The 288,358-nt window shown below is 44.4% G+C and overlaps 5 protein-coding genes and 1 non-coding gene across 21 annotated transcripts; 4 read left to right on the top strand and 2 right to left on the bottom strand.

Moving 5' to 3' along the window:
• Positions 1 to 1,198: 1,198 nt before the first annotated feature.
• LOC139421174 (V-type proton ATPase 116 kDa subunit a 1-like) lies at positions 1,199 to 23,811 on the bottom strand. Of its 4 annotated transcripts, none has more exons than XM_071171791.1 (22): positions 23,721 to 23,807; positions 22,031 to 22,204; positions 20,339 to 20,417; positions 20,124 to 20,221; positions 19,892 to 20,020; positions 19,101 to 19,183; positions 17,918 to 18,044; positions 17,573 to 17,655; positions 17,349 to 17,442; positions 14,594 to 14,806; positions 13,345 to 13,495; positions 12,836 to 12,975; positions 12,161 to 12,330; positions 11,952 to 12,042; positions 11,678 to 11,796; positions 11,224 to 11,440; positions 10,977 to 11,084; positions 10,756 to 10,866; positions 9,026 to 9,043; positions 8,346 to 8,463; positions 7,607 to 7,778; positions 1,199 to 2,360 (listed from the first exon to the last, which is right to left on the bottom strand). In XM_071171791.1, exons 2-22 carry the CDS (start codon positions 22,145 to 22,147, stop codon positions 2,267 to 2,269), a joined length of 2,532 nt encoding a protein of 843 aa, XP_071027892.1. In that variant the 5' UTR covers positions 22,148 to 22,204; positions 23,721 to 23,807; the 3' UTR covers positions 1,199 to 2,266. The 4 variants fall into 4 exon arrangements, with proteins under 4 accessions (XP_071027892.1, XP_071027893.1, XP_071027894.1 ...); XM_071171792.1 differs by having other exon boundaries at positions 22,031 to 22,200; positions 23,721 to 23,803; XM_071171793.1 differs by lacking the exon at positions 9,026 to 9,043 and having other exon boundaries at positions 23,721 to 23,811.
• A 10,110-nt stretch (positions 23,812 to 33,921) lies between these two features.
• LOC139421173 (caveolae-associated protein 1-like) lies at positions 33,922 to 55,887 on the top strand. Its single transcript, XM_071171789.1, has 2 exons — positions 33,922 to 34,861; positions 51,741 to 55,887. Exons 1-2 carry the CDS (start codon positions 34,352 to 34,354, stop codon positions 52,590 to 52,592), a joined length of 1,362 nt encoding a protein of 453 aa, XP_071027890.1. The 5' UTR covers positions 33,922 to 34,351; the 3' UTR covers positions 52,593 to 55,887.
• A 1,358-nt stretch (positions 55,888 to 57,245) lies between these two features.
• Positions 57,246 to 79,709, top strand: LOC139421184 (signal transducer and activator of transcription 3-like). Of its 8 annotated transcripts, none has more exons than XM_071171809.1 (23): positions 57,246 to 57,471; positions 66,628 to 66,777; positions 69,142 to 69,478; positions 69,579 to 69,660; positions 69,888 to 69,988; positions 70,856 to 71,007; positions 71,253 to 71,411; positions 71,645 to 71,737; positions 71,868 to 71,927; positions 72,044 to 72,073; positions 72,195 to 72,288; positions 72,380 to 72,427; positions 72,581 to 72,664; positions 73,738 to 73,836; positions 74,018 to 74,153; positions 74,339 to 74,391; positions 74,494 to 74,588; positions 74,858 to 74,997; positions 75,166 to 75,384; positions 75,566 to 75,608; positions 76,384 to 76,446; positions 77,721 to 77,818; positions 77,950 to 79,709. In XM_071171809.1, exons 2-23 carry the CDS (start codon positions 66,650 to 66,652, stop codon positions 78,000 to 78,002), a joined length of 2,367 nt encoding a protein of 788 aa, XP_071027910.1. In that variant the 5' UTR covers positions 57,246 to 57,471; positions 66,628 to 66,649; the 3' UTR covers positions 78,003 to 79,709. The 8 variants fall into 8 exon arrangements, with proteins under 8 accessions (XP_071027910.1, XP_071027909.1, XP_071027915.1 ...); XM_071171808.1 differs by having other exon boundaries at positions 57,250 to 57,471; positions 77,926 to 79,709; XM_071171807.1 differs by having other exon boundaries at positions 57,256 to 57,471; positions 69,855 to 69,988.
• Positions 79,710 to 97,215: 17,506 nt separating this feature from the next.
• LOC139421185 (signal transducer and activator of transcription 5B-like) lies at positions 97,216 to 184,206 on the top strand. 5 transcript variants are annotated; one of them, XR_011635598.1, is made up of 21 exons: positions 97,216 to 97,573; positions 151,356 to 151,417; positions 154,351 to 154,488; positions 154,771 to 154,927; positions 155,999 to 156,088; positions 157,142 to 157,316; positions 157,565 to 157,695; positions 165,017 to 165,168; positions 172,323 to 172,478; positions 174,565 to 174,744; positions 175,157 to 175,244; positions 175,853 to 175,975; positions 176,690 to 176,782; positions 176,947 to 177,153; positions 178,882 to 178,976; positions 179,880 to 180,022; positions 180,163 to 180,318; positions 180,525 to 180,576; positions 181,026 to 181,130; positions 182,782 to 183,523; positions 183,966 to 184,201. XR_011635598.1 is itself a non-coding variant. In XM_071171815.1 (20 exons), exons 3-20 carry the CDS (start codon positions 154,361 to 154,363, stop codon positions 182,903 to 182,905), a joined length of 2,355 nt encoding a protein of 784 aa, XP_071027916.1. In that variant the 5' UTR covers positions 97,216 to 97,573; positions 151,356 to 151,417; positions 154,351 to 154,360; the 3' UTR covers positions 182,906 to 184,206. The 5 variants fall into 5 exon arrangements, 3 of the variants coding, with proteins under 3 accessions (XP_071027916.1, XP_071027917.1, XP_071027918.1); XR_011635599.1 differs by having other exon boundaries at positions 97,229 to 97,320; XM_071171815.1 differs by having other exon boundaries at positions 182,782 to 184,206.
• Positions 184,207 to 194,578: 10,372 nt separating this feature from the next.
• LOC139421183 (inactive phospholipase C-like protein 2) lies at positions 194,579 to 282,148 on the top strand. Of its 2 annotated transcripts, none has more exons than XM_071171805.1 (6): positions 194,579 to 195,467; positions 245,425 to 247,914; positions 258,763 to 258,966; positions 261,436 to 261,511; positions 273,765 to 273,874; positions 279,858 to 282,148. In XM_071171805.1, exons 1-6 carry the CDS (start codon positions 195,144 to 195,146, stop codon positions 280,275 to 280,277), a joined length of 3,624 nt encoding a protein of 1,207 aa, XP_071027906.1. In that variant the 5' UTR covers positions 194,579 to 195,143; the 3' UTR covers positions 280,278 to 282,148. The 2 variants fall into 2 exon arrangements, 1 of the variants encoding a protein (XP_071027906.1); XR_011635597.1 differs by having other exon boundaries at positions 194,940 to 195,467; positions 273,765 to 273,963; positions 279,858 to 280,442.
• On the bottom strand, positions 276,110 to 276,162 carry LOC139423277 (U7 small nuclear RNA). The gene has a single exon (XR_011635828.1). It is a non-coding gene; the product is annotated as a U7 small nuclear RNA (small nuclear RNA).
• Positions 282,149 to 288,358: the final 6,210 nt, after the last annotated feature.

The following is a 288,358-nucleotide window of genomic DNA, read 5'->3' as shown; positions in this document are numbered from 1 at the left end:
ATTGTCAGGAGAAGAACATGGTGTTCCCTCTTGTCTGAGGACTACTGTTTAAAAGGGCCCTTTACAGTAACACATGGATCAGAACCACACTAGCCTCAGGGCCACACCATGTAGACAGAGACCCCATAGATATAGTTCAACTGAGGAGCCCCTCGACATGTCTTCCCTTGTCCTTGTTATTCCTTGAGATAAACCAGGTCAGGTTTAATTATGGGATTGGGGGGGGGGGCTTCTATTTTCAAGCTGTCTTCCACAGGATAAAGAGGGTCAATGTGACTCTGAGCTAGCTGTGCAACAGGAGAAATATCTAGTGTGCACTTAAGATTTTTGGAGAAATAATATAACACAATCCCCTGCCATTATAAATCTTAATCAGGTCAATCCATTATGCAATGAAAAGTGGTTTACTATAACAAAATACCTATTATGTGAGAGCGGATGAGTACCTTGATGTGCTACAGTAAGTGCCCAGCCGTTTCTGGACTTATTTCCTTTGGTTAGCACGGAGCTTTAAGATATCACATTCCAGTACACACGTAGAGCAGGTCATTCAAATAATTGATGTGTCACGGAGACGTTTTAGCTGATGTTAAGACCTTTTTACACATATCGGATTCTGGTAGGACAGCCAAGGAAAAGTTCCCTTACGGTGCAAATGAAGTTTCCTTCCGTCGACAGCTAGTTTTGAAGAACAGAGCACTGTCTACTAAATAACATTTACCTTACTTGAATGATTCAAGGGAATAAGCTTTTACAGTGAGAATGTTTGGCTGCTTGATCAATGATAACTCCAGTGCAACAGCTCCCTCGTGGGGACTGCTGAGAAACTAGACACGGATGCTGAAAACCATACCTGCACTACACTCAGTAACCACCAGAAAGTGCCCTCGGCTTGGTTGTTGTCATCCCTGTATTCATATAGCCTGTGCTAAAACTGAAACTTTGGCTAAGACCTTGACGTTTGTGACTGTATATTGAAAGCATGCATAATGCATTAACCATTTGCCATACTAACCCCCAAAAAAAGTGTTGGAATTGAATGTAAGTGTGGTGCTAGCATTCAATTAATTATCCACTAAACAGCATCTTACACCCTTAAAAACACTCAAAACCCAACACTAATTGACTTGATCTGTTAACTGCTCACTTGAAACATATGGCCCTCCACCAATCCCAGCCAGAAGAATTGTAAAATGTGTTTGTTTAACCAGCTCTTTCCTGTTTAATGACAAACACATATAGACAGATTCTCAATGCAACCACCATCATATACAGATTTAGTTGTCAATACACAGATCCCCTTTACATATTCCTCTCATATTCCCTCTCCCCTCATACGGGCCTACACTCACGGTGTAAACACTTAATTAGACAGGTGTGGAACAAAAACGAATCAACACACAATGACCAATAATCTCATAGTCACGGATTATCACAGAAAATCCAGCTACTTTCTACACTTCTGAAATACTCCACACTAATGACACGTGACAGACAGGTTACCCATAGTTCACTGCACATCACAGATATGTAGTCCAAAACAGCGCAGTCAGTATAGAACACATCAGGTCAAAACTGCAGAAAATTATAGGACGCGTCAAGATCTACCTCTGATACTTAAGAGATTCAATTCACTGCGTCGCATAAAGAAACTGCTAGCATGAGTCATTGTATGGTAAAACGCAATCCCTTTAGACTTTTTTACAGTAGAGGTCTGTCTGATTTTATGTGCTGCAGAGAATGTGTGGGTGAACATTGTGTATTAATATGAGCAGCGACGTGAGAAGGAGATGTTGGTAAGGACAAGGGACATAAAAACACTTAAAGACCTCCAGCCTTTACTGGATTAGAGCCTGGTGCCATTTTCTCTAATTTTCCATGGACATCTACTGTATCAATGACAATCTGTAGAATAACTCAATTTTAGACTACCGGAAAGCTAGTCCTCGTTTACAATGATCAGAAGTGCAATTTTCATAGGGAGATTCAAACACATCATTGGACAGGTTTCACAACAAAAAAAACACATAAAATAATTTATCGAACAAACAAAACAATCACGGCACCAGGATATGAAATACAGATGTGATTAACTTCAGATTTTCAGAAAGAGCTATTTTACCCAAGATCCTGACCAGCGAGCTCAGAGTTAATCACACGGGTTCCTGTGGCAACGCCCAGGGTGGGTGGAGTCTACCTTACACCAACATCACATTGGCTGTCAAGAGGAACAGGGAGGTTTTTGGAGCAGTGGTCAGGACAGTGTTCAGTCCTCAAACCTTCCCTCCAGAATGCTTTCAAAGGTGAACGGGAGGAACTTGAAGCCCTGGCCTACGTAGAACTTATTCTGGAATTCCACCCTAGAGAGAACAAGAGAGGTGACAGTTAACATCAGGCATATTACAATAAGAGCCATCAATCAATGCAAAGATCAATGCTGCACAGACATACTAGTCTAGCACCATCAACGGTTATACAAAGATCTTTTGAAAGCAAGTCTGAGGAGTCCCTTTAAACTAGAGTTTCTTTGAGGTGAAATATAGGTAGCCCTTAATGATTGTATCAAGCCAAAGCCAGATGGAGATGATGGCGAGATGACCCCTGCTCTCCATTCCACAACCTCCCTGTGTAACCCACTTTGTATCACACCCACGTTAAGGCCTAGACCTGGTCCTCAGAAGCGAAACACAACCCTCTTTCCATCTCCCTATTTATAAAATCTCCCTGCAAACTAACGGCTGGATAACCTTTCAGTGGAGGAAGCAGACATGCTCGTCATTCCTCCCTACGTCTGGAGGTAGATGTTCATCTGGGTAGGCTGGGGCTCTAGAATATGCTTACAGGAGAAAGTAAAACTTTAGCGGCATTATGTTTGACGTAGTCAACTAGCACTACTTTCCTTCAGAACATTTAAGGCAAAGAAACAAAGAAAAAAAGTGATAGGCTTTGTGTTTCTATGAATCTGAGATCGGAATTTCTCCCTAGACTGAAAACCGATTTACAGTGAGCTCCAATAGTATTGGGATAGTGACACATTTTTTTAATGTTTTGGCTCTGAACTAGAGGTCGACCGATTATGATTTTTCAACGCCGATACAGATTATTGGAGGACCAAAAAAGCCGATACCGATTAACACTTATTTTAACTTAATATAATACATCAATAAAATCTATTTAGCCTCAAATAAATAATGAAACATGTTCAATTTGGTTTAAATAATGCAAAAACAAAGTGTTGGGAAAGAAAGTAAAAGTGCAATACGTGCTATGTAAAAAAGCTAACGTTTCAGTTCTTTGCTCAGAACATATGAAAGCTGGTGGTTCCTTTTAACATGGGTCTTCAATATTCCCAGGTAAGAAGTTTTAGGTTGTAGTTATTATAGGACTATTTCTCACTATAGCATTTGTATTTCATTAACCTTTGACTATTGGATGTTCTTATATGCACTTTAGTATTGCCAGTGTAACAGTATAGCTTCCGTCCCTCTCCTCACTCCTACCTGGGCTCGAACCAGTAACACAACGACAACAGCCACCCTCGAAGCAGCGTTACCCATGCAGAGCAAGGGGAACAACTACTCCCAAGTCTCAGAGCGAGTGACGTTTGAAACGCTATTAGCGAGCACCCCGCTAACTAGCTAGCCATTTCACTTTGGTTACACCAGCCTCATCTCGGGAGTTGATAGGCTTGAAGTCATAAACAGCACAATGCTTGACGCACAAAGAAGAGCTGCTGGCAAAACGCATGAAAGTGCTGTTTGAATGAATGTTTACGAGCCTGCTGCTGTCTACCACTGCTCAGTCAGATACTGTATGCTCAGTCAGATTATATGCAACGCAGGACACACTAGATAAACTAGTAATATCATCAACCATGTGTAGTTAACTAGTGATTATGATTGATTGTTTTTTGTTTTTTTTATAAGTTTAATGCTAGCTAGCAACTTACCTTGGCTTACTGCATTCGTGTAACAGGTAGTCTCCTCGTGGAGTGCAACAAGAGGCAGGTGGTTATAGCGTTGGACTAGTTAACTGTAAGGTTGCAAGATTGGATCCCCCGAGCTGACAAGGTGAAAATCTGTCGTTCTGCCCCTGAACAAGGCAGTTAACCCACCGTTCCTAGGCCGTCATTGAAAATAAGAATGTGTTCTTAACTGACTTGCCTAGTTAAAGATTAAATAAAGGTGATTTCCGATTGTTATGAAAACTTGAAATCGGCCCTAATTAATCGGCCATTCTGATTAATCGATCGACCTCTACTCTGCACTCCAGCATTTGAGTTGAAATGATACACACAAATGTCATACCCTCCACAAAACGCTAACTTCCCCTGTTATTGTGTGAGGCTAGCATGTCTTGGGGGTATGATATTTGTGCGTCTAACTTTCTCCATCATCATTATTCACAATTATCCGTAACTATGGTAGCATCCACATTAATGTAGAAGTGTTTAGAAACATTATATTCTTATTTACAATAAAAGTGATTACAAAACCATTCATTTCTATTGAGCACAAAATAATCTGAAACAACCAAAACAAACAGCAAATGCATCCAACAAGCTTGATGTAGTCATTGTGTACTAGGAATAGGTCCAAACGTTTGACTACTTTAATACACAAGTGAATTTGTCCCAATACTTTTAGCCCCCCCCCCCCCCCCCCCCCCTCCCCATTTTAGGGGACCATAAACAAAAAGTGCTGTAATTTCAAAAAAATGTCACCTGATATGGATGAAAATACCCTAAAATTAAAGCTGACAGTTTGCACTTTAACTACAGTCATTGTATCCTTTCAAATCCAAAGAGCTGGAGTACAGAATCAGTATTTGATTGAAGCTAAAATGTCAGAATCTAAAATATACCAAGAAGTGTTTAAGGGATGACTCCTCTCTCAGCTACTGGAGGAATCTCTGGCTGGATCAAATGGTTTTGAAATAGGAGCAAGTGGGTATGCATGTTGGCCACAGCTAGATAAACATTTACTACTGCTATACATTCGACAGACGCCTGACAATACCGTGGCAGTTCGAAATCAAAGTTACAACTGTGTTAGTGGCCACTAAGAAAAATAAGTTTAAATAAATAAATAAAAAACACACAAAAAGTTATTTAGAAGGCCTCATGTCCTATTTGCCCTTCAGTGAGAGTGGAGCATTAGATTCCAATGTGCTGGGTAAATACAGTGATGAGGGTCTGTGTCAGTGCTGTGAGAGGGTGCCAGTGCATGATCCCTTCCAGTTCAACAGGGCTGTTCTGAGACACCAGAAGTTTCTCCATGATGGAAAGCATCTCACACACACAATCCTCCACTGCTTTATGGGATGCAGAGAGATTCCAGGTTCCTGGCCAGGAAAGAGCTGGAGGTGAGAGCTGGATAACCACAGCTCCCAGTAGCACCGGTCTGCTTAATACCAGTGGGACGGAGAGACAGGCCCGGTTTCCATTGAGACGCACACGGTTGAGGGCTCAGACGATGCCCTGAGAAACTAGAGCTAAAACGTTTGTTACCATAGTTTCACCAGCAGGGGGCGCTACAGTGCTGAGCCACACCTCCATGCCCTCTGATAGAGGAGGAAACAACTGAAGACATGCTCCTTCCTTCACAGGGTCTACAGACAATCATGGATTACAAAAAGAAAACCAGCCCCGTCGTGGACGTCTTGCTTCCCAAAAAATTAAACAACTTCTTTGCGTGCTTTGAGGACAATACAGTGCCACCGACGTGGCCCGCAACCAAGGATTGTGGGCTCTCCTTCTCCGTGGCCAACATGAGTAAAACATTTTTTTTTTAAGTGTTAACCCTCACAAGGCTGCCGGCCTAGACGACATCCCTAGTTACGTTCTCAGAGCATGCACAGACTAGCTGGCTGGAGTGTTTACAGACAAATTCAATCTCTCCCTATCCCAGTCTGCTATCCCCCAGTTCAAGATGGCCACCATTGTTCCTGTTCCCAAGAAAGCAAAGTTGACTTAACTAAATGACTATCACACCATAGCAATTCACTTCTGTCATCATGAAGTGCTTTGAGATACAAGTCAAGGATCATATCTCTTCCACCCTACCTGTCACCCTAGAACCACTTCAATTTGCTTACCGCCCCATTAGGTCCACAGACGATGCAATCGCATCCAACTGCCCTATCCCATCTTGACAAGAGGAATACCTATGTAAGAATGCTGTTCATTGACTACAGCTCAGCATTTAACACCATAGTACCCTCCAAACTCGTCAACCCTGTGCAACTGGGTCCTGGACTTCCTGACGGGCCACCCCTAGGTGGTGAAGGTAGAAAACAACATCTCCACGTCACTGACCCTCAACACTGGGGCCCCACAAGCGTGCGTTCTCAGCCCTCTCATGTACTTTCTGTTCACCCACGACTGCATGGCCAGGCACACCTCCAAGTCAATCATCAAGTTTGCAGACGACACAACAGTGGTAAGTTTGATAACCAAAAACGACAAGAGCCTACAGGGAGGAGGTGAAGGCCTTCGGAGTGTGGTGTCAGGAAAATAACCTCTCACTCAATGTCAGCAAAACAAAAGAGATGATCGTGGACTTCAGGAAACAGCAGAGGGAGCACCCCCATATCCACATCAACGGGACAGCAGTGGAGAAGGTGGAAGGTTTTAAGCTCCTCGGTGTACACATCACAGACAAACTGAAATGGTCCTCTTATACAGGTGAAGAAGGAGCAACAGCGCCTCTTCAACCTCAGGAGGCTGGGGGAAAAAAAGTGATTTGTCACCGAAAAGCCTCAAACTTTTTTTTCTTCTTTTTTCGAGAGCATCCTGTCGGGCTGTATCACTGCCTGGTACGGCAACTGCACCGCCCACAACCGCAGGGCTCTCCAGAGGGTGGTGCAGTCTGCACAATGCGTCACCGGGGCCAACCTACCTGCCCACCAGGACACCAACAGCACCCGATGTCACATGAAGGCAATAAAGATCATCAAGGACAACAACTGTTCACACCGCTACCATCCAGAAGGAGAGATCAGTACAGGTGCATTAAAGCTGGGCCCGAGAGACTGAAAAACAGCTTCTATCTCAAGGGCATCAGATTGTTAAACAGCCACCACTAGCAGAGAGGCAGCTGCCTACCTACAGACTTGATATCATTGGCCACTTTAATAACTGGAGCCCTAGTCAATGTAATAATGCACTAAGAACGTTTACATATCTCGCATTACATCTCATATGTATATACTGTATACTACACTATTTTATCTACTGCATCTTAGCCGCTCTGTCACTGATCATCCATATATTTTATATATTCTCATCCCATTCCTTTACTAGATTGTGTGTATTAGGTTTTGTTGTGGAATCGTTAGATATTACCTGTTAGATACTGCTGGACTGTCAGATCTAGAAGCAGAATAATTTCACTACACTCACAATAACATCTGCTAACCATGTATATGTGATCAATAAAATGTGATTTGACCCAAGTCAATGAGGACTCCAGACTAGCAGAAGATGGAGCCCTCCACAGCTTACAGTAGCTGTTAAGTGCAGGGAAGGTTCTAGAGACCTTAGTTTGAGACTCCTCAGACTGAACAAACATGTTGTCTATGTGCAAGAGATCAGTGCGTCTCTCACCAATGCAGACGCAGCGCGTGCAGGAAGGCAGACAGGCCCTCCATGATGAGCAGGATGCAGACAGTGAGGACGGCGAAGGCCCCGAAGATGATGGACAGGACAACGAAACCCCCAAAGCTCCTGGAGGACAGGCCAAGGTGCATCACCATGGTCCACAGAACCTCTGACAGCTCTGTTGGATCACAGAGGAAGAGAAGGAAATCAACTGTTTTTCTGTACCCTTTCAAAGAGAAACCAAAAAGGGTAGAGTGAGACGCAGCGAGAGAGAACGAGAGAGAGAGAACGAGAGAGAGAGAACGAGAGAGAGAGAACGAGAGAGAGAGAACGAGAGAGAGAGAACGAGAGAGAGAGAACGAGAGAGAGAGAACGAGAGAGAGAACGAGAGAGAGAACGAGAGAGAACGAGAGAGAGAACGAGAGAGAACGAGAGAGAACGAGAGAGAACGAGAGAACGAGAGAACGAGAGAGAGAACGAGAGAGAGAACGAGAGAGAGAACGAGAGAGAGAACGAGAGAACGAGAGAGAGAACGCGAGAGCGAGAGCGAGAGCGAGAGAGAACGCGAGAGAGAACGCGAGAGAGAACGCGAGAGAGAACGCGAGAGAGAACGCGAGAGAGAACGCGAGAGAGAACGCGAGAGAGAACGCGAGAGAGAACGCGAGAGAGAACGCGAGAGAGAACGCGAGAGAGAACGCGAGAGAGAACGCGAGAGAGAACGCGAGAGAGAGATTTATGTACTCACGTGCGTGGGCCAGGCTGAGGGCCCATAGGCGTAGGTAGGAAGCTGTGTTGGAGATGCAGCCCAGACAGTATTCTATGGTGTGGATGGCCTGGTGCACAGCCACATCCCCAAAGTTAAACTGGAGGAGGGAGAGAGAACACACACCCAGTATGAACCTCTAGGTGACAAGGACACAACAGTACAGGGACCGGGAGACCGGTCCAAATGAGGTCCGGGGCAATCTCTAACGACAGTAAAGTTCATGGCTAAACGGTACCACATTGAGGAAGACATTCACCAGATTAAAACAGCTCCAGAAACAGCAGCCTGACCCACTAGTCAGACCTCTGTAGCAGAGGTCTCCCAAGAAGCTCCTTCCTTACGACCCATGAACCAGACAAATGAGGAGCTGTGCAGGATATGCCATGCTGGTAATGGTAGTACCACCTCATGATCGGGGCAGACAGGAAGCACTACTAGTCTAAGGGTGTGGTCAAGTGTGCGGCTGCGCGTTAGAAGAATCCCTTGAACACCCAGAGACAGCAAAAACTCAGACCAAACACACAGTCAACAGCCTCAGGGGACAGAACACACATGTAGGACAGAGATACACACTATCACACACAAGCAGAGGCATAGAGAGACTAGCAAGACATGCGCTTTGGATAAGGGGATTGGGGGGGGGTGAGTGCTTGGCTTACCACTTCCTCCTCGGGGGCCTTGAAAGCGATTGACAACGAGTTAGGTTTGTTAGTGACAGGACAACAGAGCACAGTGATGAGAGAAACAAGAGAAAACAATGACATTAAACATAGGAAGATGTATAATATACACAATGTGATTAGGTGTTGCAGTCGTCACAGGCACTGGATCAAAACTACTGACAAAATTTCTTAAGGGGCTGCATAAAAACATTATGGCACTGGTATCTAGGTGGTGCATAGCAATTCCTCCAAAAGCATGCATTTGAGCATGCTAAGTATTTTGTGACAACATTTTACTGTGACATTTCCAGATATATCTATAGGCCTTGGGTCTTTGGCATATTGTTGTTGTGTGTGTTTCTGTGGTTGCTAGGGGAGACAGTGATGGGGAATGTAATGACCAATGGGGTTGGTGACCCACTTCTGACAGTGACAGCAGGTGGGACTGGGCTGTTTGGGTTACACCCTGCTCAGCCATTCAGGAAGGCTGGTTAGAAAAAAAGCTAACTAAAGCTTTAGCCTTCAGCCATTTACCATATCGCAGACCAAAGACGGTATTTCCCAATTTAACACAAATTAATGAATTAAGCTCTGTCGTTTAGGATTAACACGGTTAGCGTAATTTGGATACTTGACCAGATGACCCGGGCAGTTTATAGGCAGGAATTCAGTAAAGGTGGCCTGTTAAAATGAGTTCCTCCATGTTAAAACAGAAATGCTATATTTACTGTGTTAGTTACTTAGCACCCTGCCTGCCTGAACACCTGCTGGCCAGAGGGAGGAGCTGCACAACTCTAAACACAAACGCTGTCTGGTCAGTGAACTGGAAATACACTATGCAATTAATAAATGGCTTGAAAGGGATTGCATGGTGATACATGCAACCACTGCAATTCATTCAGCCTTTTGTTAATGAGCAAGAGCTCACATTATCAACATGCGATGTAACATGGCTCTAAAACATATTGGAAATGAATACAACATATTAGAATTAAAAGATTTGTTCCAGCACAGCCCCGTCCACTGAATCACATAGAGATCGCTTCTAGTCCAAGACCTTAGAGTTTATAGTGGCATGGACTGTAGACTAACATTGCTAAATAAAGTAACCTCCAATCAAATAAAGGAATCTGCGTGAGGCGCTTTGAAAGCTGCTCTATAAATCCTGGGTCCTGGAACCATAAAAGAGCAAACTGTCTGTAAACAGCCATAAATGCTTCCTGAAAGCTACAGAAACAAACTGACAGCTTGTCTGGTTTGAGGTTCACAGGAGCCTGTTGTATCGTTTCATATGTTTATCAGAAACTCTGAAATGGTGAGGGAGAGAACACAGAACAATCCCACAGACTTGATTCAGTGTGACTGTTTACTGTCTAAAAATTAAACTACATTTTTGTAGGTATTAGAATAACGCACATGTTGAGTAATAAGAGGTGCTGGATTAGCTTTGTGGTCCGTTTCATTTGCTCCTGCCAGATGCTGCTGTTGGTGAAGCAGGGAATATGAGAGCTCTGGTAAAGTAAAGTAAATGGGTTGGGTTTCTATGTGTGGCTGATGACTTCATTACTCATGGTTATTTCATCTGGGCTCGGTCTGGATCATATTGCCTACAGCAGTATCTAATGGAGTCCGCTATTTGGCCAACATTATAATAGACTACTCTGGTCACATACTTCATATATGCTAGGCCAACAGAGTGGAGGCTAGGGGGCATCCTGGTTTCTCACCTCATGCTCGTCGTTCTCCGAGTGCTGGGAGAGCTGGTCATGCTGGATGATCTCAGCCTGGTCCTCCGTGGGGCCGTTTCCCACCCGGATCCCTCCAAAGTTCTGGGTGCCCTGGAGGAACAGACAAGAGGACGACAGGGGTTATTGCTGGGGTCACAAACTCTACACTCCAGATCCCAATGGAACAAGTGTGTGTGGGAGGGAAGAGGTTACTACAGTACCAAGTTCTTCTTCCAGAGGTACTTTCGCCGCAGAACCAGGGTTTTCACTATCAACATACAGGGAACACACGCCAGGGCTATCAACACCAGCAGCGTCTGAATAACCATCTGTAGAGGGGAAGGACGAGAGAACGAGGGATGTTAGATGCGTATGGGGCGTCACACATTCTCCCACCATAAAATGGCTTGCTCAATTTTTTTTTAAAAAGGACAGATTGACAGATGAAAGGATGGATGGAATGATCACCTGTCCTCTGTAGAGGGGTTGGTTGGTGGGGTCGTTATAGTTGAACAGGAACATGTTGATGAAGGCGATGAGAAGACTGGGAGCATTTCTGGAGGTGTGAGCGTCGTAGGCCAACCACTTATAGAAGACCAGGATGACCAGGTAGCCAAACAGACTGGCCATGAACACAATCTCTGGGATGAAGCCCAGGTAGATGTTCAGGGGTTTCTTGAAATACCTTCAGAAAACAACAAGACATGTTCACCATCAGATAAAATAGTCATGTAGACAGGAAACAAACTGTCATGGTTCCTTAAAGTTAGTTTGGGATAAAAAATAAAAGTCAAAAATAAAAAAGCGCCCCACCACTTGTTTTGGTAGACAGCAGAGGGATAAGGATGGGGAAATATAAACCCTTTCAAATTCATAGACAGTGCTCTATATACAAGGACTGTAGCTTCTAAGCATGACTCACAGGTGGTTGAAGAGACTGAGAGACACTCCAAACAGCATGTGGATGACCCCCAGAATCACTGACATCTTCATCTTGAAGGAGTTGAGGAAGGTCAGCTTGTTGGTGGCGATGTTCCAGATCTGAAGAACACAGTCAAACAGTTATAAGACAATTAAATCAGGATGATAGAAATGTAACATATTACATTTGTCAAAATAACACTTTTTTTTTAGCTCACTATCCATCTTTATTGTAAGGGGATTTCAGCTTGTTGTCACAGAGACGGAGTACTCACTGGGTCAATGCCAATGGGGTAAGGTCCATTGAAGACTCCTCTTACTGCAGGGTCCAACTGTAAAACCTTGTTTTCATCAAGTGTCTGAAACCTGAGAACATCAAACATGGCATGAATCATCACTTCACAGAGGGCACTGCCAACAAGGTACAGGAGGTAAACTAATCTAATCCACAGACAGTACGAGACCGATAGAGGGGGATACTTACGACCAGGTGAGGTTGTTAGCGCGGGTGTCGAACATGGGCCTGACGCTCCAGCCAGAGCCAAACAGGTTGAGGGACTTGGAGAAGCAGTCGTTGTAGATGATGCCGGTGTAGATCGAGAAGATGCCCATCAGTAGGATGATGTAACGCCCAGCAAACACCATGCTGAACATCTACACAGACAGGAAGTGACACGTTACACTGTTAGAATCAAACTATGGCCACGTTCTGTTGCAAAACACTGTAGAACGTTGCAGACAGAAAAAACATAAATAGAGCCGAAGTGATTCCTTATTCTACATGTCAGAGGCATGTTTGTTCTACATAGAATATTTTTATCAGAATGTTCCAAAATATTGCGTCCTGCTGAATGCGCACCACGCCGAACATCCGCAGAGACCAAAAGTGATACTTTACACACTGTTAGAATCTGGTCTCAGTTACATTTTGTTTTAGCCATAGAGGATTTGGTTATTTATTCACACTCAAAAAGCATCAACTTGAAAGTTAAACTGGCCATCATGATGCCACTACAGTGTTAGGGCCATAGAATCTGTCTAAAGCAGAGAGGCAACCAAGCCCTGTTTAGTTCCCAGTAATGGAGCTAGAGGCTGGATAAGGGGTGAGGGGTGAGGGATGGAGCTGATGGGCTGATGGCAGGGGTAGTGATGTCCCTACCTCGTTGTCGTTCTTCTGGGCGACCAGGCGGCTCTCTCTCAGGACCAGGTAGAGGGCAGCGCAGGTCATGAGCACCCCGTGGCCCAGGTCCCCAAACATGACAGCGAATAGGAAGGGGAAGGTGATGATGGTGTATGGGGCTGGGGACAGGGAGGGAGGGAATCATGAGCGTACACATTGTGGAATGGGAGAGTGAGCCAACCCAAGCTCACACCGACACACGTACCAGTGATACACAATACAGCATGATCGACAGTGATGGGGTGATAATGGGGGAAATAGACTTGGCACCGGGGGTGAACATTTATCACCTGCTTTGGCTCAGTGATCTAGCCAGCTGGATACATAGACATTATGTGAGTTATGAGATCCCTACAAAGTCTGCTGCCTAGTGAGGTACATGAAACAACAATGTCTATCATTTGAACAATAGGTAGTTGAATGATAAAAGGGGAATAAAGGATAGCGAGAGAGAGAGAGAGGAGGTTGATCGTGTCAGATGTGGTTACCTGGGTTCATCTCGCGGTAGTTGCCGATACCGTAGGCGTCTACGATGTTCTGGAAGCCCGAGGTGAACTTGTTGGTCTTGTTGAAGGTGGGCGGGGTCTGCTTAGTCTGCATCCTGTTGAGGATGGAGGGGACGGTGGAACCACTCTTCTCCTGGAGACCAAGACAGAAAGACGGTCAGAGAAACGCACTCAGAGAATGGTCAGGAGGACACAACAATAGAGCCCTGTTAACCTCTACAGGGAGTTGAGGTATTCAGCCCTACAAGGCATTGAGAACAGCAGGAGTTGCCCTGCTAGCTCAATCTCCCATGAATGTGTCTAACAAAGGGATGTTTCATTGTTCCAGCCAGAGTTTGACTGTCAGTTGGCCTGGGATCTCCTCAGCGCTCAGGAATGAGAGGAATCCTCCTGCTTTCCCCATTAGTCTGTAGACTTGGCACTGGGACCTTCCATACCACCATCACTAAAAGTTCTGCAACAACGTCTTCAATAAATCAGATTAATATGACAGATTCATTTCCACAGCTGGTTTGAAGATGAATCTATCATACTACATGTATCATCTGATCTCCCACGCCTGCTGTGTGTGAAAGACAACAGCTTGTCTAAGGGATGGTTCGATGGCTGAGGTAGAAGCAGAATCGTTGTGTGTATATTGAGGGCAGTATGTCCCTGTGTTTCTCAACGAGGCACATGGGGTAAAAAAAGCCTGGTGGGATAAATGCAGCATGGAGACTGAATGCTGTCCGTGACAGGGTTAAGCCCTTACTGGCATGAACAGGGCAACAGAACAGGACTACAGAAGAGGACAGGACTACAGAAGAGGACAGCATGACGTCCTGATACCGCTGGAATCTAGCCTCATGATGGGTGTAAAATCCTCACATACCCAGCACTCACGCAGTGCCTCTCCACGTCCTGTTAGCACTGTCTCTCAGTCTGGATCTGTTACGACTTAATGGCCTAGCAGAGTCCAGGAATAATGGCCTCAAAGCTGGGTTAACTGGTGACTATGAGGCTCGCTGGTTCGTAATGTCTTAATGCTACGGTGTCCTCCATCAATGAACTTGACCTAAACAGTATAATAGAAATGTCCTATTAAATAGATATGGAATGAACCCATTCCCACTATTTTCCACCAGAGCCCTATGGACTCTAAAAAGGTAATAGGGTGCTATTTGGGACGCAACTTAAAACTTCCTGTAACTCCCCCATGCCTCTAGTCGAGACGGGTGTCCTCTCGACTCACCGTGCCTCTCCGCAGGGCGAACTGGATTGAGTCCATGTCTGACACGGGGCACCACACCTCGGCGATCAGACACTTCTGGGTGACATCGATGTTGCACAGGTTCAGGGTGTGGTAGACGGCCTTCATCTTCCTCACCTTGATGAACCACACCCTGACAGTCTTGGCTGCAGCCTGCAGGACCCGCTGTCTGTGGTCCTCTGTCTGGTTCAGCACCTGTAGTGGGGAGGGAGATCAGGGTTTGAGATATGAAGACAAGATGCGACTAGGATGCTACTGTAGTTGAAACCTTGCGTGGCTGGGTACAGAACATATCCAGCTGTGTAACTAGCTCAGGTGCTCTGTCCTAGACAGTCTACCGACTGTTCAAGTTTGCATTCAGTTCTCAACACATTCACACTCAGCATTTAAACAAAAAAAGGTATGCGCCTAACTAAACCGACCTCAACTGGAAAACAGATGCAGGCCTAGATGTAGGCCAGGGTCGGAGACTGTGGAATCAGGACAATCCTCTAGTAGTTTCCACTCAAAGCTAGAATTGTGTGGGGAGTGGTATTGGTCTGCATAGTGTGCCTTCCCTACATGCCCAGAACAGCAAGTGCTGTTGCAATGAATCATGTTCCACTTCTTATTTGTGGAGGTGGTTCACATTAATAGAAGGCTTTGCTGGACAGTGTGCACTATGTGATCAAGTTTGATAAGGGGTTATATCAGACCCAGCGTAGCAGGGTTTCCCGTAAGAGCCGGCGGAGGCGTTCTCAGGTATGCAGCACTGACTCATATCAAGTTAATGTCTTATGATCAGAGGATTGCTAACATGCCGCTACCCTACACCCACTCTCGCCCACGTTGTCGAGACCCTCTCACGCCCACAAACACACACTGTTCACTCCCAAACTAGCGGGCCGGGCATTTCCCCTCCAACCTCGCCCTTCTCTCTTGACGACGACTATCCCGCCCCCGTAGCGACGGGCATAACAGTGGCCCCTCAAACAGCGAGGCAAGCATTCCCAGGCACTTACTGGCAATGAGAGGATGTTAACATTTCTGGAAGACAGGGGGCCTGCCAAACGTAATGCAGAGTCTCTCACGCTCTGTCCACACTGGGGTCTGTAACTGATCCTGAACCACAGAGATTCTCAACACACACCACTGAAACACACACACACACCACTGAAACACACACACCACTGAAACACACACACCACTGAAACACACACACACCACTGGGTGTCTGTCTATCAGAGAGAAGTACATTGTGAGTGATTTATTTTTATTTTTTTACTTCAAGCTAAGCCCATTCCTGAGAATGTGAGTAGTAAATGTGGTCACTATGTGAGTGTGGGTGGAGTGGGTGGCTAATTGGCTGAACTCAGTGTAAACCACCCTGATGATCAGCTGGTTTCCTATATGCAAGGCGAGTGAGGGTTCCTCCTAGCCAAACAAGGAAAGGATGCCTCCATCCAAGTGCAAACCGTCTGCGCCAACAGACTACGTAGGGCTTTGGAGCAGAACTGGGTATTCCCAGAGGGAGTATTGAGTTTCTCTTCGTATAGGGATGGTGTTGCACCATACACTGCTGCTGTTCCATGGAAGGCTAACTGAAGTTCTGTCTGTGTGGGCTGGACTTCTAAAGACCACAGCTCACATGTTGCTCAACAGCTGCAAAAACCAGAAAACACTGAGACAGGCATTGTTCCTGGGTCACCAGACACAGTTGGCACAAGGAGACAGGGTGTTAGACACTGGATTATAATACCAAAGAGGTGGTGTGTGTGTTTGTGTTGGGATTGGCCTTCACTCCCAGTCCCGTGCCTGTTTTTGCCCCGTTTTAGAGCGGTGAGTCACTGTGCCAGGTTTCGAGGTGCTCTCCCAAAGGCAGGCCAGAGGCAGATCCAGTTCAGCCACCTCATGGGCCTGGCACGGCACGAGTGACAACCGTTTCTGACCTCTCCCTCCCTGTAGCTTTTTCACACCCAGCTCCACCCAGCCCATTGATGCCGACGCCCACTACCGCCGAAGAGGTTGAGTGAGTCAGACACTGAAGCCAGAACGTTTGAGATATGAACACTGCAAACAGACAGAAGTTAACTCAATTTGAAGGTCTCCCTAATGTGATCAACAAACATATCCTCTGTGGTTTTGTGTGATAGATAAAATATCTATTACTGCAACACTGCTGGGGGAACTAATCTGGTGTCATCAGTCTTTCCCTCCACTTCATCATGATTTGGCTGAGGGCTTGATGGCTCAATACAGAGGAAATGGCAGAAAAAGGAACTGAAACTTCCGCAGACATTGAAGCAGCAAGACGCAGAGCAAGAATCCTGACTACGCAAAAGTCTAACATTAGCAGAAAGTTAAATAAAGGTCTATCCAAAAAGCACATCAAAAGATGACTCATGTCATGTTGAAAAATAGAAAGAAGGTTTCTTTCCTCAAACTAATGACTAAAAACACCTTTGAGTTAGCCACATACCTCATGTGGTTACCTACCACTCCCCTCCACCACAGCCTCTGGCAGCTGAGTATACAGTTACAGGCAAAACAGAACACTGATCAGAAGCCATGATTGAGCCCAGATCAAGTTCACAATGAAAACAGATGAAATATTGAGGAACTAATTCACTTGAAAATGTAAGGATCTGTTAGATTTAATTTATGTAACAAGACATGATGTAAATATCTGTTCGTTTTGGCTGGCTAGCTGACTGTGTGGACTCCCTGTCTGTGTTACAATAGGTCAGGCAGGTCGTACCATCTGCAGGTCATCGATACGGGTGGCCACCCCTGCAGCCATCTCCTTCCTCTCCTGGGGGGTCTCTGGACAGGGGTACAGTGACGCTCGGAACCTGAGAGGTGAAGGAGAGAGGGGTTGATCAACCCAGAGTGCCTGGAGCGGAACAGAAAACCAATTACAACATTCCTCTGTCTAGATTAGTTAGCGTTTCTTGAATTTCTCAACCAATCATAGCCCCTTACCCTTCACATATCTTCTTAACCCGAGTCTTCAGCTGATCTCCTTGGAAGAATATGATGAAGACAGACTTATAGACCTGGTCACCCTGTAGGGAAAACATATCAACAGGAGTTAAGTGAAGAGGAGACTAAACATTGCCTTATAGAGCAGAAATATCACTATCATAAAGAGTATGGGTGAGGTAGCATGAATAAGGAAATCAATGGCACTCATATGACAATCACAATGTCACCAAGCGGTCATGGTACAACAGTATACCACTGAATAGGTCACACAAAATCCTGCACAGTTTTTGTTCCCCTAAGCCCTCCAGATTATTATACTAGTATCAGTGAACAGTTACTGACCGTGGCAGGGTCCTCCAGTGAGTCTTCAATGTCTGCCTGCCTCAGGAACACGTTACCACGGCAAACCCTCCACAGCATCCTCTCAAACGTAGGGATGCGCTCCCTGCTGATCACCCCAGCAACAAATCTGCAGGAGGAATGATAAGGCATGGATCAGCATTTACAGTAGAATAGCTACAAAATGCATCTCATCTCAAAATAAGGTGTTTGATATTTGCAATGAGTCAGGTCCCTAAATGGCAGCTCAAGTTGGAGCTGATCCAAGATCAGTCCGTAATGCAATGGCATTGTAGAATGAAACCTGGGCACATAAGGACAGAGGTCATTGATTTTGTTTGTTCACACTGGTGATGGGCGCACTACTGATGAAAACATCCTCTCTGGATAGTGGTGGATATAGGAATGGGAGCTGAGGGCATGGGAGCCATGGAGGAGCATCAAACAGACATCAGATGGGAAGCCCTAGGGCCTTGGGGCACTGCATCTGTACCAAGCAATCCATTAAAAAACTAGCGCTAAACTTTGCCACAACCACAGTATTGAGCCATTTTAGTTACGGTTTTCTGAGAATGATTTTTTCACCCCATTTTCTGTTGAAATTGTCCCCGATTTGCTTACACTTTATGACATTTAATCAAATCTATTTTCTTTGCCTCTGTCTGCAAATAGATGACAAACTTTGATGTCCCCCTCTTCTAGAATGCATGTGTCCACATATCAATTTTGTGTTGCTGGTGTTTGCATGCTATGTAAACTGCTTATCATCAGTCTGATGTCTATCTGCTCACTCTGTCCACTACTGAAGACAGAACCCTGATAAACAGAGCTACATCTTACTGCCAGGCAACATGCTAGAGTGGTAGCACCTGTAGTAGTACTGGCCTCTTATCAACCATTAAAAGTCATTAGGAAACAATTGTCCACCGATACTGACAGGGCATGTGGGCTGTCAGCTTAGGGACGGAGTACGCAGAGAGACACAGAGCACCGCCGCACACACTCCGTCAAGTGACCTTAGTGGCCCAACTAATCTGACAGCCTGAGCTTGTGTGGGCCAAACCATTTAGGTGTTACACTGACTGACTCCACCTCCAGGAAGTAATGTAATGACAGTCTTTTCATTGACCTTTAAGTCTTGAGGAGATGGCTAATGCATCCTTAATAGAGTGGACCAAGGACTCACCCCAGTCTGAGAGGAGGACGGGTCCCTACTTCAGCGGGATCCATCAGGGTCGACGACTCCTCCAGCAGATTGGGGTCCTCCATCTGCAGCGGGGTGGAGAGAATGACAACCAATACATTTAGACCAAGATATTTTCAGCCAATTAGACATATGATAAAAGAGCATTAGAAATGCATCCCTGTTTTCAGGAACAACTGGCTTGCTTTGTTGGGGAACTATTTACACCCTGGGAAGGTTTGACAGTTCAGTGGGCAGGAGCATGATATTGAACACAGGCCAGGCTCTTCATAAAACATAGTAAACAGCTAGCTAGGGTTTATATGAACAGTAAATTATTGGCAAAAAAGGCTACACATTCAGCTGAATGATTTACCCCCACGCAACCTCATAAGCGCTTGTAAAATAGGTGATAACATTCTAAGTTCAAGTAGCTTAGCTTGCAAACTCAGTGGAGTGGAGTTGATGCAGGTCAAAAGTACAGACAGTAGGTAGTCTCGTCTCTGTCATATGTGAATGACTATCTGTGTATGGCGTATTACTCTGCTATGTAACCTAGGTGCATCTTTAAACTTGAATAACTGGTCTGGGGTTGGGGATGTAATTACCAAACCGTTATAAATACACAAGCCTTATGCTACCATATACTGTACAAAGGATGCAGACATCTAACCCATACTAAGTTAACATAATCCTATGATTCACTATGGAGTCCGCAAGGGGCCTAGTCAGTAAGGCAGGCACAGAAACGCTGTGAATATATAGTGAATTGGTTTGTGTACAGTGGTATTGACCTCGTCGAAGAATTGCTGGGTGCGGCGCAGGATATGCTTGAGCTCCGTCAATTCTAGGAAGTTCTTCTTCAGGGCCTCCTGGTTGGTGTTGATCTCCTTCAGCTCATTCTCCAGCTTCTCAAAAGTGGCCTATAGAGACAGAGGGTGATGGGGGAGTTAGTGAGCTGGGGACATGGTGAGTTGAGCACTTTGTAACCAGAGTGGATTCTTAGCGAGAACAGAGTGAAGTTACCTCCAGGTCAATCATGTCCCTAGGGAGGGGGACCTCTGGGTTCTCTCCTGTATCCACCATTGGAATGTTGGCTTTCTTGATCTCCTTCTCCACAAACCCTGTGAGAGAGCGAGATGACTGGGTCTGAGTGGGGATAACTAATAGCAGTGATACTGTTGTAAATATGGGGGAGTATAATGAGTGAAGCAATGGGTTAAACACTTGAGCTCACTCACGAAGCTTGCGGTCCATCTCCTCACATCGACGCACTTCATTGACAAACTTGCGCTGAAACACGTTCACGTCTGGGTTCAACTGTAATGCAAACATGCAAACTATTCAAAACCTTTTGCCATCGCAGGGATGAAAATGCCTTCAATCCATTTGCCATTATCTGTCATATATAACTAGAGACAAACATTGTGTTGTAACACTAAGATGCATTCAAAGAAATTGTAGCTTTGGCTACTTCTATAAAAAATGCAGTAACTTATCCAGGAAACCTCAGAGCGAAAACAGCATTGCTAATATCTTCTGAAAACAGCTAACTGGTGTCCGCACTATCATTTGATCTTATGAATGAGGAGAGGTAATACAACCAAATAAAGGGTATAATAACATACTGGGTACAACAGCTAGTCCCTTTCAGAGTTTCCCCTAGGATTTTTTTCAGAACGTGTGGCAACGTTGGTGTGGGGGATGGGGAGAATGTCCTTATGCTGGGGCAGTCTGGGGGCATGCACACCCGTGAGTTTTTTTGGGAGAGAACGACTGAGAAATTCACTTCTGGTGACTTTTTTAAAAGGACATTTTACAGCAAAATGCATTAAAGTTCAATTATGTTGACACCATCTAAAATATAATTTTCCCTTTAAAAGCACTATAGCCTATCTGACGCAGCATAGCAGTTTCAAATACATTGGCTGAAACATGGCATTGCCCATCTGTATTTATCTAATTGAAAAACACCTAGGACTCAATGAGTCAAATGCTACAAATATACACTGAGTGTACAAAACATTAGGATCACCTGCTCTTTCCATGACACCAACCAGGTGAATGCTATGATCCCTTATTGATGCCACCTGTTAAATACACATCAATCAGTGTAGAGATGAAGTGGAGGAGACAGGCTAAAGTAGGGACAATTGACTATGTATGTGTGCAATTCAAAGGTTGAATTGGCAAGACAAAAGATTTAAGTGCCTTTGAATGGGGTATGGTAGTAAGCGCCAGCTGCACCTGTTTTAGTGTCAAGAACTGCAACGCTGCGGAGTGTTTCACGCTCAACAATTTCCTGTGTGTATCAAGACTGGTCCACCACCCAAAGGACATCCAGCCAACTTCACACAACTGTGGGACGCATTGGATTCAACATTGCCCAGCATCCCTGTGGAACGCCTGACACCTTGTAGAGTCCATGCCCCAACGAATTGAGGCTGTTCAGAGGGGAAAATGGGCTGCAACTCAATATTAGGAAGGTGTTCCTAATGTTTTGTACACTAACTCCAGGGTTTTTTCTGGAACAAAATGGCGGCCCGCTGCTGCTAAATGAATACGGGAAACACTGCCTTAGTTTTCCCCCACACCATATGATCCCAGGAGGGATGTCATGCGTGAGCTTTCCCATGCTCAGCCTAAAGGGTCAGCTACTGGCACATGATGAAAATGCTGCAGACGCCAAGGTATGTGCTTTCACGACCATCTGACTGATTCGATATTACTACAACAGACTACCATATTCATCTACCTCCTTCCTGAGTTTGTCCTTTGTTAACAGCCATACATTACACTGCTCTAGACCTATATAGCCTGAAGATGGATTGACAGACAGAATAGCACTCAATAAGAAAGGAGAGACAATAAGCATAGTCTAGCGCTAGAGCATCACAATGAGGAATGGAAAAAGAGAAGCCTGGACGACTCACATCACGGAATTGCACCATTCCAATCTCTCCCAATTCGCTGACACAGCAGTAGGCAGACTCTGATTGGAGGTAGAGCTGGGCCAGAGTCATCTCCTCACTTCTGAAGAGTTCCCCCATGATGGCGTAGTGTGGTGCACCTGCTCAGTGATCAATGGGATCCTCCTGGATATCTAGCTAGGGTCAAAAAGATTGAAAACATCACCTGCACAGTAAACAGGAGAAGCTGAGTTCCACCAGAAGGAATGAGCCTCCAATGTTTTCAAAAAGACAGCCAACTCTGAGAATACATAGGCCTACATTGCCAAAGGAGTTCCCTTGTGTTGTTTCTTTTCACACTACAATAGCCTTAACTTTTTTGATTTGAAGTGTAATTTCAGAGAAAAAGATATTGGCATAGACCTGCACCCTCTTCGAATGTGTGTTGTAAGGATGACCCTAATTGTACAGCAGTAATAAACATTCTGTATTAGTGATGTGATGGTTTACACTTAAGCGAGGAGCAGGCATGTTTCAGAAAAAAATCTAACATCTAGCACCCATAACCTTTGCAGGAATTCAGTTTGGCTCATTAGTCATTATGTTGTCATGAAACTGGGGAGCCACTCTTCAAGAACCATAATACATGTAAAAGTACCATCATATGTGATAGTACGATCCTCATTTAGTTTAATCTCACAATAGGCCCCCTATCTCATTTTGTACAATCAATGACAGATTTTCGAGCCAAGCCTTTGAGTTTCTCAGTCTAGGGTGCAAAATGACTCAGGACAGACAACAGGTTCACACTATACTCATTAGAAGTAAATTAAACACACATTCATATTTTCTTGAAGTGCAAATGCCTCGAGTGCCATAACAGGTTTAGCTAGCTAGCTATGGATTAAACCGTATCATGTGATCTGATTTGCCAGTCAAGCAGGATTACATCGTCAATATCAACACTAACTACAACGGTTGAACAACTAGTGGGGATACATTTAGCAAACTATATAATTGAAGTCCATGAAAGAGGATCTCTTTAGTAGGGTCACTGCTTGCTTAGGATATCTGCATGACCAGTTTGTCTGCATCCTTGACAGCTCGAGTCAGGCAGTGAGTCTGATCTAACGTTAGTGTTTGTTTTGACAGTTGTTACTCGTTAACTAACGTTAGTTAACGTTACATAAGAACAAAGCAATTCGCTATAAAATTCCGTAGCCAGCGGTACAGTTAATTGTCACCGTATATCGACGATATGAACTGACAATTAATTGTACCGCTGGCTAACTAGCTAATTTAGCTAACTAACAAACATTAATAGCAAGCTAGCTAGTTAGCCAGGACGCAGGCGAAGCACTTGTTGGACCTCAAACTTTCTGGTAACGTACGCTGGCTAACGTTGTTCACCAAAAACAATGTTATATTAAAGTACAAAATTACTAGCTAACGTTCTTACTCGACTGACACTCAGGTTATTTGGCTATTTGACCTCTCTTGGCAGAAATCAAACTAATCTTAAATCATAGCTAGCATAGCAAGTTAAACCTAGCTACGGTAACCGGATAACGTTATAGCGAGCTACTGTGCGGTGAATGTTACTAAATCATCCGTAACGTTTGCTTTACTAGCTACAGGGGGAAAATATATATATATATATATTGGAAACAATGCTGGTATTGAACAAGTAATACTGTCACCAAACATTTCTTACTATTGTTGTAGCTAGCTACTAGTCTTCCGTTCCCGGCTCCCAGTTTTCAACGCTGTTCCACACACAGCGCTCAACGAAATATCAGCTGATCAGAGGCTTGGCTACTGCGCTTCACGTCACCCATGCATAATATTGAAGATCATGATGATGCACCCCTCAACTCATATAAAGATAACATCTAATTATTGGCATTTACGTTAAAATGTGTTATTTATCAGACGCTCTTATCCAGAGCGACATAAAGGAGCAATTAGGTTTAAATGTCTTTCTTAGGGGCACAATGACAGATTTTTCACCAAGTTGGCTCGAGGATTCAAACTAGCGACTTTCGGTTACTGGCCCAACTCTGTTAACCGCTATGCTACCTACCAATTAAACTTGGCCAAGCAACAGATCTGGGTGCAGACCCGCCAACTCCAAATTCGAAGGATAAAACATAGTGACTTCAGAAAGTATTCCTACCCCTTGAGTTATTTTCTCACCCATCTACACCCCTAACCCATAATGACAAGGTGAAAACATGTTTTAGACATTTAAAAAAATATATTTATTGAAAATGGAATACAGAAATATCTAATTTACATAAATATTCACACCCCTGAGTCAATGCACATTTGGAAGCGATTACAGCATGTTTCTTAAAAAAAATATTCAAGCTCTGTCAAATTAGTTGTTGATCATTGCTAGACAACCATTTTTAGGTCTTGCCATAGATTTTCAAGTAGATTTAAGTCAAAACTGTAACTCAACCACTAACATTCACTGACTCTTGGTAAGCAACTCATGTGTGGATTTGTGTTTTAGGTTATTGTCCTGCTGAAAGGTGAATTCATCTCCTAGTGTTTGGTGGAAAGCAGACTGAAACAGGTTTTTCTCTAGGATTTTGCCTGTGCTTAATTCCATTACATTTATTTTTTTATCCTGAAAAACTCCCCAGTCCTTAATGATTACAAGCATACACATAACATGATGCAGCCACCACTATGCTTGAAAAATTGGAAAGTGGTACTCAGTAAGGTGTTGTATTGGATTTGCCCCAAATATAACACTTTGTATTCAGGACAAAAAGTGTATTGTTTTAGAGATTTGTTTTGCAGTTTTACTTTAGTGCCTTGTTGCAAACCGGATGCATGTTTTGGAATATTAGGTTCGTATTGTGGAGTAACTACAATGTTGTTGATCCAGCCTCAATTTTCTCCTATCACAGCCATTCAACACTGTAACTGTTTGAAAGTCACTATTGGCCTCATGGTGAAATCCCTGAGTTAGGAAGGACGCCTTTATTTTTGTAGTGACTGGCTGTATTGATACACCATCCAAAGTGGAATTAATAATAACTTCACCATGCTCAAAGGAATATTCCATGTCTGCTTCTTTTTTTTTTTTACCCATCTACCAATATGTGCCTTCTTTGCAAAGATTTGGAAAACTTCCCTGGTCTTTGTGGTTGAATCTATGTTTGAAATTCACTGCTCGGCTAAGGGACCTTACAGAAACAGTTGAAGTCGGAAGTTTACATACACTTAGGTTGGAGTCATTAAAACTCGTTTTTCAACCACTCCACAAATTTCTTGTTAACAAACTATAGTTTTGGCAAGTCGGTTAGGACATCTACTTTGTGCATGACACAAGTCATTTTTCCAACAATTGTTAACAGACAGATTATTTCATTTATAATTCACTGTATCACAATTTCAGTGGGTTAGAAGTTTACATACACTAAGTTGACTGTGCCTTTAAACAGCTTGGAAAATTCCAGTAAAGGATGTCATGGCTTTAGAAGCTTCTGATAGGCTAATTGACATAATTTGAGTCAATTGGAGGTGTACCTGTGGATGTATTTCAAGGCCTACCTTCAAAATCAGTTCCTCTTTGCTTGACATCATGGGAAAATCAAAATAAATCAGTCAATTCCTCAGAAAAGAAATTGTAGACCTCCACAAGTCTGGTTCAGCCTTGGTAGCAATTTCCAAATGCCTGAAGGTACCACGTCCATCTGTACAAACAATAGTATGCAAGTATTAACACCATGGGACCACGCAGCCGTCATACTGCTCAGGAAGAAGATGTGTTCTGTCTCCTAGAGATGAACATACTTTGGTGCGAAAAGTGGAAATCAATCCCAGAACAACAGCAAATCAAATCAAATCAAATCAAATCAAATTTTATTTGTCACATACACATGGTTAGCAGATGTTAATGCGAGTGTAGCGAAATGCTTGTGCTTCTAGTTCCGACAATGCAGTAATAACCAACAAGTAATCTAACTAACAATTCCAAAACTACTGTCTTGTACACAGTGTGAGGGGATAAAGAATATGTACATAAGGATATATGAATGAGTGATGGTACAGAGCAGCATAGGCAGATACAGTAGATGGTATCGAGTACCGTATATACATATGAGATGAGTATGTAAACAAAGTGGCATAGTTAAAGTGGCTAGTGATACATGTATTACATAAGGATACAGTCGATGATATAGAGTACAGTATATACGTATGCATATGAGATGAATAATGTAGGGTAAGTAACATTATATAAGGTAGCATTGTTTAAAGTGGCTAGTGATATATTTACATCATTTCCCATCAATTCCCATTATTAAAGTGGCTGGAGTTGAGTCAGTGTCAGTGTGTTGGCAGCAGCCACTCAATGTTAGTGGTGGCTGTTTAACAGTCTGATAGCCTTGAGATAGAAGCTGTTTTTCAGTCTCTCGGTACCAGCTTTGATGCACCTGTACTGACCTCGCCTTCTGGATGATAGCGGGGTGAACAGGCAGTGGCTCGGGTGGTTGATGTCCTTGATGATCTTTATGGCCTTCCTGTGACATCGGGTGGTGTAGGTGTCCTGGAGGGCAGGTAGTTTGCCCCCGGTGATGCGTTGTGCAGACCTCACTACCCTCTGGAGAGCCTTACGGTTGAGGGCGGAGCAGTTGCCGTACCAGGCGGTGATACAGCCCGCCAGGATGCTCTCGATTGTGCATCTGTAGAAGTTTGTGAGTGCTTTTGGTGACAAGCCGAATTTCTTCAGCCTCCTGAGGTTGAAGAGGCGCTGCTGCGCCTTCTTCACAATGCTGTCTGTGTGAGTGGACCAATTCAGTTTGTCTGTGATGTGTATGCCGAGGAACTTAAAACTTGCTACCCTCTCCACTACTGTTCCATCGATGTGGATAGGGGGGTGTTCCCTCTGCTGTTTCCTGAAGTCCACAATCATCTCCTTAGTTTTGTTGACGTTGAGTGTGAGGTTATTTTCCTGACACCACACTCCGAGGGCCCTCACCTCCTCCCTGTAGGCCGTCTCGTCGTTGTTGGTAATCAAGCCTACCACTGTTGTGTCGTCCGCAAACTTGATGATTGAGTTGGGGGCGTGCGTGGCCACGCAGTCGTGGGTGAACAGGGAGTACAGGAGAGGGCTCAGAACGCACCCTTGTGGGGCCCCGGTGTTGAGGATCAGCGGGGAGGAGATGTTGTTGCCTACCCTCACCACCTGGGGGCGGCCCGTCAGGAAGTCCAGTACCCAGTTGCACAGAGCGGGGTCGAGACCCAGGGTCTCGAGCTTGATGACGAGCTTGGAGGGTACTATGGTGTTGAATGCCGAGCTGTAGTCAATGAACAGCATTCTCACATAGGTATTCCTCTTGTCCAGATGGGTTAGGGCAGTGTGCAGTGTGGTTGAGATTGCATCGTCTGTGGACCTATTTGGGCGGTAAGCAAATTGGAGTGGGTCTAGGGTGTCAGGTAGGGTGGAGGTGATATGGTCCTTGACTAGTCTCTCAAAGCACTTCATGATGACGGAAGTGAGTGCTACGGGGCGGTAGTCGTTTAGCTCAGTTACCTTAGCTTTCTTGGGAACAGGAACAATGGTGGCCCTCTTGAAGCATGTGGGAACAGCAGACTGGTATAGTGATTGATTGAATATGTCCGTAAACACACCGGCCAGCTGGTCTGCGCATGCTCTGAGGGCGCGGCTGGGGATGCCGTCTGGGCCTGCAGCCTTGCGAGGGTTAACACGTTTAAATGTCTTACTCACCTCGGCTGCAGTGAAGGAGAGACCGCAAGTTTTCGTTGCAGGCCGTGTCAGTGGCACTGTATTGTCCTCAAAGCGGGCAAAAAAGTTATTTAGTCTGCCTGGGAGCAGGACATCCTGGTCCGTGACTGGGCTGGATTTCTTCCTGTAGTCCGTGATTGACTGTAGACCCTGCCACATGCCTCTTGTGTCTGAGCCGTTGAATTGAGATTCTACTTTGTCTCTGTACTGACGCTTAGCTTGTTTGATAGCCTTGCGGAGGGAATAGCTGCTCTGTTTGTATTCGGTCATGTTACCAGACACCTTGCCCTGATTAAAAGCAGTGGTTCGCGCTTTCAGTTTCACACGAATGCTGCCATCAATCCACGGTTTCTGGTTAGGGAATGTTTTAATCGTTGCTATGGGAACGACATCTTCAACGCACGTTCTAATGAACTCGCACACCGAATCAGCGTATTCGTCAATGTTGTTGTCTGACGCAATGCGAAACATGTCCCAGTCCACGTGATGGAAGCAGTCTTGGAGTGTGGAGTCAGCTTGGTCGGACCAGCGTTGGACAGACCTCAGCGTGGGAGCCTCTTGTTTTAGTTTCTGTCTGTAGGCAGGGATCAACAAAATGGAGTCGTGGTCAGCTTTTCCGAAAGGGGGGCGGGGCAGGGCCTTATATGCGTCGCGGAAGTTAGAGTAACAATGATCCAAGGTCTTTCCACCCCTGGTTGCGCAATAGATATGCTGATAAAATTTGGGGAGTCTTGTTTTCAGATTAGCCTTGTTAAAATCCCCAGCTACAATGAATGCAGCCTCCGGATAAATGGTTTCCAGTTTGCAAAGAGTCAAATAAAGTTCATTCAGAGCCGACGATGTGTCTGCTTGGGGGGGGATATATACGGCTGTGATTATAATCGAAGAGAATTCTCTTGGTAGGTAATGCGGTCTACATTTGATTGTGAGGAATTCTAAATCAGGTGAACAGAAGGATTTGAGTTCCTGTATGTTTCTTTCATCACACCATGTCACGTTAGTCATAAGGCATACGCCCCCGCCCCTCTTTTTACCAGAAAGATGTTTTTTCCTGTCTGCGCGATGCGTGGAGAAACCTGTTGGCTGCACCGCTTCGGAAAGCGTCTCTCCAGTAAGCCACGTTTCCGTGAAGCAAAGAACGTTACAGTCTCTGATGTCCCTCTGGAATGCTACCCTTGCTCGGATTTCATCAACCTTGTTGTCAAGAGACTGGACATTGGCAAGAAGAATGCTAGGGAATGGTGCACGGTGTGCCCTTCTCCGGAGTCTGACCAGAAGACCGCCTCGTTTCCCTCTTTTTCGGAGTCGTTTTTTTGGGTCGCTGCATGGGATCCACTCCGTTGTCCTGTTTGTAAGGCAGAGCACAGGATCCGCGTCGCGAAAAGCGTATTCTTGGTCGTACTGATGGTGAGTTGACGCTGATCTTATATTCAGTAGTTCTTCTCGACTGTATGTAATGAAACCTAAGATGACCTGGGGTACTAATGTAAGAAATAACACGTAAAAAAACAAAAAACTGCATAGTTTCCTAGGAACGCGAAGCGAGGCGGCCATCTCTGTCGGCGCCGGAAGTAGAGGACCTTGTGAAGATGCTGGAGTAAACCGGTACAAAAGTATCTATATCCACAGTAAAACGAGTCCTATATCGACATAACCTGAAAGGCCACTCAGCAAGGAAGAAGCCACTGCTCCAAAACTGCCATAAAAAAGCTAGACTACGGTTTGCAACTGCACATGGGGACAAAGATTGTACTTTTTGGAGAAATGTCCTCTGGTCTGATGAAACAGAAATAGAACTGCTTGGCCATAATTACCATTGTTTTGTTTGATGGAAAAAGGGGCAGACTTGCAAGCCGAAGAACACCATCCCAACCGTGAAGCACGGGGGTGGCAGCATCATGTTGTGGGGGTGCTTTGCTGCAGTAGGGACTGGTGCACTTCACAAAATAGATGGCATCATGAGGGGGGTGCAACTATGTGGATATATTGAAGCAACATCTCCAGAAATAAGTGAACTGTACTTGTATGTGTGGGGTTCAGAGGTGATGAGGTCGTCATTCAAAAATCATGTAAACCCTATCATTGCACACAGAGTGAGTCCATGCAACTTATGTCACTTGTTAAGCACATTTGTTTCTCCTGAACTTATTTAGGCTTGCCATAACAAAGGGGTTGAATACTTATTGACTCAAGACATCTTTCATTCATTTCTAAAAATGTCTAAAAACATAATCCTACATTATACGGTATTGTGTGTAGGCCAGGGACAACAAAAAAATCTAAATGTATTACATTTTAAATTCAGGCTGTAACACAACAAAATGTGGAAAAAGACAATTGGTGTGAATACTTTCTGAATGCACTGTATCTGACCATGAAGCAGAGGTTTGGGGCAAACGGCGCCATGTATTTATTTTAAATATATAGCTCTGGGGGAAACTATACCAACACCTAGTAGTGTCTGTGATTGTGATGTGGCCCTCAATTGAATAAGTGCACTTAGAAGACTAGATACTGACATATTTCCTTTTCTCTTTGAACAGCTTGTTGCTAGTGTGTGTAGATGGGCCTGTCCTGTGTGAGTAAGTTGGTCTCCGGTGTGCCCATACATGTGAGATTGCTGGCCTGCCTAATTGTGACTGGTCCAAAAATTTACCACGGACCCTGTAATGAAGAAAATGTATATTTGGAAACAGGAATGGCCATAAATGTAAAGTTGAGTGACTGACTAGCATTGACCTGACAAGAATGTGTTAGCTTACTGTCATCGGAATTGATTGCTGAAAAATGACAGTGTGCAACTTCACAACGTGGAGGGCCCATGAAGACAATATGCCCTCTGCTGGAGATCTAAACAACAGTGTAAATCACCATACTTTTCATCCTCTTTATGCAAGACATGTAGGATCCCAAGAAAGAGAGTCCACATTGCTTACAAATAGATTTCTATATGGAGACGATATTAAGGTGGGGTCTGTTTGGTCTGTCTACCACCGCCTACCTCAGAAACATAAATACCACTTGGACAAATATAGCGTATAAAAGTCTGTGTGTGTGTGCGTGTACTGCTATATTAAATAAAAATAAATATATATATTTTTTTACCTTACTCCGAGTTTCTCTCCCTATTCTCTGTCTCATTTACATTTTGTCATTTACAGGTTGGAGTCAAACAAGGAAATGGTTCCAATTGTTTTTCCATCATTCATTTTTCCCATAGGGGATTTTTGAAATAATTCAAATTAGGTTTGTGTCTCGTGTAGGCTTACCTTGGCGTGACATTTTGATAACTGTGTAAATCTCGCTAGGACAAGGTGGCTTTTATCAATATATACCCCCTCAAAAATGAAATACTAATTAGCTGCTAATGTTGCTCTCATAAAGACCTACAAATGCCATGATGACCTGGACGAGACTGCCGAATCAAGGCAAAGGTTAAAAAAAATTACTATCTAAGTTTAACAATGAATAAATTGGCAAAATGTATTTAAATTGACAATTCTGTGAACTGTCTTGTCCAAGTTTTAAATGGACACAATACCTGTTAGCAAAGGTGTCAGCTAGAGATGACATGCAGGAGCTTGCACGAATACAAACAGTGTAGCTATTCCCTCCGCAAGGCAATCAAACAAGCTAAGCGTCAGTATAGAGACAAAGTAGAGTCGTAATTCAACGGCTCAGACACAAGAGGTATGTGGCAGGGTCTACAGTCAATCACGGATTACAAAAAGAAAACCAGCCCAGTCACGGACCAGGATGTCTTGCTCCCAGGCAGACTAAATCACTTTTTTGCCCGCTTTGAGGATAATACAGTGCCACTGACACTGCCCCCAACCAAAACATGCGGACTCTCCTTCACTGCAGCCGACATTTAAACGTGTTAACCCTCGCAAGGCTGCAGGCCCAGACGGCATCCCCAGCCGCGTCCTCAGAGCATGCGCAGACCAGCTGGCTGGTGTGTTTACGGACATATTCAATCAATCCTTATCCCAGTCTGCTGTTCCCACATGCTTCAAGAGGGCCACCATTGTTCCTGTTCTCAAGAAAGCTAAGGTAACTGAGCTAAACGACTACCGCCCCGTAGCACTCACTTCCGTCATCATGAAGTGCTTTGAGAGACTAGGCAAGGACCATATCACCTCCACCCTACCTGACACCCTAGACCCACTCCAATTTGACCCTGGGTCTTGACCCCGCCCTGCGCAACTGGGTACTGGACTTCCTGACGGGCCGCCCCCAGGTGGTGAGCGTAGGTAACAGCATCTCCACCCCGCTGATCCTCAACACTGGGGCCCCACAAGGGTGCGTTCTGAGCCCTCTCCTGTACTCCCTGTTCACCCACGACTGCGTGGCCATTCACCGCCTCCAACTCAATCATCAAGTTTGCGGACAACACTACAGTGGTAGGCTTGATTACCAACAACGACGAGACGGCCTACAGGGAGGAGGTGAGGGCCCTCGGAGTGTGGTGTCAGGAAAATAACCTCACACTCAACGTCAACAAAACTAAGGAGATGATTGTGGACTTCAGGAAACAGCAGAGGGAGCACCCCCCTATCCACATCGATGGGACAGTAGTGGAGAAGGTGGAAAGTTTTAAGTTCCTCGGCATACACATCACGGACAAACTGAATTGGTCCACCCACACAGACAGCATTGTGAAGAAGGCGCAGCAGCCCCTCTTCAACCTCAGGAGGCTGAAGAAATTCGGCTTGTCACCAAATGCACTCACAAACTTCTACAGATGCACAATCGAGAGCATCCTGTCGGGCTGTATCACCGCCTGGTACGGCAACTGCTCCGCCCACAACCGTAAGGCTCTCCAGAGGGTAGTGAGGTCTCCACAACGCATCACCGGGGGCGAACTACCTGCCCTCCAGGACACCTACACCACCCAATGTTACAGGAAGGCCATAAAGATCATCAAAGACAACAACCACCTGAGCCACTGCCTGTTCACCCCGCTATCATCCAGAAGGCGAGGTCAGTACAGGTGCATCAAAGCAGGGACCGAGAGACTGAAAAACAGCTTCTATCTCAAGGCCATCAGACTGTTAAACAACCACCACTAACATTGAGTGGCTGCTGCCAACACACTGACTCAACTCCAGCCACTTTAATAATGGGAATTGATGGCAATTGATGTAAAATATATCACTAGCCACTTTAAACAATGCTACTTAATATAATGTTTACATACCTTACATTACTCATCTCATATGTATATGTATATACTGTACTCTATATCATCTACTGCATCTTTATGTAATACATGTATCACTAGCCACTTTAAACTATGCCACTTTGTTTACATACCCTACATTACTCATCTCATATGTATATACTGTACTCGATACCATCTACTGCATCTTGCCTATGCCGTTCTGTACCATCACTCATTCATATATCTTTATGTACATATTCTTTATCCCTTTACACTTGTGTGTATAAGGTAGTAGTTTTGGAATTGTTAGCTAGATTACTCGTTGTTTATTACTGCATTGTCGGAACTAGAAGCACAAGCATTTCGCTACACTCGCATTAACATCTGCTAACCATGTGTATGTGACAAATACATTTGATTTGATTTGTAGTCTTGCATGATGTCTACTTTGATACTAATTAGCATTTTCAAATCTGAGAGTAAAAATAATATATTGATAAATTCACCTCGTCCGAGAGATTTATATGGCTATCAAAACATCACGCTGGGTAAGCCTACCCAAAGCACATCTCTTATTTTAAATGTTTCTAAAATTCCCTATGGGAAAAAATGTATGGTGGGAAAATGACTGGAACCATTTCCCTGTTTGACCGCTAGGTTTTATGGGTATTATGACACCTCCACTGTTGGGCTCTATTCCCAGTTATAGAACATGTTTAGCCAAAACTCTATTCTGACTCAACCATGTGGTATGATATTTGAAATTACAGATTTTATTTAATTAATTATGTAAGTGACTGGAGCTTAAAACCTTGCACTTAATCTGTGCCAGTTTGTGCCATTGTGTGCATGTTTGGCTCCTTCCCCTGCCTCCCCTCTGGCAGTGCCTACCCCCTCGGGGTGGGGTCTGCCAGGCTCTGACCAACCACTGGGGGTGGAGACAAGGGCTTGGGGTTTTTATACCCTCAGGCTGGGCAGGGATGGGGTGGAGCCCCAGGAGCAGGGGGGCGGGTGGGGTGGACTAGGGGCCGGCTGTAGGAAAGGAAAAGTTTGACTGGGTGGTATCATAGGGAGTCCTGTCATTTGAGTCAGGACACACATGCCGCAGCAGTGAGAGGCTCCACTCCCGTTGGTTGGCCAGCATCCCAGGGCAGACGCAAAGACAGATATAGAGAAAGACTGAGACGACTGAGAATAAGAGAAAAAGAAGGAAAAGAAATACAGCAAGAAGACAAGTAGACTTGAAATTGGGAAGAGGAAAAACGTCAAGGAAGTGGAAGTGTCCCTTCATAGAAAGGAAAAGTATTTGGATTAGAATTTTGGTCAGGGTGGCCCCTCAAAGTTTGTTCTCCCGGTAGTGTATTTTTATCCTGAGTGAGCGTGAGAGCTGAGCGGTGTGTGTTTGGACTTGACAGCCATGGCGGATCCAGCAGGCTTGCAGAAGGGGCGAGTGGCTTTGACCGAGGTGTCTGACGACGACGAGGAGGTGTCCCTGGTGGCTGCAGCGGTCCAGCCCGCCACCGACAGCGATGAAGACGACCTTTCAGAAGATGTGGACCTGGTGCTGGCCACGGGCTCGGGCACCAAGAGTGAGGCGCAGGTAAACGGGGTCATGGTGCTGACTCTGCTAGACAAGATCATTGGGGTGGTTGACCAGATCCAGCAGACCCAGAACGGGCTGGAGACCAGACAGCAGGACATGGAGAAGTCTGTTTCTTGCATCCAGGGAGAGCTGGCCAAGCTGTCCAAGAGCCACACTGGCACGGCCAACACCGTCAACAAGATGCTGGACAAGGTGCGCAAGGTCAGCGTCAACGTGAAGACGGTCCGCACCAACCTGGAGAAGCAGGCGGGCCAGATCAAGAAGCTGGAGAGCAACGAGAACGAGCTGCTCAAGAGACGACACTTCAAGGTTCTCATCTACCAGGTGAGAGTGGGAAACAGAGGGGTGTGTATTCATACCAACAGGCTCTGAGGCCAGCCTGAATACAGGTGTGCTATCTTTTTTGACCAGTTTGCTACAGTAGGAAAATAATGCTGCTGGAACAGGAAATGTTAATTAATATGTGGATTATAATTAATGGACATGTTTGTAGGGGTTGATACATTTTTAGTTAGGATAAATCAAGTCTGACATTTTTTAAGTGGAAATTACAAACTTTTAAAAATCTTGAACAGAATACAATTTAAATTTTCTGCTGTGCAGGAAAATTCTCTGCGGTAACAGAGTGGAAAAATGAAGGTAGCATATATGTAGTTTAGTAATGCTTATCCATGAAAGTTATTAGAAAGTGTTAGCAGTGTATCAGTGTTTGAGTGGATCAAAAGATGGATACACAGCCTCTTGTGTATGGTAGATTGTAGCAGTGGGTTTTAGTAGGCTGCTTCAGATGTGAGGTGGAGAAACCTTGTACAAGACCACAAGATTCCACAACAGGGTTGGGTGAATTCTCCATGATGCATGGGAAAATCATGAGCCGGTGCGAAATACACTCTGAACTTTATTATAACGTTACAGCAACTGTTTTAACATTCTCTCACCAGAGTGAGTGACTCTTCACTCAAGGATGAGTTAACCCTAAACTGGTACTGCTCTAGCTGGTATACTTGGCCAAAGCTATTCGGCCTCAGGCTTTCCATGACCGGTGAGGTATTTAGACCAGTGAGGTATTTAGACCAGTGAGGTATTTAGAACAGTGTTTCTTAGCTCCGAACCTCAAGGAAACCCAGCCGTACACATTTTTGCTGTAGGTCCGGACAAAAACACCTGATTCAACTCATTAGAGGGCTTGATGATTAGTTGACAAGTTGATTCAGGTGTGCTTGTCCGGGGCAACAATACAAATGTGTTAGGAGGTACTCGAGGACTGGAGTAGAGAAACACTGATACAGGAGAGGAAGCTCTTGCTTGAGAGCCGAATGCTGATGCGATGGTGTAATTTATAATTTGAGATGTGTGTGTGTGTAACTTATACTTTCTACTAAAACATAATGTCAAAGATTTACGTGCATGTATCCCAACTTAGGATTCAGCCCTTTCTGAAAAACTCCAAACACTGTCTACCAACAGGAAATTATATTGCACAGATTGGCTATTCATGTCAAGTGTGTTAGTTAGTAGTGATACTCATCTTAGTCCCACTGGACACATACTGGTTGAACCAACATTGTTTCCACATAATTTCAATGAAATGACGTTGAACCAACGTGGAATACATGTTGAATTGACGTCTGCCCAGTGCGGTAGTTTGTATGAATAATGACACATGGAGTGAGTTCATTGGCCTTTCCCAGACCACAGTGTCTCATGGTTGACCAATGCGGCTAATGCTATATAAAGCCAGACCTGTGGGACCAAATCATAAGATGACACCATAAACACAGTAGTACCGGTGGTCCACATGTGATTAAACCAACGCCCGACCTATGACGACTGATTGTGACAGATAGTTGAAAGCCTCAACACAGTGTAAGATGAAGACATTTTAGTCTTGAAGCGGTGCCATGCTGCCTATTCATCATGGCCTATCTGGCTGGAAAACCCACAATAACTCTGTGTGAATATAGAACTGTGGAAAGAGTCAGCTCTACTCTACTATAAGTAGCTGTAGCCTACAACTATATGCTCCTCGCAGGGCTAACCAAGCTGCTTTCAAAGCGTTTCTTTTAATTAATTTGTATTTTTGTACTCACTTTCTGCATTACCATTGATTTCCAGAGTTATAATTTATTTGTTTACAGTATGCGCTTGGGGGTATTTAGCTTCACTTTACCTGAGCGTATACAGTGAGTGAAAATACAGTACATGTATTGTTTCATGCTCAATATAAACTTGAGTATGCCCTGGTATGTATTCCTACGTTCCCCCCTCCCCTGTCTCTTTGTATTGCCCTCTCCATAGCAACCAGCGGGGGTACATTTCCCCTGTGTCTCAATACAGAGTAGCCTAATTACAGATTGCCAGGCTGTATACCTCCCAGTCACACCACTCCAGTGTACATACATAAAGTCCTAGTCAAGCAGAGGGATTCCGTTATGATGAGTGAGGGAAAGGGAAGGGAGAGAGTGTGAATGAGTGGCAGAGAGTTGAGTCTGAACAGCCCCTCTCTCTGTGGCAGCCTGCTACTCCATGGGCTGGTGTTTTTTTAGCCTTGCGTGCTGCAATGTCTGTCTAATGGCTTGCAGCTGGCAGCCTCATGGCAGGGTGAGACTTTTGGTAGCTTGCAACCTGGCAGGGGGCAAGTTCAGTGATGTCTTGTCTCCTATTCAGACCTGGCTACAAATACATGTGCCTTTGAGTATTTGGTATTTAAAATACTTTTTCTGTGTATTTGAGGATTTTCTGATAAACAGCCCAAAACAAGTACTTTTATTTGAGTATTTTAATGGTTATTTGTAAAAACCAAACAGTCTGCCAAATTGTATTTGACATAGTTTTCAAATACTTATTTCAAATACTATTTTCAAATACCTGTGTTAAATGCATGGGAGTGTTTTTGAGTAAGTGTTTTTCAGTATTTCAAATACTTTCAAAGTATATTTCCAAATGCATTAAAATATTAAACTACTTGTCTTTTCAAAGAAAATATATCTGAATACTTGCTTTGAATGCATGTGAAAGTAATTGAGATATTTTAAATTGTATTTGAACTCAGTTCTGCTCTTATTAGCTGGCATGATTGCAGTACAGTATATCAACCAGAGGAGAAGAAAGCAGAGGAAGGACCTATTTGGAAAATACATTTTGTCTAATGCCTAAATTATATATTTTGTATTTTAATCTTTAGAAATGCCTATAGAGGAGGTCAGTATAATGCCTTATAAAACATTGACATATTTGGGAAGAGTGATTACCAAAGACCGCATTGGCTTGCGGTCTTATTTTCAGATCCCTGTCCTGGAATGTCCACTGTGGCACTAGGTTACATTATTGGCATTTAGCAGGAACCCAATCGGAGACGGCCGGTCTTAATAAATTACCTCAGTAAAGGAGGGCCCCCCTGCTGTTTGACACGCTGCTCCTATCGCCCAGTCCTGGATTCTGTCTGAGGCATTCTGACTTCTTTTACAGTCTGTGTGCGTGCGAGCAACCCAATGTGAAGTGAAAAGTATTACAACACTTTTTGGTTTCTCTGTTTACTGATGCCTTGTCATTTCCTTAAATTCATGCTTCATCAAGTTCCAAAAAAGCCATGGATGGAGCTGAAAATTCCTGTCACATTTAGTTCCTCATCCTCTACATCCCCTGTGCTTTGCCATTCAAAACAACTAACTAATACTTACTGTTGAACTGTTACTGTGTTAACCTTGACTCCCATATTACCCAATGAAATTTGACCCCTATGTTACTGAATGTACTTTCAGAATGGTGAATGCCACTGCTGTTACTGTCTGAACTGTCAACTGTGACTCCACTCCACACCACTGTAACTGTCTGAACTGTGACTCTACCAGTAGTCAGTTGTGTGAACTGTGGCCTTCATGTTGCCGTAGTCCTACACGGTTCAGTCCCAGCTCTATTTATTGCCAGCAACTGCATGGTGTCGGGTTAAAGGATATTGGAGGAGCTCGGCCAGAGAGTGACAGCATGGTGAATCAACACTGGCTCTGAGTCAGGTTTCACTCCTTCCCACTGTCTCTGTGGCAAATGCTCTCAGCTCGTTGGTGTGTGTGTGTGTGTGTGTGTGTTTGAGTGACATAGGTCAAGCAGGAAAGATTCCCATCCTCTATTCAAGGACCCTGAGTCCTGTGAGCACTGCGGAGTGCTTACGAGAAAAGGTCTGAAACGTGCTTGTATCTCAATAGCCCCTCTTTGTCTTCGAGCCAACAGCGATAGCTGAGGCTCAGCTCTCCGCAACTAAGCCCAGTTGGGGCGAGGTCATGGTGGATAGCCTTGACTCCCTCCCCTCACTGTCTGACGACGTAGTGCTGGGGGAGGGTGAGTTAGGGGATGATGAGGATGACGATGGGATTAATCTCACGGAGATCATCGAGATTACGATCACGTTCTCCCGCCCTCTCAGGTCAGCTGACCTGACGGCCCGAGAGCAGTGGAGCTGCCCTTCCTCCAATAGAGTTTGGGCTCCTTCATACAGTATCTGCAAGCGGGCTCAGGGCCCGTCAAGGGACCTATACGACAGAAAGAGACTCCAGTCCCATACAGCCCCATTAAAGGAATTGCTCCCTGCGGTACCAGCTTGCCTCAGGGAAGCTAAGGGCTTGTGGGAAAAACCCATCACTAGCAGAATTCTTGCTAAGGGTACCCCAAGCCTGGACATACACAATATAGTTTTGGCAACTCTCCCATGGTGCAGCCATCACTGGCTCACCAACTCATCCCCATGTGCTGTGTTACTAACGACACCAGCGCCTCACTGCCTCTGTTTTTCAGAAAACTAACATGGTCTTGGCCCAAGCATTTAGAGCTCTCAACGGGACCTCTTTATTGTTGAGTAATATCCGGCTGAGTTACTGGTGGAGGTGAGGAAGAAACTGAACTTGGAGGCCCTAGACCCAGATGCTTGGGAGGAGATCTGTATGATTACAGACCATAGCATCCATGCCTCCTGTAGTGTCATCCAAGGATGTGGTCGTACCATGAGCCTAGTGGTGGTGGGAGAAATGACACTTTGGCTGAGAATATCCAGCTTAACAGACAAAGGAAAAGTGGACCCCCTGGATGCCCGGGCGATACCAATCCTTTCCCTCTTCATCTTCGAGCCCATTGATGACCAGTGATTTCCCTGTCGGCAGTTAAAATCCTGCTTATGACTAGTCCTGGCAGCTATCGTCATGCAGGGCTTATTTTTAATATTTTTATTTAACCTGGTAGATTGACTGAAAACACATTCTCATTTACAGCAATGACATGGGGAATAGTTACAGGGGATGAATGAGTCAATTGGAAGCTGGGGATGATTAGGTGGACATAATGGTATGAAGGCCAGATGGGAATTTAGCCAGGACACCAGGGTTAATTAACACCCCTACAATGGGATCTTTAGTGACCACAGAGAGTCAGGACACCTGTTTAACGTCCCATTCAAAAGACGGCACCCTACACAGGGCAATCAATCACTGCCCTGGGATAAAATAATTCAACCCAGGGAAAGGGGGCCTCCTACTGGACCTCCAACACCACTTCCAGCAGCATCTCCCATCCAGGACCAACCCTGCTTAGCTTCAGAAGCAAGCCAGTAGTGGGATGTAGGGTGGTATGCTGCTGGCTTAGCATATCAGCAATTATCCATCCTCACTTGGAGAGAGTGGCATAGCCAGTGAGAGAGAAGAAAAAACAGGCCTGCCAGATACTTATGCACACTCTCTGTTTTTGCAGTTTTTGTCGTGGAGTAGTGACTATATCATTCCCCTGCTCGCAAGAGTGTGAGGAAGATAATTATGCTTGAGAATAACCAGACAGCGGGAGACTGGCTCCTTTTATGGTCTCTCACCACATTTTCCACTCTACCTGTCTGTCCCCAACAGACACATTTTATAGGTACTTTCGAGAGAGTAGGCGGTCCTAGCAAACCCCACATGTAACACATCTCATGTCCATCATCAGAGAACTGGGGTTACGCAAATAACCTTACGTTTTTAACTGCTGATAGTGTCAAGTGTCAAGTCAAGTGTTCCATGTTCTGTTCTTGCATGTTCCGTGATTTGCCTGTGTGAGTTTGCTGGCGTCAACCACAGCTGTTCTTCTCTCGTGTGAGTACACTCTGAGAATAGTCACATCCTTTCATATTACTAGCATCAGGGAAACATACTGACAGGTATGCTTTATAATTAAACCTGGATCGACAGAAGAACACACAATCCACACACACACAATCTCTCCTTTCTTTCTTTCTTTCTCTCTCTCTCTCTCTCTCTCTCTGAGGGTCCCAGCAGCAGCTGACAGTGTTGTGGCAGCCTAGGACAAAGCTACATCTCATGGCCCTCTCTCAACTTCAAATGTCCCTTGACTCATCTTCTATCACCCCACCTCCCTCTCTCTCTACTCCTCCCCTCCTCCAGGGATGCTTCAGAGGTGTCTGTGGACCAAGGCCTTCCGCCCATCTGATCATTGCATTGAGGGTGTAGCATGGACTGTCAGTCCACTCATTCATCTGTTATTGAAGACTCAAGATCACCATACTTTGTGAGGATATGTGTGTCTATGATGGATGAGCCTCTTCAGCATCCCTGTACTGCTCTGGCACGGAGTCAGGGGACGGAGTCAGGGGACAGTGACAGTCCTGTATCACAGGAGACGTCCAACTCAGTTACAGCTTGTCTCCCCCAGTCTCTGTCTCCAACCCCAAGCAAACATGGCAGCACTTCAGAACCAATTACCTCAAGCTTGTGACCCCTCTATGGTCTAGTCGGGGACTAACCTGTCCTCCAAAGACTCACTGTGATCACTGTGGGGGAACCGGGGAGGGGTGTGATGATAACGTACAGTAGGGTGGAGAGAGAGAGGAATGGAGAGGTAGACAGCAGACCAAGTTGGCACTGATTCATCCCCTTGGAATCTCCCACCTTCCCTCACTGTCTCTCACTCCCCTCCGGGTCAACCTTTCCTGTCATCCATACTCCTACCACCCCCCCCCCCCCCACCCACCCCACCCTCCGGTTCCTGCAGCTCGTGGAGAGATGTCTGGCAGGCTCTACATTTCACTGTTGCGTGTCAGCTCTTCTGTAGAACACTGGCCGAGAGATCCATTACTAGGGTCATTGTGCGTTTGCGTGTGTGAAACGTTAGTTGACTGCCCCTCTCCCGCACTGTTCACATTTCTGAATGACACACTGGCGTTATGTTCTATGTTGAGTGCAAATTCAGGAGTATTATATCAGTTTTGGTAAGCCGTTCATGTACAGTTTATTTGAAGTGTATCCCTTCATGCCCTTTCACCTTAATTCCACTCACTTTATTGTTATTTTTGTTCTAAGATGTCTGCCTGAGTATTCAGGGGATCGTAAATGTTGTATGGACAGAAACAGAAGGAAGACCACAGCCATAATGTGCCAGGAAAAAGGGGGAGCCCTCGTTTTGACAAGGAGATCCTACATTCTTGTATGTTTGCGTCAAAGAAAATGTTCCTCTTCTTTCCTCCGGTGTGGGTTTTCCTTGATCATCCTGAGTCCACTCCAAACCACAGGCTCTCTCTGTTGGCTCTCCCTCCCATCATCACCATCTTTATCATGGCCCAGGATCAGAATGGAACAGCCTGGAGCCAGCTAACTACATGGACTGTATCTATTGGCAGAGAGTCCCCAACTAGATTCTGAGTGGATGATCTGGGGGACGGAACATAATTATAATCATTTGTAGACTACAAATTGACAGAATGAAGCCCAAACAGATGGGCCACCTGTTGGACCCCTGCTCCACCCTATCACACCCAGCCACCCCCAACAAATACTATTTGGTAAAAGCTATGCTCCTTCTAATAATTTCTTTACAAAGATCAATGGGTTCATGAAGGTTGACAGATCTGTCTCATAGCTAGTATCTGGGCAATATGGCTGTGTGAAGGCTTGATAAGGGATTGGCTGATAGACAGTGTTACTCTTGCGTACAGGGTTTTATATCACTGCCAGTGGGATATGTGCAGCAGAAAGAGGACCCCAGCTATTCATGAGGCTGAAGGCCAGTGGCCCTCAGACACTGCCAAACTGAACACAGTATATTACCCTGAAACCACTGTAGTGTGTGTCTCTTTGTCCATGCCTATTTATATATTAGCAGTAGACTTTACAGCTGGAGCACATGCAGAATGGTTAACAATGTGCATGGTTCACGCTGGGCTCATTTTGATGCTGTTGGGGGCGAGAGGTGGGGTCCTGTTGGGAAACAGCATCACTTGTTGTCGTCTGACTCGCAGACCCACAAGACTGTTGTTTCCTGCTACCCATTAGCTAATTCAGCTCTCATCCTGTCAATGAGTGCATGTGTGTGTACTTTTGAGCGAGTGTATGGGTCAAAGCCTTTACTCTTGCACTTGAGGACCAAATTAAGGGGACCAGATGAAGTCACTGTGACCTGTACTTATTAAGATATTCAAACATGAACTACTCGTATGACCCAGACGTCTACACTGGGCTCAAACACCCACTGCCCTCTTGGCTTACAGGCCTCGCTCCCACAACAGAAGACATGATTTGCCAGGCAAGCTAAAGGTCAGGGCACCTGTCCATCTGCCACTCAACGTTCCTGGGTTGGTCAACAGATATTTGGTTCCAATTCCAGTCAACAGAATTGTGGGAGCTGAGGCAACCACTGAAAACATGTTACTTACTGTAAGTTGTAGCCTACGCTCTAGCCGTTACTTCAAAGGCCACTGCCAAGATCGTAATAACTCAGCCAAATTTTTCAGAAACCAGTGTAAAAGAAAATCTGCTCTAGTGCTTTGATTATAAATACTCTTGCAACGATGTGGAATGGAATGGCGGAGGGTCCTGTTTCATAGAGTGAGACTTGATTTAGCCACCGGCAGCAGCCCAGAACGATGGTGTCGGTGTATGTGTGTGTGTGTGTGTGGATGTGCCGCCGTGTTTCTGTATCTCTGTGTGTGCACACCTGTGTCTTTGTGATTGTGTGCGGCTATTCAGATGTCAACATCAAAACACAGTGCATAACATATGTGTATTCAGAGCGTGTGTCCTGCAGTTCCAGGTGCAGCTGTGTTAGCTGGTGACAAGTGCTGCTCGGACTGTGTGTTCCTGGCACTGGCCTGTGAGTTATATCCTGTCACTGAGATCTAGGCAGGGCACTGGGTGGGTTATGGCCACTCATAACTCTGATTATTAAACTAGCAGACTGCACACAGAGGGCATTAGACTGATCAAGCTTTTAAAATGGTTTCTTATTAAGGAGCTTTCGTGGGTGGATGGAGGTTTTGACACTGGCTTTAGTTGTTATTACTCTTCCTATACTTCACCCTTATTAAGACACACCACTGCCTAGAACTACTTAACACCTCTCTCTCTGAGAGGGAAGACATTTAAGTGCAGGTAATAGAACTAATGCCTCCCACCCAGGTATGTTGATGTCAACTATGAGATATGAACTTCAGCAGTAGAGATTCTGACAACTCTGGCATATCTCATAATAGGACATTCATCAGTCGTCTCGGGTGGCGTAACCTTCCACCAGAGGTGGATGAGGGGAAGGAGAACACGTTGGATTGTGTTGGTCCCAATAAACTCCAGGGATAGTCTGATAGTGTAAACCAAAACAGAGGCTGCCGCACACCCGACGAGCAGACAAAGGCTGAGAACAAAAGCTCTTCCTCAAATGTCAAACTTTTCCCATTAAAACATCCCCCTCCCTTCCCCAAGGATGTGCCCTTTAGAAAAAGCAGAATCAGTTACGCAGTGGAGACAGTCAGAACAAAAGGCAGACTGACATGACGCAGGATTAATGGCTTGATGTGTGTCTGATGGAACGATGGCTCCATTAATCATTACTACAGCCCGATGCGATCTGATACAGACTTTATATCTAAACTGTCAACCTGGCGTTAATGTTAGGCGTTGGGAGCAGATCTCAGTACAGACATTACAGAATCACTACGTTAGAGAGTCAGACGTGTCAGTCCTACAGAGAAACGTGTGGAAAGGCAAAGTTCCATGATGACTGGTGATGCCATGTTGACAGTGGTTGTAGTTGTAGGGATTCCAGTCGCTGTAGTCATGGAGAGAGGTTGAGGGGATTGGCTGAGCCTTGGAAAGGGATATATCCCCGCCAGACTCCTGTGTGGTGAGGTCACACATAGCTCTGAAAGAAACCCCAAGGAACTCCCTTCCGGTGTCAAACAAGATGTACCATTACACCACAATTGTGCCCAAATAGAATACAGGGAACTTTTTCAACCTGGCTGTCTGGAATTCAGTTTGGAAAGGGAGAGGTCCTGGTGGCAAAGGTGTAGAGTGTATTTCCACTGCTTCATTTCATGTGAAGCCATCACAGTTGGGCTATGTTACATTGTTTGCCATAGTGGGATGGTGAGATCAGAGAGGAGCAAAACGTGTCATGGGTCATTGCACAGAATTCCCTTTGTACTCCTCAACTGCATCATGATGGTGGTCATGAGGATTCCCCAGGATGCTCGAGGTAGACGGAACGAGAACCTGATCTCTGTGCCTTGGCTGCGTCTAATTGAACTAAAATAGTGAGCTGGGATGCATAGACTACCCCACTCCCTTCTGTAACAGCTTCTTGTAAATAACGATTCTCATTATAGTCGTGTGTTAAATGTGTTGAGCCCCAAAATACTATACCTATAGGAGGCTTAAGCAACGGAAATGTACAGTAGCCTGTAGTACATCAGCTGCTAGCACCATGTTTATATCTGCCAGGGGCTCTCCACCCTCTGCTCCTGCCGTAGAAGGGGCCCAGATGGGTCATTGTGAAAGCTGAAGGCACAGCTGCATACTGCAGACTGGGGCTAGACAGGATCAGACAGCTGCCAGGGTGACTCACGAGGCATGCCTCTCATCTCTGCCCCAGGAGGAATGGGGGAGGGAGGTCACGGGCATCTGATTAAGATGGTAGTAGAGGTAATTTATTACAGATGTAAGATCTTAATTTGATTGCGCTTTTTTTACTGAGAATTTTCCTGCACAGCATGAAATTCAAACTTGTAGTATATTCAGGGCTTAAAAAGGATTGTAATTTCCATTTTAAAATGTCAGACTTGATATCCCTTATCGGAAAATGTATCAACCCCTACAAATAAAATGTAAATTCATTATAATCCATATAATAATTCACATTTACTGTTGCTGAAGGATTATTTTCCTGCTGTAGTGAAGTGGCTCATATTAAGATCCTACATCTGTAGGTAGATGTCCATTGCCTAGTAAAACCCAAGTAGCACTTCTTACCTCACTAGGCTTCATCTCTTGTTCTTGTGAAATATCTGATGCATGTGGGAGAGTACCAGAGTAAAGGGTTGGCATCAATCCTAATGTCATCCAAACATGTCCTCATCTACATTCCCCAAACTTTTGTTGTGAATACCTTCAGTTCCATCCAAAAGGGCATGGACGGTAATTTACAAAACAATTTAGTCTGTGACATTCCTTATCTACAACAATTATCAAATCCACATGACATTTTTGATAGGTCATGAAAGACAGACAGACATTAATATTAGGTTTATTTAATTGACGTTATAAAATGCTGATGTCATAGGACTGTGACTGATATCTAAGGAGAGAGAGTCTGAGAGTGTGGCTTTGTGTTGCAGAAAAGGGGCCCTGGGCTGGCTAGGAGACGAAAGAGTGCCCTTATAGCTGCTGTAGTTTTTAGCTGTGGTTTGGACAACTGTTTGCTCTGTTGTCGTCCATGGCAACTAGTGTGTGCTTAATAATGATCCGCAGTGCCTATGAGTCAGAGGCAGAACACTCAAACTCAGAGAAAAATAACCAAACTAGAAAGCCTTTTAAAGCCAAAACAGGATAGGCTTCATGTAGCATCGATGGGGACTGCAAGACTTTAAATGTTAAGAGGCCTGTTTACCACTGTACATTCAACTTCCCTTCTTCTTCTCTCTCTCTCTCTCTAATAAGTACACACACACTCTCTCCTATTCACTCTCTCTCTCACACACACACTCTCTCTCTGTTATTTCATTCTCAGTCAGTAGAATGCATGACTTGTTTACTGTGTTCTCTGGGCCTCAGGCTGGTTTGTGTGTTTTCAGAATACCTCCTAGGGAGTGTTTCCCTCAGAGAGACGACTCATGAGCAATAGACTTGCCTGGACTCAGCAGCCTGCATAGGATACACTGTCATAGCCAACACACACTGTACACAAACACACACGGTATTGCACATAGAGATTTACAGACACTCTTGTTCCACATACACACAAACATGCGTGTGACGCACGCACACACACGCGCGCGCACACACACACACACACACACAGTGTAACCAGTGCTAAATCTCCTCCATCTGCCAGCTTTTCCATGAGCTGTAATTCAGCCCCCCCCCCCCAGGCCACTCTCCCTTTCGAGCCGAGCAAAGAAAGAGACATTAACAAACAGAGCTCCCTCTTTCTTTCTGTGAAGACTCACACACACTCAACAAACCACATTCTCCACAGGCACTCCTTCAAGCAAAGTAGCGTACACACTCACATGTAGACCAGACTTTTCCACGGCTAGAGTGGGAGGAGAGAGGAGGGTAACACAAGGTTCCCTCTCTCTCTCATTAATCACACACAGGGAGAGCTACTGATGGCTGCGAAGACGTGCATTTCCTTTCCTACATGATTTTAATCAGGCTGCGTCGGGGCACCACCTCGACACAGGAGATGGCGATGCCCTCAATGATGTAGCGTCCTACGTTTGGATGACTTCCCCAGAATGCCCGGCTGAGCAGTTTTTCCATTGCCTGCAGCCTCTTCCTGTTCCAGACTTCACAGCTCCTGATTGTTATTCTGCAGTGAGGCTCTGAGTGAAGGTTCTGAAAGTCAACAGGGTCTGACTCTGGAAGAACCAAGGGCTGGTTGGAGGAAAGAGTTTTTTTAATGGGTCCTAGTCTAGACATAGTGGCTGGCTGGCATCAGAGAGAACTGCGCTCTCAATTTGTTCTCTCAGTTTCTATGTGGCATTGTACCAAGGTGGGCGAGGCACCCATCATCTTATTACATCACCCCAATGGAATCAGTGTTAGGCCAGGCCAACATACTGCTTAGGGGTAATGTACTGTTTAGCTATAGCAAGACTGTTGATATTAGTATGATGATGACAGTTATGTTCTGAATCTAATCTGTCCCATAGAACACCGTACCGTAGCGTTTTAGTACAGTAGTTCCTCCGATGGTGTCGCTGGGATGTCATCATCCTCCATAGTCGTTTATCAGGCTAATCTTCACACCCCACCTGGGGCGATATTCCACAATGGTGGTTGCCGTGGTGACATGCTCCTGTGTTTATCTGTTGCCCTGTTGAGGACTGGGAGGAGAGGCTAGGAGGGGAGGGGGCAGAATGTTACAGTGGCTAGTAGCCAGGGAATGGTGGATGGAATCCGGAGAGAGGGAAAGGCGAGCCCGAAATAAACACACACACTGCAAGCAGAGTAGGACACAGCACCAGATAAGGAAGCGATGGTCATTTTATGATAGGTTCCACTAGTACCATTGTGAACCTCAGACCAGCACAAGGATTAATAAGGGGAAGGGTGTGGTATTGGTTAATGCTGATGCAAAAATACAGTATATGAAACCTATGAACATACTATCTGCCTGGCAGTGATGAGGTATGATGTTCAGTATGTCAGAATAAGCCAAAGTACGGAATTCAAAATCACAATTTGTCTCAGAACATATGTTGCAGGCTTGAACATCACATTATCCTGTTTAACAGTGCACGCTGCTCCAGTCAACTACTTTTTAAATGTATTTCATCATTGCAAAAAAACACTTACATCTCCCCCGGTACAAGAGTAATGAAAGCTATCACAAAAAGCCTTGGCTTTGCATGAGCTGTGATCCCGAGCTGCTTGTTTGAACTATGTTGAAACAAATAGAAAGTGTCAAGGGATTGTTGCCTTGACGATAACAAGGGGAGAAAGGAAAGTGGTACTAATTGAGGTGGAGGAGGGCTAGATGCTCTGGGAGTACACCTACACAGGAAGGAACAAATGATAAAGACCGATTTAATATGAGGTAACAGCAGGGTGGAGAGGTAGGAGAGGACAATGGGTACGCCTTTCATGAGATGTTAAAGAAACATTACAAACCTGCTTTCATGTGTCACAGTGATGCAAATCTCCACCTTTAACCTTATTACTGTGACGGGTTGCCATGGCATTGTTTTTACATTGGCAGTTCCTGAACGAATTAGTTGACTAAAGCGATACAGATCTGTTCCATCGCAGTGCCTCAAATTATGCCCAACTCTGTCAACAGGCCAAACCCAGCTAACGGACGGATTATCTCCCCCAGCCATCGCCTCGGGAATCAATAAGCAGTGTGATTACGCGACACATTGCAAAGTAGACAGGGAAAGGGGAATGACAGTGGAGATTAGCGTTTTATTTTTAGGCAGAGGAAGAGAAATGGAGAACACACAAAGCAAACATGGGGCCTCACAAGTGGCATCTTAGTGCTAGCTGTGCCACTAGAGATTTTGGGTTCGAATCCTGGCTCTGTCGCAGCTGGCCGCGACCGGGAGACCCATGGGGCGGTGCACAATTGGCCCAGCGTCGTCCAGGTTAGAGGAGGGTTTGGCCGGCAGGGATGTCCTTGTCCTATCGCGCCCTAGTGACTCCTGTGGCTGGCCGGGCGCAGTGCACACTGACACGGTTGCCATGGTTGCCAGGTGTACTGTGTTTCCTCCGACACATTGGTGCAGCTTCCGGGTAAAGTGGGCATTGTGTCAAGAAGCAGTGCGGCTTGGCTGGGATGTGTTTCGGAGGACGCACGGCTCTCGACCTTCGCCTCTCCGTACGGTAGTTGCAGCAATGAGACAAGACTGTAATTACCAATTGGATACCACGAAATTGGGGTAAAAAAAAACTTAGAAGTAAAAAAACAAAGTTGAGATGAGCTCACCAACCCTATCACTCCTTGATTACAAGCCGACCTATCCCCATTCCCCACAATGCTCTCAATGTGAGATCACACACACATGGCAGGGGAGAGAGGAAGGTGACTCAGTTCAGACAATCAGGACTGGGCCAGTTTCCCAACATTATATCTGGACAGTGTGTACAGAGAGAGTGTCGAGAGAGACAGGGTTAAAGAGTTTAGAGAGAGAGAGAGAGAGAGAGCGATAGAGAAGCAAGAGACACTTGAAGAGAAGTGATACTATAGAACTTTACAGAATGAGTGATAGTCAAATGTAAACACAATCTTATAAGTCACATGGTAACACGAGGCACAGTAATACGAGGAATAAAATAAAATACACAAGAATGGAGCTATATAGAGGGAGGATAGATCAGGATCAGGATAGATAATAATAAGAGTAAATTAAAGAACAGAGTAGCAGCAGCATATGTTGAGTGTAAAAGGGTGTGTGTGTAGTGTAGTGTAGTGTGTGAGTGTACATATAGTCTTATGAGTGTGCATAGAGTCAGTGGAAAGTGTTAAGTGTGATGTGTGACGTGAGCAGTGCTATGAAGGGACAGGGCGGGGCAGTGACAACAAAGACATTGCTATCTCTATGGGATGCAGGGTCAGAGGGGTATGCTAGGATTAGCATAGGGCATTAGGAGGGATAACATCCTCTGCATATTCCTGGTCTCCCTCAGTGGATATTCAGTAATACAACATTTCTCTAACGTTGTGAGAGAAAAAAATCACTGAGACGCTGAGTGAGTGGCAGCTGTCAGAGAAGCATAGGTGTCAAGGGATGTTTTGGACAGATGGGTTGTGTGTGAGTATTTGTGAATGTCAGTGTGAAGTACTGGTTTTAGGAACAGACAATGCCTTATCTGATGTGGCGTCCCTTTACAGGCTGCTAGAACTTTCTTGTCCCCTAGATGGAGTGCAAGACTGTATGATCCAGTTCATTGGAAATACTGAGAACATTTGCAGTTATTTTGGTTATACTAGAAACTAGTGTCAGGGTCTTCTCAGCCAAACTAATTGGTAAATGTTCAGTACACAAAATAAGTGTAATCACCAACAGCTTGTGAAAGAGCATGTCATACAGGTTTGTATGGTGCCAAATATTGAAACTAGCATACTGAACCAACTAGACACAAAAGCATTTCCTGCTATTGGTAAACTACCTCACTGCACACTCCTACGTCGCTGAATCATGCAATAACTGTGGTAAATGTTCTCCTGGTGTATCTCATGCATACATACTCTCTCTCTCTCTCTCTTTCTCTCTAATAGGCTTTTCAGTCTTAGTGAGTGTAAGGATGGATACCTACAACCTTTCAAATGTCACTGGTAGTCCTACCTCTTTACAGCTCATCTCAGTAAGCATATTACATAACCTAACCCTTTGGTGTGGTTATCACACAACCGGCAGGGAAACACATAACTAGACATTTGACTTTCAATCTGACTAAAGTCTCTCACTCTTAAATGTTACATCAGTCACAGTCTGCAGGTTCACATACAAACAGAGGTTTCAGGCAAGACTTTATTTAAAGTATTCTAGTCATTCATTCTAGGGTACATATGGGTACAGTATTTCATTGTCTGTGCTGACTTTGGAGTCTTGGTCAGTTTGTATTGTATGACCACTAGATGGGGCTGGCCACCAGTAGCAGTCATGTTTCATATGTTTTTTTTTATGCGACTGATAAATATAAAGTTACATATCTGAGGCAAGCCATGAAGATGAATCATTTATCACACACATAAATGTCCAATTTCATTTCCATCTCAGAGCCCACATTCATATGAATTGATATGAATTAATTTTCTCTGCCTCAGGCTTTAACGTGACACTTCAACATAATCTCTATAATCATGCAGTCAATTTGAAAATGTGTGTGTGTATATATATATATATTGGACAAATCCCATTCTGTGAACACTTTGTTCCCTATGAATGAACACATTAGGATGGGAACAGCTTATCTCCCTCAGAGCACTGATATATAATGAGGTAGATTTAATATTGTCTTTGCAAACTGATGCTTGAAAACAAATATAATATAAAACGGTAAAACAGAGAAAATAAATATGTAATACTGTCCTAGTCTATCAGCTGGCTGCGAAACAGGATCTGCTGCGGGTTTTTTTACCCTAACTGGAGCCTTAAACATAAACGTTCATACTTATCTTGTATGTTGACTCTTCCTGTTGTCTAACCTCATCCACTCTCTCCTTTGTGTCTTCACAGGATGAGAATAAGGCTGCTAAAGCCTCTCTAAAGTCGCCCAAGGTGGCAGAGAATGTAGCTGAGGGCTGCTCTGTGGAAGGGGGGCTGGAGCAGATCCCTGAGGAGGGGGGCGAGGCGGCGCTCACTGGCCTCAACTCAGACGAGGAGGTCGAGATCGAGGAGATCATCGAAGAGTCCCGGGCGGAGAAGATAAAACGCTCCAGCAAGGCGCGCGTGGACAACATCAAGAAGGCCTTCTCCAAAGAGCAGAGGGAGAAGAGAGCGCAGAAGACCAAGGACAACCTGGAAAAGACCAAGCAGAAGACCAGGGATAACCTGGAGAAGACCAGGCAGAAGACCCACGACAAGCTAGAGAAGACCAAGCATAGCCTGGAGAAGAAGATGGGCAAGCTGGGCAACAAGATGACCCCCAACATGGAGCGGAAGGAGAAGCTAAAGGGCTCCAAGGAGATGTTGAAGAAGTCTCTGACCCCCGACCACACCGTCTACGCCCGCTCCAAGACGACCGTGTACCGCGTGCCGCCCTTCACCTTCCACGTGAAGAAGTTCCGTGATGGAGACGTGGAAGTGGTACACACAGAGGGCACAGAGATGGTGGAGGTGGCTGAGAATGAGGCCCTGCAGGCGGGAGAGGGAGATGTGGAGGTGGAGGAGCTGGTAAGAGTAGTAGACACCCCAGAGATGGCTGCTGTCCTGGAGTTGGATGAAGAGGAGGAGGAGCTGGTGAGAGTAGACACCCCAGAGATGGCAGCTTTCCTGGAGGTGGCTGAGGACCAGGTGGCAGAGCATCTGATCAGGCTGGAGAGTAAGCTCCCTGTGGTGAAGACAAGCATGAAGACAACCAGCAAATAACTCTGTCTACAGGGCCCTGCAGGATTGGAAGAATGATATGATAGAGGGATGAGGAGAGTAAAGAAGAGAAACATACTACATTTGGATGACAGTGACACAGCATGCATGATAAGGACTGTCGGGACAGTGTTCACAATCTATTCATCTTATAATAAAAATTATAATAACATAATATGCCATTTAGCAGGCGCTTTTATCCAAAGTGACTTACAGTCAGTCATACGTGCCTAAATACATCTTGTTTGAGAAAAAAAAGTAATACTCACCAGGAATTACATTCAATGTAGTATTTGCTGTTCTAGACAAGAACAACAAAAAACTTTAACCAAGGCTCGCAGTTTTGTTTCTTACTTACATATTTTCTTGTCTTTGTGAATGACTCTGGTTGGTCTAGTCTGGGATATTGCTTGTTGATATAATTGTGTTTATTTTTTTTGTTTTTGAAATAGAATAACCACAATGCTAATGGAATAAATAGTAGTTGCTATTGTGATTTGATGTCTAATAATTGCTAACGTAGGATATACAGTACATAACAGTGTATATGGAAATATCTCCCCTGGGCACAGGCGTCAATTCAACATCTATTTCACGTTGGTTCAACGTCATTTCCTTGAAATGATGTGGAAACAAAGTTGATTCGACCAGTGTGTGCCCAGTGTTGGGGTGTCTTGAGATTTTTTGATTTGATGGTCGGTGGTCATGTGATGTGCAGGTCAGAGAAATTAAGTTTTGACAAATGAAGAGTAAGAGCACAAACTGGAAACATCTAAAGATGGTTTCAACGTGCATGGGGAGTGACACAGGGGACCCTCTTTTCCTTGGCTGAAGAGTTTACAGATCAGTTAAACAAATGTTCACAGCCATTTTGAGCAGCCAGATTTCTACTGTATGAGTGGGCATACAAGCTCTGTCAACATGTCAAGGTTTTGAAAGGACGAGATAGATAAGGATAAAGATTAAGCTAGTTTTCATTTTTCTTAGAGGAGCACTATGAAGTTTTCATTTCTGATCAACAGTGTGGCCCTAATGGTTGATTGTTTTCATTTTGGAGGACCGAGATGGAGGATCACGGCAAATACAATATTAAAAAGATGAGGAAAAGACTCACTGATTGGCATAAATGGAACTATTTTTGTGCGTGTGTAACGTTTCAGCCACAAATCTTGAGCCAATCAGGGAAAAACTAGTGTACCTTTAAATGATGTTATGGGGTGGATGGGTGCCAGGTGTGTAAAGTAATCCTTCTCTTTAATTATTTCAAAAGTTTTTCACGTAAAAAACAGGATCGCAACAGATCCTATTTTTTTTGTTTTGAAACAGAGAACGAGAAGGATGAAGGATTAGTGACGACTTGAAAGAGATCTGAATTTAGTTGCATAGTTTTGCCTTCCTTTTTTTAAAGAATGTTTCATCAAGTTTCTAAGTTGTACTATATTGTGATATCTGGAAAATCGTTATCTTACTCTCAGTTTTAAGTTACCAGTGTAACCACCAAACTACCTGGTTGTTACTAGGGCTGGTCACTGATGACAGGAGAATTACATTTTGAGCCGTCTTTTAATCAAAGGTTCCTAGTGCCGTCGTTCTGTAGAAGTTAACTTGTTTCCCTGTTTTTTTCTCTCACTGTGCTTACATGATAATGTTCACAAAAATACAAATAAAAAAACATTTTTAATTGTACTGACACACATTGTACAAATGTATGCATGTATGCTCACAGTGCTACAAGACTCATGCATGTACTGTACATATATATGCTATAATAAGCACAGACATAACTGTGTTAACCTGCCACGTTACTGTTACTCCAGAGGCTTCTCTCCTGGAAGAGGAGTCTGTCTGAGATTGACAGAGCCTTGCTTATTGAATCTATCACCATGGCCACAGCTAACGACAGGATATATCCAGCACTTCACCTGGACTGCATTGGGTGCTGTAATTGTGGGGAGACAAAGGAGAGAATCTTGTAGGAACCCCTCCAGCACAGGTCAATGTGCCAGTTGACAGTTAAATGAAAGTCTATAGTGACATACAGAAATGTAAGTGCTATCCAATTTTGTTTGTGCCGGCAGCAAATTACAAGGGATTGTGAATGACATGGCAATGTTACAAAGGTGAACAAATAAAATACATGTCTGTTCCTGGACCTCAGTCTCTGTCTATTTGAATTACTTGTCAGCTTGTTTGTGCCTGTGTGGTCTGGCAAGGGTCTGATATAGGGAGACTATGGTGATTAGAATAGATGATTTAAGTTTGACGTGAAGTAAGACCAGTAAATGCAATACAAGCTAAAAGCTGTTGTCTCGTGTTCTTTCTCTACCTACAAGACATGCCTCTGGAAAACAAAGTAGTGAGACAATGTACAGAAGGACTGAAAGCACACGTAGAAAAGCTCCAGAAGGCTTTTCTACGTGTCTCCATAGCTCTCTGTGTCTGACCGACCTTGATGAAGGGGCCGGGGTAGAGAGGGGAGGTCTCTGTGGAACACCATTAGGATAATCAATGAGGCAGGAATCTGATTAAGGAGAGTGCTTCCTCTGAGGAGAGTGAGACGGAACACAGAGAGAGGACGTACGTGTGTGTGTGTGTGTGTGTGTGTGTGTGTGTGTGTGTGTGTGTGTGTGTGTGTGTGTGTGTGTGTGTGTGTGTGATAGAGAGAGACAGAGACAGAGTGAGGGGGGGGGGGGGGCAGGGTGATCATGTGGAGGGAGAGGTCAGTGCAGAGAGAAGGAGAGATGATGCAGTCAAAAAGCAACCTAAGTTATTCCTCAAAAAATCTGTAGGTCTTTGTGCAGTTCATATTTTGTGTTTATGGAGATACAAGCAGTGACCGCTCATCTTTCAACTGTTTATTTATTTATTTGCCATGTAGTGTAGTCTCGCAGCATTGTCAGTCAATATGCAGTTTTTTGTAAAATAATCAGACAAACTACTGCAGGTTACCAGGGTTGGGGCCAATTCCATTTAAATTCCAGTAAATTCAGAAAGTAAACCAAATTACAATTCCAAATGTTCCTAATTGAAAAGCATTTAAGATCATTTGAATTTCAGTGTACTTCCTGAATTGTCTGGAATTGAAAGACAACTGACCTCAACCCTGCAGGATACTGTACATATCCTGATTACAAGTATAGAGAACGTAGCACTGACATTTTCAACTGAACTGAGATGATGGTATCTCCCTATTGTTATGACATATCAAAAAATGAAGCTTGCTTTTTCTGTTGAATTAAATGACTATTTTTTTGTCTAACCACTTATATATCAATAAAGATATATGATTTACACCAGACTTTACCACTGTGATGATTGAATGGGTCAAAGTTCAACCCAATGCTATGTGAAGTGCAGCCAGTACAGCTCTATTATAGACCATTACTACACTCAGATTAGTCACATGGGGTAAACAGAGGCCATTCATTTTCTTTGAATGAATTTGCATCATAAAGAAGAAACCAACATGTTCACTTTTCCTTGAAAACCATTAAAACCGACACATTGTAAATAATGACATTGCTCCATAGGCCGATGTTACTCCATAATAAACACGGACTAATGATGCGAAACACCGTAAATTAAAGAGAAGAGTGCTTGAGCTATTGGTCATTAGGGATATAGATATTTGAGTCATGCTGCTTCGATGTGTGAGTGAGTTTGTAATGAAAGTTAACACTGTCAACCGTGTTTCCTTGCCTCCGTAGATTACAACAAACAAGGGAAAATTTGGGAGTGGTAGAGGATCCAGAGTTGTAGCTACAGTGAGATTAACTCCATTGGGCATGCGTTTTAGTGTAGGTTTAGTCCTAATCTCAGGAAACCGATCATATGAATTTGGTTTTCACAGCATGTGACCTGACCTTCTACGATTATGATAACCTCAGTAATGTTTCTACTCTTGTTATTTCCCTGCTGAAAAGGGACACTCAAATGATGCTATTAGTCTCACAATGTACTATAATGACCTAGGCCTATAAGGTTAGCTACCTGAGAGATGACCACTCTCAAATTGATGGGCAATGCCGCACAAGAAAAATGTGAATGTTTAGGAGCATAGAACCCTGTAATTCTTAGGTCCCATGAAACCAAGTAAACATGTTGATCAAATATTTAATTATTGCTGAACTGTTTTGCTATAGCCTACATTGATGATGATGATGAAGAAGAAGACTAGACCACATTGTTATATGCTATAGCATATAATGTATATGCTATAATTTTGTTAAAGTATAATTTGAATATGCAAATACTAGAATAAAACTGTTTTCAAAGCCTTGGTTAGAGTATTTGTCGATGGCGAATATATATTGATTTGTGTAAAACAGAAATATCAACGTTGTTCACATTTCTTCTTATTACACTTCTGATGACGTAGTGACTGCCAGTAACTCAGATGACTTCCAGTTCAGCTGTTCTGTTGGGGTATTTCTTCTCCCGCTGCAATGTCAGGCTCGTACATGCAATTTTCCCTACAAACGGAGGGAGTGTGTTTTACACGGAACAGCCTCCGTGTCGAGCGCAATAAACACGACACGCACAACCTCCCTTTAGCTTTAATCCCGCCTTCTTTGCAATATCCTACACAAAGATTGGACGAAATTGTGTTCTCGTCTTCTGTTGCATCCTAGGTATGTCAATCAACGCCTTCTCGATGTTTGTCTGCACTCCTGGTGGAATTGGACAACTAGCTGTCAGTGTGTATAGTATCGCGACATTGAAGTAGGCTACGTTACTGTAGTTCCGATTGTTAGAAATACAGTTTGGTTAAAAGTTCTCGATTGTCCTGTACAATAAGACATTTCGTTCTGGTGGTTTAAGGCTGGTGTCTGGCTACGATTTGACGGGATCATTTTTCTGACACTTTCCCGTGGACAGTAGGGTAAGTAGGCGTTCGCAGACCCCTTTGCTTTGTATTCTTTATACATCATATTGTGGTTGGGCCCTGAGAGTAAAGTTCTAAAAATGTGTTACACAACACATTGTAGTTGTGTGTGGTGGGCGAGCAGCATCAATGTATTATCAGATTGAGGATACACTTCCAATCGGTGAATCTCACTCGACACAAAGTAACTGGAGCTACGTCCTCCAATCGGTGAAACTCACTCGACACTAAGTAACTGGAGCTACGTCCTCCATGCTTTTATATAAGTCGCCAAAAGTTTAATCACACTGTTTCGCAAATAGATTAGGCCTGCCAATCGTTGCAGCGGTTGTATGTTCTACGTTTGCTTTCAAAGGCCGACCGTTTATGCCTAATTATTGTGATGATGTGCTGGCCATTTCTTCAAAGATGATATTGCACATTTTATGAAGTTGCAAGTGCAACCATGATGGGATGCTGACTTCGGTCAAAGCCACATCCAGAGTGGTGCAGGTTTTGATGACCACTTTCATGTGGGCATGTCACGGCCATTTGAACCATCAAACGGTGCTTGGGAAAGTCATCACATCAACCATGCATGCCTCCAGGTTTGCAACAACCAGTCTACAGTTTGAGGGATTACAAACACACACAACCAGGGGCGTGTATTAATGGATGCCAAGGGAAGCCCAAAAATGAAAAATAATACATCATTTATTTCGTCTGTTTCATAATTGTCCTACGCTCAGCCTCTTGCGAATTGAATCTAACAGGATGAAAGCATCAGAGCGATCAAAACAGTCTGGCCTCGATGGGACAAAAAAAGTATAAGCAATTAGTCAATCAGCAAAGTGTAATGGGAATGTAATGTTGGATTTGGAATCACTCCTATCAAATCCCATTGAGAGGATAAGTAATTGACTGAAAAACTTGAATTGTTCCATCTCGTTGGGTTGTTGTCCTCCTGTGGTTAGCCAGCAAGCTAAAATTGACCCTTGCCTAAATTAGCCATGGATGGAGATAGGGATTTGGACTTGTGGTTTTACTTCATTCTCAGTACTGGCCAATGATTATTATGCTGATTCGGATCGAACTATTAATTCATACATTGTTGTGCCCCTGGCCTTAGAGGATGGAAACTCAATATGTAGCTAAATGTAGAAGGTTAATGTTAACTAGCTAACGTTGCCCATGAATGGGAAGTTAGGCTAGGGAGCAAGCATTTAGGTAGCCTAAAATAAGAGTGTTTTGTATGACAGTGATAGACTGTTTCATCAACATGAAAGAGAGGAGGGTGGCATTGGTGTTTCAATCTACTTGCACGAAGATGTGCACACACATACACACACACACACACACACACACACACACACACACACACACACACACAGAGAAATCAGAACCATGGACAGCCTCATCATATTTAGCTTACGTTGATTGGACTAAATTGTTTTTGGTATATTTTAGTTGAAGTTGAAATGGTGCTGGAATAGTGGAAGCAGCTACTGTTTTCTTTGTGACTTGCATTAACTCTGTGGTTTTAAATCAATAGTTGTTTAGTGGTCTGAAATTGTGGGAAACATTAACTTGCTTGACCATGCTATCGGTCATGTAGCTGTTTGTTACATGCAATATGCTTTGTGGACTCCACTGGACAGAGGTAGCTATCCGGTTTTGTGATGAAACAAAGGTGTGGTTGAATTTGTTCTGCCACTGTGTCTTCTATTGTCTCAGCCTTTGGGCCTATAGTACCAGTCAAAAGTTTGGACACACCTCCTCATTCCAGGGTTTTTCTTTGTTATTACTATTTTCTACAATAGTAGTGAAGACATCAAAACTATGAAATAACACACATCGAATCATGTAGTAACCAAAAAAGTGTTTAAACAAATCAAAATATATTTTATATTTGAGGTTCTTCAAAGTAGCCACCCTTTGCCTTGATGACAGCTTTGCGCACGCTGGCCCCTGCGGGCCCCTTTTGCTTGATGATGGGCAGCAGCACATGTCACATGTAAGATAACCCATGTGCCAAATAGCATACAATCACCTATTTGTCATCATTAGTTGTTTACATAGCATTGGCGAGTGACTATAAAGCTGCAAGGTTGTCGCTGATGTTGTTCCTTACTTGACCCATGTTCTATTGACACTGCACCAGGAAACACTTACCGGAATAAAGTAATGCATTTTCCTGGAATCTCTTCCTCAAATAATCTTTCCATTGTCCAATGTTCTTGCTTCAGCTTTTGCGGTGCTTTTATGATAACTAAAAGTTGTTTTTCTCTTGGTGTTTCCTGAATATTTTATGTCTAAATATCATTGTTTAAATTGCTGTTTTTTTAATTTTTTTTATTTTTTTTACCTGGGCCCAGATTATCTAAACATTTAATCCAGAACAAAATGATCATGTGTTGTGTTCCCTGTTTAAAAAGACAAAGACCATAACATTTGGTTGAAATATTGTATCATATAACATGATCTGTGTTGTAGCATCTGATGTGGTTAGAGATTTGTTTCCATTTTCTCTTAAAACTACATCCAAAAATGAGGACGGACCACATCGGAAGGTGGAGCAAAACACAGGATCATTTTGATCTGGAAAAACTGCGCTCTGGTGACTTAAAATAAATGTGTTATACTTACTCCCTGCCTGAGTTAGAGAAATATGGGGTTTAACAGTTCACTGTGCAACAATAGTACAATGGCAATGCTGGTATCAGAAAGCTACAGTAACATTATTTCAGTTACATAGAAAGTTCTAGGCCCATGCCTAGTTATGGACTGGGCAAGAGGATGTGGCTGCTTTCATGGCCCTCATGACTGACGCTTTCTAGTAAAATTATCTTTAGCTGAACAACAGACTAGATTCCTTGAAAGGCTGATCCCACCTCCCATGCTGTACAGTACACCACACTCTTTCAGACCAGCGGTTGTCACATGTCTAAACAATGTTTTTAATGATGTAGCCTACCCATAGTGGCTGCAAAGAGATACTGGTGATTTTAAAATGAGTGCTGCCTTGCTGCAGTATGGAATGTTTCCTGTTCTTGAGACCTACAGTTCTCTCAACACAGGCTCAGTGAAAGTAAGTTCATGTTGACTTGCTTCTGTAGGCCAAGGCTGTAGAGATCTCCAGGCCTGTCTGGTGTTGTGCCACTGTTCACACAGCTGTGTTGTTAACCCTGGTGGAGCTCTGTGTTTCTGTGGCTCTCTGTCGTCTGCCTGTGCATTCCACCCCACTCTCTAATGGGAATTATGGGACAAGTGCTGCTCTGACAAAAGCTCTGCTCTTTTCAGTTGTGTATGGAGAACTATAGCGAAGCCAGCAATCTTTATAGGTACTGGTAATGCCCATTTTGGATATGATCTGAATCGTGTGGTGTCCTTTTCATGTTCTAAGTGTGACTGAGTCAAAAAAGAGAGAGGATTTCGACACCCACCACCTCGGATCGTTCTGAAAGCATTTCTGTAGTTAGTGAAAGATACGATTTAGCATTTCTAAAAAACAATTTTGTTAAAGTATAATTTGATCTCTGAGAATTTAAGCACATTTTTCTGCACCCAAATTGGCAAAACATTTTTTTATAAGATTCAGATAATAGTCAAATATAGTACCCAACACCAAACTTCTTCCTACTAATGAGTAAGACATGAGAAACCCCCCCAAAATTGCAAAAAGCTACTCATGGATGCAGGGTCCGGTTGAACAAAGGAAGTTTCTGCTTTTTAGTAGTTCATCTATCTTGTCATCTATATTTTATGGGTTTTGATTGAGTTGTCACCTGTTGCCAAAGAGTTGTCTGTTGAGGTACTGTAAATTACAAGCTTAGCTGTTCATTAATTAACATGGGATCCATTTAAGCCCATGCACTTTGTATGACTTGAGAAACTCCAGTAAGAGGAAGTTGAAAGAAAACAACAAGTAATTGAATTAGAAGGTGACAGTTTGAGTTTTGACACATGATGATGAGTCAGCTCAGCTGCTTTGTGTTGTGGTTTGAGTCTGATTTTTGCACGTAGCACGATCTCACACCAGGGGTGCATTCTAGAGGTCGAACTATTTATTTTTTAATACCCATACCGATTATTGGAGGACCAAAAAAATGCCGATACCGATTAATCGGCTGATTAAAAAAAAAAAATATATATATATATATATATATTTTAAATTAATTATATATATATATATATATATATATTTGTAATAATGACAATTACAACAATACTGAATTAACACTTATTTTAACTTAATATAATACATCAATAAAATAAATTTAGTCTCAAATAATGAAACATGTTCCATTTGGTTTAAATAATGCAAAAACAAAGTGTTGGAGAAGAAAGTAAAAGTGCAATATGTGCCATGTAAAAAAGCTAACGTTTAAGTTCCTTGCTCAGAACATGAGAACATATGAAAGCTGGTGGTTCCTTTTAACATGAGTCTTCAATATCCCCAGGTAAGAAGTTTTAGGTTGTAGTTATTATAGGAATTATAGGACTATTTCTCTCTATACCATTTGTATTTCATATACCTTTGACTATTGGATGTTGTTATAGGCACTATAGTATTGCCAGCCTAATCTCAGGAGTTGATAGGCTTGAAGTCATAAACAGCGCAATGCTTGAAGCAAAGCGAAGAGCTGCTGGCAAATGCAGGAAAGTGTTTGAACGAATTCTTACGAGCCTGCTGCTGCCTACCATCGCTCAGTCAGACTGCTCTATCAAATCATAGACTTAATTATAATATAATAACACACAGAAATACGAGCCGTAGGTCATTAATATAGTCAAATCCGCAAACTATCATTTCGAAAACAAAACGTTTATTCTTTCAGTGAATTGCGGAACAGTTCCGTATTTTATCTAACGGATGGCATCCCTAAGTCTAAATATTGCTGTTGCATTGCACAACCTTCAATGTAATGTCATAATTATGTACAATTCTGGAAAATTAATTGCGGTCTTTGTTTGGAAGAAATGGTCATCACACAGTTCGCAACGAGCCAGGCGGCCCAAACTGCTGCATATACCCTGACTCTGCTTGCACAGAACGCAGTGACACAATTTCCCTAGTTAAAATAAATGAATGTTGCAGGCAATATTAACTAAATATGCAGGTTTAAAAATATATACTTGTGTATTGATTTTAAGAAAGGCATTGGTGTTTATGGTTAGGTACACTGGTGCAGCATTATTTTAAGATTGATTGTTTTTTATAAGATAAGTTTAATGCTAGCTAGCAATTTACCTTGGCTCCTTGCTGGACTCGCGTAACAGGTAGTCAGCCTGCCACGCAGTTTCCTCGTGGATTGCAATGTAATCGGCCATAATCGGTGTCCAAAAAATGCAGATTACCGATTGTTATGAAAACTTGAAATCGGCCCCAATTAATCGGTCGACCTCTAGTGTATTCATTATGCCTTGCAATGGAAGCCATTTACCGTTTAAGAACTAAACAGAAGCAAACCAAACAAAACGTTTTGCAACAGAATTAGCATAATGAATACACCCCAGGCAGGGTGATGCACCTGTTTCCATCAGTGAAGTGAAAGAGGAATGAGGAAAGGTGACATGTCTAACATGTGAAATGAGTAGGGGTGCCCTCTAACTTTCCTATCTTTCCTTTTCTCAAATAACCTTGTAATGTAGTGGACCCTCACAGCAGAGTTCAGTAGAGCACTGGGACAACATGTCACTCTAGCCTAAGCTCTCTCGAAATGAGCAAGCCCTTGAGCAGGTATTCAGCCAATATGAATATGTCACTCTATAGTCAATACATCTCAATCATTTAAACATCAATGGCCAATACATAATATATTTGAACATATCAGGACACACATAGTAAAACGCCCCTCAACATAGAACATAGAACTACGTATCTGGTTTGAGAAGTTAGCGAGAACTTTAGCGAGAACTTTGGTCAACTAAGTTCAACTTGGGATAACCAGTACCACGAAAGTGGCTCACCTTTTAATCAGGCGCAGTGCTGTGAAAAAGTATTTGTCCCCTTTCTAATTCTCTACTTTTGCATATTTTTGATACTGTATGTTATCAGATCTTCAACCAAATCCTAATATTAGATAAAGGGAACCTGAGTCAACAAATAACAACAATTACATATTTAATTTATTTCATAAACAAAGTTATGCCACACCCAATGCTTCTGTGTGAAAATGTAATTGCCCCCTTACACTCAATAACTGGTTGTGCCACCTTTTAACTGCAATGACTCCAACCAAGCACTTCCACTTGTTGATCAGTCTCTCACGTTGCTGTAGAGGAACTTTGTCCCACTTCTCCATGCAGAACTGCTGTAACTCAGCGACATTTGTGGGTTTTCAAGCATGAACTGCTCATTTCAAGTCCTGCCACAACATCTCAATTGGGATTAGGTCTGGACTTTGACTAGGCCAATTCAAAACTTAAAATTTGTTTCTTTTTAGCCATCTTCACGTAGACTTCATTGTGTGTTTTGGATCATTGTCTTGCTGCATGACCCAGCTGCGCTTCAGCTTCAGCTTCAGCTCACAGACGGTTATACTTTCACTCATCTGTCCATAGAACATTCTTCCAAGAGTTTTGATGATCAACCAGATGCCTTTTGGAAAACTTGAGTCAACTTTTTGGATGAGTCCTATTATGTCTGGTGAAAACCAAACGCTGCCTTCCACAGTAAGAACCTCAACCTCATGTGGTTTGGGGGTGCTTTGCTACCTCAGCACTTGGACGACTTGCCTTAATAGAAGGAACCATGAATTCTGCTCTGTATCAGAGAATTCTACAGGAGAATGTCCATCCGTCTGTAAGCTGAAGCGCAGCTGGGTCATGCAGCAAGACAATGATCCAAACACACACAATCAAGTCTACATGAAAAGGGTTAAAAAGTTTTGGAATGTCAAAGTCCAGACCTAATCCCAATTGAGATGTTGTGGCAGGGCTTAAACTCAAATGTCGCTGAGTTAAAGCAGTTCTGTGTGTAAAAAAATAAAATAAAAATAGTAATGTTAAAATGTCTTATCACATGACACATTTAGTAATGACAGAATGCATTTAAAACTTCACGCTCAGTAATACCTTTGAATGACTTCAAGGGATACTTTGTCATTGTATCTACTTCTCCAAAGTCAGATAAACTCGTGGATACCATTATTATGTCTCTGCGTGCAGTTTGAAGGAAGTTGCTAACTAGCTGTAGCGCAATTGATAACTAGCGTTAGCGCAAGGACTGGAACTCTGTGGATATCTGCTAGCAAGTATTGGCTGCAGGCTGACTTCGGTTGTCAGTTGGACGGTGTTTCCTCCGACACATTGGTGCAGCGGGCGGTTGTTAAGAAGCGCGGTTTGGCGGGTCATGTTTTCGGTGGACGCATGACTCGACTTTCGCCACTCCCGAACCCATTGGGGAGTTGCAATGATGAGACAAGATCACATTTGGGGTGAAAAAGGGGGTCAAATACAACGACGACAAAAAGCTTTAGCAAAAGGAATATGCTTGTTCACGCTAGCAACATAACAAACAGTGGCAAACATTTAGCAATTTGTCACCGGTGTTTTCCAGTGCACATCATCACAAGCTTTTTTTGTGTGATCTTGTGGCTCATAACCTCTGCTTGCATTAGATAAATGATTTCCCTGACATTTCATCATATTTGTGGAACCGACTGGAATTATCAAATTGTTATTTATTGTCCTTATTCCAGTCTGACAGGAAGTGGACATGGTAAGAAAAGTTCAGGGGAAGTAAACCAGGATTGCAATCAAATCTACCAATTTCAACGCCAATACGAGCAATAAAGGTCACAGGCAATTTAAACTCATTGTTTCACCTGTGTAGGACAAGAGGAAGTGACATTTTATAAATGAGGATTCATCCCAAATGGTAACCTATTCTCTATAGTGTACTACTTTTGACCAAGGCACAAGAAAATCTTCCCATTTGGGACGCAACCCTAGGTTTCTCTGCAAAGCAAAATGCGGTTGGAGCATGTTTGCTCACCTGTTATCCAATCACAAAGACCCAATTCCTTGGATAAGTTCTGTTATCTGAATCTGTCAATGGAGCATATTAGATATGATGACGCAAAGAATGGAAGAAATCTCAAATCCCGTGATTTTAAAATGTTACCCTGACTATACAGTTTGCTCCTGTTTCTCTCTCTTCTGGATGTCCTGACATCTAGCCTACAGTACAACATGGTCTTGCTACTGTATAGGGACTTGTTATCAGGGCAGTTGTAGCCTCACCACCACCTTGCAAGTTATTGTGCATTTGAGCTACTAGGAGAACATTGTGTTCCTCCCTGTGTCCAGTAAAATGAGAAGGGTGGCAGATGTTTGCTGATGACTGTATGATCTCTCAGGGCTGGGGGGATGCTCTGTTGTTCTCTACCTTTCACTGGTGGTAATTAGGATTTTGTCAAGGCTTTTAGCAAGTACATTGTGATGTAGGAAGAATACCAGGCCTGGGTTAGCATGGCTGCTCAAATAACTCACTGAAATCATGACCGCTGTTAGTGGAAAATCACTCACTTTGAAAATATAATTACACTGTTATGAAGGAATGAGGAGCAGCAACATTTTTGTGCCAACTTGCAGACTGTGTCGTCTGTATTACATGGCCAACATAATTCAATGGTTTGTTGACGATGACAACAGTGACATTATATTCTGCTGGTGATGAATATCAATGATGTGGTTGCTGTTTACTTTGAAGTCTGAATAGTTTTCTTGTAATGAGGGAGACCACGGGGTTTCTGTCTGGCCAAAGGCCAGGGTTTATTTTGGTCTGTGTTTCTCGGTGAAGGCTGTGTGTTGAGCTGAACAGGATGTCTCTGTGTGTTTATAGGAAGCTGGCTGAGGTACCATCAGATACTTTGTCTTCGGTTTCTGAGGTCTTCCTGTCAGGTCGAATATGACGTGTCTATACATGCTCTCATCAGATTCAAGACAATCGGAGTTAGAACAAATCAATTGACCAAGGTATTGGAAATGTTTCAAAGTAGAGGCGTACTGTACGGTGGCCTCAAGGTTTCGTCCTGCATTGGCTAGCTCTCGAGCCGATCGTTGTAACAAGAGACCACAGCTGTTCCCCTCATTAGTATCTAGCTTCCTTGTGTCTTCCCTGAATTCCCTTTCTCCCTCGAACTGTTTCCTCATGTGTGTCCTGTACAGGGCTGTGGAGGCAGCCGGCAGCATGGCCCAGTGGAACCAGTTGCAGCAGCTGGAGACCAGGTACCTGGAGCAGCTGTACCACCTATACAGCGATAGCTTCCCCATGGAGCTCCGGCAGTTCCTCGCCCCCTGGATCGAAAGCCAGGACTGGTGGGTACTTTCCTAGTTCCTGTGGTTCACAACACCACTACAGAATAGGTACCTAGTACCCACAGTTCACTAACACCACTGCTGCTGGCAACACTGTCCAGGTTGACATGGCTCATTTTTGTGCTTGCTCATTCTGTTTGTTAGTAGTGGGGAAGAAAATATGTCATCACGCTCATTGTTTTCAAAAATGTTGACTAGTCGTCAGTGTGGCATTGATTTTCCTCTACAATCCTTTTGATTTATTTTGAAGTAGCAACAACAACATTACAGCTAGACTGTTAGCAGGGAGCACGTCAGGGAACAACACACAGGAAATGATTGTCCTAATTGGCATCTCATGATTTCAAGTTGTCAGTTCTGCCAGGAAAAAGGGTAAATCCATATGAGTTCACTCACTTTTTGACAGCATCCCTTTTGATTTGAACTAAACCTTCCAAATGATTTGCCCGTTGCTCAGAAAGTGACTTTTTGGACCTGGATACCAAAACCTTCAAGAGAGAAATGTGCTCAAAGTTGACCTATATTGCATACCCCACCATACCATGAGACATGTCTTCATCACTGGAAAAGATAACCGGTTGAGATTAATTTAGAAGCTTACGAACAGGGTTGTCAAACTATTTTATAATTTCATTTAACCTTTTAATGTCAATTATCAAAAAAAATGCGTAAACTCCAGTGTTTTTTTCATATTCGCATATGTTGCTGCTAAGAACCTATTTTTACATCATCTAAGGTTTTTGTGTCGTGCCCGCCATCGGTTGAGACAAAACATGCTCTTGAATACAGGTGGGTGTCATGTTTTGGCTGATAAATGTGCTCAAATGAGAAACTTTCAAACATGGTTGTCGGTCCACACATCAGAGAATCTTGACTTAATGGAGATGTGTTTTAAATTCTACTGCCAATCATCCATAGGAAACCTATTGAAATATACATCATAGAATAGACATTACCATTTTTAAGTCGACATTTGTTGGTGGGTGGACCGGCAGTCATCTTTGTGGTAGTAATTACACTGAACAAAAATATAAATGCAGCATGCAACAATTTCAAAGATTTTACTGAGTTACAGCTCATATAAGGAAATCAAGTCAATTGAAATAAATTCATTTGTCCCTAGTCTATTGATTTCACATGACTGGGAATACTGATATGCATCTGTTGGTCATAGACACCTTTAAAAAAAAAAAAAAAAAAAAAAAAAAAAGTATGGGCGTGGATCAGAAAACCAGTCAGTATTTGATGTGACCAGCATTTACCTCATGCAGCGCGGCACATCTCCTTCGCATAGAGTTGATCAGGCCATTCTATTAAATCTATTTCTATGATTGAAATGACACCCACCCTGTACTCAACAGCATGTTGTGTCTCAACCGAAGGCGGCACAACACAAACACCTCAGAAGATCTGAAGTAGGGTCTAAGCTACAACGTATGAACAAAATCAGAGTGTACACGTAATTGAGGTTAAATATTTAAAAAAAATATGTTTTTATTAAGAAAACAAATAAAATAATAAACAATCGTTTGACAACACTTTTAAATTCTATCAAACTCAACCGTTGATATTTTCCATTGGTGAAGATATGGATGCCTCATGGTGTGCTGGGGAAAGCCAAATGGTTCAACTTTGAGCATGTTTTGGCATTCAGGTCCAAACAGTCACTTTCTGACGGCTTCTTTCATACCAAAGCAAGTTAGATTCAGTGGGTCATATTTCCATATGACATGGATACCAGTGCTTTCGGGAAAGTAGTCCGGCCCCTTTCCCTTTGTCCACATTTTGTTACGTTACAGCCTTATTCTAAAATGGACTCAATTAAAACATGTCCTCATCAATCTACATGCACCCCATTCAACCTGACAGAGCTTGAGAGGATCTGCAGAGAAGAATGTGAGAAACTTCCCAAATACAGGTGTGCCAAATCTTGTAGCGTCATACCCAAGAAGACTCAAGGCTGTAATCACAGCCAAAGGTGCTTCAACAAAGTACTGAGTAAAGGGTCTGAATACTTATGCAAATGTGATATTTCAGTTTTTTTTAAATATACTTTTGCAAACCTTTCCAAAACCTGTTTTTGCTTTGTCATTATGGGCTATTGTGTGTAGATTGAGGGGGAGAAAAAACAATTGAATCCATTTTTAGAATTAGGCTGTAACGTGGTCTGAATACATTGCATTCGGAAAGTATATCATGTCTTATCTGTGGATTGTTTGACTTCTAACTAGAGATTTGAACATTATTAGAGGCTAGGTTGTTACTATAGGTTGTTCTCAATACCCTACCTGGTTAATTAAATCAAGATAACAAAATTTTAAAAAACGTAAGCTTTCGCTAAACCCCTCTATATGCTCTATGCAGGGCGTACGCAGCAAACAAGGAGTCCCACGCCACGCTGGTGTTCCACAACCTGCTGGGGGAGATTGATCAGCAGTACAGCCGCTTCCTGCAGGAGAACAACGTGCTCTACCAGCACAACCTGCGGCGCATTAAGCAGCACCTGCAGTCCAAGTACCTGGAGAAACCCATGGAGATCGCCCGCATTGTAGCCCGCTGCCTCTGGGAAGAGCAGAGGCTGCTGCAGACCGCCACCACCGCCGCACAGGACGGAACGCCGTCTCACCCGTCTGGCACTGTGGTGACGGAGAAACAACAGATCCTGGAGCACAACCTGCAGGACATCAGGAAGAGGGTGCAGGTGAGACTGCATGTTTAGTCCGAAGAATGTGGTTTTACACAGGAGTGTTTTTTTTATACCTCATTTGATTGACATGCTTTGCGTTTTTACTTTGCTATAGGATATGGAACAAAAGATGAAGATGCTTGAGAATCTCCAGGATGATTTTGACTTCAACTACAAGACCCTTAAAAGTCAGGGTGGTAAGTTTCACTTTTAATATTACAATTCTACATTTCTTTTTATAGAATTTTATCGGAATTTATGGATAGGACATGAATCTGTTAGAGGCTCTAATTTTATACTCTACTACTACTAATTATTTTGCTTGTTCTTGTTTTGAAACTCTGGCCCGCCATCAAATACTACCAAATATCACTGACTCTTAAATCTACAGATAACCCACCCAACTCCTCTCCTATTTGCTCAGAGTTGTCCCAGGACATGAATGGGAACAGCCAGGCGGCAGCCACCCGGCAGAAGATGTCTCAGCTGGAACAGATGCTGAGTGCTCTGGACCAGCTCAGGAGGGTAGGGCCCTTGTACACCCCTCCTTAGTGTCCATCTGACCCTACATTGTACACCCCTTCTTGGAGGGTCCGAATACCCTGAATCAGGATAGTCAGAATTTCTGCGATAAGTCGGCTAGGCTAGTTGACATTCTGCTTGAACTACATACGTGTGTGCAGTAAATTACATAAACCTGCATATTTACATGTTTGTTAAATAGTATAGAATTGGGTTAGTCATTCTCTAATTTTCTGCCCCAAGCTGCTTCCCTATCTGTTGCATCCCCGACATAAACATTTGGACTCCGCAGCAGTACCTTTCACTACACATGCAGAGATCTGTGATATGTGTGTTGATATTAACGTGTGCTCGTTCATTCATTTTCAATTGAGTTAAACTAATATTCATGCTGCTGTCAGGCACTCAATATTTATGAGCAAGATGAGGAGGGCGATAATCGCTGTCTAATATTGGAGAATGTGGGGCTGGAGACTATTTAGTTTTAATTTCCCCCGAGGCCAAAATTGTAAAACAAATTCACTAATCATGTTGTCTAACATGATAATCATCCTAAGAATCGTGTGCAAGATATAATCATAGCCTCGACGTTCGAGAACCGGGCCAGCAACCGGAGGGTTGTCGGTTCAAATCCTAGTGCTGGCAGGGAGTGAGCTGGCAACCGGTGGGTTGCTGGCATCAATATCTCAGGTGCAAGGAACTTCACCCCCTAAACTGCTCATTGGGCGCTGCACTGCGGCTGATGTCCATCTCGTGTGGATTAATAAAATGTATCTTATCTTAAAAGTAATTCCAGAGCCCCCTGAATGTCACTTTAACACTGGTTACATCAGTGTCTGAAGGATGTGTTGTTGTCCCTCTCTGTTGTAGCAAATCGTGACTGAGATGGCAGGGCTGCTGTCAGCCATGGACTTTGTCCAGAAGAACCTGACAGATGACGAGCTGGCTGACTGGAAGAGGAGGCAGCAGATTGCCTGCATCGGAGGACCACCCAACATTTGCCTGGACCGCTTGGAGACATGGTCAGTTACCATTAGTAGCCTTGACTTTCCACGTTAAAATCATTTTATGTGCCCTCCCCATGACCGTACACTATCTCCCCCAACACTCATGTAGAGTAAACGTCAGAATGGCGAAGAAGGAGAAGTTGCTGTTATTTGTAGTCGATACAAGACACCATAAGATTCAATTGTAGTTTCAAAATTGTTTTAAAGAACAAAGTAGCACTGCCATAATGACTGACCTAGATGAACCTTTGACCTCCTAGGATTACTTCCCTGGCTGAGTCTCAGCTGCAGATCCGCCAGCAGATCAAGAAGCTGGAGGAGCTCCAGCAGAAGGTGTCCTATAAGGGAGACCCCATCATCCAGCACCGGCCCGCTCTGGAGGAGAAGATAGTGGACTTGTTCAGGAACCTCATGAAGAGGTGGGGAGCTTCTCTTTTAGCTTCAATATCTATCACATGTCCAGATGGTTTGGATATTTATTATAGGATCGAATGTACATAATATTCAGATGTTTCGGATACATGGCATAGCCTTTGGTAAATATGGAGATATTTTGACATTTTATTATGATGAGGCTTCAGAGTTTTGTCGATCACAGACTTCCACTGTTGTGCTCTAATGCACCACCTCTTATCTGGTCACTGTGTTGCAGTGCGTTCGTGGTGGAAAGGCAGCCTTGTATGCCCATGCATCCAGACAGACCACTGGTCATCAAGACAGGTGTGCAGTTCACCAACAAAGTCAGGTAAGAGGAGCTGCGGGACAACTCAATGCCACCAGTTGATGACTATGTTGAATACCAAACTGCCTTATTTGATGTCTTTGGCGTTTGCTTTATGTGCTCTCACCAAATGTTATTTTATAAATCTTTTCAGATTACTGGTGAAGTTTCCAGAATTGAATTACCAGCTGAAGATCAAAGTTATTATTGATAAGTGAGTTTTGCATGCCTTGCGTCCATCACTCCCACGATCATGTCTGATTTGCGTAGAACACAACGATCGACTCAGTCCCAGGGAAGTTGTGAATTGACCTATTGTTTGTTTCTCAGGGAATCTGGGGACGTGGCTGCCATTCGAGGGTAAGTGACTTTTATGTTACGTTGAAACCCTTTGTCTCCTAAGCTATCAATATTAGAACGTCCCTTTTGCCATGGATCCTGTGAATAACCGACCCTACCTGCTCTACCCTGCTTCTCCCAGGTCTCGAAAGTTCAACATCCTAGGTACCAACACCAAGGTGATGAACATGGAGGAGTCCAACAACGGCAGTCTGTCAGCAGAGTTCAAACACCTGGTGAGTGGATGCCTGTTAGTCAGTACAGTGGGGAGTCTAGTGTGATACTGTACAGTATGTTGCTTGACTGATAACTGCCCTTTTCTTTCAGACCCTGAGGGAACAGAGGTGTGGCAATGGTGGCAGGACCAACAGTGATGTGAGTCCCACACTCAATCTTGAATGCTCCCTTTTCTTATGGTGTCTGATCTAGCGATACTGTTAACTTAAACTTGTAATTTGGGGAATTGTCATCCGTATTGATAGTAGCATCAAATCGACCTATAACCCTGACTGTCCTGTTCCTCCCCAGGCCTCCCTGATCGTTACAGAGGAGCTCCACCTCATCACCTTTGAGACAGAGGTCTACCACCAGGGCTTGAAGATCGACCTGGAGGTGAGACCTAGCTCCGCTCTCTACCTGTGTGCACACAGGCTGTGTGGGGAGTTGCTGTTGTGCTTCCTAACTCCCAGGTGGTCTCTGTCAAGTCTCATTATGGCCACACCAAACGCTCAGCATGTAGTCCCCTAACTCCACCTTAATCCTATGTCAGCAGCAATTACACGGAGATTAGATATTTAAGGCCACGAGTTGGCTCTGCCACACATGCGAGCCAATAGACAAAATATCATTATCATTAGCTTGATGGTGCCCTAGGCTTCCAGGGGCCTGGCTCTGCTCTCCCCATGCAGAGAATACTAATGAGCTGATTCAGTAATCACACTTGTTCTCCGTGCTTCCCTACTGTTGCTGCTCCTTGCCCCATCATCCGTCCCATCCCCCCCCGGGCCGGTGGAGCGAGTCCAGGGGTAATCCGTCTCTGACCCGCTCAACACCTCCCTTAGCACCACCATGGTTCCTCCTTCTGATTTCACCGTAGCTAGCCCAAGCCCCCTGCTGGGACACAGGAATCATTCATCTAATGGTTATGTCCTGCAGGGCTTAGTGCTTTGTGTTGAGCTCAACACTGCGGCGATGCCCCACCCTGAACACAGCAGTGTGAAAATGCATTAGCCAGGATAATTAACACATTAGCATTGAGAAATGGAGGGAAATTAGCGTGCGGGCATTTGAGAGAGAGGGTTTGGCACTCCCACGTTGTGAAATAATTTACCACAACACTCCGTCTTCTATAAACGACACCATTTAGCGAGGCGAGGGGTGCTGCTGTGTGATTTAAGACTTAATTCTCAGTGAGGGACTAAGCACTCCATGTCTCTGCCATCTCACTCAGAACATGGACAGCTTTTCCTCCCGCACGGCCACCTACTTTGTCACAGCAATCCAAAAAATAATACAATTAAATGAATGTGTTAAATGGCATTTCATGTCAGACTTGAATAGAATGACCGAACAGCCTAGGTTAGTGTTGAAAGCCTGGCAAAAGGTGCTTTTGCTCCATACATATATGCTAATAGAGCCTACGTCCAGGTTAACATTCCTCATGCGTTTTCTCTATGGTCCATTAGACCCATTCTCTACCAGTGGTGGTCATCTCCAACATTTGCCAGATGCCCAACGCCTGGGCCTCCATCCTGTGGTACAACATGCTGACCAACCACCCCAAGGTAAGACGGCTGGCGCCACCTCACGTTAGACCGCTGTCCTGCAACTTCTGTCCCCCAAATAGTCTCATTGATATCATCTTTCCTGTGTCATACCTTCTTTGCATTGGCATCTGTCTTGGAGAGGGTTAAAATGTGTACGAAATCCACCTTGACCTCCTCTTCCTGTTGTCGTGTCCTATAGAATGTGAACTTCTTCACCAAGCCTCCGGTGGGGACGTGGGATCAGGTAGCGGAGGTGCTGAGCTGGCAGTTCTCCTCCACCACTAAGAGAGGCCTGACCATCGAGCAGCTCACCACCCTGGCTGAGAAACTACTAGGCGAGGAACCTTTCTGTCTGCAACTCTACCTTCATCTGGATTGCATGGCTCCAAAGCAATAGAATGATGTCTATCACAGAACATTGAATGAGAGTCGGAATGAGTGTCCACTCCAGTAAATATATTTCTATGGATGGTCTGTATGGCGTCAATGCCTACTAAATGTGTTTGTGTTGTTTGTCTAGGGCCGTGTGTGAACTACTCTGGATGCCAGATCACCTGGGCCAAGTTCTGCAAAGTATGTCCTTGCCCAATCAGTCTCTATTGATATGTTGTTATAGCTATCTATCTGTCGTAAACGGCTTCAGTTTGAATTGATTAGTTCCTCCTTTGTCCTCAGGAGAACATGGCGGGTAAAGGCTTCTCTTTCTGGGTATGGCTGGACAACATCATTGACCTGGTCAAGAAGTACATCCTGGCTTTGTGGAATGAAGGGTGAGAGGTCGCTTCTGTTTGTTTACCGACTTGTTACTGGAACAGCTGGGCAAAATCCAAGTTGGAGGGAGTTGAGTTCATGACATTGAGTTCATATGAGCACTGCTGAGAACTGTAATACTGAGCCGTTGAACCCTAGATAGCAGGAAACTGGATTGAGGAGGAGTACAGGTTTTAGGGTTAATGCACAAGTGTAATGCAGTTAAATTGTCTTTCTCTGTCTTATCCGGTGTAAGTGACAATAAAAAATGTCATTTCTCTCTGTGCAGGTATATTCTGGGTTTCATCAGTAAGGAAAGGGAGAGGGCCATCCTGAGCCCTAAGCCTCCTGGTACCTTCCTGCTGCGCTTCAGTGAGAGCAGTAAGGAGGGAGGCATCACCTTCACCTGGGTGGAGAAGGACATCAGTGGTAAGAGGACAGTGTGTTGGGCTGGCTGACGCTCTGTCTGTCTTTCTCGCTTTCATATTGTGCGTGTCATTTGGTCTTTGTCTGAACTAAATAATGTGCAACATAAATCTCATTATTGCTCTTGTGACATGGTTTCGTATCCCTCTCATTCTCTCTGTGTGTCTTTAGGGAAGACTCAGATCCAGTCGGTGGAGCCTTACACCAAGCAGCAGCTCAACAGCATGTCCTTTGCGGAGATCATTATGGGATACAAGATCATGGACGCCACCAACATCCTGGTGTCTCCGCTGGTCTACCTCTTCCCAGAGATCCCCAAGGAGGACGCCTTCGGGAAGTACTGCCGACCGGAAGCTGCTCCAGAGGCGGAGCTCGGAGACCCGTGTAGTAGTAAGTCAATCAGGAAGTTTAACGTATTGTCATGGAAACTGTGGGATGAGTTAACGGTAGAAGATCTGGAAGTACCTCCACAATGAATACTTCTTTACCGTTTTGGAGGTTGATGCTTTGTGAGATGGGGAATATTTTGATCTGTGTGTACGTTAAAACGTGTTCTGGTTTTCTCCCGCAGCCATTCAACCATACTTAAAGACAAAGTTCATCTGTGTAACCCCGTAAGTATCCACTTTCCTTGAGAGCTGTTAGTGCTCACTTCCCTCCAAGGAGTTAATGCTCCTAAGTGACTTCACACTAGATTGTGTAATGGGAACTGGGACAGTCATGTTGCAAACTGTAAAACTTTTATATTCTACAACATCCCCTTGTTGGCTTCTTGTAAGGGTGGGGAGGGTGGGAGTTTTACCCTGGAAGAGTGGTTCCCAGATCGTCATCACCAACTGACAGACGGATTCACTATTAGTCAGTGTCTTTCCATTATTTATAGAGGCATTGGTCTGACCTGGGGACAGTGGAACAGGAAGCACAGGACTGTAGGCAGGCAGGAGCAAAGTGTACACATCTCTCTAGAAAAAGAAGAGTGGAGGAAGCAAGTAACGATCCCCAGACGAGCATATAGATCACTTTAATACGAATCGCTCAACACAATAACACCACTAGTAGAACCAAAGAGAAAGCTTTCCTTGCACTTCTAGGGGAACAGAAAGTGTGTGTGAGGTGTTCTGAAGCCCATTCAGTGCTCTCTATTCCGGGACGGAGAGGGCGTGTATGAGTTTAGTAGAGGGATCAGAAGGGTGTGTATACTGGCTAACCCAGGGTTGAAGGTACTGTTTACGGGGGGGTGTAGCAGCGTTGGAGAGGTTTGCTCAGTGAGAACCTGACCTGTCTCTGTAGGATTAGATGAGTATGTGTATTACATAGGTAGAGGTGTCTGTTTGGTGGAGGGGGGTGTTGGAGAGGATTGCTCAGTGAGATCCTGACCTGTCTCCGTAGGTGCCCTTCCGTGTTCATGGACTTTCCGGACAGCGAGCTGCTTGGGAACGGGATATTCCCTGGGTAGGCAGTGGGGGGGGGGGGGGGGGGCATGTAGGGCTGTGTGTGTGTTTCTCTACGTATGTGTGTGAGAGGGTGGGTAAGACTCAGATAAGGAATGGTGTATAAGTCTCTCGGCCTCCTCCCCCCCCCCCCCCCCCCCCTACCTCACTGTCACTCTCCTTGGGTCTAACAACACAGAATCTTCCAGTCATATTGTATGCTGCCATTTTGAGTTGGGTTCATTCTACTCAAAGATGGCTTCCCTTTCCCAGTCACATCCTCAGTAGATCATTCACCTTTCGAACTCCCTGTAAGTCTATGTACTGGTGTCATGACCACTCCATTAAAATCAGTACAGACTAGCCATGTTTAGTTTACAGCTTGATAATGGTATCAAAATGGTCTACATTTCAATGTCATTATGAACGGGCTAGAACAGCAGGAGGGGAGAAGAGGCTGTGGATTGAAAGGCTGTAGGCTGAAGTTCTCATTAGAAGTGCCTTCAGTGGAGAATAACGCCTAAAGCCCTAACGTTGGTCCTTCCTTTAGTTCTCCACCGCGGGAAGTTGAGGACGGGCTCGTGGTAATGGGTGGAGCGGAATCAGTGGAATGGTATTAAATACATCAAAACACATGGTTTGATGCCATTCCATTCGCTCTGTTCCAGTCATTATTATGAGCCGTCCTCCCCTTAGCAGCCTCCACTGTTCTCCACATATGACTTTATAGTAGTAGGTTGTTGTGAGACGTCATTGCACTTTTAGAATGGAATGTCTGTCGGGTGTAGGGGGTTTTGGTGTGTTTCTGCCCACTGGCCTGCTCTAACAAACTAGATTGTCTAGAATACTTGTCATTAACATTCCCACTAACTATCCCAGCATCCTTATGTGACAATGTGCTCAGTGCTGCCCCCAAGAGGACAAGTCATTTCTCTCTCATTCACACATCTACTGCTCTCCTTTCTTTCTGCTACTGTCGTCTAACTTCAGTCATTCGTTTGCCACTGGGAAGCACATTGACACATAGGGGCTGAACTGTCCTAACCGGTTACTAATCCGACCCAGTCAACACTGAACTACTTGATTCATGTATTTCAACCTGTAATAATGTGGAGTATTGTCCTTCTCTGTGGTGACATAACAGCAGTGATGATGAAAATGACTTGCGCACTGGGAGTAGACTGACCGTTAGCTTATTGCTTGTGGTAAAAAGGACAGAGGTCTAATCACTATGACGTTTGTGTGTTAACATGTCGTCTTGGTGTCTCTCTCTTCTCCTGTATGGTCTTGTTGCAGCACTAACTCTGGTAACACCAGTGACCTGTTTCCCATGTCCCCTCGCACCCTGGACTCGCTGATGCACAATGAGGCTGAGGCCAACCCTGGCCCGCTGGGTAAGTCCTGACAGACACTAATACACACATGCGCGCGCACACACACACATGCACATACTCGTACTGTGCTTAAATGTGAGGCAAGGTTTAACTTGTTTTAATGGCAGCCCTCTTGCTTTCTGTCTTCCCAGACTCCCTCACTCTGGACATGGAGTTGAGCTCTGACGTGGCGTCTCCCATGTGAAGAGACGAATGAGCCAGACTCATTTTAAATCTTTTAACTCCCCGTTTTCTTCAAAAATCTATAATCCACAGGTACCTCTGTCCCATATTGTGAAAGGGAACAAGATGCATTACATTTAGCCACTTGTTTTGTTCTTTACCTTTCACCTTAACGCCTAAAAACACACCTACAGTGTCATTGCGCAAAATGGTACGCAGAATCATCTGGATATGTCTGCAACAAAAGTTCAACATTCACCTTCTGCTACCATTTCTGTCAAGCCATCGACACATACAGTTTGATGCCTACGTTAGATAAAGGCAAATGCGGTGTGATCGAGGCGTTGGTTTCAATGCCTCGTGGGTGTTTCACAAAGTACTTTATTTAAATTGTAGATTTTTTAATACAAAGGTATATTTTTGTTTCCTTGACTTCCTTTTAAGATGGTTTTGATCTCCAACCTTCATTTATGAACCAGCGCTTGTTTTTATAAGAATCTCTAAAGAGGAAGATGGCTGTCTAGCTTTTCAAAGAGAAGTTATTTGTTAGCGTCATAGTTCTCAATGACCTATTAACGTGATGACCTTTTTGGTAGTCCGTCTGTCTGTGTCCCATGTCTCTATTGAAGGGGACACCTGTATCTGATTGAGAAATATCCTGGTCCATTCTTTCCGGTTCTATCTTATTCCTTATTACATATTACAAAAAAACTGTATCTAGAATCTCACTAACACGAGTCAGTAATATGTGTTTGTAAAAACCAAGGAGATGAGAACCAAGATGACTAGTGAATTTGTTAATTGAACATTCATTCATATAGGTAATTTATGTGAGTGGTTGCTGTTTTAGGTGTCTGAAATGGCATTGATAATGGCAGGATATTTCTCTGACCTTCTCCCCTGGGCTCAGCCCTGCTCTCAGCCGACAGGCAGCATGTCTCAGTTGAAGGGAAGATACTGATTTCTTCCCTGGATTGTAGAGTATGTTGATGTTTGTCATGAATCTTGCCCTGAGCAATTTCCACTAGCTGGACCAGCTGCAAATTCAAAATTGGTGATGTAAAAATTTATGAAAAGAAAAAGTAACTTTTTTCCCCTTAATTTAAGGTTGGGGTTATCAGTGTGGGTTAGGGTTGGGTTTAAAATCTGATTTTATGACTGACTGTGCCAGCTAGTGACCACTGCAGAGCTCCCTCCAGGACAAGATTGATGACAATGAATGCCAACCTGTTATTGTAGATAGAAATGTACATTATTCTTTGGTGTTTTGAATTCATACCATACCCCTTTATCCTTCATAGTTTGTCATAATGAGAATACCATTTGTTGTTTTCATTAAACCATAACAATAGAGATGATCATTGCCGCAGTACTGCACTAGTCTTTGCCTAAATGGTTTATGTAGTGCCTTTCTCATACTGTATGAATGATTTATTTTAAGCTAATACTTCTTGAATGTGTTGACCTTGTTTTTTTTGTAATTTGCATAATGTTAGTATCAGTTTCAAGTGATATTTCACTTCTGTTTGACTGTATATGTGCATGATGTGATGCCACATCACACAACCCCACACTTGTCCATCACTTCCTGACTTAAGTGCTCAGTTGAATCGGTAATTGAGTTCACTCTGTAGATGTTATTTGAAAAAACATATCTGTAAATTATGCTGTAATTAATCTTATATTTGTTTAAAAATCATAAAACCAAAAAATATATACATGGACTCATGTTTGTCTATCTTGTTGTTTGATTGAGGTCTTATGATTTTTTTTTTTAAACCTGTAAGCCAGTTGCATATTTTAATGTATCTTTACATATGTGTTTGCAAACAAGCTCTCATACGTTGCAGCTCTGTCACTCGGTCGAATATGGTAGTGACGAGATGGATTTTGGCCGACATTCTGCAAATTTTCTCATCGCTTAAACATTTGATGTTCCCAAAACTAGAATCTGTTTTGAACAAAGGTTAGACTAATTATTTTGAGTGCAAAGGTGAATTGCACACAAGCACTTCACAAAATAGGTGTTCCCTAAAGGAAATATGCAGATGACGGTAGAACGCGCCAATAGGATCTCGCTAGCTCGTGCTTAGCTCTGCCCAACTAGCTTGTTTTGCCCACTGGCTCATTTGTTCCTGTTAGAAACGACAGGCTGTGGTCTATCTTGGTTTAGCTATAAAAATCTTTGGTGGTGCCCCAAAGTGGTGATAAGCCCAGTCATTTTGGACAGAGGCTGACTACTGTTTAGTCTAAATTACGCTATATTGTCTGGAAATAAGATGACATTGCAAAAGTAGTCTAATATTTAGTAAGAAACAATTTTGCCAGCATTTATTTAGGCAGTGTTGTCATTTGCTAGCAGTTTGTCAAAAATAGCTAACAACGATGCTAACACTAGCTAGAATCCGGTGGTCTCCCTTCAACTTTAGCTAGCTAACATACTGCATCTAAAGTCAATCTGGTGACATCACAATGATGACAAAATATTGTCCTACTAATTAGTTTGAATGTCATTGTATTTCCAAGCCACTAATGCACTTGACAGAATCTTCATCAGTGCTCATTGACAAGGCATTGAGTAGAATGCTAAATCAGCCAACATTCAAAACCATATTGTGACGAAACATGCAAGTCATGAATATGCAGAAGGCCAATTATATAGCTACACAATTTTGTCCCCTGACTGCATATCCTCTGAGTATCAGTGATGCCAATTTAGCAACTTTTCAGTCTATCTTGGCAACTTTTTTTTCCAAACTGCACCTAGCAACTTTTAAAAATGACTGAAACGCTAAAATGCACGCGATTTCCCTCTAAATGAAACAAAAACGATATTTTGTCACAACACACGTGCCTGGCTGCAAAAGTGCATTGTGAGTGACGTCAGCAGCAGACCAGCAATTTCAGCAAATTGCAAATCATTGTTCGCTGACTGCAGCAGCAGTAGTACGGGTTCGACGAGCCATACCCAATGACTATAGTTGCTCACGAATGTTTGATCTTGAACAGAACTTACAACATCAATCAACATGTCTCAATCAAAATTGTACAGAAAAGAGTGGGAGTCTGTACCTGAACAAATGTCAAATCATATTTTTGCCGAGCTGGCCAGACAATTATTATTTATTTGTTTACAAATCAATACAGAAAGTACATGAGGGAACACAAGTGTGTGTATATATAGATTATAAACAATGGACAATCGAGCTAGGGGGTACAATATCACATTACAATTACACAAGGACCTTAAGGGACATATACTTACAATACTAACAGCTTTTTTGTTAGTAGAGTATTTAACTGTCTTAAAATACAGTTCAATTTATTTTTGAAGGGTAAGAAAATGTGTTTTTTTGTTTGTAAATGTACATTAGTGTATATGAAATTTGGCCAAAATAATAATTAAATCAATTACATAAAAATGTTTCAGCTTATTTCTATCGTATGTAAAGAATCCAAGCAGTACATCTCTCCACAATAGTGTAAAATCTTCATAAATGTGTTCAATTATAAATCTACTGATGTCTTGCCACAGTTTTCTTGCATCTTTTTTGGCATTGTATTCATGTAACACTGTGTCTGGGTGGTCATTACAAAAGGAGCAATTTGAGTTGATGTTTTCCTTAAACGTCTTCACATAGTGGTTTGCAGGATAATATTTATGAATAATTTTAAAGGAAACTTCCTTAATTTTGTTAACAAGTAGGTATGTGTGTGGTGACATCCAAACTTTTTCCCAACAGATATTATCAATAAATCCATTCCAATAAGGCATGACATAAGGTATAGATACAACATCCTGCTGAAACAAGGTTTGTATCGCTCTGTTGTTAAATGGACCAAAAGAGAAACAAATCTTTCCTACTGATGAGTCAACAGGGTCAATGGAAGGTAGGCTCTGAGGGTCAGGTCTTGGCACGTTCCTGAATAACATACAGTGCCTTGCGAAAGTATTCAGCCCCCTTGAACTTTGCGACCTTTTGCCACATTTCAGGCTTCAAACATAAAGATATAAAACTGTATTTTTTTGTGAAGAATCAACAACAAGTGGGACACAATCATGAAGTGGAACGACATTTATTGGATATTTCAAACTTTTTTAACAAATCAAAAACTGAAAAATTGGGCGTGCAAAATTATTCAGCCCCCTTAAGTTAATACTTTGTAGCGCCACCTTTTGCTGCGATTACAGCTGTAAGTCGCTTGGGGTATGTCTCTATCAGTTTTGCACACCGAGAGACTGAAATGTTTTCCCATTCCTCCTTGCAAAACAGCTTGAGCTCAGTGAGGTTGGATGGAGAGCATTTGTGAACAGCAGTTTTCAGTTCTTTCCACGGATTCTCGATTGGATTCAGGTCTGGACTTTGACTTGGCCATTCTAACACCTGGATATGTTTATTTTTGAACCATTCCATTGTAGATTTTGCTTTATGTTTTGGATCATTGTCTTGTTGGAAGACAAATCTCCGTCCCAGTCTCAGGTCTTTTGCAGACTCCATCAGGTTTTCTTCCAGAATGGTCCTGTATTTGGCTCCATCCATCTTCCCATCAATTTTAACCATCTTCCCTGTCCCTGCTGAAGAAAAGCAGGCCCAAACCATGATGCTGCCACCACCATGTTTGACAGTGGGGATGGTGTGTTCAGCTGTGTTGCTTTTACGCCAAACATAACGTTTTGCATTGTTGCCAAAAAGTTCAATTTTGGTTTCATCTGACCAGAGCACCTTCTTCCACATGTTTGGTGTGTCTCCCAGGTGTCTTGTGGCAAACTTTAAATGACACTTTTTATGGATATCTTTAAGAAATGGCTTTCTTCTTGCCACTCTTCCATAAAGGCCAGATTTGTGCAATATACGACTGATTGTTGTCCTATGGACAGAGTCTCCCACCTCAGCTGTAGATCTCTGCAGTTCATCCAGAGTGAGGGACGGCCAGGTCTTGGTAGATTTGCAGTGGTCTGATACTCCTTCCATTTCAATATTATCGCTTGCACAGTGCTCCTTGGGATGTTTAAAGCTTGGGAAATATTTTTGTATCCAAATCCGGCTTTAAACTTCTTCACAACAGTATCTCGGACCTGCCTGGTGTGTTCCTTGTTCTTCATGATGCTCTCTGCGCTTTTAACGGACCTCTGAAACTATCACAGTGCAGGTGCATTTATACGGAGACTTGATTACACACAGGTGGATTGTATTTATCATCATTAGTCGTTTAGGTCAACATTGGATCATTCAGAGATCCTCACTGAATTTCTGGAGAGAGTTTGTTGCACTAAAAGTAAAGGGGCTGAATAATTTTGCACGCCCAATTTTTCAGTTTTTGATTTGTTAAAAAAGTTTGAAATATCCAATAAATGTCGTTCCACTTCATGATTGTGTCCCACTTGTTGTTGATTCTTCACAAAAAAATACAGTTTTATATCTTTATGTTTGAAGCCTGAAATGTGGCAAAAGGTCGCAAAGTTCAAGGGGGCCGAATACTTTCGCAAGGCACTGTAGCAACACCTGAGGGAATGGCGTCTAAAACAATTGCAAAATCTTTAGGTGTTACAGGGACCTTGTAAAGTGATAAGAATTCCTTATAACTGAGTAAAAGACCCTCTGCATTTACCAGTTGGCTCACCAATAGGATATTATTTCGGAACCAATATTCTAAAAACAAAGAAGTATTTTTATACAATATATCCCTATTATTCCATATATAATATATGTGTGGAGAAAAATTGTGTGTAAATTAAGGACCATAATAAGAAAACCTGCCGATGAAAAGCAGAAAGTTTCACTGGAATTTTGTCAATATTATAATTGCAAAACAACATGAAGTTAAGGCCACCAAAAGTAGAGAAGACATGATGAGGAATAAAACTCCAGATAGACGTGGGTCTTCTTAGGAATTGTTTTATCCAATTGATCTTAAAAGTGTTATTTAAAGTAGTGAAGTTCAGAAAATTCAGTCCACCATTCTCATAAGTGTTCATTACAACAGTTTTCCTAATGTAATGGGTATGGTTTCTCCAAAGAAAGTTGAAAAGCATCTGGTCTATCTCCTTGCTTATTTTACTGTCAAGATCTAAAGATAGAGTGCCATGTGTTAGTCTAGAGATACCTTCAGCCTTGGTTATTAGGACTCTACCTTTTAAAGATAAGTCCTTCTGTAGCCATTGATTTAGCTTCTTGTGGGTATTTTTAATAAGAGGGTTCAAATTTAGTAAGCTTCTAGACTTTTGATCCTTTGTAATGGTTATGCCTAAATATGTAAGCTCTTCTTTTACTGGAATACCATAATATGAAGGTGTCACACAATATTTGACAGCTATGAGTTCACATTTATTAATGTTAAGATATAGACCAGACACTTTGGAAAAGGATTGCATCACATTGATCGATTTGGGAATTTGGTTAGCGTCTTTCAGAAAATGTGTAGTATCATCAGCCAGCTGGCTTATGATAATTTCTTTACCAGCTATGGAAATACCTTGTACAAGACTATTATTTAAATAATTTGCAAGAATTTGGGTGACTAATAATAACAGGTACAGAGAGATAGGACAACCTTGCCTAATTCCTCTCTTTAACTCAAATCTAGACGAGGTGCCATATTTCAATTTGATAGAGCTGTTACCATTTGCATAGAGAGGCTTAATAGCCTTACAGAAAAAATCCCCAAAGCCAAGTCTCTCAAGGGAGTGGAAGAGAAACTGATGCTCTACAGTGTCAAATGCTTTATAAAAATCAAAAAATAATATGAAGCTATCCTCAGTTATTAGGTCTGAGTAGTCAAGTATGTCTAATACTAGTCTGACATTGTAAGAAATATGTCTGTTCCTCATGAAGCCAGACTGTGTTTCATCAATGATTGCATCCAGGACTTCTTTAATTATTTTTGTAAGTAGTAAGGATAATATCTTATAGTCATTATTAAGAAGACAAATTGGACACCAGTTATCGATGAGCAGCACTTATTTTTTTAGGCTTAGGTATCAGGGGTATTAATCTCTGACTCATTGTAGGAGGGAGAACATTGTTTTTAATACTCTCTAAAAAATATACTTCAAATAGGAAGAGAGCTATTTGTTCAGAAAATAATTTGTAAAATTCTGATATAATTCCATCAACACCTGGTGATTTATTGTTCTTTGATGGGTTCATCACACTGTTTAGATTCTATATCACTGATAGAGTGAACATTATAAATCTAATAAAGGCTCCTTCTGCTTTTAATTTATATATATTATCCAGTTTATTTTGTAACTCAATTAGTTCCATCTTCTTCTCCCCCGATAGGTCGGCTGGGGACCTCTGAGAAAGGGAAGTTATCTTAATAATCACCTTTTCCTCCTCAGCTCTTCTGGTCTTAGCAAGAATACTACCATATTTTCTAAGGTATTTGGACACCTCAAATTTAAAGAGCTCCCAGTTTTTGCAATAAGATTTTTCTTCACAAGCCCTTTCCCAAAAGTGTGAGAGCAGATCTTTAACCTCAAATGTAACTATATCATTATTTAATAATGATCTATTTAGCTTCCAGTAGGATGCTCTACCAAGGTTAGTATCAGGGGTAAATATTTTGATATCAATGTAAATGCCCTATGGTCTGTGAGGGGAGTAGTACAAATAGTTGTAGTAACACACTCACTATCAATACATTTGGATATAAGCCAAAAATATATTCTGGATTGTCTTGAACCTGTTTTGTTACTCCAAGTGAATGATCTGTCGGCCGGAAACCTCTCTCTCCATATATCAGTAATATCAAACTTTTCCATAAAAAGTATTAAACACAAATTCTGATTGGTTGGTCTACCTGGGGGCCATCTACTGTATCAGTTGAATTATCTATAGTAATGTTAAAGTCCCCTCCTATCAATAATAAGAAATTTAGATAACCAATTAAGTATGTGTTTCTCTATAGATTCAAGTAACTCATCATTCTCATGTTTGGTGTTGTACCCGTAGAAGTTTACAGTAATGAGTGTAATGTCAGTGTAACTCATCATTCTCATGTTTGGTGTTGTACCCGTAGAAGTTTACAGTAATGAGCGTAATGACATTGTAACTGATCACAAGACAAATAAAGTGACCAATGGGGTCACATTCCGAGTGTATAATATTAGCACCAAAGGTATTTTTCATTGTAGTGACACCAGCGGAGCGCTCAGATCCATGGGAAAGCCAAATATCGTTGCCCCACTGTGACCTCCAGAAATTGGCATCAGCCGAAATTGAGTGAGAATCTTCTTCGTAAGTTTGTAAACAAAATAGGACTTCTGGTCATACAAGAACAAACTAATAAATTGAAGTACCTGAGTATTCCTGAAAAATAGTCACCTGGTGCTTGTTAGGTAAACAACATAAGGAAAAGGAGAATACCATGGCTGAAACCATCAACCTGTTCCTTCTGGTGAGATTTTAGGGAGGAATATGGATTTCTGAACCGTTGATGAAGCCTCGTCCTCCGACGAAGTAAGCAGCCTTTTCCTCATTTCGTGCTATCTTGATCGTTGGCCACAACTTGTTCCTTCTTTCTATGTCCTCCGGGCTGAGATGCTCGGCGAAACGCATACCATGGCTCTGAAGGAAGGCGTTCTTCCTAGCAGCTTTCCAGACAGCATCCCTGTAGAATCTGGCAGTGAAGAGGATGATGATACCTCTTTAATTGTTTTGCTGTTGCTTCTTGCCGAGGCGATGCACAACGTCAATGGTATCACCAACTTTGTTCTTCTTTGCAGGCATAACTTCTTGGCAGATGCGGATAGCCTCTCCTCGCACATCTTCATTCTCCACCTCTAGCACGCCGTAGAGTCTCCGGTTCCATCTTCTCGTGTATTGTTCCAGATCAGTGAGACGTCTATGGTAGACATTGTTATTCTTTTCCACACCTTTTTAAACCTTTGCCACTCTCGTTTTCACATCCTTGATTTCACCACATGCAAACTCCACAGTCTTTTTCAAGCCTTCGATAACCATGGTGTTCGCGCCAACCATTTTCTCAATGGCGTCAGGCCTGGAGTTGATGATTATGGAGAGGGTAGCCACTATGTCAGAGTTCATGTTGGTTTTTTTGGAGGGTGGAGGTTTGCACGGAGTAACTGGTAAAGAGGGGAATTCGTCATCTTCAACAGCATTCGTTGTAGTTGTGTAGAATATCTATGCGCTCATGCACTCGATACAGTTATCACACACCTGGCTCCTGTTATCTAACAAAAGACTGTTTGTTCCTGTTTTTATGTTATTCTGTATTTTTCCATCCCGAGAAAGGACCATGGCCCTGAAACTGTTGACAATGTCTCAAGTCAGCTATGTTGCATAACACATACATCCACACAAGCCAACAGCAGATAATATTCAATCACATATGATATGGTAACGGGCAATAGTGCATAACATAAATCATCCAATTATTATTCCAGTAACAGGAAAGGTCTTATATCTTGAACAAATAAAAATAGCAATGACTGTAAACTTGTTTTTTTCACAATCTTTCTGAAGTTTGGTACGGAGCTCGGTAAAAAATAATCTGTTCAAGCCGCCATCTTGGCACCTCCTCCAGCTGGCCGGTCAATTTGAGTAACGTTATTGTGTATTCAACGTAATGACATCACAACGTCATTTAGCAACTTTTAGCAACAAATCAACCTGCCTCTAGCAACTTACCATGAAAATTAGTTGGCAACACATCTTGCTTGATCCTTAAAGCATCCACATGCTTCCCAGCCGAAACAGTTCGGTAGAGTTCATGCATATTATTATGACGATATTTTGTGACGTTTTCGACTTCGGTGAGGGGTTTTTCAGCCGTTTGGGCACACAACATTTGTTGGTGAGGCAAGCTGAAGTTCGGAGCCGGAATCTACGCCCCTTCGTCGGTGATTGGTCAGCAGTAGTATCTGTTGTCATTCAGCGAGAGACGATTCGTTTTCATGCATATTTTTTCAAATTTTAGTAAATGTAAAATTGTGCGAGTAAGATCTCGACAGTAACAATTAATTTGGACTATTTTGAGGAAGTGGCTACAGCGTCTCAAAATGGACAAACAGTACTATTGCCGCGTTTTTCTCGTTCTTTACGCAAAGGTCTTTTAAGGGAGTATGTGAGTGCACTCGTTCGTTTAAAATATATATTTTATTTAACCTTTATTTAACCAGGCAGGCTTGTTGAGAACATGTTCTCATTTACAGCTGCGACCTGGCCAAGCAAAGCAGTGCAACACAAACAACAACAGAGTTACACATGGAGTAAATAAGCATACAGTCAATAACACAATAGAAAATAAAGAAAGTCTATATACAGTGTGTGCGATTTTTGAAATTCGTTCCAGTCATTGGCAGCAGAGAACTGGAAGGAAAGGCGGCCAAAGGAGGTGTTGGCTTTGGGAATGACCAGTGAGATATACCTGCTGGAGCGCGTGGGTGTTGTTATCGTGACCAGTGAGCTGAGATAAGGCGGAGCTTAACCTAGCATAAACTTATAGATGACCTGGAGCCAGTGGGTCTGGCGACGAATATGTAGCGAGGGCCAGCCGACTAGAGCACACAGGTCGCAGTGGTGGGTGGTATAAGTGGCTTTGGTGACAAAACGGATGGCACTGTGATAGACTGTATCCAGTTTGCTGAGTGGAGTATTGGAAGCTATTTTGTAAATGACATCGCCAAAGTCGAGGATCGGTAGGAGGGTATGTTTGGCGGAGTGAGTGAAGGAGGATTAGTTGCGAAATAGGATGCCGATTCTAGATTTAATTTTGTATTGGAGATGTTTAATATGAGTCTGGAAGGAGAGTTTACAGTCTAGCCAGACACCTAGGTATGTGTATATTTCTACTTTAGAAACGTCCAGAGTAATGATGCTAGTCGGGCAGGTGGGTGCTGGCAGCAAACGTTTGAAAAGCATGCATTTGGTTTTACTAGCATTTAAGAGCAGTTGGAAGCCACGGAAGGAGTGTTGTATGGCATTGAAGCTCGTTTGGAGGTTAGTTAACAGTGTCCAAAGAAGGGCCAGATGTCCAAAGAAGGGTAGGTGTCTTCACTGACATTTTCAAAATGTCCCTGATTGTGTCTGTAATACCAACATGTTTCAAGCAGACCACCATAGTCCCTGTACCCAAGAACATAAAGGCAACCTGCCTAAATGACTACAGACCCGTAGCACTCACGTCCGTAGCCATGAAGTACTTTGAAAGGCTGGTAATGGCCCACATCAACACCATTGTCCCAGAAACCCTAGGCCCACTCCAATTTACATACCGCCCAAACAGATCCACAGATGATGCCATCTCTATTGCACGCTACACTGCCCTTTCCCACCTGGACAAAAGGAACACTTATGTGAGAATGCTATTCATTGACTACAGCTCAGCGTTCAACACCATAGTGCTCTCAAAGCTCATCACTAAGCTAAGGATCCTGGGACTAAACACCTCCCTCTGCAACTGGATCCCTGGACTTCCTGACGGGTCGCTCCCAGGTGGTGAGGGTAGGTAGCAACACATCTACCACACTGATCCTCAACACTGGAGCTCCCCAGGGGTGTGTGCTCAGTCCCCTCCTGTACTCCCTGTTCACCCACGACTGCATGGCCAGGCACTACTCCAACACCATCATTAAGTTTGCAGACGACACAACAGTGGTAGGCCTGAACACCGACAATGACGAGACAACCTATAGGGAGGAGGTCAGAGACCTGGCTGGATGGTGCCAGAATAACAACCTCTCCCTCAACGTAACCAAGACTAAGGAGATGATTGTGGACTACAGGAAAGGGAGGACTGAGCACACCCCCATTCTCATCGACGGGGCTGTAGTGGAGCAGGTTGAGAGCTTCAAGTTCCTTGGTGTCCACATCAACAACAAACTAGAATGGTCCAAACACACCAAGACCGTTGTGAAGAGGGAACGACAAAGCCTATTCTCCCTCAGGAAACTAAAAAGATTTGGCATGGGTCCTGAGATCCTCAAAAGGTTCTACAGCTGCAACATCGAGAGCATCCTGACTGGTTGCATCACTGCCTGGTACGGCAATTGCTCGGACCTCGACCGCAAGGCACTACTGAGGGTAGTGCGAATGGCCCAGTACATCACTGGGGCTAAGCTGCCTGCCATCCAGGACCTCTACACCAGGCAGTGTCAGAGGAAGGCCCTAAAAACTGTCAAAGACCCCAGTCATCCCAGTCATAGACTGTTCTCTCTAATACCGCATGGCAAGCGGTACCGGAGTGCCAAGTCTACGACAAAAAGGTTTCTCAACAGTTTTTACCCCCAAGCCATAAGACTCCTGAACAGGTAATCAAATGGCTGCCCAGACTATTTGCATTGTGTGCCCCCCCCACCAACCCCTCTTGTAAGCTGCTGCTCCTCTCTGTTTATCATATATGCATAGTCACTTTAACTATACATTAATGTACATACTACCGCAATTGGGCCGACCAACCAGTGCTCCCACACATTGGCTAACCGGGCTATCTGCATTGTGTCCCGCCACGCACCAACCCCTCTCGCTACTTTTATAGCCTTGCTACTGTATATGTACGTTATTTTTCACTGTCTTTTTACTGTTGTTTTATTTCTTTACTTACCTATTGTTCACCTAATACATTTTTTGCACTATTGGTTAGAATCTGTAAGTAAGCATTTCACTGTAAGGTCTACCTGTTGTATTTGGTGCACGTGACAAACTTTGATTTGATTTGTACAGAATGGTGTCGTCTGCGTAGACGTGGATCAGGGAATTACCTGTAGCAAGAGCGACATCGTTGATATATACAGTGAAAAGAGTCGGCCCGAGAATTGAATCCTGTGGTACCCCCATAGAGACTGCCAGAGGTCCGGACAAAAGGCCTTCCGATTTGACACACTGAACTCTGTCACAGAAGTAGTTGGTGAACCAAGCGAGGCAGTCATTTGAGGAACCAAGGATGTTGAGTCTGCCGATAAGAAAACGGTGATTGACAGAGTCGAAAGCCTTGGCCAGGTCGATGAAGATGGCTGCGCAGTACTGTCTTTTATCGATGGTGGTTATATCGTTTAGTACCTTGAGCGTGGCTGAGGTGCACCCGTGACCAGCTCGGAAGCCGGATTGCACAGCGGAGAAGGTACGGTGAGATTTAAAATGGTCAGTGATCGGTTTATTAACTTGGCTTTCAAAGACTTTAGAAAGGCAGGGCAGGATGGATATCGGTCTATAAAAGTTTGGGTCTAGAGTGTCTCCCCCTTTGAAGAGAGGGATGACCGCAGCAGCTTTCCAATCATTACGGATCTCGGACGATACGAAAGAGAGGTTGAACAGACTGGTAATAGGGGTAGCAACAATGGCGGCGGATAACTTTAGAAAGGGAGGGTCCAGATTGTCAAGCCCAGCTGATTTGTATGGGTCCAGGTTTGCAGCTCTTTCAGAACATCTGCTATCTGGATTTGGGTGAAGGAGAAGCTGGGGAGGCTTGGGCAAGTAGCTGCGGGGGGTGCAGAGCTGGTGGCCGGGGTAGCCAGGAGGAAAGCATGGCCAGCCGTAGAGAAATGCTTATTGAAATTCTCGATTATCGTGGATTTATCGGTGGTGACAGTTTTACCTAGCCTCAGTGCAGTGGGCAGCTGGGTTGATGTGCTCTTATTCTCCATGGACTTGTGTCCCAAAATGTTTGAGCTAAAGCTACAGGATGCAAATTTCTGTTTAAGCTTGCAGCGTGTATTAGTTCCTGACTTCCCTGAAAAGTTGCATATCGCGGGGACTATTCGATGCTAGTGCAGTCAGCCACAGGATGTTTTTGTGCTGGTCGAGGGCAGTCAGGTCTGGAGTGAACCAAGGGCTATATCTGTTCTTAGTTATACATTTTTTGAAAGGGGCATGCTTATTTAAGATGGTGAGGAAATTACTTTTAAAGAATGACCAGGCATCCTCAACTGACGGGATGGGGTCAATATCCTTCCAGGATACCCGGGCCAGGTGTTACGCACGCCTCTATGAAGAGGGAACGCAACACCCTGCTACAACTAAACTCTCCGTGAAGTGAAAAGGGTATGGACTGTAGGTGCGAGTAAGGATGACAACAGACTGAATGTGGTACCGTTTTCAAGGACTTTATTCCTTTACACGGTAATATGGGGAAAAGGGGCTGGACGGAACCAAAGCAAAGAAAGTAAATCTCAAAGCCCCCTCTCCTATCTTACCTGGCTACCCACTACTTACCTAATTTAGCACCACCTGGTTCCCTAACCAAAATACAGGGGGTGGTCCGCCCAGGTCTTGCCTAGTGTGCCTAGACAGTGAATATACTACGGGTATATGTATGCCCGCGGGCCTCTTGCCTAAACACTCCCAAGGTGCCTTCCCCTTCCCCCCTGGGAACAAATGAAACAGAATATTAAACAATTTCACAAACTAAGCAAACAAAGGACATCAACTAAGCTCTACCTGAGCAACAAACTCACAAAACATACCAACTTCCCAGCAATGAACTCCCATCAAAATCAACCTCTAGCAAAATCTCTCTGCAATGACCTCCCAGCAAATCTCCACCTCTAGCAAAAACTCTCTATCACAAACAATCGCTCTGCAATCTCCCAGCAAATCTCTTTCTCCTGAACAGAACACTGGCTTTTATACAGCTTCAGAAGGAACAGGTAATTGGAGACAGCTGCGTCTTGACGAGGGGGCGGGGTCAGCTCTCCAATTAGCCCTGGAGTCGACCAATCAGCTGCTTGAGGGATTTCCTGAAATAAACACATGCAAATACACAAACTACAACACATAAACTGGGGAACGTAACACCAGGTCTATTAGAAAGGCCTGCTCGCAGAAGTGTTTTAGGGAGTGCTTGACAGTGACCGCGGACACATAGCGGATGCAGGCAATGAGGCAGTGATCGCTGAGATCCTGATTGAAAACAGCAGAGGTGTATTTGGAGGGCAAGTTGGTCAGGATAATATCTATGAGGGTGCCCATATTTACGGATTTAGGGTTGTACCTGGTGGTTTCCTTGATAATTTGTGTGAGATTGAGGGCATCTAGCTTAGATTGTAGGACTGCCGGGGTGTTAAGCATAACCCAAATAGGTCACCTAACAGGAACTCTGAAGATAGATAAGGGCAATCAATTCACATATGGTGTCCAGGGCACAGCTGGGAGCTAAGGGGGGTCTGTAACAGGCGGCAACAGTGAGACACTTATTTCTGGAGAGATTCATTTTAAAAATTAGAAGCTCGAACTGTGTGGGCATAGACCAGAAAGTATGACAGAACTTTGCAGGCTATCTCTGGAGTAGATTGCAACTCCTCTCCCTTTGGCAGTTCTATCTTGATGGAAAATGTTGTAGTTGGGTATGGAAATCTCAGAATTTTTGGTGGCCTTCCTAAGCAAGGATTCAGACACGGCAAGGACATCAGGGTTGGCGGAGGGTGCTAAAGCAGTGAGTAAAACAAACTTAGGGAGGAGGCTTTTGATGTTAACATGCATGAAACCAAGGCTTTTTTGGTTACAGAAGTCAACAAATGAGAGAGCCTGGGGACACGCTGGGCCTGGGTTAACCTCCACATCACCCGAGGAACAGAGGAGGAGTAGGATTAGGGTACGGCTAAAGGCTATCAAAACTGGTCGTCTAGTGCGTTGGGGACAGAGAATAAAAGGAGCAGATTTCTGGGCGTGGTAGAATAGATTCAGGGTTCTATGTACAGACAGGACTATGATGGGGTGTGGGTACAGTGGAGGTAAACCCAGGCACTGAGTGATGATAAGAGGGGTTGCATCTGGATGCGCTAGTTTTGCTGGGTGAGGTCACCACATGTGTGGGAGGTGGGACAAAGGAGGTATCTGAGGCATGTTTAGTGGGACTAGGGGCTCTGCAGTAAACCTTAACACTGATAACTATCCTAAACAACAGTATACAAGACATATTGACATTTGAGAGAGACATAAAGCGAGGCATAAAGCAATCACAGGTGTTGATTGGGAGAGCTAGCTAAGACAACAATGGGTAAGACAACAACAGCTAATCAGCTAAGACAATATCAACAGGTTAAATGGCGATGAATGGGCAGAGAGGGTCGGTTAACTACACACAGGGCCTGAGTTCTGTGTGTTTCGTTTAGGAGTTAACCGAACTGAAGCATGCTAACGCCTGAGTTGATCAGAAAACACTTGTATGAGTGATAGTCTGTTGAACCAATAGGCAATTCATCAGGGATGTCTGTCGCTCTGCCTTTGCTTCAACACTGCCTTTACCCTGGGCTTTCATCTATAGCTGTAAGACTAGCAAAGTCTCAGACAAAAGAAAAACACCAAAATGACTGACTTTGTCTATGCGATAGTGATTCTGCATAAAATGTAAATCCTTTGGAATGTTACTTGTCAATTCCTCTGAGTTTTGACTCAATCTTTCAAAATGATACTGAGTGGTCTTCCCTTGCCTAACTGTACGTGGTGAAACTGGAAATCCCATAATATGACGGCACGTTGAATATGTGTGCTGCTTCACTACCCTGAGAAAACCCATCTGCTACGGTGTCTCACATTCACTGCATAGTAGCATACTGTATGCACACAGGTCTGGTCTGGGGCTTCCACTGTGGTTTCACTTATTTACATTGTCTATAGTTGTCCCGTTGAGTCACTCCTTTGTGTAAACTGGTCTGAAATGGCAGATGTGAAATATAGTATTTATCGTATCGTTCTAGTCTCCTTACATTCTTAATGTATGTCTGTCAATGTCTCTCTCTTCCTCTCTCTCTCTATTTCTTCTCTCTTTTATCTCTGATAGGAACTAGCCTTCCCCCGTCCTGCTCGGCGTGAGGAGCTGAGTTAAGGTGAATGGTGAAATGAAGGGGCGTGAAGAGGCAGAAGGAGACTGAGAGCCTTGCCTTTCATCAGCAGCTGTTGACTCAGTTTCTGAAGGCAAAATGTCACCCCTCCAGCCTGCTTGGCCAGCAGCTAATCCGTTTGGAGAATCGATTCCATTTTAACGGTGTGCTGTGGAGTGGCCTGATGTATGGCTGGAGTGTGTGTGTGTGTGTGTGTGTGTGTGTGTGTGTGTGTGTGTGTGTGTGTGTGTGTGTGTGTGTGTGTGTGTGTGTGTGTGTGTGCACAGAGGGCCTAGTGGAGTGTGTGTTTTCTGTTGTTGCCTTAACCACGTTTTTTTGTGTGTGAAACCGAAGTTAGAAATAATAAAAATGTGTTCATAGTATTGCCATGCATTATATGTCTTGAGAAATGTTGGCTTTCCGAAAAAAAACACTTCCACTTCCAGGTGCTGCGTTTGGCCAAGTGACAGTCGTTAAGTCGGAAAACTCTCATATTTCAAATGCCTAGCAGCGTTCCCGAAGGACACTTACTTAGAGGAGGAAAATGGACTGTGGACCAAATTCTGCTTCATAAATTAGTCATTAGTCACTGAATAGTTTATGTGTTTATGCAGTATCAATCACACAAGTCAACATGTAATTTACTGTTCAGTCTCTAGGGACCAACACTGCTGGGATTGGGTGCATGTAGGCCTTTCTATCTGTAATGGAGGTTATTCAATGAGATTCATATTTCCTGATTGTTTTTTGTCTCCAGCCATATACTTAGCTATGTACAAACATACACGCACATAACTACCAAAACTAGCTTTTGTGTGTAAAGGTTACCAGGACCTGAGGCTTACACGGATCTAAGATATGACTCGCACACGTCTCTGTCTCTTCTACTCCCTGTCAGTCTTTCAATGCATCTCCCTCAGGGGGGACCATTCTGTGGTTGTTTTGTTCAGTCTGCTTGTAAAGCTGGTAGACGGCTGCTGCTGGCCCTCTCCCAATTAACTCAGTTTCACCTCTTTCTCGCTCTCTCTATCTCTATTAGAAAAGCACATGTGCACGTGTGAGCTCACAAACATTGTTTTTAAAAATATTTAAATCTGTTTTTTTCCATCTTTAGTTGTTCTGCCAGATGATGTCACTGGCATCACTCATTGTATGCTCAATGAGAGATTGCTGGATGAAGTTTGACCTGTTATGGAAAATCTGGTATCCTAAATGAGATCCAAAACATATTCACTTTAACCCTGTCTGTCCCTCTACCACAAGGTGTCACTGTGCTCCTCCAGCTAGAGCATGTGTCAATATTACAATGTGCAGCATTTTAAAGTTTGAGTATCCATGATGATCATATCCATACATGATCACTTTGATGACTAATAACAATGGGATGTTTTACAGTCAATCAAAAGGTTTTTTGTATTCTACAATGCAGGATTTGTTTGCAGTTGGTGTGTGTGGATCTGTGTAAATCTGTGTGAATAGCGTGTAGCACATATTTGACCATTTAACTTATTTACAGTTGGAAAGGGACGAGAAAAAGACTCCCTCTGGGAAGTGACACACAGCCTCTCTCTGCTAACACCTATCAGGCTCTGGTGCGGTCTGCAGCCAAAACATTATATTCATGTGAAGGGAGAAAGATGCTGTGCCTAAATCTACTGCCTGCAAGGACCTAGCAAAAGATTAATCACTTTAATTTGGTCTTTCTTTCACTCCACCATGCATTTTGCTATAAAGTGCTTTGCTTTTAGTCAAATGAGACAAAAGCCACTGCCTATTTTGTTCACAAACAAAGTACTTATAAAATAGATGCTATTTTCCATCTGACCTAACAGAATCTTAGCTGTGTGTTGAAGGTCTGTCTGTCAGCGGCTATTTGAGTGCATAGCAGAACATAGAGGGTACAAAGGCCTACAAATCCAATAAAAGTTTCTCACTCTTGGCCTTGCTACTTTCTAGAACTGGGCATCTCCATCTCTTCAAATTCCCATTGGTTTTCTCCACTTTCTTCCCATTGAGACACATTGAAGGCAACATGTGCACATGTTGGCCTATTCTTGTAAACACCTGTTATGTGGTTCAATGTGGTTCATCAATAGACAATGTACTGTAGTGCTATTTAAAAATAGATCACATTGCTCTTACAAAGGCTACTTCAGTTATTACAAGGCTACTTCTAATGATGATTATAACAATAGCATTTAACATGATAATATGTAGGAAAATAATAATAATAAACTATTTCTCCTTCATCTATTTATTATTATTATAATTATTATTATTATTGTTGTTATTTCATCATCAATACAGAATTTGATCATTTGATCATTTAATTGCCTTACATTTGTTAGGTTAGGCTATATTATGCTGGTAAATTAACTTACTGAAGTAGGGACAATATTTTGCACATGTTAATGTTTTCATATGACAATATTCGCCTGTCAAACAGAAAACCCCGGAAGTGGGCGGTTAGAGAGAGGGAGAGAACTTAGAGGGTTCCTGCTATCTGGGATCCTTGGGAAGCCCCTACCCCCCATTGAAGTTGACATTTAAAATAGTTAAGGTAAGGGCAAGGGTTAGGTAAGGCTTATGGTTAATGTTAAGGTTTACGATATGGACGTCCCAAGGATCCTTTATTGCACTGACCGATCCTAGAGTGGAGCGCAAGCGAAAGACACGAGAGAGAGAATGAAAAAAACTGCGTAGCGAACAGTTGGAAAGAGACGGGAGAGGTTCATTTTCTGGGTCGTGCGTACGTTGCGGAGCTTTCCCTTACTTTTATGCAAAAAGACAACTCAATTGATCGTCCTGTCAAGGTAGGTTTGTTAACTATGTCAGCTTCGAGAAGATTTTGGAAAAGCATATTTCGTGCAGACGGTTTCTATTGCGAAAGAATGTTCCGACAGCGCTTTGTAAACAAACTATGGTTAGAGTTGTGTGGCTCTGCCGTCTTTTAGGCTAGCCAAGCGTGGCTATAATGTCACCGACAATACCACATGTGAAGCTACAAATATATGTTTAGTGTTTACAATATTGATTGAGTGTATTGTTAATATAATATTTACTTTGTTACTGGTGAATCAACAGGCTGAGTCCAACCCCCCCCCCCCCCCCCCCCCCCCTGGGAGTCAAGCGAGAACTCGAATACGCTAGATCATTTATTTTCTTCAACATTGCAGAACGTTTTTAACATAACATCTTAACGGCTATATTATTAACATAATTTGCATGTAGGCTATAACACATGCTATACGGATCATTGAAATAGCGTGTAGACTAGGTCAAGCGCAAATTGGAATGTGAGTTTATTCTATCAAACCGTTAGCCAGCGTGAGGCGCATATCATGGTATAATGAATGTGCGTGTGGAACTCCTCTCAAGAAGTTGTGTTGTAGCCTAACAGGTGAAAGTTCAACTTGTATTGCACATCTATTTTAGTTAGGTAACTTTCGAAATTAGATAAGAACTAGATAAATAAATGATCAATGCCGATGTAAAATAAATATGGTGTCTGCCTGTCAATGTAAAAATAAGCAGTTGTATTGTTATTTATCCTAGACAAGCAGTTATATTTTGATGTATATATTGCATTTAGACAAATACGCTATATATTATTGGAATGACTTTCAGTGCAACAAAGAAACTAATAATAATCCTCTCTAAAGTGTTTGTGGAGATGGCACATTATTTGGCAGAATATTTTTCTGAGATGTTTTTTATTTTGTCCAAGTTTGCTGGTGAAAATGGGCGTCTACCATTTTAAAATGAACTGAATAATTTGGCAAAATGTTAACAACCATGTAATAATACACAACTGTGCACAATTGCTACTGTAGGCCATATTGGCTGCAGACTTTTAATGTGGTGTTGATATGCTGGTAAAGTAGTCCAATGTTTATCTTATTGCACCCGGAGAGCAAGGCAGCCTGGCTATTGGTCAGGTGATGCAGTCAAGGTGTGACATTCTCTCTGCTCCTGTTTATTTGAGTGCTTTATGACAGTTGTTCTCCAAGCCTCCTTACCACAACTGAGTAAACATGGGTGTTTGGAACACAAACAATGGATTTCATTTAAAGAGGCTTTATGTCAATGATTCCTAATTAAATCTGGAATTAAACAAGCCACTTCATCTAGTTGTTCTAATAGTCTCCCAATCCCTCATTGATATATGTCAGTTAGTGTTTTACTTGTTTTATAACAAAATGGCCACACAGGATGCTGTGTAAAATGTGGTCAGTCGTCATAACAATGAAAACAAACATGAAAACAAATAACAAACACGTGCTGTATGAGTAATCCGTTTAGTACCAAAACTGTTATTCTGTTTGCTTTCTTATTCCTCTCTTGTAAGAAATGAGCTCAACATATTTTGTACACAATGGGCTTCAACTAACCGGAGAGAGATGAATGGATTCACACTGTGTTATAAAGGGAGCTCATTCACTAGTTTTCCATCACATTTGTTGCTATTGGGGTTAGAAGAAGCTCCATCACAGTATCGATGACGTGGACGTCGATTAAATGCGGAAGGCACATTTCGGTGGAATACATTCAGTTGTGCAACTGACTAGATATCCCCTTTACCTTTCCCTAATTAATGTCACAGAAGCCACAGATGTGTTTGCTGTATGGTTGTGGTTGTTGTCACTGAAGACATGGACATGTCCCGTAATCGTGCACTGTGTGACTCACATGTAAAAGGTATGTAATTGGAAACATAGTTGTTGGTGTTTAGCTGAAATGTCACCACATGCATTGATGTTATAGTGTTTTACTAGATTGTCATATGGCTTAACCTTACAAGCACAGACAGGTCTCTGTATAAAGTAAATACCCCTAAATTGTTGATGTGTTGATGACTAAAATGTCAATGTCACTGCGAGCTTGAGTGGTGATAAGATTTGTGTGTGTCCGTGTGTGTGTGCTTTACAACCACACTGAGTATGGACATTGATGTTTGTTTAAAGAAACTCAGATAAAGAAAGTCATTACTTCCTGCGATGCAGTTTGATTGCACCCCACCTTGTCCCTGTGTATCCTACCTCTTTCATGTTGTAATGACATTATACACACACCAACTGACAGCAGCACAGGTCAGGATGCTTTGATGAGTGTTTTGCTAACTGGGGGTAACAGTCAGGTGCACTAGCAGACTTCATTGACCCAACCCACCACCCCTTGAAAATTAATTTATTTGGTAGACGTTTTCATTATTCTGACCTCCTGCAGTTATAGTTTTGCCTGACGACTCATTCTGATACATTCATACATTCATGGTGGAGAAGAAATGGTACTGGGTGTGGTGTTTGGCCGAAGGGATGTGGATGGGTAGTCAGGCTAGTTATAATTGGAAGACGAAGTGTAAACTCTAACATACCTTTCCAGCTAATAGGCTATCTCCAAACACATTTTTGCTAGTAGAAGCTGTTAAGCTGGTTAAACAAAGGTTAGCCATGTGTTGGCAAAAACTAATGTCCAAGTCAAGAAAGCTTATACCAGCAGCCTCACCTGCTTTTTTCAGTCTATATCAGATACTCCAGTGAGTGTAATTAGCTCCAATTACTGTAAGTTGCTCAATATTAGGAGTTCAGAAATCAAGTTCACATAAAAATGTGTTTATTCTGTTGTTGCCAGTGATATTCATTTTTAATATTCATTTAAAAAAGGATCCCCAGTTGAATACCCCTGATCTAGCTGAATTCTCTGACCCCATATCTCCTCCACAGCATAATGTAGCTTCCCCAGACAATTTACCACCCACAACCACTCCTTATTCCTCCTCCACAAACACTCCATATTCCTCCTCCACCACCCACAACCACTCCATATTCCTCCTCCACCACCCTCAACCACTCCATATTCCTCCTCCACCACCCACAACCACTCCATATTCCCCCTCCACCACCCTCAACCACTCCATATTCCTCCTCCACCACCCACAACCACTCCTTATTCCTCCACCACCCACAACCACTCCTTATTCCTCCACCACCCACAACCACTCCTTATTCCCCCTCCACCACCCTCAACCACTCCATATTCCTCCTCCACCACCCACAACCACTCCTTATTCCTCCACCACCCACAACCACTCCTTATTCCTCCACCACCCACAACCACTCCATATTCCTCCTCCACCACCCACAACCACTCCTTATTCCTCCACCACCCACAACCACTCCTTATTCCTCCACCACCCACAACCACTCCTTATTCCTCCACCACCCACAACCACTCCATATTCCTCCTCCACCACCCACAACCACTCCTTATTCCTCCACCACCCACAACCACTCCTTATTCCTCCACCACCCACAACCACTCCTTATTCCTCCACCACCCACAACCACTCCTTATTCCTCCACCACCCACAACCACTCCATATTCCTCCTCCACTACCCACAACCACTCCATATTCCTCCACCACCCACAACCACTCCATATTCCTCCTCCACCACCCACAACCACTCCATATTCCTCCACCACCCACAACCACTCCTTATTCCTCCACCACCCACAACCACTCCTTATTCCTCCACCACCCACAACCACTCCTTATTCCTCCACCACCCACAACCACTCCTTATTCCTCCACCACCCACAACCACTCCATATTCCCCCTCCACCACCCTCACCACTCCATATTCCTCCTCCACCACCCACAACCACTCCATATTCCTCCTCCACCCACAACCACTCCTTATTCCTCCACCACCCACAACCACTCCATATTCCTCCTCCACCACCCACAACCACTCCATATTCCTCCTCCACCACCCACAACCACTCCTTATTCCTCCACCACCCACAACCACTCCTTATTCCTCCACCACCCTTCCACCATCCATGGCTCTCTGACTAGTTGGGTACTCAACATCAGGTCATCTTGCCTGTTTGGTTTGAGGTAGAGATTGAAAGAAGGATGCTTGCAGTATTGATGTTCTTGACCCGAGTGCTCCTGTCATACCATGTTCACTGCTATCTACTACTTCTCTCTGGGGCTGCATTCCCTTTAGTAGATGAGGATTTTTGAAGAAATATTGTAGACTTTGGCTCTATATATGTTTTATTACTTAGATTGGATTTTTGAAAGGTTTCTGTGCCACGCTGGTATGAATGATTCGGGAGACATGCGCAGGAATGCGTAATAGGGTTTTTATTTACGCCCAAATTACGTGCCATGTAAAGGCACGGGGACGAAGACCAAACAAACACGGAACAAAAACACAGGGTTGAAACCCAAACAAAAGAGTGAGGAGTACCTCGAATAAAGAACACACGCGCACAATGATTAACACATAGGACGAGACCCATAATCATCTGCACAATCCACAAGGGAACGAAAGCCAAAACACACAGCACAGGTACTCACACGAACCAACGGACAATGTAACAATAATCAACAGGACAATGGTAAACCAAGGACACACTTATACAATTACTAATCACTGGGAATAGGGGCCAGGTGTGCGTAATGAAAATTCCGTAGGAATCCATGGCATTCTGGCTCTGTTCCATTTGCTCTTTGGCTGCTTATAAGTTCTGCTGTATTGGGCTTTCTGTCCTGATGCCTGCAAAGAATTTGTGGTACTAGGTCCTGTAGATTTTCCATAATGGATTGTCTGCCCAGCTTCATCTGCACAATTTGGGATGTGTTTTCCCTCTCTAAAATAAATAAGCACTTGGTCAGACATCAATGGAAACCGTTATGGTAAACCATCAAGGATTGTTTGCACCACTTAACCCTGACCCACTTGACATTATGTGAAGCGCTGCCTGGGGAGCCCACACGGTTAATTCAACTGGACTATGTAACTGGCCATTTCCACTGCCAAGACAACGTTTCAGAGGTCGTGTTGGGTCTGGCTGACGTGGACAGTTGCCATGCTGGGCACACATGAGTTGGACAGCACAACCTGTCCTAGGCAGGGAGGGAGCAGAAACAGACACAGAGAGACAACCCCAGAAACAGCAGGGGAACAGGGGAAACCCTATGTTTAAGAATCCCGTCTCTCAACAGGCAGGGCAGGCCATGTGGTCACAGCATGCCCGTGTGCTTAGCCAGAGTTCCCCCACTTTATCTCCTTCCCTGCTACCAGGAAAGCCATGGCAGTGATACTGACCTGATGGGTCTTTACTGGAAGGGCTGGAGGAAGGAAGATGAGAGATTTTGGTGCATGGGTGGGTTGTTTTGGTGCATGGGTGGGTTGCTCTGATGCTGGTGAAAAGGGATGGTTAGTTGAAGTATTCCATGCATGCCTGTGATGAATTCATGGATGTAACACGTTTGAATTCTGTAGCTTCCATGGCGCTGTGAGGTCCCCTAGGCAGAGAGCTCTGTATATATTGTACATATTTTAGGGCTGACCCCAGTTAGTCGACTGGTCAATTGTTTGGTCAATAGGCTGCTGGTTGGCTGAGATTTCTTTAGTCAAGCAGTCACAATTTATAATTTTTTTCATGGGGCACAAGACACCTGACATCTGATTCGCACCTGTCTCAGTGGACTAATCCAATGCGGAGGCCACAGGGATGGCATAGTCCATCACTCTAAGACATGTGATACTGATAGTGTATATGCTTATATTATGTAAAAATAATGGTGCAACACTAATATATCTAATATATCTAACAAATGTGCTTTGTCCCGCGTTGGGTACGTTCGCTGTCCACATTTCTGAAAGATAATCTTCAGTGTGCCTTTCCCTATGTTGCCATGTGCATAATAGCAAAGTTAACCAGCATATTAGGATTGAGAACAATGAGGCGGAGGTAGCAGAGACGAGAAAACAGCCATTGCCTTAGCCTAATTGTCCTTAGTGAGGAAATCCCAAATTCATTAAGGACTATAATCAATAGCCTAACAGTTAAATGTGCCTGGCTTTATAAAATCATTCATATGCAGGGCCTTCGGAAAGTATTCAGACCCCTTGACTTTTTCCACCTTTTGTTACGTTACAGCCTTATTCTAAAATTGATTCAATATTTTTTCCCCTGAGCAATCTACACACAATATCCCATAATGACAAAGCGAAAACAGGTTTTTAGGAATTTTCGCTAATTTCTTAAAAATTCAAAACAGAAATACCTTATTTATGTAAGTATTCAGACTCTTTGCTAGGAGACTCAAAATTGAGCTCAGGTGCATCCTGTTTCCATCGATCATCCTTGAGATGTTTCTACAACTTGATTTGAGTCCACCTGTGGTAAATTCAATTGATTGGACATGATTTGGAAAGGCACACACCTGTCTATATAAGGTCCCAGAGTTGATAGTACATGTCAGAGCAAAAACCAAGCCAAGAGATCGAAGGAATTGTCCGTAGAGCTCCGAGACAGGATTGTGTCAAGGCACAGATCTGGGGAAGGGTACTAAACAATTCTGCAGCATTGATGGTCCAAGAACACAGTGGCCTCCATCATTCTTAAATGGAAGAAGTTTGGAACCACCAAGACTTCCTAGAGCTGGCCGCCCTGCCAAACTGAGAAATCGGGAGAGAAGGGCCTTGGTCAGGGAGGTGATCAAGAACCCAATGATCACTCTGACAGAGCTCTAGAGTTCCCCTGTGGAGATGGGAGAACCTTCCAGAAGGACAACCATCTCTGCAGAACACCACCAATCAGGCCTTTATGGTAGAGTGGCCAGACGGAAGCTACTCCTCAGTAAAAGGCACATGACAGCCCGCTTTGAGTTTGCCAAAAGGCACCTAAAGGACTATCAGACCATGAGAAACAAGATTCTCTGGTCTGATGAAACCAAGATTGAACTCTTTAGCCTGAATGCCAAGCATCGCGTCTGTAGGAAACCTGGCACCATTTTTAGGGGCAGGGACTGGGAGACTAGTCAGGATTGAGGCAAATATGAAAGAAGTACAGAGACATCCTTGATGAAAACCTGCTCCAGAGCTCTCAGGATCTCAGACTGGGGCAAAGGTTCACCTTCCAACAGGACAACAACCCTAAGCACACAGCCAAGACAACGCTTGAGTGGCTTCGGGACATGTCTCTGAATGTCCTTGAGTGGCCCAGCCAGAGCCCGGACTTGAACCCGATCTAAAATCTCTGGAGAGACCTGAAAATAGCTGTGCAGCAATGCTCCCCATCCAACCTGACAGATCTTGAGAGGTCGGCAGGGAAGAATGGGAGAAACTCGCCAAATACAGGGAAGCCAATACAGGGGTGCCAGTTTTCACTATGGGGTATTGTGTATAGATTTTTCAGAAAAAAATATATATTTAATACATTTTTGAATAAGGCTGTAACGTAACAAAATGTGGAAAAAGTCAAGGGGTTTGAATACTTTCTGAAGGTACAGTATATCTACAGAAATAAGACTGATGTAGCTTCGGTTAGCCTGTTTGGGTGTTTGTTTAATAGCCTACTAATTCCGTGAGCACCAAGCCTCATGCAACGGCAAAATGTCAGATGAAGCAATTTCACAGATTCTGCTTTTTGATCTATGCTATGCTGTAATAAAGGCTTTGCATTTTATTTTTGTTAGAACAGACTGGTATTACTTAGAATTGATTTAGTGTTGTTTACACCTCCAAACAGTGAGAAAAATAATATTGTAGTCTAACAGCACCTGTCATTTATTTGTATTTATTTTTTACCTTTATTTAACTAGGCAAGTCGGTTAAGAACAATGATGGCTTAAGGAAGCCATGCAAGCCAGGTAAAAAAAGCCATTTTACAACCTATGTGTTGTGATAATTGCATTGTTTGTTCTATAACCTGTTAGTTAATATGCATTGCCACCGTGATATATTGGCCTAAGGTTGAGACAATAAGAAGACACAGTGGCAGAACAAATTCAACCACACCTTTGTTTCATCACAAAACCGGATAGCTACCTCTGTCCAGTGAAGTCCACAAAGCATATTGCATGTAACAAACAGCTACATGACCGATAGCATGGACCACTAAACAACTATTGATTTAGAACCATGGAGAGTTACTTCAAGTCGCAAAGAAAACAGGAGCTGCCTCCACTATTCCAGCACCATTTCAACTTCAACATTTCAACATCATCAAATCACCTCTGCTTAGTCGAATACAGACAGTGACAACTAAGATACCAAAAATAATTTAGTCCAATCAATGAAAGTGGCTGTCCATGGTTCTGATTTCCATGTGTGTGTGTACGCGTGTGTGCATGCATTTGTGCGTGCAAGTAGAACAAACATGTCGACCCACCCTATTTGTAGAGAAACAACCAATGCCATCCTCCTCTCTTTCACGAATCTATCATAGGGTACACACTCTTAGTTTTTGTTGTCGTAGGCTACCTGTCTAAAATGCTTGCTTGCTAGCCTAACTTCCTTTCATGGCCAATGATGCACCAGGCCAGTTAACATTAGCATACTACATCTAGCTACATGTTGAACTTTCATCCTCTCAGTCCAGGGGCACAATGTATGGTTAGATCAGAATCACAGTTATAATCATTGTCCAGTACAGAGAATTAAGTCAAACCCCAAGTCCAAATCCCTATCGCCATCCATGGCTAATTTAGGAAAGGGCCGACTTCAGCTAGCTAGCTAGGACAATGACAACAAGATTTGTTTTACTGTAAATTACGTGTTGCTTTGGATGTGATGTGATTGGAGTGAAGCTAAATCCAAACTGGCTTCCCTTGACACTTTTCTGTTGGTGCACAGTTGAGCTCACTCAGCTTCTCTCAACGCTGATTGGCTATTCTTTATCAAGGGAAGCCAAATGCTCGCTGGCTTCCCTTGCTTTCAATTCTACTGGCGGCAACAATGTCATACTCTTTTAAACCAGACAGCATCAGATAGATGACCTACACATATTGAAGGAAAATGATGAAACACAGGGAGACCGAATATGGAGGGGGGGGGGGGGGGGGTCTGGCATCTCTTGGCGTCCATGAATACACGCCGCTGGAGGAGGGAGGGAAGGAGGAAGAAAAGGGAAAAGGGGAGGAGGTGTTGATAGGAGGTTGAAATTGTTCATGTTTGACCATTGAAAATCATAAAGGCTGTTATTGGGGTAGGATAATCAAATCTTAGATTAGGACTAAGAGGGGGTTCCAATTTGAGCATGAGGAAGTGTTGCCCAATCAGAGTGCGGTGTCATGTCAAGGAAGTGGGCGCGTTCAACATTGCAGCCGACTTTAAAGGCGAGTCGAGACTGACTGATCGACAAATCACCTTGCATCTAAAAAACGACTCAATCTTATTTGTAGATCAGTCAGTCACGATTTACCCATGATACATCGCGGTATTAATGATCTCACACACAGCCAATGAGTACCTAAGTGTGTGCCATGGCCTTTTTCAGATGGCCATGGTGTTGATTGGTTTCTTTTCACATTCTCTCTCTTTTCTCTCTCTCTCTCTCTCTCTCTCTCTCTCTGCCTTCAGCTGAGTAACAGTGTGTTGTCCAGTCCAAGCATAGATTAAACCTCACTAGGGTGAGCGTGAAACGGGTTGAACATTTTTAAGCAGAGAGTGGAGGAAGGGAGGAAGAGAGAAAGAGAGTTAAAGGGAAAGAGATACTGTAGTAGGGGAGGAGTCCCGGGGTCTATGAGAAAGCATGTGGTGGTGAAAGCAAGGCTCACGCTAACCCCTACCCCCACTAACCCCGCCCCTTTCAGTTGGGCTCAAACTAATCCTATAGTCACATGACCTCCAGAGCTCTCAGCCTTGCCTAGGCAAGACTGATCCGTCTGTCAAATACATCATGTAGCATGGGTCACGGTTGACAGCTACATCACATTACTCTAAAGTTTGTATCTAGTAACACTAAATGGGCTACATTGTTAACAAGAGGTTTATCATCCAACTAAAATCCTTCCTTTTTAAAATGGTTAAGATGGTCCACATAGTCATCAACACCCATAGAGTTGAATCACTCCTGCTGGTCTTGATGTGCCAGTGCAACGTAACTCTCACGCTCTCACTTTTGCTCTCTCTCTTTCACTGTATTTCTCTGATAGACTGTAAAAATATATGTATTTGAAAGATTTCTCTCTTCCTCTGTGTTGCACACCAGACACTGAGACACGTGATAAAGCCTACGGATATTATCTTTGTGACACACAAGAAATGACCAGCGCTCTTGAAGAAGGTCACTCTCAGCCCTTGCTCTCAGCCAGCCATGGGAAGGTAGCATGCAAATTAGGGAGGGGCATGTGGCTGTGAGCATCACGTTTTTCTCAAATGCCACCTGTGGATATTTTTTTTTTTGCTGGGATTTCGAGTTTCTGACTGAGTTAAGCTGACTGGGTTAAATATGATATATATTTATTAAATGTGATGGTCTTTGGATGTACCTTACTTAATTAACTTTTATTTCTGCTTAATTCCTTCTTAAATGTCCTTTGGCATTGTTTTGTGGTTGGGGGTTGGGGGATAACTGGTGTTATATGCAATATGCAAATTGTATGCAAATAGTTGGAAACCAGAATCTTACCCAGTTATTTTCTGTACAGTAAACACACATGAGCAAAATGCTGTTCTATGCTACAACTACTTCACCAGCGTTACATTCAATAGACTCTAAAATAGAGGTCGACCGATTATGATTTTTCAACGCCGATACAGATACCGATTTTTGGATGCCTAAAAAAGCCGATACCGATCAATCGGCCAATTGTTTTTTTTATTTTTTAATAATGACAATTACAACAATACTGAATTAACACTTATTTTAACTTAATATAAAACATCAATAAAATCAATTTAGCCTCAAATAAATAATGATGATGAACATGTTCAATTTGGTTTAAATAATGCAAAAACAAAATGTTGGAGAAGAAAGTAATATGTGCCATGTAAAAATGTGTGCCATGTAAAATATGTGCCATGTAAAAAAGCTAATGTTTAAGTTCCTTGCTTAGAACATGAGAACATATGAAAGTTGGTGGTTCCTTTTAATATGAGACTTCAATATTCCAAGGTAAGAGGTTTTAGGTTGTAGTTAATATAGTATTTATAGGACTATTTCTCTCTATACCATTTGTATTTCATATACCTTTGACTATTGGATGTTCTTATAGGCGCTATAGTATTGCCAGTGTAACAGTATAGCTTCCGTCCCCATCCTCGCCCCTACCTGGGCTCGAACTAGGAACACATCGACAACAGCCACACTCGAAGCATCATTACCCACAAAAGCCGCGGCCCTTGCAGCGCAAGGGGAATAACTACTCCAAATCTAAAAGCGAGTGACGTTTGAAACAGTATTATCGCACACCCAGCTAACTAGCTAACCATTTCACATTGGTTACACCAGCCATTAGGCTGATAGGCTTGAAGTCATAAACAGCGCTGTGCTTGCGAAGAGCTGCTGGCAAAACGCACAAAAGTACTGTTTGAATGAATGATTACGGGCCTGCTGCTGCTCAGTCAGACTGCTCTATCAAATCATAGACTTAATTATAACATAATAACACACAGAAATACGAGCCTCTGGTCATTAATATGATAAAATCCGGAAACTATCATTTTGAAAACAAAACGTTTATTATTTCAGTGAAATACGGAACCGTTCTGTATTTTATCTAATGGGTGGCATCCCTAAGTCTAAATATTCTTGTTACATTACACAACCTTCAATGTTATGTCATAATTACGTAAAGTTCTGGCAAATTAGTTCGCAATGAGCCAGGCAGCCCAAACTGTTGCATATACCCTGACTCTGTGTGCAATGAACGCAAGAGGAATGACACAATTTCACCTGGTTAATATTGCCTGCTAAACTGGATTAGTAGTTATAACTAGTGATTATGATTGATTGTTTTTTATAAGATAAGTTTAATGCTAGCTAGCAATTTACCTTGGCTTCTACTGCATTCGTGTAACAGGCAGGCTACTTGTGGAGTGCAATGGTTAGTGCGTTGGACTAGTTAACTGTGCGGTTGCAAGATTGAAACCCCTGAGCTGTCAAGGTGAAAATCTGTCGTTCTGCCCCTGAACAAGGCAGTTAACCCACAGTTCCTAGGCATTCATTGAAAATAAGACTATAATAAGACTAGTTAAATAAAAGGTATACATTTTTTTTTAATATATATAAATCGCCAAAAATGCCGATTTCCGATTGTTATGAAAACTTGAAATCGGCCCTAAGTAATCGGCCATTCCGATTAATCGGTCGACCTCTACTCTAAACAGGAGCAGACATTTTCACATTGAAGGGCTGCTCATTGCCCAACAGGGATGCTCATTTGCGTTCTCATAGCATTTACAGTATATTCTTTCTTTATTTTTTGGGTACTTTTTACCCCTTTTTCGTGATATCCAATTGATAGTTACAGTCTTGTCCCATCGCTGCAACTCCCGTACGGACTCGGGAGAGGCGAAGGTCAAGAGCCATGCGTACTCCGGAACACGACCCTGCCTAGCAGCACTGCTCGCTTAACCCGGAAGACAGCCGCACCAATGTGTCGGAGGAAACACCGTACAGCTGGCTACAGAGGTCAGCGTGCATGAACCCGGCCCACCACAAGGAGTCACTAGAGCGCGATGAGACAAGGACAACCCGGACAATGCTGGTCCAATTGTGCGCCACCTCACGGGTCTCCCTGTTGTGGCCGGCTGCGACACAGCCTGGGATCGAACCCGGGTCTGTAGTGACGCCTCAAGCACTGCGATGCATTGCCCTAGACTGCTGTGCCACACAGGAGGCCCTATTTACAGTATATTGTAATGGTTTAAATTATTCTGATATCATATGACTGTGATATAATTTTGTCCAGCCCAACATATTATTTTCAAAGTAAGGCATGCTACCTCATGCTGGGTTGGCACCGGGGGGTATGAAAGAAGGCGTTTGAACTGTAATGTTTGATCAACTCTACAGGAGTTTGCTCCAATTTGCTGCAGGTCACGTCATGCTGGACAGCAGAATTCCTTCATATGTTAGCAAATATCAATACCACTTACATGCCGCTCAGAGCAAGCCGTAGCTACCATGCTAACCACTTTGGCCCTGACGTTGAAAACATGTACCTGTCCGTTGGAGATAGAGACCAGTACAGCCTACTAAGGGTTAATCCCCAGCCGATCACTTGATTCCACATCAGTGGTTCCTAAACTTTTGTTTGCAACAAAAAAAAATTCTTGACACCCACCAATACAACAAATTCTCACCTAGCCTTCAGGTGCCACAATGCCGAAGATACAGACTTTCTCACCCTCTACTCTTTAAACTTTTGGCTACACTGTCCTGTCAAGACGGGCACAGATCATAGATTTGTAAATGAAGAGAAAGATTTAACAGAATGGACTGGATGAGTGTACAGATGTAGAATCTTAATTTGAGCCAGTTTGCTACAACACGAAAATAATCCTGTAGCAACAGGAAATGTGAATTATTATGTGGATTACAATGAATGGAGATTTTCTCCTGCATTAGGGTGATCAAATTGAAATCTTACGTCTTTAGCTAGCTATACTATCTACAGTATGTTGTATGCATCTGTGTGACCAGTGTTCCTGTTGTTCAGTGGATAAGGCAGTGATATCCCCCCCAGATAACCTGGAGGAGAGACTAATCTAGTGGCTCCAGTAATGCACTAGAGGTCAGGGGTCATCTGCCCTTATTGCCATAAATCAACCTGGCATCAGCCTTGCATTAGTTTACTGAAAGGTCAAGCCTTATAAACTCACACATGACTCGACCAATGGCTGGCTGCTACTCTGAAGATTATTATGTGCTCCAGTGGTGATGTCATCTAAACTCTTACAGTCCTCCACTGATGATTTCTGTTTCTAAACCTATTGGGTCATTTTGGTCTGGTATTTGGTTTATATTTTGCCTCGTCTTTCCTGGTTTTGGTTCTGTTGAGGATTGTTTTGGCTGGTTAGGGTTTGAATTGGCTGTATTTTTCAGCAGGTGGTTTTGTTTGAACACTGGCTGGTTGTGGAGTATAATTCTACAGTGTGTTCTGGAGAACTCAACTGTATCCTTTTGGCTTTCTGAGAAATGTATTCTTGGTTAAAGATCCTGGCAGACGGTAAAGTGGTCAAGCCCTCTGTTTCAATGGCGTTTGAGAATCTGCCTGTTAAATGTAGTGTAATTTAAAGCAGGATGAGGCCTAACCGGTAGTCGATCACCACGTCCACGTTCAAACCTACTACTGGTTACATTACATGGGGGGGGGGGGGACTGAGAAGGGAAGGAGTGAGATGGAAATAGGGAAATAAGAACATCTCATCAGATGCAACACACACACACATCATATTGCCATTATTCCCGGCCCGCTTAATCCCAGAATGTTGAAAAACAAAACAAATCTAGGTCAAGGCTGCGCTCCCTCTGGGGAATGGGCCAATGACGATGATTATGATCCAGAACAGACCGGGCCCTTTGTCAAAATTAATATTGCTGCTTTAGTGGTGTTTTATAATCTGTTGTTTGACAGGATCAGGCTGCCAAGCTGATTGAGCAAGTCTAAAGCCATGTCTGTTGGTCGGTCGGTCGGGCTGTCTGTCTGGTGTCAAACATCAGGCCCTCCTGTCCCTCTCCATCTCTTTCCGTCTCAGTAGGATCTGAGGTTCTCACAGTCTTAATCACACGTATCTCTCTCTCTCTGTCTCTCTCTCTCTCTCTCTCTGTCTCTCTCTCTCTCTCTCTCTCTCTCTCTCTCTCTGTCTCTCTCTCTCTCTGTCTCTCTCTCTCTCTCTGTCTCTCTCTCTCTCGGTTTAAATTTAAAATAAATAAAGAACCTAATGGATAAGAAAGTATTGTCTCATTTCTGGGCCGTCTTCCCCTCTGTCCTAGGCTCTCTGTTCTTCTTCTCATCCCTCTCCATCTATCTCTATCTAGCGCAGAGCTAGTGTAATGTGGACCGTCAGAGTGTGGACCTGTGGTTCTATTGATCCAATTACTTCGTCATTGCCCTCGGCGGCTCTTCTCCTCTCCAGCGAGGCTCGCTGCTGCTCACTCTGCACGACATCTCTCTCGCTCTCTCTCTCAGCTTGCGCTGGAGGATCCTCATATAACATCTCCAAATTATAGTTGAAGGAGAAAATTAAATATTGACTGTAGTCTTATTAAAATGAATAGAGTATGGTTTTACCCCGCACTGGTGGCTGCCTCTGTGCACAGCCTGGAACATATCAATGATTAAACACAGAAAAGTGTATGATAACCCAGGCCGGTGAAGACAAGAGCTGTGTGTGTGTGTGTGTGTGTGTGTGTGTGCATGGGGTCAGAGTTCAACGTTTGATAAACAAACAGAACCCATGTTCATATCACACTTACTATATAAGTGCAACCTTGCACTTTTAAAACACCAGTGTTTTTTCTTCCAGGTTCCCACCTTTCTCAAAGTTACACCAGTGAAGTAAGTCTGTGGTACTGTACAGTGTAGTCCCCTTCTGTTGCACAGGGTCCCACCTTTCTCAAAGTTACACCAGTGAAGTACGTCTGTGGTACTGTACAGTGTAGTCTCCTTCTGTTGCACAGGGTCCCACCTTTCTCAAAGTTACACCAGTGAAGTACGTCTGTGGTACTGTACAGTGTAGTCCCCTTCTGTTGCACAGGGTCCCATGCTTTCTCAAAGTTACACCAGTGAAGTAAGTCTGTGGTACTGTACAGTGTAGTCTCCTTCTGTTGCACAGGGTCCCACACTTTCTCAAAGTTACACCAGTGAAGTAAGTCTGTGGTACTGTACAGTGTAGTCCCCTTCTGTTGCACAGGGTCCCACGCTTTCTCAAAGTTACACCAGTGAAGTAAGTCTGTGGTACTGTACAGTGTAGTCCCCTTCTGTTGCACAGGGTCCCACCTTTCTCAAAGTTACACCAGTGAAGTAAGTCTGTGGTACTGTACAGTGTAGTCCCCTTCTGTTGCACAGGGTCCCACCTTTCTCAAAGTTACACCAGTGAAGTAAGTCTGTGGTACTGTACAGTGTAGTCCCCTTCTGTTGCACAGGGTCCCACCTTTCTCAAAGTTACACCAGTGAAGTAAGTCTGTGGTACTGTACAGTGTAGTCCCCTTCTGTTGCACAGGGTCCCACCTTTCTCAAAGTTACACCAGTGAAGTAAGTCTGTGGTACTGTACAGTGTAGTCCCCTTCTGTTGCACAGGGTCCCACGCTTTCTCTGGGAAGCATTCAACCGTATGAACTGATCTCATGTGCCGTTAAATATATGCAGAAAGCGAGGGGAAGAGGGAGGGAGAGAGAGGGTTAGAGAGAGAGAGATGGGGGGACAGAGAGTGCAAGAGAGAACAGAGAGTAAATACTCAGTGTAACATACGGTATTACCACGATTCATGGTCCTCATGAGGTACTTTCTACAGCCTCACATTCTTCCCCAATCATCCATTGCGTCACCAGACCCCTGTGCCTCGCACAACATGGATGTGGATGTGCTCTGTACATGAATAGGATAGAAATTGGATATGTTATCCCCATCGTGGCCTTTATTGGTAGTTTGTTCCATTATTGTGGCTGTCTGCGTTGAATAATGAAACGCTGCCATTGTGTTATTGTGCAGCGTACATTATGAAAAATATGTGGACATGCAAACTAAAATGCCCATGAATGCACTCTCTCATAAACGCAAACGACGAGATAAGAGAGGTGACGTATCCACGAAGATAACGAATGAATGAATGAATGAATGAATGGATGCCTTGCAAATGCATTATTGGCTAATACAGAAATTGAAAGCGTGGTTTGTTAAAGATTAGTGTACCGTATGTGTTACACTTTACCTGTGTATGCAGGATGGGTTTGATATGGTACTGGTTTGGTTCACAGTGTCCTGGCCTCAATGGAGCCTGTCTCTGAGGACTTCTCTCCTGCCTTCTCATGCCTGTTCAGTGCAGTGGCAAAGTCAATAGGAGCCTTTTATCTAGTCAATATAGACTGGTGACAGGACAGGGCTGCTGCACAAACTGCAAGAACTACTCTCTGGGTGAGTTTTACAGAGCCTAATGGGACAACGCGGTCCGGGCTGGGGTGGAGGAGGAAGAGAAGAAGGGGGAGGAGGAAGAAGAGGAGGAAGAAAGAGTAGAGGGATTTATATTCAGAACAGTTATTTCAGGATGTCATATGATGCTGTGGATTTGAAACATCACCTCCCTGTATTAGCATGGACTGTGTGGACATGGTAGACAGTACACAGGGAAACACCAACATGGTAATGGTGATCTGAGGTGTTATTTAGGAAAGCCTCTCTCCGGGGGGAGTAACTGCCATGCCCCATTGCCCTTTCAGCTTATCTAGATTATCCCAGGGAGACTGAGGGACTACCATAATCATTCCAGCATCGTAATAGGAGGAACTGGACTATGTACAGTGCCAGGAAATGTCTCAGAGAAAAATCAGGTCAAGTCCTTTGTTTTGCCTGGGAGGGCATGGAGGTGTCTGATGATCCAAAATAACCTCCACCACCACAGCTCAGCTGCAACGCCAGCACCACCCCCAGCACCTCTGCCATACCCAGCACCATCTCCAGCACCACTGCCATACCCAGCCTCAATCCAAACCCAGGCGCCTCTGCCATACCCAGCACCTGTGCCATACCCAGCCTCAATCCAAACCCAGGCGCCTCTGCCATACCCAGCACCTGTGCCATACCCAGCCTCAATCCAAACCCAGGCGCCTCTGCCATACCCAGCACCTGTGCCATACCCAGCCTCAATCCAAACCCAGGCGCCTCTGCCATACCCAGCACCTGTGCCATACCCAGCCTCAATCCAAACCCAGGCGCCTCTGCCATACCCAGCACCTGTGCCATACCCAGCCTCAATCCAAACCCAGGCGCCTCTGCCATACCCAGTCTCAATCCAAACCCAGGCGCCTCTGCCATACCCAGCCTCAATCCAAACCCAGGCGCCTCTGCCATACCCAGTCTCAATCCAAACCCCAGGGCAAGCACCACTGCCATACCCAGCCTCATTCCATTACCCAGCACCAGCAACACTGGCATTCCCATTCTCAGTCCCAGCCCCTACTTCACTGCCATAACCAGCCTCAGACCCAGCACCACTGCCATACCGCACCTCAGTCCTAGCCTCAGTCCAAGCCTCAGTCCAAGCCTCAGTCCAAGCCTCAGCCTCTGCACCATTGCCAGCCCCAGCCTCAGTCCAAGCCTCAGTCCCAGCCTCAGTCCCAGCCTCAGTCCAAGCCTCAGTCCAAGCCTCAGCCTCTGCACCATTGCCAGCCCCAGCCTCAGTCCAAGCCTCAGTCCAAGCCTCAGTCCAAGCCTCAGTCCAAGCCTCAGCCTCTGCACCATTGCCAGCCCCAGTCTCAGTCCAAGCACCACTGCCAGCCCCCACCTTAGTCCCATACCCAGCACCACTGCCAGCCTCAATCCCAGCACCACTGCCAGCCTCAATCCCAGCACCAGTGCCCGCCTCAGTCCCAGCACCACTGCCAGCCTCAGTCCCAGCACCACTGCCAGCACCACTGCCAGCCTCAGTCCCAGCACCACTGCCAGCCTCAGTCCCAGCACCATTGCCAGCCCCAGCATCAGTCCTAGCACCACTGCCAGCCTCAGTCCCAGCACCACTGCCAGCACCACTGCCAGCCTCAGTCCCAGCACCACTGCCAGCCTCAGTCCCAGCACCATTGCCAGCCCCAGCATCAGTCCCAGCACCACTGCCAGCCTCAGACCCAGCATCATTGCCAGCCCCAGCATCAGTCCCAGCACCACTGCCAGCCTCAGTCCCAGCACCACTGCCAGCCTCAGTCCCAGCACCATTGCCAGCCCCAGCATAAGTCCCAGCACCACTGCCAGCCTCAGTCCCTGCACCACTGCCAGCCTCAGTGCCAGCACCACTGCCAGCCTCAGTCCCAGCACCACTGCCAGCCTCAGGCCCAGCACCACTGCCAGCCTCAGTCCCAGCACCACTGCCAGCCTCAGTGCCAGCCCCATCCATGATCCCACACCTTTGCTTCTCTCGTCCCACTTGGCTGTGGCTGGATGTTCACTCTGCTTTGCTCTGCTCTCCAGTGGATTGCTCCTCTGCCACAAGCCTAGCAACAGTGTGACATATGGAGTCCCTCAGGTCACAGCTAAAAGGTTTCCCAGTGAAAGGACAATGTGTGTTGTCCATTACACTATTAGCAGGTCATATGAGGCGGAAAGCCCACAGCTTTGGGGGGAACCCCGCGCTAACTCACAGTGGCAACGTCATTCAACTGAAATGCAATCAAAGCAGGGATATCTTGTTATGAATGTCAGAGCGTCACATGCAGCCGCAGGAGGCACGTCCTTGTAGTATTTGTGGGGCTCTTATGAAATGTGTCACAACCCAGTGAGTCTGCAAGGTCAAAGCAACTTGGGAAAAAAGCTCAGAAACGCCATGGCAACAGTGTTTTCTGTTATTTCCATTATGCTTCAATAGACATAGCTACAGTATATCTATAATTATTTTAGCATAGTCTCCACTTCAAATCAGCTCATGCAAGAAGGACAGCTGGATGTTAGAGTCCCAGGCAGCAGCAAGCACCACTTGGCACGATACAGTAGCACACATCCATTCCATTGTGACTGCCCCAGCTGTGTACCACTGTGTACTACTGCAGCCTCCTGTTGTTCCATACTGTAGCTAGGTTCTGAGTCATGGTCTCCTCTACCCTAGGTGGCACAGCTCCCAGGTCCACTCTGCCCCGAGACCAGGACTGCGTCTCAAATCAAATGTTATTAGTCACATGTGCCAAGTACAACAGGTGTGAACTTTAATCTACTTCCATTTGCACCCTTTTCCCTTTGTAGTGCATTACTTTTGACCAGATTACTGCAGTAGGGTGCCATTTGGGAAGGAGGGTGTGAGTCACTGTTGTTTTTACAGTGTAATAAAACCCTGGCATAGGTTAAGGTTAAGCAGACCACTGGGATTTGAGTGGAGGGCGGGTGAGGTGGGGTAGAGGGTGACCTTTACGAAGTGCATATGAGGGAGAGAGAGAGAGGGGTGGGGTGCTGGAGAAGTAGTGAGAAGGGGGGGCACGGCTCTGGTGACCACATTAGACACCGTCTGTGAGAAACTGCAGCTATATGAACTCTGACACATCACAAGCTGAAAAGGTCAAAGGACAGGGTTCTCAAAAGCTGCCTGCCTTGGTGTTTACAGGGGTGTTGATGTGGTGCAAGAGAGAGAGGGGCAGAAATGTACCAAGGGAAAAGACATGAGAGTTAGAAGAGCATGGTGGAAGGTACAGTACAGCGAATGGGAGACGAGTGCAGAGGGATAGAGTGGCATTAGATGCATGTAAGAAGTGGGCTTTCAAATAGAAATCAATGAGGACAAACCTTAATTTTTCCCAGCAAAAACTGTTTTCTTTATACAGGTCTTTTTTTTTCTTAATACAAACCCTTTAGCTGGACTAAGACTAAACTTAATACAAACCCTTTAGCTGGACTAAGACTAAACTTAATACAAACCCTTTAGCTGGACTAAGACTAAACTTAATACAAACCCTTTAGCTGGACTAAGACTAAACTTAATACAAACCCTTTAGCTGGACTAAGACTAAACTTAATACAAACCCTTTAGCTGGACTAAGACAAAACTTAATACAAACCCTTTAGCTGGACTAAGACTAAACTTAATACAAACCCTTTAGCTGGACTAAGACTAAACTTAATACAAACCCTTTAGCTGGACTAAGACAAAACTTAATACAAACCCTTTATCTGGACTAAGACTAAACTTAATACAAACCCTTTAGCTGGACTAAGACAAAACTTAATACAAACCCTTTAGCTGGACTAAGACTAAACTTAATACAAACCCTTTAGCTGGACTAAGACTAAACTTAATACAAACCCTTTAGCTGGACTAAGACTAAACTTAATACAAACCCTTTAGCTGGACTAAGACTAAACTTAATACAAACCCTTTAGCTGGACTAAGACTAAACTTAATTCAAACCCTTTAGCTGGACTAAGACTAAACATAATACAAACCCTTTAGCTGGACTAAGACTAAACTTAATACAAACCCTTTAGCTGGACTAAGACTAAACTTAATACAAACCCTTTAGCTGGACTAAGACTAAACCTTTATAGGAGAAGTACAAAAGAAGATTCATCCATGTAAACAACATTCAGACAGACTGGGTCACAAAACAAAACACTTAGTACACTCTTAGAAAAAAAAGGTGCTATCTAGAATCCTGGAAGGTTATTTGGCTGTCCCCATAGGAGAACCCTTTTTGGTTGCAGGTAGAACCCTTTTGGTTCTAGATAGAACCCTTTCTAAAGAAGGGTTCTACATGGAACCCAAAAGGGTTTTTACCTGGAACCCAAAAGGGTTTTACCTGGAACCAAAAAGGGTTCTCCTATGGGGACTGCCAAAGAACCCTTTTTTTCCAGGAGTGTACAGTAAAGCCAATAAGAGCAGTTTACTGTAGGCTACAACCATCTGTTTGTTTATTACTGTACATGCTACATTGATACTAATGCAGTCTGACCAGATTGAGTGAGTTTGAACAGTACTTTATCCCTCATTCAACCTTCGAACTCACCTTTACCTCTTGCCTGAGGTGTTAAGGCGTGTGTGTTTGTGTGTGTGTTTGTGTGTGTGTGTGTGTGTGTGTGTGTGTGTGTGTGTGTGTGTGTGTGTGTGTGTGTGTGTGTGTGTGTGTGTGTGTGTGTGTGTGTGTGTGTGTGTGTGTTTGTGTGTGTGTATGTGTGTGTGTCAGCGTACGTGCGTAGTATGTAGAAGTAAACGTGAAGGAGAGCAGTGAGAGGATCTTGCATAGATTAAACTTTTGATATGTGTATAGTACAAATCAAAAGTTTGGACACAACTTAAAGTAATGTCTTAAAGTAATGATGGACTGTCATTTCTCTTTGCTTATTTGAGCTGTTCTTACCATTATATGGACTTGGTATTTTACCAAACAGGGCTATCTTCTGTATATCACCCCTACCTTGTCACAACACAACTGAGTGTCTCAAACGCATTAAGAAGGAAAACAATTCCACAAATTAACTTTTAACAAGGCACACCTGTTAATTGAAATGCATTCCAGGTTACTACCTCATGAAGCTGGTTGAGAGAATGCCAGGAGTGTACAAAGCTGTCATCAAGGCAAAGGGTGGCTACTTTGAAGAATCTCAAATATAAAATATATTTTGATTTGTTTAACACTTTTTTGGTTACTACATGATTCCATATGTGTTATTGCATTGTTATTCTACAATGTAGAAAATAGTAAAAAATTAAGAAACACCCTGGAATGAGTAGGTGTGTCCAAACTTTTGACTGGTGCTGTATACATCACCATCTTGTTTTTCATTCACTGTACCGTATCTTCAGAAATAGAAAAACAAACACACAACCAAAATACATTTAATGCATGTTCTTTTGGTGTTCAGTTTTTCTGTTTGCAAGGTCACTCTCCTCTTCTCGTCTATTGCCATTACCTCCTGCCCATTGGAGCATCTTGTTTCACTTTCCACTTTTGGACTATTGTGTATATGTGCACAAGTAGCTCACTTTTTAGGAGATCTGTCCGATGACAGTTAATGGCAGTGTAGATGTTACAGTAGCCTTTGCCGAGTCCCCAACAACCGGATGTTCCTGTTTTCAAGAGAAATGGAAAGAGAGCCTGTGACGTGACTTCCTCTTTTGGACGTTAACAAGGAGACACTCCGTCTTAACTCCTCCTCTACATTTACTGGATTGGTTGAACAGTGGAGAAGAGAACCTCCCCAGACAGATTTGTTTTCTTGTCAAGAGCAATATTTATGGGATCTAGTTTCAGGCATTTATTCTACGCCTGCTGTGATAGGTTAATGTTACAGGGAACTTGCATAAAAGCCGGCAGGTCTGATGTGATCTGATTGGCTACACTGGAGCATATCCAGGTAGTGGAGTCACAGGATCAGTAACTAGCCTTACTGCGTGTCATAATATTGCTGTAATGGAAAAAGCCTAATAGGGTCAGATGGGTTGGTCCTGAGGGGGGAAGGTTACTCGCCACTATAGCACTACAGTTAGAGTGACCACAAAACATCCCAAATGCAGGACAACAGGATGATTTTGCAGGATGACTTTGAAATTATTTTGCAGGTCAATGTAGCCTACACATTAATATTTGTTTTTGGCAGCACTCGTCCATTCTCATTGTTTTATTTAACTTAGTCCTGCATGTTGGAGCTCGTAGCCTAAGCTCTGTACCCTGCAATAACACCTGCAACCTTGTATATAAACAATCTGTGTAACGGCTCTCGTTTGTAGAATGAAGATTGGACCAAGGCGCAGCGTGGAAAGTGTTCATGATTTTAATATTCAATAAACACCCAAACAAAATAACAAACATGAAAACAAAAGTGCACAGTTCTGTCAGGCACAGATACTAAACAGAAAACAAGATCCCACAAAACCCAAAATGAAAATGACAACTTATATATGATCCCCAATCAGAGACAACGATAGACAGCTGCCTCTGATTGGGAACCACACTCGGCCAAAAACAAAGGAATAGAAAACAGAGACTTTCCCACCCGAGTCACACCCTGACCTCACCAAACATAGAGAATAATAAGGATCTCTAAGGTCAGGGCGTGACAATCTGAATCTTACAGTACCATTTTCTTCTGCCATATAAAACCTTTAACCTATAAACCTATAAAAACTTTTACAGTTCAGCGTCTTGTCATTCTCCTTCAGACCAGACAGTAACACCTCAACCATCAGACTGTAGGATAGTAACACCTCTACCATCAGACAGTAGGATAGTAACACCTCTACCATTAGACGGTAGGATAGTAACACCTCTACCACCAGACAGTAGGATAGTAACACCTCTACCATCAGACAGTAGGATAATAACACCTCTACCATCAGACAGTAGGATAGTAACACCTCTACCATCAGACAGTAGGATAGTAACACCTCTACCATCAGACAGTAGGATAGTAACACCTCTAATATCAGACAGTAGGATAGTAACACCTCTACCATCAGACAGTAGGATAGTAACACCTCTACCATCAGACAGTAGTATAGTAACACCTCTACCATCAGACAGTAGGATAGTAACACCTCTACCATCAGACAGTAGGATAGTAACACCTCTAACATCAGACAGTATTATAGTAACACCTCTAACATCAGACAGTATTATAGTAACACCTCTAACATCAGACAGTATTATAGTAACACCTCTACCATCAGACAGTAGGATAGTAACACCTCTAACATCAGACAGTATTATAGTAACACCTCTAACATCAGACAGTATTATAGTAACACCTCTAACATCAGACAGTATTATAGTAACACCTCTAACATCAGACAGTATTATAGTAACACCTCTAACATCAGACAGTAGGATAGTAACACCTCTACCATCAGACAGTAGGATAGTAACACCTCTACCATCAGACAGTAGGATAGTAACACCTCTACCATCAGACAGTAGGATAGTAACACCTCTACCATCAGACAGTAGGATAATACCACCTCTACCATCAGACAGTAGGATAATAACACCTCTACCATCAGACAGTAGGATAGTAACACCTCTACCATCAGACAGTAGGATAGTAACACCTCTACCATCAGACAGTAGTATAATAACACCTCTACCATCAGACAGTAGGATAATAACACCTCTACCATCAGACAGTAGGATAGTAACACCTCTACCATCAGACAGTAGGATAGTAACACCTCTACCATCAGACAGTAGGATAGTAAGACCTCTACCATCAGACAGTAGGATAGTAACACCTCTAATATCAGACAGTAGGATAGTAACACCTCTACCATCAGACAGTAGTATAGTAACACCTCTACCATCAGACAGTAGGATAGTAAGACCTCTACCATCAGACAGTAGGATAGTAACACCTCTACCATCAGACAGTAGGATAGTAAGACCTCTACCATCAGACAGTAGGATAGTAACACCTCTACCATCAGACAGTAGGATAGTAACACCTCTACCATCAGACAGTAGTATAGTAACACCTCTACCATCAGACAGTAGGATAGTAACACCTCTACCATCAGACAGTAGGATAATACCACCTCTACCATCAGACAGTAGGATAGTAACACCTCTACCATCAGACAGTAGGATAGTAACACCTCTACCATCAGACAGTAGGATAGTAACACCTCTACCATCAGACAGTAGGATAGTAACACCTCTACCATCAGACAGTAGGATAGTAGCACCTCTACCATCAGACAGTAGGATAGTAACACCTCTACCATCAGACAGTAGTATAGTAACACCTCTACCATCAGACAGTAGGATAGTAACACCTCTACCATCAGACAGTAGGATAGTAGTAACACCTCTACCATCAGACAGTAGGATAGTAACACCTCTACCATCAGACAGTAGGATAGTAACACCTCTACCATCAGACAGTAGGATAGTAACACCTCTAATATCAGACAGTAGGATAGTAACACCTCTAATATCAGACAGTAGGATAGTAACACCTCTACCATCAGACAGTAGTATAGTAACACCTCTACCATCAGACAGTAGGATAGTAGCAGCTATAACAGCTTATTATTCTGTTAATAAATCAACAGGGCCTTTCTTCTTCTTCCTAATCAGGTTGACTTCTCACAGACAGAGGGGGCTGAGGTGTAAGTGAATTATTCAATAAACACAGCCTTGATGAAAGGGGCCTGTTAGAGAAATGAAATGCCACAGTTTGATGAGGTGCAGGCTCAGGCTGCAGGCTTCTCCCCCCTGCTTCAAGTCAGTCTGTCACACAGAGACCAGACCAGGTAGTCTCGAAAACCCAGCTACCCTTTGCCGTGGTTTTAGTGTAGATAGTTCAGCCAATTGTGAAATGCACACATTAAAAAATAACTTCTAAACTTCATCTTGCTAACTACTATTTTGCCTTTTATGCAAGCGTATAAGGTAGTGACGTATTTGCTCAATATCAAACTGAAGTTCAGTTACATACAGACGTGTTAAGCCAGAACATTTAAAAATTGTGGGAGGCAACCCGGAGAGCTAAAGAGACTACAGACAGGGAGTTAATCATCTCACTGCTGTTAATGGGTCATTGTGTAGTGAACTGGAAGTGGGTGCTGAAGTGTTGTAGTTCACACCACCTATTGACAAATCCACGAATGGCCTTTGTCAACCTCTCAAATCAATGATAACCAACTGTGGTTGTCTGTCTCCCAGTCCCAACCACACAGACACTACCAGCAAAGCAGTCATGTTATGGTTTGAGTGCATTTTTTGGTTTAAGTGATTGATGTGAATTTGTGATCATTGCGACTGGTTTAAGCCTATTAGCTAGCTAGTTTCCCTGCAGGAAATGGTTCTCTCCATTATCTCTTGACTTTTGCCCCTTTCTTTACCCCACGGCTGGTTCTCAGGCCCTTTCTCTCTTCTCTAAATTGGACTGTGATGATAACACTGTATGCTGGTCATGATTGTCCAGTGTGGGTTGGCCTGCTGGGTTGTCCTTGTCTCATCGCGCTCTAGCGGTTCCTTGTGGTGGGCCGGGTTCATGCACGCTGACCTCTGTAGCTAGCTGAACGGTGTTTCCTCCAACACATTGGTGCGACTGTCTTCCGGGTTAAGTGAGCAATGTGACAAGAAGCAGTGCGGCATGGCGGGTCATGTTTCGGAGGACGCACGGCTCTCGACCTTCGCCTCTCCCAAGTCTGTACGAGAGTTGCAATGATGGGACAAGACTAACTACCAATTGGATACCATGAAATTGTGGAGAAAAATGGGGTAATTAAAAATATATATAATAATAATAATAATAATAATATTTAAAAAATTAACAAAATTGCAAACAATTATTGTCCAGTGTCAGCAGATTGGTAGGCTACGCTATTAGGGCGCCTAGCGTTTAGAGCGTCTATCCGAGCCGACAAGGTGGAAAATGTGTCGATGTGCCCTTGAGCGAAGCACTTAACCCTAATTTGCTCCAGGGACACCATCCTACTATGGCTGACCCTGTGAAACACCACATTTCACTTCACTCCACCTGACAATAAATCAGTTGTATCAATGGCTAGCTGGAGCTCGGATAGACGTCATCATAGTGTAAATGCTATACAGTAGGGACCTCCACTAGTCTGGCTCGACTCTAGCATGACTATTCTACATGAGGACATTGACTATTGGGACATGTTGCCTCTCTGAAAAGATAAAAACGCTAAGGATCTGCTGCAACTACATCTAGTGAGAGCTGGCTTCTTTTTCTTCTATTGAGTGAAAACGCTAAGGATCTGCTGCAACTACATCTAGTGAGAGCTGGCTTCTTTTTCTTCTATTGAGTGAAAACGCTAAGGATCTGCTGCAACTACATCTAGTGAGAGCTGGCTTCTTTTTCTTCTATTGAGTGAAAACGCTAAGGATCTGCTGCAACTACATCTAGTGAGAGCTGGCTTCTTTTTCTTCTATTGAGTGAAAATGCTAAGGATCTGATGCAACTACATCTAGTGAGAGCTGGCTTCTTTTTCTTCTATTGAGTGAAAACGCTAAGGATCTGCTGCAACTACATCTAGTAAGAGCTGGCTTCTTTTTCTTCTATTGAGTGAAAACGCTAAGGATCTGCTGCAACTACATCTAGTGAGAGCTGGCTTCTTTTTCTTCTATTGAGTGAAAACGCTAAGGATCTGCTGCAACTACATCTAGTGAGAGCTGGCTTCTTTTTCTTCTATTGAGTGCTGACCTTTATTTAACTTCATTTACTAGGACCCTTTTTTGTGAGGTCAACACTGCCTCCACGAATGCCTCGATGGTGGCCGCCTACTGTTTGAATAGACAGATCCTAACCTTGTGGGCATGTCTACTGCAAGTATCCTCCTCCAAGCCTTGGGAGAGAGTGTTAATGAGATTTGAGCAGTAGCAATTTCCTCTACTTACCTCACACCCTCCTTGGGCAGGACTGGGACTGGGACAGGGGAGGGACTGTGGCAGGGCTGGGACTGGGCTTGGGCAGGCCTGGTACAGGGGCAGGACTGGGACAGGAGCAGGACAGGTGCTAGGGGGGCTAGGCTGGGGCAGTGGCTGGGATGGTGGCCCCTGAAATTCCTCTCCCAGGAGGCTCGCTGAGGCCCCATCAGCAACCCTCTAAAGGATGCGTAAACATGGTCCCCCCTCACACTTGTCTTCCTAGGCCTTTTGTTGAGGGGCCTCATTACACCGTCTCCAGCTGTCAATCTCAGCCTCTTAATCTCCTCTTTCTCTCCCTTCATCCCTCCTCTAAGTCTGCTTTACCGCAGCCAGCCATCTGAGGCAGCAGCACCTCACCACACCGGGCCGCCTGGCCTGTCTGATCCACTCCACCATGACCCTACTGACAGAGATAATGGTTTGTCTGTTCGCTTGGAGAAGGTTGTTGTGTCATCAGAAAATACCTCTAATCCTGGAGGTGGCCGGTCTGCGCCGCTAAGCAAGATCTCTTGAGGTTATAAGGCTGGCTTGTGTTATGTGAGGTTGTGACTGACTGGTTACTGTGTCAGAGAGCCTGGCTAGTGGTGGTTCCTCTGGTACAGAACCAGATACCGAAGTAGCACAGGCTGTCTGTGAGGGGGGATCAGGCCTCTGGTGGACCTTGGCTCCTGGACAGATGGCAGGGATTGGCCCTGGACCAGTCTCACTGAAGGCCAATTCATGGTAACAAAGTAGCTACACAGAGCTGGGAGGGAGCCTTGGTTTTCTGTGATTGAATTGTTCACTGATGTGATTAGGATTTTATACACATACTGATCTGAACAATAAAGTAGAGCATTTGGTTGTCTCTCTCTCTGTGTTGTAACTGCTGTTACGTAACAAGCCCTGTTGGACAAGTGGAGAAGCTGCCTTCTTACACGTTCACTTACTGCAGAGAGAGAGAGCAGAACTGCTGGTTGTCAGTGGATTGCTGAAGTCTCTGATGAGGGTGTGGGCAGTGACCAGGCACTAATGTGGTCAGGTCTCCTCCATGGGGCCCGAGGTCTGGGCTCAGCTGCTGAAGGGAAGGGAATTCAATGCTATGCTATGGAGGCAGGGGCCTGAGGCTGAACAATCTAGCCATTCCATGTGGTCAGCTATGTTAGTTCTGCCCCATGAGCCCAGGCCAAGGCTTTTAGGCCAGATTAGAGCTGGATAATGAGACCCAAATATTATTGGACTAAATTGATCTGTTACACTCTCTGTTTGCTTTGTTTGTGTTGTGAGCCTGGTCTTTGCCAGTAGACCATGTACACATGCACACACACACACGTGCAAATGCCACAACAGTAGGGGCTTAACAGCCATGCCTTAGTCATAGGACCATGTCCTTAACTGACAGATTAGTGAACTGAAGTGTTTGTGACAGGCACTAGTGATGGGTCTTTCAGTGGGTCATTTCATCTGCCATCTTGTTTTGATCCATATGTAGGTTAAGCTTCTTGGTGATGGCTGATTATTTTAGGAAATGGATTGTCCCCGCTCCCTGCCAACAAGCCCAGACCTCATAGCCCCGTGCCACATGCTGCCATCCTACAGTAGGATTTGTAGGTCAGAAGGACAGGACCATGTTTGTTGTGTTTACAGTCATTCTATGTCAGTGGGACCTGGTCTTCTACTGGTGATTGTGTTGTAAAGGATATGAACGATATGGTGCTAGGGGTGTTAACATCTGAGGAATGGTGTGGACTGCATGATATCAGTTAGTGTAAACAAGGGATTGTTGGTCCTTCTTCCCCCCTGCCTGGCTCATTCTCTCTCCCCACCCATTGTGGATGGAGGAGGCTGCAGGGAACTGGTCCAACCCAATCTGGCTGTGGCCTGGCATCTCTCCTGCCAGCTGGCAATCCTCCTGCTGACCCCAGCCTTATGTCATCCCTCCATGATTATATAATGACTTTCTGACAAACACACACACACACAGAGAGAGAGAAACATGCACACACACATACACACAGAGACAAACTTGCATGCCCGCGTGCACACACAAACACAGAGAGACAAACATGCACACACACACACACATATGCCCAGTGAACATACAAGTAGAACCACAGCCGTAATCACCACCTTCACTTTTCATTAATATGTCTAAACTTCCTTTCGCATTTCAACTATTTATTTGCTATTTTATCCCTCTCTACTTTAATATCTGTGTTCCTCTCTTCCTTTCCCCCTGTCTGAACATTAAGAGGAAGAGGATGAGGTCTGGTACGGTAACATTTCTCAAAACGCTGCTCCTCCCCTGTCTGCTCACTTTATCAGGATCCACACACACACACACCACTCTCTCCACTTGGCACTGCGTTCCCTCTCAACCAGCAGTGCTCAACTCCAGTCCTTCAGGGTCATAGTTCTGCTGGAGTTGTTTCTTCTTCCTAACAGATCATGGATTCATCACTGTCACTGTTTTCACTCAGTGCTCAATCCTGGTTGTCCAGGTCTGAGTCCGTCACTGATTTACAAAGGCAGGAATGAAAAGCAGTCGACTTTGCGGCCCTCCAGGACTGGAGTTGTGCAGCCCTGCTCTGACTGACCCAAACCCCTCTACAGACCTGGACGTGCAGAGCAAGTTCAACTTCTTCTTATTTGATGTAATCAGAATGAACTGTTACATTTGGTATGTGAGAGAGGTGTATTACTGACTAAGTGAAGTCTCCAGGGTATACAGAGCCCAGCTGCAGTAATAACCATCCTGTCACACCTGGTACTCTACTATAAACAACAAACCAGAAACTCTCACACACACACACACACCAACCCAAATGCTACATGAAGGTATGGAGTTGCGGATGCATGTATCGTAGTGCCTCTGAGCGCCTCCCTTCAATTGGAACCTATGTGACCCTAAAGTCCCTGATTTAGGATTATGTTAACATGACGTGAGAACCAGGCTCTTAGTGCCAAACGTTCATGGAACGTATCCAAATCATTCCCTAGAAGTGGACCCTGTGGACACTCAATGTGCTGCTGATACCCACAGTCAGCAAGTCAACCAGTCAGGCACTCAGGGTACCTCACCTTAAGGCCATTACACACTTCACGCAAACGCTGCGACAGAGCGCCGTTTTCTGTGTATTTCTACGTACCTTTACGTGGCTGAAATTTAGGAACGGACCACATGCAACGCTCCGGGGCTCCGTTTACGTAGGGTGCAGGCCCTTTATGTTTATGTCTCAGGACCGTACCCTGACCAGATGGTTGGAGAGAATGGGCCAACACAGAGCAGAGAGGCAGCAGGCTGCAGAGGGCTGTGGGTGGGGAGAGGAGAGAGAGATTTACAGAGCCTAGCATGCCTAGTGAGCACAATGAGGTCAGAGCAAGGCCCCACATTGTCAGAGAGAGAGAGAGAGAGAGGGGGGGGGGGGGGGGCAAGCACAGATCAGAACAGAGCGCTTGGCTCAATCAGCACCTGTCTCTCTCCCGCCCGCCTGCTCTCCCTTTCGCCCTCCCTCCCTCTGAAGCAGTGACTGACAGACATGCTTCTGACACGACAGGAAGAACAGTATCTCTGCAGTGTATATATGTGTGTGTGTGCGTCCATTCTCCTCACACACTGCTAGTGAACAGAGAAATCTAAATCTAATCTCTTTAGTGCTCCATGCTGTTTAATCTACAGTATACTGTTGTATCATGTATCGTTATCTCACTCAACATCCCTTCAAAGCACCAAAACAAGTCTGCTAGTGGACTTAACTAGTACAATTAACTGTACATAGTTGCTCCTAGCCGGGTGCATCACACAACATACTGTATCATTGTCTGTTTTAATGTACACTACATGACCAAAAGTATGTGGTCACCTGCTCGTCGAACAACATCATGGATTTTAATATGGAGTTGGTCCCCCATTTGCTGCTATAACCGCCTCCACTCTTCTGGGAAGGCTTTCCACTAGATGTTGGAACATTGCTACGGGGACTTGCTTTCATTTCAGCCACAAGAACATTAGTGAGGTCGGACACTGATGTTGGGCGATTAGGCCTGGCTCACTGTCTGCGTACCAATTCATCCCAAAAGGTGTTTGATGGGCTCTGTGCAGTCCATTCAAGTTCTTCCACACCGATTTCAACAATATTTCTGTATGGACCTTGCTTTGTGCACGGAGGCATTTTCATGCTGAAACAGGAAAGGCCCTTCCCCAAACTGTTGCAACAAAGTTGGAAGCACAGAATCGTCTAGAATGTCATTGTATGCTGTAGCGTTTAATTCCAGTGAGGGGACAAAGGGACCGAGCCTGAACCATGAAAAACAGCCCCAGATCATTATTCCTCCTCCACCAAACTTTACAGTTGACATTCGGACAGGTAGCATTTTCCTGGCATCCGCCAAACCCAGATTCGTCCTTCGCACTGCCAGATGGTGAAGTGTGATTCATCACTCCAGAGAACGCATTTCCACTGCTCCAGAGTCCAATGGTGGCGAGCTTTACACCACTCCAGCCGACGCTTGGCATTGCGCATGGTGATCTTAGGCTTGTGTGCGGCTCCTCGGCCATGGAAACCCATTTGAGGCTCCTGACGAACAGTTCTTGTGCTGGCGTTGCTTTCAGAAGCAGTTTGGAACTCGGTGGTGAGTGTTGCAACTGAGGACAGACGATTTTTACCTGCTATGCGCTTCAGGACTCGGCCGTCCCATTCTGTGAGCTTGTGTGGCCTATCACTTCGTGGCTGAGCCATTGTTTCTCCTAGACGTTTCCACTTCATAATAACAGCACTTACAGTTGACCGGGGCAGCTCTAGAAGGGCAGACATTTGACAAACTGACTTGTTGGAAAAGTGGCATCCTATGACGGTGCCACGTTGAAAGTCACTGAGCTCTTCAGTAAGGCCATTCTGCTGACAATGTTTGTCTATGGAGATTTCATGGATGTGTGCACAATTTTATACACGTCTGCAATGGGTGTGGCTGAAATAGCCAAATCCATTAATTTGAAGGAAATTTGTCCACATACTTTTGTATATGTAGTGTAAAAGTTGTGCTTTCATTTTAATCAAATCCCTTCAAGATCATTCAAAACCACTCAAATAGTGTGACCCATGCCTTCTGAGAGTTCCAGTGTGTCTGACAGAGCACAAGTGTTCCACTGTTTCAAGGCAGGTTAGCATTTTTCGTCATGAATGTTGTTCTGGAGGCAGCTGTGCAGAGTGGCAAAGCCACAGCGTCATAAAATCGGATTTTAAACCTAACCTTAACACTAACCTTAACCGCACCGCTAACCCTAATGCCTAACCCTTTACACTCGTGGGAATTGGCCTACACGGATTAGGGCTACATTTAACTGAAATTAATAAGCATGGTAGCACTTGAAAGGGAACAGTTTATGGGGCGATTATGGGGAAATTATTTGACCAAAGAAGACAACAGTTCACCTGACAAGACTGATTCCAAACATTACTGTTCATTTATTTTGCATATTACATTTACTGTACTTTTCTCCCTGCATTTGTTGATAACGAAATCTGAAAATACTCTGGACACATTCAGGAACATGATAAGAACATCTCTCTAAAGTGTACACAGTTCCTAAGTCATTTCAATGCACTTTATGACTCAAAGAAGAGTCTTCAACCACAAGGTGCTTTTTGAGCTCTCCTAGCTGTGCCGTTGAGGAACTAGAGCACACTTGTAGTCGTTTTGGTTGGAACACAACCCTGCATCCCCGCCATCACACAATTACTGTTGTTGTTTACGCAATCCAAAAACGAGTCAGGTGGGCTTGATTTGAACGCTTGTTCTATTTCCAACATAAGTTATAAAATGCGATGTGACAGTGCTAGGCTTTCACAATGCAATACAGGGAAACGGATTGTAATTTTGTGCGTATAGAAAGGAGTCATGAGTGCATTCAGCTGTGTGTTCCGTGGCAAATTCTCTTCACAATGGACAAACATAGGCTCATTCTGTTCAGAACAGCCAAGGGTATGACGCCATGTCATCTTGTAACTGTACATAAAACAAAGTGATCATAAACGTCGACACTGTATATGACATGAGTTTTATGATTATGGAAATGTGAAGTCGCACATTTGGACTCATGGGTGTTTGGCCTGCTTGTATGACATCAAATCAGTGTTTATTATAATCCTCAACGTCTCATCTTTCAAAATACATAGAGTTCTCTTAATTTACAACACTTCCCTCACTCAGAAAACCAAAACAGTTGCAAAAGTTGTCCAATTAGCAGGAGGGATTGGGGCGACTTCTTGTCACGCGCGGTGTTCAAGTTCAGCACGGCTGTCAGTCAAAACCCTCACAGCACTGTGAAGCTTAGAGCCTGGGCTCTGATGTCATTTATAGCAGGTTAATGTACAGCTACTGTGTTCCAATTTAGGTGCTTATCGGTGCCCAAATCTATTTTCAACGCGTATACATACGAGTGTAAAGGGCTACGACCAAAAAGCAAATGTTTGTTTTCATGGTTTTTACAATATAGCCTATTTTGACTTTGCGGCTGGCCCATCTAGTGGAAATCACTCAGTTCTGCTTCCAGAACAAGACGTATCCCAGTTAACATCAGCCTGCCTGATCCAAAGTCCTTCCCCACAAAATGGTGAGAGTAACAAGAATTTGGCCTGGCCTATTTCAGAGAAAGAGGAAGCTACTATGACTCACCTGAAGTGTCTAGTGTCTACTTGGACACTTCCTTTAAAGGGTTCCAAAGAGGGACAAATGAACAGACATAACCAACGGTGGTGTAAGATGTAATGCGGTTACATTGCAAACACTCGCTATTCCAGTAAGTCTGCTCTATTCGGTAAGGTCAGGTGTCTTTCCTGACTACGTGACCTGAACTAACTGTTGATAAAAACTCTTGAAAAACTCCTGTCCTCCATTAATGAGACTGGGAGTGTACTCCATTAAATGATTGTTATAAAACTACACTTCACTCTGCAGACAGACATTTAGTCTTTGCCCGGCCTGGTTATTTTTGACCTAGCTACACTACCTTGGCTCTCATTGGCGGATCCTCGATGTCACATGCTTCTCCAGCGTGCTTTTCAAGCTAACCCCCTCCATCCATCCCTTCCTCCCTCTACTTTTCCACTCTTCCATTCCCTTTAAATACTTGACCTACTCCTCCACAGCATTGTAAAAGGCCAGCCACATTCTCTCTGTGTCATCACCAGTGAACTATGGCTCCTGTGCTGCAGACTCAGCAGAAATATCTGGTCCGCTCACTGTGAACTAAAGCATCATTCATCAGACATAGCCGCAGAGCTACGGTAATGACATGTTTATGGTGCAATATTCCTTTAGAACAGTGGTTTCCAAACTTTTCATAGTCCCGTACCCCTTCAAACATTCAACCTCCAGCACACACACACAATACGATACATTTATTAAACATAAGAATGAGTGTGAGTTTGTGTCACAACCCGGCTCGTGGGAAGTGACAAAGAGCTCTTATAGGACCAGGGCACAAATAATAATATAATAATAATAATCAATCATTTTGATCTTTATTTAGCCATCTTACATATAAAACTTAATTTGTTCATTAAAAATGTAATAACTCACCATAGGTTAATGAGAAGGGTGTGCTTGAAAGGATGCACATAACTCTGCAATGTTGGGTTGTATCAGAGAGAGTCTCAGTCTTAAATCTTTTTCCGTACACAGTCTATGCCTGTATTTAGTTTTCATGCTAGTGAGGGCCGAGAATCCACTCTCACATAGGTACGTGGTTGCAAAGGACATCAGTGTCTTAACAACGCGATATGCCAAGGCAGGATACTCGGAGTGCAGCTCAATACAGAAATCTGGCAGTGGCTTCTGATTAAATTACATTTTCACAGCACTGAGTTGCAATTTCAATGAGGTTCTTTTGTTCAGATATCGGTAAGTGGACTGGAGGCAGAGCATGAAAGTGATAATGAATCCAGTTGTTTGTGTCATCCGTTTCAGTAAAGTACCTGCCTAATTGCCCACCCAACTCATTCAGGTGCTTCCATATATCACATTTGACATTGTCCATAAGCTTGAGTTCATTTGCACACAGAAAATCATACAATGATGGAAATACCTGTGTGTTGTCCTTGTTAATGCAGACAGAGAAGAGCTACACCTTCTTAATCATAGCCTCAATTTTGTCCCGCACATTGAATATAGTTGCGGAGAGTCCCTGGAATCCTAGATTCAGATCATTCAGGCGAGAAAAAGCATCACCCAGATAGGCCAGTGGTGTGAGAAACTCGTCATCATGCAAGAGGTCAGACAAGTGAAAATTATGGTCAGTAAAGAAAACTTTAAGCTCGTTTCTCAATTCAAAAAAACGTGTCAGTACTTTGCCCCTTGATAACCAGTACACTTCTGTATGTTGTAAAAGTGTTACATGGTCGCTGCCCGTATCATTGCATAGTGCAGAAAATACACAAGTGTTCAGGGTTCTTGCTTTAACTTTAAAGTTAACCATTTTCACTGCAGTGTCCAAAACATCTTTCAAGCTGTCAGGCATTCATTCCCTTGGCAGCAAGAGCCTCTCGGTGGATGCTGCAGTGTACCCAAGTGGCGTCGGGAGCAACTGCTTGCACGCGCGTTACCACTCCACTATGTCTCCCTGTCATGGCTTTTGCACCATCAGTACAGATACCAACACAACTTGACAACCAAAGTCCATTTGTCACCACAAAGCTGTCCAGTACTTTAAAAATATCCTCTCCTGTTGTCCTGGTTTCCAGTGGTTTGCAGAAGAGTATGTCTTCCTTAATTGACCCCCCGTAAACGTAAAGGACATATACCAGCTCTTCGACTGAATCAGATTCACAATTGTCAGTGTCCATGCTAGCTGAGCTAACAACACATGTAGAATTACTGATGCTAGCATTGAATGTGCTCGTGGAAGCAGAACAACGTCTGTCGTCGACAGGTGCAGGTGTAGTACTGCTGGTAGTAGCAGTACTACCAGTAGAGCTGGTATGTGTTCCTATGGTATGTGTTTCTACTTTTTTTTAACCATTTATCAATTTTCGAGCAAACTGAATTAGCAGCAGCTACGTTTGGCTACAAACGGACCGTTAGTGGAATTCCCGCAAGAGAGTAACAGTTCATGTGGTTAGATGTTCATTATTTGTCTAGGATACCTGTATTTGACATGGTGTTGTTTTTTCCGCTGAACACTAGAGGGTTTGATTTTTATTTTTGCCAGTGAAACGAGGCTACTCAGGCATGGAAAATAAACCTCACACAAATGTATAGCCCCGTTGGAAAATATACATGGACTGTTTGAAAATGTGAAAAACATTTAATATATAGATTTAAATATTTAATTTAAAAAAATGTTAATCACAGTTTTATTTGCCGTACCCCAGACGACATTGTGCGTACATGTATACCTGTTCTAGAACATAGTCTTGCAGAAGCAACATTTATTACGACAGCTGTGTATGACTAGCCCTTATGCTGTGTTGTGTTCTTGCATCTAGTGGGCGCTCAGACAATCCACAATTCTGAATTATTCTTGCCATTATGGCTGCGTTTACACAGGCAGCCCAATTCTGATATTTTCCCACGAATTGGTATTTTAATCAATCAGATCAGCTCTTTTGCTAATAATTGGGCAACATATCTAAATTGGGTTGCCTGTGTAAATGAAGCCTAAGTAGGTAACCACATCAGCATGACTGCATTGAGCAGTTGTCAATGGCAGACTGTGTTTGATCACCCATATATGTGGCCACAGGTCTTTTCCCATGCAGGCTGAGAGCTGGGAGCTGTGTGCTTTGATTGATTCGGCTTTCTACTTGTTGCCCTGCCCTCTCCTTCCATCACTCTGCAGTCTCCCATGTCAGTGGCTGGAACATTAGAAGTTACAGCTTTCCAGCCTCTGGTGCTCTATAAGAGCTGGAGAAGTACACAAACACACACACATATATTCCTTTAGAGAGCTGAGGCCTCTGTGTTGCGTCTAGACGCATAGTTTGAGGCTGTCCATGGATCTGTGTAGTCAGAGAATGCCTTTCAATTGCCATGTATGAGTGCTGCTCCTGTCACGCCCCCTACAGAATTACAGTATAGAAATAGGTCCTTTGGTTTTTAAATAGAAGGGCTGCCAATGAGCTGCACTTCAGACGGATCGAGATAGACTGACTGTTCTTGCTTCACTTCTGGTTGGGATGGTAGCCCAGGTTTAGCTGTTTATTTCTATTTCTAGGACAGTAACGAATGTAGATACAGAAACAAACAGTTGGTTTGTCAAGAATGTGTGCTGAGGTTGAGATGCTTTTTGTTTACTAATCAAACTAAAACCCTAGCAACCTCTCTCTCTCTCTTCTATGCCACGTTGTGTGGGTTGGTCTTTGGGTTTAGCCACAATTCCCAACTTGTGAAGAAGGAGCTCAATTTCCAAGATAGAGCAAAGCTCAGGCATTTCCCACCACTCAGTATTCCCAGGTTGGGTTAAATGTGGAAGACACATTTCAGTTGAATGCGTTCAGTTGTACAACTGACTAGGTATCCCCCCTTTCCCTATAGAACCAGTCAGGAGGACATTATTACTGCTAGACTCTCAGACGGAGCGAGGTAGACCGACAGTCCTGTAGCCTACAATAGATAGCAGTCATTTTGACATGCACAAGTAACACCCATGAGCATTTCACAGTGTCTCATTTTGACTGTCATCAATATTGACATACAGCATGTTAGGAATTTAGGGCGTGTGTTTCTTTTGTACGTGCGCTCTTCCTTTTGTTCCAACATCCAAGACACCCTCTTCTCTCTATATCCCACTGAGGGGATGTAAAAGGGGGTGTTGGTGAAGAAAGAGGCGGAGTGCTCTCTGGCTTACCTGGTTCTCAGGATCCAAATAATACCACACATTTTGAGTCTCTGGCTGCTGTGTGAAAATGTGTGTGTTGTTGTGTGTGAGTGTGCGTAATGTCTGTGTGTCTTTCCTCCTTTCTCTGCACCCCATAATCACAGCTAGCAGGTCATTATGTTCTCAACTCCAAGCCTGTACTGACTAGCACCGTGGGGTGGGGTACAACAATACAATGGGATCTGTCCATGGGTCAAGACTGTGTGTGTGTGTGTGGTGTGTGTGTGTGTGTGTGGTGTGTGTGTGTGTGTGTGTGTGTGTGTGTGTGTGTGTGTGTGTGTGTGTGTGTGTGTGTGTGTTTGTGTGTGTGTGTGTTTGCGTACTGCTGCTGCCATTGACACTGATAGTGAATAACAGAGGGTAGATGTTCTGCTATTAACTGCAGGCGTATTAGAATTCTACAGCTGGATAGATAGTAATGACATCACTTATGTCTTTTCTCTTGGTTCGCTTGGTCGACTTCTCCTTAGCAACGTGTGTGTGTGACGCACCTGATCGATGGGGCTAAGTGGTAGTGGGAGTCAGTCGACCCCTGTGCAGAGCACTCACCTGAGTTAGTTACCACAGTTACACTGCCTTTTATAACAGGTTTTCTTCCTTAGTTCCCCTTTCCATCTCAGAATGTTATAAAGTTTGGAGAAGTGGGGATGCATAAACCAGTCGTCCTGCAATCCGTTATCCTTCATCTTCTCTACACTCTTCCCTCCCCAGGGCGGTTCACGAGGGGTCCTCTGAGCCACACTCCCCATCCATCTCTTTTGGGTCGGTCCCATGATCAAAGCCCTCTGTGTCCCTCCATTGTTCCTGCTCCGAACAGCGTAATGATTTTATCAGGCCCCGGCCGTAAAGGGCCCAGAGACAGGCCTTGGAACCGCCCCTGTTGAATACGCTTCGTTTTGCGATTCATTAGCGTGTCAACATGTGTCTGTCCCTCTTTACAGATCACTGCCCTCTCTCCTGCTTCACTCAGTACCCCTGCTCCCATCAGACGGTGACAAATGCTTTCTTTGATGGTTACATCGACCTCTCTATGAAGAGCTGTTATGTTCAGTATGAATAAAGCTTTGTGTGTGTATATGTTTGTGTGTCTCGTAACCACCCTACCACTCTGTTCTTCAAGAGGAGCCCAGCCCAGCCCTGGGCCTGCATGGAGGTCACAAGTTTGTCATTAATTTAATGACAAACATGTGACCACGATGACCCTTTTAGCCATGCTGATTTAGACCAATGTCCTCTGTAGACAGACAGACAGACTGTGCCAACATAGCCTTAGTTCCATTATCATAGCCTTAGTTCCATTGTCATAGTCTTAGTTCCACTATCTGTAGACATAGACTTGCACAGACACACAAACAAACCCAAGTACATTTTTTAAATGTAAACATTATACAGTAGCCGCGCTCCACTCAACTGTTTTTTTTTTTAATTGAACCTGTATTTAATTAGGCAAGTCAGTTAAGAACAAATTCTTATTTACAATGATGACCTACCAAAAAGCAAAAGGCCTCCTAGGGGGACTGGGGCTGGGATTAAAAATACTAAATCAAATAAATATATAGGACAAAACCATACATCACGACAAGAGAGACACCACAATACTACATAAAGATAGACCTAAGACAACAACATAGCATGGCAGCAACAGTTGCTACCCTTAGGATGTGTTATGTGGATGTGCTAGTAGAGGGTCCTGCTGTGCAGCGTGGCTGTGAAAAACAGACAGGAACTGGCAGACAGGCAGACAGTGGTGCTGCTGGGAGAGGAGGGATAAACCACAGGGCAGAGAGACTAGACCATGATGTGATGTCCTGCTACATGTTGGACTCCCAGGGGGGATTTTTCTGCCCTTATTATTAATTAAACATGATCAGTAAATAGTTCTAAATCTTCCCAACCCACAGCTGGAAGCAAATGTTCACATGCAGGGATGAGCATGTGTGAACACACACGCAAGCAGACACACATACACATTATGCCCACAAACACCCAGCACCACAGCCCACCTAATGTACAGTTGAAGTTGGAAGTTTACATACACCTTAGCCAAATACATTTAAACTCAGTTTTTCACAATTCCTGACATTTAATCCTAGTAAAAATATCCTGTTCAAGGTCTGTTAGATTTATTTCAGCTTTTATTTCTTTCGTCACATTCTCAGTGGGTCAGAAGTTTACATGCACTCAATTAGTATTTGGTAGCATTGCCTCTAAATTGTTTAGCTTGGGTCAAACGTTTCGGGTAGCCTTCCACAAGCTTCCCACAATAAGTTGGGTGAATTTTTGCCCATTCCTCCCGACAGAGCTGCTGTAACGGAGTCAGGTTTGTAGGCCTCCTTGCTTGCACATACTTTTTCAGTTCTGCCCACAAATTTTCTATAGGATTGAGGTCAGGGTTTTGTGATGGCCACTCTAATACCTTGAATTTGTTGTCCTTAAGCCATTCAGCCACAACTTTGGAAGTATGCTTGGGGTCATTGTCCATTTGGAAGACCCATTTGTGACCAAGCTTTAACTTCCTGACTGATGTCTTGAGATGTTGCTTCAATATATCCACATAATTGTCCTACCTCATGAAGCCATCTATTTTGTGAAGTGCACCAGGCCCTCCTGCAGTAAGGGCAACCCCACAACATGATGTTGCCCTTACTGCAGGAGGGCAGTAAGGGCAAGGTTATGTTATGTCGATATAGGACTCGTTTTACTGTGAATATAGATATTTTTGTACCGGTTTCCTCTAGCATCTCCACAAGGTCCTTTGCTGTTGTTCTGGGATTGATTTGCACTTTTTGCACCAAAGTACGTTCATCTCTAGGAGACAGAACGCATCTCCTTCCTGAGCGGTATGACGGCTGCGTGGTCCCATGGTGTTTATACTTGTGTGCTATTGTTTGTACAGATGAACGTGGTACCTTCAGGCGTTTGGAAATTGTTCCCAAGGATGAACCAAACTTGTGGAGGTCTACAATTTTTTTTATGAGGTTTTGGCTGGATTTCTTTTGATTTTCCCATGATGTCAAGCAAAGAGGCACTGAGTGTGAAGGTAGGCCTTGAAATTCATCCACAGGTACACCTCCAATTGACTCAAATGATGTCAATTAGAGGTCGACCGATTTGATCGGAATGGCCGATTTCAAGTTTTCATAACAATCGGTAAATGGTATTTTTGGACACCAAAAAAAATTGTAACACCTTTATTTATCAAGCAAGTCAGTTTTAAGAACACAACCTTATTTTCAATGATGGCCTAGTGGGTGGGTTAACTGCCTTGTTCAGGGGCAGAACGACAGATTTTTACCTTGTCAGCTCGGGGATTAGTTTTTGCAACCTTCTGGTTACTAGTCCAACGCTCTAACCACCTGCCTTACATTGCACTCCATGAGGAGCCTGCATGGCAGACTGACTACCTGTTACGTGAGGGCAGCAAGAAGCCAAGGTAAGTTGCTAGCTAGCATTAAACTTATCTTATAAAAAACAATCAATCTTAACATAATCACTAGTTAACTTCACATGGTTGATGACATTACTAGTGTATCTAGCTTGTCCTGCATATAATCGACGCAGTGCCTGTTAATTTCTCATTGAATCACAGCCTACTTCGACAAAAGGGTGATGATTTAACAAGCGCATTTGCGAAAAAAGCACTGTCGTTGCACCAATGTACCTAACCATAAACATCAATGTCTTTCTTTAAAATCAATACACAAGTATATATTTTTTAAACCTGCATATTTAGTTAATATTGCCTGCTAACATGAATTTCTTATAACTGGGGAAATTGTCACTTCTCTTGCGTTCCGTGCAAGCAGTCAGGGTATATGCAGCAGTTTGCGCCGTCTGGCTCATTGCGAACTGTGTGAAGTCCATTTATTCCTAACAAAGGCCCTAATTAATTTGCCAGAATTGTACATAATTATGACATAACATTGAACGTTGTACAATGTAACAGCAATATTTAGACTTAGGGATGCCATCTGTTAAATAAAATACGGAACGGTTCCGTATTTCACTGAAAGAATAAACGTTTTGTTTTCAAAATTATAGTTTCCGTATTTGACCATATTAATGACCAAAGGCTCGTATTTCTGTGTGTTATTATGTTATAATTAAGTCTATGATTTGATAGAGCAGTCTGACTGAGCGATGGTTTGCACCAGCAGGCTCGTAAGCATTCATTCAAACAGCACTTTCATGCGTTTGCCAGCAGCTCTTCGCTTTGCTTCAAGCATTGCGCTGTTTATGACTTCAAGCCTATCAACTCCTGAGATTAGGCTGGTGTAACCGATGTGAAATGGCTAGCTAGTTAGCGGGGAGCTCGCTAATAGCGTTTCAAACGTCACTCACTCTGAGACTTGGAGTAGTTGTTCCTCTTGCTCTGCATGGGTAACGCTGCTTCGAGGGTGGCTGTTGTCGATGTGTTCCTGGTTCGAGCCCAGGTAGGAGTGAGGAGAGGGACGGAAGCTATACTGTTACTGGCAATACTAAAGTGCATATAAGAACATCCAATAGTCAAAGGTATATGAAATACAAATTGTATAGAGATAAATAGTCCTATAATTCCTATAATAACTACAACCTAAAACTTCTTACCTGGGAATATTGAAGACTAAGGTTAAAAGGAACCACCAGCTTTCATATGTTCTCATGTTCTGACCAAGGAACTTAAACGTTAGCTTTTTTACATGGCACATTACATGACACTTTGTTTTTGCATTATTTAAACCAAATTGTTATTTATTTGAGACTACATTTATTTTATTGATGTATTATATTAAGATAAAATAAGCGTTCATTCAGTATTGTTGTAATTGTCATTATTATGAATAAAAAAGATAAAAAACTTAAAATTAAGTAAAAATCGGCCAATTAATCGGTATCGGATTTTTTTATCCTCCAATAATCAGTATCGGTATCGGCGTTGAAAAATCATAATCGGTCGACCTCTAATGTCAATTAGTCTATCAGAAGCTTCTAAAGCCATGACGTCAATTTCTGGAATTTTCCAAGCTGTTTAAAGGCACAGTCAACTTAGTGTATGTAAACTTCTGACCTACTGGAATTGTGATACAGTGAATTATAAGTGAAATAATCTCTCTGTAAACAATTGTTGGAAAAATTACTTGTGTCGTGCACAAAGTAGATGTCCTAACCGACTTGCCAAAACTTTAGTTTGTTAACAAGAAATTTGTGGAGTGGTTGAAAAACGAGTTTTAATGACTCTAAACTAAGTGTATGTAAACTTCCGACTTCAACTGTATTGCCTACATGACCTTGGTAGTGAACTGATGAGTCATGTCATGTCTACTGTATACAGTAAATAGGTGGTGGGCGGTAGGGTTGGGTTGATGGAAGGATGCTATTCCTGTCATTACTGTAGTATCATCCCCTCTGGGCTGGAACTGGGAGGCACAAAGGGCTTCTTTTGTCCCTGTCTCCTGTCGCCTCCCCCCTCTTTCCCTCTCGACACCTCACAGACCCAGTCATGTGTTGTCCTCTCGGGTACAGCAGAGATGATCATCGGAACTTCTACTGTAGCTAGCACAATACAACCCGTAAAGTCCAATGCAGTGTCCCTGACATGAGCCTGTTCACAGTCTCTATGGAGGCTAGTCTCTCTGTCCAGTCCGCTGGATGGCCTTGGCTGCAATCCATCCTCGCTGTTCTGGTCTTTACTGGGAGTTTCATGTTCTGTCTTTTGCTTCCTATCGACTGGCAAGTTGATTTGTTAACAAGCAAGCTGCACTTTGTCCATGCCTAATGTTTGCAGCCAGCCAGGCAGGACTCTACTAGACCGAGTGGTGTGCTGTGATGTCATGATGTGAGGGGTTACAGTGGAGGTCAACACAACATTTCTACGGCGTTATATCCTAACTATTGCACTCTTGACGGTCCAAGGTTTCCCAGTTTCCTAAATCTGTTCGGGACCCTCCCTTAACACCCCACCTCTAAATCATGAAGCTACCCCCCCCCCCCCCCCCCCACACTCCCATTCCTCTGGGTCCTGGCTATCACAGACTCGCCTCGAACTGCTGCGTCTGTTTGAAAATGTGCCCTTTGGACTGCAGGGCTCCCCCCTCTTAGTCTGGATCCGTCTGGGGGTTGGGTTGGGTAGGGGGAGAGAGACAGATGCCGCTATGTGGGCTGGACACGCTGGATGTGGGTTAAGTGCTTAATTTTACACTCAGCTGTTACTTCAGAGGTTATTTATAAACCTTGGCAGGGGGACAGTGTGATTATGCACAGAGCATGGTGCCGTGAAAGTTGCGGAGAGAGAGAGTGGAGGGGGGAGAGAGAGAGATTACACAGACCAACAAAGAATTTGAAAACAAATCCAATTTTGATAAACTCATATCTATTAGGTGAAATCTTAAAGTGTGACATCACAGCAGCAAGATTTGTGACCTGTTGCCACAAGAAAAGGGCAAGCAGTGAAGAACAAGCACCATTGTAAATACAACCCATATTTATATTTATTTATTTTCCCTTTTGTACTTTTACCATTTTCACATTGTTTACAACATCGTACATAGCCATAATTTGGGGCGGCAAAGTAGCCTAGTGGTTAGAGCGTTGGACTAGTAACCAGAAGGTTTCAAGTTTGAATCCCTGAGCTGACAAGGTACAAATCTGTCGTTCTGCCCCTGAACAAGGCAGTTAACACACTGTTCCTAGGCCGTCATTGAAATTAAGAATTTGGTCTTAACTGACCTGCCTACTTAAGTAAATTAAAATATGACATTTGAAATGTCTCTATTCCTTTGGAGTTTAGTGTTCATTTTCTATTGTTAATTTAACTTTTGTGTATTATCTATTTTACTTGCTTTGGCAATGTAAACATATGTTTCTCATGCCAATAAAGCCCTTTGAATTGAATTGAGAGGGGGTGGAGAAAGAGCGGGGGGGGGGGGGGGGAATGGACGAGGTATGAAAGACAGAGGGAGAAGAGAGAGAATTGAATGGAAAGAGAGAGAGAGAGAGAGAGAGAGAGAGAGAGAGAGGTGAGGGGTTGACACAGCCAGCCACAGTGCAGAGGCTACTGTCAGAGGCAGGCAGGGCGGGCAGTGTTGTCACAGTCCTACAGCTTGTTTGATGTTCATGAAGATTTGCCTAACAGCCATCCAGGCTGTGTAGTGTGTGCAGTCAGTCCAGACAGTCAATCAACAAGAACAGCAAGTCCCTACAGCTGTAGGATGTTAATTTGATCACCCTGTTGTTATAGGATATTTTAATGCAAACTTGTAGTGTATTCAAGGTTTAATAAGGCGTCTAAAGTTTGTCATTTCCACTTTAAAATTACAGACTTTTTTTGCCCTAACTGAAATGTATCAGCCCCTACAAAATGTCCATTATTTATAATCCACATAATAGTTTACATTTCCTGTTGCTGCAGGATTATTTTCCTGCAGTGAGACACCGATCAAATTAAGATCCTATATCTGTATACCATTTATCAGTACGAGTTCCCCCTATTACCTCTCTATACCTGGCCTTTGTACAGTGCTGAGTTGTCACAGGCATTTCCCCTGTCATGCTTCTGACTTAAAGGTAATGCTGCAATCAGTTAGCATTTTAAATATGCTAATGAAGAAGTTGTCGTTTGGATTTTTGTTGTAGGGTTGATTTAGGTTGGAGAACCTGGATATTTGAGGTAAATCATTTATGTGTCTTCTGCTTTCTGTAGAAGAGTAGATGTGCTTCTATTTGCAGTCACACGAGTCACTTGGTTGATTTGTGTGTTGTTTAGTTGGGTAGTTGGTGTCATCACGAACTAACAAGCTGTGAGTTTCACATGGGTGGTGGTGGTGGGTGGTGTGGCAGTTTGCCATTTAAGTTCCTAACAGGAAGCACTTGTGTAAATGAATTTCTCCTAAGAGGAAAGAGTGGGTGACTTCTTGCAAAAAGAGCCCCAACACTTCTGTACAAGGTGTAACACAATTTGAGATATTTATAGATTTACTGGAGATCTTGCTCGACATCCTGGAGTTGCAATTTGGAGATGCACAAAAGCACACACACACACACAAACACACAAACACACAAACTAACCTTGTGGGGACACACAATTCAGTCCCATTCAAAATCCTATTTTCCCTAAAACTAACCGTACCCTAACCCTAACCCCGAAACCTAACCTTAACCTTAACCCTAGCTCCTAACTCTAAAACTAACCCTAAACCTAACCTTAGCTCCTAACCCTAAAACTAACCCTAACACTAATTCTAACCTTAACCCTAACCCCATAGAAATAGCGTTTAACCTTGTGAGGACTAACTTAATGTCCCCAGTTGGTCAATTTTTTGTTAATTTACTATTCTTTATTCTTGTGGGGACTTCTGGTCCCCCGCAAGTATAGTTAAACACATCCACACACACACACACACACACACACACACACACACACACACACACACACACACACACACACACACAGTGGAGAGAGTGGAGTAGAGCGACCCCTCAGGGTTAAGGACTGACTCTTAACTGTAGCCTATACTGACACTCTCCCCTGTCACTACAGGGTTGTAGACGGACACAGTAACACACTGCTGTAGACTGTAGAGGATGATCGGCCACTGTGGTTCTATCACCTGTGGTGGTGGTGGTGGTGGGCCATACACAACGAACCAGAGGGACATAGTGGTTCCAGTGGAGTCACTGAGACAGCTCGGGAGAGTGATGGTTGATACTTCACACTGTGTTTTCCTCTCCTTTTCTTACTGGCAGGATTACTGACACACAGTGTCTGCCATCAAAGAAAAGGAAAAATGTGTAATCCCGTTGTCTGTCAAGTACAGATGATGTTGTCTGCCCTTTGTTGACTCCCTGATGGTCACTTGTACTCAGTGAGACTTTTTCCCCCTCTCTTCTCCCCGGGGGCGCTTTGACCCATCTCTCTCTTTCTCTCTCTACCCTCTCTCTCTCTCTCTACCCTCTCTCTCTCTCTACCCTCTCTCTCTCTACCCTCTCTCTCTCTCTCTTTCTCTCTCTACCCTCTCTACCCTCCCTCTCTCTCTCTCTCTCTCTCTACCCTATCTCTCTCTCTCTCTCTCTCTCTCTCTACCCTCTCTCTCTCTCTCGCTCTCTCTCTCTACCCTCTCTCTATCTCTACCCTCTCTCTCTCTCTACCCTCTCTCTCTCTCTACCCTCTCTCTCTGAGAAGCCTGGCTGCCTTTTTTCTGTATTCAATATTTTTTTTAAAGCTCAGTCTGGCTGGCTGTGAGCATTTAAAAATAGCAGCAGGAATTACCAGGTGCTGGTTTATCAGTGAAATGAAATGCTGTAGATTTAGAGTCAAAACAAGAGAGAGAGGATATGCCTTGTTGAGCAGTAACTGGACCATCAGCCACTCTGTCTTTTAGTTTACTATCTCAGAGTAAACTAAACCCCCCCAATCCTCTGTATGAATGGGGGGGGAGGGGGTCACTCAGCAAATTTACAGGAAATAGGGCCAGTATTGTAACACCTTGTCTCTGCATATGTTTCGTAAAGTAGTAAAGTAAGGGGCAGATGTTTCAGTTCCCTGACTGACTGACACTCTCTGTTCTCATTCTCTGTTGGCTTTAAACAGGACATATTTTTTCTAATCCAGCTGCCTTGACTTCCTGATTCACAGTGAATTGATTTCCTCTGTAGCAATCACTGGAGAACTGCTTGGAAAATCACAAACAGAAAGGACATGATCTCCTCGTATAGGAACTGGAAGCCAAAGAGCTGTGAGACAGACATGGACCTGGGGGCACTTCCTTCCCCCTCCAAGTCTCCAAGGTGCTTCTATTCAAAGTATTTCTTAGGTACAAATGTCTGGTTCCTGGACATGTTTTACACAATTAACCGTATGAAAGTAAACTCTCTATGTGCCTACTCTCAGCTCTACCATACAGTACACTGACATTCCAACACACAACCCCAACCAAGGCTGGCGGTACTCTTAGTTGTGAAGGACCACATCCAGCTGGGTGGAGAATGGATTATTGCATTTTGCTGTAATTGCATTTGGTCTTCTTTGCTTGTCTCTGTACATATGTGTCTTTTTTCCCCCTCAGACCACATCCATTTGTATTGCGGTCTGTGTAGAATACATCTAGTCAGAATGGCACTGGGCTGAGTGTCTGTGCGTGAGAATGATTTGAGTGAAGTAGCCAATGTCTTTTTCATCTTTAGGAGAAGCAATAAAGATGAAACTCGAGGGTTGCGGTCTGGACGGTCTGGCGGTCTTTGAAGGGAAGGCCAAGGTAAAGATGAGACAACTGAGGCTTGTACTTGACTAGGCTGCTACTGCGTGTGTTTGTGTGCGTACGTGTGGATTGTGGAAGTGTGTGTGTGAGGCCCTGTGTCTGTGCTGCAGATAACCATCTGGGTTGGTCAGCCTTTGCTAACTGGACTGATACCAGTAATATCTCTCAGTGTGTCTTTTCTGTCAGACAGTAATGTACTTTCTTGACTATCAGAGGATAATATTGTACAGTTTGAGATTAGATGGAGGTCCTTTCGGGGTCATTAGTGAGTTCACTGGGTGTTGACCTATGATGCATCATCATCACGCTATCTTTCACCTCCATAACCAGTGCTTCCTATTGTCGGAGTCCTGCAGTCAAGTGACCAAATCACCCTCCAGTGGCCTCATGGTTGGAATATTATTCGTATTTTTCATAATTAATAAGCATTATTGAAAAAAAAAGGGTGTTTCTATGTCAAACGGTTTTGTTATATTTCAGTCCTCTGTGATGTATATAATGTGTGTTATTGGGATGCAACTCAAGATTTAATACATTTCAACTCTATATCTGACATGGTACAAGTGTCTTCTTTTTAAGCCCATAATCATGTGTGTGAGGTGTATACTTCTATTTCAAAGTAGATTTGTTTCAGACTACCAAGAAACTCTGTGTGACCCTGATTTATCCCACTGCAGTAAAATGCTAATAGTTGCTCTTGATCAACATGGTCTCAGGACAAATCATATTATTCTGTATGTAAATCTGTGACACTCCATTAGTATGATATGTGACGTTATGTTAGGTTATATTAATTATGAATGGAATAGCTGTCATACAATATCATACGAATTAGTGGACATATAGTATTGTACATCTTACCTGGTCGTACGATAGCATACAAATTGGATGACTCAACTTATTATACATCTTCGAGGATGTTTCGTATTATACTTCTTTCTCTGAGACCAGGTGGCTTGTTGCGCCATAACAACAACGGAGAATTACGGGGAGAATTTACATTGGCGATTAGCGAAACTAATGACAAAGGTTAAGATCATTTACGTAAAAGGTTAGGAGAACTAATACGACAAAGGTTAGGGGAATGTATGTAGCAGGTTCGGTGAATTGGGTTACGTTTAGAATAGGGGTTAGGCATGTTCAACGAGACATGAACCTTTGGATTGCTTGAGAGTTGCAGATTACGCCCACCCATCCTCCCTACTTTTGTTTCTGTCTAAAGTAACTAGACCATTAGTAGGAATCATACGTCTTGGAGGTACTTAGAAATACATAAAGTGTGTTTCGTATGGCTCTGAGACCAGGCTGTCTTGATAGGCGACTGAAATGGTTTTGAACTTGATGGAAAGACCTAAAGTCACTGTACATTTGACATCCTTAATATGTCATGTTTTGAACTCATATATTATAGGTGTTGTATATACTGTATGTGTGTGTTGAACAGACCAACGACGTAGGTTCCCTTGGTGTCACTTCTGATCTCTGTCTTACCCCCGACTCACACATGGGTCATGTGTCACAGGTGAAGAACCAGGATGTAGCTTGTTTCACGCCTCATTGACCATTTGGCTGATTTATTGCCCTTCCTGTCCTTCGCTCTCTTTTTCTCTCTCCCTCTCCATTTTGTCCTGTTAAATTGGAGTCATGAGACTGTCTGCCAGGGTAGTGTTGTGGTCTGAGAGCCAGGAGAAAGGAAAGGTACTTAGATAGGTGGTGGACTGACAGATGGTGGACTGCACAACAAGTACGTGCACAACAGAGCACAGCAGGCCTGAGTCAGTGCAGCGAGCCTGAAATAGGTTACGGGGCAGTATAGGTTATGGTGGTCACATGTTTGTTTGAAGCCTTCCTCCAACACCGCGTCCGCCAAGCACTAAACACAGGACCGTGACTGATTCTAGACTAGGTTGGGATGTTGTTGGACTCAGTTGTTGTGTGTCTGTTTGGGGGAAATGGGGGTAGTGGGAGGACGACTGGTGAAATCATCAGGCTGCCATTTGTAGGGAGGGTGAGGAGTTAGAGAGCAGAAACAAGGAGGGAGACTTGAGGGAGAGTGTGAGACGGTGGAAGGAGATCCAGACAGAAATCAAGATAATAATAATGTTTTGTTTGGAGCCTCTGGACAGCAACAGCATGTGGTGTCCTGATGTTCTGCTTGTTCCTGTTCCAACCAGAGGAAAGTTGTCTCTCTAATCAATCATGGTCTGACCCTCTGCTCCTCTTCTCCTATCCCTAACGCCTCAGCAGGCTCCTCCTAACCCATACCCTTCAGCCCCTCAGCAGACTCCTCCTAACCCATACCCCTCAGCAGATTCCTCCTAACCCATACCCCTCAGCAGGCTACTCCTAACCCATACCCCTCAGCAGGCTCCTCCTAACCCATAGCCCTCAGCAGGCTCCTCCTAACCCATAGCCCTCAGCAGGCTCCTCCTAACCCATAGCCCTCAGCAGGCTCCTCCTAACCCATACCCCTCAGCAGGCTCCTCCTAACCCATACCCCTCAGCAGGCTCCTCCTAACCCATACCCCTCAGTAGGCTCCTCCTAACCCATAGCCCTCAGCAGGCTCCTCCTAACCCATAGCCCTCAGCAGGCTCCTCCTAACCCATACCCTTCAGCCCCTCAGCAGACTCCTCCTAACCCATACCCCTCAGCAGATTCCTCCTAACCCATACCCCTCAGCAGGCTCCTCCTAACCCATACCCTTCAGCCCCTCAGCAGACTCCTCCTAACCCATACCCCTCAGCAGATTCCTCCTAACCCATACCCCTCAGCAGGCTCCTCCTAACCCATACCCCTCAGCAGGCTCCTCCTAACCCATAGCCCTCAGCAGGCTCCTCCTAACCCATAGCCCTCAGCAGGCTCCTCCTAACCCATAGCCCTCAGCAGGCTCCTCCTAACCCATACCCCTCAGCAGGCTCCTCCTAACCCATACCCCTCAGCAGGCTCCTCCTAACCCATACCCCTCAGTAGGCTCCTCCTAACCCATACCCCTCAGCAGGCTCCTCCTAACCCATACCCCTCAGCAGGCTCCTCCTAACCCATACCCCTCAGCAGGCTCCTCCTAACCCATACCCCTCAGCAGGCTCCTCCTAACCCATACCCCTCAGTAGTCTCTGGGTATACGTGGGGCTGGACAGCTTGATATGAACCATTAGCCTACTAACTGTTGTTGGTGGCATATAAATTCAACGTGTTTGACAAGATAGACAACATGTGTGGGACAGTGGCGGTCAGAGTCATTAAGATGACGGAGGAAAATTTTCATTTCTCATGAGCATGGCCTTATTTCTATTACAGCATATTGGATGACTGTCATTCATATTCCATTCACCCAGTTCAATGTAACATAGATAGGTTTAGGCTACTACATGATACTTGAATTTTCCCTACCCATCATGAGGTTGCTACAACCTAGCCTATGAATGAAGGCTACAACGTAGGCGCACACAGGTTGAGAGAAAATGTTGAGGTGACACATGGACAGACAGCGGCACATTCAATACCTCCTTGCACACTCTTGCCTGCATCTAGCTGATATAGGGTGTAATCATTAGTCCAACAGTTGCAAATTAGAATTTTGATTGGACAAATTCAGGTATGTTTAGCCCCGTTTTGTTCTGTTTAAGAAACGTTTTTCAACAGAATCGGCAGAATGAATACACCACTGATCATGCGTAAACTCGGTTCAGAACAGCCACGTTGTATTCCTTCTGCATCTATACGCTCTCCTCTCACTTTTTCCCTTTGTTGCTTTTGGACGTCAATGCACAACACATCAGCTGTATGTGACCAGGCCAAAAAACCTTTCCAAGCCAAACCATATCATAACCGCGACACACAGCCTACATCGCTGTCACCATATTAGCTAAAGTAACGTAGTCAACATAGCTGCTCCCACTCTTCCCCTCGCACCAGGCTCCCCAGCATTCTTCACTCCTGCCATCATCATTACTCACACCTGCCTTCCCCCCCATCACGTGCATCAGCGATTATTGGACTCACCTGGACTCAATCATCTCTGTCATTACCTTCCCTATATCTGTCTGGTTCCCCGCTCTGTTCCCTGCTTTTGCATTGATTGTCATACAGTATGTCCTTGTTTACCCATGTGCTGACGCTGGTCCTGTACTGTTACCTGTCTGTTCCTCATGAAATGTTCAACTCCCTGTACCTGCTTCTCATCTCCAGTATCAGTCCGTACACAACTATTGTCTCTCTCTCTTTGAGTCAATTACTCGCCACATTTTATGCACTGCAGTGCTAGCTAGCTGTAGCTTATGCTTTCAGTACTAGTTTCATTCTCTGATCCTTTGATTGGGTCGACAACATGTCAGTTCATGCTGCAAGAGCTCTGATAGGTTGGAGGACAGCCTCCGCAAGATGTCATAAATCCTGTGTAAGCACCCATCCTTTAAAAATTCAAAATAAACTTAATATATATGCTATGCATTATGATTTTTGAAATGCCATTGAGGTTAAAATGAGAGGCTTTTGATAAAGCATGGAGGTGCTAAGGTTTGTGGGAGCTCTCCACCGGTGAACAGCATCATGAAATGCTTTGGTAATCAGATTTTGTCAATGTTGTGGTCCCTTTGAAAAAAGACGACTTCCTCAGTAGCAAGCAAGGTTATACTCACTTCCTCTTTCTCTTTCTCTTTCTCTCTCTCCCTCTCTCTCAGGTTTGGGGTGCTCCTTCATAATATCCTGCTATTACATGGTAGCAAAGACCTGAAGACAAGAGGTAAGCAGTGTGACCTTCTCCTTTCAGTTTTTTTTTTACACTGTGTAGATCTCTCATATTGGGTCAACTGTCAATGTGCACTGTATCTGCGATCCGGAGTTGTGTGTCAGTTAATGTCGTTATAAGTGGGTGGCTCACAAAAGAGTCTCAAGATTCACTTCAATGATAAAGAGTGATTGCTGAAGAAGAAAAAAGCAAAAGGGAGTAACTTTCACTTCTCCTCAGATCTCTTTGTGCCACTGTGTTTGGCAGTTGTGGTAAGTACTATACCGAGGGGAATTATCTTTACCCTCTGGTGGAGTTGACAACTAAGGTGCTGATGGTGGGAACCGGGCGCCTGGTAAGGTCACAGAGGCTGATGAATTCTGTCAGTCTGTCTGTCTGTCAGTAACCCACCGCTAGACAGAGTTTGCTTACTGGCAACTCCAAGCAACCACAGACACGGATACAGAGCAGCTCCTATGAAAATTGATGTGTTTGTGTGTGTATATAGTAGTGTGTTGATTATGACTGATCATTGTGCGTGTGTGTGATTGTGTGTGTATGCGCGTGTGTGTACAGCAGTGTGTCATTGTGTGTGTTTATGTGTCAGGGTGTGTGGTTGCGGGCATGGGCTGGTACAGACTGGCAGTCCTACACTACAGGAGAGCAGGTCAGGAAGAGGCTGGCACGGCACTGTAGAACAGGCTCACAGCTCTTCCTGTATGGTTCCTCTTCCGATCGGCTGAGAGTAGTCTGCTCATAGCCACCTGCTGATGATTGACGGGGGTCATTCTGTTACATTTAAATCCACCTCCTGCCACTCCAGCTCAGAACGCAGTCAAATCATCTGTCATGCTTTCACCTTCATTTTTTTTTCTTTGTTTAGCAACACTACAGGTGTAGGATCTTAATTTGACATGGTTAGGCTATTAGCTGGCCAAAAGTAGGTTACATGAAAAGTGCAATACTGTTAATATAAAAATGTTGCAGCAAAATAATGCAGTAGCAACAGGATTTGAACGTTTAGCCCACAATGTTGCGTGATCAGTGGTTAGGCTATTACCTGGCCAGAAGTAGGTTACATGAAAAGTGCAATACTGTTAGTATAACCATATGTTAGTGCAGGTTTTCAGTGGAATGATGTAAATCCTGAAGCTCAAATTCTCAGCAACAAAATAGTCATTAAATTAAGATCCTACACCTGTATGTAGACGTTTATTGAGGAGCTTATGGACACTATATAAAGAGCTTTCATTTTCCTTCTAAATAGTATCCTATATTGTCACAGCAAAATAATCCTGCAGAAACAGGATTTGAACGTTTAGTCCATAATGTTGCTTGATCGGTGGTTAGGCTATTAGCTGGCCAAAATGAGGTTACATGAAAAGTGCAATACTGTTAATTTAACCGTGTGAAAGTGTGGGCTTTCAGTGGATTAATGTAACTCTGCGGTGCAGAAATTCTCAGCAACTAAAGACTGATCAAATTAAGATCCTATATCTTTACCACAATGTACCGATTTAATGCTTCGACACTGAAAGCAACCTAAAGGCTTGTTGTTGTAGTGAATGGTGGGGGATGTAGCAGTAAGTGGATTGGGGGGGATGGCTGAGTGAAAAAGGTTCAAGGTTGAAGTTGAGAGGAGGGCAAGCCAGGGCATGGCAGCCAACGGGATGTGGATTTTGTGGGAGTGTGAGCGTAAGCTGATTATTAGCGTCATGCCCATAGGCATACACCAGGTCACAGAGTTGCTGTGTTCTGTTCACCTGGTGCTCTCTCTCTCCATCTGCCTCCCTCCCTCTCTCTCTTTCTCTTTCTCTATCACTCTATTCCTGTCTCTATCTCGTTGCTCAGATGAAGGTCATGTTCTGTGCTGTACCACGTCATTCATTTAAAAATAAACATTTATTGTCTCTCACAAAGTCTTACCCTACTGTTCTTACCCTTCTGTTGTATGTGACGCTCTCTGTCTGTCTCCTGGTCTATCTATGTACAGATGTAGGATCTTAATTTGACCAGTATTTTTGCAGCAAAATAAGTCTGTAGCAACAGGATTTGAGCGTTTAGTCCACAATGTTGCTTGATCAGTGGTTAGGCTATTACCTGGCCAAAAGTAGGTTACATACTGTTAATATAACCGTGTGTTAGTGCAGGTTTTCAGTGAATTTTTGTAAATCCTGAAGCTCAAATTCTCAGCAACAAAATAGTCATTAAATTAAGATCCTACACCTGTATGTAGAAATGTATTGAGGAGCTTATGGACACTATATAAAGAGCTTTCATTTCCCTTCTACGTTGTGTCCTTGTATACAAAGACATACAGAGACAGAGACATTACTGACACACTCTATCACAGAGCTGAGGGACCTGTGTTGTCTATTTTTGACCTTACAGACCTTAGTCAAATAAATATGTCCGATATGTTCCAATATTTGAGCTTCACGTAATTAAGGCTACTTGGTCTTGTACAGTTGAACCAATGACATAATGCAAACTCCATGCGAAGGAAGTCTGCTGACTTTGTTCCAAGCGAAGAAGGTATTTGACATGTGTATTTGACCCAGATCCGCTCCCTCATGCAGCTGTTGACTCAACACAGAGCAGAATGTTTAGACTCTCAGCTCCTCCAGAGCGAAACAAACTGCCCAACTACAGCTGTCAAACACAACCAGTCCAACCGCTCTGTGGCCGTGTCAGTCGGATACATCATTCGTCTCAAAGAAGCTTCTTTCACTTTTAGTCAACTCAAACTGATGTTCTCCTCTTTTGATTGAAAACCTTCTGTACATTTTCCATGTCACTTCAAATCTTCTCACCCTACTCTCTAATTTCTCTCTATTCACTCTCTTCAAATGCGCTCTACCCATCCCCCTTCTTTTTTTCCTTCTCTCTCTCTCTCTCTCTCTCTCTCTCTCTCTCTCTCTCTCTCTCTCTCTCTCGCCTCCCCCCAGGGTGTGTAAGATGGCAGTGTGGATCCAGGCCCAACAGCTCCAGGGGGATGCGCTGCACCAGATGCAGTCTCTCTATGGACAGCACTTCCCCATTGAGGTGCGCCATTACCTGTCCCAGTGGCTCGAGGGCCAACTCTGGTGAGTGCAGCACAAAGCACACCACTCTACCTGACAGAAGACATGCCTCGCCCGGTAACCTTCACATTCGGTTTAATCACAGTCACAGTAGTAGCAGGGACCATGGAGGTGTAGTAACCTGAGAGTAATGTATAGTAGCAAGTGTGTAAAGTCACTGTTTTTGTGTATGTGCTTGAGTGAAGGTGTGTGTGTTAGGGAATGCATAGGGGATTAATGGCTACTCTGTTCTGCATGTATGTACATACAGGATATCTCTAAGCATTCTATATGTTCCTGTGCCAGGGATGTGATCGATCTGGAGAACCCCCAGGAGGAGTTTAAGGCCAAGCGTCTGCTGGACAGCCTGATCCAGGAGCTGCAGAACAAGGCGGAGCATCAGGTGGGAGAGGATGGCTTCCTGCTCAAGATCAAACTGGGACACTACGCCAGCCAGCTCAAGGTGAGACAGATTGAACCAGTAGACGAACCTCCACTCAAAGGTGAGAGATACTGTGCACACATTCCCAGTGTACGTGAGCAGAGCACAGAGCGAGTGCCCTCACAAAAACCTCCACACCTAACTAGCTAGCTGGACAGTTTTAATAAAGCCAGTATAAACCCAATAAACTCTCAAGGATATGATAACCTTACAGCCAACTATACCAGCTGAATCGTAGTGATTATTATTTCAATTATACTGATACCAAACTCAGCTAAATGTTAGTTATCACAGCCTCATTGGCAACAGTCCCATGTCCATAAACCCCAACCCAAAGTACTTAGAAATAAAACAGTGTGTGAGAACAGTCTGCTCTGGTCAGTGTGTCTATATGAAGAAAAACAAAAGGTGGACAACACTGGGCTACGGTAACCAGGCAGTGTTCCCTTTTATGATCGAGTGCTTCACTCACCGATCTCAGTGTGTTTGTCTTCACCCTTATGGACAGGGTTCAGGGGAACAAGCTGTCTCTTATCACCTTCCACAGTGGGAGTAGGAGGCATCTTGTCAACACAACCCTCTGTAGGCCTACAATGCAGTCTTTCAACCCCGCATGGTGCCTTGGTGTGTGTATGCGTGCGTGAGAGAGAGATTTAGACCTGTGTTTCCCAACTCTCGTCCTCCAGTACACCCAACAGCACAAATGTTTTTTGTAGCCCCACGGACAAGCACATCTGATTCAACTTGTCAATTCATCATCAAGCCTTCGATGAGTGTTTTTGTGTGGGGCTACAACACAATGTGTGCTTTTGGGGTTACTTGAGGACCGGAGTTAAAGAGAGAGAGAAAAGAGAGAAAGGAAGAGAAATGTAGCCAGTGGATGTGAGACCAAGTCGTCTGCACTTGAGAGAAGAATCTCATTAGTCTAATTGGGTTTAGCTAGGCTCAGGAAGTGGGCTTTAGAGCGTTAGCATGCCGCGGCGCGGGAGCAGGCTAAATTGGTCAGTGTTGTGTGCACGGCCGTATTGCCAGTCAGCGGCTAACACGGCTAACGAGCCTAACACGACAGCACATGTGGTCCTTGTCTTTCAGAGCACGTATGACCGCTGCCCTCTGGAGCTGGTGAGATGCATCAAACACATCCTGTACACGGAGCAGAGGCTAGTCCGAGAGGCCTCTAATGTGAGTATGAAGCAGTCTCTCCAACTTCCATTCCTACTCCCACCTACCTGGGAAGCTTGTTTCACAGGTGTGCATATAACAGATACCTGTAGCTCGTATGCACAAAATACACACACACACACACACACACACACACACACACACACACACACACACATACATACATACATACATACATACCCATATGGAAATACCCACACACCTTTTATAAATATTTGCATAATATAAACACCACACAGAGATGTTAAACATAACACAGCCAATTCCATGATATTATGGAAATCACAGCCATTGGGGGTCGCTTTGCTGCCTCTCTGCCGACATCAAAGGCAATTTACTCTCAATTTTCCCACAGACATACGTAAACCTGTTAACAACCACATAAATACATAAATACACACAACGCATGCACACACACACATACATAGCACTTCACACACACACCTAGTCAGAAAACCTGCACAGACACAGCCCATATGTCTCGCTGAAAGATAAACTTTGAATTTCTCATTAACCAGCAATGCTGTAGGCCTGGTGGGGAGGTGAAGAAATGTGATATTTTATAACAAGGGTTATAAAACCATAAAGCCGGTGGTCCATAAAACATCTGAATATCAATAAACTCAGTGTTAAATTGACTTCCAGTCCTGCCAGGCTCCTCCTATCACAGGATTGCATATTCTACGTGATTGCATTCCCACCTGTTTATTCAGACTGTCTTCACAGTGCTCACGTCCCCAGCCTTAACAAGCCATGGGCTGTGTCTGCCCACGATAAGGATATGCATTTCCCTCTGCACGGTCTCACATGTTCAGTCAGTGGTGTTCACTGCTGGTTATGGTCGTTAGGGATTACTGTGTAATAACACAAGCAGGGTTCATTGAGGTTGTGTTAAAGAGGCACATGGTTCTGTCAGTTTGTGTGTCTTTCTGTTCCATGTAATGATGATGAAATGCTCAACACCACACTAGCTAGTTCCTGCAAATCATCTCAAAGCCAGCATTGTTTACCGGCCCAGCCCTCTCACCTCTCTCTCCTCTCTCTGATTGGCAGTCGAGCTCCCCAGTGGGAGGGATGATGGACAGCATGTCCCAGAAGTACCAGCAGATCAACCAGGTATTCGAGGAGCTGCGCTTGCTGACCCAGGACACAGAGAACGACCTGAGAAAGCTCCAGCACAACCAGGAGTACTTCATCATCCAGTATCAGGAGAGCCTCCGCATCCAGGGTGAGTCAGCCTTGCCCTGGTCCCCCTCCTAGTCACAACACCCTGGGTCATCAACCCCAGCAGCCCTCACCTTTTTAGGGCAGAATGACGTGTGAGTTTGTAGGTGAGTGAGTGGGTGTCAGTATGCATGTGTGTGTGTGGTCTGCAAAGTAAAAGACAGGTGTGTTTATGTGATATTTGCTGACCTCCCCCTCTCTCCTCTCCTCCTCCCTCTCCCTCTCCCTCTCCCTCTCTTTTCCCACATGCAGCCCAGTTGACCAGCCTGGCCACACTGCCCCCTGCTGACAGACAGCTGAGGGAGCCCACATTACTGAGCAAGAGAGCCACCGTGGAGGCCTGGCTCACCCGGGAGGCCAACACACTACAGAAATACAGACTGGTACACTACTTTTTATACTGCATACACACACACATGTACTGAAACACACACACTGCTGCTGTTTTATTGGCTCTTAACCTGTTGCGACGACCAAACCCGGATCCGGGATTCTATTTATAGACCTAAGCTCATTACCATAACGCAACGTTAACTATTCATGAAAATCGCAAATGAAATGAAATAAATATGCTAGCTCTCAAGCTTAGCCTTTTGTTAACAACACTGTCATCTCAGATTTTCAAAATATGCTTTTCAACCATAGGAAAACAATCATTTGTGTAACAGTAGCTAGCTAGCGTAGCATTTAGCGTTAGCATTAGCGTTAGCGTTAGCATTTAGCAGGCAACTATCACAAAAACAAGTAAAGCCTTCAAATAAAATAACTTACCTTTGAAGAACTTCTGATGTTTTCAATGAGGAGACTCTCAGTTAGATAGCAGATGCTCCGTTTTTCCAAAAAGATTCTTTGTGTATTAGAAATAGCTCCGTTTTGTACATCACATTTGGCTACCAAAAAAAAAAAAAAAAAAAAAAAAAAAAAACGAAAATTCAGCCCTCAAAACGCGAACTTTTTTCCAAATTAACTCCATAATATCGACTGAAACATGGCAAACGTGGTTTAGAATCAATCCTCAAGGTGTTTTTCCACATATCTCTTCAATGATATATCCTTCGTGGAAGCCTGGTTTCTCCTTGCTCTCAAATGGAAAAATAATTGCACCTGGCTTTACGCTCCAATTTCGACACAGGGACACCAGGCGGACACTTGGAAAATGTAGTCTCTTATGGTCAATCTTCCAATGATATGCCTACAAATACGTCACAATGCTGCTAACACTTTGGGGGAACGACAGAAAGTGTAGGCTCATTCCTTGCGCAATCACAGCCATATAAGGAGACAATGGAAAACAGAGCTTCAGAAATTCTGCTCATTTCCTGGTTGACGCATCATCTTGGTTTCGCCTGTAGAATGAGTTCTGGGGCACTTACAGACAATATCTTTGCAGATTCTGAAACTTCAGTGTTTTCTTTCAAAAACTGTCAAGAATATGCATAGTCGAGCATCTTTTCGTGACAAAATATCGCGCTTAAAACGGGAACGTTTTTTATCCAAAAATGAAATAGCGCCCCTAGAGATCAAAGAGGTTAACCAACCGTGCTATTTTGTCCGTTTTTTGGGGGTTTGTAACTTATTTTGTACATAATGTTGCTACTACTGTCTCTTATGACCAAAAAGAGCTTCTGGACATCAGAACAGTGATTACTCAACTCGAATTGGACAAATAATTTTTCTTTAATGAGTCGGACTAGAACGATTACTCCAAACACCCAAACAGGCCCTCATCCCCGTCATTCGCTGGAGAAAGAAATGGCGATTTCGCGGAAGGAGATCGGGGTGCCTTGTGAGGATCAGGCGACAAGTGGCTAATCTGCCTTAGCTAACAGTACTGATGGCAAACGTTCAATCGCTTGAAAATAAATGGGACGAACTGAAAGCATGTACTGTATATCCTACCAACGGGACATTAAAAACTGTAATATGTTATGTTTCACAGAGTCATGGCTAAACGACACTAATATGTCGGGTTATACTGGCGGGTTATACACTCTATCAGCAGGATAGAACAGCAGCCTCTGGTAAGACACGGGGGGGGGACCTATGCATATTTGTAAACAGCAGCTGGTGCACGATATCTAAGGAAGTCTCAAGGTTTTGCTCGCCTGAGGTAGAGTATCTCATGATTAGCTGTCGATCACACTATCTACCTAGAGAATTTTCATCTGTATTTTTCGTAGCTGTGTATATACCACCACAGACCGATGCTGGCACTAAAACCGCACTCAATGAGCGGGATACCTCCATAAGCAAACAGGAAAATGCTCTTACAGAGGCGGCGCTCCTAGTGGCCGGGGACTTTAATGCAGGGAAACTTAAATCAGTTTTACCTCATTTCTATTAGCATGTTAAATGTGCAAACAGAGGGGAAAAAAACTTTAGACCACCTTTTCTCCACACACAGAGACGCATAGTACAAGTCTCTCCATCACCCTCCATTGGCAAATCTGACCATAATGCTATCCTCCTAATTCCTGCTAACAAGCAAAAATTAAAGCAGGAAGCACCAGTGACTCGGTCTATAAAAAAGTGATCAGATGAAGCAGATGATGAACTACAGGACTGTTTTGCTAGTGCAGACTGGAATATGTTCCGGGACTCTTTCGATGGCATTTAGGAGTACACCACATCAGTCACTGGCTTCATCAATAAGTGCATCGAAGATGCTTTGTCCTCACAGTGACTGTACGTACATACCCCTACCAGAAGCCATGGATTACAGGCAACATTCGCACTGAGCTAAAGGGTAGAGCTGCTGCTTTCAAGGAGCGGGACTCTAACCCGGAAGCTTATAAGAAATTCCTCTATGCCCTCCGACGAACCATCAAACAGGCAAAGCATCAATACAGGACTAAGATCGAATCGTGCTACACCGGCTCCGATGCTCGTCGGATGTGGCAGGGCTTGCAAACTATTACAGACTACAAAGGGAAGCACAGCCAAGATCTGCCCAGTGAAACAAGCCTACCAGATGAGCTAAATAACTTTTATGCTCGCTTCGAGGCAAGTAACACTGAAACATGCATGAGAGCATCAGCTGTTCCGGATGACTGTGTGATCACACTCTCCGCAGCCGATGTGAGTAAGACATTTAAACAGGTCAACATTACCAAGGCGGCAGGGCCAGACGGATTACCAGGACGTGTACTCCAAGCATGCGCTGACCAACTTACAAGTGTCTTCACTGACATTTTCAACCTCTCCCTGTCTGAGACAGTAATACCAACATGTTTCAAGCAAACCACCATAGTCCCTGTGCCCAAGAACACTAAGGTAACCTGCCTAAATGACTACCGACCTGTAGCACTCACATCTGTAGCCATGAAATGCTTTGAAAGGCTGCTCATGGCTCACATCAACACCATTTTCCCAGAAATCCTATGTGAGAATGCTATTCATTGACTACAGCTCAGCGTTCAACACCATAGTGCCCTCAAAGCTTATCACTAAGCTAAGGACCCTGGGACTAAACACCTCCCTCTGCAACTGGATCCTGGACTTCCTGACGGGCCACCCCCAGGTGGTAAGGGTAGGTAACAACACATCCGCCATGCTGATCCTCTCCGGGGGCCCCTCAGGGGTGCGTGCTCAGTCCCCTCCTGTACTCCCTGTTCACTCATGACTGCACGGCCAGGCACGACTCCAACACCATCATTAAGTTTGCCGATGACGCAGTGTCAACAGTGTCAACAATGATGAGACAGCCTATAGGGAGGAGATCAGAGACCTGACCGTGGGGTCTGACCGTGGGGACAACAACCTCTCCCTCAATGCGATCAAGACAAAGGAGATGATTGTGAACTACAGGAAAAGGAGGACCGAGCATTCTCATTGACAGGGCTATAGTGGAGCAGGTTAAGAGCTTCAAGTTCCTTGGTGTCCACATCACCAACAAACTAAAATGGTCCAAGCACACCAAGACAGTCGTGAAGAGGGCACGACAAAACCTATTCCCCCTCAGGAGACTGAAAGATTTGGCATGGGTGCTCGCATCCTGAAAAGGTTCTACAGCTGCACCATTGAGAGCATCCTGATGGGTTGCATCACTGCCTGATATGGCAACTGCTCTGCCTCCGACCGCAAGGCACTACAGAGGGTAGTGCGTACAGTCCAGTACATCACCGGGGCCAAGCTTCCAGACATCGAAGACCTCTATACCAGGCGGTGTCAGAGGAAAGCCCTAAAAATTGTCAAAGACTCCAGCCACCCTAGTCATAGACTGTTCTATCTGATAAAGCACAGCAAGCGCTACCGAAGCGCCAAGTCTAGGTCCAAGAGGCTTCTAAACAGCTTCTACCCCCAAGCCATAAGACTCCTGAACATCTAATCAAATGGCTACCCAGACAATTTTCATTGCCCCCTCCCCACTCTTCTACGCTGCTGCTACTCTCTGTTATTATCTATGCATAGTCACTTTAATAACTCTACCTACATGTACATATTACCTTAATTACCTCGACAGAGGTGCCCCCGCACATTGACTTTGTACCGGTAAACCCTGTATATAGCCCCACTATTGTTATTTAGTGCTGCTCTTTAATTATTATTTATTCTTATCTCTTACTTTTTTTTAGGTATATTCTTAAAACTGCATTGTTGTTTAACCTCTTGGTGCACCGATTCCGAGCTAACATAATCTGGCTGTCTCCCTAGCGGTCGTTATTATTAGTTTACCAGAGCTGTTGGCTTTTCTAGTTAGAGCCTAATGTTAGGCATTGTTGGCACTTTGTTCATTGTTGGCACTTTGTTCACTGTTGTTTAACTTCTTGCTCCTACTTGAGACGCAGATGTCTCAACTAGGCACCTGGAAATGCAAATGCACTACGCTAAATGCTAAATGTACTCGTTAAAACTCAAACGTTCATCAAAACACACATGCAGGGTATTGAATTAAAGCTACACTCGTTGTGAATCTAGCCAACAAGTCAGATTTTTAAAATGCTTTTCGGCGAAAGCATGAGAAGCTATTATCTGATAGCATGCACCCCCCCCAAAATACCAGCACGACACGTAAACAACAGATTTTGCGGTAGCCGGCGCCACCCAAAACGCAGAAATAAAATATAAAACATTCATTACCTTTGATGATATTCTTTGTTGGAACTCCTATATGCCCCATAAACATCACTATTGGGTCTTTTTTTCGATTAAATCGGTCCATTATTACCCAAAATAGCCATCTATGGAAGCTGTGTAAATCAGAAAAAAACATAGTTTTAAAACGCAGCGTCATTTTTTAAAATTAAAAAAGTCGACGATAAACTTTAACAAAACACTTCAAAATACTTTTGTAATCCAACTTTAGGTATTAGTAAACGTTTATAATCTATCAAAATGATTACAGGGCGATGTGTATTCAATAGCTCCTCGTCTTCAAATCAATGGCTGACAATGTGCACTTCAAAACATCCTGGCGGAGACCGGAAGAAATGGAATCCAGTTAGTTGGATTTACCAACAAAAAACTCCCGGATAATGACGACAATGGCGACATCGTGTGGAATCTGTAGGAATTGCATGCTGGTCCATAATTAATTTTGTGCCTTTTTAACAATCCATGAAAGTGACGCATGGATATTATTTTTAGCATTCAGTGAGCAGTTTTTCTTGCGTTTTTCGATGAAACACACGATCTGTTATAGTCACAGTCGTGATTTAACCAGTTTTAGAAACTTCAGAGTGTTTTCTATCCACACATACTAATCATATGCATATACTATATTCCTGGCATGAGTAGCAGGACGCTGAAAAGTTGCACGATTTTTAACAGAATGTTCGAAAAAGGAGGGGGTTGGATGAAGAGGTTTTAACTAGCTAACGTTAGCTGGCTGGCTCGTTAGCTAACGTTACGTGACGTGTGTACAACACCTGATGAATATGGCTGGTGTCAGTAAACGTCTGCAAAAAAGCGTAATGAAATTGTTTCCAGCAGTAGGCTGTTTTCATGTTATCCAGAGGGAAACAAATCATCAGCCAGAGCATCAAGTGTGCACTCCGAGAGCAAAACGAGATGGGTGGGGCTAAAGCTTAAGAGGGTGTGAACAATGCTGAATGAGTGTAGACAAAAGAACAGCTCTTCACTAGATACCAAAACATTAGCGATTATCTCAAAAGTGAGATTACAAGTTGATCAAAAGCAGAATTACTTTCCCATTGTTCCTCAAATGCAGTGTATGATATACCATTTTGTAGCTCAGAGTTCTACTTTTATCCAATGTAAAAAAACATAATTTCACATTTTGCTACATAAGACTGAATCCAGGTGGTAAGTCACATATGGACCTGGTCTTTTACCAAATAGAGCTATCTTCTTTATACCACCCCTATCTTGTCACAACACAACTGATTGTCTCAAACGCATTAAGATGGTAAGAAATTCCACAAATAAAATTTTTAACAAGGCACACCGGTTAACTTCTTGGTGCATCCATCCCGTTAGCGGGATCATTTTCGTCAACATCCGCTGAATTGCAGAGCGCCAAATTCAAATTAAATTACTAAAAATATTTAATTTTCATGAAATTTCAAGTGCAATATACCAAAACGCTTAGCTTGTTGTTAATCCACCTGGTGTGTCAGATTTCAAAAAAGCTTTACAGCGAAAGCAACCCAAGCCTTTATGTTAGAACAGCTCTCTCAGCAGACAAAACCCTACAAACAGCTAGCAGCAAAGTAGATTGGTCACGAAAGTCAGAAAAGCAATCAAATTAATCACTTACCTTTGATGATCTCCGGATGTTTGCACTCACGAGACTCCCAGTTACACAATAAATGTTTGTTTTGTTCCATAAATATTATTTTTATATCCAAAAACCTTAATTTAGTTGGCGAGTTTTGTTCAGTAATCCACAGGCTCGTGCAGGTCACGATGGGCAGACAAAAATTCCAAATAGTATCCGTAAAGTTCGTAGAAACATGTCAAATGTTTTTTAGAATCAATCCTCAGGTTGTTTTTACAATAAATAACCGATAATATTTCAATATTATTATTTTCAATAGGAGAGAGAGAGAAAAGGTCTGCTCCAAGCTTCTCGCGCATGCGAGAGGAGGACACCCAGATATCCTACTGACGCGATGTGATCATTCTTGCTCATTTTTCAGAATAAAAGCCTGAAACTATGTCTTAAGACTGTTCACACCATGTGGAAGTCAAAGGAAAAGGAATCTGGTTGATATCCCTTTAAATGGAAGGAAGGCATGCAATGGAATGGAACAATGAAGGTTTCAGAAAAACAGCACTTCCTGGTTGGATTTTCCTTAGGTTTTCGCCTGCAATATCAGTTCTGTTATACTCACAGACAATATTACATACAGTTTTGGAAACTTTAGAGTGTTTTCTATCCTAATCTGCCAATTATATGCATATTCTAGCTTCTGGGCCTGAGAAATAGGCAGTTTCATTTGGTATGTTTTTCATCCAAACATCAAAATACTGCCCCCTAGTCTCAAGAGGTTTTAAGGGCTTCTAAGTAAGCATTTCACTGTAAGGTCTATCTGGAGGAATCTCATGCCTTCAGGGTATAAAATCTGGGGATGTATATTGATTTGAGAATATGTATGATGTTTAATGTATGGGTACATTCTTATCGGTGTGTGTGTGCGTGTGTGTGTACCTGTCTGTCTGTGTGTGTGTGTGTGTGTGTGTGTGTGTGTGTGCGTGTGTGTGTGTGTGCATACCTGCATACCTGCATGTGTGTTTGCCTAGGACCTGGCAGAGAAGCACCAGAAGAGCCTGCAGCTACTGAGGAAGCAGCAGACCATTATCCTGGATGACGAGCTGATCCACTGGAAGAGACGACAACAGCTGGCCGGCAACGGGGGTCCTCCAGAGGGGGGGCTTGACATCCTGCAGTCCTGGTGAGACCCTCTACCCCTAACAGAGATCACATATGTCTAGGATTGATCAAAGGGCAGGGGCCACCCAGTTAACAAGCTGACTATTGGATACTGCTGGGTTTATATGGGGTGTAGTTGGGAAGATGACTGTAGTCTAGGTTGAGGATGACAAAGGTTAAGACAATGAGATTCTAATATATCATAACTCTTTGCAACAATGGGGATGAATTCAATGTATTTAAAATATATATTTATTGAATATCCAAAACATACAATATACTAGCAGTGTAGCCGCTCAACAACTGCACCGCACCAGTCATCCAACACACTCCCATTCAGAGCGACACACAGAAGCATTCGGGGTCAACGCCCTGTCAACAGATCTCCCACCAGGCCAAACAAACAGGGACCTGAACCCTCCAAGATCCCCCCACAGTTCCCCAATAGCTGACCCTTAACCATCCGAGACCCATCCCACAGCCCCCCCCCCCCCCCCCCCGAATAAAACAAATTAAAAATACAATGAATTCCATTCCCCACACCAAAGAACCCCCCCAAAAGAACCAACAACCAACAACATGAACCAAAGAGAAAAAAGAGTAAGACAAAAGAAAACAGCAAACAACAATGCAACAAAAAACTAAAACAAAGGACATCAAGGACAACTAAAATCAGAACAGCAATGCCAACTGTATATGTTTGAGTGCATGTCTGGCACTATTACTTGTCTGTGTATGTGTGTATTTGAATGAGAGTGTGTGTGTATATGCATATGTGTATATGCACATTCTACTCAACATTTATCTTTCAACTACGCTGTGATGTTTAACGTACAATTTCAATCTGTCTAATCGAATAGAATCCACAGATTGCAAGTTGAAGATAACTACTTTTACTAAGAGTATTAGAAATTGACTGCCCCGGTCTCTCCAGATCTCCTAACAGTACTATTTCTAGGGTCAATTTTAGATCAATGCTATGCATTTTCAGCCGTTTCTGAACCTGAGACCAGAAACAGTTTACCTGAGGACAATACCAAAATAAATGGTCTGTTGATTCTGTATCCTCAACAAAATCTGCAGAGCTTCGATGATTTTATGCCCCAAATATTCAACATTTTGTTGGTGGCAAGAATTCTGTATACTAATTTTAGCTGAAAAGCACCAAGTCTTGAATCTCGCGTCATTTTATACAGTTGAAGTTGGAAGTTTACATACACCTTAGCCAAATACATTTAAACTCAGTTTTTCACAATTCCTGACATTTAAGCCGAGTAAAAATTCCCTGTGGTTAGGATCACCACTTTATTTTAAGAATGTGAAATGTCAGAATAATAGTAGAGAGAATAATTTATTTAAGCTTTTATTTCTTTCGTCACAGTCCCAGTGGGTGAGAAGTTTACATACACTCAATTAGTATTTGGTAGCATTGCCTTTAAATTGTTTAACTTGGGTCAAACTTTTCAGATATCCTTCCACAAGCATCTCACAATAAGTTGGGTGAATGTTGGCCCATTCCTCCTGACAGAGCTGCTGTAACTGAGTCAGGTTTGTAGGCCTCCTTTGCTCGCACACGCTTTTTCAGTTCTGCCCACACATTTTCTATAGGATTGAGGTCAGGGCTTTGTGATGGCCACTCTAATACCTTGAATTTGTTGTCCTTAACCATTTTGCTACAACTTTGGAAGTATGTTGGGGTCATTGTCCATTTGGAAGACCCATTTGCGACCAAGCTTTAACTTCCTGACTGATGTCTTGAGATGTTGCTTCAATATAGCCACACAATTTTCCCCCCTCATGATGCCATCTATTTTGTGAAGTGCACCAGTCCCTCCTCCAGCAAAGCACCACCACAACATGATGCTGCCACCCTCGTGCTTCACGGTTGGGATGGTGTTCTTCGGCTTGCAAGCCTCCCCCTTTTTCCACCAAACATGACAATGGTCATTATGGCCAACAGTTCTATTTTTGTTTCATCAGACCAGAGGACATTTATCCAAAAAGTACGATCTTTGTCACCATGTGCAGTGGCAAACCGTTGTCTGGCTTTTTTATGGCGGTTTTGGAGCAGTGGCTTCTTCCTTGCTGAGCGGCTTTTCAGGTTATGTCGAAATAGGACTCGTTTTACTGTGGACATAGATACTTTTGTACCGGTTTCCTCCAGCATCTTCACAAGGTCCTTTGCTGTTGTTCTGGAATTGATTTGCACTTTTTGCACCAAAGTACGTTCATTTCTAGGAGACAGAACGCATCTCCTTCCTGAACAGTATGATGGCTGCGTGGTCCCATGGTGTTTATACTTGCGTTCTATTGTTTGTACAGATGAACGTGGTACCTTCAGGCATTTGGAAATTGCTCCAAAGGATGAACCAGACTTATGCAGGTCAACAATTTATTTTCTTTTGATTTTCCCATGATGTCAAGCAAAGAGGCACTGAGAGTGAAGGTAGGCCTTGAAATACATCCACAGGTACACCTCCAATTGACTCAAATGATGTCAGTTAGCCTAACAGAAGCTTCTAAAGCCATGACAACATTTTCTGGAATTTTCCAAGCCTTTAAAGGCACAGTCAACTTGTATTTAAACTTCTGACCCACTGGATTTGTGATACAGTGAATTCTAAGTGAAATAATCTGTCTGTAAACAATTGATGGAAAAATGACTTGTGTCATGCACAGAGTAGATGTCCTAACCGACTTGCCAAAACTATAGTTTGTTAACAAGAAATTTGTGGAGTGGTTGAAAAACAAGTTTTATTGACTCCAACCTAAGTGTATGTAACCTTCTGACTTCAACTGTATATCAACTCACACCATGGAACTCGTACCATGGAATCGATACATCAAAAATCTCTTCCCAAATATTTTGCCATCTGTATAGCACAGTTGTCAACATCCTGGTCCTCAAATGAAACCGGTATACTTTCCTATTTATGCTATTTGTATTGCTCTGCCAATTTTGTCCTTTGTATTGGGCAGACAGACAAGTTCCCTACCTCCTCCCGATGCCACCTGCCTCCTCCATTTTTGTGGTAATGCTGTAATCAATTGGTTGTACTCTTGGATTGAGCAGACCTTCCCATACAATTCGATAACTCCATGAAGGACATAACTCCACCATTTCAAAGGACATTATCATTTAAGAACAAAACACCCTTTTCAAACCTCTTTCCCATAAATACAGGTATTTTATCAACCAGCACATTTGAATTCAGACATAATTTTTATTGTAATATTTTTTCTATCTTTTCAGGGGGATGAAATTGAAATTGTAACCAGCTCTACAATGCGTGTTTGAAAAAGAGAGATACTTTGAAAAAAGTATAATTTACAATAATCTAAAATGAGACATTGCAATCTGCACAAAGGCAAAAAAGGCAATTTTTAAACAATGGATGAGCTTTTCTTAGTAATCTGGGTTCATTTAGGGTTCAGGTAAAACTTTTGAATAAGTTAAGCTTTTAGAGAGAGGTTTAGTGCTTTTATATTTAATCATCTCAACCCACCTAATTCATATTCATTATATAGATAGCCACGCTTTATTTTATCTGGTTTAGCGTCGCAGATAAAGCTAAATGTTTTTTGCTTGTATGATTTGAAAAATTAATCATCAGGAGTAGGCAGCGTCATAAGTAAGTGAGTAAACTGAGATATGACTAAGAAGTTAATAACAATTTTCCCATAAATATTTACCTTTCCATGGTTGCAGGATCTTGTCTATTTTTTACAAGTTTTCTATTGAAATTCATTGTGGAGAGCTTATTTATATATTTGGTGATATGAATACCAAGTATGTCTACTTCATCATCAGCCCATTTTATAGGCAAACTGCAGGGTAGTGTAAAAGTTGTAATTTAAAAAAAATCCAATACATAATATTGTACATTTATCATAATTAGGTTTTAGTCCAGAGAGTACAGAAAAGTTATCTAGATCTTCAATGAGACATTACAGGGATGTAGCTTGCGGAATTAATATAAAACTTGAGTCATTGGCGTACATGGACACCTTTGTTTTTAAACCTTGGATTTCTAATCCTCCAATGTTGTTATTGGATCTGATTTGAATAGCTAGCATTTTGATGGCCATGATGAATAGATATGGTGACAGAGAACACCCTTGTTTAACTCCTCTTGCCAATTCAAAACTCTCTGAGAAGTTGCCGTTATTTACTATTTTACACTTGAGTTGCTATACATTACTTTTCCCTATTTTATAAGAGATACACCGGAATTTTAAAAATCCAGGCATTTATAAATCAAATTCCGTCTTCCTTTATCAAATTCCTTTCCAAAATCCTCTATAAAGACCAGGCTTGGCTTCTTAGATGTTTCATGATGTTCTATTATTTCTAGTAGTTGTCGTATATTATCTCCAATGTATGAACAATGTAAAAACCTGTCTAATCAGGATGAACAATACCTGGTTAAACCCTTTTAATTCTGAGTGCTATGCATTTCGCTAGTATTTTTGCATCACAATATTGAAGTGTAAGAGGCCTCCAGTTTTTAAGATACACTGGATCTTTATATTTGCCATCTGGGTCTTGTTTTAATAATAGAGAAATCAGGCCTTCCTGCTGAGTACCTGACACACTACCATTTATATAGGAGTAGTTAAAACAATCTAACAATGGAGCTTTTAGTACATCAAAAAAATCTTGATATGCCTCTGCCGGTATGTCATCAAGCCCTGGGGTTTTCCAGACTGAAAGGATTTAATAGCCACAAATAGTTATTTCTCTGTAATATTGCCTTCACACGGATTTTTCTGTACATTTGTTAATTTTCCATTTTTTATATTATTTGGAAAGAATTCCTTACCGTAATTTTCATTCAGTGGGAGAAGACGAGACAGAAAAGAGAACATCTGCCTAAAATATTTAGCTTCCTATTTTAAAATGTAATTCGGAGAATCATAAATGACTCCGTCTTCAGTAACAAGTTTCTGCAAACAATTTTTGTTAGTGTTCCTGTATTGGAGATTCGGGAATAATTTTGTGCATTTTTCTCCATATTCCATCCAGTTTGCTTTATTTTTGTAATAGATTACATTTGATCGTTCTTGACTAAGTTCCTCAAGTTCTTTTTGTTTTTCCTCTAACTTATTTTGTATCTCTGTAGTATTGTTTGTATTGCTCTCTGCCTGTACTAGTAGTTCATGTATTTCCCTTGTTAGTCTTGTCTCTTTTGCCAGAAACAGATTTTTTATTATTGATGAATATTGAGTTGAATGACCTCTGAAGGTACACTTAACTGTATCCGAAACAATAAGGGGATTTGCTGAACCTATATTATGCTGGAAATATTCAGTTATAAATTATTTTGTCTTAGTTAAAAATAAGTTGTCCTCCAGTAAACTTTGATTACATTTCCAATATCCCCATCCAAGTGGAAATTCTATAAGAGTTATGTGAAGGCCAATTAAATTATGATCCAATCGCATTCTGTCTCCTATTAATCCTTTTTTAACCTTTGATGCAAGAGAGAAAGAGACAAGGAAGTAGTCGTCTCCTCCATGTATATCTCACTAGGTTGGGGTTTTTAGTCTCCAAATATCACTATTTCTAATGTGTCCATAATATTTGTGATTTCCTTAAGGGCACGGTGATGATAGTTTGTAGAGTGATTTCCTTTACGGTCCATTGAGGTACTTAACACTTTGTTATAGTCTCCTATCATAATGATTTAATAATTTGTTGCCTCTAAGTTCCATAAATTGGTATAAATATTTTTGAAGAAGTGTGGATCATCCTGATTTGGACCATATAGATTAATGAGCCAAATCTCTTTTTGGTCCACATTCATATTCAAAAAGATCCACCTTCCTTGCGAATCATTCCTGACTGTTTACACATTCAGATCTACATTGTTGTTAATTAATATCATCTCACCTTTTGAGTTCCTTTGTCCATGACAGAAAATTATTTCACCACCCCATTCCTTTTTCCTAAGGATGTAGAGTGAGTTTCCTGTAAACAGTATATGTTATATTGCTTTTCTTTTAGCCATGTAAAGACTGATCTTCTTTTTTTATAATCTGCTAAACCGTTACAATTATCACTGGCTATACTTATTTCACCCCTTATCATAACTAGATACTATTCTCAGTCTAAACTGACCATAATTTGTACTTATAAAGTTACTGCCGTCAGAGGTATTATGAGCTTTCAAATGTCTGATATGTAGAATCCAAGAAATACGTTCAAGCATATTTGTTTTATTCCCAATGCCACATTATTCCCAATGCCACAGATGTTAGAAAATTGAGACAAGATATTATGTGTGTAGTAAATCTGAGTAGGTTGATGTGTATGACATTGGATGTGATTTAGTGAGTGTGTACGATGTCTGTATAAGAGTAAGACTACAATGTGTGCTGTCCAAATAAATAATAACATGTAGTGTGTAAAGCCTTAATGTTCATGATGATAATAGTAATCCATATCGTATCACCATCATAGTTGTATCATAATTACCTTTAACATCATTGAAAAACACATCCCAGCATTTCCATAGCAATTCATGTTTCACATGATCATGGAAGAGACCTTGCATTACTCTAGAGATGGCTTCACTACAGTACAAATGTATTCCGTACAATATGTTATTATTCCCCAATGCCCCAATTCTGATATCTTCCCCCTTGCTTGTTGAAAACATATATAAACATGTAGACAGACATAAAAAGATAGACAAACAAGAAACATATGAATATGAACAAGTGATTGTTAGCTGTACAGAAAGTTTGCCATCAAAGTGGAAAATAAACACAATCGTTGTGAATTTCAGCAATCTACTTAGCAAACACTTAGAATGACTGTTTTCCTGTCATTCTATTCATTTTTTTTTTAAATCACATGATCTACAACCACTTTATTACTTGATTTTCTGAACGCTGGTCACGTTTTCAATGCTAATCCTATAGAATCAGCAACGGTCCAATGAATGTGTTTATTTGTGAACGCTCCAGCATGGAATTACTACCTTGTCTTAAACTGGATATTTTGAACTAGACTGTAGTCTGTCTGGTTGTCTGAGCTTGTAAGAGTCTGAACTTTGCCCATTTTGAGAACCTTATTTTGTGTGTGTGTGTGTGTGTGTGTGTGTGTGTGTGTGTGTGTGTGTGTGTGTGTGTGTGTGTGTGTGTGTGTGTGTGTGTGTGTGTGTGATTCAGGTGTGAGAAGTTGGCAGAGACGATCTGGCAGAACAGGCAGCAGATCAGGAGAGCAGAACACCTGAGACAACAGCTTCCCATCCCCGGCCCCATCGAGGAGCTACTGAACGACCTCAACAGCACCATCACAGACATCATCTCAGCACTGGTCACCAGGTGTGTGTGTACCTGCGTGCGTTTGTGTGTGTGTGTGTGAAGTTGTTGTTATTGTTCAGTATCAAAGTGCAAGGTATTGTGAGAATAGGTTGTAGTGTGTTGGATTGTGTGCAAGTGGCTTTGAGCTGGATGTGGGTGTGTGTAAATGTGAACTTCTTATAGACACACTAATCTTCAGTGCATATGCTACTCTACAGTCATGTTTACACCCCCCCCCCCCCCCCCCATCTCCTCTGATGGGACTGAATGGAGAACATACTACACTCAATGTGAACCCTTATACAAACCCTATCCTACTGACACAACCCCAGACTCCTTATGTGGCCAATAGAGCGTGAGATTACATTTATTACCAGAATTACATTAGAAATGACTCAGCACCGCACATCACGGGAGCCCGGTTATGTGACTCTGTGGAGCAGCAAAGTGTGTGTGTGTGTTTGACTCTGTGCTGAGCCCAAGCTGGGTTGTTCTGGGGCAGGGGGAGCAAGCTGCTGATAGTTCCTCCAGCAGCCCAGCCCAGCTCTGCTCCCAACCCCTGCTGAACCTGCCAATGAACACACAAACACAACCCCAGTCAGCCTGCATTAACCCTCAACGCTACAAGGAGGGAGAGATGGAGCGAGGAGAGAGGGAGGCCTGCTATAGATCCGAGAGGAGAAAGAAAACAGGAGGGAGAGTGAACGGTTTAGAAAAGGAGAGGAAGATAATGTACGAGGAAGAGGAGGAGTGAACCGTTTCAAGGACATTAAGTGAAAGAAAGAAGGGGGATACAAAAGAGGGTCGATACGAGAGCTAAAGAGACAAAAAGTGTTTTAGACTAGAGATGAAGAGTCTACAATGATGGGGAGATGAGGAGAAAGGCTAACAGGCTCAGAAAGTTAGCTTGAGTTCCATGGTAGAGTGTTGTAGCCCTGGGGGCACTGTCTGTCAGCCCGTATCAGTCCGCCAGCCTCACTGACTGGATCAGGAAGCCTTCTGACTGCTCCCAGAACCCTCTGCTCTCTCCTTATTCCAGCTGTGGTCCCCACAGAGACCCATAATGCACCGAGAAGCTGTATCATTGTCAGAACGATGTCCGTTCGGCCACATACAGGGGAACGTTGAGAGAGTAAAAACACTATTTTTAAAGTCCATTCTACTGCACTGGTGTTTCCTCTCCTCTTAATTCTCTCTTTCCTGCTCTCCAGCGAAACCACACCCACATCCTCTCTACTGTTCCCCCTAAACCTCCAGCAGGCGCCTGGGAGGGAGGCTAGGGGGGAGGGAGGGTATCTCATCACTGCCTGCTCATATTGAGTACGGTCAGCCAAGCCTAAAACACAAACGGCGTGCTCTACTAAAAAGCCCTCTGTGCCTGAATGAATGAGCATCACGCTGCCTGTGTGTGTGTAGCGTTTGTCTGTCTGTGCGTGTTTATGTGTGGGAGCATTGAGAGCTGACAGCTTGCATACTGTGTAACTTTCAAAAGCAGGTCAAATAGACGTAATAGGCAGTAGTGTTTGATGAGCAGAAATCCCTGTGGTGAAATGTTGGTTAAAGGGATACTGCTAAATGTTTTCAGTCAAGCCCTTTTTCTACTAACCAAGAGTCGGATGAACTCATGTATACTATTTGTATAACTCTGTGTGCAGTTTGAAGGAAGTTGAAGTTAGTTTCTGGAGCCATTGTTAACTTGCATGCAGTTGTTCCTGTAGACTTACTGTCATTGGGCTAACGCTAGTTAGCAATTGCTCCAGAATCTACCTTCAACTTCCTTCAAACTGCATGCAAAGACATACAAATGGTATACATGAGTTCATCTGACTCTGGGTAAGCTAAAATGTTGCACTATCCCTTTAAAGCAACCCGCTACACTAGAGTCCTCTGACTCTAATCTGTTTGTCCTACCCCTGTCTGTCTGTCTGTCTGTCTGTCTGTCTGTCTGTCTGTCTGTCTGTCTGTCTGTCTGTCTGTCTGTCTGTCTGTCTGTCTGTCTGTCTGTCTGTCTGTCTCTCTCTCTCTCTCTCTCTCTCTCTCTCTCTCTCTCTCTCTCTCTCTCTCTCTCTCTCTCTCTCTCTCTCTCTCCAACCAACCCTCCCTCCAGCACCTTTATCATAGAGAAGCAGCCTCCCCAGGTGCTGAAAACCCAGACCAAGTTTGTCGCCACAGTGCGTCTCCTAGTGGGCGGGAAGCTCAATGTGCACATGAACCCCCCGCAGGTCAAGGCCACCATCATCAGTGAACAGCAGGCGAAGGCCTTGCTCAAGAACGAGAACACCAGGAAGTAAGTTACAGCATAGAGCCCCCTCATCACTGATATCTACTGCCTCAGTGGAATCTATGGAGCAAGTGGAGATTCCACATTTAGATTATACTTTTGTTCGTGCCACATCCCACATTTCACACACCTAATAGATCCCTAAAGTAGTTTGTGTATAAATGTTATCTTCCTTCCTAGTACTAAAAGAATAGCCGTGTTAGCCTATCCCTAGCCCAGGGGCAAATTTGGGTAGCATATTGCAAGATTGTCAGCGTTGGCATCCTGAAAAAAACTTGCCTCACATAAATTGAAATTAGTCATTCCCCTTCATGTTCTGTGAAAGTTTCATGACTCTATGATTAATACATCTGCTGAAGCATCTACCTCTCCTCTTCCTCCTCCTCCTCCTCCTCCCTCTTCCTTCCCCCTCTCCCAGTGACAGCAGTGGAGAGATCCTTAACAACAACTGTGTGATGGAGTACCACCAGGCCACAGGAACACTCAGCGCCAACTTCAGGAACATGGTGAGGATGGATGGGACCAGGGAGTCTCAGTCTGTAATACCACACCTAGAGAAGATTCGTTTCAGAGACAAACCCCAGCTAAACTGGAATCCAAGAGGCTTTTGGAGATTCTGCATTCTCATTCTATGTTCATACTCATACAGATCGCATGTTACTCAGCCCACATGCTGTTTTGAGTTCCCTAGGGTCCTCCATGGATCATTTACATGTAAACTCTGGCTTAAATGGGTACTTTGGGATTTTGGCAATGAATTTGTGGATACCATTTTTATGTCTCTATTTCCAGAATGAAGTTAAAGGCAGAATGCTAGTAAATGTGCTTTGGCTTTTGAAAACTACCTCTAACTTCCTTCATACTGGACACAGGGACATAAAAATGGTACCCATGAGTTCATCTGACTCTGCAGAAGTAGACAAAGGGCTTCATTGCAAAAATCCCGAAGTATCCCTTTAAATCTGCTCCTGGAATGAAAGGGAATCATGTATATGTGTGATCAGAGAACAGCTCCTCAAAGTGAATAGTCTAGAAGATGTTTGTGTGCTGTGGTGCTGTCCTCTCCCCAACCCTCATGATCCTCCTCTCTGACCAAGCCTCCTCTTTCATGTAGTCTTTGAAGAGGATCAAGCGCTCGGACCGGCGAGGGGCAGAGTCTGTGACAGAGGAGAAGTTTACCATTCTGTTTGAGTCTCAGTTCAGCGTCGGGGGTAATGAGCTGGTCTTTCAGGTTAAGGTAAGAACTGATAACCTGGTCCCAGATCTGTTTGTGTTGTTTTGCCAACTCTTATCAATACAGCACACACAGGCTTAAGAAGAGATGAGCAGAGTGGTGGACTAGCCCAAGGTGAGCTGTTGACTCTAGTCTAACCTATAGCGCCTCAGCAGCCTTTCTTTCTTTCTGGTTCTGACGAGAGGAAAAACTGTCAGGGGAGTTTTCTCTTCTCCACTGTTCAACCAATCCGGTAAATGTGGAGGAGGAGTTAAGACTGAGTGTCTCCTTGTTAACGTCCAAACAAGGAAGTCACGTCACAGGCTCTCTTTCTATTTCCCATGAAAACCAGATGCATCCAGTTGTCGTCGACGCGCAGAAGGTGGCTCAGTCAATACACCATGTTCCTTACCCTGCCTCTTCAGTGACCATATTAGAAGTAGTAATCATTGTTAAAGCTATGTCACACAAGAAAAATGACCTTCACATTGTCAATGGTATAGGAAACATATATGCTCCCCTACTCCCATAACACATTTGTTCATGTATTTCTCAGAATTATATGGATTGTTTGGTTGGAACACAAAGTGCTGTACAGTAGGTTAAAGTGGAAACATGTTTTACATGAGTTGCCTTATATATACTGTGTTTGATACACATCGTTGTGTTTGTAATGACCCTGACCTTTTTCTTCCCTCTCTCTCTCTCTCTCTCTCTCTCTCTCTCTCTCTCTGTCAGACGTTATCACTTCCTGTGGTGGTGATCGTCCACGGTAGCCAAGACAATAACGCCACGGCAACAGTGCTGTGGGACAACGCTTTTGCCGAACCCGTAAGTTCAGTGTGATCATCGTGTTGTGTGTGTGTATGTGTGTGTGTATGTGTGTGTGTGATGCTGTCTTTAACACTTTACATTGTTTGGTTTTTCTCTTGATGGACGCTCTAGCGTTGCCCTTGTTTAGGTGCCTTAACCCTCTCTCCTCTCCTCCTCCCCAGGGTCGGGTGCCCTTCATAGTGCCTGACAAGGTGCTGTGGCCCCAGCTGTGTGAGGCCCTCAACATGAAGTACAAGGCGGAGGTGCAGAGTAACCGTGGCCTCTCAGAGGAGAACCTGGTCTTCCTGGCCCAGAAAGCCTTCAGTAGCTCCAGCATCAACCCTGACGACTACCGCGGCATGACCATGACCTGGTCCCAGTTCAACAGGGTAAGACCAGGGTGGGCCTCAAATGGCACCATGTTTCCTATGTGGTGCACTACTTCTGACCAGGGCCCATCTTTTGACAAGAACCCTATGGGCACTGATCAAAAGTAGTGCACTTTGTAGTGAGTAGGGTGCCATGTGGTACACAGCCCATGACTACTGACCAGTGGACTACAAGACCTGACCTCTGCATTAGGAACAAGTTGTTGCAGAGGGGTGATATCATCTATTTGATGCTCAGATGGAATCTATTTTAGAGTTTTTACCATGCCTGGTTTGTGTATATTTTATTTAGATGTGAGTATGTGCCACTGCAGACACAGTTTACCTCGATGGTGTTCCTTCCCGTGTTCAGAGTAATGATTCCACTATATCTGCATTGGGGGCAGCAGGTAGCCTAGTAGTTAGAGCTTTGGGCCAGTAACCTGAAGGTTGCTAGATCGAATCCCCGAGCTGACAAGGTAGAAATCTGTTGTTTTGCCCCTGAACAAGGCAGTTAACCCACTGTTCCTAGGCCATCATCGTAAATTAGAATTTGTTCTTAACTGACTTGCCTAGTTAAATAAAGGTTCAATTAACAATACATTTAAATCTGCTCTCCTCGGGCTGAGCGAGTCTCTAATGTGTTTCTCTCTAAGGCTGCTTCCCTAATGGTACCATAGGGCCCTGGTCAAAGGTAGTGCACTAGGTGGGGAATAAGGTGCCATTTAGTTTTATGAGCTCTAGTCGGCTGGCCGTGAGGTCCTCAGGTCTTGTTAATGGGCCTGTTTGTCAAGACAGGAAGGGCTAATTCAGCCCCAGGCCTCATTGGCTCCCTCTAACCAGCCACTGATGACAGAGAGCACACTCACATTCAGACCTCATTCACCACAGAGCCTCAGCCTCATTAGAGAGAGAGAGGGCCTAGAAACAGGAGCTGGAACATGCACCTCAGAGCTCACTCACTGATACACACACGCATACTTACTTACCCCCCCCCCCCCCCCCCCCCCACATACACACACACACACGCACATACACACCAACACAATAACCCAGTGTACTCTGCATTGCTGCAACAGTCATACTGATCTGAACTGGATGGATGGATGTAAGGCGGTCAGCTGAAATCTCTCACTGACTGACTGTCTATTGTAATTGCTGCTCTACACTAAATCAAATCAAATGTATTTATAAAGCCCTTATTACATCAGCTGATATCAGAAACCCAGCCTAAAACCCCAAACAGCAAGCAATGCAGGTGTAGAAGCACGGTGGCTAGGAAAAACTCCCTAGAAAGGACAGAACCTAGGAAGAAACCTAGAGAGGAACCAGGCTATGTGGGGTGGCCAGTCCTCTTCTGGCTGTGCCGGGTGGAGATTATAACAGAACATGGCCAATGATGTTCAAATGTTCATAGATGACCAGCAGGGTCAAATAATAATAATCACAGTGGATGTCGAGGGTGCAACAGGTCAGCACCTCAGGAGTAAATGTCAGTTGGCTTTTCATAGCCGATCATTCAGAGTATCTCTACCTCTCCTGCTGTCTTGTCTCCTGCTGAGTTGAAAACAGCAGGTCTGGGACAGGTAGCACGTCCGGTGAACAGGTCAAGGTTCCATAACCACAGGCAGAACAGTTGAAACTGGAGCTACTCTGTATGTGTGAGGAGAGGTTAGTGCGATTAAAGACAGACAACAAATTGTTTATCGACTGTATCAAACCCAATGTCCCAATCCCTCTAACCTACAGGAGAGTCTGCCTGGCAGGAATTTCACATTCTGGCAGTGGTTTGATGGGGTCATGGAACTCACAAAAAAACATCTCAAACCACACTGGAATGATGGGTAAGAATATATTTTTTTAAATGTCTATATTCCTAAAATTTCTACTCCAGAATAACCTGTGGAAATGAGGTTTGACTTGGATTGTGTGTTCATGTAACATGAGATGCCTGCAGTGTGCACACACTGCCCAAGTAGACAGGAAAATGGACAGAGAAAATGGCTTAACTAAACTAAAGGTCTCTTTTTGTTGTCGTTTGAATGGCAGCTGTAATGTGCTTTCTTAGTGAGTCTACTTGATAGAGTGCACTTGGTGTTTTTCCCTCTTAAGCCCCCCTGCTGTTGCAGCCTCACATTTTGATTGCTTTTTTAATCTCAGCGAGCCTCTACCAAAAGGCCCTCCCCACAATGGACACGGCTTTACCATAGCAACCACAGAGATATTTATCCCTACCTGTAATAGGTCAAGAGGATAAAATTATTGTAGGGGAAGGGGGCGGCATGACAATGTATGTAACAATGTATCTTTGTCTATCTCTGTCCTTATGTCCTCCTCCTGTCCTTCCCATGTTCTCCTCCTGTCCTCCTTCTGTCCTCCTCATGTCCTCCTCATATCCTCCTTATGCCCTCCTCATGTTCTCCTCATGTCCTCCTCATGTCCTCCTCCTGTCCTCCTCATGTCCTCCTCATATCCTCTTCATGCCCTCCTCATGTCCTACTTATGCCATCCTCCTGACCTCCTCCTGGGCTTTTTAATTCTCTGTACATTTGTCTGTCTGTGTTTTCCTTCTCTCCATATCTCCCTCTAGATGTCTCTACCTTCTCTCTCTCTCTCTATAATACATTAGTCAAGCACTCAGAGAGTGTGAGAGTGAGATTAGTTCTCTATGTGACTCTCTCTCTCTCTCTCTCTCTCTCTCTCTCTCTCTCTCTCTCTCTCTTCCTTTCTCCGTTCTCTATGTACAGGGCGATCCTGGGATTTGTGAACAAGCAGCAGGCCCAGGACATGTTGATGTCCAAACCCAACGGGACCTTCCTGCTCCGCTTCAGCGACTCTGAGATCGGAGGGATCACTATCGCCTGGGTGGCTGAGAATCCCAACAAACCAGGTACTGACAATCAACCAGTCCGGTGATCAATCAATTCATTATTTTGTCAGTTAGTCAATTAGTCAACAAATTCATCTTTGACGGAGAAGGTCTGTAAAAATAGCCAAGTGGAACTATAACAAGTGTGTCTATGTTTCCAGGGGAGAGGATGGTGTGGAACCTCATGCCCTACACAGCCAAAGACTTCTCCATCCGCTCTCTGGCTGACCGCATCAGTGACCTCAACCACCTCCTGTTCCTCTACCCAGACAGACCCAAGGATGAGGTCTTCTCCAAATACTACACGCCACCCCTGTGTATGTACCTCACCTCTATTCATCTCTATAAAAATAAATGATGACATATAATTATACTGTAGTGTCTATTCTCTATATCTGTTGCAATTTGGTCAGATAGAGGCTTATAACAGCCACACTGAGGAACCTGGGAATGTGGACCATATCTACAGTCTGAACAAAGCGATTCTCCCTGTCTCTCCTTCCCTTGCCTTTCTCTCTTACAGCCAAAGCAGTGGATGGATACGTGAAACCGCAGATCAAACAAGTGGTACCAGAGTAAGTCTCTCTCTCTCTCTGTGGCGATAGGGCTGATTTAATCACCTAACAATGTGGCCTGAATGCAGATCAACCATTAGGTCTTCACTCCAGATGGAGGAACCAATTAGAGCCCAGCATCTGCGGGCCTGAGGGCGCCTCTGTCCCTCTCATCACTGCACTTAGTAATGTCAGTCTGGGTAATGAGTTAGCAGGGTCCCTATTGTTACCAAGGGTCTGTGGGCCTCTCAGTGGGAGGACTCCAGGTGCTGCTGCCCAGCACCCTGCCTAACCTGATCCTGCTGCTCGAAGGGACTGGTAATTAATGAAGCAGAGGAGGAGCAGGAGGAGGAGGTGGTGGTGAGGGATGTTGATGAAGGTTGCCGTGGTAACCGACAAAGCTGGCGTTCGGAATGACTTTCTCTGACTTGTGCGCGTGTGTCTGTATGTCTGTTTGTCTGGACCTGCAGGTTCACCACGACCAATCCTGACCCAGCAGCAAACCCCACCTACATGGATCACGGAGCCTCCCCTGTTGTCAGTCACCCTCCAAACTACGGCATATACCCGCCTATGTGAGTATAGATTACATATGTATGCGTGCATGTGTGAGTGTGAGGTGTGCGTGTCTGATGGCCTATGTTACTAACTGGTTCCTGTGTTGTGAGGTGTGTGTGTCTGATGGCCTGTGTTACTAACTGGTCCCTGTGTTGTGAGGTGTGTGTCTGATACCCTGTGCTACTAACTGGTTCCTGTGTTGTGGCAGGAGGTGTGTGTCTCTGATACCCTGTGTTACTAACTGGTCCCTGTGTTGTGGCAGGAGGTGTGTGTCTCTGATACCCTGTGTTACTAACTGGTTCCTGTGTTTTTTGTGAGGTGTGTGTCTGATACCCTGTGCTACTAACTGGTTCCTGTGTTGTGGCAGGAGGTGTGTGTCTCTGATACCCTGTGTTACTAGCTGGTTCCTGTGTTGTGGCAGGAGGTGTGTGTCTGATACCCTGTGTTACTAACTGGTCCCTGTGTTGTGGCAGGAGGTGTGTATCTGATACCCTGTGTTACTAACTGGTTCCTGTGTTGTGTTGTGAGGTGTGTGTCTGATACCCTGTGTTACTAACTGGTTCCTGTGTTGTGGCAGGAGGTGTGTGTCTGATACCCTGTGTTACTAACTGGTCCCTGTGTTGTGGCAGGAGGTGTGTGTCTCTGATACCCTGTGTTACTAACTGGTTCCTGTGTTGTGAGGTGTGCCTCTGATACCCTGTGTTACTAACTGGTTCCTGTGTTGTGTTGTGAGGTGTGTGTCTCTGATACCCTGTGTTACTAACTGGTTCCTGTGTTGTGAGGTGTGTGTGTCTGATACCCTGTGTTACTAACTGGTTCCTGTGTTGTGAGGTGTGTGTTTCTGATACCCTGTGTTACTAACTGGTTCCTGTGTTGTGAGGTGTGTGTGTCTGATGGGCTGTGTTACTATCTGGTTCCTGTGTTGTGTGGTGTGTGTCTGATACCCTGTGTTACTAACTGGTCCCTGTGTTGTGGCAGGAGGTGTGTGTCTCTGATACCCTGTGTTACTAACTGGTTCCTGTGTTGTGGCAGGAGGTGTGTGTATGATACCCTGTGTTACTAACTGGTTCCTTTGTTGTGTTGTGAGGTGTGTCTCTGATACCCTGTGTTACTAACTGGTTCCTGTGTTGTGAGGTGTGTCTCTGATACCCTGTGTTACTAACTGGTTCCTGTGTTGTGAGGTGTGTTTCTGATACCCTGTGTTACTAACTGGTTCCTGTGTTGTGTTGTGAGGTGTGTCTCTGATACCCTGTGTTACTAACTGGTTCCTGTGTTGTGAGGTGTGTCTCTGATACCCTGTGTTACTAACTGGTTCCTGTGTTGTGAGGTGTGTCTCTGATGGCCTGTGTTACTAACTGCTTCCTGTGTTGTGTTGTGAGGTGTGTCTCTGATACCCTGTGTTACTAACTGGTTCCTGTGTTGTGAGGTGTGTCTCTGATACCCTATGTTACTAACTGGTTCCTGTGTTGTGAGGTGTGTCTCTGATGGCCTGTGTTACTAACTGCTTCCTGTGTTGTGTTGTGAGGTGTGTCTCTGATACCCTGTGTTACTAACTGGTTCCTGTGTTGTGAGGTGTGTCTCTGATACCCTATGTTACTAACTGGTTCCTGTGTTGTGAGGTGTGTGTCTGATACCCTGTGTTACTAACTGGTTCCTGTGTTGTGACAGGAGTGACTCCATGTTAGATGCAGACGGTGACTTTGACCTGGATGACACCATGGACGTGGCGCGACACGTTGAGGAGCTGCTGCGGCGACCGATGGAGAGCCAATGGAGCGGCCAGCAGTCGTGACCCTCAATCTCTGACCCCTGACACCAATAAAAGAACCCCGCACCTTTTGACATTTCTGATGGTTTAATTCCATTCCTTTCCTCCTGTTCTGTTTCAGATAGCTATAATGTGAAATGTTAATAATGTTTGTGATTGTTTTTTTCTTTTTTTCTTCTCAGCAAGCGAACTGCATGTCAGTGACCTTTTTTCAGTTTGTCTCGGTGCGTATCTGTAAAACAGACTAGGTAGAAATGCAAAAAAGACGATGTTACAGTATTGTATAAAAAAGAGAAATCATTCAATACACAGTATGTATTTTCATTTGGTCATAATTCTAACACAGATTTTTGAAGAGCAGTCTCCACAACCGGTATGAAGTCATTTAAGCAGTTTGTTTAAATGTTTTTGTTTTTGTTTAGTTATTTTATTATTGTAAATGGTTTATCAACAGAGTTTTTTAATTCAATCCGCCCTCTGCCAAAAAAGAGAAAAACTGAAATGAAGAATTTGTTGTTGTTATTGACAACATCATCGGATTTGTTGCTAAGGGAAGTTTCAATTAGTAGTATAATAATTCTGAATCTTTACACACTAAACTCCAAGCAGAATGGCTCTCATTTCATTCTCAGAGCACACTGAGTATCTATGTCACACACACGCACGCACACAAGGATGCATCACACACACACGTACACACTGTTGCATAACATACATCAGCTCCAGCTGAAACTTGGGGACTTTGGGCCCCCTCTACACTCACAGGGATATTTCAGTTTCCTGTATTTGCACACAGATGTAATGTAAATACAAGCATGTATCCAGCATGGCCACTCAGGTCTCTGGACAGCCCATAGAGATAGATAGAGGACTCATCATTAATTTAACCTGTTTTAACATGGCCATTGCCATTGAGGTCTTCCACCATTTTAAAGTTGTCAACTGGAGGGGGGGGGGGGGGGGGATTCCTATGGTTTGGGAGCAATCAGCCAATGAAGAAGAATAGCATGTACTACTTTAGTACCTCAACGGTCCTGCCCATGCTGTCACACAGACGCTTTAATGGCACAGATACAAAGATGAGTCCTCTATCTATCTCAACTCCATACCCCTGTAGATGATGTATGTGCCATCAACGTTACCTCTCATTACCTGTCTGTCTGTCTGTCTGTCTGTCTGCCTGTCTGTCTGTCTGTCTGTCTGTCTGTCTGTCTGTCTGTCCAGTGTTTTAAACAACTAATTTGGTCATGTCTTGTTATTAGTTGTGACGTCTACTGTTGACAATCTACACTGCTCAAAAAAATAAAGGGAACACTTAAACAACACAATGTAACTCCAAGTCAATCAATCAATTATAGGCAATTAGCAAGTCACCCCCAATAAAGGAGTGGTTCTGCAGGTGACAACCATAGACCATTTCTCAGTTCCTATGCTTCCTGGCTGATGTTTTGGTCACTTTTGAATGCTGGCGGTGCTTTCACTCTAGTGGTAGCAGACGGAGTCTACAACCCACACAAGTGGCTCAGGTAGTGCAGCTCATCCAGGATGGCACATCAATGCGAGCTGTGGCAAGAAGGTTTGCTGTGTCTGTCAGTGTAGTGTCCAGAGCATGGAGACGCTACCAGGAGACAGGCCAGTACATCAGGAAACGTGGAGGAGGCTGTAAGAGGGCAACAACCCAGCAGCAGGACCGCTACCTCCGCCTTTGTGCAAGGAGGAGCACTGCCAGAGCCCTGCAAAATGACCTCCAGCAGGCCACAAATGTGCATGTGTCTGCTCAAACGGTCAGAAACAGACTCCATGAGGGTGGTATGAGGGCCCGACGTCCACAGGTGGGGGTTGTGCTTACAGCCCAACACCGTGCAGGACGTTTGGCATTTGCCAGAGAACACCAAGATTGGCAAATTCGCCACTGGCACCCTGTGCTCTTCACAGCTGAAAGCAGGTTCACACTGAGCACATGTGACAGACGTGACAGAGTCTCGAGACACCGTGGAGAACGTTCTGCTGCCTGCAACATCCTCCAGCATGACCGGTTTGGCGATGGGTCAGTCATGGTGTGGGGTGGCATTTCTTTGGGGGGCCGCACAGCCCTCCATGTGCTCGCCAGAGGTAGCCTGACTGCCATTAGGTACCGAGATGAGATCCTCAGACCCCTTGTGAGACCATATGCTGGTGCGGTTGGCCCTGGGTTCCTCCTAATGCAAGACCATGCTAGACCTCATGTGGCTGGAGTGTGTCAGCAGTTCCTGCAAGAGGAAGGCATTGATGCTATGGACTGGCCCGCCCGTTCCCCAGACCTGAATCCAATTGAGCACATCTGGAATATCATGTCTCGCTCCATCCACCAACGCCACGTTGCACCACAGACTGTCTAGGAGTTGGCAGATGCTTTAGTCCAGGTCTGGGAGGAGATCCCTCAGGAGACCATCCGCCACCTCATCAGGAGCATGCCCAGGCGTTGTAGGGAGGTCATACAGGCACGTGAAGGCCACACACACTACTGAGCCTCATTTTGACTTGTTTTAAGGACATTACATCAAAGTTGGATCAGCCTGTAGTGTGGTTTTCCACTTTAATTTTGAGTGTGACTCCAAATCCAGACCTCCATGGGTTGATAAATATGATTTCCATTGATAATTTTTGTGTGATTTTGTTGTCAGCACATTCAACTATGTAAAGAAAAAAGTATTTAATAAGAATATTTCATTCATTCAGATCTAGGATGTGTTATTTTAGTGTTCCCTTTATTTTTTTGAGCAGTGTATTTGGGGAGCTGTTTGGATGTGTGTAGGGGAGCTGAGGTCACTGGGATGTGTGTGTAGGTTGGGGTTTAGTTGGGAGATCTGAAGGAAAGTTCATTGCTAGGACTGAAGAGTCTCTATACGGGGTCCTTATTGGCTTAGTATTGTGCATCTGCTGAAGTACACTAACTACTCCATCCATAAACCTGAGATGACTAGTGGAGATCTAATTCAACTCATTTTACCATGGGGCAGAGATGCATGTTTTGAACATTTAAAGCTAATTCCCTACAATGCTACCAGTTTTGCCATGTGGTGGAGATACATTTTTGCAGTTCTAAAGCAAATTTCCTGTAATTCCACACATTTTGCCATTACTTATGTCATGTTAATGATATCTGAGTGAGTGTGATTAGCTAGACTAACTAGCTGTTAGCGGACATGGCTAATTAAGTGACTGTCAGTGACAAAACAGGAGAAAAACTGCTGATGCACAACCACATTTCGAACCTTTCCTAACTTTCAACAGTAAATTTAGACCCCAACTGAGTTTTTTTTTTTTACGGCCCGGGCCCTAAGCGACCGCATATATCGCTAATGTCTGGAGCCAGCCGTGATGGTACTCCTGTCTGTCTGCCTCAGTCTGTTTTTTCTCTCTCTCTGTCTATCTCTGTCAGTAAGCCTGTCTCCTGTTTGCTGTTATTACTGGTCACTGTTACTAAGTCTGCATGTGCATGTCTGTCTCTGTGTGATATAACTTAAAACATCAACTGACAACCTGAGGTACAGATATATAGCTATGTGTGCAGACAATATGAGGCGCTTGAACACTTGACTCATCAGTCCTGAGCATGAAGGCCATTGCTACCTTAAAATGTGGGATATTTTGGCACTGGCTCACTCCCTGTCTTTCAGCCAAGATATTGTAGTGGGTCTGTCTCCATATACTCCCAGCAGAATTAGTCTAGTACACTTTTACACATAGTACACTTTAGCTACTGCAGTTTAATAAAGCATGTAATGATAGATCCACCTGTTGCCGTGGCTACGCTGTTTACCCCCACACTCCCCCCACATACACACACACGCACTTCTGAACCATTGGGCAATATCATGACGACAACAACACCACACAACCCCCACAGTCATATTACACACACATACACACACACACACACAACCCATCCCCTCTACTCATAAGCTCTGCCCTCTCAGGAATGAAGCCCTATGCTTGGTTGATGTATCATAAAAATGAAAAAAAGACAAATAGAGTCTCTGTCTATTAGTGGAGGCTGGTGGGAGGAGCTATAGGAGGATGGGCTTATTGTAATGGCTGGAATGGAACGGTGTCAAACATGTGGTTTCCATATGTTCGATGTGTTTTGATACAGTTCCATTGATTCCGTTTCAGCCATTACAATGAGCCCATCCTCCTATAGCTCCTCCCACCAGCCTCATCTGCTATCTATATAACGCATATATGAATTTATTTTCTGTACCATAATTCTATTTTATTACAGCATACTGTACATCTGTGGCACGCCCCTCTGAATGTAATCCCCTTGCATGACCTGAGGAGGTTGTCCGTAGAACATGGCAGCCACTGCAACCTCTTAGGTTCCATCAGAAGTTTCTGAAAAAAGCCATATTGCAAACGGGATTCAGAAGAATGTTGCTTTTGTGTTTGTCCAGCTGACATTATTTAGTCTTTTCCTATCTTTGTTCCTTTCATTTTCCCGGGTCAAAGCAGCTAGTTTTTTTCTTTGTAGTTCTTGATTTCACGGATGTTTTTTGAAGAGTCAAAGCTACAGAATTCTTGTGACGTGTCCTTTTTTTGTTGTTACATTATTCTGATCATTTCAAACTTGGATCTTTGCTTCACCTTGGTTAATCTAGGTACTCTGGAAGCTGTGTATGAGGCTGTGTTCTGTTCAGTGTTAGTTCCACGTTTGTTGGGTTTTAGCACTTCGGTTGTGTTCCAAAAAAAAACTGCAATTGAAGAAAAAAGTTTTATAAATAATTTCAACAGTAACATGTATAATGGAAAATAAGTTGTGACTGAATAAATGTAATGGTTTATTTGTTCACATTCCAAGTCAGTCTGAACTGCACCTTACCGATACTGTACATGAGACCATTTCAATAGAGTCGATTCAGAATGTAAACTCAAATTCCAATTCTAATTTCTTCTCATTGAGCATTGAAGCATTGAATTTAGTTTACTTTCTGAATTGACTGAATTGAAAAGGAACAGACCCAAACCCTGACTAGCCTTTCAACAGCCTTCTGACTGGGTGTGGGCATCATAGCACCGCTATAACATAACAGCACTACATGCCTGTTTACACTTGACCTCTAACACATGGATGCAGCAATCTGCTGTTGAGTGACGTGAGCTGTGATCACTGCATGTTATACATTATAATTATCAGATCAGATTGCACTGAAGCACCATTGTGATTCTAACTTCCCACTAAGCCAAACTGCATTTAGACGGGCAAATGTACAAATACTCACTCACTATACGTTTGGTGTACTTGAATGAAGAGACACCAATAATCACAAGCAAATAAGGGGACTCTATGCAATGCAGCAGTGATGTTGATATTGAACTGCACCTCATTAACCTAACCATTTGCCTTAAAGGTCCAATCAGAAGTTACAACATCCATTTGAACTAAGCCCCTTTCCTCTTCCTATATCTAGGCTTGGATGGACTGACATGTCACTGCTTAGATGCAATCTCTGATCCACTGCACCTCTTCCATTCTCTCTGTCTATATCTCTCTCTCCCTCTAAACCTTCTGTCGCTCCATCTCCCTCCACACTGGTTCATGTGATCGGTTGTTCAGTGGCAACTCACATCTGCCATCTTGTGGCAGGAACACGTATTGTCTCTGAGACACAGTACCTGACTGGTATGTACTGTCCCCTTAATGCCAGAGGGGCTTTTCTCTCCTGTTACTCAGGGCCCAAGGGGACATGGAAAAGTGATTAGACAATTTAATTAACCTAATGCTTGAACTGCAATCGACTATGACCCCATTGATTACTATAAAATATATTGTGATTGTCAATCTCCTATGGAACATACAGATCCAAGACCCACTGTTTGCCTTCTCAACAAATAACTCAATCACATTTACTATATTCTAATCTTTTTTTTTTTTTTCTTCCATTTTTAAAAACATTAGACATGTCTGGAGGTCAGAGGGCGACTGTTGCTTGGATAAGAAACTGCACGTGGTTGCTTGGTTACTGTTCAATATTCACAACAACAGCTTTAAAAGCGTTGGACAGAGAATACAATTCAATGTAACACAGCAGTAAGGCGAAATTGGCAATTGAAAAAAAAATGAAAACATGCAGCATACAGGAGGGCACCGCTGTTTTCTTTCAGTTGACAACAGACAATTCTGCAGATAAAACAAACAGAAATATTACCGGAAACTTTGACACAATAAAGCAGTACTTCCAGCAAAGGAAATGGTTAGAGTATTTAGGGCATGTGAAAGGGAAAGGGAAAGGAGGATACCTAGTCAGTTGTACAACTGAATGCATTCAACTGAAATGTGTCTTCCACATTTAACCCACCCCCTCTGAATCAGAAAGGTGAATGTGTGGGGTGATTACAGTAGAATATTGTATACTGTAGTATAATAAGTTATACTATATAAATATAGAATTATAAGGTATTCACAGCCATATCTTGGATTGGATATACTCAAGATAAAAGGCTCTGGGAGAGTTGCAAGTCTGGCACCCACCAGCTGCTATGTATAGCCTCGCTGCACAGGACTGAAATGAACAGCTTTTACAATGGAGCAGATGGGATCCGTCCTCTCGTTCTACCTTGTGACCACTAGAGGTCCTCAGTGCCCAATGTGATTCCTGCACTCTGCAATAACACGGGGAATGGAATGAACATTGAAACGAAGCATAATGCCAGTCAGCAGTATGCATAGGATGCATGTGGGACAGGTCACGTGATTAACACGTTTTAACAGGAATAGAAACACCACGACAGACGTGCTTTTTTAAAAATTAGCCCTTCTGTTAGGTTCATATCATCATCCCAGCTCAATAAAGCTGTCTCTCAGTCTCTCCTACAGGTCAAAAATGTGGATATTTAGCCACGGCCTTGACGTCCTCCCCAGGAAACATCTTTCATCAGATAATTAAGATGCAAAGTGGCACTAATTACCATCGTATTAGTCTATGCATACAAATGAATCTCTGTATCAACTCCAGTAATTAGGGGCGCCAGTGGAAGGAGGTCCAATCGAGGCACAAGGGGCACAGAAAACCACAGCCCTGCTCTGATTGATAAGTAAAGAGTGTTGACACGGAGGGTGTTTAAGGAACGAGTTTCATTTCCTCCCTCCACAGAGGTCATGTGAGTGAGCACAGGAAGTGATGTGTAAGAGAAACAGAAAGTATGGTGGTTATGCTCTTGGAGGAATGCCCTCAGACCCCCTGCTGCGGGGAGTCTCAGCTCACTTCACAAATAAACAAATGACACTTTTGGGGATTATTCAGCCTCGTCCTGTGTCAGAGTTCCCTCTCGTAACAAACACTATTCCCCCTGACAAGACGCAGCATCTTCAACTGATTCTGTTAGGTAGAACTGCTTATCTTATGTAGACAAACCCCTGTAGCTATTATTTTCTATATGTTGTGCATTGGTAAACAAGAATACCCTATCCATTTGTAATCAATAACTTGATTTCCTGCATTGACACATAATCATTCTCACCATGCCTGAATGAGGTAAGAGGGTCGTAACGTCTGTGGTCAAATGTCTTAAATACAAGATATGGCCGGGTCACATATATACAACAAATAATGATCTGGCTTCTCCTGGAGAGGGGCTCGAGGGATCAGGGTTGAGGGTGGGGGGATGTATGGATGGCTATCCCTTCATATGTCTGTGGTTCACGTGGGGGCGAAGGGAGGGGAAGGAAGACAGCACAACTCCGGTTCACTTCCTGTCACAGGAAGCTACAAGCAACTTCAATGGAAATCAACCAGGGTGTGATTTAATTGTTAGTGGCATGATAGTCAAATGGAAAGCAACGCTGCAACTGCTTTCCGTTTCCTTTTCTGTTGATCTCTCACAGCCTCTCTTGTATTCTCTCTCTCTATCACTCTCTCTCTCTCTATCTCTCTCTCTCTCTCTCTCTCTCTCTCTCTCTCTCTCTCTCTCTCTCTCCAGCTCTCACTAATAATAATTCCATTCTCATCCCCAGTAGAGTAGGACCATCCTCATCTGCTCTCATGTCTTTCTTCCCTAAGTTGGAGGAGTGTTAGCACACCAGTTTGCAGTGATGCAGCATATGATAAGGTCCTTGGTTAATAAGTCCTAGTGTGGCTCCTCTGTGTGGGTCCTGGAGGGGCTCCTGTTTGAGGCGTGGGAGCCAAAGGAATTTGAAGATTAAAGTGAGACAGCCTGGCTGGAAGGCTTGGAGCAGGACTTTTAAAAGCAGGACTTATTCTGAATTATTTCTGAAGATGCATAATACATGAATCAGAGTGAGAGAGAGAGAGAGAGAGAGAGAGAGACAGAGAGACAGAGAGAGAGAGAGCTACCTCACCCCAACCTCTCCCCTTCCTTCTTGACTTATTTTTCTCATCAGTAGTATCCCTCACCTCCATCTCTCCTTCTCACCTTTCCTCGATCTTTCCATCCACCCCATTGTTCTTAATTTTCCTCCCCAATGTGTTCATTCCACCAACATCTCCCTCTCTCTCTCTCTCTCTCTTTCTTTCTCTCTCTCTCTCTCTCTCTCTCTCTCTCTCTCTCTCTCTCTCTCTCTCTCTCTCTCTCTCTAGCCCAGCATCTGAACTACTGTGTTCTAGAAGAATCAGCTGTGTATAAATAATTCACATTGAGAAGTAGTTTCTGGTCAATGAGTACATAGACTGACCCGCTGGCTGGCTGGCTGACTGGCTGGCTGACTAGCCGGCTGGCTGACTGGCAGACTGACTGGTGTAAGACGGATGAGGCAGCTGCAGGATGTATGCTACTGCCCTCATTTAAGTTTACAGAAAGGAAGAAAACATACACACACACACACACACACACACACACACACACACACACACACACACACACACACACACACACACACACACACACACACACACACACACTCTATCCTAGTTCACACTCCTTCAATTCAAAGACACATCAATGTCGTGGAAAACCACAGAGCAGCTGATCTAACCGCTCATCCATACTGCAGGATTCAGATTTGTCTGTTCTGACAAAAAACAAGCCACTTCTGGGTTTGATTATAATGACTTGGTTCGACAATAATGACCAAACACTCTGAGCATCTCTACCGCAGCAGCACACGATTTCTCTCCTTCCAATTGGCTGGGGTGTGATTTGTCCTTTCAGTGGGTTATAACTGAACTGTATTATCTGAGTGTTTATTGTTCATCATTCCTCAAATCAAATCAAATTTAATTGGTCACATACACATGGTTAGGAGATGTTAATGCGAGTGCAGCGAAATGCTTGTGCTTCTAGTTCCGACCATGCAGTAATATCTAACAAGTAATCTAACCTAACAATTTCACAACAATTACCTTATACACACAAGTGTAAAGGAATGAATAAGAATATGTACATATAAATATATGGTTGAGCGATGGCCGATCGGCATAGGCAGGGTGCAGTAGATGATATAGAGTACAGTATATACATATGAGATGAGTAATGTAGGGTATGTAAACATTATATAAAGTGGCATTGTTTAAAGTGACTAGTGATACATTTATTACATCCAATTTTTAGTTATTGAAGTGGCTAGAGATTTGTGTCAGAATGTTGGCAGCAGCCACTCAATGTTAGTGATGGCTGTTTAACAGTCTGATGGCCTTGAGATAGAATCTATTTTTCAGTCTCTCGGTCCCAGCTTTGATGCACCTGTACTGACCTCGCCTTCTGGATGATAGTGGGGTGAACAGGCAGTGGCTCGGGTGGTTGTTGTCCTTGATGATCATTTTGACCTTCCTGTGACATTGGGTGGTGTAGGTGTCCTGGAGGGCAGGTCGTTTGCCCCCTGGGATGCGTTGTGCAGACCTCACTACCCTCTGGAGAGCCTTACGGGTTGTGGGCGGAGCAGTTGCCGTACCAGGCGGTGATACAGCCCGACAGGATGCTCTCGATTGTGCATCTGTAAAAGTTTGTGAGTGTTTTTGGTGACAGGTCAAATTTCTTCTGCCTCCTGAGGTTGAAGAGGCATTGTTGCGCCTTTTTCACCACACTGTCTGTGTGGGTGGACCCTTTCAGTTTGTCCGTGAAGTGTACGCCGAGGAACTTAAAACTTTCCACCTTCTCCACTACTGTCCCGTTGATGTGGATAGGGGGTGCTCCCTCTGCTGTTTCCTGAAGTCCACGATCATCTCCTTTGTTTTGTTGACGTTGAGTGTGAGGTTATTTACCTGACGCCACACTCCGAGGGCCCTCACCTCCTCCCTGCAGGCCGTCTCGTCGTTGTTGGTAATCAAGCCTACCACTGTAGTGTCGATGATTGAGTTGGAGGCATGTATGGGCATGCAGTCATGGGTGAACAGGGAGTACAGGAGAGGGCTAAGAATGCACCCTTGTGTGGCCCCAGTGCTGAGGATCAGTAGATGTGGTAGATGTTGTTTCCTACCCTCACCACCTGGGGGTGTTCCATCATAGAGTCCAGGACCCAGTTGCACAGGGCGGGGTCACGACCCAGGGTCTCGAGCTTAATGACGAGTTTGCAACGATAATCAGCTGCTTCCAATTGGGAACCATACTCACACCAACATAGAAATATTAGACTAGAACACCCCCTAGTCAAGCTCTGACCTACTGCACCATAGAGAACCCCAAGGGCTCTCTATGGTCAGGGCGTGACAAAAGAAGTTGTTTAGTTTGTCTGGGAGCAAGACATCAGGGTCCGCGACGGGGCTGGTTTTCTTTTGTAGTCCGTGATTGACTGTAGACCCTGCCACATACCTCTCGTGTCTGAGCCGTTGAATTGCAACTCTACTTTGTCTCTATACTGACCCTTAGCTTGTTTGATTGCCTCCCTCCCCCGGTGGCGAAGATCCCGGTTTGTCCCAAATGGAAACCTATTCCCTACATAATGCACTACTTTTGACCAGAGCCCTATATGAGTTGTGGTCAAAAAAATAATTGTAGTCTCGTTAAGAGACTGCATGTAATATTTGGTTCTGGGTTCTGAGATTAAGTTGATATCGCCCATAGGGATATATAATATGAGGATCATCAGCATCAATCGAGATTTTTGCCCTTGCCACCAGAAAGGGCAATTTGTACTTAATGCAACTTAGGTGGCTTTCTGAATTAATTATTTAACTAGGCAAGTCAGTTACGAACAAATTCTTATTTACAATGACGGCCTACCCCGGCCAAACACAGACGACGCTGGGCCAATTGTACGCCGCCCTATGGGACTCCCAATCACAGCCAATTGTGATACAGCCTGGATTTGAACCAGGATGTCTGTAGTGATGCCTCTAGCACTGAGATGCAGTGCCCTAGACTGCTGCACCACTCTGGAATAACCAGTCTCCCTGATCGAAGGTTTGTCTGTGATAACAAATATAACAAATACAAGCCTTAGGCAATAGCCTAATGATAAGACATATTTCATGCAAATACACTCAAATTCCCCTGATACTCAGAGGAGGCTGGTGGGAGGAGCTATAGGAGGATGTGCTCAATGTAATGCCTGGAATGGAATAAAGAGAATGGTATACAAACAAATCAAACATTCCAGCCATTACAATGAGCCTGTCCTCCTATGGATCCTCCCACCAGCCTCCTCTGCTATTAATACGTTAATGTGTTTTAGCCTGGAAATGGCTTAGGCTACAAGTTGTGGTATGAATGAACATGAATCATTTCAGTGTGAGGAACATGAATAATTTAAGTGTACGTGTACGTGTGCGTGTGCGTGTGCGTGCGTGTGTGTGTGTGTGTGTGTGTGTGTGTGAGCGCACAAGGACATGGATCTTGTAGGGAGGGGACAAGCGAGCAACTCGCATAACAGCGCATTGTATATAGCTGCATCCCGCGGATGCACGTGGGGAAGCTTCTGATGTATCATCTATAAGAGCGGATAGGAGAGTAGGGACCAGGCGAATAGAACCGTAGGACGGTCTTCTGCATGCAGCCTCGGCGCAAACAAGAAGCTTGGGGAAAAACGAAAGCGCGTGTAAACGCAAATGAACGCCTTTTGATTAGCCGGAACTGTTTCTGGGGGGACTCCTTATGAATCCATGCAGTTAGCTAATTACACCAGATCACATACGGAGCACCATCTGTTCATTTTCGAGAGACAAGAGTTTGTTCAGCCAGACGCGGACGGTTCAATCAGTCTATCCTAGATTCAGTGGACTGCGCTTCGTCTGTGGACTGATGATCTTATGTGGTCTACACAGCCGTGGACTCATGTTTTGAAACAATGGGTCAATGCACTATTTTGAATGTGTTGCTCTAACGTCCGTGGATGATGGCAGGGGTACACGCTTCCGAGGCTGTGTCGGGACATTTGCTAAATCCTATCATTGCAGCCTCTCCGGCACAGGACGCGACACAAATAGCGGGGTTGAACAACAATGACGCCACCGTGCTGCCTCCGACTGGCACCCGGGCATACCTGGACATTTCGGCGGCTGCCATTGCCCACGGGCACCCGGTCTATGGGGCAGAGGGAGTTTACACCAACGGAAGGTACATGGACCACGGGAGTCCTTGGACTGGCAGCAGCAGCCGTGACAATTCAGCCGAAAGGAGTCATGGAGGCGTGAACACACCTTGCGGCATTATGAAGGTTGGTTTGTTTTCATAAAGCCTACTTTATCATGTCACGTCAATCATAGGAAGCTTTTAAAGGTTGCGTTAATGAGGGGAATCATCTCACAGCCCAGGCAAAACCACATGAAGCCTTCAGGTAGCCAGTGGCTAGCCCTCATTGTGATTCATTCTATTGTGATGGACCCAGGGTTAGATGAACTGTTTGTTAGTGACAAAGCTGTAATAATAATAATAATAATGATAATAAAGGATGCTGAGTTGTTACTGTGTAACAAACTGATGGTCTAGTGCCGGGTAAACATTTTGCTGAGAGAAATATTGTGATGTGGTCTGTCACTCGCGGTTAGGCTGCAAGTCCCCGAGACAGTTACAATGTTACAAAGAAGGTAGGACTAACTGATCCAACGCTCTGAAGTTTGCGTGATGGCCTTCTGCGCTGATGGTGTGGGAAGCTGCTGCCGCGTCTGCCGTCGCTGCAAGGTTAGGTCACCAAAGGTGAAATTAGATGCATGCTTTAGCTGCGCTCATAGCAGATGACAACCTTTAACAGTTATGACGTTCCCTCCCTGGATAGTACAACATACCTCTTTCGTCGAACTACGCTACTGTTCCAATAGACTTGTAAATATAGTCCTATGTAAAATCAAAACTGGCAATGCTGTTTACATCGTACTCAATAATTGTTTGTTGAACGTCAAGATGAGGCCTAGACACAAAGTATTGGCTCCTCCAGGGGATTTCAAACATAAATGATAGGCCTACATATTACGGAGAACATGTCTGTCTTTAGTCACTATTTCCCCCAAGTCTCATGTCTCCTACTCCAGGGTGTCTTCAGTCAGATGGTGTAGCGTGACAGAGACAGACAGACTGGGGGTGGGGCTTGTGGGGAAGCTCTGTGGAGAAGCTCTATGGAGGTGGGAGTTTTTGGAGAGAGAGTGGCATTCTGTCATTACAAGACAGTTTTGCTTAGCAACTGGTATAAATCCATGAAGCTATCTATTTCCCCTGTTATTGAATTCCCCGTGGATGTGTGGGTGAACAAATCTCAACACTGCCTGCTCTCTGGTTTGGTGTGCTTCTCTGAGGTGTAGGGGAATTCTTGAGAAGATGAACAAGTCCCTGACTGTTGCTTCTCTTCACCCCAGGGTGTTTTGCCCCATTGATGAAACGCAAGGCTCTTCTTCCAGGACATTCCATGGAATAGTATAATACGAGGCTGAGGCCTAAATCCCTCCACTCCGAACTTCCCTCCAAAAGAACTGGAGCCATCTACTGACGTTCATGAGTTCAAACTTCATAACAGAAATATGGCAAGAATGCAGAGCGGATCATGTTGTCAACATGCTCTAGGTCTTAAATCCTCTAAAGCTTATTCTCCTAATGTACTGTCCTGTTCATATGGAGTTGTATTGTTATACTTATAAGGCGTTGTTGCAGTATTTCTTGTAGTGCACATAGTGATAAACATGTTCTGTAAGTCAGCTCAGCTGTGTGGCAACTTTGATCTCTCTCCAACTGTTGCTATTGGAAGGACCCAGGATGTACCATCAAAGATGCTGGACAAATAGAACCAGTAAAGGAGACTCATTCCTTCGCTAGAGCAATGCATCTATAATGTAGAGCCTGCCTCGCCCCAGTCAGATAAGAGTTAATTGTCCGTGTGGCTTATGGGATTCGCGTTGAGGAAAGTTCACCACTGAATTTAGGGTCAACACTTTGAATGCCAGGCGTGAAATGCCAGATGACAGACAACTCACCATAGGTTCTAAGTGTGTGACTCTGTCAGGCTTGCCTGTGATAACCCAATTAGATAACCGTGTCCTCTTTTAGCAGCGCATCAGAGCATCACTGTCGTTTCCTGTTCTCATTCCAATATGGATGTGTTGATCCTACAGCACACTGACGTCCACTTTTATTCCTGTATGTCTCCTAAAGGCCTACTCGTATCCCTGGACTTTTATTCCTGTATGTCTCCTAAAGGCCTACTCGTATCCCTGGACTTTTATTCCTGTATGTCTCCTAAAGGCCTACTCGTATCCCTGGACTTTTATTCCTGTATGTCTCCTAAAGGCCTACTCGTATCCCTGGACTTTTATTCCTGTATGTCTCCTAAAGGCCTACTCGTATCCCTGGACTTTTATTCCTGTATGTCTCCTAAAGGCCTACTCGTATCCCTGGGTGTAAAATAGTCTATCTGAAGGGCTAGTGTTCTGGAACCGCTATCACAGAACAGTTAGGGTCAGCGGTTCTTTTAGATAGACTCTGCTGCGAATGCAGCCAAGAGGGCATGTTTATTCATAGAATCAGAGAGGAACGTCGCAACACAGTGAACTTCGTCGTCAGTCACAACATGGGGAACACACAGATAGAGAGTGGCATGATGGGAATCTGGGTCAGCTCTCCTGTAGTAGAGCTTGGCGATATGGACCAAAATTGCCTGAATTGATGCAATAATGATAAATAGAAGGATAGTTTATAACATTAATGTGCAACAAGTTTTTTAAACGTTTCCTTTAAACTACTAACGCACTACGAGTCTGATGGTTGTAGCCATCAACTGTCCCATTAACAATCACCCATATTAACACACTTACTTCATGTCAAACTTCACGTTTCTCTAGTACAGGCTACGTATCATATTGAACGATATCAGGATAAATGATCGGTATGGTCAATCATTTTTGGTTTATTGTCCCAGCTCTATCCTGTAGTGTGTTGTGGTGCTAGTGTAGTTCATGTGTAGTGTGTTGTGGTGCCAGTGTAGTTCATGTGTAGTGTGTTGTGGTGCTAGTGTAGTTATTGTGTAGTGTGTTGTGGTGCTAGTGTAGTTCATGTGTAGTGTGTTGTGGTGCTAGTGTAGTTCATGTGTAGTGTGTTGTGGTGCTAGTGTAGTTCTTGTGTAGTGCTGCTGGAGCTTCAGTTCCCCACACACACACATTGCATCAGCCTGAAACATGAGCTGAGGGGTCTGAGCGGACTAAAGGGGGGAGTGGGGTAGAGAGGCAAATGAGCAATTACAGCATTGTGCTCATTACAGAGTTATCCCGGAATTATCCCGGAACAAACCTGTTATTTTTTAAACCTCCTGTTTGGACTTGACGTGTCAATGTATGGCGTGAGGGAGCAGTGGAGAACCCATCCGTGTGTATATTGTTGAACCAGCCAAATCCTGCAAGGCTGTCACCCCCTTGGAGTGGTGAGTGACTGTCCCAAGGGTGGAGGGAAGGGAGGGCTTCTAAAGTGGTTGGAGAGGACGGGGACATGTTGACGAGGGCTGTTCCAGTCTTTCTTTTTTAAGCAGGGCTGTGGACAGCTGCAGGCTCCTGCCCTGCCTGCCTCACTTTAGCTGACAGACCAAGAGAGGGATAGGAAGGATCTTCCCCCAGCACTGTTGTGACCAAAATTAGTTTCTTTATCTCTCCCCTCTCCCTCCCTCCCTCTATTGCACGCTCTGAGGGGTTTTTGACCCCTGGAGCAAATAAAAGGTCAGTCTTATTCAGAGCGGTTACTGGAAAGAATGAACATTGTCAGCATGACAAAGCAGAGCAAAAACATGACGGAATAAAATAATAACAGATGTTGTACAGAGTAATACACAGAACCTTCACCACGGGGCTTTGTGGTCACAGAGCTAGCTGTTGGGACCTACCATATAGCCCAACTGCATGCCACCACACCTCTCCCCTCCCTCTCTTCACCAACTCCTCACCCCAGTCCCCAGTCATGTCACTGAGGGGCAGGACATCAGCTCGTTCCTGTCATTTATTAAACCCCTTTCCACTTTATTAACCCAGTGTGTCCTACTTCTGGTTGGCTAAAAGTCTGGCTAACAGTAATTCAGATTGCTATCCTGTACCAGTCCTCGTCACATGGCTCTATAATACATTAGTCAAGCACTCAGAGAGTGTGAGAGTGAGATTAGTTCTCTATGTGACTCCCTCTCTCTCTCTCTCTCTCTCTCTCTCTCTCTCTGTCTCTCTCTCTCTCTCTCTCCCTCTCTCTCTCTCTATCTCTCTCTTTGATAGACAGAGATATGTGTCCGTTATAGAGATAGAGAGGGGATATTTTTGAAATAGATGGCGACGGTCTACAATTATATTTTAAAGAATGTTTTGGATCGGCGGTATCTGAAGAACTCTGATTTGAGTGCAGCAGTCTTACTTACTCCTTTAAATCTAGGTCATATCTAAATCCAGCTCCAGTCGCATTCAAGGAAAGAGATGATTCTCGGTTATACATGTAGAAAGGAATCTCATTCTCAATCGAGCATAGACTCTGAGGTGCGTCTGTCAAACCATTCCCCCTGTTCTGGTGGTGTGGTGGGGGAAATTCCGTTCTAGAGCTTTACCCAATAACCACTCCTTGGCTTTGGATGAAACCCCACCCCCCTCCAGTCATTAAATACATAAAGCCCTTAGAAGTTTACCCAGATGTCTCATAGTCTTTATCTGATAGTTTGGCAGTGCCAGAAATTCCCACGAGCCCCTGATTGATCCCTTTCCCGCCAATGCTGCTCTGGGCAAACACGGAATTCTATCCCCCAACGTTGAATCCTGGGATTTTCTTCAGCCACACCAGGATCGGAGAAGCACCAAACTCAGTCAGATCCTTCTTAAATAACACTGATTACATGCTGATGGATCCCATCGGTACCGCTTGGCGTGCGGTAGCAGAGAGAGCAGTCTATGACTTGGGTGGCTGGAGTCTTTAACAATTTCTAGAGCCTTCCTCTGACACCGCCTGGTATAGAGGTCCTGGATGGCAGGGAGCTCAGCCCCAGTGATGTACTGGGCCGTACGCATTACCCTATGTAGCGCCTTGCGGTTGGATGCCAAGCAGATGCCATACCAAGCGGTGTTGCAGCCAGTCAAGATGCTCTTAATGATTATGAATATTAAAGAACACAGTTAATGTCTCCTCATTTCCATCACTATGATAGACCACCCAGAGACATCATGGAGATTAAGTTGTCGTAGTCTCACTCTGGACAGAGGACTATAAATTGAAGGGGAGGCAAAGGATGAGGAAGAGGAGTAGGGGGGTAGATGACGGTGGATTTGGATCATGGCAGATGGAGATGCATGCTCAGTCTTCTGCGACTCTCTTGGCTGTTGATCTCAAAGCAGCCATCTGTGAAACGCACACATTTCAAATACTTTATTTGGATCCAAAATGAAGCATTGACATGGGAAGGTCGCACATATTGCATAAGTCATGCATGTGCACAGGCAGACCTAATCCCAATCCTCCTCTCATCCCAAGTTCAAACCATCAACACTAACAGCAGGAGACCGAAAGCTCTTGGACATCAAGTTTGATTTTTGGAGGTAAAATGTTACGATAAATGAAAAGTAAATAGCGTGTACTCTTTGTTCAAAGTCCATAATGCTTGGGTCCATTTTGTGGATCATGAGCACAAATACTAGCAAATGCCCATCCTCCTATCCCAGTTGAAAGCACAGTTTGAACAGTGAACAGATTTCTCTGACTGGCATTTTCTCGAGCACCTCTTTTCTTGCCAAATCCTTTGAAGACAGATGCCTCATAATATCCAATGTGAGGGTTTCTCGAATATTTGAGTGCCTCACAAATAAACTAATCTTAGCCGCTCAAACACACAGAAGCATTTGGTCTCTTTGTCTGTCCCATATGGGCAGTGAAGCGTCACGCTAAAGATCCCTGTTTGGTCCTAAACTATTTACTGTGGCACCTGGCCAGGGCTTCAGAGCAGAACTCTATGTAACAGTACTGAGAGAAGAGTGAGTAGTAGAACCATGCTCTTGTTTCATGGGGGGGGCTCTCCTGAATTTTTATTACATATCTTTCCTTTATCTGTTTTGCTTGGGGATAATGACTTGTGCTAAGTGAACAGGAACCTCAATCAGCCGTGTGTGAAATTGGGGCCCAGATAAAGAAGAGCTTTTTGAACTGATTTGTTTGGACACTGGGGTGTGTGGGTAGACGCCTCATTTGAATGTGCCTTACAAAGCAACAGTGATGATGCTGACAGACAGAGGCAGTGGTAGGGTCCTCTGACGTCAGAAGAGCAGCGAGGATAACATTGGATTCTGGAAAAAGTCTGATCAAAATGTCTGTTAACGTCTCTGAAATGAGGTTCTCAATTTGAATAAAAACGTGGCTGTTTGATGTGAGAAGTGAAGCGGTATGGGGTTTTAGAGTCGTTCAAAGGGTGATCTACCGATCTGAGGGTTAATTGCTGCACTCGGGCCATTTGAAATGGAGAAGTAACGATGAACATACTGACATTATCCTCTCAATATTTCCCAGGGTCCTTTGGGTCACTATGGCGCTGGTGTGATGATTGAATGTGGCGGTATCGCTGCAGCAACAGCCACTCCGACAGTCTCTTGTCATCTGACATGTCGTTTGGTGGCCTTTCAGATCTCACTTCCCCCTCCCTGACTGAAGTGACTTCCTTTGATTGGATGTCTAGCTCTTCTTTTTGATCTGAGTTTTGACTGAAGGAAAGACATGGAAAATAGAGAGAATAAAAAATATGTCATAAAAAGGATATGGTGGTCGATATGTTGAAACCAAATGTCTTTTCATTGTCATTTTAAAACATGAAATATCTATTAGAGGTCGACCGATTATGATTTTTCAATACCGATACCGATTATTGGAGGACAAAAAAAGGCAGATACTGATTAATCGGCCGATTTTTTGAAATGTATTTGTAATAATGACAATTACAACAATACTGAATGAACACTTATTTTAACTGAATATAATACATAAATAAATCAATTTAGCCTCAAATAAATAAGGAAACATGTTCTATTTGGTTTAAATAATGCAAAAACAAATTGTTGGAGAAGAAAGTAAAATTGCAATATGTGCCATGTAAGAAAGCTAATGTTTAAGTTCCTTGGTCAGAACATGAGAACATATGAAAGCTGGTGGTTCCTTTTAACATGGGTCTTCAATATTCCCAGGTAAGATGTTTTAGGTTGTAGTTATTATAGGAATTATAGGACTATTTCTCTCTATGGCATTTGTATTTCATATACCTTTGACTATTGGATGTTCTTATATGCACTTTAGTATTGCCAGTAACAGTATAGCTTCCGTCCCTCTCCTCGCCCCTACCTGGGCTCGAACCAGGAACACATCGACAACAGCCACCTTCAAAGCAACGTTACCCATGCAGAGCAAGGGGAATACCTACTCCAAGTCTCAGAGCGAGTGATGTTTGAAACGCTATTAGCGCGCACCCCGCTAACTAGCTAGCCATTTCACATTGGTTACACCAGCCTAATCTCGGGAGTTGATGGGCTTGAAGTCATAAACAGCGCAATGCTTGAAGCATTGCGAAGAGCTGCTGGCAAACGCAGGAAAGTGCTGTTTGAATGAATGCTTACGAGCCTGCTGCTGCCTACCACCGCTCAGTCAGACTGCTCTATCAAATCATAGACTTAATTATAACATAATAACACACAGAAATACGAGCCTTTGGTCATTAATATGGTTGAATCCGGAAATGATCATCTCGGAATCAAGACGTTTATTCTTTCAGTGAAATACTGTTCTGTATTTTATCTTGTGGCATCCATAAGTGTAAATATTCCCTGTTACATTACACAACCTTCAATGTTATGTCATAATTACGTAAAATTCTGGTAAATTAGGCGTCCCAAACTGTTGCATATATGCGTGCAATGAATGCAAGGGAAGTGATACAATTTCACCTGGTTAATATTGCCTGCTAGCCTGGATTTATTTTATGCTAAATATGCAGGTTTAAAAATGTATACTTCTGTGTATTGATTTTAAGAAAGGCATTGATGTTTATGGTTAGGTACATATTGGAGCATGGACAGTCCTTTTTCGCGAATACGCACCGCATCAATTATATGCAACGCAGGACACGCTAGATAAACTAGTAATATCATCAACCATGTGTAGTTAACTAGTGATTATGATTGATTGATTGTTTTTTATAAGATAAGTTTAATGCTAGCTAGCAACTTACCTTGGCTTACTGCATCCGCGTAACAGGCTGTCTCCTTGTGGAGTGCAATGAGAGGCAGGTGGTTATAGCGTTGGACTATTTAACTGTAAGGTTGCAAGATTGAATCCCCGAGCTGACAAGGTAAAAATCTGTCGTTCTGCCCCTGAACAAGGCAGTTAACCCACCGTTCCTAGGCCATCATTGTAAATAAGAATGTGTTCTTAACTGACTTGCCTAGTTAAATAAAGATTAAATAAAGGTGAAAAAAAAAAAACATTGGTGTCCAAAATTACCTATTTCTGATTGTTATGAAAACTCGAAATCCGCCCTATTTAATCGGCCATTCCGATTAATCGGCCGACCTCTAATATGTATGACAAAGATGAGAATCCGAATTGGGAATCGTCAGAAATAATTTTAGAGAGGGTATTTTTCAGAAGGTTGTCCTCCGGAAGGTTTTGTGACCTCTTAACAGTTTTAGCTTCTTCTCCCAAAGTGTTAATCTCTAGCATTACTTCTGATCGAACAGGGGCTAACTAACCGTTGATGTTTCGCCCTCCCCTTCACACACTGTCCTCTATTGCCCTCAGTTGCATAATGTCAGTGTGTTTGATGGAATGTTGTCTAGAGATCCAAAATCATTCGAGAGCCCATTCAACGGGGGCCACGCCCCCCCTTTCTTTTTCTCTCACCCCTCACCCAAACTGGCACCTTAAGTATCCAATCCCCCCAGTAAAATGCCAATGGAGGAGGCCTGAAACCCTAAAACTCCATCTTCAGTCTAATCCCACTAACCAGATTTAGGGAACGGAAAACTAAACACTTTCTGTTCCATGGTTTTTATTCTTTCCCCCTTAATTTAAGTGGTAGAAATGAGAGAATAACAGGTAAAAACCACAGTGATTCCTCCTGTATTATCTGATCTGTTTGATTGGGCCAGCAGTGGACAATGTCTACACGTCCACACCACTGCATTTGTATCTCCCTCGTTAATTCCTCTCTACTCCTCCCCAGGGGTTTTTGTTGTTACTAGTACACTGAACAAACCAGCTCTGCACTTCCTTCAGGCAGGATAGGGGGAAGGGGGAGAAGGATAGGGGAAAGGGGGAGAAGGACAGGGGAAAGGACAGGGGGAAGGGGGAGAAGGATAGGGGGAAGGGGGAGAAGGATAGGGGAAAGGATAGGGGGAAGGGGAGAAGGTTAGGGGAAAGGGGGAGAAGGATAGGGGAAGGGGGGAAGGATAGGGGGAAGGTTAGGGGAAGGGGGGAAGGATAGGGGGAAGGGGAGAAGGATAGGGGGAAGGGGGAGAAGGATAGGGGGAAGGGGGAGAAGGATAGGGGAAAGGATAGGGGGAAGGGGGAGAAGGATAGGGGAAGGGGGGAAGGATAGGGGGAAGGGTAAATTATAGGGTGAAGGGGGAGAAGGATAGGGGGAAGGGGGAGAAGGATAGGGGGAAGGATAGGGGGAAGGGGGAGAAGGATTGGGGAAAGGATAGTGGGAAGGGGGAGAAGGATATGGGGAAGGGGGAGAAGAATAGGGGGAAGGGGGGAAGGATAGGGGAAAGGATAGGGGAAGGGGGAGAAGATAGAGGGGAGAGAATGGGAGTATTCAATTTCACCCTGTCACTCCGCAACAGGAAGTGAGCTCAGCATCAACTTTTAGATTGTGGTTAGTCACGGTACAGCACACATTGGCTAGTCGAGCGTTATTAGCGCTAGCCACCAAAACAAAGGAAAATTATCTCAGCAGTCAGCAATGTGGGCCAGATATATTCTTGAACTCTGCTACACTACAAACATACTGTAGTAGTCTGAGACATACTGAAAGCCAATCATAATTGAGAGGTAAATCCTTCACAACTACAATGAGCTGAGAAAAAAACGTAATAATAGAACGCCTTAACTGACCATAACAGGAAGTAGGAAGTGAGGTCGCTGACCTTGGTCCCTCTTGACCCTGTGGTTGAGTTTCCGTGTGGCGAGCCAGGAGTCAGAGGATGATAAGCAGTGAGGGAGGGAGCTGAGTGTTAGAGGGTAGAGAGGTCTGTACCTCTACCTCTACCCAGCCCTCTACCTAGTTTTCCAGTGACAGGGGAATTCTGATGGGCCCACAGCCCAGCCTGCCTAGTTCACAGAGTGGCAATTATAGTGCTCTCGTGCCCTGACACTGTCAGAGAGGACACTGCTCTAGTCAAGCGTAATAAACGTGTGTGTGTGTGTGTGTGTGTGTGTGTGTGTGTGTGTGTGTGTGTGTGTGTGTGTGTGTGTGTGTGTCTGCGTGCTATAGAGTGTGTGTTTCTATAAGTGAGAGCTGAGAGTGAGACTTTGACATAACACACTGTCACAATGTGTTTTGCACATAACACATTGCAGCGCGGACACTTTGCCCCTGGTTGAATACAGGGATTCTGCAAGTGTGTGTTCGTTGCTTGGAACAGAGCAAGAGAGTGGAGGTGTAAACCGTCCTATAGGATCAGGGACCCGTGGCTCTGCTGGTGCTGTGCTGCTTGTCTCCCTGTGCCTCCTCTGCTGCTGTGTTTAAAGAGCTGTTTCTGTGTTGCCTCTCCCGCCACATGTGGCCTCGTTCTGTTCATTTCCTCTATCCCCACACAGTGCTAAAACCCCAGTCCACAGACCTACACCAGTCAGCAGCCTATTTATAGGCTGTGGTGGGATTGTCTGCCCTACGATAATGAGCACATATCTTTCATTTGTTCTTAGCCAACCAACCAGCATCCTCAACCAGCCGAATGTTTTGAATCAAGCCGAATGTCCTCAACCAAGTCCAATGTTGGCAACCACATCCCTGTGTATCTTTGTGGCTGTGAAGTGAAATGTGATGGGGTTAGTGTACCATCCTGCTGTAGTCTATAGATCACAGGGGCTCTCATAGAGAGGGGCCCATCATGCAGAGGGCTCACACAGTCAGTCAGTCTATTCCAGTACTTGTGTATTGACCTGTGTGGTTGATGATTGTCAGGCCAGATCGTGCCAGCCACTCACAGATGGTGGCACGGCTTGCCTTGGCACAGATGGCAAAGGATGAGGAGGAAGAACTGGGGCTTTAAGTATAGGAGGTGTGTGTGCTTGTGTGCTCAGTCATGTGTTTCTTTAGGACATTTGTTATCTTTCGTTAAGTGTGTGTGCGTGTGTGTGTGTGTGCTTGTTTTGAGTGAGTCTGTCTTTCTGGCTGTGTGTCATCTGAAATGGAATTTGCCAAGCGAGCAGACAGCAATTTCTCTCAACAAGGGAAAATTCCTCGTTCTCTGTGACAGTCGATTTAGAAACAGAAAATGAACAGTTTGTTTCTTTGTGATGGATTAATTATATGTCTCATTCCAATTGAGCACTTCCCTTTGGACTTGGAGTGTACATGTATGTGCGTTTGCACGTACATGCATGTGTTCGTCAGGGGGTATGTGTGAGAGAGAATGAGCAACATAGAAAAGGCGATCCGTGTACACTGGGTGGGAAAAGTACCCAATTGTCATACTTGAGTAAAAGTAAAGATACCTTAATAGAAAATGAATCGAGTAAAAGTGAAAGTCACCCAGTAAAATACTACTTGAGTAAAAGTCTAAAAGTATTTGGTTTTAAAAATACTTAAGTATCAAAAGTAAATGTAATTGCTAAAATATACTTAAGTATCAAAAGTAAAAGTATAAATAATTTCCCATTCTGAACATTAAGCAAACAAGGCGGTTTTAAGACAGCCAGGGGCACACTCCAACATTCAGACATAATTTACAAACAAGGCATGTGTTTTAGTGAGTCCTCCAGATCAGAGGCAGTAGATGACCAGGGATGTTCTCTTGAGAAGTGTGTGAATTGGACCCTTTTCCTGTCCTGCTAAGCATTCATAATGTAATGATTCCTTTTGGGTGACAGGGAAAATTTATGGAGTAAAAAGTACATTATTTTCTTTAGTAAACGTTGTCAAAAATGTAAATAGTAAAGTACAGATACTCCAAAAAACTACTTAAGTAGTACTTTAAAGAATTTTTACTTATGTACTTTACACCACTCTCTCTGTGTGTGACGTGTCTGCTTGTGTTTGAGCATTAAAGTCGGTCACTGTGTGTGTGTATTTGTGTTTGTGTCAGTGTCTAGAGAGAGAGAGAGAGAGAGAGAGAGAGAGAGAGAAAGAGATAGACTGGATTCTGTGTATGAGAGGTTTGCGATGGTCAGTGCATGTGTTAGTCAATGTCTCGGAAAGGGAGATGGAGAGGGGTAGAGATAGGGGGAGGGAGATGGAGAGGGGGAGGGAGATGGAGAGGGGGAGAGAGAAGGAGATGGAAAGGGGGAGAGAGAGGGAGATGGAGAGGGGAGGGAGATGGAGCGAGAGGGGGAGAGAAATGGAGATGGAGAGGGGGAGAGAGAGGGAGAGATGGAGAGGGGGAGGGAGATGGAGAGGGGGAGAGAGGTAGATGGAGAGGGGGAGAGATGGAGAGGGGGAGGGGAGAGAGAGGGAGAGGGGGAGAGAGAGGAAGCTAGAGAGGGGGAGAGAGAGGTAGGGGGAGAGAGGTAAATGGAGAGGGGGAGAGAGAGGTAGATTGAGAGGGGGAGAGGGGGAGGGGGAGAGAGAGGGAGATGGAGAGAGGGAGATGGAGAGGGGGAGGGGGGGAGAGAGGGAGATGGTGAGAGGGCGAGGGGGAGAGAGAGGGAGATGGAGAGAGTAAAAGCAGTGTTTGCCGAGTTTGTAATTTGATACTGAGACTGAGCAGTAACTAGAGACCCAGCACTGAGAGGAGAGCAGCAGAGAGTAGCAGGAGAGAGCTGTACTGCAGTACTCACACAAACGCATCTCTCTGTACCACCAGAAAGTGCTACGTGGACATGCAGAGGAGAAGCTGATCGTGTCTTAGTTTAATCAATGAACTAATGTCTATTAATTCATGTCTTTTTTTGTGCATTGATAAAAAACAGACTGGCAGGTGAATGATTAAATGGATGCCACTAAGTTGATCATCATTGCTTTACCTGTTGATTTGGATAAAATGAGCAGAAAGGGACACGCAGTACAGCCTGTCAGAATCCTATCAGACCATCAGGACAAACCTTAATACGACGACCCAGTTTAGAACGGCAGAGTGTTAGATAGGGACACGGATGAACCCTTTTAGAACCCTTTTAGATGGAATCAAAAGGGTTCTGCAGGTCAGGGAGAGAGGGAGGGAGGGAGGGATGAAGGGGGTGCAGTGGACTGTATCAGAAGCCAAGGACAGAAGGAATCCAATTGTGTGTGTTAGAGGTTGCTGGATTGATGGAATTGGGCCTGGGGTTGGGGTTGGTCTAATGGGTCAGGGTGTGGGTGTGTGTGTGTGTGTGTGTGTGTGTGTGTGTGTGTGTGTGTGTGTGTGTGTGTGTGTGTGTGTGTGTGTGTGTGTACGTGCGTGCGTGCGTGCTTGTGCGCGTGTGTGTGCATTTGTCCATGCTGTGTGTGTGTGTTTGCGAACATGTCCGTGTGTTTATATGTGTTGGGTGTTAGACATGGTTATTGCTAAGGGCTCAGACACACCAACAGCGTTAGCTGGCCGAGAGTACTTAGCACCTCTGAACAGAGTGCGCACCGATTCTACATTGCGTGAAAATGTTGGCAGTCGGACATCTACACTGGGTGGTCCCGAAAGCACAGCCCGCTGAATGATCAGCAGACAGATGCTCGATCCACATTGGAGCCTTAAGACATGGTCTTAGTACAAGGTGTGTGTGCGTGTGTGTGTGTGAGGGTGATTATACAAGGGATTGGCCGGAGATGACTGAGGAAGTAAACCCATGCTGTGCCAGCGGTAAGGGGATAACACATGGATCAATGCCTGCTACAAGACTGCTCTGTGGAGTGTTAGAACCTGGATGGAGGTAGAGAGAGACAAAGGAAGAGAGATACAGGGCAGAAGGAGGTGGAAAGAGCTTGGCGGAGGGAGAGGAACCACATTGATAAATGGATAGAGAGGAAGTGCTTCAGGTGCTAATCCATTATGACTTCTCATCACCCAAAGCGGTTGGTTAATGATAACCCCGTGTCTAATGTGTAGCTGTGTGTTTAGGCTTCTGTCCCAATTGGGTCTTTCTATAAATAATGGAGCAAATGTGTGACATTGTGATAAAAATCAAAATAAATGTCATGCAGTTCCACATGATTGAATGTGAACATATGCAAATTGGCCCATAACTCCAGCTATACAACAACATAGGACTAGGACTCTACATCCTTTAAGCAGGGTTCATTTTTATAAAAATACATGTATTTAACCTTTATTTAACTAGGCACGCCAGTTAAGAACAAATTCTTATTAACAATGACGCCCTACCAAAAGACAAAATGCCTCCTGTGGGGACGGGGGCTGGGATTAAAAATAACTACAAATAATAAATACCAATATAGGACTAAACACACATCACGAGAAGAGAGGCAACACAACACTACATAGAGACCTAAGTCAACAACATAGCAAGGCAGCAACACATGACAACACAGAATGTTAGCAACACAACATGACAACAACATGGCAGCAGCACAACATGGTAGCAGCACAAAACATGGTACAAACATTTTTGGGCACAGACAACAGCACAAAGGGCAAGAAGGTAAAGACAACAATACATCATACAGACATTGACTATTCAAATTAATTTCCCTTAAATGTTTTTTTAGGCCATGGCAATGTATTGATGTTCAAATTATTATAACTTTCTAAAATATGTCATCTTTTAAATCAACGTGGGAATTTTATTGAATATCGTTCTGATTCTCTCTTAAGGGAATTATTATCAATGACTAATCAACAGCTGTAACAAGTTGTCCAGTGTAGTAAATCCTCACTGGTCCCCTAGTTTATAGAAAGACCCAATTTCACCAGGTCTCGGTACTCTTTTGAGAAAGTGGACTGTCTGTTCTTTTTGATGTTTCCAGAAAGCCTTTTTCACAGCCTGTTTCCAGGAAAACTGAGGGACCAGGGTTGTGATCATTTCCATTCCAGTTCAGGGAATTCCACAGTTATGGAATTACACAGAGACTCCCATTTTTTCACTTTAAAATGTATGCCAAACAAAGCCATTGATTTCAAAGTTTAACAAACCAAAAAACTCTATACACAATAATTACTTTGAAAAATGTATACAGTAAATAACAATAAAATACATTTACTGGAAATCTGTGCATTTGCAAAGTTTGGTAACAGAATTGCAATAGTCTCTGCAATAGTTTTACTACTATATATTTTTTAACCCATTTTTTGTGATATCCAATTGATAGTTATAGTCTTGTCCCATTGCTGCAACTCCCGTACGGACTCAGGAGAGACGAAACAAGACCCTGCCATGCCGCACTGCTCACTTAACCCGGAAGCCAGCTGCACCAATGTGTCAGAGGAAACACTGTTCAACTGGCGACCGATGTCAGTTTGCAGGTGCCTGGCCCGCCACAAGGAGTCGCTAGAGCACGATGGGACAAGGAATTCTCGGCCGGCCAAACCCTCCCCTAACTTGGACAACGCCGGGCCAGTTGTGCGCTTCCTCATTGGTCTCCCAGTCTCAGTCAGCTGTGACACAGCCTGGGCTCAATTCGAGGGCTGGCTGTAGTGACAACTCAAGCACTGCGATGCAATGTCTTAGACCACTGCGCCACTCGTGAGGCCCTATTTCATAATTTTTTTTACAAACTTTGTATCTGCACAGTTCTACATGTAAATGTGTTTTTGTAACATATTCTGTGGAAATTGTTAAAAGTAGTCCTTGTGCATCGTGGTTTGTTAAACTTTAAAACCAATGATTTTTGTTTGGTGTACATTTTAAAGTAAGAAGATCTGCTGAGTCTCAGCGTAATTCCGTTACTGTGGAATTGCCCTTTAGTCAATTCAGGTAGTAAACTGAAATTACAATTTCAATTACAAATTTGTCTCATAGAAATGTATTGAGTAAAATTGGAATGTGAGCTTAGTTCCTGAATTGACTCACTTGAACTGGATTTGATATCAACCCTGCCAAGAACATTTGGAAAGTCCCAGTAAACTGTGTATTGCCTGTAGAAGTCCTTGTCAACTTGCCTGATGACTAAACGGAATTCTTCCACTGCTCTGTGTTTGTTACATACTTCAGTCTGAGACTGCCATTGTTGAATTCATTTGTGGAGACATCAAAATGAGGGGTGTTGTACAAAACAAAGTCATCAGCAATTGGATCATCTCTAACCAATTAGAGTATCAAAGCCAATGACACATTTTCTAAACTCCGCTTTACCCACGTGTGTTCTGCTTCTGGCCCAACCCATCGGTTTCTGGGACCAATCAGAATGGTTAGAATGTGTTTGCGTTCTACAAATCGTCAGGGAGGTACTCCGATCAGCACTAATTGCGGAGAATAAACTAACGTTGGTGGGTGTAGCGTTTGGCCAGAGCGAGAACTTTGGGTAGCCAGGCAACTTGTCAATAACCCTACTACTAGGGCTGTGATGATACCAGTATCGCAATATTTATTTTCCATGGCAAAAACGAAAGCACGAAGCAGGCCAAACTCTTGGATCCTTGAAACACCTGCTTTATGTCAAATTATGTGTGCTGAAGCTTGGAAAATGAAAAGATGTGACTCTGGAGGACAACATCATGATTGTTTTCCTAAAGAATTTGTGTCCGCTTCGTGCTTTGTTTACTTGCCATGATACTAATGAGTACTAATGAGTATTGCGATACATTTTCGCATACGACCAAATTCAATGTTCCTGCTTACCGTTTCACACACTTCAATGTGCTTTTACGAACAAAAAATAAACATGTAGGCTAGGAGGATTATACGTTTATATTCGTAGCTACATCCATCATAACCAGATCCATCGTAGCTACATCCATCATAACCAGATCCATTGTAGCTACATCCATCGTAACAAGATCCATCGTAGCTACATCCATCGTAACACGATCCATCGTAGCTACATCCATCATAACAAGATCCATCGTAACAAGATCCATCGTAGCTACATCCATCGTAACAAGATCCATCGTAGCTACATCCATCATAACAAGATCCATCGTAGCTACATCCATCATAACAAGATCCATCGTAGCTACATCCATCGTAACAAGATCCATCGTAGCTACATCCATCATAACAAGATCCATTGTAACAAGATCCATCGTAGCTACATCCATCGTAACAAGATCCATCGTAGCTACATCCATCGTAACAAGATCCATCGTAGCTACATCCATCATAACAAGATCCATCGTAACAAGATCCATCGTAGTTACATCCATCATAACAAGATCCATCGTAGCTACATCCATCATAACAAGATCCATCGTAGCTACATCCATCGTAGCTACATCCATCATAACCAGATCCATCGTAACAAGATCCATCGTAGCTACATCCATCATAACAAGATCCATCGTAACAAGATCCATCGTAGCTACATCCATCGTAACAAGATCCATCGTAGCTACATCCATCGTAACAAGATCCATCGTAACAAGATCCATCGTAGCTACATCCATCATAACAAGATCCATCGTAGCTACATCCATCATAACAAGATCCATCGTAGCTACATCCATCGTAACAAGATCCATCGTAACAAGATCCATCGTAGCTACATCCATCATAACAAGATCCATCGTAGCTACATCCATCATAACAAGATCCATCGTAGCTACATCCATCATAACAAGATCCATCGTAGCTACATCCATCATAACCAGATCCATCGTAACAAGATCCATCGTAGCTACATCCATCATAACAAGATCCATCGTAACAAGATCCATCGTAGCTACATCCATCGTAACAAGATCCATCGTAGCTACATCCATCGTAACAAGATCCATCATAACAAGATCCATCGTAGCTACATCCATCATAACAAGATCCATCGTAGCTACATCCATCGTAACAAGATCCATCGTAGCTACATCCATCGTAACAATAGATGACGATGGTGGACATGTCAAAACTATGTATTTTTACTAACCCGTGCCCACAATACCCAAGACCAATCTGTGAGTTAAGTTGACCATTGGAAAAAGAGCTCCTGTGTAAATACTGCCATGCAGGTTGGATTGAATTGAGCCCCTAATCTTTATTTTCAAGGTTTTGCACCTTTCTTCCCAAAACAATACCACAATAAATTTGAGTCTATATTTCCTTGCGCCCCATGGCGGAGTCAAACTTACACAGCAAGTGGCAATAGATGTCAGGAACTCTGTGCTCTTACCACTGTGAGTTAATAGTCCAGATTTGTGTTTGTTGGCAATGTACATAATTACATTATCAGAGCTTGCCAGTGGACTTCTGGTAAGTATGCCTTAGTGAGAACGTGTTGGGATCAGGTATAACTACATTTACCCACCCCCAAAATTAATACTTACATTTTTCTTTTTTACATTTCAAGGGGTTGGGCAAAGACTGAAATTGGGGTTGACAGTAAGACTTTCAAGGAACACTGCCTCCTGTGAGGAAAAGTAGATGTCACCGATGAGAGTAGAGACAGTGTGTGATGGGGGATAGGAGGAGAAGGTTCGGCGGAGGTGACAGAGAGTAAGGAGAGAGAGAAAGGAAGAGAGGGATCATGTTTGTGTGTTTTGTTTTGTGTGTTTATGTTTGCGTTGGGAAATCTGTTTCCCTGCCAGTATCCACTTCCTCCTGTGCGTTGTTTTGCAGTGTTTATTAAAGTCACACACTTTCCCACTCCTTCACCCTTCAATGCTGTACCAGATTTCTCCTAACGTTTTCCATCCCTATTAATGGCCTACTCCTCTCTCTCTCTCTCCGTCTCCAAATGACTCACGATCAGCACCTTGAATCAATTCATCTGAGTGTCTGAGTGAGAGTGAGTGAGTGTGTGCTGTGGACCAGCAAGGCAAGGTTGAGGTTGAAGTGACCTGTTAGTTTATGTAACGGCTCTTGTGGGTGTTGATTGTGTGATTGTGATTGGCCCAGATAGCGGCACTCGAGAGTGGCCCATTCAACGTCGGCCTCACCACCCCTCTGTCTCTCTCTTTCTCTCCATCTGTCCCACAAACCCAGAGCTCAACAGGGGGTGACAAAATTACCTTATTATCCCAAAGCCAGTGACTAATTGAGGGCCTGGTTCTCTGCAGCCCCAGAGAGAAGTGGATAGTAGGGGAGGGAAGAATTGGGGAGAGTAAAGGAGGGGAGAGGAGATAAAGGGAGAAGAAATTAGGGGAGGGCAGAGACAAGGGGAGATGAAAGGACTGGAGAGGAGAGGGGAGGCAAAACAAAACAAGCTGGCACAGATCCAAATCCTCCAGACCTGTGAGGTGGCCATTTTAGACCTACTAGAGGCCGTGCATTATTTAATAACAATTATTTACCGTGATGTGTGTGTGTGTGTGTTTGTGTGTGCACGCTCACAGGACTGCTTTAGATGAGCAAAGACTAGCTGCGTTGTGGGAGAATGTCGAGTAGGGGTTCAGGGAACCAATATGCCCTATAAGGGTGGACCAGGGGACCAGCACTGTACGGGTTAACCAGCCATTTTCTCTTGTTTTCCACCCAGCTGACTGTTTCCCTGCTTCTCTCTATCGGTAGTTTATTGACATTCATGCTGTAGAAAGTCATGTTGCACACTGGGATTGATTGAATTCGCTCACAGGGTCCCGATGAGAAAGGACAGTCATTTCCTGGTGCCAGACTGTGTCAGTGAGTGTGTGCAAGCTCGCACGCTTGCGTGTATTTGTGTGTGTTTGTATGTGTCTGCATGCATGCATGTACGTGTGTGTGAAGGGGACGCAGGCGTGTGTTTACCCACCTGCCTGTCTGTGCCTCCCGGCTGTGAGGAAGGGACATTGTCAGGGCCGCCTGAAAGTGGGGATTGTGGGAAAGCGTTGTGTGGCTGTGACAATGCAGTCCCCTGCGGAGCCACCACACTCTTACCTGCCACTTCTGCTCTAGAGAGGGCCCTGGTGTGTGTGTGTGTGTGTGTGTGTGTGTGTGTGTGTGTGTGTGTGTGTGTGTGTGTGTGTGTGTGTGTGTGTGTGTGTGTGTGTGTGTATTAAATTAGTATGCTACTCTTGTATGCTGTGAATGTATTTTTCTTTCTGTCTGAAGGTATTTGTGTGTGTGTGCATGTGTGTGTGCGTGCCTGTATTAAATTAGTATGCTACTCTTGTATGCTCTGAGCGTATTTTTATTTTGTTTGAAGGTATTGTGTGTGTGTGTGCGTGCGTGCGTGCGTGCGCGTGTGTGTGTGTGTGTGTGTGTGTGTGTGCTCTACTATGGATGTGCCCTGAAACCTAAAACCAATACAGTATGTGTTAACGCTCTTTCCATTGCTTCTCTAATAATGACAGGAAACTCTCTGGAGAACTTTCAACAAGCCTAACTGCACCGAACAATCCATTAATTACAGGGCCACAGAGATTCTAGCTGGTCAATGGTATTGAATGCCTGTATACCAAAAGTAATTACAGGGGAGGGAACCTTATAGGACATTCTAAATAAATCAGTTACAACACAACATGTAAAAGCTGTGTTTATCTTTACTGTCCGTCATGAAACCCTTTGATACATGTAGCCTGCTGACAGTAGGCCGATGGTGGAGGCTGGAGGGTCGTTCATCATATCCCACCTTTCTGAATATGGGGAAGGAGGGAGGGAGCAGCTCTCCTCTCCTGTATTTCATCTGTCTCATTGCCCTCTTAATTGCCTCTCCTCTACCTCTCTTCTCTCCATCCAGCCCCATGCATCTCCGATGGGGCCAATTATCTAGTCCTGTACATTACTATTTCAGCCCTGTGACAGAGAAACTGAAGGGGGAGGGGCGTACGCCCTCTGAGGGTGACACTTAGGGAGGAGGGAAGATGGAGGTGGGAGAGGGGTGTAAGATGGAGGGGGGTTGGAGGGTGGTAAGACAGAGGGGTTGACATGGGGGGGGGGGGTCGTTTCCTGTCTCATCTCTCGGAGGTTAGAGAATATTCTTTGAACCATAATGTTTTAAATCACACCTCCTAGTTATTCTAAGAAACATTGTATCTCTGTGGATTAGGTTAGATAACCGTTCCTGTCGCCTGCGCCGCAATGTCTCACATTGTCATATTGTCTCTCTCTGTTGAATCACAGTTTTAATGCTTACAGAGCACATTTGATCTTTTAAGATATTTCCCTGTGTGTGTGTGTGTGTGTGTGTGTGTGTGTGTGTGTGTGTGTGTGTGTGTGTGGTGTGTGTGTGTGTGTGTGTGTGTGTGTGTGTGTGTGTGTGTGTGTGTGTGTGTGTGTGTGTGTGTGTGTGTGTGTGTGTGTGTGGTGTGTGTGTGTGTGTGTGTGTGTGTGTGTGTGTGTGTGTGTGTGTGTGAGAGAGAGAGAATCTGCTCATCTCTGGTATCCACTATCTCAGATCCACCATCTCCTATCACCTGATCCCTCCTTGGAGATATTTCCAAATCAACATGTACGTTCCATTTCAAAAGGTTGACATTTCTGTCGCCCTGCATGGCACGACATGGAGCTAGCAGCAGGGCTCTGAGAGGGAGAGTGCAAGTGAAGTAGGAGCATGCAAGGAAATAAGAGGAAGGGGGGTAGAGAGAGGGGAAGAAAGAGAGAATGGATGGAGGGGGAAAGAAAGCAGGAGAAGGGGGAGCATCAGGAATGCCGCAGTGACCTGTTGCCACAAGAAAAGGGCAACCAGTGGAGCCCAAACACCTTTATAAATACAACCAACCAATATTTATCTGTTGATTTATTTTCCATTCCCTTTCATACTACAACTATTAGCACACTGTTAGGACACTGTACATAGCTAATAGTATAACATTTGTGTGTGTGTTTACTGTTCATTTCTGATGGCTTATTTCACTTTTGTTCTTCACTTATATTTCCCTTGGAGGGAGGGAGGGAGGGAGGGAGGGAGGGAGGGAGGGAGGGAGGGAGGGACATGCTTGGGGTCATGGAGAGATACTCACAGAGTGTTGCAATGTTGTGAAAGGAAGTGAGGGACTGAGGGAGACGTCAAGGTGAAAGAGGGAATGAGGTAAGGAGATACATGTAATATAGTATATTCCAATGAGAGGGGGTGGAGAGGAGGAGAGGAAAGTAGGAGAGGAGGAGAGGGGATGGAGGGACAGAGGAGGAGAGGAAAAAGGAGGTGGAGGGAGGTTATGTAGTGGTCAGTTTAAGATTGGGCAGGTGCCAAATTAGATTAAGAGGTAACTGCAGAGCAATCGGATTACAGGGTAGTTTATCAAATGCTGATGCCAGTGCACCGGAGTGGAACACAGGCAGAGCTGACCTGCATGCCACGGGAGTCGTTAATACACACATACAAGCGCGCACACACATGTACGCACACAACACGCATGTGTGCACATTGCACACACACACACACACACGATTGTACACACACACGCATGTAAGAACACACACATAACCCCACTTCAGCTAACCAGCCTCCATCTCCTTTTTTCAGCTAACCTCTCTTTTGTCTGCACTTGAGCTTGTCCTTGTAATAAAATGTCCCCCTCCCTCTTCTCCCCAGTAGTTTCCTATCCCTCCTGCACCCCTGTTCAGCGCCACAGCAGACGTGTGTGTGTGTGTGTGTGTGCGTGCGTGCGTGCGTGTGTGTGTGTGTGTGTGTGTGTGTGTGTGTGTGTGCGTGCGTGCGTGCGTGCGTGTGTGTGTGTGTGTGTGTGTTTGTGTGTGTGTGTGTGTGTGTGTGTGTGTGTGTGTGTGTGTGTGCATGGAGACAAGAGAGAGGATCACATTTCCCAGAGCAATCGCTGCAGAAGCGATATAGGAGCCGTGCAGTTATCAGGCATGAGCATCTTCAGTTCAGCCTGCAGATGCCTCGAGTCCTCACAGTATTGATCTGACTCTGACAGGATGTGTGATGTCATATCCTGATGCATGAACATGTTTGTGTGCAGTCACTTGTCTATTCTATGTTCGATCTCCGTGTTGGGGCTGTCATGCATGTACACTAGTTAGCGTGTAGCTAGCCTGTTGCGTATGTGTCAGTGAGTGTGTAGACTAAAGAGGCTGATGATGATGGGGGATTCCAGGTGCCAAATGGCTTGGCTCAGCTCAGTCCCCTGAGGTGTCACTACCTCTCTGTTGAGTCTCTATGAGAGGGAGACTGATGCTAGGATATAGTGCATCTGTACCGATGGAGAGCTTAGCGACTTTTATTACTGTTGATCTGATGTAGCTTTATGTGGGGTTTCAGTGTAGGATTTAATGTGGCTTTTCAGAGTAGCTTTCAAAATGTTTGTTTATATAGGAACTGTACGGTATAACATGGGTTTTCAATGCACATCTTACCTACTGGTGCTCAGGCGTCAATTCAACGTCTATTCCAAGTTGGTTCAACGTAATTTCATTGAAATAACGTGGAAACAACGTTGATTCAACCAGTGTGCCCAGTGGGTAGTGACTACCTCTCCACGTAGCTCTTATAGGGATCATAGTCCTCCTCAGCACAGCAAAGGAACATGGTATTTGGCCATGTTGACCTTCTGTACTATCTCTGTCCTCACACCCAGGCCTGATTGGCTGATCTGGTGGCTTGGCTGATGGCCTTGGATTGGTAGCACAGGGAGACAGGCTGTCCATTGGACCAGATGGAGAACGGTGTACTGTAGTGTTTTTCATGGCTCCTGACTCTAAAGCCTGTTCCCCTGCTGGCTACTGCTCCTGGCTGGGGTTAATGCAATCTCCTATCCCTGTGGTGGTGGTATTGGAACAGGCTCCGCCTCAGCTGTGGAGATTATCTGGACTGTCTGCCCATGACATCAGACCAGGTTCTTCGTTTCAGGATGCCTGGATGTATAGAGCTATGGAAGGCTTCACAGCTTCACAATGTGACATCATTCTGTCTCCATCATACTTGGTTTCAGGCAGTAAGGTATTGACAAATGGTGCCAGACAGTAAGTGTCATCTTTCTGTCTCAGAGGTTTGTCCGGTTTTCTAGCGTTTGCTGTCTGACGTGAAGGCGTGGCGGGCGGCGAAAGAAAGAGGATGTGCACGAGGCCCAGTTTTTACTTTAAAGTCAGAACATTAAAAGGAAGCAGTTGAGGGTGAACACCATCTGAATAGTGCTGAGTCAACGGATCGGCGGAAGAACAGCAGTTTGTGTGTGTGTGTGTGTGTGTGTGTGTGTGTGTGTGCAGCGTGTAGGGAACAGCTGCGAGCTAGTGCTTCACAGGGTTCTCTGTGGGCGGTTAGGTTTTTGGGCAGGTTGCTGGGCAGACTGGAGTCTAACAGTCACAGAGTAAGTGCAAGTGTCTTGTGTGTTTATTGACTTTGTTAAATCCTCATATAGAAACTGGAATGTGGATGACTTTTGCATCCAGCGTGCTGACTCAGCATTATTCATACTACTCAGAGGTCCGAGAGACATCACATCCCCTCACATCATACTAAACAGACTTAATGTGAGGTCAGCAGCTCCACTCCTTATGTCTCACTGTCCTGCCCTCTATCCCCTACATCTCCCCTTCAACACTGCAGACAGATGTCCCGGGGGAGGCCTTGAGTAGAGACTATGTTCCAGTCAGCAGCTATACACTCCGAGCACTCACAACTTCAGTCCCCATGCTGAAAATAATATGTTTACTTACATGTCATTTCCAAACATCAACATATATTCGTATATTTTGTAATATATGGACATATTACAAAATGGTCCGTTTTCATATATTTCTAGGTATATGTTTATTTATTGAAATATATGGGTCTCTCACATCTTCAGTCCCCGTATAATCCCGCTATTTATGGTCACCATCATGTCTAACCTCGTGGCTAACGGCTCAACACCATGAATCATGCCACAGTGCCGACTGAAACGACATACCGAGCCTGTTTGTTGCTTCTTCTCAGTGAGAGATGGATGCTCTTCACCCGTATCGCCATGGCAATGAGAGAGGGACGTACTGAACTGGATCCTTCACTGACATGCATCAGTGCTCCTGCTCTTCCTACTGACGATGAATCCCCTGACCTGTAACTGTTACACAACAGGTTCTGAGTCCAAATCAATGTCCCATCCACTCTGGTTGTAAAAGCATTGTCACACTAGTCTAATTGGATGGCGTACCCCAAAGGTATTTCGTCAAACAATCAAATGTGACCTTACTGCCTGGATCTTTAGCTCCACCTACTCTCCACCCACTCAATGGCAAAAAAAATCATGTTTATTGTTCTGTAGGTGCTGCTGACCTTGTGCAAGTATGAATTAACAAATGAAAGGCATCAAGATGCTGGGCAACCTAACCATAACCTCAACCCTCCACCCTCCACCTTTTTCAATTAATGAGGGGGCTGCGAGGTACCGAATAGATTTAGTGAACTTTCATCTTTAAGTCAATTTTTCTCTCATATTCAGCTGACAAATCTTATTCAGACATTAATTTTTTGTTTCTTGTGAAGACTAAGATAGATATACTTACTGCCATGAAAAAAATGACCTATATTTCTGCGTCATTAGCTCAATGTGAAAGGGAGGATATATTTAGTTTTTTTTTGTCCTTTCTTGCGGTTGCAGTGTTCCTCTTGTTCTCTCTCTCTGTCAGCAAATACATGCAGAGTACAAAGTGTACACTACTGTATTCCATTACCCATCTGCTGCTGTGGTCTACAGCTGTAGACCTTGACCATGGTTGTGCTGGGAGAATGGAAGTGTATTGTAGCCTCGTCCCTGAGAGTGTAGGTGGGGACGTGCCGTCCCTCACTTTGATATCGAGCCGATCATTCATTAAGCCATGTTGTAGATATTGTATGTGGAAGCTCTCATGGTTCATTAGAGCCCAGTCCACATCCCAGTACATCTGATACTGGCTAGAGTGTCTGAGCCCTCGCGTTAGCTTATCTAGAGCAATAACATCACTCTGAGACTGTTAAGTCTAATAATCATGTCCGTAGATGTTCGACCGCAAGGAATGTTGTGGTGTTGTGATTTTGACAGTGGTTTGTGCTGCCCCCATGGTAACATATGTCAGAATGGAATATCTATCCATTATTCCAAGTACTGCCTACTTTATTAGCCATTGATTAGCGTCACCGGAACTCACCAACACAAGCCGGCGCCCAATCAATTCCTCGCTTTTCCGCTGACAGAAAGCCAAAGTCATCATCACTTCGAAAAGAGAGGGAAATATCTTTAATATCTCTAATATCCCTTCACCAGTCTTTCATTTGCAATTGAATTTAAAGCGCATGGGAAAATTATATCCTTTTTTATTGCTGATCTCAGGTGCTTGTAGTTCTGCATTGCCTGTTGCCTCTGTGTGAGTCTAGTTCCCGTATCTAAACTAGGTGTGTAAAACGCTGTAATAGGATGTAAATGGATTTCCCATGCCATTGCTTGGAAGGCTACGGGAAGAAAGGCTTCCATGCAGAGAGAGATCTGTCAGGCCCTTTGTCCATACTGAGAATGGATGCCTACCGGCCTGGGATACAGATCCGCATGCTCATTTGATTCAGCTGCGTTCGTATTCGCCACATAGGGCTAATGGGGTAGACTGGAGTTAGGGGCCAGATAAGAGATGTTGAGGGACCAGTCCGTCGCCTCGTGGCAAGGCGTGTATAGTGGGAAGACGGATGTTCTCGAAGAATATAACCCCAAAAATGCCCCATGATCATAGTTCAACTGTCGTACCCCATCAGAATATAAGCTTGTTTTAGTCCAATGTTTGTAAACAATGTTAACATGGTTAAAGCGATCATTTTTGTATCATGGATGGTCAGTCTCACAATGACAGGGCAGACTTTATTCAGACTAAACAATGGCTGACTATATAAGCCTCCTGTCCAGTGGATATACTTGTACATCGAGCTGCTTTACGCTACAGAAACAGGCCCTATGGCCATTGCACAAGGCTTACTTTGAGTAAGTAATGACCGAAATCTCATTAACTCCATGGCACAATGTCGCTTATTTTCTTTTGAATTAACTGTAATAAACAGTCCAGAGTTTAGCTGGCAGAGCCAGATTAGCATTCGCTAAAGGCTTTATGCTTCTAACAGCTATACCTCTGCAGGCAGGCAGCCAGCACGGTATCTGAAAACGCTATCCAAACTCTATTAGTCTGTGATAAATGGTTTTAGAATTCACCGCTTTCAGTGACAGAACGCATTATTATTTATAAGAATGAAATTCAATACTGCCGTGTCACCTCACAATATTTGTTATTTTTCTTTAGCTCGTTCTCTGTCACTATATCGTTTGTCAGCATATAATTGACCTGCTATCTATCAGAGACAGGTTGATGAGTGAAAAGCACAACGCGGCTACGCTGAGCTAAGTCGTCAAAAGGTCATTAGCGCTGTATGAATTCACTCATATGCCAGCAAATTGGCAGCTGATAGTTATCCTGTTTCAAAAGCAATCATCTGACATTTGATAGACATTGACATTTAGCCCATCAAGGTAAAGTGAGACTCGAGATAAAGGTTATTGTGCTATTGCAGGTGTTTGCCTAAAGGTTCTGAAACTGTCTAAGGAGATTTCCTGACCATGCTACCCCACCAGTTGTAGTCTACAACGAGGGTGAGGTTTTTCCTCTCTATGGCCTGAGGTTTTTCTTGGTCAGGTAATGTGGTTAGGAATAATCTGCCGGCCCAATGAGATAATACTGAATGAGAACAAGGTAATGTGTGCTAGATAGCACACTGGACTAAAGGAGTCTGTAGTTTGTCCTCTGTGGTGCAGCCTGATTCGCTGGCCGTGCCCGAATACCCAAATTAGCGTACTGCACACAACATACTTAAACTGCATACTATTTCCTCATCATCACATACTATGTACTCATCACATGCTATGTACTCATCATCACATACTATGTACTCATCATCACATACCATGTACTCATCATCACATACTATGTACTCATCATCACATACTATGTACTCATCATCACATACTATGTACTCATCATCACATACTATGTACTCATCATCACATATTATTTACTCATCATCACATACTATGTACTCATCATCACATACTATGTACTCATCATCACATACTATGTACTCATCATCACATACTATGTACTCATCATCACATACTATGTACTCATCATCACATACTATTTACTCATCATCACATACTATTTAGCACGTAAAGTTTAGTAAAAAGTATGCAGTATGCCACGGCCGCAACTTAGTAGCGGCTCCTGATTGCCTGAGTTGGTAGGGCAGCTCCTGATTGCCTGAGTTGGTAGGGCGGCTCCTGATTGCCTGAGTTGGTAGGGCGGCTCCTGATTGCCTGATTTGGTAGGGCGGCTCCTGATTGCCTGAGTTGGTAGGGCGGCTCCTGATTGCCTGAGTTGGTAGGGCGGCTCCTGATTGCCTGAGTTGGTAGGGCAGCTCCTGATTGCCTGAGTTGGTAGGGCGGCTCCTGATTGCCTGAGTTGGTAGGGCGGCTCCTGATTGCCTGAGTTGGTAGGGCGGCTCCTGATTGTCTGAGTTGGTAGGGCGGGGCCGAGTGTGGGTGTTTTTTTCAATATTCAACAGACATGCATCGCATTAATAACCAGCCTTATAATAGCTCATTTACAATTGAATGAATTTCTTCTAAACTCTGAATAGAATAGGAATGGAGTTCTAGGCCTACTTAGGCTGGGTATAGGCAGACTATCACACTGGACCCATACCATAGTGGACCATATAGCACATCTATCTTATTTACAAAGGACTGAAGACAGAAACAGATCATTTGGTTCCATTTCAACATATTTATTAGTGAAACCAAAGTGCTGTAATATACAGTATATTAATGAAATCAAATAGTCTAGTACACACATCAAAACTTCAGTCCTTTGATGTACAAAAGGCAGAACCATAAAAATGTGGACAGAACCACTGGACAGCAGCATAATAAACTAAAGCACTGATCATTGGGAACGAGATCAGAAAGACCTCTAAAGGCTTGATCCATAAATATAAAAATGTAATAGGTATACACACTTACAAATCAAACGATGGTTTACTATTTATTTTAAAAGCTCTGATGAAGGCCAAGAAACACTTTTTTAGTGAGAAAACAGTCATCCATTTTGGGGAAAAAAATTGATCATTTTAAGGAGAACAAAAACTACTTAGCCACATTTGAACGCCACAGCAGAAGCTTTGGGCATTTTCCCAATTAAGTAGCCTTTTTTTGAAAAGAACTAGGGCCTATCACCCGCAGTCAAACTCTTCCAATGCATTGTGGAGAAGTGTGCACCGAATTCTACTAGATGAAGAGCCAAAATAAGTCTGACATCCGGGCATTTAATGTATACTCGGTTTTCAAAATGTGGCATACTATTAAACTAGATTTTTTTCCCCACCGCATATTCAAATGACCTACTGTTCAGGACTCAAGTATGGGTATCGGGCCACTGTATACAGAGATGTTTTCCTGTGTTTTTCCTGTTGAAGGTGAATCCCTTGCTGCACTCAGACTCAGTAATACGTCTGCTGTCTGAAGACAATGTTACAGGATTAGACCAATTGCTGTTTTTTTCTCTCCCTTGTGTTTGATCAGATTAGCTCAGTCGTGTGTGTGTGAGAGGATGCGCTTCAGTATGCCATCTCATCCTTCGGGTGTCCTCTCTGTCCTTCCCTTTGCAAACGCATAGAGAGAGAGAGAACCAGAGAGAGAGAGAGAGAGAGAGAGAGAGAGAAAAGGGTAGAGATTTAAGCGCTTGTTCTCATTTTCTGTCCCCCCCTTTTCAGTCCCTTTTTGTCATCCCTCCCAACGTTTTTGAAATGTTTGTCTGGCGTTATCGCCTTCCTGCAACGTTACCGCAATGTTGCCTCCTACCTGTGCAGGTGTTGGGACGACGTTGCCCTTGTCCATAATTACTTTAGTAAATCAGGGTGATGGCCACGGTGGCACGTGCTAAATCACCGGCAAAATGACACAGGGGCTGCCAATACCTCTGCTGCCAATGATTAAAGAAGGTCCAGTAGCCTAAACACATTAGATTGATAAGAAGAAGAGAAATGGTGGCCATATTTACTCCCAATGAATATAGTGCTACTTTCTGAAGACATGGCTGATTGGAAGAAGAGCGAAGCGACAATATTTCTGCTGGGCCGCGAGGGGACTTTCAGGATGAAGAGGGGGGAAAACGACTGCAGATATTTCTTCTGGATTAAAGAGGACCCCGGGCCTGTAGAATTCCCTACCTGCAGGCAGTAGACAGACAAGCTGCCTGTGGAGTGTAGGCTGCTACAAGTACTGTACGGGTTGGAGAGTTCACTAAGCCAGAGGAAACACCATTCATTTCCCAAGCAGAGACAGTCTAAAACAAGTCTGAGCTCCCTACACTCAAAACACTATTGATTTCTGTTGTTCACATAGCCGTTTCTTAATTGTTCAGTACTGAGCACACGTATTCGTTTTGGTTGAATAATTCATGGAAACGTGTTTATCTTTGAGTCTAGCAGTATCTCTGTTGTTGAGCTTTAATTTAAGAGATATTCCAATCAGGGATGTGGAGTTTGAGTGACATGGTTCATTTATGTGATTAATAATGCTTTGTAGTGATGAGGATTTTTTGTGTTCCGAGTGTGTGCCTGCCTACGCCCTCGCTCCCCCAGCCCCCCCTCCCCCCGTCAGCGGCCCTGCCCCTGGTCCACCCTCCACGCTGTTGAACACCCACACACACATAGCACGGGTGGTCTTTCAAAGCATACACTCCACAAATAAAGCCTGTCGTTGTTGAAGCCACCAAGTACTGTACACTGTTCTCCCTCTTGAAACAAACAAAACAAATACCTTATGTGGTCCCATGAGATTTATGAGTAATGCACTGTGTGTGTGTGTGTGTGTGTGTTTATGTGTGTGTGTGTGTCCTTTTATTCGTGCTTTTGAAATATTGTACCTACTGTGTAGGTTCAAGTTCACATGTATTTTTAAGTAATTTTTCCTCCTTTATCTTCATCTCTTCTATCTTTTCCAAACCTCCTCTTTCATTTTCTCTCTCTGCAGTACCTCTCTCTCTCCCCATCTCTCTCTCTCCCCCTCTCTCTGTCTCTCTCTCTCCCCATCTCTCTCTCTCTCCCCATCTCTCTCTCTCCCCATCTCTCTCTCTCCCCATCTCTCTCTCTCCCCATCTCCCTCTCTCTCTGTCTCTCTCTCTCCCCATCTCTCTCTCTCTCCCCATCTCTCTCTCTCCCCTTCTCTCTCTCTCCCCATCTCCCTCTCTCTCTGTCTCTCTCTCTCCCCATCTCTCTCTCTCCCCATCTCTCTCTCCCCATCTCTCTCTCTCTCTCTCTCTCCCCATCTCTCTCTCTCCCCATCTCTCTCTCTCCATCTCTCTCTCTCCCCATCTCTCTCTCTCCCCATCTCTCTGTCTCCCCATCTCTCTCTCCCCATCTCTCTCTCTCCCCATCACTCTCTCTCCCCATCTCTCTCTCTCCCCATCTCTCTCTCTCCCCATCTCTCTCTCTCCATCTCCCTCTCTCCCCATCTCTCTCTCTCCCCATCTCTCTCTCTCCCCATCTCTCTCTCTCCCTCTCTCTCTCTCTCTCCATTTATCTCTCTCCCCATCTCTCTCTCTCTCCATCTCTCTCTTTCTCCATCTCTCTCTCTCCCCATCTCTCTCTCTCCCTCTCTCTCTCTCTCTCCCCATTTATCTCTCTCCCCATCTCTCTCTCTCTCCATCTCTCTCTCTCTCCCCATCTCCATCTCTCTCTCCATCTCTCTCTCTCTCTCTCTCTCTCTCTCTCTCTCTCTCTGTCTCTCTGTCTCTCTGACTCTGTCTCTCTGTCTGTCTCTCTCTCTCTCTCTCTCTCTGTCTCTATCACACACACACACACTCCTCTCAAGGGTGTGATGCATACAGGGTGTGGTGGTCAGGGAGGCAGGGAAATGGAGGGGTCTGAGACCCACAGGAGAGAGACAGGGCTGGAGCAGGGTAGGGAGGGTAGGGTAGAGTAGGATAGGGGGGCAACGGTGTCCCTCAAACCCGGCTATCACCAGGCAACAGCAGTGTTAGCGCCCCGTGGAGAACCCTAATGACAGGGAATAGAGAGGGACTAGCTCGGGCAGGTCCTCCCATAAACATCGCTGTGATGTAGCAGCTGAGCTGGGCTGTAGAGCTGCTGTGGTGGTGGTGGTGCTGTTAGTCTGCCTGCCAACACACAGTATGGGGCTACACATGCACTGCAGGAGAGGAGCCAGAATAACACTGGAGGAACCACTTAGCATCTTATCTCCTCTCTTTTTATCCTCCTTTTTTTAGCACTGCATTAAAAGGTGTGTGTGTGTGTGTGTTTGCATATGTGGTGCTTACGTACCTGTGTTGTCTCCCTTTTTGATTGTGCCGTGCATATCATTCAATGATATCTCTGGAGAAGTGAACAGGTTCAGCTAGTAAGGGATTTATTTGAAAATGATTGAAACTTTTTCAAACATTCTCAATTTTTTTACAGGTCTAGCAATTAACCCAAGGCAGCCTGAATCTGACACATTTCATGCTTCATTTGCACGAGTTCTAATGAAACAACTGTTGAGACAGGCTGCGTTATGTCCTGATTCTCATTGAACAGGCGGTAGAGAAGTCCCCTGTTAGCTGAGTCAACCAGGGTCACATCTACAGTGGCACATAGGGCTGCATAATAATTGAAAAATAATAGAAGGATAATATCACGAGGAATAAATTACCCAACGAGGCTACAGGATAGATAATAAGCAGTAGCAGCAGCATATGTGATGAATTAAAAGAGTTAGAGCAAAATGCTGATAGTCCTGGTAGCTATTTGGTTAACTATTTAGCATTCTTATGGCTTTGGAGTAGATGCTGTTCGGGAGCTTGTCGGGTCCAGACTTTGTGTATCGGTACCGCTTGCCGCGCAGTAGCAGAGAGAACAGTCTATGACTAGGTTGGCAGGAGTCTTTTTTTGGGCCTGCCTCTGACACCGCCTGGTATGGAGGGCCTGGATGGCAGGGAGCTCAGCCCCAATGATGTACTGGGCCGTACACACTACCCTCTGTAGCGTCTTGTGTTTGGATGCCAAGCAGTTGACATACCAAACGGTAATGCAGCCAGTCACGATGCTCTCAATGGTGCAGCTGTAGAACTTTTTGAGGATCTGAGGACCCAGACCAAGTCTTTTAAGCCTATTGAGGGGGAACAGGTGTTGTCATGCTTTCTTGATGACTGTGTTTCCAGTAGTCCACGATTAGCTCCTTTGTCTTGCTGACGTTGAAGAGAAGGTTGTTGTCCTGGCACCACACAGCCAGGTCACAGTCCTCCTCCCTGTAGGCTATCCCATCGTCGTCGGTGATCAGTTCTACCATCGTCCTGTTGTCAGCAAAAGGTGTTGAAATTGCAATTGCAGTTGCTTAGAGAAAGACATTTTGTTTAAGAAAATAATATACATTTTTCTCAAAAAGGTAGGTGTTGTCACGCCCTGACCTTAGAGAGCCTTTTTATGTCTATTTGGTTTGGTCAGGGTGTGATTTGGGGTTGGCATTCTATGCTTTTGTTTTCTATGATTTTATATTTCTATGTTTTGGTATGGTTCTCAATCAGGGGACAGCTGTCTATCGTTGTCTCTGATTGAGAACCATACTTAGGTAGCCCTTTTCCCTCCTTTCAGTGTGGGAAGTTAACTTTGTTTGTGGCACATAGCCCTTAAGCGTCACTGTTGTTTATTGTTTTTGTCGGCGTCATTTCTAATAAAGGGAATATGTCACGCTCACCACTCTGCGCTTTGGTCCTGTTCATTCAACGGCCGTGACAGGTGTCTAAGTTATTATTGCTGTTACTGGTAATGGTGAGAGGTTAGGATGTCTAGGGCATAAACTATATCAAATAAGATGAATTTAAAATAAAAAATAGAATGACAAAGCTGTAAAAAAAACTTAGTGTGAATACCATTAGTGTTAAATAGGAGGTTTTTAGCATGACATATCCTTTATATATTTGTTGTCAATATTTTGCCAGTTGTGGAAAAAAGTCAATAGTTGGAAGAGTTGCAGAGTTCATTGAAACTAATGCCTTTGCTGATTAGAGGTTATTTTCATTAATTAGGCATTTCTCTCTTAACCATATGGTTTATCCACTAAAAACTCATGGACAATATGGACATAGATATACAAAATGAACACTATATGTAAATAATACAACAAATGTGTTCAAGTATAAATTACCAAAATTATAATGGATTACCATAGATTATCTGCTAATGACCAAAATTACTGAAGATTCCGGTAACTGTGGAAAATGATGTTGAGAGACAAGGAGAAAGAGAAAGAAAGTGAGACAGAGGGAGACAGAGAAAACAGCAGACCTGGGAGGATTCATTCCAAGGCAGATCATTATCTCTGCTGTTTACGCGGCACAATAGATAGATGTTCCCTCATCACACTGAAGAAAGCAGCTTGTTTGCCGAGGAACTCCTTGGTGCAGAGTGGTGTTGTGATGCATAAAATAAAACTGAGTGAGTGGTTGTGTACACTCTTAGAAAACTTAGAAAACACTGTTCCTAAAGGGTTCTTCCGCTGTCCCCATAGGAGAACCCTTTTGGTTTCGATGTATAACCCTCGGTGGAAAGGGTTCTACGTGGAACCAAAACGGGGACAGTCAAAGAACATTTTTAGGTTCTAGATAGCATCTTATTTTCTATAAGTGTAGTCATATCCAATACATGGACCTGTAGAATGGGAGAAAATGAGAACACAGCCTTGGTTGAGGTACATTGTGTAAATAAATCAATTAAGGATATAGCTTCTGTAGACTGGTGAAATGATGGAGGACGCAAATCTCCTCAGGCCTCCTACACCCTCACACTTACCTTGGGTTTTAATACAGGTTCAGGCGGTGCTGAATTCTGTCCCATTCATATGAACACAATAGTCTCAGCCAATGTCATAGCATAAAGAGCCCTCCCGTATTTACGGACATTCGGTGGGACATCAGTTGCATTGGCCATGAAAACTCTCTCCTGACACTCAAACCTTACATTTGAGTCATTTAGCAGACGCTCTTATCTAGAGCGACTTACAGGAGCAATTAGGGTTGAGTGCCTTGCTCAAGGGCACTTCAACAGATTTTTCACCAAGTTGGCTTGGGGATTTGAACTAGCGACCTTTCGGTTGCTGGCCCGCTCTTACCGCTAGGCTACCTACCTTAGAAGGCACTTGTACCAAATGTCAAGTAAACGTTTGTTGTTTTGTCAAACTTTGGCAGCCTCTCCTTCCAACACAGAAATTTCACTTTTCACTCTCTCTGTCTCTCGCTTTGTCTCTCTCCCGTGTCACTCAGTGCTCTTTTCCAAGAATCAATGAATGTGATGGTAGTCAATAACACCGCTCAATGTGATGTCCCTGACCCTGCCGCAGGGAACCTCTCTCTGCACTGAGCCTGAGGAGATAATAGCCTTCTGCACCTCCTAACACCCTGCAGACACGCACAGGCCACAAGGCTGCCCTCATCTGACCTCAGCCCCAGCCTCAGCTCCAGCCCAAGCCTCATCCCCAGTCTCAGCCTCAGCCTCCTATCAGTCCCACAATCCATTGCTTTGTGTCCTTACATACCAGGGGAATCAGGTTGCCATGCAGTGAAAGTGGGTCAGGTGACATGGGGGGCTGAGGTGTCAGCTTGTGTTCTTAAAGCTTTTCCCGGCTTCTCTGCTTTCCTCTCACCCCCCCCACGCCCTCTGTCCAGAAGTCTCTGAGGGAATCCTTAAGAGAAGACGAAGAGATGCCAGACGGGTGGTTTTAAGAACATGCTGTGGCAGCTCTAAAAATAGGGTCCGCTCCCTCAAGCTTTCCCTGCGTTCCCCCTGGCTGGCCCTATGGGTGGATAGCTGGCTCCACTCTGTCTCCTCTCTGGTTTCTCTTCTCTCCATCCATCAGCAGACCTGACCCTGACATCCCTCCTCCCTCCCCGCTGCAGTCGATCCCTTTCTGGGCAGGCTGTAGCCCCCCATCACCTTGAGTCCTCCAACCTCCTGCTCAACCATGGCCTACATGTTGTCTCCTTCACAGGAACTGTGCAATGAAGTTGTAAATTGCATCAAAGCTAATGTAATTCATCAAGACAGAATTATTATTATCTCACTTCAATGAAGGAGAGGCTGTACTAATTGTTGAAGATAAAAATAGTTAACAGGCGATGTTGGTTAACTAGAGTCAATGAGACAGCCACAGTACCTCCCCTCCCTGTTCCCTGTTCTGAACACAGACCGTGGCTGTAAATACTATGTTATTACAAGTTCCTCTCTGGCACTCCAAGTCAGCCATAGCCCATTAACATTTACCTGCACTGAGAAATAATAATTATTATAATTATTATTATTATTAAATAATAAATTATTTAAAAAACACAGTCTTAGCTAAATATGGCCTTAAAAATTGTTCTGATGAATGATCTGTTTATGGAAGTAGTAGAGGGAGGGAGAGAAATAGAGGGGGGGGGGGGGGAGAGAGAGAGAGAGAGTGAGAGAGAGAGAGAGAGACATTTTGCCTGCCTGGATAGTGAATCTTGGAGCGAAGGCCTCTCAGGGAGACAGAGACAGAAGGAGCCCAGGAGAGGAGCAGGTTGCTGGGGATTATTTATAGAGTTGAGTGGGCTTCACAGGCACGCGCTTCGCGGGCATGGAATGTGTCAGAGAGAAAACGCATCATTCATCAAAAGCCCTCAGAGACATATTTTTATTTAGCCAAATACAGAGAGAGAGAAAGTTTTTTTATTTTTTTTACTAAAACCTCTGGCTTGTTGTGTAGTAATCTGCCTGGCCTTCTACCACTCCCTCCTCAACTCCTACTCAGGTGACTGAGCTCTACTGAACCGCAACCAATTAGACCCCCCCTCCCTCTGACTGTGTGTGTGTGTGTGTGTGTGTGTGTGTGTGTGTGTGTGTGTGTGTGTGTGTGTGTGTGTGTGTGTGTACATGTTTGCTGCCTGGTGTGTGTTTATGAATGCATGTACACTACCGTTCAAAAGTTTGGGGTCATTTAGAAATGTTCTGGTTTTTGAAAGTCAAGCACATTTTTTGCCCATTAAAATAACATAAAATTGATCAGAAATACAGTGTAGACATTGTTAATGTTATAAATAACTATTGTAGCTGGAAATGGCAGATTTTTTATGGAATATCTACATAGGCGTACAGAGGCCCATTATCAGCAACCATCACTCCTGTGTTCCAATGACACGTTGTGTTAGCTAATCCAAGTTTATCATTTTAAAACGCAAATTGATCATGCAATTTTGTTAGCACAGCTGAAAACTGTTGTTCTGATAATGGGCCTCTGTACGCCTATGTAGATATTCCATTAAAAATCTGCCATTTCCAGCTACAATAGTCATTTACAACATTAACAATGTCTACACTATTTCTGATCAATTTGATGTTATTTTAATGGACAAAAAATAGCTTTTCTTTCAAAAACAACAACATTTCTAAGTGACCCCAAACTTTTGAACGCTAGTGTATGTATGTATGAGGAGGTCTAGAATAGATTGCCGGACTGAATTGAGTGTGTGTCATATTGTAGTAATTGTATGCATGGATTCAGGACATCAATGATGACCTCGAAAAACGACATGTTGGAGAAACTAGATTGTGTGTGTGTGTGCACTGTCTGCGTGTGGACAGTACAGGATTCCCCTCCTGCCTTCCTCCCCCTCCCGCTCCCCTTCCCCATAGTTCCAGATGGGGAGTTAAAGGCAAGGATAAAGAAGAGGGGAGTGGAAGGAAGGTGCACTGCAGCAGCTGTACAACTCTCAGGTGACAATCAAACAGGAAGGGGCACCTCTCTTTCCCCCTTCAGCTACATTGCAGACTGCAGCCAAGGTTACCGCAGTCGCCGCAGAGATGGGCTGAGGTATTCAGGGCGCCGAAGAGAGGAGAGGCCAACGAACTTGAGGAAAACGTACCGGCCTCTCTCTCTGTCTCATAATGCACTTATTTATAGCCAGAGAACCTTCGTATGCTGACTGCTGCAGCTCACAGTCTCACACTCCAACACCGGTTGAAGTTTCAGGGCTGGGTAGTGATTGCATTGATATAATCCGTCTCCCTATGTCCTCTGTTCTCCTTCTGTCTCTCTCTTCCATTCTCTCTGTGTGTCTTTGATTTGCTGGCAGTCTGTCATATCGCATGAAAGCCTTATCTCCAAGGTGGGACTAAATGCCGTGGAGATGTGTGACAAAGGACTGGCAGCATGATATTTCCTCTTAATCGCACTGCTGTCCATTCATTGGTTCCCTCTGTCTGTGATCAACCAAGCTGACGCTCACTCTCTCGCTCTCTCCGTAACATTTACCACACAGCTACAGGCTGTATGTGTGTTGTTTCTGGAGGTATAGGCCTAGTCGAGTCGTAAACAGTTGCTGCTGTGTTTAAATTAGGTTTGAGGCGTTTAGGGAACAGCAGTCTTGACGCTCCGTCATATGACCTAGGAGCTACAACATTCCATAAGTATGAAAAATGAAAGGTGAGTAGCGGTAATGTTCCTGTAAATCTGGAATGACTACAATAAACACAGAGGGGGAAATAGGAGGCAGTATGGAAGTCCTGTCAACAGTAGGCTATCCTCACTCACACTCACACACATTCCCGTACCTCTCTTTCTCTCGCTCTCGCTCTCTCTTTTTCTCGCTCTCGCTGTCTTTCTCTCGCTCTCTCTTTCTCTCGCTCTCTCTTTCTCTCGCTCTCGCTCTCTTTCTCTCGCTCTCGCTCTCTCTTTCTCTCGCGCTCTCTCTTTCTCTCTCTCTTGCTCTCTTGCTCTCTTTCCCTCTCGCTCTCGTTCTCTCTCTCTCTCGTTCTCTCGCTCTCTCTCGTTCTCTCGCTCTCTCTCAAAGGCGATTCATTGTGAGTTGGTTAAAGACATCTGCCTTTGTTAGTTGGTATTCAGGCGGTGATGAATAATTTCTCGTGGGGGACATGCCAACGATGCCAGCACACACCACTAGCCCTGCCTTAATTGTTTCTGCAGCATCAATCTATTGTCTTTTTTTGCGGCTCAGTGACTAGCTAGCGGCAGATATCGGTAAGGGGTTTGGAGAGACCCATGGGTCAACACACCAGTGTCAACAATTACAACTCCTTCATCAGAAGTCATCAGTATGGAACTGGGCAAACAAACATTCATGTAAAATCTAATCAAACATCACACTGTAGGCAAATGTGACAATGACAAACATGACTGGAACATGACTGGAAGGCTTTCATGTTACTATTCCATTTTTTAAATGAACTAAACATGTTGAATTAGAAATATCTCCATTGATCAACTGTGTGTTTGGCACACACAGGAGCAGTGGTGTTGTTGGGTAGGTTGTTGTGATCAGCGAAGGAGGGATATTCAGAGGTGATGGGACATGGTGGATCTGAGATGGCAGATGCCAAAGATGAGCAGAGTCAATGAGCTTCAGAAAATGCTCACACCAAGGCAGATCATACAGTGGTATAGTGCAAGAGGTCATACACATAACTCCCAATCCTAAACCGAACCCCGAACTCTAATCCTACCCTAACCCTAATTGTATCCCTAAACCTAACCACTATGCCTGTCACGTTCTGACCTTAGTTCCTTTATTATGTCTTTGTGTTAGTTTGGTCAGGGCGTAAGTTGGGGTAGGTAGTCTATGTTCCTTTTTCTATGTTGTGTTTATGTGTTTGGCCTGGTATGGTTCTCAATCAGAGGCAGCTGTCGATCGTTGTCTCTGATTGAGAATCATACTTAGGTAGCCTTTTCCCACCTGTGTTTTGTGGGTGATTATTTTCTGTTTAGTGTTTCTTCATCACCTTACAGGACTGTTTCGGTTTTTTGTTTATTCACGTTGTTGTTTTGTTCGGTGTTCAGTTGTTTTATTAAAATAATGGACACTTACCACGCTGCGCATTGGTCCTCCTCTTCTTCCACCAACGACAGCCGTTACAATGCCTAAAATGGCCTTTTTCCTTGTGGAGAATGGCAAAATGTCCCCACTTGTTCAACTTTTCCTGGTTTACTATCCTTGTGAGGAGTTCTTGTCTCCACAAGGATAGTAAAACAAAACCACACACACACAGTGGGAAATACCTTAAAAGAGAAAATGTACCTTCTAAGCATTAAGAATGTGATTCAACAGAGAGAGACAATATGACAATGTGAGACATTGCGGCGCAGGCGACAGGAACAGTTATCTAACCTAATCCACAGAGATACAATGTTTCTTAGAATAACTAGGAGGTGTGATTTAAAACATTATGGTTCAAAGAATATTCTCTAACCTCCGAGAGATGAGACAGGAAACGACCCCCCCCCCCCATGTCAACCCCTCTGTCTTACCACCCTCCAACCCCCCTCCATCTTACACCCCTCTCCCACCTCCATCTTCCCTCCTCCCTAAGTGTCACCCTCAGAGGGCGTACGCCCCTCCCCCTTCAGTTTCTCTGTCACAGGGCTGAAATAGTAATGTACAGGACTAGATAATTGGCCCCATCGGAGATGCATGGGGCTGGATGGAGAGAAGAGAGGTAGAGGAGAGGCAATTAAGAGGGCAATGAGACAGATGAAATACAGGAGAGGAGAGCTGCTCCCTCCCTCCTTCCCCATATTCAGAAAGGTGGGATATGATGAACGACCCTCCAGCCTCCACCATCGGCCTACTGTCAGCAGGCTACATGTATCAAAGGGTTTCATGACGGACAGTAAAGATAAACACAGCTTTTACATGTTGTGTTGTAACTGATTTATTTAGAATGTCCTATATGGTTCCCTCCCCTGTAATTACTTTTGGTATACAGGCATTCAATACCATTGACCAGCTAGAATCTCTGTGGCCCTGTAATTAATGGATTGTTCGGTGCAGTTAGGCTTGTTGAAAGTTCTCCAGGGAGTTTCCTGTCATTATTAGAGAAGCAATGGAAAGAGCGTTAACACATACTGTATTGGTTTTAGGTTTCAGGGCACATCCATAGTAGAGCACACACACACACACACACACACACGCACGCACACACACGCACACACACGCACACACACACACACACACACACACACACACACACACACACACACACACACACACACACACACACACACACACACACACACACACACACACACACACACAATACCTTCAGACAGAAAGAAAAATACGCTCAGAGCATACCAGAGTAGCATATGCTCATTTAATACAGTGGGGCAAAAAAGTTTTTAGTCAGCCGTGCAAGTTCTCCCACTTAAAAAGATGAGAGAGGCCTGTAATTTTCATCATAGGTACACTTCAACTATGACAGACAAAATGAGGGAAAAAAATCCAGAAAATCACATTGTAGGATTTGGCCCATTCCTCTGCATGGAGGAATGGGCCAAAATACCAGCAACAGTGTGTGAAAACCTTGTGAAGACTTACAGAAAACGTTTGACCTCTGTCATTGCCAACAAAGGGTATATAACAAAGTATTGAGATAAACTTTTGTTATTGACCAAATACTTATTTTCCACCATAATTTGCAACCATAGTTGCACGAATGTACCTAACCATAAACATTTTTGCCTTTCTTAAAATCAATACACAGAAGTATCTTTTTTTAAACCTGCATATTTAGTTAAATTAATGTCCGGGTATATGCAACAGTTTGGGCCGCCTGGCTCGTTGCGAACTAATTTGGCAGAATTTTACATAAAAATGACATAACATTGAAGGTTGTGCAATGTAACAGCAATATTTAGTCTTAGGGTTGTGTCACGACTTCCGCCGAAGTTGGTCCCTCTCCTTGTTCGGGCGGCGTTCGGCAGTCGACGTCACTGATCTTCTAGCCATCGCCGATCCACTTTTAATTTTCCATTGGTTTTGTCTTGTCTTCCATCACACCTGGTTCCAATTCCATCAATTACATGTTGTTTAATTAACCCTCTGTTCCCCCCATGTCCTTGTCCATAATTGTTTGTTGTAGTGCTTGTGCACGGGTATGTACCGGGTTTTGCTTGACCCATTTATTGAATTATTCTGTTGACGGTGGTTTATGGTTATTAAACACAACTGTTGTAAATAATTTTCCGCTCTCCTGTGCCTGACTTCTCTGACACCCGTAGCATCGCATTACAGGTTGCCACCCGTTTGATAAGATACGGAATGGTATTTCACTGAAAGAATAAACGTTTTGTTTTCGAAATGATAGTTTCCAGATTTGACCATATTAATGACCAGAGGCTCGTATTTCTGTGTTTATTATATTATAATTAAGTCTATGATTTGATATTTGATGGAGCAGTCTGACTGAGCGGTGGTAGGCAGCAGCAGGCTCGTAAGCATTCATTCAAACTTTACTGCGTTTGCCAGCAGCTCTTAGCAATGCTTGATCACAGCGCTGTTTATGCCTTCAAGCCTATCAACTCCTGAGATTAGGCTGGCAATACTAAAGTGCCTACTAGAACATCCAATATTCAAAGGTATATGAAATACAAATGGTATAGAGAGAAATAGTTGACGCGTCATAATTCCTATAATAACTGCAACCTAATATTTCTTTACTGGGAATATTGAAGAACTGGGAATATTGAACCACCAGCTTTCTGAGCAAGGAACTTAAACATTAGCTTTTTTACATGGCACATATTGCGCTTTTACTTTATTCTCCAACACTGTATTTTTGCATTATTTAAACCAAATTGAGCATGTTTCATTATTTATTTGAGACTAAATAGATTGTATTTATGTATTATATTAAATTAAAAATAAGTGTTCATTGTTCATTCAGTATTGTTGTAATTGTCATTATTTCAAATATATATATATATAAAATCGTCAGGTTAATCGGTATCGGATTTTTTTGGTCCTCCAATAATCGGTATCGTATTGGCATTGAAAAAGCGTAATCGGTCGACCTCTAGTCTGTGGGTGCTTTGGTGGTGGTAAAGTGGGAGATTTGTACAGGGTAAAAGGGATCTTGAAGAAGGAAGGCTATCACTCCATTTTGCAACCCCATGGCATAACGGCGCTTAATTGGAGCCAATGTCCTCCTAAACAGAACAATGACCCAAAGCACAGCTCCAAACTATGCAAGAGCTATTTAGGGAAGAAGCAGTCAGCTGGTATTCTGTCTATAATGGAGTGGCCAGCACAGTCACCGGTTCTCAACCCTGTTGAGCTGTTGTGGAAGCAGCTTGACCGAATGGTACGTAAGAAGTGCCCATCAAGCCAATCCAACTTGTGGGAGGTGCTTCAGGAAGCATGGGGTGAAATCTCGTCAGATTACCTCAACAAGTTGACAACTAGAATGCCAAAGGTCTATAAGGCTGTAATTGACAAAAGCAAGGTTTGAAGGGCACAATTATTATTTCAATTAAAAATCATTATTTATATCCTTGTCAACGTCTTGACTATATTTCCTATTCATTTTGCAACTCATTTCATGTATGTTTTCATGAAAAACAAGGACATTTCTAAGTGGCTCCAAACTTTTGAGCGGCAGTGTATGTCTGTTAAAACTGCAACAATGCTGCTGAGTTATGGGTTTGGATGACTTCACTGAGTGTGATTTCCTCAGACTGGCTCGATAGATTCTGTTAAGACAAGATTTTCTCATGAACAACTTCTGCGTGGGTGAGATTCAAACTCACCATGTGAGACTCTAAACTGCCATCATGTGAGAGATTAGTGTAACAAATACCAGAATGTTGACACTGGCTGTGTGAATCTCTCGCTTCCTCTCTCTCTCTCTCTCTCTCTCTCTCTCTCTCTCTCTCTCTCTCTCTCTCTCTCTCTCTCTCTCTCTCTCTTTCCTCACCCCTCTCTTTTCACATCTTTCCTGCTCTGTTGCGTTTTACCCTTGTAAAAGGTGAGTGATGTGTGCTCAGCACAGGCTGTAGCTGGATTCAGGTATCACCCAGTGTGTGATGGTGATGAGGGAAAGTGGATGTTGGGTAATGCCTGCATGGTGTGGTAATACCAGATCAGTGGAGTCTAACCCCTGATGACCTGTCACGGTGCTGGGACAAGCTGCAGGGCTCACCTCACCGGCCGCGCTGGCCTGTCAAATCCACCAGGCTTATGGCTGTCTGGCTCCTCTGCCTGTATGTACTGTATGTATGCAGGACTGTGTAGCGTAGCCGGAGCCGTGACTGCTTGTCCCATTGCGTGTGTCTGTGTGTAGGCTTTCATGCTCTGATCCTTTCCTCTGCTCATCTCCCCCATAAGTGTGTTTGGAGAGATAGAGAAAGATGACGTCATTTGCTCTCCTCTGTTCCGCTTTTCTTCCCTTTCCCCCACGGCCCTGTGGTGTGTGTTATTCATAGCTCCAGCTAGAGATCCATGGAGTTCTTCAAGACATTCTACTTGTTGCAGAGGATGTGGTACAAGGACTTTAGCAGAGTCGTTTGCTCTAGTACTAAGCAACCCAGACAGGCCTGCCGGTGCAGTGGCGTAGTGAATGGAGCAGTATATCAAAGTCCCACAGGAAGAGATAACCATCCCTAAGGGGACGCAGTCATCACTGTCCTATTCAACGGCACAGAAAAACACACTGTTGGCTTTCACACTCTACAGTCCTGTGCATTGGCATGTGGCAACAGCCGTATCTATCCTGTGTAGAGATGTGTGTTATTTGAGAGTCTGAGCTGTTTGTTTGTGTATGTAAGAGCAGTGTGCGGCTCCACTGCCTCTCTGTCTGAGCAGCCCTGTGTAGCCATGCTGTAGTGGGAGAGGTCAGACAGTCAGGGCACCCCCGAGGACCTCCACAGACTCCCATCTGACCCTGGGGAGGGGCAGGCAGAGCCAGGGCAGGCCTGATAGGGCTGCATTCCTACAACGATACGGTCTGGGGGAGGGAATGATAGACATAGGGTAGGAACGCATGAGAAAGGTATGGGAGATTTGGAGAGGAGCTAATGGATTCTGATCGTAGTGATGGATAAAGAATTACATATCCCGTGCAGCAACCTCCCAAGTCTTCCCTATGGGAGGTGGGAGGTAGGCCATCATGAGCCATCATACGGTTCATAATATGAAGTCAGTGGGATATTTAAGCAATAAGGCCAGAGGGAGTGTGGTATATGGCCGATATACTACGGCTAAGGCCTGTTCTTCGGCAAGACGCAATGCAGAGTGCCTGGATACGGCCCTTAGCCGTGGTATATTGGCCATATACCGTACGACAAACCCCCCCAAGGTGCCTTATTGCTATTATAAACTGACATGACTTTCAGCCAATCAAGTAGACATTTTATGTCAAACGGGAAATATCTTTATCCAGATCTAGCAAACCAGTCTTGTGTACCCGCTACAGTGGACCTCACAGGGTTTGTCACACTGGTTGTCTTTAAAGTTAAGTGAGGAGTATTCTCCACGTCGGACCTGTTTAAGGGTTAGCGGTAGTCAGACGAGCGTGTGACAGACAGACAGACAGACAGGGTTGATGTGAGGAGAGCGGGTGTGACGCTGCCCTTCACAGGACGATGGGGCCTGTCTCACAGCCTGCCTGTCCCCATCAGCGTCACCCCTCCATCAGGCCCAGTCACACACCCCCCATCCCCACCCACCCCGACCCCGCTGAGGGGCACTCAGCCGCCTTCACACATGGTTACCAAAATACCCCCGTCACCCCAGCGACAGCAGCAACAGGTGAGGGAGGCGAGATTGGGCCAAGCTGGCCTGCAGCTGAGCTGACCACCAGACTGGGGTCTAACTGACATCTCTGCCAGGAAACCGCCTGGAGGAAGGGAAGGGAGACAGACAGAGAGAGACAGAGAGGGGGAGAGAGAGAGATGCATGGATGGGTTTATTGGTGTGTGCATTGTGCTTGGGTCTAGGAAACAGGAATTGGAGGTTAAACGGAAGTAACATGTGAAAGGGTTGTCGTGACTGACTAATTACTGTATTTGATTTAGTGTCTATTTTTTTGTTATCATGACCTTCTTGTCTCCTGCATTCTTTTTAGGACTGTGGTTTAATTGAACAATCGAACAACAAAGCCCAAAGTTCTCCAACCATCTCTGCCAATCAATGCAGCTGATGTAGGTTAAATCAAGACGAAAACTCATCAAAACAGTATCTGTGTGACAATTAAAATGTTGTAGTCCGCACACACCCGTGCCCAGGCATGTATACACACAGATCCCACACACCCGTGCCCAGGCATGTATACACACAGATCCCACACACACGCACCTTCTGTGTGCCTGCTTTAATGTGATGGAGGGAGATCAGAGAGCAACAGCTTGACCTGCTGAGCCCTCAAGCTAATTATATTCATGGAGGGTCGGCTAATGAAACACAAGATTACCCACGCCCTTTGACCTTTAGTGCTCACAGCACTTCCCAAAAGGAGGCAGACCTGGAAACAATCTCCCATGTCCAACACGTTGCCCCCTCCTCCCTCCTCTTTCTTCCATCTGCTTTCTGTCTGAGAGAGATTCCCTCACGCACACACACATCCTCAGAGTACCATGCAGCTCAGTCTGGTGGACTCTTAAAACCGAAGAAAACGACAAGGTATCAGTTCTCGTTTTGGTACGGGACTAAAATAGACTCTCTGATTCGCCGTCTGTAGTTTTCTTATCCCGTGAAGAAGCCAAATGGGAAGCCATGGTTAAAGAGTCCAGGATGAGGGTGAAATGGGATCTCATAATTATTGCCCCCGGCGTCATCGATGTGGGCGCTAGGGAGAGGGAGGGGAGTGTATTGGATGAAAGGGAGCAGGGGGAGGGGATGGGGAGCCCATGCAGGGTGGGTGGTGGTGTGTCGGTCCATGATGTTGTGAACTGCGTCCCAAAGGCACTCTCTTCCCTATATAGTACACTGGACCCTTATCAAGAGTAGAGCACTATTTCGGGAATAGGGTGTCATTTGGGACACGATCTTACTCCCTCTGTGAAGTGGTTCACACAGCACCTTCACCTCTATATCGCCTGTTAGGCTGGGGTCAAGTAGCCTAGCATTGGGGCAGCATTGGGCCAGGAACCGAATGCTTGCTGGTTGGAATCCCCGAGCTGACTAGGTGAAGAATCTGTTGATGTGCCTTTGAGCAAGGCACTTAACCCTCATTTCTCCAGGGTCACAGACAGTAATGGCTGACCCCTGGCCGTGACCCCACTCTCCAACGGTGTGTCAGGGGGAGTGGGATATGCAAAAAAAAACACATTTCCAATTACACACGTGTGAAATAGGACAAATGATTCTTATTGTACCACTGGTGTCTGTTGAGTGAAGTAGCGCTTCTCTTCCCTGCAGCTGAACCGTCTTGGAGGTGGTTCATGTTGTACTATGTCCCGATGATTCCTGTCACTGTTTCGCACAACAACTGTATGCAAATGCCAAGAATTTGTTGGAAAAGGGGGTGAAAAACAAACACCTGCATTTATCCTTCCTTAGATTGTTTATGGCTCCCATGACACTGCCCCCGTGGTGGGGCGACCTGGTAAAGCCAAGGCCTGTTTTCGCTGGTGACTGGAGGCAGTTTTCTTTTTACGCCTGCTGTGCTTACCCTTTGATCTGGGTGGTCTGTGTACTGGTCCACAACACCCCATCTGTTACTGAGACGCTTTAACATGCTGTGCTGAGAATCCATAATGGACTAGGCATTTCATTCTTTTCAATACCTTCTGACTGCAAAAGGTTGAAATTCAATGATGTATAGGGTGTCCGCCCACTCTGCCCAGAGTGGGTGAAAACACGCTTTGGTGAAATTTCACTTCCTTATGTTCTAAAAAACAATTTTACAAAGACAAATATGTTCTGAGCCGTTCAGTGGGGTCTTTCCCTAACATATCACTAACATTATGTCCAAGAAGTCGGATTTTGTAACCTAGTACATCCGATAATAAGAACAGAGCTCTTGTTGACAAAGTGGTGACGCTTTGAGGTTTTTACATGTTGTGGGGGTCATATGAAAAGTTGTTTCCGCGGGTCTCAAAAAGCAAAATGAACATGACACAAGCTGATTTAAACGTAAAAGGCTTTGAAAATAAAAAATTGCGTTACACTCAGTACTCCGTTGACATTTCACAGAGATATGCTTGTTTTTCTGAGAAATCGTGATGTTGCATCAGGCATCGTCTGCTACTGCCTGTCAGGTGTAAGATGGCTTTGCTCTGGGGGGATTTATCAGGTCTGTACAAGCATCTGCTGAGGTGGGGAGGGGCATACATACACACTCCTGGATGACCCTGTGACTTTCTTCCCTCCAAAAACACAAAGTAAAGTCTCAGACTTTAGACTTATTCAAATAGAGAGGATTCACAAAAAGTTCAGATTCACAGACAGTAGAGGTAGATTGAGTATCTTTCCGCCATTTAGTGTCATGAAAGATTTTGGCGCTCAGTTAAGTCGATGGCAAGTGACAAGCCGATAGCTCATTATGTCTGATTTGCTTTCATGAAAACCACAAGTAATGAATCGACCACAAGTCGATTCCCACTTTATCTTTCAGTAAGGAAATGTACAGATTCATACACATTTGGAATAGTTAGTGTCACAAATGTCATTATTCCCTGTCTGTGTGTCTGTCTGTCTCTGTGTGTGTGTGTGTGTGTGTGTGTGTGTGTTATCTCACTCTATCTTAGTACACAGGTCCAATAGGGATATTGGACAATACCTGTACTGTACAGTGGTAGGTCTGCATGCCAGTTACAATGAAAGTTTCCCCATTTCTTGGCAGGAGGTATGGAACCTCTTTGCCTGTCTCTGTCTTTCTATTTCTCGCTGTTTATCTCTCTCTCATTATCTCTGTCTCCCCAGTCTTATAATCTGTAAGGATCCAGAACTGCCCAGGAGTTACTGAGGGAGATAAGTCCAATTAGAAGTGCACTTGGCTCTGCAAATATTTCAGACAGGCTCTGCTAGTGCCTGTTGTCTGCCTCTAAAAAAGAAATTAATATACAAAGTTAATTCATTCCCCCTTTTGATAAGTTTTAATGTCACGTGCACAAGCACAGTGAAATACCTTTCTTGCAAGCTCTTTTTCTAACAATGCAGTAATCAATATCTGTAGTACTATAAAAGTAAAGTAGAACAAAACCACACGAGAAGTAAAAATAAGAATAAGAAGAACACGAGAAAGTAAGTAAGTATTGGTCAATTCCAATACGATATTTGTGTGTGTGTGCGTGCGTGTGCGCGTGCATGCGTGTTGGAGTGTCAATGTGAGTGTGTGTGTGAGTGAATGTGTCCTGTGAGTGTGCAAAAAGAACAATAACAAAATCTCATTTGTAGCTCTATTGTAGTTTGAAATTGTGCTTTGAAGTTCCTTAGGAGTGTTTGAGGAATTAAACTATTGAAACGTCAGCCAAAACAAAATGGAATCCGCTGTCTTATAGGCCTATCATTAAACTGAGTGCTGCACTTCTAAACGGAAACAGTCCTCGGACGGCCTGCATTATATTACCATTTGTCTTGAGGAGAGACCGTGGGAGCCTTCACCACGCAGTTACACAATGTAAACTGGGAGCTGAATAATCAGACAAGGAAATATACATTTTCAACATGCATCTGATTATCATCCCAAAGGCCAATGTCTTTGTGTTGCACAATGCACAATGTTATGAATCTGTTAAAAATAGCATTGATTTAGTTATTTCTTCCGGCAGTCAGGTGTCAGAGCAGGCACGGCATGGGGCATCCATGGCACTGGGCTGGCACTAATGACCAAAGCACACTTGGCTTGGTGAGGGGTGAGCAGGGGAAGGAAGGGGGTGGCTGCGTGAAAACACAAATGCCCACCATGTCCTCCATAACTGGTCTTCTGATGACTGGTTATTAATGCCTGCTGTCAGGACCAGTGTGGTTTAGCACAGCCCAGAGGGAGGTAAATCAGATTCATCTTTACCTGCCAGCAGCACAGGGACAGTCTGTGTTGAGATTTTGTGTCCACAGTGTACACATCCATCCACGTAGGTGTAAACTCTCCTTGCGATGAAAGGACTGCTCTGCTCTGTCTCCTAGTTTTTGACTCTCCTGGCTTATGTAATCAAAGTTATATATCAGTCTCATCAATCTGTTTTATGTGGATGTGTTTGGAAAGAGAAAAGTCAATGTGTTGCTAACGCTCTCTCTCCATCTCTCTCTCTCTCTCTCTCTCTCTCTCTCTCTCTCTCTCTCTCTCTCTCTCTCGTTCACTCCAGGATGGCTCCAAGCAGAGGCAGGTGAGGCAGAAGAAGACTGTCTCCTTCAGCTCCATGCCCAACGACCGCAAGATCAACAGCACAGCCGCCTGCATGGCCTTCATGATGGAGGGCTGCGAGATGAAGAAGGTGCGCTCCAACTCGCGCATGTACAACCGCTACTTCCTCCTGGACCCGGACATGCACTGGCTCCGCTGGGAGCCCTCCAAGAAGGACTCAGAGAAAGCCAAGTTGGAGATCAAGAGCATCAAGGAGGTCCGTCTGGGGAAGAAGACCCCTGTGCTGCGCAGCAATGGCCTGTCCGACCAGTTCCCAGATGAGTGTGCCTTCTCCATCATCTATGGGGACAACTATGAGTCTCTGGACTTGGTGGCCAGCACGGCTGATGTGGTCAGCACCTGGGTGATGGGCCTCCGCTACTTGGTCTCATACGGGAGGCACATGGTAGATGTGGTTGAGCCTAGCCAGCCCAGCCTGAGGACCTCCTGGATCGGATCGGTGTTTGAGCTGGCTGACATGGAGAGGAATGGCCACATCGACCTGTTCAGGGCCACCCAGATCATCAAGGGACTCAACCCGGGCATGAAGGAGTCCCGGATAGAGCTGAAGTTCAAGGAGCTCCAGAAGGCCAAAGACCAGTATGGGGAGGACATTGACATGGAAACCTTTGTGGAGGCCTACTGCGAGCTGTGCACGAGGCCAGAGATCTTCTTCCTGCTGGTGCAGTTCTCCAGCAACAAGGAGTACCTGGACAGCAAGGACCTGATGCTGTTTGTGGAGGTGGAGCAGGGCATGGAGGGCGTGACGGAGGACATGTGCCGGGGCATCGTCCAGAAGTACGAGCCGTCCGCCGAGGGCCGGGAGAAGGCCAGTCTCTCCATTGATGGCTTCACGCACTACCTCCTCTCCTCGGAGTGTCACATTTTCGACCCCCAGCACAAGCGGGTATGCCAGGACATGAGCCAGCCGCTCTCCCACTACTACATCAACTCTTCGCACAACGCCTCCCTCCTAGAGGACCACTTCTGGGGCTCCTCCGACATCAGCAGCTACATCCGGGCCCTGAAGATGGGCTGCCGCAGCCTGGAGGTCATTGTGTGGGACGGCCCTGACAACGAACCTGTGGTGTACGTGGGGAACTCGGTGGCATCTCAGCTAGCCCTCTGCAAGGTCTTGGATATTATAAACCAGTATGCATTTGAGAGCTCTGAGTACCCCCTCATCCTCTGCCTGGTGACACACTGCTGTATCCCCCAGCAGAGGGTCATGGCCCAGCACATGAAGAAGATCCTTGGAGACAAGCTGTACTTGGATGCCCCCAGCTCAGAGGACCACTATCTACCCTCCCCAGAGGAACTCAAGGGTAAGATCCTGCTGAAGGGCAAGCGGCTGCCCCCAAACTACCCCGAGTCAGAGGGGGAGGTGACTGATGAGGAGGAGGGTCTGGAGATGTCCAGGAGGGTGGGAGCAGATGATAAAGACCATCTCAATGGCCTTGGCTGCAAACGGCTGAGGCTGTGTAAGGAACTGTCGGACCTGGTCTCCCTCTGTAAGTCAGTGCAGTTCAGGGACTTTGACATCTCTAAGAGGGATCAGAAATACTGGGAGATGTGCTCTTTCAATGAGGTCGACGCCAACAGGTTCGCCAATGAGTTCCCCGAGGACTTTGTGTGCTACAACAAGCGCTTTCTCTCCAGGGTGTACCCCACTCCGATGCGGATCGACGCCAGTAACATGAATCCCCAGGACTTCTGGAAGTGTGGTTGCCAAATTGTAGCCATGAACTACCAGACCCCGGGCCTGATGATGGACCTCAACCTGGGATGGTTCAGGCAGAACGGGAACTGTGGCTACGTGTTGCGGCCAGCCATCATGAGGGAGGAGGTGTCATACTTCAGCGCCAATGCCAGGGAATCCCTTCCAGGGGTGTCTGCCCAGCTTCTCCACATCAAGGTGATCAGCGGGCAGAATCTTCCCAAGCCCAGGGGCTCTGCTGCAAAGGGAGACGTGGTGGAACCCTACATCTATGCAGAGATCCACGGCATCCCGGCCGACTGTGCCGAGCAGAGGACCAAGACGGTCTCTCAAAACGGAGACAACCCTGTCTTCGACGAGAGCTTTGAGTTCCAGATCAACCTGCCGGAGCTGGCGGCACTACGCTTCGTAGTGCTGGACGACGACTACATCGGAGACGAGTTCATCGGCCAGTACACAATCCCCTTTGAATGTCTGCAGCCGGGCTACAGGCACATCCCCTTGCAGTCGCTGACGGGGGAGTTCCTACCCAATTGCACCCTGTTCGTACATGTGGCCATCACCAACAGAAGGGGAGGGGGCAAGGCCCACAAGAGAGGCCTGTCGGTGAGGAAGGGCAAGAAGGCTCGTGAGTACACCTCCAGCAAGACCACCGGTATCAAGGTGGTAGACGAGCTCTTCAGAGCATCCACCCAGCCTCTGAGGGAAGCCACAGACCTCCGGGAGAACGTCCAGGTAAGTACTTAACATTCATCATATGTACAAACTTTTATCAATTCTTTGAAGGAGCATTAAAGGCAGGCACTTTCCCTTGCATACATTACATGTGGAAATGACACCAAGTTGGGTGATGTGGAGATATTAAGCAGTCGTGATTGTCCCTCAGGCTGCATTTCCATAATGGAATACGATGAAACTGTTCAATCATTCCACGAGAGATAGAAGGAGACACCAATTAGGAGTGAGGGAGCCTGGGAAGAAATAGTATAGCACAATTAGTAGCTAGACAGGTGACCCCTTAGCACCTCACTGAATAGGAACCAAACGTTGTTGAGGTGACTCTCAGCTCGTTCTCTGTTTGTCGCTCCGATGGATAGAGAAACGTTGCTAATTGTGTTGTATTTACGTGGTGTAAAAGGCAGGAGCCATAAATGAGAATGTCAGTAAAGCTGGACAATTAAAAATGTTGTGTAAAGTGTCATCATTAAGTGGATGATGGTCTGTGTTATGCTCTGTGAGCACCCTTATGAACCCCCCACAGAAATGATAAATGACAAACCAGCCATGTTTCATAATAGTTTATGAACCCCCCCCTTCTCCCACTAACATCACCCCTGAGATTATAAGTAGCCATCAATTTATGTTTTGCAATAGTTTATATTTAGATGTTTGTCAGGATTGGATGGCAGTTCGAGTACAGCTTGTAAATTGTTGTTGTTATGATTGAAGGACATAAAATGAAGCTTTTCTCTGTCTTGTCTGGTCTACTGTCTGTCTGTGTGATGATAAAGATGGGAAGTGAGGAGGCTTTACACGCCCTGAATACTTTGTACATCAGCTGTCTGGTTTAGACTGGCAGGCCTCTTGTCCTGCCTGACAGATTTGAGAATAGACTATTTCTCTGGATACTTTGAACTTCATCGGGGTCAGATGTCGACTCATAGTTTGTTGACATTAGAGGTCGACCGATTATGATTTTTCAACGCCGATACCGATTATTGGAGGACCAAAAAAGCCAATACCAATTAATCGGTTGATTTTTAAAATGTATTTGTAATAATGACAATTACAACAATACTGAATTAACACTTATTTTAACTTAATATAATACATCAATAAAATCAATTTAGCCTCAAGTAAATAATGAAACATGTTCAATTTGGTTTAAATAATGCAAAAACAAAGTGTTGGAGAAGAAAGTAAAAGTGAAATATGTGCTATGTAAGAAAGCTAAAATTTCAGTGCCTTGCTCAGAACATGAGAACATATGAAAGCTGGTGGTTCCTTTTAACATGAGTCTTCAATATTCCCAGGTAATAAGTTTTAGGTTGTAGTTATTATAGGAATTATAGGACTATTTCCTTCTATACCATTTGTATTTCATTAACCTTTGACTATTGGATGTTCTTATAGGCTCTTTAGTATTGCCAGTGAAACAGTATAGCTTCTGTCCCATTTCACTTCGGTTACACCAGCCTCATCTGGGGAGTTGATAGGCTTGAAGTCATAAACAGCGCAATGCTTGACGCACAACGAAGAGCTGCTGGCAAAACGCACGAAAGTGCTGTTTGAATTAACGTTTACGCACCTGCTTCTGCCTAGCACCGCTCAGTCAGATACTTGTATGCTTGTATGCTCAGTGATATTATATGCAACGCAGGACACGCTAGATAATATCTAGTAATATCATCAACCATGTGTAGTTAACTAGTGATTATGATTGATTGTTTTTTATAAGATAAGTTTAATGCTAGCTAGCTAACTTACCTTGGCTTACTGCATTTGCGTAACAGGAATGGCTGATTAATTAGGGCCGATTGGGCGCAGATTATGCCGATTTTTAAAAATGTTATACCTTTATTTAAGGCAACTAAGAACACATTCTTATTTTCAATGACGGCCTAGTGGGTGAACTGCCTTGTTCAGGGGCAGAACAACAGATTTGTTCCCTGTCAGCTCGGGGGTTTGAACTTGCAACCTTCCGGTTACTAATCCAACGCTCTAACCACTACGCTACCCTGCCACTACCCTTGTATGCTCCGTCAGATTATATGCAACGCAGGACACGCTAGATAATATCTAGTAATATCAACCATGTGTAGTTAACTAGTGATTTATGATTGTTTTTTTATAAGTTTAATGCTAGCGAGCAACTTACCTTGGCATACTGCATTCGCGTAACAGGCAGTCTCCTTGTGGAGTGCAACGAGAGAGAGGCAGGTCGTTATTGCGTTGGACTAGTTAACTGTAAGGTTGCAAGATTGAATCCCCCGAGCTGACAAGGTGAAAAATCTGTCGTTCTGCCCCTGAACGAGGCAGTTAACCCACCGTTCCTAGGCCGTCATTGAAAATAAGAATGTGTTCTTAGTTGCCTTAAATAAAGGTATAACATTTTTAAAAATCGGCATAATCTGCGCCCAATCGGCCCTAATTAATCAGCCATTCCGATTAATCGGTCGACCTCTAGTTGACATTGCTTTATATCCCAGGTAGGTTATGGGCATTTTAACTCCATCAACAACACTTGATTTGCCCGAGGAATGGAATGGACCTGGTTCCTTAATAAACCAACTGCCACAGCTCTTGGAAAATAAAAGCTGATTCTAAAAATGTGGAAACACGGAGCATCATAAAACTCATTATACATTTCTCTATTTGTGTCTTCCCTCTATTCTTTCTGAGCTCCATTTCTACTATCTTTCTTAATTGGATTTCCTTCTCTACTACAGTAGCTCAGGGGCACTTATTGTTTCATGTGAAGGATTTAGGCCTATTTCAAATCATTTCAAACTGACAGTAGTTTAGGCTGCATAGTCCATTTCCGTCTATCGCTTAGCACTGTAGTTGCATCAACTCGACAATAGCTCTCTTTTTTTCTGAAGAAGAAGGATATTTTCTTAATTAATATTTCTGCAATGATAGTTTGTTATGAATGGCGTTCATGCAAATATGTTTTCTCAAGGGTTGAGATGATAGTTTACATAAAGAAGAACTGCAGTGCACACCCATAGCTAGGTCTCAGCCGAATTCAGAACAGTACTTATTATGATGATTGGCAGCCATTTTTACACGGTCTTTCCAAGCGCTGAAAAATCTATTGTAGTACCAGTAAATAACAAATGTATGATTATTAAATGTTGTGTTTGTTAGCGAAAGAAGGAAACTAGGTCACTATGTATCTTCAGTCTGTGATCGGTATGAACCCAGGTACGTAGAGCTACCTACTTTCTCAGCTCCCAGATGCTCAGTTTTCAAATCACTATCCCAGATATTTGCACGATTGACTCCTGATCTCAGGTACTATACTTGGTAATCCTCTCAGAGTCTTTAGGACTGTCTCCAGACCTGTTGTTGTTCTGTCTCAGCCTAAACCCCAACATTGCTGGAGAGCTGTGATAGGTCTGTTCTCCCGCCAGCCAACCTCAATCTAGGCCTAAGGACATGGCAAACAAGAGCCAAGACCACAATAACTAAGCAGGGGATGTGATTAGAGATCCTGTGGCATGCTGTCATACATTTTTCATTTGTGGAAATTGATGCAGATGATCTTGACTCCCTATTTTCCAAAAAGGGTATCTGGTTTACCCAGGCACTGTTACATAAAAAGGGAGATGTTGTTGTGTTCCAGACTGAAAATTAATACGGTGATTTTGGGGAATAGTGTTCCTTACTTATAGTGTCGGTACGGATGTGATAAGTGGAGGGTAATTTTCAGGCAAATGACCGGATACAGTCTATACCAGTAAATAGTAAGTTTAGAGAAATGTTTTCTTGTGAAAAGCAGCTGGACATATTTGGGGACTCGATACAAGCCTCATGCAGTTGTTAAATGTAGATGGAAGCAAGATTCCTGACACAGATACTGTCAGCTAATCATTTTGTCACACTTTATTTGGATAGTCCAGATTTTCCATCTCTAGATGCTCTACAGATGGGCATACTAACTGCTTGATGAGGTTGCGGTTAGGTTGAGGTTTAGAAAAAGGATTAGGGTAAGGGTTAAGGTAAGGGTTAGGGCTAGGTTTAGGGTAAGGACTACATTTAGGGTTAGGAGAAGGGTTAAGGTTAGGGTTAGAGCCAGGGTTAGGGTCAGTAGGTAGTTGAAATGTTACTGATAGTCTGTAGATAGTCCGTCTCTAGATGCTCTACACTCTACAGACTATCCAAATAAAGTGTCACCAGTAATTTTATTTCAAATCTGCTTGTGTGTGAGTCAGAAGTTGTGATTACACAATGTTCAAAATAGGCCAGTGACAATGACTCAGTCTATGCTAACACCCCCACATTAAATCGGGGGGGGGGGTCTATACTAAGCATGGAAATGATACACAAGCGAGATATGTTAGTTGTGACGTTTTTGTGTGCATGCAGGAGCTATTCATTTTTCTATCATAATACAAGGTTTTAGAAGCCAAATTACGATTAGGCAACTGGTACAGCAGGTGACCAGATCTGTGTGTGTGTGATGGTGTTTTTGCCAGCATGCACAGCAGCTGCCCTGCTTCCTGAAAGGGAGATGTAAAATGTCCATCTCCCTCAGAGGAACAGCAATAGAAACGGGCAAACAGCCTTTTCAATAGACTGAAAAGAGAGGCCTCAGGCCTGATGTTGAGATGGATGGTGTCAATAACGCACTGTGGTTGGCATCAATGCTTTCTTGTAGATGGTCTCCCCAAATGGACCCTGCCTGTACCCGTAGTATACAGTTGAAGTCGGAAGTTTACATACACCTTAGCCAAATACATTTAAACTCAGTATTTCACAATTCCTGCCATTTAATCCTAGTAAAAATTCAGTAGTAACAACTTTTATATAGGATTGAGGTCAGGAATTTGTGATGGCCACTCCAATAACTTGACTTCGCTGTCCTTAAGCCATTTTGCCACAACTTTAGAAGTATACTTGGGGTCATTGTCCATTTGGAAGACCCATTTGCGACCAAGCTTTAACTTCCTGACTGATGTCGTGAGTTGTTGCTTCAATATATCCACATACTATTCCTTTCTCGTGATGCTATCTATTTTTTTAAGTGTACCAGTCCCTCCTAAAGCAAAGCACCCCCACAGCATGATGCTGCCATCCCGTGCTTCACGGTTGGGATGGTGTTCTTTGGCTTGCAAGCCTCCCCCTTTTTCCTCCAAACATGACGATGGTTATTATGGCCAACAGTTCTATTTTTGATTCATCAGACCAGAGGACATTTCTCCAAAAAGTATGATCTTTGTCCCATGTGCAGTTACAAACCGTAGTCTGGCTTTTTTTATGGCGGTTTTGGAGCAGTGGCTTCTTCCTTGCTGAGTGGCCTTTCAGGTTGTGTCAATATAGGACTCGCTTTACTGTGGATATAGATACTTTTGTACCTGTTTCCTCCAGCATCTTCACAATGTCCTTTGCTGTTGTTCTGGGATTGATTTGCACTTTTTGCACCAAAGTATGTTCATTTCTAGGATACAGAACGCATCTCCTTCCTGAGCGGTATGACGGCTGCGTGGTCCCATGGTGTTTATACTTGCGTACTATTGTTTGTACAGATGAACATGGTACCTCCAGGCATTTGGAAATTGCTCCCAAGGATGAACCAGACTTGTGGAGGTCTACAATTATTTTTCTGAGGTCTTGGCTGATTTATTTTGATTTGCCCATGATGTCAAGCAAAGAGGCACTGAGTTTGAAGGTAGGCCTTGAAATACATCCACAGGTACATCTCCAATTGACTCAAATGATGTCAATTAGCCTATCAGAAGCTTCTAAAGCCATGACATCATTTTCTGGAATTTTCCAAGCTGTATAAATGCACAGTCAACTTAGTGTATGTAAACTTCTGACCCACTTGAATTGTGATACAGTGAATTATAAGTGAAATAATCTGTCTGTAAACAATTGTTGGAAAAATTACTGCACAAAGTAGATGTCTTAACCGACTTGCCAAAACTATAGTTTAACCTCTAGCACTTAGCCATCCCGGATCCGGGATCGTGAATACAGCCTCAAGGTCATTACCATAACGCAACGTTAACTATTCATGAAAATCGCAAATGAAATGAAATAAATATGCTAGCTCTCAAGCTTAGCCTTTTGTTAACAACACTGTCATCTCAGATTTTCAAAATATGCTTCTCAACCATAGTGAAAACAATCATTTGTGTAACAGTAGCTAGCTAGCGTAGCATTAGCGTTAGCATTCAGCAGGCAAAATTTTCACAAAAACCAGAAAAGCATTCAAATAAAATCATTTACCTTTGAAGAACTTCAGATGTTTTCAATGAGGAGACTCTGTTAGATAGCAAATGTTCAGTTTTTCCTGAAAGATTATTTGTTTAGGAGAAATCGCTCCGTTTGGTGCGTCACGTTTGGCTACCAAAAAAACCTGAAATTCCAGTCATCAAATCGCCGAACTTTTTTCCAAATTAACTCCATAATATCGACTGAAACATGGCAAACGTTGTTTAGAACCAATCCTCAAGGTGTTTTTCACATATCTCTTCGATGATATATCGTTCGTGGAAGTGTGCTTTCTGTCCTGAATCCCAGGAGAAAATGCCCGCAACTGAAGATTACGCACCAATTTAGACAAAGGACACCGGGCGGACCCCTGGAAAATGTAGTCTCTTATGGCCAATCTTCCAATGATATGCCTACAAATACGTCACAATGCTGCAGACATCTTGAAGAAACGACAGAAAGCGCAGGCTCGTTCCTGGTGCATTCACAGCCATATAAGGAGACATTGGAGTTCTGCTCATTTCCTGTTTGAAGTTTCATCTTGGTTTCGCCTGTAGCATGAGTTCTGTGGCACTCACAGATAATATCTTTGCAGTTTTGGAAACGTTCGACTGTTTTCTTTCCAAAGCTGTCAATTATATGCATAGTCGAGCAACTTTTCGTGACAAAATATTGCGCTTAAAACGGGCACGTTTTTTTATCCAATAATGAAATAGCGCCCCCATAGACTCAAACAAGAAATTTGTGTAGTGGTTGAACAGTGTTGTCTGGGCTCCATTAAATAGCCTCCTCTGCCCTGAGACACACAGGACAGAGTAAAGAAGGGAGACTTAAAGTAGACTTCAAGTCTTCATCGAGAAGGCCTGTGTTGAGGGTGCATGGTAATGAGAGAAACCTCAGCACACACTGTCACAGCACCAAAATAGCACCACAATAGCACACCCATTCATGCGTAAATGCATAAATGCAGATTGATACTGTATAGTGCAATCTTTTTATTTTATTTTATTTATTTTTTCTCCCCAATTTCGTGATATTCAATTGCGATCTTGTCTCATCGCTGCAACTCCCCAACGGGTTCGGGAGGCGAAGGCCGAGTCATGCGTCCTCCGAAACATGACCCGCAAAATCGCGCTCCTTAACACCCTCCCGCTTAACCCGTAAAGCCAGCTGCCCGCCACAAGGAGTCGTTAGAGCGCGATGATCCAAGTAAAGCCCCCCTGGCCAAACCGTCCCCAAACCCAGACGACGCAGAGCCAAATGTGCACCGCACTATGGGACTCCCGGTCACAGCCTGTTGTGACACAGCCTGGGACCGCTGCGCAACTCGGGAGTATAGTGCAGTCTTTTAATTGAAATGTTGGCCATACACGTAAACACACACAAGTCACTCTGGCCAGCTGTAAGTAACTCTGGATAAGAACATCTTTTAAATGACATTATTTGTTCTTTTTTGGCTACAATCACACCCCGTAATACGCATGGAATGGTATTAAGAAATGCACTATCACACTTCAGTGACCTCTGACAGAGAGTAATTGATCATCTCAAAGAACTACTTTTCCAGGTGATCTACCCTAAACAATAGCAGAGTGAAGTGTGTTCCTCTCACAGGGGATTGGAGAGGAGGAGAGTGGGAGAGGAGACTGGCAGTTACAGAGAGGCTCTGTAGGAGTGGCAGGAAATCCATTCAGGTTCTTTAGGATTTAACTCTCCCTTTCCTTTGTGTGTGTGTGCCTTTGTGTGTGTGTATGCGCATACACTGTGTGTGTGTGTGTGTTTGAGACAGAGAGAGAGAGAGATAAATGGGACAAACACCAAATTGAGACTGCATGCAGAATTCTGAAAAAATATCCTCCATGTGCAATGTAAAACACCAAATATGCATGCAGAGCAGAATTAGGCCGATATCCGCTAATGATCAAAATCCGGAAAAGAGACGTTAAATTCTACAACCACCTAAAAGGAAGTGATTCCCAAACCTTCCATAACAAAGCCATCACCTACTGGGAGATGAATCTGGAGAAAATTCCCCTAAGCAAGCTGACACATTGGAAAGAATTAACAAAAAAACTGAGCAAACTGGAATGCTTCTTTGGCAATAAACAGAGAGTACACAGTGGCAGAATACCTGACCACTGTGACTGACCCAAACTTAAGGAAAGCTTTGACTATGTACAGACTCAGTGAGCATAGCCTTGCTATTGAGAAAGAGAAGACAGGCTATATGCACACTGCCCACAAAATGAGGTGGAAACCGAGCTGCACTTCCTAACCTCCTGCCAAATGGATGACCATATTAGAGACACGTATTTACCTCAGATTACACAGATCCACAAATAATTTGAAGACAAACCCAATTTTGATAAACTCCCATATCTACTCAGTGAAATACCACAGTGTGCCATCACAGTAGCAAGATTTATGACCTGTTGCCACAAGAAAAGGGCAACCAGTGAAGAACAAACACCTTTGTAAATACAACCCATATTTATGCTTATTTATATTCCCTTTCGTACATTAACTTAACTATTTGCACATCGTTACAACACTGTATAGAGACATACTATGACATTGGAAATGTCTTTATTCTTTTGGAACTTCTGTGAGTGTAATGTTTACTGTTTCTGTTTATTTCACTTTTGTTTATTATCTACTTCACTTGCTTTAGCAATGTTAACATACAGTATGTTTCCCATGCCAATAAAGCCCTTGAATTGAATTGAGAGAGATTTAGAGAGAGAGAGAGAGAGAGAGAGAGAGAGAGAGAGAGAGAGAGAGAGAGAGAGAGAGAGAGAGAGAAAAATGCCTATGTATGTTTCCCTGCAGAGTGTTGACTGGAACACTGTAACAGGCAAGCAGGCAGACGGCCCCACACTCTGTTCCTGCGGCATGCGTTCCAGTAAAGGGCCTGCTGCATTCACTCCCAACTCCAAACTGCAGTCCGGACAGTGAGAGAAAGAGATTAGAGAGAGAAACGAGAGAGGGGGGGAAAGAGAGAGAGAGGAAGAGAAAGAAAGGGAGAGAAAGAGAGAGGGGAACAAAAACAGCAGTGAAACCAGACACGCAGTTCTCATTTGGGGAATGTAATGTTGGAGGGGTGGAGGAAGGGATGAGGATAATTAAAGACAGTGGCTAACTGTTCTGTTTGGTTCTGTGGCCCTGCCTGCAGTCTGGATACAGTATGGAGTTTATAGAGCAACAACAACCACACACTCAGGTGCGTGTACTCACACAAACATACAGAGACAGACACAGGGGTGTGTACTCACACAAACATACAAAGACAGACACGGGGGCGTGTACTCACACAAACATAAAGAGACAGACACAGGGGCGTGTACTCACACAAACATACAGAGACAGACACAGGAATGTACTATGCGCACACACAGGCACACAGAAACACACGCACGCATGCACAAACACTCACACTCTTCCGCAAACACACACACACTTGCACATGCACACACACACACACACACACACACACACACACATCTACACCTACACTACAGTGAGTAAACCTATACACATTCCCCATTCAACAGTAAAAGCCTCTCTCCTTGGCTGTGCTTCCTCAGCCGAGGATGTTAATAGCTTTAGTTGAGGCTGTGTGTGCATACAGATGCCTATGTCCAGGAAGGTCGGCCCACAGCCATCCTCCAGGGGGAGAAAAGAGCCTTTCTCCTGGGCCGGAGGTCCTGCAGGGGACACAGCCCCGTTCCCACACTGCCTGGCCTACACTGCCTGGTTTGTTGACCGCTTCCCAAATACCATCACCACACACTCTTCCTCCCTCAGTCTGTTGTTTTTCACCCTCCTTCTTTTATTCTCTTTCCCTTTTTCCCCCCTCTTTTCCTCTTTGTCTTACGACTGGTTTTCCCCACTTGTCTCTCTTTCTCCCTCCCTCCCTTCTCCCTTCTCTATCCCTCTCTTCCCTCTCTTTCCATCTTTCCAATTTTGGTCTCTGTCTTTCATCCCTCATTGCTTTTTTTCTTTCCCTGTTTATTTGGGTGGGCCAGTGAATGGTGATATACTGTGTGAATAGCCTGGTGGGCCCGAATCAGGGCTCAGATTCCCATGCTGGAGAGAACAATGCTGGGCTGTGATGTGAACAGTCACGCAGGGCTGGCGGTGCAGGCAGAGAGGCAGGCGTTGTGGCAGGGCCAGAGCCAGGGCCAGGCCAGGGGAAGTGAGAGGAGAGAGGCTGGGAGCAGAGCAAGGCCAGGCAGCCTGCGGTGGAGGCTCCAGGGCCGTGTTGCACCACTGAACAAGCAGGCTGTGATGTCATGGGAACCGCTAGGTTCACTAATGAACACAAACGCAATCAGGTCTGTTCTTTCTCTCCTGAGGTTTTCTCTGACCTGAGGAGAGTATCAGGATACGGTGGACCACATTTATCTCATGTGTAGAGTACGGTCTTGTGGGACATTTTGGTCACAATGATTACTGGTTTTTAAGTTGCTGTGGGCAATGTAGTAATAATGGTAAACTTGGCCCATGATCACCATAGAATCAACGAGACATCCTCTCTGTGTTTGAATTGGACCTTGGGTCCGCTACCTTACAATCCCTTTCAATATTTACAGATTCTGTGATGCTAACCCTCATCCATGATCCTCTCTGTTTATTTACCAGAATGCCATGGTGTCGTTCAAGGAGCTGTGTGGTCTGACGCCGGCGGCCAACATGAAGCAGTGTATCCTGACCGTGTCCACGTGGCTGATGAACAGCGAGCGAGCGCTCAGGGTGACCGTGGACCTGAGTCAAGCCTACCCCACCATGGAGGCCCAAGGGCCCGTCCCCGAGCTGCTCCGCAAGGTCCTCAACGCCTACGACATGGTACGCTATAGCAGCACCACATAGGCATAACATGCACTGCAGAGCTACCGTTCTGTTCAGGTCTATGTTGTACTCAGAGAGATACGTTTTGTGGGTAAATGCTAAACGAGTAACGCAAGCGCAACGTTCATTGACGGTTCATAGGCGTGTGAACGTTATTCACCAAAAAGGTGCTATGAAATGAAAAACGCATCACAACCTGGTAAGGTGACAAGCTACAACACCCTTGTGCACTATACAGTCTTAAGAGTCTGTTGCACACTATGCCTTGAAATAATACTATCAGTGTTGGAAAATGTTATAAATTGTTAGCACATTATGACACAGCAAGGCAACATGCCACAGATGACCTCCACCACAGGGAGTGAACAAACCATTTCCTATAGCTACTGCAGCGCTGTGATAAGCACTAATTCATTCCGGAGCGGTTCGCCCTGCTGCGCTTCCGCGCGGCATCCCATCATGCCCTGTGCCTCCCCAAGCCGTCACTCTCCATCCTGGCTGCTGTCTGATCTGTGATAACAACCAGCTTATTCATTATTCACCAGGCACCTACTGGTACAGGCCAACACAGGGGTGGTTAAAATCCCCCCCCCCCCCCCCCAGCGCTCAGAGCAAGTCAACACCCCACTATTCCACCCCCCTGATGGAGATTGGTTTGACCTATTGAACTGGGTCATCAGAGAGGAACTGTTGTGGTGTTGTGACATTACCGTTCATATCCCAGTCACTCCTATTGCCGACACCTAGAGTGCAACAACCTCATATAAGTTCCATGACTGAGACTCTAAATAGCTTTGTATTTTAATCAGCTTTCTCCCTCGGCATGCTTGTCTTTGAGTACCTCTTATGGCCCCGGTACATTACATTCACATGTGAAGGGCTTTAATGAAGAGCCTAAATGAAGGGCCTAAAAATAATTCCACTGCTGTTCCATTGCAACATTCCTGTGCTCCCAGCCTCCCAGCGTTAGCTAGCAGAGTCCCGACAGCTGAGGAGATGAATCTACAGTGAGGCTGAGTGTGTCTGAGACAGAGGCTGCCTGTCCTGAGCACAGGGTCAGTCAGCTGAGTGTTACTGTGTGCTTCCAAAGATTAGTCCATTGGCACACGCCCCAATCTCAAGAACAGAGGCTCCAGTGTGTGCTGGTGTGTATGTGTGTGTGTGTGTGTGTGTGTGTGTGTGTGTGTGTGTGTACCAGCCCTAGCCATTAATACATTAATGGTTGTCCTCACGTGGGCTGGTTGGACGCAGGCGCCGTAACCTAGGAGTGAACTGAGCATCAGCAGATTGGAACTCTGTGGTCAGCGCCCCTGAGGCCAGTCCAGAGAGACCCAGCTCAGCCTGAGCCAATGGGAGCCAGCCCCCTGTCCTGTCTGATGACCAATATGATCCCAGAGCCAGTGGTCCTGTACCAGCCCACACACAGTGGCCTGCTTCTTGTCTCTGTGCTCTTAACTAAAGTGTGAAACTTCATTAGCGTTCTCCTGACCGCTAGGCCAGCTGCTTCTCACTGTCCGTGGGAGGGAGAGGCTGTAAAAGCAGAAGGTTTTCAGATCAGGCCACAGCTAAAGCTGGAAGGCTGGCTCAACGCTTCCAGGAACACAGGTAGGGGAACAGATGGGGGCTGCATCACAAAATGGCACCCTATTCCCTATGTAGTGCACTACTTTTGGCCAGAGCCCAATGGGTCCTGGTCAAAAGTAGTACACTAAATATGGAACAGGGTGTCATTTAGGATGCAACCAGACTGTTCTCACCTCCTGTCCTCTACTGTGTCACCACATGATCAGGACTCTGTCATCAGTTGCCGTGTGTGTGTGTGTGTGTGTGTGTGTGTGTGTGTGTGTGTGTGTGTGTGTGTGTGTGTGTGTGTGTGTGTGTTATGTCTGACTGTGTGTGGGGGGGGGTGCATGTTTTTTGTCTGACTCTGTGTGTGTGTGGGGGGGGGGGGGGGGGGGGGGGTGCATGTGTTTTGTCTGACTGTGTGTGTGTGTGTTTGTCTGTGTGTGGGTGCATGTGTTTTATTCTGACCGTGTGTGTGTGGGTGCATGTGTTTTGTCTGACTCTGTGTGTGGGTGTATGTGTTTTGTCTGTCTCTATCTCTGTGTGTGTGGGTGTAATTCCCAGGGTCTGGCCATAGCAGAGGGAGAAAAATGTTTGTAAAGAGCCAATGATCAAAGGACTTTGAGAAATGTTGACATACCCTCTTTCTCTTCCATCAAATGTCTCTGAGAAGAATTTCCCTTTAGACTTTGTTATTCATTATTCCTATAGTATTCCCCCATGTTTGGCTACGTGTACATTCAATGATAATTCTGTGTGATTATTTTCTAAGAGGTAGTGTTTCCATTGTCCTGCTTAGCCATCTCTACAGTAGGACTCATGACGTAAGACACAGGAATTGCTTGATGCTGTACGACCTCACTTCCTTTTGCATAATCTTGTCCCCTGTTTATTTCTCTATAGATGATTCAGACGAGCCGGACGCTGATTGAGTCAGCTGATGTGGTCTACTCCAAGCTTACACAAGCACAACGGGCAGGTAAGGCTTTGTAGTATTCACTTTACCAGCCTGTCTCATAAGGTCAGCACAAACAGATCAAATCAAATCAAATCAAATGTTATTTGTCACATACACATGGTTAGCAGATGTTAATGCGAGTGTAGCGAAATGCTTGTGTTTCTAGTTCCGACAATGCAGTAATAACCAACGAGTAATCTTTTTTAAAATGTTTTAAATGTTTTATTTTACCCCCTTTTCTCCCAATTTCGTGGTATCCAATTGTTAGTAGCTACTAACAATTTCGTGGTATCCAAAGAGACGAAGGTCGAAAGTAGTACGGGCTCGGTCGGGAGAGACGGAGGTCGAAAGTAGTACGGGCTCGGGAGAGACGGAGGTCAAAAGTAGTACGGGCTCGGGAGAGACGGAGGTCGAAAGTAGTACGGGCTCGGTCGGGAGAGACGGAGGTCGAAAGTAGTACGGGCTCGGGAGAGACGGAGGTCGAAAGTAGTACGGGCTCGGGAGAGACGGAGGTCGAAAGTAGTACGGGCTCGGTCGGGAGAGACGGAGGTCGAAAGTAGTACGGGCTCGGGAGAGACGGAGGTCGAAAGTAGTACAGGCTCGGTCGGGAGAGACGGAGGTCGAAAGTAGTACGGGCTCGGGAGAGACGGAGGTCGAAAGTAGTACAGGCTCGGTCGGGAGAGACGGAGGTCGAAAGTAGTACGGGCTCGGTCGGGAGAGACGGAGGTCGAAAGTAGTACGGGCTCGGTCGGGAGAGACGGAGGTCGAAAGTAGTACAGGCTCGGGAGAGACGGAGGTCGAAAGTAGTACAGGCTCGGTCGGGAGAGACGGAGGTCGAAAGTAGTACAGGCTCGGGAGAGACGGAGGTCGAAAGTAGTACAGGCTCGGGAGAGACGGAGGTCGAAAGTAGTACAGGCTCGGGAGAGACGAAGGTCGAAAGTAGTACGGGCTCGGGAGAGGCGAAGGTCGAAAGTAGTACAGGCTCGGGAGAGACGGAGGTCGAAAGTAGTACGCAGGCTCGGGAGAGACGGAGGTCTAAAGTAGTACGGGCTCGGGAGAGACGGAGGTCGAAAGTAGTACAGGCTCGAGAGAGGCGAAGGTCGAAAGTAGTACAGGCTCGAGAGAGATGGAGGTTGAAAGTAGTATGAACCTCCCGGTCGTGGCCGGTTACAACAGAGCCTGGGTGTGAACCCAGGGTCTGGTGGCACAGCCCTTAACCACCGCACCACCCGGGAGGCCCCAACAAATTCTTATTTTCAATGACTGGGCAGAACAACAGGTTACTAGTCCAACGCTCTAACCACTAGGCTACCCTGCCGCCCCAGTAGTTAACACCACTACTCTTATGATTAGTGCCATGGGAGCTTTAGTGACCACAGAGAGTCAGGACACCCATTTTAAAATCCCATCTGAAACCCAGCACCCTACACAAGGCAATGAGATATTCTATAACACCACTTCCAGCAGCATCTGGTCCGACCAGGACCAACCCTGCTTAGCTTCAGAGGCAAGCGAGCAGTGGAATGCAGGATGGAATGCTGCTGGCCCAGGAGATAGAAATACATGTGGGGATTTCATCATAGTCACTGTCATTGCTGTCGTCATCCAGTAATTGACCATTTATCTTCGTGGACTCAGCCCTGGATAGTTAGTCGGCATGTGAATTCACTCACCGAGCAAGACGGCATTGAATGGAACAAGAGGAGTGAATAAACTGAGTGAATAAAGAGGACAGGGAGGACAGTAATAGATAGAAAGATAGGATGAGGGAGAGAATGGAGGCAGGGGATCGTCAATGCTGTTTCTTTTTTTGAATGGCTTGTGGACAATCGCGGTGACTAAGGCTTTTGGTGTGTGGTTGTAATTGACTATAATGAGATCTTTTAAGTGCAAAATGGCTCCTAATTAGGGGGCCAATGATTGTCTTTCTCCTGGCTCCCCATCCTCTGCGCAGGGCTGTAATTGCAGGTTGCCCCCACTGCAGTACTGAGCGACCGCAGACAGAAAGTCGGCTGCAGACAGACAGCACTCCTAATGGCAGAGAAGATAAGATGAAGATGCATCATGATTCCTGATTAATCCTCATTATGTTTGTTTACCTACAGTATTTGTGCCTGCCCGCCTCTGAAGGCGAGACATAACACAGATAGTACATCTGCACTTGTAAGCCCATGGATATTAAACAGATGCACGTAAACCAGCAGCGAGGGCACACGTGTACACCTCCTAACGTTTTTATTTGGACAGTGAAGCAGCCTGTAGGGAGGAGGTCAGAGACCTGGCAGTGTGGTGCCAGGAAAACAACCTCTCCCTCAACGTCAGCAAGACAAAGGGGCTGATCGAGGGCTACAGGAAACGGAGGGGCGAGCACGCCCCCATCCACATCGGTGGGGCTGTAGTGGAGCGGGTCGAGAGTTTCAAGTTACCTCCACATCGCTAAGTAATTAACATGGTTCACACACACCAACACAGTTTTGAAGAGGGCACTACAACTTCCCTTCCCCCTCGGGAGGCTGAAAAGATTTGGCCTGGGCCCTCAGATCCTCCAAAAGTTCTACAGCTTGAGAGCATCTTGACTGGCTACATCACCGCTTGGTACGGCAACTGCAAGGCACCCGACCGCAAGGCACTACAGAGGGTGGTGAGTACGGCCCAGTACATCACTGGTGTCAAGCTCCCTGCCATCCAGGACCTCTATACCAGGTAGTGTCAGAGGAAGGCCCAACAAATTGTCAAAGACTCCAGCTTTGTTACAGAGGCATAAATATCACCCCCTGGTAATGGTGAGAGGTTCGCATCTCTTGGGGGTATGATCTTTGACATTGTAACTTTCTCATCATTATTCACAATTCATTCAGGATTATCTGTAATCATGGTAGTATCCACATTCATTTATTAGTGTTTAGAAACATATTCTATTCTTATTTACAATGCAAGTGACTCCAAAATAACACAATACATTATTTACCATTCATTTCTATTGGGCACAGCGTAATCCAAAACACAACTTAAACAAACTGCAAATGCATCCAACAACTTTGTTGTCACAAGCTTGATGTAATCATTGCGTGCTAAGAATATGAGACCAAATGCAAACATTTGGACTAAATTGAAGACACTGTAAGTGAATTTGTCCAAATACGTATGACTCGATACATAAAGTGCATTGATCAGTTGCCGGAGAGGAAGGAAACCACTCAGGGATTTCACCATGAGGCCAACGGTGACTTTAAACAGTTACAGAGTTTAATGGCTGTGATAGGAGAAAACTGAGGATGGATCAACAACATTGTAGTTGTAGAAAAGGAGAGTACAGATGGATGGAGCCAAATACAGGACCATTCTGGAAGAAAACCTGATGGAGTCTGCAAAAGACCTGAGACTGGGACGGAGATTTGTCTTCCAACAAGACAATGATCCAAAACATAAAGCAAAATCTACATTGGAATGGTTCAAAAATAAACATATCCAGGTGTTAGAATGGCCAAGTCAAAGTCCAGACCTGAATCCAATCGAGAATCTGTGGAAAGAACTGAAAACTGCTGTTCACAAATGCTCTCCATCCAACCTCACTGAGCTCGAGCTGTTTTGCAAGGAGGAATGGGAAAAAATGTCAGTCTCTCAATGTGCAAAACTGATAGAGACATACCCCAAGCGACTTACAGCTGTGATCGCAGCAAAAGGTGGCGCTACAAAGTATTAACTTAAGGGGGCTGAATAATTTTGCACGCCCAATTTTTCAGTTTTTGATTTGTTAAAAAAGTTTGAAATATCCAATAAATGTCGTTCCACTTCATGATTGTGTCCCACTTGTTGTTGATTCTTCACAAAAAAATACAGTTTTATATCTTTATGTTTGAAGCCTGAAATGTGGCAAAAGGTCGCAAAGTTCAAGGGGGGCGAATACTTTCGCAAGGCACTGTAAATATATAATATTCAGAATGAACTGTGGATGGAATGAAAAACATCCATATGTTAACAGAACCAGGCAGAGACAGGGCCTACACACGTAGACTGAAGACACACTCTATGGTAAAGCTAGTGTGTGTGTGTGTGTGTGTGTGTGTGTGTGTGTGTGTGTGTGTGTGTGTGTGTGTGTGTGTGTGTGTGTGTGTGTGTGAGAGAGAGAGAGAGAGAGAGAGAGAGTGTGTGTACGAGTGAAACTGAGATGGTTGGGGGGACTTTCAAAGAATTCAGCAGACACTGAAGCAACATGTGAGTCTGCACCACACAGGCCTCCCCTCAGTCACTCAGTAGCAGACTCATGCCCATGCCCAGCCACCTCCATGTGGGCAGCACCATGTCCCTGTGCCAGTGTCGTGCTTCCCGTATACCCAGGAATGGAGCATGAAAGCTGGGCTTGAATCAGAATGCACTCCCCCGCTCCTCCATAGAACAGCCCCATAAGAAGCCCTGGGCTAAGTATGGCTGAAACCCCACCAGTAACTACACAGCTATACATTCACACAGCTGTGTCAGTAGTGGGATGTCAAGGGGTGGGTTATGTAATAAGAAAACATTGGGGATTGGGGAACAGGAAAATAGAACCCCCTAGGGGCCCTCAGCCTCATGCCAAACATAACACTTTCTCTAACACCCAGCTCCCTCCCTCACCCTCCTCCACCCCAGCCTTCACCCAGCCCAGTCCTAAAAAGACATGTCCTGCAGCCCTCCCATGCCTCTGCATCCCAGCTCATGCTTTCTGACAAGGGGGCTGTTTTGGTATTGCTTGGCCAGACGGAACAAAATGGAATGGAAAAAGGAGCGAAAGAGCTACAAACACAGGAAGCTGAAGCGGCTTTATGTTCCAGTGACACACATGGCTGGGCTCTCAGCAGCCCCACGGAGACACGACATGTGGGTTTGTGCCCATAGGCGACGTTGTTGCCGGTGATGTCTGGTGAGGACCTGCCTTACAACGTCGCCTACAAGCCCTCAGTCCAGCCTCTCTCAGCCTATTGCGAACAGTCTGAGCACTGATGGAGGGATTGTGCGTTCCTGGTGTAACTCGGGCTGTTGTTGTTGCCATCCTGTACCTGTCCCGCAGGTGGGATGTTCGGCTGTACCGATCCTGTGCAGGTGTTGTTACACGTGGTCTGCCACTGAGAGGATCAGCTGTCCGTCCTGTCTCCCTGTAGCGCTGTCTAAGGCGTCTCACAGTACGGACATTGCAATTTATTGTCCTGGCTACATCTGCAGTCCTCATGCCTCCTTGCAGCATGCCTAAGGCACGTTCACGCAGATGAGCAGGGACCCTGGGCATCTTTCTTTAGGTGTTTTTCAGAGTCAGTAGATAGGCCTCTTTAGTGTCCTAAGTTTTCATAACTGTGACCTTAATTGCCTACCGTCTGTAAGCCGTTAATGTCTTAACGACCGTTCCACGGTGCATGTTCATTAATTGTTGATGGTTCATTGAACAAGCATGGGAAACCGTGTTTAAATCCATTATAATGAAGATCTGTGAGGTTATTTGGATTTTTACCAATTATCTTTGAAAGACAGGGTCCCGAAAAAGGGCTGTTTCTTTTTTTGCTGAGTTTATATGTGGCAGAGAAAACGACACTCTGTTTGAATGCCTACTCTCTCTGTCCTCCTTCCTCCACCCCCTCTCTGTGATCATTATGCCCAGCCATTATTGCTTCTAATCAATTTAATTTGGGAAGTAGCGCTGATGTGGAGCGAGAGAGAGAGAGAGAGAGAGAGAGAGAGAGAGAGAGAGAGAGAGAGAGAGAGAGAGAGAGAGAGAGAGAGAAAACAAGATGTCCCCGCTAACTCCTCTCTGCATGCAGAGGTGCCTGCCTGATGAGCCCCCAGGGCTCACCACAACACAGACCGCACCAATGATCGACCACACAGGCATCTGTGACATACGTTCTGGTGCACAGATCTGTGGCTGTGTGCACAAGTGACTGCATGAATGTGTGTGGACGTGCATACATGTTGCTTTTCATAACATACACATCATGTATATACCCCTAGAACTGCTTATTCAAATCCTGCGATCATGTTTAAGAGAACCACGGAGTTCATATCACCAGTTTTAATGGGCTTTTCCAGCCCTGGCACCAGAGGGACAGCAGCAGTAGACTGGCGTTAGCTAGCGTGGGTATAGGGCAGGAGTACTGATGGAGGGAGGAGGAGGTAGGAGGCACAGGCTGCATGGACATGGCTATGTTTATTTATTGATATGCCTTCCTCCCCTCCCCCTCTCTGTCCCTTGGTGAGATTCTCCGCCTCCTCTGGCTGTGTTGGTATGGTTAGCAGCCTCTCACCATGGATCCCAGTACCTTGGAAATGCAGGGGATAAAGAGATCCCTGTCTTTTCATAGTCAATGCCGCTGTTCTGGACAGAGAGAATCCCATTCTCTGCGGTGTCCTGGGATGAAATCCGGCTTTGGCTGATCCCTCCCTCGCAGCACACCACTCGTAATAAATAAATGAAGCTCGGCTCGGAGCCTCTCTTTTTTGATTTCTGTTACTCTCTCGTGGTTCTGCCCTTTTCTCCATTCTGTTTATTTCTCTCGTTAGCCCTGTTTTGTCACTCCTCTTTTGCTCTATTTTACTACTCTTATCTCTCCCCCTGTTTCTCTCCCCGCCTTGGGCAGCAGGTAGCCCAGTGCTTAAAGTGTTGGGCCAGTAACCGAAAGGTAGCTGGATCAAATCCCCAAGCTAACAAGGTAAAAATCTGTCAGTCTGCCCCTGAGCAAGGCAGTTAACCCACTGTTCCACGGGCGCCAAAGACGTGGAGGTTATGGTAGCCCCCCCGGGGGCACCTCTCTGATTCAGAGGGGTTGAGTTAAATGCGGAAGACACATTTCAGTTGAATGATTTAAACTGCATTCAACCCCCTTTCCCTATGTGTATATGGAGCATAGGTGTGTGTAGGTGCATGCAGAGAGAGGATAGCGGGAACATCTTCTCGTGTGTCTCTCTCTGAGCACGTCCCAGCACTGACATGCCCGTCTCTCTCTCACTCTCTCTCTCTCTCTCCACACGAGAAGCAAAGCGTGAGACTCCGCCGTGATAGAGTAGAGTATGCCCTAGGGGTGCATTACTTGAAGTGACAGTTAAAAATGACAAGTGTGCCACCGGAGGGGAACAGGACAATTGGGTAATGAAATGGTCTGAGAGGCTGTGTGCCACAAGGTTCCTCAAGCTGAGGGATGGGCCCGGAGAAAAATGTAAACACTCTTAAAGTCATAGACAGAGCTATGGATGCAAGGACTGACCATCCAATATGTATATAAAAAATAGATGTTTAAGCATGTTTTGAGGCTATGCAGAGTTTGTTTACATGTATAATGTTTACAAACATTGATAAAACAAACTTATATTTTGGGTTCTGATTGGACTTGACAATTGAACTAAGCTCATTTCTATGTTATATTCTTCAAGAATGAACGGGTACATATATAAATATATATAAATTCATAAATCCAAAAATGGATGTAGCAACTGCAGATCTCCCCTTTTATAAGAACTGAGTCTGACACCTTTACTTTTGGTTTTGTTGTGAATATATAGGAGATAAATGAATGGGTTGAGGTCCAGGATATGATATCTCACTGATTAATTTCACTGACAGCTCGTGGAAACACGGTACAAAAATATTAAACCATCAAGTAAATGGGTACAGAACAGCTTAATATAACAACAGTGATTATTATCACTTTGAAAGAACGGGCAGTAGAGTAAGCCAGGCGAGAGAGAGATGGGCAGATAAGTGGATGGATGGATGAGAGGAGAGCGTGTCAGAAGGCTGGGCACAGAGAGAGAGATGGGCAGATGAGTGGATGGATGGATGAGAGGAGAGCGTGTCAGAAGGCTGGGCACAGAGAGAGAGATGGGCACATGAGTGGATGGATGGATGAGAGGAGAGCGTGTCAGAAGGCTGGGCACAGAGAGAGAGATGGGCAGATGAGTGGATGGATGGATGAGAGGAGAGCGTGTCAGAAGGCTGGGCACAGAGAGAGAGATGGGCAGATGAGTGGATGGATGGATGAGAGGAGAGCGTGTCAGAAGGCTGGGCACAGAGAGAGAAAGAGAGAAATGACCTCTGGCTGGAAACGTATTGTTGTTCACCGTTATTATTGTTGTTGTTCGTATCACGCCCAGGTGCTATTTATAACCCCTGGATGCCCCAGTTACACTACTGCTCAGAAGCAGCTCACTAATCATATCTTTCTCTCTTTCCCTCTCTTGTTATGTTCTCCATGGCCTCTCGGGCTAGGGTGATTCTCAGCCACTGAACTGTGGTGGTGTGTGTGGTTTTATGGGCGTGTGCCTGTCAAGGGGGGGCTCTGCAGGAGGAATGGAGAAATGGGTGTGCCAATGTGTGCCATGGGGAACCGGAATGGTGATGGCATACTTTGTTGAGGGGACTTTTTAAGTGGAGCACACAACATGAAGGGTAGGGACATGTCTTTGTAGTGGGAAGTTGCTCTGTATTTAGACTTTATCCTCAAACTCTGAAAAAGTGTCCAGGGAAGCAGATGTACTCAGCATTACAGTAGCTGTGTAATGTAGAAGTCAGTGTCAATCCAGTGGTAGATGATCTGGACAGTGGACAGATTTACAGCAGTACAGTACAGGCCATGGTACCATCCAGGGTGGTGATGGTACAGTACACCCTACAAGCCATGGGACTGTCCAGGGTGGTGATGGTACAGTACACCCTACAAGCCATGGGACTGTCCAGGGTGGTGATGGTATAGTACACCCTACAGGCCATGGGGCTGTCCAGGGTGGTGATGGTATAGTACACCCTACAGGCCATGGGACCGTCCGGGGTGGTGATATAGTACACCCTACAGGCCATGGGACCGTCCGGGGTGGTGATGGTATAGTACACCCTACAGGCCATGGGGCCATCTGGGGTGGTATTGGTACAGTACACCCTACAGGCCATGGGACCGTCCGGGGTGATGATATAGTACACCCTACAGGCCATGGGACCGTCCGGGGTGGTGATGGTACAGTACACCCTACAGGCCAAGTTGCCATCTGGGGTGGTGATGGTACAGTACACCCTACAGGCCATGGGGCCATCTGGGGTGGTGATGGTAGAGTACACCCTACAGGCCATGGGACTGTCCGGGGTGGTGATGGTATAGTACACCCTACAGGCCATGGGGCCATCCGGGGTGGTGATGGTACAGTACACCCTACAGGCCATGGGACCGTCCGGGGTGGTGATGGTATAGTACACCCTACATGCCATGGGGCCATCTGGGGTGGTATTGGTACAGTACACCCTACAGGCCATGGGGCCATCTGGGGTTGTGATGGTACAGTACACCCTACAGGCCATGGGACTGTCCGGGGTGGTGATGGTACAGTACACCCTACAGGCCATGGGACCGTCCGGGGTGGGGATGGTACAGTACACCCTACAGGCCATGGGGCCATCTGGGGTGGTGATGGTACAGTACACCCTACAGGCCATGGGACCATCTGGGATGGTGATGGTATAGTACACCCTACAGGCCATGGGGCCATCTGGGGTGGTGAGGGTATAGTACACCCTACAGGCCATGGGACCGTCCGGGGTGGTGATGGTATAGTACACCCTACAGGCCATGGGGCCATCTGGGGTGGTATTGGTACAGTACACCCTACAGGCCATGGGACCGTCCGGGGTGATGATATAGTACACCCTACAGGCCATGGGACCGTCCGGGGTGGTGATGGTACAGTACACCCTACAGGCCAAGTTGCCATCTGGGGTGGTGATGGTACAGTACACCCTACAGGCCATGGGGCCATCTGGGGTGGTGATGGTAGAGTACACCCTACAGGCCATGGGACTGTCCGGGGTGGTGATGGTATAGTACACCCTACAGGCCATGGGGCCATCCGGGGTGGTGATGGTACAGTACACCCTACAGGCCATGGGACCGTCCGGGGTGGTGATGGTATAGTACACCCTACATGCCATGGGGCCATCTGGGGTGGTATTGGTACAGTACACCCTACAGGCCATGGGGCCATCTGGGGTTGTGATGGTACAGTACACCCTACAGGCCATGGGACCGTCCGGGGTGGTGATGGTACAGTACACCCTACAGGCCATGGGGCCATCTGGGGTGGTGATGGTACAGTACACCCTACAGGCCATGGGACCATCTGGGGTGGTGATGGTATAGTACACCCTACAGGCCATGGGGCCATCTGGGGTGGTGAGGGTATAGTACACCCTACAGGCCATGGGACCGTCCGGGGTGGTGATGGTATAGTACACCCTACAGGCCATGGGGCCATCTGGGGTGGTGAGGGTATAGTACACCCTACAGGCCATGGGACCGTCCGGGTGGTGATGGTACAGTACACCCTACAGGCCATGGGGCCATCTGGGGTGGTGAGGGTATAGTACACCCTACAGGCCATGGGGCCATCTGGGGTGGTGATGGTACAGTACACCCTACAGGCCATGGGACCATCTGGGGTGGTGATGGTATAGTACACCCTACAGGCCATGGGGCCATCTGGGGTGGTGAGGGTATAGTACACCCTACAGGCCATGGGACCGTCCGGAGTGGTGATGGTATAGTACACCCTACAGGCCATGGGGCCATCTGGGGTGGTGAGGGTATAGTACACCCTACAGGCCATGGGACCGTCCGGGTGGTGATGGTACAGTACACCCTACAGGCCATGGGGCCATCTGGGGTGGTGAGGGTATAGTACACCCTACAGGCCATGGGACCGTCCGGGGTGGTGATGGTATAGTACACCCTACAGGCCATGGGGCCATCTGGGGTGGTGAGGGTATAGTACACCCTACAGGCCATGGGACCGTCCGGGTGGTGATGGTACAGTACACCCTACAGGCCATGGGGCCATCTGGGGTGGTGAGGGTATAGTACACCCTACAGGCCATGGGGCCATCTGGGGTGGTGATGGTACAGTACACCCTACAGGCCATGGGACCATCTGGGGTGGTGATGGTATAGTACACCCTACAGGCCATGGGGCCATCTGGGGTGGTGAGGGTATAGTACACCCTACAGGCCATGGGACCGTCCGGAGTGGTGATGGTATAGTACACCCTACAGGCCATGGGGCCATCTGGGGTGGTGAGGGTATAGTACACCCTACAGGCCATGGGACCGTCCGGGTGGTGATGGTACAGTACACCCTACAGGCCATGGGGCCATCTGGGGTGGTGAGGGTATAGTACACCCTACAGGCCATGGGACCGTCCGGGGTGGTGATGGTATAGTACACCCTACAGGCCATGGGGCCATCTGGGGTGGTGAGGGTATAGTACACCCTACAGGCCATGGGACCGTCCGGGTGGTGATGGTACAGTACACCCTACAGGCCATGGGGCCATCTGGGGTGGTGAGGGTATAGTACACCCTACAGGCCATGGGGCTGTCCGGGGTGGTGAGGGTATAGTACACCCTACAGGCCACGGGACCGTCCGGGGTGGTGATGGTACTGTACACCCTACAGGCCATGGGGCCATCTGGGGTGGTGATGGTATAGTACACCCTACAGGCCATGGGGCCATCTGGGGTGGTGAGGGTATAGTACACCCTACAGGCCATGGGACCGTCCGGGGTGGTGATGGTATAGTACACCCTACAGGCCATGGGGCCATCTGGGGTGGTGAGGGTATAGTACACCCTACAGGCCATGGGACCGTCCGGGGTGGTGATGGTACAGTACACCCTACAGGCCATGGGGCCATCTGGGGTGGTGAGGGTATAGTACACCCTACAGGCCATGGGGCCATCTGGGGTGGTGAGGGTATAGTACACCCTACAGGCCATGGGACCGTCCGGGGTGGTGATGGTACTGTACACCCTACAGGCCATGGGGCCATCTGGGGTGGTGATGGTACAGTACACCCTACAGGCCATGGGACCGTCCGGGGTGGTGATGGTATAGTACACCCTACAGGCCATGGGGCCATCTGGGGTGGTGATGGTATAGTACACCCTACAGGCCATGGGGCCATCTGGGGTGGTGATGGTATAGTACACCCTACAGGCCATGGGACCATCCGGGGTGGTGATGGTATAGTACACCCTACAGGCCATGGGGCCATCTGGGGTGGTGATGGTATAGTACACCCTACAGGCCATGGGACCGTCCGGGGTGGTGTGTTACAGAAAGCCCTGCAGCTGAAGATGAATAACATTGTTTTATTGTCCAAATGCACACACGGTCCAATGGAAATTCAACTTCCGCTTTATGCTAACCCCTCTGACCTTGGCTGCCTGTACCCTATGAACAGTCCATTCACCTCTTGTGTTTGTTTATCCAGGACTGGACTTCCATGTGGACCTTCACAGGATCGGGGCGAAGGAGGGCCTGAAGGGCCGGAAGCTACAGAAAGCCATGGAGAGCTACGCCTGGAACATCACCGTCCTCAAGGTATGAGTACAGTACATTCATCCATCCTAAAACACAGGAAGCTACAGAAAGCCATGGAGAGCTACGCCTGGAACATCACCGTCCTCAAGGTATGAGTACAGTACATCCATCCATCCTAAAACACAGGAAACTCTTTGACAAGATACTGTACTATTAAAGACTAATGGATAGTGTACTGTATCGTGTACATCCACACACTTTGTCAACATAACACTAGCAATGTATGGCTAGTGCATCATTCGTTAGAAATACTGCCTCGGTCTGCATAAGTTCACAAGGTTATTGCTTTGCAACAACTTTCAGTAATTTACAGTGATGTTGCTGCTGTACTCTCCCAGGAGATTACATCAATTTGGCTAATTGGCACCTCCCTTCTTTGTAATCCTTAAATATCTTAATTAAATGGTGCAGCTCTGGCCTACAGCTGTATCTGTGGGCTCAGCAGTAATTAACATGATAACACATCCCACATGAAAAAAATACTATAGTATACTATTTACATTTTACATTTTAGGGGGGGGGGGGGTCTTAGGAGAGGAGGAGGATTATTTAAGATACTGTTTGAAGAGGTAAGGTTTCAGATGTTTTCAGAAGATAGGCAGGGACTCTGCTGTCCTAGCTTCAGTGGGAAGCTGGTTCCACCATTGCAGTGCCAGGACAGAGAAGAGCTTTGATTGGGCTGAGCGGGAGCTGCCCTCCTAGGGGTGGGAGGGACAAGAGACCAGAAGTGGCAGTATGGAGGACTTGGGTTGGGGTGTAGGGTTTGAGCATAGCCTGAAGTTAGGGAGTTGCAGTTCCTCTTGCTGTTCCTTAGGTAAGCACCATGGTCTTGCAGTGGAAGTGAGCTTCAACTGGAAGCCAGTGGAGTGTGCGGAGAAGCGGGCTGACATGAGAGAACTTGGGAAGGTTGAAACAGGTGGGCTGCAGTGTTCTGGATAAGTTGCAGGGGTTTGATGGCACAAGCGGGGAGCCCAGCCAACGGTGAGTTGCAGTAGTCCAGAAGAGAGAGGACAAGTGCCTGGATTAGGAACTGCGCTGCTTCCTGTGCTTCGTGCTCTACGGATGTTGTAGAGAATGAACCTGCAGGAACGAGTCACTGCTTTGATGTTTGCAGAGAACAACAGGTTGTGGTCCAGGGTCACGCCAAGGTTCTTTGCACTCTGGGAGGGCGACACTGTGGAGTTGTCAACCGTGATGGAGAGGTCTTTGAGCGGGCAGGCCTTCCCCGGGAGGAAGATCAGCTCCGTCTTGTTGAGGTTGAGGCTGAGGTGGTGGGCCCACATCCAAGTTGAGATATCTGCCAAGCACGCAGAGATGTGTGTCGCCACCTGGGTGTCAGTAGGGGGGATGGAGAAAAGTAGTTGAGTGTCATCCGCATAGCAATGATAGGAGAGACCATGTGAGGATATGACGGAGCTGAGCGATTTGGTATATAGAGAGAAGAGGAGAGGGCCTAGAACTGAGCCCCGAGGGACACCAGTAGTGAGAATACGTTGGACAGACACAGATCCTCTCCATGTCACCTGGTAGGAGCGGCCTGCAAGGTAGGATTCAATCCAAGAGTGGGCAGAGCCTGAGACGCCCAGCCCTGAGAGGGTGGGATAATTCACATGTCGAATGCAGCGGATAGATGTAGGAGGATGAGAACAGAGAGAGTCAGCTTTGGAAGTGCAAAAAGTCTCCATGACACAATGAAGAGCGGTCTCGGTTGAGTGACCCATCTTGAAGCCTGACTGGTTAGGGTCAAGAAGGTCGTTCTGAGAGAGATAACGAGAAAGTTGATCAGAGACAACACGCTCAAGTGTTTTGGAAAGAAAATAAAGAAGGGATGCAGGTCTATAGGTTTTGATGCCAGATGAGTTTAGTGCTGGTTTCTTGAGGAGGCTAGCGACCCGGGCCATTTTGAAGTCAGAGGGGACACAGCCAGTGGTCAGGGATGAGTTGATGAGGAATGGGAGAAGGTCTCCAGAGATGGTCTGGCGAAGGGAGGAGGGGATGGGGTCGAGTATACACTGTAGTATACTGTAGTATTTACAGTTAACTATAGTATAAATACTGTAGTAAAAGAAACCTGTAGTATATCCTATCTTAATTCATGTAGTGTTTTTGCGGATGTTAGTATACTGGAGTGTTTTTGTGGACTGTAGTAAACTGTAGTATTTACTGTAGTATTTTTGCTGACATTACTGTAGTATTTACCATAGTGTTTCTGTTTTGTTATCTTTGACATAGATGTGGTGCTTTCTCCTTCAGAAAACCTACTGGAGAAATACTAAAAGAGCACATTTTTCAGAACCTGTAGGTAGGACTGGGGTCTGAACAGATAGTTCAAAGCCTCTGCTCTATTCTATAACCTGTAGGTAGGTAGGACTGGGGTCTGAACAGATAGTTCAAAGCCTCTGCTCTATTCTATAACCTGTAGGTAGGTAGGACTGGGGTCTGAACAGATAGTTCAAAGCCTCTGCTCTATTCTATAACCTGTAGGTAGGTAGGACTGGGGTCTGAACAGATAGTTCAAAGCCTCTGCTCTATTCTATAACCTGTGGAGAACACAATATATGGTCAATACTTGGCATGTAGGATTCTCACTTATGGATGGTGTAAATTGCGATATAGGAGAAGGGAATGGGTAGGGTATATGTAAATGAAATACTGTAGTATTTACCACAGTTAAAAAAGTATAGTGTTTTTGCTGACTGTACTGTTTTTGCAGACATTACTGTAGTATTTACTACAGTGCTTTTTTTGCATATATAATACTGTAGTATTTACTACAGTATTCTACAGTATACTAGTATACTACACATGATCGAGGGATACTACAGTGTGTAGTATAGTATTCTACAGTATACTATGTTTTACTATAGAATTCTATAGTAAATACTGAAATATTCTGTACTAAACTGTAGTATTTTTTCATGTTGGATGATACCATCCCACACCATTGGTTAGCCAACATGCACAGTAGGCTCCACAGCAGCACTGATAAAGCACGAAGCCTCGCCACCGTCTCGCCAAGGCACAAATAAGGACATAGAGGGAATGTGTGATGTGTGTTTTCGATCTCATCTGGATGTAATTATTCAGGATTGAGTGAAGTGTTTAGCCTGGTTTGGGGCTCTGCCGGGCTGGCAGCCGGAGAGAGAGGGAGGATGTGACCAGGGATACATTAATTCCCCAGGACCTTTTTATCAGGGAGAACTCTGGGCTGCATCAAATAGGACCAGAAACGACGTTAAAGAACATATGAAACGGGATAGAAGCGAGAATGGAAATAGAACACTCAAAGGTAGTGTCAGCCACTAGACAAGGTTAAGAGTAGTTCTAGATGCACCTTCAAAAAGTCTGTTTCTCAACCTATTTTATTTGGACTCGTTGTTCTTCGGCAGCATATGTGGCTGGCAGTCTTACCTTAATTAAGCTTTAATTCACTCTATAGAACTGAAGGACTTAAGCACTTAAGAAGCCTAACGTGGACACCCAAAACCTAATGCCTTGCCCCCTCCATCCCTCCACGCATCATCCTTCTCTCTCCTTCCTCCTTCCTCGTGTCTGTACGGTGAGTTGTGGGTACAGGCTGCATGTCCATATCTGCATAGCACAGCAGACACGGGCACATTAACAGCTAATCTCCCTCTCTTTATGGTGGTGAACATTTGGTATGAGGCAGTGTGGTCTGTGTGTCCAGGCAGGCAGTCACCTCTCAATTCAGCCCAACTCACTGGTTCCAATTCAGCTCAACTCACTGGTTCCAATTCAGCCCAACTCACTGGTTCCAATTCAGCCCAACTCACTGCTTCCAATTCAGCCCAACTCACTGGTTCCACATTTCTTTTATAGACACTTAAGAAGCTGCAAAGACACTATGGGATTGTAGAGACCACTACCTACCCCCCAGCAACACCAGCTAGTCTGATTCTCTAGATACAGTATTGTTCTTGACGCATAGTAACTTAGAAGTCAATGATTAAAGGACTGTCCACGTTGAAGCTCCTCCTGTCACCAGTCTCTTCTCTTTGCTTAGGGCTCTCTCCACAGCTAACCTATAGTTTCACTAAGTCCTCTGACCCATATGTTCAGATCTGGAGGCAAATTGGAGGTTGCGATAAACCTTCCCAAAAATAAACAATTATAGTATCAGGTTAATGGACTGTGTTAAGGACGAGGAAGGAACAACTGTGATTGGTTCGGAGTTCTACAGTTGGAGATGTGTGATTGGTGGTTCTGTGTGCTGTGGAGCCTCAGCCTTGGCTAACCCCCAGTGAAACGCTGTGCAGGCCAGGCCAGCTGCGGGGGTGAGTGGACCCGTAGCCATGGTTGAGCTCAGCCCATTGTGATTTGGTTCCGGTACCACCAGCCAAGTCCCTTACTGGAACAGCAGCACCAGCTTTGTGACTCACACAGGAACATTACATCATTTCTCAAACATCTGATTTATTCATGCTGTTGGAGTGGATTGTGTTCTGAGGCCCTTCATGTAGAAGACTTGTCGCTAAGCATTACCCTCATGTGAGAGGGGAACAAGAGGCATTTTATCTAGGGTTGTACCCTCAACCCCCCTGAACTACACGCCACTCTAACCTGTCTGCCCAGTGGCAATGGGAATAGACTGTAGTACAGACCGACAGACAAACAGACAGACACCCCCAGTACAGACAGGACATGTTCCCTGGTCCCCGCCTCAAACAGCATCGCCCCACAGGGATGCCTCTCAGGATCCCTTAGCTCGCTAACTGCTGACGACGGCAGGGTGGAATATGTGAGTATGGTGATGAGACTCAGAGAGCTTCAGAGACAACCAGAGTCAGAGAATAGGGGACGGTTGCTGTTGAGGTGGGCTGTGAAGGGATGTGGTGGGTGGGATGGAGAAAGAGACATACTGGGATCGTGATAGTGGTAAGGATGTAGAGAGAAGACAAGGAAGAGAAGAGGGGAGTGTTAAGTGTTTAGAGTGAGGGTCTGTGTTTTTTCTTTAGGGACACAGGTTTTGAAGGGGCTGGTTTTGTTTTGTTGTTGAGGATGAAGCCCCAGGAACCCCTTTCTACGTCTTTCCAGTCTGAATGTCTACGGAGATGAATCCAGGCCCACGACATTACAGAATAGAGCCAGCAGGGCTGCAGTAGCCCATTCTTTCACTCAGAAACCAAGGCAGCCACGGAAACTGCCCTGATTGACTTTACAACGCCATAAAGCGGGATGCCTGCCCTGACCACTTCCTCCCCATCTGGCCCGGTTTCATCTCTGGCGTGTTCCTAAATGAAGAGGACGATGACGATGGTGTGGGATCACTTATCAACAGATTACTTTTGAAGGGGCTCTGAGGAACCGCAGAGAATTCCTCCAACCACACTGCAGAATGGATGTAGGCTGCCATCTGCTGGCTAAAATAATGTAGTGCATTAAATTGTATTTGTCACATGCTTTGTAAACAACAAGTGTAGACTAACAGTGAAATACTTACTTATGGATCCTTTTTCAAAAATGAGTTAAAGATTTTAAAAAAAACTGAAATTGTGACACGAGGAATAAATACACAGTTAATAACGTATAACAATGACTAGTTAAAATAACAAGGCTATATACAGGGAGTACCAGTACTGAGTCGATGTGCAGGGGAACGAGGTAATTGAGGTAGCTATATACATATATGTAGGGTTAAAGTGACTAGGCAGCAGTAGTAGCAGCAGTGGGTATCCATTTGATTGGCTATTTAGCAGTCTTGTTTAGCAGTCTTGTTTAGCAGTCTTATGGCTTGGGGGTAGAAGCTACTTAGGGTCCTGTTGGTTCTAGACTTGGTGCACTGGTACCGCTTGCCGTGCGGTAGCAGAGAGAACTATCTATGGCTTGGGTGGCTGGAGTCTGCAAAATGTTTGGGCCTTCCTCTGACAACGCCTGATATAGAGGGCATTACTAAAACACATGAGTGACAGCATTCTCTCTCTCTTTCTCATTTGTCTCTCTCTTTCTTGTCTCTCTCTGTCAGGGTCAGGCGGACCTCCTGAAGCACGCTAAGAGTGAGGCTTTGGACACTCTGCGTCAGATCCACTGTGCCACCCAGTCCTGTGGCCTGAACAAGAACGGAGCTACCTCACCTCAGCTCCAACACTATCCACTGCAAGCGCAAGCACAGTCCCAGACCCAACCCCAACCCCAACCCCAACCCCAGGCCCAGCCTCTGTCCCAACACCTGGCTGAACCCCAGCCCGAGACCCAACCACAGCTCCAGGCCCAACCACAGCTCCAGGCCCAACCACAGCTCCAGGCCCAGCTCCATACTCAACACCATCCCCTGACTCAGCGCCTGTCTCTGCCTCCCCTCCCACCACAGCCCCCACAGTATAGGGCAGCAGGCTCTCACGATGCCATCTCTGAGAACGAGACGGCCAGCGATGGTTCCTGCTGACCAGTTGCCTGTACCCGCAGTGGAGTCCACCCAAAGAGAGACAGGGAGAGGAGAATAGAAAGAGAGAGTGGGCTTGAGAAGCAGAGAGGAGAAGAGCAAAGAACATGGATGGTTCCTTTAACACCCCCGAAGATGGACAGGCAGAGTGAGATAGAAAGGAAAAAAGAGGAGAGGGAAAAGGAGAGAATGAAGGAGATGGAGAAGGAGAGAATGAAGGAGATGGAGAAGGAAAAAGAGCAGGAAAGGGAGAGGGGGAGAGATGGTGAGAGGGAAAGAGCAGAAGAGAAACAGCAAATAGAGCAAGGGACGGGGAAGAAAACTCACCGTAAAAGACAAGAGACACAAGTTTGAAAATGTATTGTTTTAGAGACAAAGAAGAAATGTCTCTATCAGCTCTCTCTCCTGTCCTATTTATCTCTCTTGGATTCGAAAGGGCGAATAACACCCATATTAGCGAGTTCAGTCAGTCTCTCAGTCAGTCAATCGTTGAGTCAGTCAGTCTGTCAGGAGAGTCTTGCTGTCTTCCTCTGGGCAGTGCCAGCACTGCTGGCCCTGCGGGTACAGGCACCTTACAATGGCATTTCATACCGCACAAGTTCGCCTTTGGATTCCCCTAGGATACCCATAGCATGTCCAGGACCCTTTCCTTCTCTATCTTCTCCCTTATGTTTACTCCATATACCTGTAGATCTGCCCTTCCATGCGTCATCCTGAGCTTCAACCCTTTTGCCCTTCTCGCCGAGGAGGAGGCTGCCGTTTTAAATGCACAACGTGGAGCAGCTCACACGGACTCTGAGCTCTGTAGGGATCCTAGCTAGAGGACCATTACTGCACAAACAAACCTGCGAGCTGTCTGGGAGAGAGACGGTAAAGGACTGCAGTTCTACTAGAATAGAGCTCACCAGCCTGTTTTAACTGGAGCAGTCTGTTGACCCCGTCTGCGCTGAAGAGACTAAAGGACTCTATAGGTCAAAGATCACAAGAGAAACATTGACCTGGGGCAGATTCCCGCTGTCAATCAAACACACACGTAACCTAAAAGAGAAACTATGAATCTATATAGATGTGTACTGTATGTATGTACAAGTAATGAAAAGACCCTTTACATTTATCTCTGATAATTCTCCCCGAAACAAAATATCCCATTGATATGATTGTTATAATTGATGTTAGTTATATTCGTATTACAATTATTTTATATACAGTACATTGCTTCTACATATACAGTGACTTGATACCTGTTGTTCTGTGCTGCAGATCAAGACAGGTGGTGTGGAATGTTGGGTGTAGGGGTTAGAGGTCAGGGTGGGTTTGAGTTGGGGGTCATCATTCCAAAAAATTGGGTCAAACAATAACCTGACTTGTGTTTCACTGCAAAGTGGTGTGGTTCTGTATGAGCTCCTTAAAACGGCCCATTAAAACTGGATTCATTGTTTGTCCTGCCTCCTATTCTTCAATTCTTCCACTTTGTCATTGTCTTTATGCTGGCAGCCCACCTGACATGAACATGTAGGCTTCCTTCTGCAGGACAAGAATGGGGAATATATTGTATAAAGCAATTCTGTGGCAACTCCAGAAGGTGGTGACAAATAGTAGGTAAAAGGTTACGAGAGACCGTGTCTGTGAGGGAAATGGGCATGAGGGATTCACCCTTCTGCTAAAGTCAGGTACTATACCTCATCTCTGTACCCCACACATACAGTGCCTTGCAAAAGTATTCAGTGTTTTTCCTGTTTTGTTGCATTATAACCTGTAATTTAAATTGATATTTATTTGGATTTCATGTAATGGACGTACACAAAATATTCCAAATTGGTGAAGTGAAATGAAGAAGAAAAAACATGTTTTAAAAAATTCTAAAAAATATAAAACTGAAAAGTGGTGGGTGCATATGTATTCACCCCCTCTGCTATGAAGTCCCTAAATAAGATCTGGTGCAATCAATTGCCTTCAGAAGTCACATATTTAGTTAAATAAAGTCCAGCTGTGTACAATCTAAGTGTCACACGATCTCAGTATATATACAGTTGAAGTCAGAAGTTTACATACACTTAGGTTGGAGTCATTAATACTCGTTTTTCAACCACTCCACAAATTTCTTGTTAACAAACTATAGTTTTGGTAAGTCGGTTAGGACATCTACTTTGTGCATGACACAAGTCATTTTTCCAACAATTGTTTACAGACAGATTATTTCACTTATAGTTCACTGTATTACAATTCAAGTGGGTCAGAAGTTTACATACACTAAGTTGACTGTGCCTTTAAACAGCTTGGAAAATTCCAGAAAATTATGTCATGGCTTTAGAAACTTCTGATAGGCTAATTGACATAATTTGAGTCAATTGGAGATGTACCTAAGGATGTATTTCAAGGCCTAGCTTCAAACTCAGTGCCTTTTTGCTTGACATCATGGGAAAATCAAAAGAAATCAGCCAAGACCTCAGAAAAAGAATTGTAGACCTCCACAAGTCTGGTTCATCCTTGGGAGCAATTTCCAAATGCCTGAAGGTACCACGTTCATCTGTACAAACTATAATACGCAAGTATAAAAACCATGGGACCATGCAACCATCATACTGCTCAGGAAGGAGACGCGTTCTGTCTCCTAGAGATGAACGTACTTTGGTGCGAAAAGTGCAAATCAATCCCAGAACAACAGCAAAGGACCTTGTGAAGATGCTGGTGGAAACAGGTACAAAAGTATCTATATCCACAGTAAAATGAGTCCTACATCGACATAACCTGAAAGGCCACTCAGCAAGGAAGAAGCCACTGCTCCAAAACCGCCATAAAAAAGCCAGACTACAGTTTGCAACTGCATATGGCGACAAAGATCGTACTTTTTGGAGAGATGTCCTCTGGTCTGATGAAACAAAAATATAACTGTTTGACCATAATGATCATCGTTATGTTTGGAGGAAAAGGGGGGAGGCTTGCAAGCCGAAGAACACCATCCCAACCGTGAAGCACGGGGCTGGCAGCATCATGTTGTGGGGATGCTTTGCTTCAATAGGGACTGGTACACTTCACAAAATAGATGGCATCATGAGGGGGGAAAATTGTGTGGATATATTGAAGCAACATCTCACGACATCAGTCAGGAAGTTAAAGCTTGGTTGCAAATGGGTCTTCCAAATAGACAATAACCCAAAGCATACTTCTAAAGTTGTGGCAAAATGGCTTAAGGACAACAATGTCAAGGTATCGGAGTGGCCATCACAAAGCCCTGACCTCAACCCTATAGAAAATTTGTGGGCAGAACTGAAAAAGTATGTGCGAGCAAAAGAGGCCTAGAAACCTGACTCAGCTACACCAGCTCTGTCAGGAGGATTGGGCCAAAATTCACCCAACTCATTGTGGGAAGCTTGTGGAAGGCTACCCGAAACGTTTGACCCAAGTTAAACAATTTAAAGGCAATGCTAACAAATACTAATTGAGTGTATGTAAACTTCTGACCAACTGGGAATGTGATGAAAGAAATAAAAGCTGAAATAAATCATTCTCTCTACTATTATTCTGACATTTCACATTCTTAAAATAAAGTGGTGATCCTAACTGACCTAAGACAGGGAATGTTTACTAGGATTAAATGTCAGGAATTGTGAAATACTGAGTTTAAATGTATTTGGCTAAGGTGTATGTAAACTTCCGACTTCAACTGTACACCTGTTCTGAAAGGCCCCAGAGTCTGCAACACCACCAAGCAATTGACACCATGAAGACCAAGGAGCTCTCCAAACAGGTCAGGGACAAAATTGTGTAGAAGTACAGATCAGGGTTGAGTTATAAAAAATATCAGAAACTTTTAACATCCCACGGAGCACCATTAAATCCATTGTTTTAAAAAATGGAAAGAATATGGCACCACAACAAACCTGCCAAGAGAGGACCGCCCACCAAATCTCACGGACCAGGCAAGGAGAGCATTAATCCGAGAGGCAACTAACTTACAAGCATTTCGCTAGACTCGCATTAACATCTGCTAACCATGTGTATGTGACAAATAAAATTTGATTTGATTTGAAGAGACCAAAAATAACCCTGAAGGAGCTGCAAAGCTCCACAGCGGAGATTGGAGTATCTGTCCATAGGACCACTTTAAGCCGTACACTCCACAGAGCTGGGCTTTACGGAAGAGTGGACAGAAAAAAAGTCATTGCTTCACATTTCCACAAACTTCAAAGTGCTTGCTTCAGGGCCTGAGTCACAGGCAGTTAGATTTGGATATGTCATTTTAGGTGAAAATTGAAAAAAATAGGTAAAATAAAAAAATAAGCAAACAAGTTTGGTGTTCGCCAAAAGGCATGTGGGAGAGTCCCCAAACATACGGAAGAAAGTACTCTGGTCAGGTGAGACTAAAATTGAGCTTTTTGGTCATCAAGGAAAACGCTATGTCTGGCACAAACCACACCTGTGAATGTGTGTACATGCATATGGCCGGTGTTCTGCATATGGACGGTGTTCTGCATATGGCCGGTGTTCTGCATATGGCCGGTGTTCTGCATATGGACGGTGTTCTGCATATGGCCGGTGTTCTGCATATGGACGGTGTTCTGCATATGGCCGGTGTTCTGCATATGGACGGTGTTCTGCATATGGACGGTGTTCTGCATATGGCCGGTGTTCTGCATATGGACGGTGTTCTGCATATGGACGGTGTTCTGCATATGGACGGTGTTCTGCATATGGACGGTGTTCTGCATATGGATGGTGTTCTGCATATGGACGGTGTTCTGCATATGGCCGGTGTTCTGCGGCAACATTTAAAAATGTTGCTGTACATTGATGTCTAGAAAATGAGGCTACAGAAAATGTGGACTTGTGTAAAGCCTCGCCGCTACACTCAAGAATGTGAGTGGGTCTGCAGTGACGTCTAAAATGCTTTGAATTAATCAGCACCTTGAAGAGTGCTGTTCGTTTCACCACCATAGATAGTAGGATACTTGGGTGTTTACTCTGTCTGCTGCGCTGCTACCTTGTGTTTGAGACTTTTTTTCTCTATGTGTTCCGGTAACTCAGAGCCCCCCCGGATAACCCCACCTCAATCTCACTATGTGTTCCGCGACCTCCAGATTTACAAATTAAGCACTGCCCAACGCTCTAACCCCTAGGCTACCTGCCGCTCTATAGGGAAAGGGAAAGGGGAACAAGGTGCCTCTGTCACCAATGATCAATAGCTAGAGGGATAACATCACCAAGAACAGTGTTTGAAACAACAAACACACTGTTCTAGGTGTGTCAGTTTTCCCGGAGCGACACATGTCATATTTAATACAATAAAGAGAATGATCATTAGCCCTCATTAGGACTGTTAGATGACCCTCTAATTACAGACCATTTCAGTCAGTCAGCTTCTAAAGGTTATCAGGGATGGTTCTTTGTGTTCCCTCATACCTTTGATGAGAACATGTCTATTGCTGCAGCTAATTAACCATGTCTCCGTCACCACTAATCACAGCGCTATGTCCTAACGAAGCTCACCGCCACCCTGACATAATAGCATTCCACTACTTTATTCAAAACCCGGGAAATATCCTAGAGATGGTCTGTGGCAGGATCAGAGTCATTAAGGACTTCTGATAGACTCATCAAATGAGCAAACGAGTCAAACGTTACAACAGAAAATGAGCACTGATGGACAGTCTATTTGTTGATGTCCCTGTCGACTGGACTAAAGATATCTTAATGACGTCTCTGGAGGGTGTAAATGAGACGACATAGGGCCTTATAAAAGGAGACTGGCTTCAGAGAGAGGTGAGAGTAGAAGTGGACCCCACAGCCTTTGGCAGAACATGGGTTTCAACACAAAGCATCTTACTACAGCACCAGGGATGGACACAGCATGCTCAACCACCAAGGTAGGATCGACGATGTAACACAGCTTTTATTACACATGTTTTTACTGTGGAATAATTTCAGCTGCCATTATGGTCCTCAGACAAAGGTCATGTAGGCACAAAAGGGGATGTTCAGAAAAGTACATCAGGTATTGTTTTTTTGGATGCTTTTAAATATGAATGGTAATGCTCGCTAATGCTCCCCAATTTGCATGGAGTGTTTCTAGAATGGAGATGGCACACCACTATTTGCACTTAGCGTGTCAGTCACTGCCCTGATATTTTCATGGGTTTGAATCCCTTTCAGTCTATTGAATAGGGTTTTTGGTAATGGGTGAAAGGGTATTAAGCAATATCATAATCTTTCAAAAATAGCAAGACCTTGTCTGAAGAAAACATGCAAAAACTGATAGTTGTTAGCAGACATGACTAAAAGCTTTCTAAAATTGTCCTCAATTAATATTTCTGAGTACATTTTAGCCTTCATTTTCTCTATTAACCATGAAGTTATGTTAACATAGGCCTATGCACCTATCTCTCTCTTTCTCTCTTTCTCTTTCTCTTTCTCTCTTTCTCTTTCTCTCTCTCTCTCTCTCTCTCTCTCTCTCTCTCTCTCTCTCTCTCTCTCTCTCTCTCTCTCTCGCTCTCTCTGTCTCACTCTCTCATGAAGTTCTAACACTGAAATACTGTATCTGCTTTTACTGACAGAAACTCAAGGTTCTCATCTTGTTGCTACTCGTCTCTCATCTGGCCTGTGACGCTCAGGGGGTTGCCAACTGTTGCAAACAGAAATCCCACTCCTGCCGTCTTTACATCCTGCTCTGTCGCTCAGGTAATGGGATGGGGACAAGGGGACCCCTCACTGATGACGCAGCCGCTGGAATCATCACACTCGGTAAACGGAAAGAAACTGATGATCGTCGCTTCCAGAACCGGTTGAATCAGCTACTCCACGGGTCACGGAACCAAGCGGCGGGAATCTTGACGATGGGGAAGAGGACCGAAGACACAGCAGAACCGTTCATGTGCTTGTTTCCCCTTTTAGAGCCGGCCCCCACTACCACGGCCCAGTTGGTTTTACAACTACCATTCAAGTGATTGTTCTGGAAAACATCAATATTGACGCATCATTTTTGAGGGACTGCGTCAAACATGGACTAATGAAAAATATATGAAAACATGGGTTTTGGGTAAAATATTCCTTTAAGATTGAATTTGTTTGTGGAGTAGGTGTTAGTAATTCTGGTAGTAATGTTGTAAATATTGTATATGATCTCACTGGTGTAATAAAATGTGATAATGGTCACGTGTAGCACCGTTGTATTTGCTTCCCTTCTGTCTCTTTGTATTTTAGGTGATGGAAAAGTAAATATGAAGAAAGTGACTGTCTTGAGGGTTGAGTCATCTAGTTGTGTCTATGTTATGGCATCACAACACTGGCATCACTATAGCCAATAGCCCCAACCAGCCCAAATCATCAACCCCTCAATCAGCCAGAATGTTCCAGAAATGTACTTTAACCAGAAAGACCTTATTTTCTGTGAAAGCTGGAGGTTTGCTGTATTTTCCATCTCTCTTTCATTCTAACCTGCCCTGCCTCTCCAAACTGACTCCATGATTCTTCCTCTTTCACAACTTTTCTCATGGGGGCAGCATGGAGCTGCTTCAAGGCTCAAGTCTGAATGGATCTCTGTGTTACTCAGAGGCCACATATATATATAGCCAAAGATCGAGGTCAAGACCCACTGTATTTCTCCATCATTGCATTACATTCTCTTGCCACATTTTTTGTACCGATCTTCTCACCTTGTAGCTTCTTTTTAAATTTTTGTACTTTATATATAGGTAATAACTGAAAAACATCATTTCAACCATTGTTAAGTAAGTAAAGTCTCAGGCTATTCCGCAGTCTTGTTTGTGTGTTCTTCATGCGTACAGTACTTCCATCCACTCACCTGGTCACAAACACACCAACAATTCACCATGCCATATTGACAGAAATTCACCAACACGCGCTCACCGTGCCATGTTTTCTCTCGGTTACGTGTCAGATCGCCTGGTTGTTGTATAGAGGAGGTGCTAATTTGAACAGGTGATTAAGAGAGAGAGGGAGTCTGTCTGGGATACAGTTCTATATTCATTTACTCATGCAGTACCAAGCTACCCAGCTAGCACATTTGGTTCCTTCTATATTGTGGGAATGTACGTTTATGGTTTTCCATTGGTTCTGGGAACGAAGCC

The sequence above is a fragment of the Oncorhynchus clarkii genome, chromosome 12, assembly GCF_045791955.1.
Source record: "Oncorhynchus clarkii lewisi isolate Uvic-CL-2024 chromosome 12, UVic_Ocla_1.0, whole genome shotgun sequence".
NCBI classification, from domain to species: domain Eukaryota; kingdom Metazoa; phylum Chordata; class Actinopteri; order Salmoniformes; family Salmonidae; genus Oncorhynchus; species Oncorhynchus clarkii.
The sequence above is the reverse complement of the archived record's forward strand: the minus strand, read 5'-3'. Positions and strand labels throughout refer to the sequence as shown.

Coding starts and splice junctions, on each gene's coding strand:
- LOC139421174 (XM_071171791.1), bottom strand. CDS start 22,147: ATGGGGGAACTCTTCAGAAGTGAGGAGATGACTCTGGCCCAGCTCTAC. Junction 13,496..14,593: donor TCGCCCTGCGGAGAGGCACG/GTGAGTCGAGAG, acceptor CTTGGTCTCCAG/GAGAAGAGTGGTTCCACCGT. Junction 2,361..7,606: donor CACGCGCTGCGTCTGCATTG/GTGAGAGACGCA, acceptor TGTTCTCTCTAG/GGTGGAATTCCAGAATAAGT.
- LOC139421173 (XM_071171789.1), top strand. CDS start 34,352: ATGGCGGATCCAGCAGGCTTGCAGAAGGGGCGAGTGGCTTTGACCGAG. Junction 34,862..51,740: donor TCAAGGTTCTCATCTACCAG/GTGAGAGTGGGA, acceptor GTGTCTTCACAG/GATGAGAATAAGGCTGCTAA.
- LOC139421184 (XM_071171806.1), top strand. CDS start 66,650: ATGGCCCAGTGGAACCAGTTGCAGCAGCTGGAGACCAGGTACCTGGAG. Junction 69,479..69,578: donor ACATCAGGAAGAGGGTGCAG/GTGAGACTGCAT, acceptor ACTTTGCTATAG/GATATGGAACAAAAGATGAA. Junction 74,998..75,165: donor GGTGGAGAAGGACATCAGTG/GTAAGAGGACAG, acceptor GTGTGTCTTTAG/GGAAGACTCAGATCCAGTCG.
- LOC139421185 (XM_071171815.1), top strand. CDS start 154,361: ATGGCAGTGTGGATCCAGGCCCAACAGCTCCAGGGGGATGCGCTGCAC. Junction 156,089..157,141: donor TAGTCCGAGAGGCCTCTAAT/GTGAGTATGAAG, acceptor TCTGATTGGCAG/TCGAGCTCCCCAGTGGGAGG. Junction 172,479..174,564: donor ATCTCAGCACTGGTCACCAG/GTGTGTGTGTAC, acceptor CCCTCCCTCCAG/CACCTTTATCATAGAGAAGC.
- LOC139421183 (XM_071171805.1), top strand. CDS start 195,144: ATGATGGCAGGGGTACACGCTTCCGAGGCTGTGTCGGGACATTTGCTA. Junction 247,915..258,762: donor ACCTCCGGGAGAACGTCCAG/GTAAGTACTTAA, acceptor TTTATTTACCAG/AATGCCATGGTGTCGTTCAA. Junction 261,512..273,764: donor TACACAAGCACAACGGGCAG/GTAAGGCTTTGT, acceptor TTGTTTATCCAG/GACTGGACTTCCATGTGGAC.